This window comes from Acartia tonsa, chromosome 12 (genome assembly GCF_053477335.1).
Source record: "Acartia tonsa isolate MP-2025a chromosome 12, ASM5347733v1, whole genome shotgun sequence".
In the NCBI taxonomy this organism is placed as follows: domain Eukaryota; kingdom Metazoa; phylum Arthropoda; class Copepoda; order Calanoida; family Acartiidae; genus Acartia; species Acartia tonsa.
In genome coordinates, this window is record NC_137271.1 from 39,059,230 (window position 1) to 39,347,587 (window position 288,358).

The following is a 288,358-nucleotide window of genomic DNA, read 5'->3' on the forward strand; positions in this document are numbered from 1 at the left end:
TATTTCAGGTTTGTGCCGTTGAATGTATCCTAAGCAACAAATAGTTTTGCTGGGTAGACAAAGATTTTATATAAGATATTATATAATACCAGTTTTTAAGAAATATATTTAAAGATTTAAGATTCGGCTAACAAAACTGATATTTTATTTCAATAGTCGTGGAAAATTGTCTGTAATAAGATGCTATATATGATTTTTTAGTGAGAACCGGTTTTAATCCAGCAGTTTTGAAGCCATACTGAAAATTTGTTTTTATCTTTCTTAACCCTTACAGCTCTTGGAGCCCCCCCCTCTAGTTTTTTCAATCTCATTTTTTTTGTAGGTAAGATGGAGTGCTGTGACTTCATGACTTTTTAAGTTTAGTAATTATACGTCGGCAAGAGTTGATTTTATTAGGATATCTGGTCTGTGTCGGTCGTGGTGTCCGGTCAAAGTCGGTTGGGTAGCACCAAAATTAGAAAAAAATTCTAAATAAATCTTAATTTCTACATTATGACTTTTGTGTATAAGGAGAAACCTAAAATTTTTTTGGTGAATACTTAGATATCAATGACCTTCTGAGAAAAGTGGTGTTATGACCGTTTGACCGCTCCCTGACCGACTTTATGACCGATTTTTGTCCGGCTTTTACTACAGACATACATCATGAATATCGTGGCTTCTATTACAGCTAGAGACCTATAATTTTTTTTGGTAAATCCTTGAGCAACATCAAACTGATAAAAATATTAATTGGCGCCGCCAACCGCCGTTTTACCGCCGTAACCGCTGAAAATGGCGGTTTCCGTTATTTGCCGTTTTTCGGCGATGATCAGAAAAAGTATTTTTTTTTGTTATAAAAAATAATAGTTCGTCCTAAAATTTGGTCAACCTATCTGCAAAATTGGACGCTCTACAGCTGTTTTAGAATTTAGCGGCTGGCCGCTAAAAAGCGGCTAAGGAGCGGCCTGGCCGCTATGACTAGTAAAAGTAATTTTCTCTAAAAATACACATGAACCACCAGAAAAAAATTTTACGTCTTTATCTGTAACAGGAGCCGAGATAGAGGGGAGGGCTCTTGGAGCCCCCCCCCCCCCCCCCCCCCCGATCTATTAAGGTGGGAATTGGGGCCCGAGCTGTAAGGGTTAATTTAAATATCTTTAATTAGTTGGTCTCAATATTATATTAGTTTCAGAGTTGGCAAAAAGGCAGGGGGGCAAAACATGAAGGACCCATTGAATATTTTTTCTACTGGTGACACATCCCTTAATTCCTGCATTAAATTGGTGTGATATTAAGTTAACTGTTTGAAAGAGGGTGTGCCTTTATTTCCGTAAATTAATACATCCAGGGACGTCCAGGCTTTGTGAGAGGGATTGAGGTTTCAAAGGTTTGAAGGGGGTAATCTAATGTATTTTTTTTTAATTTTGTGAGTGTAATTGAGTTGTTTCAAAGTTTGAGGGGGGTAAATACCCTTGAACGTCTTTGAACACATTTTTTAATCGTCTCACATAAGCATGCAGGGATCTCAAGGGATAAGACAATAATGATAAAAACAATTCTCCCTTTGTAAGTTACAGTTATTGGTAGAAAAGTTTGAACTGTTAAAGTTTGAATCTACCAATGAAAATATGAGAAAAATAACAAAAGTTATTGATCTGTCAATTTTTATATACCTTTGAGTACTAAATTTTATATTTTATAGTCCATTTCCCCTGCCTACCTGCACAAAAGAGATTTTTTGTAAGGCAAATGGATAGGGGCAGTTTTTGCCGTTGTAAAAATATGCAATTCTTAAAATTTGATGAGTAGGCGGCATTGAGGACACACCACAAAAGGATTTTACGACCTTTAATTCTTGCTTTTTATTTCTCTTTTTCTACAGGGATAGGAGAATAGATTATATATAAGTAACAGGATCTTTGTCTAAATGTCTGAATCGAAGAATCTCAATAACTCCAAAGGGAAATTGCCAAAAATACCAAAATATATTTGAAATGTTTACTAGGCGCCGCCAGCGTAAAAACGTGAATAAAAACAGCTGATCTAAACAAATCCTTCCTCAACTTAGATATTTTATAACTAAACATTTTAATTGCCACTAGGGGCCTCTAGGAGCGTAGTGAAGGTAGATTATAAAGCAATGTTAGTCCAATACAAGATGTAAAGTTCTATTTTTGGTAGATTAATTAATTAATTATCTATTTAATCAATATTCCCCCATCTATTTGAATATCTTTCTGTCTATCTATCTTTTTCTTTTGGGCTGATTTGCTTTTTTAGTTTGTTTGTTTTGTGTGTTTTTTCAACATTTTTGTGTGAATTTAAGTTTATTTAGATGACTTTTAGAGCCTTTTTTTTACATAGCAAAGCTATTCTTTCACTAGAGTACGCCTGTCCGTCGTTTGATTTTTATTTTCTTGGTTATTGACAAATTTTGAAAATCTAAGCAGCTACTTACGTCATATATTTAATAAAATTGTACAAAATTTTAATATTTTTTTTTATTTTTAGATTCTATAATCATCTGTAATGATAATAATAGATTTATTATTACTTGGATCTTGTACCAGATTAATCTGTACTCTAGTAAAGTTATACATGTTGCTGACTAAAATAACGATTTCCCGCATCCACCCCTTTTTTTTATCCCGTTGCCCCCCCCCCTTGTTGTGGATGAACGAACTGACCAATAAATGAAGTCCATGTTAGCACCCTAAATTAAAGACAATTTTTCCCCAGTACATTCTATATTCATTATAATTGTATAATTTTTAATTTGATTATTAAAATTGTTGTTATCGCTGCGCTTCTTATGAACGTAATAGTTGTTCTTGGTAAATTAAATAGGTAGATAATCAATGTCAACAGGAAATAAATGGGTATAGAATGTACGTGGACATATTGACAGGGTAAAATTAATCGTCAATTTAGCTTGCATTGTCAATTTGAACCTCATTCATTGGTCAGTTCGTTCATGCAGTAGTAGGAGAGGGGATTGGGTATAGTGTTATCTACAAATATTACGTATGAAAATTAAATTTTGATGCTACACCAGATTTTCTAAACTCTTATAAATTGAAACACGCAGTGGGCTTAGATAATGATTTATCCATTCCATCCCCTTTACCCCATCCTCTCCCCTCCTTCGGCATGAACGAACTGACCAATAAAAGAGTTCTATGCTAGCAAACTAAATTGAAGACAATTTTCTCCTGTCATAATATCCACGTATATTCTATATCCATTGTTGTCAATTAACTGCCATGTTTGTTTAAATCTTCTGTCTTAGACTAGCAAAAACTTTGTAGAGTTGTAGAAAAGTATGTACAAATAGTTAAAATGGAGAATTCTTGGCAGGTTTGTGATACCCTTCCCAAAAAATAGTAATAAACTTTTGCTGGACATATGGTAAGCTTCACAAGAACCATACTGTTCCAGTCGTCAGCGGAATGTTAAGGTAAAAACGCACAGACAGACATCATGTTACTTTAATATTAACTAGCGGCTACGCCCCTAGAGGCCTCTAGTGGCACTTTAAATGTTTTTTTTTATATTTAAAATATGTTGCGTTTGACGTTTATGTTAGCGTTGAACTCTCTTTCTAAAATCAAGAAACGTAAAAAAAATTTTGATTATTTGAGATTCTCTTGGGTTAAAAACCTTCCTTGGACCTATGAGAATCTATCCTGTTAAGGAGAACCCGATCGGTTCAGCGGTTAGCGATATACTTCGGTACAGACACACAGACAAACAAACAGACAAACATCCTGTTTTTATAAAAACATATTTTATTGCTGTTTTTCTTTATTATACCACTAGCGGATTCGCCTCTAGTATCTAGAGACTTTGCCCTAAGAGGTAATTTAAAACTTGTAAGGTGCTGCAACCACCTAATGTAAATTAACTGCCTAAAAAATGAGGAGGGGGGGATTTTTTTTTTCTTTGCCCACCCCCCAAGAAAATAGCCTGAAACCACCACAGGACCAGTAGGTATATTCCCTGAAGAGTAGAATCCAATCGGTTCAGTTGTTACCGATATCTTAAGGGACGGACAGACAGACGGACATCAAGCTACTTTGTATCATAGATAACCATAGTTTTGCAAAGCATTTGGGATCAGAGTTTATTATTCTGCATTGTCCCATCCCTAAAAATGTAAGTTAAAAGATGAGCGTGCAAGATAAGTATTTTTACGAGTTAAAACGTCCCAAGTAAAAAATGCTCCGTTTGACATTTTCTTTGAATGATTGTACGCAAAAATATTCCCTTGTAAATGCGTATTTTTGTTGTTTTACTGTTTTTATTTCATGATTGGAATAGCGTTATATCCTTTAGAAAAAAACAGATGTCTGTCTCTACCAAATTTTTTCGGAAGGTTCTTAACTATTATTGAGAGAGTACTATTACCCTCCCGAGTGTCGCTGTAAGAAAAATATTTTGCGTATTATTGCGTCAAGAAATTGCGTATTGCAATTTATACTTTGCATGCGCAAAAACAAGGATTATTCATTACTATTCATAAGTAGCGCAGCTAGTTGACAATGATAAAATAAACCCAAACAGATGTATGTCTCTATCTATGTTTATTGTTGCTTAAGATCTTAAAAATGGCTGTATTTGTATTATAGTATGTACAGAAATAACAAATCCAAGAGTAGATTCGCTGTAAAACAAGGATGACAATAATAATATTCAAAAAGCGAAACTCAACAGAATAGACCGACATGCTAGAAAAACATTATTTCCTATTATTTAAAGTAAAAAGTTTTTTTTTGTCTGAACTGAAGCTTAAGATGATAGGGACGTCACCACTAGTAAAAAATAAAGTACCAACGCATTTGATATTCAATATCACTTGGTAAAAATCATTCCCAAAAATACTTAGGAAAAAAATGCGAAAAAGTTTCTTTTTATACTTGATGATATAGAAGAGTCTAATCATCCGATCAATATTCCAAAATGAAGTAAATTAATTATACCGCGTAAAAATTTTATACAGGAATCATCATTGAACATGCCTTAATTGACGTTTGTCATGTATGTACGGAGGGACCGACCTTAAACGAAGAGAAGCTTCGCTTTAAAAAAGTTTACAATTCCAATCAAATATTGACATAAAACCAGGTGAGGCTGATTTGGGGAAGTGGGGGGTTACTTACTTTACGGACAGAAAATAATAAAGACATTAGATTAGAACCGGTTCTCAGCCATACTGAATAATCATGTATTACAGACAATGTTCCACGAATAATAAAATATAAACTATAAGATTAATACGATATTTGTTAGTCCGGGCATTCGATCCCACGGGGCTAATAAAACTGCAAAACTGGTTTTAATGTTATAATTTTTCATTTTAATATCTGCTGAAAGCTGTCTATAATAAGATGAGATAAATAACTATTGTCATCTTCTATTACTTTTAAGAAATGAATCTGTTGGTATAAAAAGAGAGGTAGTTAAAGGTCGAATAGTAAAATTGTAAACTGCATATGCGCTTTTAGAATTTTATATAACAAGAACAATCATATATGAACATAAAATAAATTTTTACAGGGCTCGGCAGCTGCAATTAAACCTCAAATAAAAACCCATTTGGATGCTTTGAAAAATTATTTGAAAAGTGGGGTTGCCATATTACAAGAGATTTAGTCTTTTAGCTGATTTTTGAAAAGGTTGATTTCTCTTAGGCACACAGGCGGCTGCCAAGCCCTGCTTTTTTATCTACAGAGGTTTCGCAGCTAGCAGCTAAACATGGAACACGCTAGTTGTTTTTTAGATTCTGGCATAACGTACTTAAATCTATATAATTTAGGAATAATTTAAGGGATAAGATGAGTTAATGAACGATAAATTATCACAAACAAAATTACCCCTTCTGTATATTAGAATTATATTGTTAAAGTCTGAATACTGGTTTGTACTACAAAATCATTTTAAGCCAACTAAACTTAGAATTAGTAAATGCAGAAATAAACTTCTCTCTCCAATATTAAAACCATTCATATTTCATTATTATATTCCGTCTTTGCCAAAAACATGTGCGTTTTTCTATACCCCTATACTTCAGTACTTCAGTAAAAATTCGAATTTCTCTTTTTTGATGGTTATTGCTTAACAATAGCAGAAAAGAGCAAATTATGGCTTTTTACAAATACGTTTAGAGTAAAAACTAAAAACCAAATTAAAACAAAAAAATTGGACTGTAAATTACACCCAAAGTTTTATAACCTTATTCGTTGGCTTAAAAACTTTGGGTTCTTTGAAGAGGTTAATGCCAGATTAGGACATTTGAATCCTACCCTTCTCAAAAAGAATACTAGCTGTTAAAGAATTACATCCCATTGTCCTAGCTCTGATTACCTGCCCAAAATTCAACAAAATTGACAAAAACCTGTGGACCAATAGAAGGGTTTTATGATAAGCAAAGAAAATCACACCACTTTCAGCCTTAATTAATAAAACAAAAAAGAATGAAGAAGTTAGGTTAAGTGGTAGGAGGGTTATTTATGGTCGAAATAAAACCTATTGAGAAATTGCAGAAAAGATTTGCCAATTTTGAATATGCGAATCATATTTTAGCAATTATATCCTCTGCGTTGCATTTGGATAGGTGTTCTCCAAATCTAACTAATAATATAGATAGCGCATGCTTCTCTTTCAGGTTCTAGTCTTGACTGCATCATGCAAGAGACGTTTACAGAATTAAAAATATCTTGACACACAAACAGGTTTTCTGCTATACAACTTTGGAAATTAGGGAAGAAATAGGCAATCCATTTTCAGCACATCTAAATTCATATTGAATCACCCCTTTGTAGAAAGGCTTGAATGAAGAAATATGAGTCTAAAATTATAGCTAAAATATAACAATATTGTTTGCCTACTACATTGCAAAGACACCAAGTAAAGGGCAAGGACGGATTAAGAGATGATTTTACATTTAGAATATCATTTAATATTTTCCTATGCACCTTTTTCATGTACCTTCATTAAATGATGTACTGAAAAGCTTTCCTGAGAAAGGAAAAAAGTAGGTTGCGGGTAAAATCCGTAAAAGTGTGTGTTTTAAGGCTTAAAAATAGTAGTAGAACGATAATATTCACTATATATGTGTATTTCTTATTGAAAAGAACTATAGATATATTTTTTTAAGTAAACATAAATTTTTATCGTTCTACTACTGGTTTTAACTTAAAACACACATCCTTTACGGATTTTACCCGCAACCTACTTTTCCTTTTCTTAAGTTACTTTTTTAACATCTATTCTATGGAGGAAGAGGATATTGGAAATTAAATTGCATTGGTACCATAGAAACCATCTCTCATTCGTTGTTTAAAAATAATTTTTTTTAAGGATTTTACTAAATTTTGTTGTCCAAACTTTTCCACTAAAACTCTAATGAAGGGTTTACTTTTTTTTATTATAATTGGAGGTGTACATCAACTTATAGTCACATGTCTTATCCCTTTAAATATATATATATCCTAGCGGCTTCGCCCCTAGCCTCTAGGGTATTTGCCTCAAGAGGTATAATTTCATCTTCTATTACCTACCCAGCCGAAAAAAATGCGAGTGAATCGCAAATTTTCGCGAATAAATGGCAAAATCGCAAAATTCGTAAAAAATTTTATTTTTAAATTTGGGTAAGAATTTTTTGTTTTGGGGGGGATTGGGGGTGTCCCACCACCCAAGAAAATAGCTAAAACCACTACAAGACCAGTAGGTATATTCCCTGAAGAGTAGAATCCGATCGGTTCAGTGGATACTAAGATCTTAAGGGACGGACGGACAGAAACACAGACATCAAGCTACTTTGTATTATAGAAAACCAGATGATTTCTAAAGTTTTGAAACTTATGCGTGCCTTTTCATATTTTCTTTTTCAATCTATGAATTTTGATGGTAAAGCCAAAAAGCTGTAAAATTTTCATGCATTAATCTAAAAGCCAAGGACTCCACAACCTTTGTATGCTAGCCAATTTCAAATTTAAGCCTTCCCGCATTTAATTTTTATTTCAAATCATGGGTTTATACAAGAGAATAGTAACGATCGGCCGCGCCCCTAGCAATAAGAAGCTCTGTGTATTTGAATGAAAGAAAATAGTCTAAAACCTTCTTTAGACTTAAACCTATGAATAAATAGCCTTAAATCTTTATCCTAAGAAAATCAACCTTTCATTTCTGATTTTAGGAATTAGGATTCCTAGGACAACAAAGTCCAATATTATAAGCGAAGCATCACAATAATTAAAACCTGAAAATGAAAGTATATCCTAATAAAGTATCCTGTATTAACACAATTTTGCAACAAATTTATGTTTAATTTCGTTTAGACTTACAAATTAAGGGTTATTGTTAGTTTGTACTTCCTTCTTATAGTCTGTTGCAGCGCTTACAATATCATTGCAATAAGAAATGTATATTGTTATAAGTATAAATGTAAAATCCTTTTGTGTGCAAATTGCTAGCTGTTCTTTTGTAGGGACTAGGCTCTGTTCATATTTTCGACGCTATTATCTGATTTCAAAGACCCAACACAAAATCAGGATAGGGTCCCCGCCATATGGACAGAGTTACATATAGCTCATGCCTCCTCTATTATTTAACTTGTAATACTGCAATTTTACATAAGATCTTTTTAAAAAGTATATTATACCAAAAATATATGTCTTATATTTTGAATTTTAACAAACAACAATATAGCTTTAATTTTTTAAAGAATTTTCCTCTTTATTAAAAAATGCAGGGAGGGAGGGGATATTGGGCTGTTTATTACACTAGTCCCCATAGTCTTACAATAACGTTTTCTTGTTAATTGATCTGACAGCCTTGGGGACTTTAATTGAATTTGATAAGTTGATTCATTTAGTTGAGTGTCCAAACGTTTCAATCAGTCGTTGTAATCTATAGAAGGGTTAATTTAGTGCATCATTATTGGGGATTTACATCAATTTATTGGCCAATGTCTTATCCCTTTAGATCCCGGAGAATTTCCCTCTGAACAAAATTGCCAATGAAATTCCAAAATTTGCAATAAAAATCAAAACAATTCGACCTTGAAAAACATTTTCCCAGAGAGTAAGGGAAAATTGGAATGCAAATAATTAGGGTATCAATAGTTTTATATACACACTTTCTGATTTGTTTATCTTCATTGGGGATGTACATCAATTTGTCGTTCTTTGTCTTAAAGTCCCTACATTTTCCTATTTTCACATCTTTTTACTTCTTTTCCTATTTTTCTCTATTTCTCTAGTTTTTATCTCATTTCTAATTATCTTTTTCTATCTTCGACTCATTATCATTTTCTATCTCTTTATCTTTCCCTTTTTCTTACTCTCTCTCTCACTCTCTCTCTCTCTCTCTCTCTCTCTCTCTCTCTCTCTCTCTCTTTCTCACTCTCTCTCTCTCTCTCTCTCTCTCTCTCTCTCTCTATCTCTCACCCTCTGTCTCTCTCTCTCTCTCTCCCTATCTTTCTATCTATATCTCTTTCTATCTTTCTTTTTTCTCAAGTTTTTTTTTCTAAACAAAAGCTGCTAACGATATCCTTAGGGTTTACCATGAATAAAGGGATATGTCAATGGACAATTAATAAAAAATAACACCCTCCACTCCCCCCCCCCCCCAACCCTGTACTAATATGTGATATAATTGTCCTGGTTTATTTTAATGCTAACAATTACAGCATGACACAATCCAGCCATTCTTATGCTAAAAATTTGGTATAATCTCAAGTATTTTTATGATGTATTATCAAAATTTTTACAATAAAAATCTTGATTTCTTAGGGCTAAATTTTAGAAGAAAAGTAAGGATTGTTTTGCGTTTTGCATAACTTACAAAACAAACAGAATTTTTGACATTGATAGAATAGCAAACTTCTTTGATTTTAGATAAAGTAATGAAATCACCCCTCCCCCCTTAATTGCCAAAGTCCCGGGCTAAAATTTTATTATTTTCATTTATTTTTGTGGGAAATTGTCCATAATACGATACCATACATGATTTTCAGTGTGCCTTAGAACCGGTTTTAATCCAGTGAATGTTGAAGTCATATTGGAAAATGAAATAATTTTATTTCTCGTATTCATTCGAATCCGGTGGATAGGAACCGGTTCTCATCCATACGAAAAAACTATGTCTAGCATCGTATTATATCCAGTTTTCTAAGAATATAGAAATGTACAATCATAAGATTAAAACTAGTTTTTTTAGCCGGTGCCTTCGGCACCACGGGGCTAAAAAAACTAGTTTTAATCTTATAATTGTACATTCTATATCCGCGGAAAGCCGTTTATAATACGATACGAGAAATAACTATTATATTTGAATAAATATCATTGTTTTGTATAAATTTAGCCTCTAGGAGTTTAAGTTTTACAAAGCTGTAAGAAATTATACTCTTTAAACACCAACTAACAAAGCAAAATTACTACAAGCCATCAGGAATCTAAAGGGATAATACAATGGCCGATAAATTGATATACATGCCAAATAAAGATACACATAATTACCCCTTACATATATTACAATTAGTGGTTAAAACGTTTGGACACTCAACTAATGCACCAACCAATCAAAATTCAATGATGGTTACCAAAGTTGTTAAGCCAACGAATAAGAAAACACTACTGGATATCTTTGGGGACTAGTGTAATAATAACAGCCCAATTCCCCCCTTTCTAGCCATATACTACAAATAATTTTAAAGATATAGAGATAAATAAATAATGTAAAAAAAAAGTTTAGTTCTCCCCCAACCCCTGCATGGAAACTTGTGCAGATACTTGAACCCTCATCTATGTTTATTTATTAGTAAATATATAGATAAAAGAAATCCATATAGTAATGGATTTATTATTACTTGATTCTTACACCAGTTTATCATGTACTCTAGTGAAGTTAAACTTGTAGCTGGCTAAAATAACGATTCACTCCATCCACCCCCATTACCCCATCCTCGGACGAACTGGCAAATTTAAAGATATCGATGGTAGCAACCTAAATCGACGACATTTATTTTTTCACAATATCCACGTAAATTCTATATCCATGCTTATAGTTTTTAATTTTCTTGCTGATTTTATATTTACAAAGTAAAAAAGGCAGTATGTCAATATATGATATAATTTGCTCAGGCTAGCCCTTACAAAACTATTTATTTATTCCGTTAACCAACAGCACAATAATTTGTTTTTTTTTCATACAATTATTTAAGAAATACATGGTTTTTGACGAACCCCAATCTGTCCTACTTTGAGAAAGACAATTCCAGTGACGTCACATACGTTTAGGGAAGGGGGGAAGAAAATCTCTTTCCTTTTCTCCCATCTCTTTTGAAGAGATTTTCTTCCCCCCTTCAATTTTTCTTTCCCGAAACGTATATGACGTCACTGGAATCGTCTTTCTCAAAATAGGACAGATTGAGGATCGTCAAAGTTTTTAAGAGGGAATAAAGAGAGATTAAGTTTTCTTAAAAATATTGAGAAAAACACGATAAATAAAGATTTAAATACTCCTGTTGATTTTTTTCATTGAAATGTTGATTATACTGGTACCCAAAGTAAAACAAAATGCCCTCACCTTGTTGGCAGAAAGACTTCGGGTACTTTTATCATATATTGATTATTTGGTACAAAATACCAATGTTTTAACATTACAAACAATCTTTTTTATCTACACCAGGAGTAGTTTTGTGTATCATCAATGGGGATTTAAATAAATTAATCGTCCATTGTCTTATCCCTCGAGATCCCTGGACAAAATGACTAGGTATTAATTATAATATCTTTATGTTTATTTAACAATGGCTGATTTACTTTGATCGTTGTTTTTGTTTTATTTAGGGATAAAGGGATTAAACAATGGACGATAAATTAATTTCTCCTAGATTTTATACACAGAAACTAGTTTTTTTATGTTTTTTTCCGTTAAAATCTCACTGTCAAATAGACCGATTGAGACTTTTAGGGAAGCTTTAAATAGTTCCTTAGATGGGTTCAGGCTATTTTATCTTCATAATTAAGTATTTAGATGGTTTTAGGCTATTTTCCTATGGCTTTATTTGGTAGATAGAGGTTTCTAAATCCATTTTGTAAGAAACTTCATAAATAAATTACCTATCCTTGCCTATTTCTATTTTTTAGAATATGTTATACATTCCAAAAGAAGGATAATTATATCCAAAAGTAGCGCTGCAATTGGTGGCAATTAATTAAGAATATTCATATAATTTGGTATCATTTTATGCCTTTAAAAGTGGGTTTCAGAATCATGTGATAGGAGAGACAAAATAATAGTTATTTATTACATCGTATCATAGACAGCTTTCCGCGGATATTTAAAGGAAAAATAAAAAGATTCAAATCAGTTTTGTTAGCACCGATGATTTTTATGCTAATATGCTTTTATAGCATCGTATTACACACAATTTACCACGAAAATTAGAATGAAAATCATGAAATCAATACCAGTTTTGTAAGCCTGGGCCTTTTGCCCCACGTTGCGAACAAAATTAATTATAATTTCAATATCAGCGGAAAGCTGTCTATTGTACGATGTGATGAATAAATATTTTGTTTTAGAAACTTTAAAATCTTTACAAAAGTTATCTAATTTTATTTTTAAATTATTTTAATTTTCAACAAACAAAAGAAAAGAGAGAAAAAAGTGAAAATCCTATCAACCTAAAAAAAAACTCTTTAAAAACCACCTAAGATAACACATAATCCGCCTTTGATCAGATAAAATTCCTTATCTTTTATCAAATCTCTATTGGCTACGCCCCTAGAGGCCTCTGGGGTCTTTTAGGTGGTAAGGGGTTTGAGTTTTAATTTCTAAAAAAAAGAGTAAAAAATCCTCATTATTGGAAGCTAACCCTTTAAAGAGAACCGTATAAGTTCAGTGGTTAGCGAGATCCTTTGGTACAAAAAGACAAACAGACAGATATCCTGGTAAGTTGACAAAGTATCTAAAAAATCAGCCGTGTGACGTCATAAAAACACCTAAATAAGAGATGGATAATCCCTCATTTTATGACGTCACATGGCTGATTTTTGAGAAACTTTGTCCAGTTACATAAGGTATTTAGTAGCTAAAAGTGGGAAGTTTAGGGGTTCAATTAACAATTTTGGAAGTTATGAAAAATATTTTTCTTTGTTAATGAAATAATAAAAAGGTTTGGCCCAAAGGAATTAGAGAAAATTAAAGAAAAAAATACAGATTTTAAATAAAAAACAATAATACTTAGTTTTGTACTCGGATGGGAAAATTGATTATGAAAAATATTTCATTTTCAGTATAAAATATTCTATAAAAATAAAGAAAATGTAATGATAAAATTAGTTTTTTAAAAGTTAATGTAAATTTTGACAACTTTTATCTATAAAACATTCCTAATGACTTTTCGTAATTTTAAATTAAGTAAATTATGTTTGGGCTGGATGAATCATTATTTTAGCCAGCTTAGAGTATAATTTTTTAGAGTACATGAAAATATGGTGCAACATCCAAGTAATTAAATATCGAATGCCTCATTTCATTGTCCTATCATAATTTTTTCTACAACTTTACAAATATATATTTTATTATTTTTCAGATTTTCAAAATGAGTAAAAACATGATAAAATGTAGGTATGTGACAAAGAATAAGAAATTGTGACTTATTGAGAGGCTTCGCATCTAAAAACAAACAGTTCTTGTGATACAACCAGAGGCATGTAAAGGGAGTGTGATAGGGGGAACCCCCCCCCCCATCCTCAAAAAATAAAATTGTGAAGGCCTACCCCCCCTCCCTTGCAAATCTCACCTAATGTGGATAAAAAACCTTAGTTATTATAAATAGTGAAACTAAAAAAACTCGAATTTTGAAAATGTGATTATTTGAGTAATATTAGTAAATTACAACAGTGATTAAGTGCATGTGATCAAAGTGATAGGGGACATTGGGCTGTTTATTACACTAGTTCCCAAAGTTTTATAATAACGTTTTCTTATTTGTTGGCTTAACAACTTTAAGAACTTCCATTGAATTTTGATTGGTTGGTTCTTTGTATTGAGTGTTCAAACGTTTCAACTACTAATCTTATGCTACAGAAGGGGTAATTTTGTTTATAATCCTTGTTAGTATGTACGTTAATTTATCCGCCATTGTCTTACCCTTTGGACGTCTTTGATTCTTTGTTCATAAATATACCCTAATAATTTACCCCAATATTTAAAGACAGAAATTTAGAAAAATTAAATTATCTTGTATTAATCTATCCCCCCTTTCCATGTTAATCCCTTGATTTTTAAAAAAGACACTATTGTGGTAAATTTTTGTGGTTTAAGGCATCTTCAAAAATTAATCTTTCCAACATTTATAAACTTTTCGACTACCAAATTTGAAATTGGTTAATCCCTCGAGCCGATCAGCTGACCAACCTCTGATTTTCAATTACTTAAGTAAATTAGTTACTCTGTAATTACCTATGTCTGTCTGTATGTCATTCCGTGAGTCTTGAATGCTATGGCGGAAATGTATCTTTTTCGGCTTTTACTAAATAAAGAAAACCTTGAGCATTCAGTAAATTTTTTGATGTCCGATTTTCATCAAAAGATTCCACTGTGTATTTAATGTTTTATTTTCTAAATCTGAATACCCTATTCTATCCTTTCGTAAGTGACCTAAAAGTTTATTAATTTTCTTAAAATGCATCTTGATGTTATGAAATCTAGAGGTTGGGGTTTATGACTGTTTTATACAGTAAGATTACTTGTGATTAGGTCTTATATTTTAATGTGAAATTTCAATTTCAAAGTTTTTGGAATCAACATTTTTGAATTTTAAGTTGCATAGCTTCTATTATAATTGTCGTCGGTGAGTCAGCTGATCCGTTAGTTGAGGTAATGCCTACTAAAAGCATTGACAATGTTAAAATCAAGGGTAAACAAATTCGCAGCTACATAAACATTTTACAAGCACTAGAAACTTTTAGCGAACTCATGAAGTTTAGAATTTCAATGTATTTTTTCAATGTATTCAAAATCATTGAGAGAAAAAAATCTTTGAACTAAAAAACATTGAGAAAAAATCCTCCAATTGAAAACCTCCAATAATTTTTACGATAATCTTTCCTAGTATTCATAATTGTTGATAAAACTCAAAGAGGGTTTGGTATCAAATCTTGATTGGATTGTACAAACAGGCAGCTTTTTCTAACTGCTTACACTAAAATTTTATTTTAAATGTTTTGCTGCATGCTTAAATCACTGCTGTCCTTGTTTTTTACTTTTGCAATAACGAGCTATTCAAGGATTTATTTTTCATCAAAAATTCTAGAAAAAGAGATAGATGAAAAGTAAAAAAAAGATACATTTTTTCTCCTTTTTCCTCTACTGTGATATAAAGTTGGTAATAACTATAGATAATGATTTTTGACTTTATAGGTTGATAACAAATTAAATTTGTTTGGAGAATTTTTATGTTCTTATCTAATACTTTAAGTAATGAATTAATTCCTGACAAAAAAATCAACGTTTATTGTTTCTTCTTATGCAATACTAATGGAAATAGAATATGTGGATATTGTAAGAGAATAAAGGTACTAAGAAAGAGAGGTAATGTCTGATTGAGCCAATAGGAGAATCGCATCGGTACATACATTTAATTTCATTTTTTTAAGAATCCACATCAGCTTGAGTCGTAAGTAAACAACACTTTTGTCTGCTAGAAATGTTCCTTCTTAGATTTGACGAAAAAAGGGTTCAGGATATGCTTCTATTCTTATATTTCTATTTGTAAGAGATTCTCGCATTGCTTGGTAAAATGATTCTCCCGCTGGCTAATTTAACAATACCTGTATCACTTTATCCTATCCCCTCCCCTGACAATGGAGGAACGTATTGACCAATGTCTGAGGACTAAAATAGCAACAACAATTAACAACATAATCCTCTTATAAAAAAAATCCACTTATTTTATATCCATTGCAATACTTGAATGACTTTGTTTTCATTAATTGCCTTTTTAATCATAAATAAGCTTGTGAGATTTCTCAATTCTCAAGAGTGAATAGATGACCAAAAATAGATGTTGAATATACGTGGATATTATTACATGGGAAAAATTTTTATTGGTCTGTTCTAAGGTTCTTTCATCCAGTAGGAGGGGAGGGGATGGGGTAAAGGAGGTGGAAGGGGGAATTATCGTTATTTTAGACCGCGCTGTGTGTTTCGCGTTATTAGAGAACATAAAAATATGGTGTAAGATCCAAGTAATGATATATCCATTTGAAAAAGGCAGACAAAGATATAATTATTGATTATTTACTTTTTTTTAGCAAATAGTTTCAATATTTATTTATTTACGATGCATTCTTGTCTTGCGTTGAAGTCACCTTTAACATTAAAAACATTATCCAGGCTTTTACACATCTAGTCTATTCTACATAGGGAAATTTTTTTGCTTTCTCAAAATTAGTGGTCACATAAATTTGTTGTTCATTGTCCTATCTCTGTATCCCTGCTGCTAGCCTAGGCTGTTTATTACACTAGTCCCCAAAAGTTTTATAATAACGTTTTCTTATTCGTTGCCTTAACAACTTCGGAGACTCTAGTGTATTTTGATTAGTTGGCTCATTACTTTGTGTATTCAAAAGTTCCATCCACTAATTTTAATCTACAGCAGGGGTAATTTTGAGTATCATCATTGGGGATGTACATAAATTTATTGGTCATTGTCCTGTATCTGTATCCCTGGTGGTAGCCCTAGGTCAGAAATATAAAACCCTGAACTTGATTTCCAACATCGTGACCAAGGATTACCAAAATAACGTTAGAAAATATCACTTTTGAAAAGTAACAGGATATCAGTTTGTGTGTGTAGAGCGAAGGATCTCTCGCTAACCGCTGAACTGATCTGGTTCTCCTTTACAGTAATGCTTCCAAGTAAGGCTTGTCTATAATATCTTTATGAAGTTTATTATTTGATTTATACCAGATTTATTAGACCCGAGAGGAAGAAGGCCCGGACTTACAAAACTTGAATTAATATTATTATTTTTATTAGTAGTACGATGCTATACATGCTTTTACAAGATGGCTGATAACCGGTTTTAATAAAGAGGGTTTCGAAGCCATACTAGAATAGTTATTTCTCGCATCATATTATAAACAGCTTTCCGCGGATATAGAATGTACAATTATGAGATTAAAGCCAGTTTTTTTAGCCGATGCCTTCGGCACCTCGGGGTTCTTGTCGACAAAGAAGGTAAAGCTTACTACTTTTTTTATATTTCGGCAAGTCGATAATATTACCTTTACCACATTTATTGTCAAATAATCGAAATTGCATGTCATAAGCATTTTGCAGTTTTAATGCATAAAACTTTAGTAAAAAACCTAAGCCCTTGATGTTTGTGTAGACTGAAAAGGTTTTGCGGTTCTAATTAAGTCTGCTTCGTGGTTTTACCTACGAGAGGGAACGCTGTTCTAATAATCATATAATATACATATCATGAACGGAGAGAGGGATTGACCAATAGATGATAAATTTATCTTAACTTAGCTGGAAAATATTAGGAAGAAGAGAGGTTATTGATTTTCCTTCTTTTAAGGCTTTAGAAAATGATAGCAACCTTTAGGCTTTTTACCAAGTTTTAGTCTTTAAATTCATATGATTCTTAAAAATATGTTAAGATTTAATACAAAAGTTTATATAAAGTGATGTATTGAAAATACCGGCCAAATTTAGACTAACTATTCTTTTTTGATAGACATTTTGTTAATTGTTAGCTTATAATTATTTATTTATAACAAGGATGACATCATCTATGAAAGCGAAGCTCTAAAATTAAAAAGAAGTCAAACGAACAATAACTACCAATAGTGTCAGATCGTAATAAGCAGAACGTTTATTGTCTAAATCAATAAAAGGGCTAACCGTTACGGAAGAACGTATGGACGGACGGTAGAACCTACCCTAATTATAGACAAGCTTCACTTTTAAAATGCTTTAAAATCTCTAAGTTTAAGGGTAATAAAACTTGAATGTGTTTAATCTGAGAGTATGTATGAATATCCGCTAAGATCTCGTAAACGGCTGGATTGATATTTGGTATTGGCTCAGGGCAGATTTTAGTCCATTTTGTCCATGGTGGTGGGAGGTCGTCAACTATGAAATATGACACCAAGAAAATTACAAGCAACCTACAGGCCACCTAGAGGCCACTCTTATAATCATAATGGCTCTCTTTACTATTTGTTATTAATACTATTTATCTTTCTCCCTAGGCAATTTTTAGACCTTTACACGTCAAATCTCATCCCACACTTTTTTTAACTAGTTTTCTCATTTATCACTTCTCTCTCACATTTTCTCATTCTCTATCTCTTTCTCTCTCTCTCTCTCTCTCTTTCTCTCTCTCTCTCTCTCTCTCTCTCTCCCTCTCTCTCTGTAATTGTAATCTAAAGAACGGATAATTATGTGTATCATCATTGGGGATATAAATTAATTTATCGGCTATTGTCTTATCCCTCTGTATCCTTGATAAAATGTAGCATAGCTAATTTTATCGTTGAATGAAAATCGATTATTATGTTTTGTTGCCTATAATTAGACGTTCTACAAAAATTGATAAAATCGAAAAAAAACAAGGATTATTATGTAAATAAAAAGCGCAGCAACAAAACTAACAGTCTTACAATAAATCTAATATATAAAATAACTAGGTTTTCTTTGTCAGCCCGTTAAAATTTCGCTAAGAACTTTACCAATTGACTTTTCCCGGGATGGATCTAGGCTATTTTTGTGCCTCTACCCATCCCCTACGAATATTTATATCGATTTTAATGTTTTTGGTATCAACTAATAAAAAAAACACACTAAATATTACTGTAATAGACCTTAAAATAACAATATAAAAATAAGCTATTTAAAAAAAGTTCAATATTTTAAAGGAACACCAAAGTTTTGCAAAAATCACCTATGAAGAAAAGGACTTAATTTTCTATCATCTATATATAATCTATCTATCTATCTATGTATAGCAATTATAACCCAATTTGTAGTTGAATTACTATTCATTTTTACACTCAAGGACTTTCTCATAAATAATAAAACAAGGATAATAACATCCCTAAGTAGTAAAAATATATCTTAAAGACTATCATACAGACGTACAGATTGAGTTCTAGAATAAGTAGTCTTAGAAGACTATCTCATATAGAAACTAAGAAAATTAACATCCGTCCATAAGCGCCAATTTCTTAAAGCTATGCTAATTAACAAATATAGTCATAGAATAGATATGTAAGGGGAATCTTCATTAAAAAACTTCAGAAGACTATCTAATATAGGATTGAATAAATTCCATTTCTCTACAAGCATCACAGACATACAGGAGCAATATAAGTCATTGCGAATTAACTAAAGATTAGTTTATTAATAACTTAATTACGTTAATTTAAACTAATGTATTAGAATGTCGTGTATAATGTTAATTATCATCAATTTATGATAATTTTTCTCCTGTAAAAAAAATAATGTTTCAAAACCTCCAATAACCAATTTTTTAATAGATTCATGATGAAGAAATAGTTATTTCTTTCATCGTATTATAAACGGCTTTCCGCGGATATAGAATGTACAATTATAAGATTAAAATTCGTTTTTTAGCCCCGAGATGCCACCGGATTCGAATGAATACGAGAAATATTTTTGATATGTTAGTAAGAGAGAAAGGTATGTTAGAGAATAACATACCTTGCTTACAATCTAAACAGGGCTGGGCAGCCGCGCGACAGCCGCGACTAAGCCTCAATTTTAAACCCAATTTGATGGTTTGGCATTTTTTAAAAAGAGGGATTGCAATTATTTGGGTCAGGTTTAGACTTTTTAGCTGATTTTTAGGTTTAGAAGGATGATTTCCCTGACGCGCAGATGCCGAGCCCTGATTCTAAATACCGTTGACCTTAAAATAAACATATTTTCTTGTGTTTGTTCATTCGAATCCGGTGGATAAGAACCGGTTCTCATCCATACGAAAAAACTATGTCTAGCATCGTATTATATCCAGTTTTCTACGAATATAGAAATGTACAATCATACGATTAAAACCAGTTTTTTTAGCCCGTGCCTTCGGCACCTCGGGGCTAAAGAACTGGTTTTAATCTCATAATTGTACATTCTATATCCGCGGAAAGCTGTTTATAATACGATGCGAGAAATAACTATTCCTTCTTGTGTGTAAAAGGTTTTTGTTCAAAATCATTTTTACACAAAAAAAACTTATACATGAGTTTCAAAGAAGTAACCATTCATTTTAACCCTATAATTTTAGTAGCGTAGCCTCTGTAGAATTTTAGTGCTTAGGTAGACCGTCTGTTTGGCCTTCTGGCCACATCAGTTACGGAATTTAATGTCTATGTTAATATTATTGACAGTTTAAAATCAATTTCTTAATTACTCTATTTAATCAATGAGGGAGGGACATTGTACTGGTCCCAAATGTTTGAAAATAATTTTTGAGGACGTTTATTAATTCTTGATAAGATTGTTCAAAAAGCCTTATTCAATAACTTTTTTATTAATAACTTTAAGAAGTATATTTTTTACTATTTAGAAATTTTTTGGCATTGCTTTATCCGTAAGATACCTAACTTTAATTTAAATAGATTATTAAAAAGTCACATATTCATTGATTATTTTAAAATATCTGTCAAAAATTACATGGACAAATACTATTCGTCCTATATCTTTTGGGTAGATTCCTCTTAGTATTATTTTTAGCGATTTCGAAAATTTGAGTAGCCCCCCCCCCCCCCCCCCCCGACAACAAAATAATAATTTAAGTAAACTATTATTAGGTTGGACAGGAGGAAGGGAGGGAGGGTATATAAGGCGAGACACGAGCCTTGCCTTGCCTTGCCTCAGGCTCCTTAGTCAACCATGCCAACCAGTTTAGGATCGCAGTCCCTCACTACAAGGCATATTGTAGTCGACTAACAAACAGCTACAAGCTTTCAGTCTATTTATAGCAGAATTCTTACTGTATTGTTTTCCCCTTTCCCCTCCCATCTGACCAACAACCCCCTTTTCCCCACCCCCTTAATGTTCTCCCTCACATCATGCGAGCACTCCATGTCCGCTACGTGTCCGCGTTTTTTTACTGTAACGTTTACCCCTTTCCTCTCCCATCTGACCAACAACCCCCTTTTCCCAGTCCCCTTTATGTTCTCCCTCTCGTCCGCGTTTTTTTAGCAAGAACAATTTTATTTGTGGGTTGCGTAGCAATATTTAAAAGAAATAGCCGACAACGAACATCTGTGGCCGCAGCGCTCGGCTCCCTAGCCTATAACCTAACCTAACCTAACCTAAAATAGTTTTTTGAAATTTAGAAAATTAAAGTACCCCAGACAACGAACATCCGTGGCCGCAGCGCTCGGCTCCCTAGCCTATAACCTAACCTAACCTAACCTAAAATAGTTTTTTGAAATTTAGAAAATTAAAGTACCCCAGACAACGAACATCCGTGGCCGCAGCGCTCGGCTCCCTAGCCTATAACCTAACCTAACCTAACCTAAAATAGTTTTTTGAAATTTAGAAAATTAAAGTACCCCAGACAACGAACATCCGTGGCCGCAGCGCTCGGCTCCCTAGCCTATAACCTAACCTAACCTAACCTAAAATAGTTTTTGAAATTTAGAAAATTAGAGTACCCCGACATCAAGTTGTGGACACAGGAAAAAGGCAAGCTTCAATTTAATTCAATAACGTGCTGTGGAGAAGCCTCGCTTCGCTCGGCTTCCCCACACAGCACGTTATTGAATTAAATTGAAGCTTGCCTTTTTCCTGTGTCCAAATCTTTTCCTCCTCCCGCAGACTATCCAGACTGTCGGGGGGGGGGGGGGGGGGGGGGGGTACTCAAATTTTCAAATTGATAAAAAATTTTGTAACAGGAAAACGCCATCTTTTGATATGTACATTTTCGACAAATTTTAAAAATGTTGTTTTAAAAGCTTTAAATTTAGCCCACCCAAAAAGCTTACCTAATATTTCCAAAGACATTCTGTCTTAATAGTGTTACATTGAATAAGCAAGGTTAATTATATAAAGATTTTGCTGTAATTCTATGAACTTAGAAGTCTTTTGGAATAATTTTAATTCTAGTTTATTCGCCTTCTTATAAAACTTATACATGCAAGAAAAGTGGAAATACGGTAAAAAATGAAATTAATTAAATTTTAAATCTGAAAGTTATAATTTTAAAATTTGTAGTACATTTTATCTGTTATTATTGGTATTTTTTTGCTTTGGAGAACTGTTGAAAGTTAGCAGAAAAATCCTTCAATCATATAAACATTTAATTCAAATGATATGTCCCATACGATCTCTAAACTGGTAGACCAATAGGATTTCAATTTTTTCAAGGCAACTAAGTTTTGTTTTAGGCTATTTGTTTTGCTAGTAGAAATAATAAAGGGGTAGTTGCACGAAATGCATTTGAACTTAATTTTGTGAACTGCATATTTTTTCCTAGTTAATGGGTTAAGTTCAAATGCATTTCGTGCAACTACCCCTTATAATCAACCCCCTTCCCCATCCCCCACAAAAAAAATGTGGTGGGTTTGTTTACTAAACCACCCCCAAGAAATTTGTTTAACCTTAACTTTATTCATTGAAAAGATCAAAATATTGTTTAAAGTGTGCGCTGCAACACTAAGAAGTGAACTTGACCCTTTAAGGTGGCCAACATGTTTACAAGAGTGTGTAATCACATGTATCATCATATTTGCATTATATATTAGCATAAACCCTTCTCCTATGTTTAATTTTTTAAATTATTTGCTATAGTAATTTCTGCATATATGAAATACTACTATAAGATAAGAAAATTTTGGAAGGTGAACGCACACCGTTTAAAACTTGAAAAAGGGAACTTCACAAATTAATTAATGTATTGAGTCACCCATTTGAGATAGATATCTGACATTTCCCTTGCCAATGAGCTTCTACTTATAAGTAATGCTTTCACTTAGACTCATTTTGAATGAAAACCCCTAACCCCCTAGTTTTGATATTTCTATGGAGCCCTATCCCTAAGGGTATATTTAACATTTACTTAACATAACCTAACCTTTGACAAACTTTTAAAAAGTTTGTTAGTTTTCTCGGAAGCTTAAGATCTCAATAACTACTGATCCGATTATGTTTTCCTTATCTTTGATGCTTCACATATGTCCTGGAGTGGCTTTTGTCTTAAGATGTAGCTCTTAAGTTGGTTTTAGACTTTTCTGCTCATCTATCTCTATCCTTTATAATACAATTTCCCTAGTAGCTAGGGACGCAACCATTAGTAAAACATAAAATAAAACCAATGTTATATTAAAGAGTTTTAGAATTAATCTGTCTGGCTTTTGACTTATAACATGCAAAGGTTATTTAAACAAGAACTACATTGTAATTTTAGATTGCATTAGGAAGGAAAGGATAATGGGAGTTAAATTAATCTGCATACCCTTCTTCCCCACATTATTTACCTAATGGAGACTCAAGTACAATTTTTGAGGAAGGGAGAAGAAGAAAGGGTAATTAAATCTAATGGACATGCATTTATTTTATTAAATTGTAAGCTACCAATGGCATAATTATGTATATAAACATTCAACATTGTGTAAAGAATAAATTATCAATCTCTTACATGATTTCATTTGATTAACTGTGAATTTAAGCTCCAATCGAATGTTAAAAAGTGTTTTTACTTAATACGATGCATATGAATGGATCTAAAATCTCTTATGTTCTTTTCAGTCAAGTTATCCGTTGGTCAATTCAACATATGTTTAATAGTTGTATTATATGAACATAGTGTGCATTCGTTTCCGCATATCATTACATTCTTCCGTTCGTCTTCACGGATAGCTCTTCTTGATATGATTAAGACATGTTAGAATTGTCCTATTGATTTCAAACTTGGCGAGGCGATTTCAATAACAATTAAAGTACATTTAGAAATTTTAGCAACTCTATAAACATTACCAGAAAGTACTATTCACTTGATTTTTTTAAATTTTGATCCCTATGATGATGAGGCATAATGTTAGTAGCAAAGTATCTAAATAATTTTGTCTTGTGTGTGTGTGTGTAGCCATTGTTTCTTAGTGTTTGGACCTAATTAGTCATGGAGAAGGACGAGACACTTTTGTATAGCCACTGGGCCATCTAGCTCCACGCTCAAGTACATTATGCCTTGACCCGCTGCACTGTCTTAAGGGAGCAACTTTTTATTACCTCAACCTCGCCTTAAAATGTAAGTATGTCAAATTTAAAGATTTTGTATCCAAGTAAATTTTGAACAGATCTATAGATCGTTTATTCTTCTAAATAATGTTGAATATTAAATGCACTCTTACTCTAAATTTGTTAAAGGTCGTTTGTCTAACCAACTGGTTTGCTAAGCTTTGCTTTTATAGATGTTGTCATCCTTGTCAATAATTTAGCACATATAGAAAATATGCAATTCTGATAATATGCGAATTATGATACATGGGCAGAAGTGAAAACACACCTATAAATATTGAATAGAAAAATGCATTTGATGGCAGTTTCTATAAACGCCAATATTGATAAAATCATAGTGTTTTATCAGTCAAGCTAAGGTGCAAAATTTACTGTGATAATTATGTAAAGAATAATTTTAGAAACAACTGATAGTTAAAATTAATATTCAATGAGCAAAGCATCTTGGAACAAAGCTTTTAAATAACTCATTAAAAAAAATATATTGATTTGTAACTTAATGCTTTTTAACTTAATTTGGGATTAATTACCTTTAAAATTTTATTGCTGTTATTGTATTAACATGAGAATGTAGTCATGATACGATTAGAAAATCAATTGAAATTTGGTTTGGTAGTTTTTCGTTTGAAAAAAAAAACTTTATGGCATATTAGGTTAGGTTTTATTGGGTACTGGACAGCCCCGCAATGTTCAGGTATAAGAATAAAATAGTCCTCCCTCCCTATTAAAAAAAAGGGGCAGGAGGGGGGGGGGTATTAAAGCCCAACACACACTTATTGTGAAAACACTATCTATTTTTGATTATCTAGAAAGCTTTGGTTCAACGGTGTTCTTGTTTTTGAACATATCTATAAAATGTTTGAATGAATGTTTTTTATTCTTTCATTTATGAACTCACTCGGATCTTTATAATAGACATACACACAATAGATAACTAAGATAAAATTAAAATTAAACATTAACCCAGAGTTGCGGAGCCGTTTGATTTTGGAGCGGCTCCGGCTCCAGCTCCGGCTCCGGCTCTGACCTAAAATCAAGAAAAAACTCTACATATTTTTTTCCATCGTCTATTTTTGACTTTTAAAAGTTCAATTTTTGATAAAAATGGACTTGAAAAACTTAATAGGAGCATTTGCACATGACAAAACAGAGTTACCAGGGATAAGGGATGGGAAACGTAGGAAAATATTATTTCAGGCCTATTTCAAGCCTAGGCCTATTTCTAGCCTAATAAACCAGTTTTGGGATGGCGCAGTGCTACGTATAAAACGCTAATAAAAAAGCTGTGTGTGTGTGTAAATAAAGTATAGAATCAAATTCAGGTAGCTAGTTTAAAGTAAAAAACATAACTTTTTATAAACCTTTATATTAATGGCTTTTGTTAAAATGAAGTTTTTTCTCTCCCAAAATTTTTTTATCTTTTACTTTGGTAATTTGAACTGTCAGAAAGCTATTGTTGGGTTTCCCTCAGACAGATTTTAGTTTGTATTATTTGCATTTTTATTAATGAGTAAAAATTTTATTTGAAAAATTAATTGCTAATTAAAATTCAAAATAAATAAATTAATATGCACTTGGGTAACATTCTATCAAGTATTCTTTGGATACTATTCTGTAGTGATATATTTGTACTGTGTTGTATTGTGTATTGTACATATATTAGGGTTAAAGTGTTGTATCAATTCCGTATTAAATTTTTAAAATTCAAAATACAACATCTAATTTATAAACTACCAAATGAAAATTCGTAGCTACCTCCTTTCCAAAAAATAATCCCGTTATTTTTGTTTTTTCTATATGGCCCTTTTTTAATGTTTAACTCTAAGCAGATTTAATAATTAAGCTAATGTGATCTAACACCATTTATATTTATTTTTTAGTAGCAGACGAAATCATTATTTTTTCTAGAATTGTCTGCATCTAAAATTTTCGCCAATTGGTGATTGGTTGTTAAAAACAGGCCGATTCTTATTGGTTTAGAGCTATAGCTACTTGGGAGCGTCCGCCAGTTTGATAGTAATTTGTAATAGTTGCAATATCCCTTTAGAATCTAGGCCAGGACCTAATTAATGGCCAGGTTTCCTATCCCTTATCCCTGAGAGTTACCAAATTATAATTTATAAAAAATCTCTCTATTTATCCTTTCCGGAGCCAGAGCCTTTTTTAAACGAAAATTACGGCTCTGGCTCCAGCAAAATATGGTGGCTCCACGGCTCCCGGATCCGGCTCCGCACCACTACATTAACCCGATGCTTACATTTTGTAGAAAATCTATAAATTATAACAGGGAGGAATGGGATATTGGTCCTTAAATTATACTGGTACCCAAAGTTTTATCAAAAGATATATATTTGTATTTGAAATAGATACATTACTACTCTAAAATACAAGACAATAAGAGCATAGCTCAATTTATATTCCTATAAATCATCTATTTCTAAAACTGTATTGTCTTTTAGAAAATATTAATATGTACTTCCTTAGTTTACTCTTCATGTTTATACCTATTGTTGTTAATAACTCCTTACTATGCATTAAAGATGTAAATTGACAGGTATTGTTATTAAAACAAGCTTTTCTGTATAAAGATGTGATTATAGGTTTATGTACAAACATTACAATTAATTTTAATCATAAAACGAGTTATCCTTATACAAAAGTAACAGGTTACCGGTGAGTTTGTCTGTTTGTATCGAAGGATCTCGATAACGGCTGGTTCTCCTTTACAAATGTAGCTTCTTATTAGTCTTTGAAGATTTATAGCTATTTTAGCGGAGCGTACCAAATTCTATAACTTATTTCTTAATTTACTGAAATATTTCATCCTTGTTTTAAAATAGCATATTTTCAAAGCAAAGAATTTTTATTGTTTACTAAAATGACAAAGAAAGACCTTTGTCATAAAAAAAAATATGCGAAACATTCTTGCAAATTGCTTTTTAGTTGCAATAATAAAATACAAAATGCCTAAAAAATAAAGGATGTTTCCAGTATATGCCTTTGAAACCGATTATTATCCACTGAATTAGAACCGGTGCTCAGCCACACTGAAAAATCATGTATTGCCTATTAAATCGTTAATAAAAGGTCATATAATTATCCTATTGTTAATGCATTGACTTTTGTCCCATAGGATTAACAAAAACGAAATCAATTCATAATTTTATTACTTTATTATCCGCGGAAAACTGTCTATGCAGGGACAAGGGAAGGCTATTCTGGCAAACAATGCTTTAGAGCTGATTTCATAGATTTCCAGTTTAAACTAGATGATGAGATTATGCAACTTTTGGCAGAATTTGATGAGAAACTCAAGCATTATTTTATTAGTTTTTGCTCACTTTACTACAAGCCATGCAAAAAGGATAGTCAGAGATTAGTTCAATGTTCAGTTCTGAGATAAGCGAGCTAATCAATGCTTTTTACATATTTTATATATTTCATCTAAATCATAGACTACTCGTAAATTATATGTTTAATAGTGAATAAAATTTATTGAAAATCCCAAAGAGTGGATAGCTGTAATATTTTTAAAAATATTTAAGATTGTTTAGATATTTATCTCATCTAAAAATTTTACATAAAAAAAGTTTTTATGACACCTATCAATAAAATTCTGAACTACATAACTATTCTTTTCCAAATCTTAAATTTTATAATATATGTTGTGGTTTAATTTGGTATTTCTTGACAACTTCTTGCCTCTATTTGCGAAACAAGTTGGAGGGAAGTGTCGAAATAGGAAATGTAAATAAGGAGCTTCCCTGAAATCATAAAATGATTTATCATGTCCTGCAATACTTGAACATAAAAACAACTAATCTTCTCTAATATTAACAATTTACAAACTTATTACAGAATTTAAAAATGGGTAATTTTCCCCAAAGTGCCTTGTAGAGCACAGAATCCCCCCTTTCCCCACCATTAACTTAAAACAAATTGTAAACGATCAAAGGGGCGGGGGTCCTTTTGGTATAGCATTAAGGAAACCAAAAGATATAATCTTAATAAGGAGGGGGATCAGTGCCTAATAGGCAACTTTGTGGTAAGGCACCAATATATATATTTTTTATGCTTATTTGTTATTAAGGTGTTCGTCAAATAGAATTTAGTATTTTATGTTTATTTATTTTTAAACGTCTTTCCGTTACAGTTAGCTGTTTCCGTTTATTTAAAAAGGTTAGAATTGTCCTATCAATTCAAACTTTACATGCTAATTCCTATAGCTGTTAGGTACCACTTAGAAAGCGCAGCAACTCTATAATCGTTACCAGAAAGTTCATTTGTTCATTTAAAACAGGCTTATTTTTTACTTTTTTTACAACAATTTTTTGTATGTTAAAATTATCCTAGTCATCAGATTTTTTGAATACTGATTCCTATTACAACAGGTAAAGTGTAATAAGCGAAGCATCTCTATAATAAAGTCCTAAAAACGTCATTATGTCCTTAAACAGTAACATGTATTTAATCAGTTTTGCAACAAATTTACTCACAATTTTGTAGACAAATGCATTAATATTCAGTTTATTCAGTTCTGACACTCAACTAGAGTTAATGTATGTTTGTCCTTCAATTTCAGCGCTTCGCTTATGAATGTTGTCATCCTTGTTTTAATAAGTAATGAACAATGAATTTTATTTTTGAGCTTTAAAGTAAGATGTATTTTAATCATTGAATCAATATGAAACTTTTGTCTTAACTTGCTTTAAGGGGTTAATAAAAGTGTTTGAAAATGCATCAAAGTAAAAATTTATCAAAATATTTTGTTTTTTGTCTTTAATCAGTTACAAATATTATGGAAAAGAAAAAAATTTAAAGATTTAAATTTTAGGAAGTAATTAAAATATTTTTTTAATCTCCCTACTTTTGAATTGTTTAGTAAGAATTCTTTTGTTTGTTTTGAAAAATGGTCTGCTAATTTCTTATTTAATATTGAGGTTTAGTGATGAGATTTAGCGAATTTAAACCCTTATGTTCTTTACTATAAACCCTTTTTGATAATAGTTGAATCATCCATAACATTCAAAACTTTTAAAGGTTTCGTGATGAGATTGCATGATTTTAATAGAATTGTTGGTCAGAAAGACATTCCCTTGTCCCTGTGTCTATGTCATTTACTAAGTATATTTGCGATAACTTTTATTTAATGAAATCTTCCAATTTTTAACATGTACAAAACGGCCTGCTTAATTGCTTCAAGATCCATGTCAGATCTATATAGGAAATAAATGTCTATAAACGAGCCCAAGTTTTCCAAGGAATATTTGTTTAAAACTCATAGTGCTCCAATAATCCATAATAAACTCTCATTGCCCAGAACGATAAGACCCATTATTTTACTCTATTAAAAATAAATTCCTTTTTTAAATTTCATGTTGCTATTTACCTTATATCAATGTATTTAATTTCTAATCATAAAAAAGAAAATTTAGATTTATAATATAATAAATTTAAGAAAACTCTGTTTTAAAAGAATTCGATTGTGGCGACACTTTGTGTGTTCAAATATTAAACTAAAATTGTAATCATCATCATTAACCCTTTGGTGATGGTAATGTAAAAAAAATATAATTTAAAAAATCTTTTTAAAATCATTTAGATTATTAAATATTTACTTTTTTTAGATAGTAATGCCGGGTGAGGAAAATAGATTTATTGAGAAATAGATATGCATATAGAAAACTAGCCAATAGGGAGATAATTATATCGAACCAACTCTAGTACTATAATATACAGTAGGGTGGGTCGATTTTGGACATTTTTTTCTGAGGCCAAAGCGAGGATCTGCAAATGAATTGTATGAGTATAATACACCTCTGGATGATTTAAAATTTATTCTAAGTCTTACAACCGCTGACGACCAGACATTCAATTGTATAGCTATTTGTAAATGGGAGTCAAAAATTTATTGAATCAGAACTATGGCTTCATGGTGCTCCCAGGAAAGGCATTGAGGAGTAGAATCAGGAACTTTTGACCGTTTCAAAAAATCTCGTTCCTAGCCTGAGAAAATCTAAAAAACCTCTACAAATTGGACAATTCTCAATAAACCTTTAAAAAATGTGTTTATTTAGTGATTTCTAAGGCTAGGAACGAGATAACGAGATATTTTGAAACGGACAAAAGTTCCTGATTCAGCTCCTCAAGGCCTTTCCAGGGAGCACCATGAAGCCATAGTTCTTATTCAAATTTTTTGAATGTCGTCTTTGCATATTAATAAGTAATCAAATATATTTTTTAGTGGTCGCGTTCTAAAACTCAATTTTTTAAAATTCTTTTTCGGTCAGAAATGTTTTAAAGGTTAATTTTATCTGTTGCATATCCCCTCTTTGTCTAATTCCGATATGAACCCGCCCTAATATACAGATTAAGGTTTAGTCTAAATTCATCAATAAAAGCCACCTATTTCAAACATAAAATAAAAAAAAGAATTCTTTAAATTAATCGCTTATTAAATCTTAAAGTAATAACAAAGAAAATTACTAACAAGAATAACCACATCCATTAAGACAAACGTAAAGATAGAAAAAAATACTATATCAAGATAGAGCAGACAGAAAGATAAAATAGAAAATAGACGGATGGATAGACAGACAGAAAAGCAGACAAACAGTCAAATATTCTATAGATAGTCAACAGATAGAAATGCAGACAAACAAAAACAAAACAAAAACGTACAAATATCCTCTTTTAAACACACATACAGACAAACAAACAAACATACCAAATGATTTATAGGGTGGGCGCGCTAATATAAGAGGTACGAACTCCGAGTGTCTATAGAAATGCTTAAATGTAAAAGTTTCCAAAATGATTTGTAAGTTTTCAAATTGCAAAGATAAAAATCCCCCACAAGGTCATCTTAATATGAGAAAGAACAACGTTATGAATACATACAAAAATACCATGGAACTAAAGGGATAAGACAATGGCCAATAAATGGATGTATATTCCCAATGATGATGTAAATTATAAATAGTGATTTTTGAACCGTTTTGACACTCAACTTCATGAACCAACAAATTAAATTCAATAAAAGTCCCCAAAGTAGTTAAGCAAATGATTAAGAAATCGTTATTATACAACTTTGGTGACTAGTGTAATAAAAAGCCCAATGTCCCCACTTAGGCTATTTTTTCCCATCTCCTGCCCCAACGAATTCTGATCTTGAAGACACTTAATGTTGTAGAATTAGCTATATTAGAAATTTTTTTAAATGCTCAAAAATGAAAGAAAAAACTCTTTAAGACCACACACTAAGTTCTATTTCTCAATAATATATTTGATAAAGGCTTGGCAACCGCGAGTAAGCTACCTGTAGGTCTCAGGAAATTTGTACAATTAAATAACAGCTGATAGTCTGAACTTGACCCAAAATATATAAAATTCTTCATTTCAAAAAATTTTCAAATCATACAACGGATTTAGATTTGAGACTTAATCACGGCTGCCGTGCTCTGATATATAGGTATATAAATATTATAACTTTTTTAGGGGATAGTTCATTACATCAAAAACATCAAAAATTCAATGATTTTTCAAGGACGTTTAAATTTGTATCTTTATGAAATCAAATCATAATACTATTATTTTTCTTTATGCAGTATTTTTAATGAAACAAAAGTATTGCTTATTTTAATCCACTTACCATTGATAGAAATTAATAATCAATATCTTATTTTCTTCATTGGCTTGATTTTCAATTTTCATTCTTTTTTATTGTTAACTATGTGGTGTAAAATAATAATTATGGATTATATTTTTTTCAGTTTTTAATATTTACTGAACTGATTAAGTGTCTCTTTTTAGAGAAGCTTCACATAGGTCCCGTGATGGTTTTAGAATACCTTTCAGATACAGGCCTTGGGTTTGTTTCAGGCTATTTTTCTTGCTCACCCATTTAAAAAGCTAAGTGCGCCAACGCTAGTTATTCTATATTATAATCAATTTTAATAGTTTGTCCTATTCTATTATTTATTTCCTAGATATGTCATTAATTAAGGAAATTTCGTTTAACAAAATCATCTGTAATTTCAGATTATTGTTGGTTGTTTTAAGATTTAATAAGAGTACCCAAGATTTGGCCTACCAGTGTAATTTACAGTCTAATGTCCCCTCCATCCCTTGTTATTAATTTACTTTACATGCCCTTGAATGAATGGAGCAAAATTACATAAATAGTTTGTAATAAATCATCAAGAAAATTACACATTTAATTACACACCACTTTTATACTTGTAATTAAGGTTCAAGATTAGAGAATATTATTTTTATTTTATCATTGTTTTCTCTATTTGTCTCTCTGTCTCTCTCTCTTTCTCTGTTTCTCTCTCTCTGTCTCTCTATCTGTCTCTCTCTCTCTCTCTGTCCCTCTCTCTCTGTCTAATATAAAATTAGTTTTTCTTTTCTTTCATTCTGCTTTTCTATCTCCCTGTTTATCTATATATCTTTATTCTCGTCTTTAAATCTCTTTAATTGGCCCTTTAATTGTTGTACCTTTATCATATATTTACTATAATTACCTTTCTTTTAATGTTGAATTAATTGTTTCTTTAAATATCTATAAGTGTGGTAACTATGTTTAAGAGTTTTAAACTTTGCATATCAATATTTAATCCATTATTTATAAGGGATCTAAAGGGATAAGGCAATGACTGGTAAATTCATGTACATCCCCAATAATGATACAAAAAATTACCCCTTCTGTAGATTAAAATTAGTTGTTGAAACGTTTGAACACTAAACTTAACTAACCAACCAAAAATTTCTCAAAGTTATTCAGCCAACGAATGAGAAGATCGAGAGATAGAGAGAGAAAGTATAATAAGGCAAGTAGCTAAATGTACATTACTGAATTAATGTAAAAACAAGCGTATAGTTTTTCAAATTAATATACATTAATTGCAAAACCTTAGATTGAATGAAATTACATAGATGTATTTTCTTCCTTGGAAGGAGGTGGTACCCTCCCCCAAAATAGTTATAAACCTTCCAAGGATCTATGGGAAGTTACACTATATAGGTGAACCCTATCGGTTCAGACATACACAGATCCTGTTACTTTTATATATACTAGCAGCTACGCCCCCTAGAGGCCTCTAGGGGCACTTGAAGAGGAGAGAGTCGAATTTAATAATTAAATTTCTTATTTTAGATTTTAAAAGAAAAAGTAAAAAAAAAATTGGGGGGGGGGCGAGCGTGCCCCCCCCCCCTCATTTTTAATTTTAGTTAAAGAAATATAAAAAAAATTTTGGGGGGGGATTTTTCATTTTTGGGGGGGGTTGGGGGTGTCCCACCCCCCAAGAAAATAGTTATAAACCTTCCCGGGACCTAAGAGAAGCCCTGTTAAGAAGAACCCGATCGGTTCAGCGGTTAGCGAGATCCTTCGGTACAGACACACAGACAAACATCCTGTTACTTTAGTATAAGGATATGGATTGGATTTTTATAAAAATAAATGCATTTAACTCTCCACTTTTTGATGTTCGTATTTCTGGCCGTCTGATATGTTGACTTGTGGAGCTTCACATTTATGGATGTTGTCATCCTTGTTTTTAAAAATATTTCTCCGTGATCAGCTCCAAATGGATTTCCTATTCTAGCCCTAGTTTCCTAAAGTGTACAGCAGATAACCCAATTATTGCAGACCCTTTTTTCAGCTACTCCGGAAATTTGTGAAAACAAAGCGATTTATACATTATACATTCAAAATTTTAATGTTTAAAATTTTAATTTTTGTTTGGAAGTTTGAAGCTTTTTTAGCTAATAGCAAATTTCGAGATAGGACGCGGACGCTAGGTACACTTTCGGAAACTAAATTGGAGTTCATCTTCTCCGTGACCGTATTCATGAAAGATCAAGGTTTTAGTAAAATCAGCCAAAAATATTTTTCCTAACTCATCGTTTTTTTTCTAAAGATTTCATAAACAGGGATGATTATGGCAATAAATAGCGCACAATATTAAAACGAGAAAGTAAAAGTATAAATTTAAGGGAGGGAGGGAGGGAGGGGATATTGAACTTTAAATAATACTGTCACTAAAACTATCACGTTCCCTTATTCGCTGGATTAAAACTTTATTAAATTTTTATTGGTTTGATCAAACAAGAAGTGTCTAATCTTTTCTTCCTATAAATTTAATATACAAAAGGGTAATTTTGTTTATTGTCATTAGAAATATTCATCAATTTAACGTTTATGGCTTTATGGCTTAACTTATAACTTTTAAAAAATAGTTGTAAGTGAATAGTTATAATTTATAAAGTAATTGAATTTTTGCCAAATATTATAAGTACAACTATCTACTAGAAGCGCTTTATGTGTGGGGTTGGGGATGGAAGTCGACCCCGGTCAATTTTCAATTTCAGTTTTGATAAGAATAGGGGAGTAAAAATTTTACTAGGGGCAATTACTATTTGGAGGGTGGTAGTAATCTCCCTTGAAACAGTTAAAAACCTTCACAGGACCTATGAGGGGCTACATTTTAAAGGAGAACAATATCGGTTAGCGAGATCCTTCAGTACAGACAGACACACACAGATCCTGTTACTTATTAAAGGAATATCATAATACTTAGTTCCTTAATTCTTTCGAAAACATAAATATATATAAAACTTCACATGGAGTAGCTGCGCTACTTAAAAAGAAACTCTAAAATTGCGAGCAAGGCCAAGCAAAGGTTTTCTTTTACTTTAAGGAGCAAACCTACTCTAAAAATAATTTAAATTTTGGAACGTTTATTTCTATCATAGTAAATGAAATATAAGCAAAAGAGACTAAGTTTTTAAAAACATTTAGATATCACTTGTTAAATGTTTGATAAATTTTTTATGGTACTTTTTATTCTATCTAGCAGACTGTCACACAGTATACTACTTACTAATTTATAATGAAGATTTTGTTCTTGTTTTTTCTTGGGTTTTAAAACTCAGGTGTTTTTTCAATCCAATATAATGTTTTTTTAGAAGTGCATTTTAAATACAAGTAATTTTTCGCTGTTGCTTTATAAGATTTGCTTCTGATATTTTTTTAAGATTATTTAACCTAAACAGGAGGTTAATAGGTGGGGATACTATTTTAATTAAAGCTTAAAACCTGCCCTAACACCCCCCCCCCCATTCCCCAAATATTGTAAAACGAATAGTTTAGTCGTTTTTGAGATTTTATTTATCCTCTTACTTCAATCAAAATAATGACATTGACCATTTCTATAATTTATATCTTTTGCTTTTTTTGTATATCTGAAACTTTTACAGTTTTGTCTGTCTGTATGTAAGTATCAAATGTACAAGTTATGCTTAAAAAGAGGAAATGGCGTAGACCCTATACAAAATTTTTCAATGGGGGGACAGGGATGATTTTGAGTAATTTTAATTATATAAATTCAGTTTATTTCAATTATAGTTACTTATCGCATCGTTGTATAGACAGCTTTCCGAGGATATTAAAATGAAAAAATATTTTGTCAGCCCCGATGGTACGAAAACACGGGCTACTAAAACTGGTATTGATTTTAGGATTTTTATTTCAATATTCGTAGAAAAAATTGTCTGTAATACGATGTTATACATGATTTTATTTTTATGACTGAGAACCCGTTCTAATCCTGTGGTTATTAACAGGGGATTTAAGAAAATTGACGACAAATTGATTTACGAAAAGGCGAAAAAAATTATTCCTTCTATAAAAATCGTTGGTTGAAAAGTTTTGGCACTTATTGTTTAGGAGTAACCAATCAAAGTTAAATCAAAGTATCCTTAGCTTTTGAGCCAGCGAATTTAAGATTACGTTGTTACAATTTTTAGGATACAAGTGTAATTTACTGTCCAATGCAATGTCCCTTTTTGCCTTGTATTTTGATTAGTTCATAAGTCAGTCATATCCACGTTATTTAATGGGCGTTGCTACAAAAGACCAACTCTACAAAAGACCAACACCTACAAAAGACCAACACTACAAAAGACCAACACCTACAAAAGACCAACACCTACAAAAACACCTGCATAAATTGATTATGTTTTACTTTATTAATAAATTTGATTTTTTATATAACAATATATATTTGTTGGTCTTTTGTATTGTTGGTCTTTTGTAGGTGTTGGTCTTTTGTAGTGTTGGTCTTTTGTAGAGTTGGTCTTTTGTAGAGTTGGTCTTTTGTAGGTATTGGTCTTTTGTAGAGTTGGTCTTTTGTAGCAACGCCATTTAATGACGTACAGCCGACATAATTTATTAAAAATTTATTTTCCTAATACTAATCCATATCATTCATTACTGAAAGTTCTTTATTACAATTTCTTTTATTTTTCACATCCTCTAACCTTTTGGGGACTTTGGGGACAAGTTTTCTCAAGAAAAAATATAATAGAGCAATGACTAAAATCTTATATTGTTATATTATCAGCATTGCTCCAGAGGAATAGCTGACTAAAATTTATATCTTTATAGTTTGTAATTACATTTATAAATACATAGTATTTAATAATTGTTTTCTTTTTCAGATAAAAATGAAAATGTTTTTTTGCTCTGAGTAGAGTGAAATACCTACTTTCTAACAAGAATTACAGATAAGATTGTATAATAGTTAAATTGTAAATATAAGCAAACCTATTCTATAATCTACGTATTACTTATCATTTAAAACACAGATTACAAGTAAAATGAAAATGGTTAGTTCCTCTATGAAGGGTTAGACTTCCCACATTATTTTCCACCTAATTAAAAATTAAGGAGAAGGGGATGGTGCTCGTTTGAAAATTTGAAGGAAAGCACCTTCTTTAAGCTTATTGGAATTAGGTGGGCTTTATCTACCATTGTCCTATCTCTCCCCAAATTGAAATTTAACCATAAATGTAATACTTTGATTTTGAATTATCATTCTCATATTTGATATTTAAGTTCATTGTACAATGATCAAGGTATAGTCTATGATTTCCAATCTTTGTCATATAGCTTTTCATTTAGGTTAGGTTAAATTGGATCAAAAGAGCCCCATGGGATACAGGGTTTAGGATTTATCGTTATAAAAAAGTGTCAGGGTGATTGTAACAAAGGATCTCGCTAACCCCTGAATCGAAACGGTTCTCCTTAGTCTTACAGTGAAACTTTGCAAATATTATATTTTTGTATTTTTCTCTTAAAATTTCAATTATATGTCTAAGTAATGGACTGTACTTTGAGTAAGATAATTAATAACAGTTGAATTATTTAATAATAATTTTAATCGGATTTAAATCTCCAACTCCCACCCTATTTAGAATTTTAACAATCGATATATACTTACTTTTAAGTCGAACCAGATTTTAAAGTACTGAAATAAAGTGACACTCTGTCTCAACCATGACACTTTGGTTGAGCTTGGACTTCCGAATTAGCGGGAAGTTCACGAGATCAGTTGGCGAACATACAAAACCCCCAATACCAGGAACCATCAAGATTCAACAGCAGGTTTGAATATAGATTTATTGATGAAATTATTTCAAAAGACCTGAAATTACAAGATCAATTAATAAACAGAATAAAATATTATTCGTTATCTTAAAACTTTGAGCACTAAAAAAAATCTTTTTCTTTTCTTATGGTTAAAGAATCTTTGGAAACTTTGGCTTTTAAAGGAAAATTATTTGGTTTAATAAATCATTGTTAAATGCAACAATAAGGCACATAAAAATTACTAAAACATATATTAATCATAATTAAGTTTCATGCTTAGCTGGCTAAAGCCTTTTTTTAAAACTACATATAATCGTCCTATGCACCATACTTCTTAATCAAATTAACAAATTCTACCTGAAGCTCTTATGGTTTCAAATCCCTGATATACTAGGGTAGTTCACACTCAATGAGACCAATGATAGGCCCAATTTTGTTCTCCGCAATCTTCACACTCTCATATCTCATTCAAAAGTAAAGAACGTGCGCTTCAAAATAAACAAACACTCTATGCCGCGCCACATTATGAAAGGAAAGCCCTAAAAGACGACATTTGCGCTTTGATTTTGGTTTAATGATAAGGAATTTAATTTCGAACTTGATAAACACAAAGCTTCCTCGAAAAGAGGTTAAGACACACCCCCCGTTTGAAAGTCAAATTAACTTCCTTAACGAGATTCAAGGTTTTTTTCGCGCTGAGCACTAGCAACATTTCTCACTAAACTCAACTCACCATAATCACATGAGAATGGCCACATCCCGAAAACGTGACAATTTTGCTCCTAACTAAATGAAACCCCGTGAAATGCATACACAATATTATACTCCTCACTAGGACTCATAATACCTCACATTTTAGGATAGAAGGATGGGGATTGGTTTGTACCATACAACATTCCATGCACATGACAACCACAAGATCACATACACAATCCTAAAATAGATAATCCTATTAATCATGATGTTGTAATATAACAACTATACTAAATATCATTTCATAATCAATAGGTAATAAATCATTATTAATAAATCAATAAGTACCTACGAAATCAGGTTGAAATGTAAATGTAAACAATAATGGTAAAAATAAAACGAAATAAATCTTAGACAAGAAAATTAAGATTTATAGGTACTTAAAACTAAATTTGTTAAGCATCAAAAAGAGTAGTAAGAAAAATTTTTCAAAATCCTTGGGCAGAAAGTTTTTCAAACCTAATGAATAAGAACTGTAATATCTTAATCAACAATAAAACTTTTTAATACTTAAAGAATAGCAAAATAATATCTTCGTTAGAATTTTCATTGAAATTATGAAAAAATACCAATTTTTCTTTGTAAAAAAAATATGAGACTTTAAATATGAATTTTCAATCATTCCTTGATCTAAATAAAAATGTTTTACTTGATTGAAATTCATATATAATTTTAAAAAAAAATTTGCTAAAAAAAATACTTGATTTTTTTCTTAGAATAAATATCGAATCACGCAACCTCGACACATTTATTCCTTTTTGTTAAACTTTTCAGGTAAGTTTTAAAATGAATTGTACCTTTGAAAAAAAATTAAACTCAATAAAATTAAATTTGAGCATATGAAATAGAAGAATATTTAATCGCATTTCATTTGATTCTTATTTTAGGCATAAAAATAGGCATATGAAAAATGTGGCTTTTTACTAAAAAAAATCTCAATTTCCATAAAATAAGAATCAATTATTAATCATAATTTTTAACAACTGCCTGACTGATACAGCATGTTCTTCTAGGGGAGATCTATCTGTCAGTCTGAACAAGACTCTTGCCGTCTTTCTTCCATCCTCAATCCTCGTCACTCGGCCCATCCTCAAACATCTCATCAGCGGATTGGTACTCGTAACCAGAACTACATCTCCATCAGCTAGTGGCTCTGCCATCTCATCCTTCCACTTGGACATCCGTAATATCTTCGGTAGGATCTCCTGGCGGTAGGCAGTCCAAAACTGGGCAGATAAATCTTCCAACAACTTCAACCTGGAGGAAATTTGGTCCTCCGGTTTCATCGCCACATTGCACAACGGCTGGCGGTCAACATTTCCCAGCAGCTGGCCAGGGGTAATTAGCCGCCAATTCTCCACGTCGTTCGCAGCTTCAATCGTCAGTGGTCTGCTATTCATAATTTTACTGACCTCCGCCAACAGCACCAGGAGCTCGTTGAAATTAACAGAACTATTCACCAACTTCTTGGACAGCAATCTCTTGGTTAATCCCACCATTTTCTCAGCCTGCCCAATATAATGGTGGGCTCGGGCCGGGATCTGAGACCAAGAAAACTCTACCTGGCTGCCCAACCTCTGCTCTAAAACCTTGCGAGCACCGGATAATTGTGTGCCCATGTCGCTTACTATGATCTTCGGCAAACAATGAACAGCTTCCAACTTGCGCAGGGACAACAGGATACTGCTGGTATCATACTTTTCCAAGGCATCTAACCACAACGCCCCTGAGAATCTGCAGACCACCACGAACACCCACACCTTCTTCGTTGCTGTCTGACTCCTCGTTTTGGCGGCAGCTCTCCTCGTAACCAGCGGACCCATCAGGTCGACTTGCACAGCTTCAAAAGGCCTGCTCGGGACCAACTTGTCAGGTAACACCTCCTTCATGGTAGCACGACATTCCTTAGCCCTCTCAACACTGCAGGGCCAACATTTCTTCACTTCCATGATGGCCAACCTCCTTGCCTTCACAATCCAGCACCAACGGCGGCTCTCAGCTAAAGTTCCACGGACACCAGAGTGAAGCTCAACATGCGCTTCTCTCATAAAAACAGCAGCTAACCAATTACCAGGCTCCAAAATTATTAAACCTGGCATGTCTTCAAATATCATTTTACGGCCGCCAGTAATGGCGTCAATGACTGGCTGTCCTCGACCAACCATTTTAAGAATCCTCATCTCCCTGGTCACATAATTTCCACCGGGACCAACGACAGGCCAGGTCAATGATACTTCATGCACTAATGGATTTAATGACGCATAATTGCCTTTAGCATCATTTATCCACTCATCCTCTTGGCTTCGGGACACAATGAAAAGTTCCGCCGCCGCCATAAAATTGTACAAAGACGGCTTGTACACAGCATCTGCGGCTGCTACATGACTACCAGCGGCTGTAGCCTTACCTTCTTGTCTGCTCTTTAGCTTCTTCAACCAGGTGTTCGCAACTTGCAGGACAGCTGCCATAATACGTTTGGCCTGTCCAAATGACCTCCTGTGCTTAAACCTAAAGACATCTTCAGCGGCTTCTCCGGCAACTTTCATTGAACATAACTTAACCATTTTGGTATTCAACTCCTCAGGGGGTAAAACCTGCTTGACTTCTTCGGCAGTTTTCACCGGCCACGCACTTTCATCCTGGCGCAACCATTCTGGGCCCAATCTGTACCTGGAACCTGGTCCCAAATCTGATACTTTGCAGGTGCTTCTGGTGCCCAAATCTGCAACGTTTTGCGTCCCCGGGACCCACCTCCAGTCATCCTTGTTGGTCGCAGATTGAATTTCTCCAATACGATGAGAATTAAATGTGTTCAACATAGCACTGTTGGAAACTATTTGTGATAAAACACACGATGAATCAGTAAAATACATCACTCTGATAATATCAAAGGGCAGGGCATCTCTGACGGACTTTGCCAACCTTGTGGACATCTGGCACCCCATCAACTCAAGGCGTGGAATTGATTCACACTTGACCGGCGCAACTCTTGACTTGGTGGCTAGCAGAAACGTTTCAAATCCTTGTCTAGTTGGCCACCTCAAATATGCATTACTTGCATAAGCCTCTGATGACCCATCCGAAAACATCATCAAGGATGGAAGGCCAGTTGGTTCATCCGGAACCACACAACGGTCAAACTCCAATTTAGCGACCTCAGCTCTGTCCTCCAGCGACTGAACAAGTTCATCCCGTAGACTTTTTGGAATGAAATCTTGCCAGCCCAAATTCAGCAAACAGGTTTTCCGCAGGACAAGTTTAATTCTCAACAGAATAGGGCTGCAAAGCCCGATCGGGTCGAAGGTTTGGGCGGCGAACCTATGGACCATCTTCTTTGTCAGATTCTCGTCCAAGGCGTCCTGGAGGTTGTACAAATCAGCATCCTCTTTCACCTTCCTTCCCTTGACTTTACCATCTTGGTTGACTCTTGTGGCGATGGACAACACATCGGTGGCTGGCTTCCATATCAGCCCGAGAACCTTGGTATGCTGGCAATCATCTCCAGAATAAATGACTTGTTTGAAGGAAAAACTACCTTTACCGATAATCCTGTCGGCCTCTTTCATCATCTCCTTGGCTTCTGGCTTCGATCCTGCTCCCGAAATAACGTCATCTATGAAGCTGTGCTTCTCAAGCTTGACTGCAACTGGAATCTGAGGTAACTTGAATTCCTCATCAGGGTAGGTAGGTATTTGTGGCTCCTTCCATAATTCAGGTTTGGCAACAATTTCACTACCATTTATTTGTCCCTCTCCATACATCTCCTTGACCTCTGCTTCACTCTTTCCGCCGAACAGGCGGGACGTCAACTTCAGGGCTGTAACTGCCAAATTTCCCGCAGCTAACTCGCCGAAATTTACAACTTTGGTCAGGTAAATTTCAAGTGGACCATCTGGCGTCGGGGAAAATAAAACTCTCTTCATCTGGCTGTCGAACTCTGTGGCCAGGATGGAGTTATAAAACTTGGAGATATCCGCGGTTATACCAACCTTGTAACCGCGGAAAAGCATCAAATGATAAAATATCTTCTGCATTGGCGGCGGGCCTCCCAGCATTATGTTATTAAAACTGGTACCCTTGAACGTCAGAGAACTATTGGCACACAATCGCATGGGTGTGGAACTTGAATCCTCCTTGAAAGCAACCACTATTGATGAACAAGACTTAGGTCCTTCATACTGCAACTCTTCAGGCGTGGCTTTTTGGAAAACGCCTCTTCTTATGGCGTCGTTGAATACCTCCACATACATTCCATAGGTACCTTCCTTGACCATCCTGGCACGATCCTTTTCAGCAATTTTGCGGGCTAAACTTTCATTGTAAGGTAAAGTGTGAGGATCTTCAATATAAGCATATTGACCTGTCCACTTGTTGGACTGCAAGTCTAGTGTTAAACCTGCCTCAATTATCCTCTGCCTCTCACGCTGGTCCCAGGTAGTGCCGTCGGCCATAGCCTTGCACTCTTGACAAGCAGTACATCCTGGACAAAGTGCCTGCGGCTGTATGCCAAACGATTCAGACGTCAGAAAGTCTGGCAAAGTGCCTCCACTGACACTGACAGCCTTATAAGCCGACTTTTGATCTCCAGCTCCACCATCAGCACTCGTACAGATAAAACCACTACCAAAAATGGTTCGCCACAACATAGACTGGCCCACTTTCTGGTAGGTTGAAGGAAACACGTCAGGATGTGTATTTCCAATGATGATATCTAAGCCTCCACTAATATATGTAAACCTTCCTGGCGGCATTTTAAATATCTCGGCGGCAGTTTCGGGGTGGACCGAGCGCATCTCGTTGGCCCCGCCGAGGGTAGGCATGACAGCTGCCTCAAACTCCCTCAGATTGCCGTCCCTATCCTTCAGATAAAACACAACATTGCGGCAGGAAGACTCACTGCCATCAGCTACAGAAATAGTTGTATATCTGCCAGTAGATTTCAGCTTCAACTTGTTGGATAACTTCTCAGACACAAGTGGCAAATTTGCCCCGGAGTCAAACATTACCGTGGCGTGGCAGGTGCCGCCGCCAGGTGCTACAACAGGAACTAGCTGAAGTAAGAAGGTACAGGGGCTGGGTGCAGAACTTGACTTGTAGACTGTATTCACACCAGCACTAGCCTCATGGAGTAACCTGGAATGGTATCTATCGCAATTATTAGTACCACAAACACCAAGCTTCTCAGATTTATTACACTTGTCAGCAGTATGGCCGTCGCACAAGCAGAGTTCACATAACTTCTTCTGCTGGACAACTTTCTTCCGGTCAACCACATCCATCTTCTTAAACGTGAGGCAACGGAAAATCGGGTGTTTCTCCTTGCAGCTCTCCACAGGACATGCACTGTTCCACTTGGAAGCCTTGCCCTTTCCAGCCTTTCCATTCTTATCGTCGCTGCGGCCAGATACTTGCGCGGCGGCAGCTCTATCACGATTTCTCTTGCCGGCGCCACTATCATAGGACATATCACCGGCCAACATGGCACCTCTGGTCCTCTCCAGCAGTTCAACAATCTTCGGGATGTTTGGTTGGTTCATGCTACCAAGCTCCATCATAATTTTGTCCCTCAAATTTTCAGGGCACTTGTCTTTAAAAATATGAATGAGAGTTAGGTGGTTGTAATCCTTAGCTGCAGAACCAACGATGGCTTCTACCTCCTGCATCATGCTCTTGAAGGTAGCAATTGCGCTAACCACGTCCACAGGTTTATCCACAGGTTTCATCTTGTTCAACTTAGTTAAAATCCTCATGAACCGGCGAGTGTTTGATAAAAACATCTGGTCAAGAAACGCCCATTGTTCATTGTGATCTCTAATCGCTGACACTTGCTTGCGTAGTTCCGGGTTGGTTATCACCTTCTCCATACACAACATCAGACTTAACCTCTGGTCAGCAAATCCATAACCAGAGCATAGATCCTTAAAGACCTGTTTAAAGTTTGGGTAATCCGTGTCAGTACCGTCGAACGACGGCAACAAACTGTTGTCCCAGCGCCCATACTGCGGGTTGGAACTCCGAATATCCACAGCAGACATACTTCTGGAGAGCATGGCAGGTGTCCCACTCTCATCCAGATTAGATGAACGACGTTCCATCTCTCTAAGCCTTCGGTACATATCACGTACTTCTTGGCGCAACTCCACGGAAATTTTAAGCACTCCCATGTCCATCTTCACCTTCTCAATGACGTCAAGGTTCCTGGCGACAGTGCTTGACCTCGCGTCATCTGAATCATTGTCAAGCCAGTACAGAATTTTTGTACACTGCTCCAACGACGCATAAACTTTATCTGCAACAGTTTTCTGCTCACTAGCTTCATCCAAATCACGCTTAAACTCGCGCAGCTCACTAGTCTCCACGGCAGGTTTTAGACTTTTTATTAGGTCAGATTGGTCCTTGACCTCACTAAAAATGTCACGAATTGATTTTACATTCACATTTTCACATGAACTAAAACTTTGGCAGGCTTTTAGATTGTCATAAAACAATTTTAACTGTTCATCAAAAACTTCTAGCCTTTCACTGCCAATAGCGATAGCTCGCTCAATTTTCTGCTTTTTGGTTAGTGGCATATTGATTCACTAGGTACTTATTTCACAGAAAAATTGTCACAGTTTATTGCATCAATAATTCACTAGATGCTATTGATCTCTTGATGAATGCTAACGCCTATTCATCAGATATTTTGAAATTGTCTCAACCATGACACTTTGGTTGAGCTTGGACTTCCGAATTAGCGGGAAGTTCACGAGATCAGTTGGCGAACATACAAAACCCCCAATACCAGGAACCATCAAGATTCAACAGCAGGTTTGAATATAGATTTATTGATGAAATTATTTCAAAAGACCTGAAATTACAAGATCAATTAATAAACAGAATAAAATATTATTCGTTATCTTAAAACTTTGAGCACTAAAAAAAATCTTTTTCTTTTCTTATGGTTAAAGAATCTTTGGAAACTTTGGCTTTTAAAGGAAAATTATTTGGTTTAATAAATCATTGTTAAATGCAACAATAAGGCACATAAAAATTACTAAAACATATATTAATCATAATTAAGTTTCATGCTTAGCTGGCTAAAGCCTTTTTTTAAAACTACATATAATCGTCCTATGCACCATACTTCTTAATCAAATTAACAAATTCTACCTGAAGCTCTTATGGTTTCAAATCCCTGATATACTAGGGTAGTTCACACTCAATGAGACCAATGATAGGCCCAATTTTGTTCTCCGCAATCTTCACACTCTCATATCTCATTCAAAAGTAAAGAACGTGCGCTTCAAAATAAACAAACACTCTATGCCGCGCCACATTATGAAAGGAAAGCCCTAAAAGACGACATTTGCGCTTTGATTTTGGTTTAATGATAAGGAATTTAATTTCGAACTTGATAAACACAAAGCTTCCTCGAAAAGAGGTTAAGACACACTCCCAGCTGGCTAAAATAAAGATACCCCCGCAAACCCCTATACCCCGTTCCTTCCACCCTTACTATATAAACGAGCTGATCAATAAATGAGGTCCATATTAGCAACAATTTTTTTCCATGTCATAATATCCACGTATTAAATCTAAAATAAACAATTATTTCAAAACATTTTGGTTAAAATCATGATTTTCAACATTTAAATTGAAATAGAAAATATTGAAACAAAGAAAAAGGATTTCCCACAAAAATAAAGTTTTTTTTGCAATGTCTGAAAAATTGTCAAAAAGGTTTGCAAAAAAAAAACAATCGAACAAGAATGAAATCTTTCATTGAAAGTTAAGATTTTTTAACATAAAAATAAATATGATGCAATTTCAATCAACTTTAAAAACCCCAATCTAATATATTTACAAACAACTTTTTTTAAATTTTGCCTTTCAGGCTAAGGGTGAAGCAAATTAGTAAGTAATAAATCAGTTACTATGCAAATAAGATAAAAGAGCTTTCAATTAAACCTCACCGCAGCTAGCCGTCTAGATAGCTTGGTAATAAGATGAGTTTCATCCACTTTATAACAATTGATATATTATTACCTGGATGTTGCACCAGATTTTCATGTACTCTAATAAAGTGATACTTACAGCTGGCTAAAATAACAAAACCACCACTCAAGCATCTTTACTTCACCAACTTCCAACTATTGGATTAACGAACTGAACAATAAATAGCAAACTAAGTTGACGACAAATTTTTCCCTGTCAATATATCCACGTAAAATTATATCCATAACAGATAAGTTCAACTCGTTTGGTTACCCTTTGAAACCACCAAGAACCATTATAACAGCATAAGTTCAAGACTGTTCAATAACAAAATTACTCTATAACAAAAGTATTTTTTTTACTTCAAAATTTAAAAGTATTCAATTTTTTGCGATTTCGTTTGTACATAACAATGAAGGGTATTTAATGCAAGAATAATAAAAGAGAAGTGTTTCAAAGCAACACAACAATAATGATTTTAAAGATGACTTTCTTAAAATGTAACATTATAGAATTAGACTTAAGAAGTGCTAAAGCTATGGTGAAAGTGTTGTTTTCATGTTGAAGGAATCCGCCCCAAGATCAAGGCCATTGCATAAATCCCCCATTACGTCAGAGTCATAGATTAGAAATTATGTATAGTTTGGAAATACAATAATAAAAAGTTAGTTGGAGGTTTAAATCATTTTGTTGGTTATGTATATGATATTAGAAGGTTTTAGGCTACTTCTAACTTTAAAATCCACTTCTATAGAAATAAGCATAGCCGCTAGCATAATAATAACTAGCGGTTATAGATAATGGGAAGTCATACTCCAAGTAAATAGCTTAAAATCACCACAGGACCAGTAGGTATATTCCCTAAGAGTAGAGCCTTATTGGTTCAGTGGTGTCTGAGATCTTAAGCTTCAGACGGTCAGGCAGATCATTCTACTTTGTAATATACAGATAATGTAGATAAGTAACTTTAACGAGAATAAAAGCAATGTCGCTTCTTTACTAAATTACTTCAAAAAAGGACTTTTCCCTTTAAGCATAACAACAAAAATATGTATATAAAAAAGGAGAATAAAATCTAATACAGGAGAAGATAAAACTCAATTACTTCTATAATTCAGGTTTCTGATATACAGTTCTTATTAGTCTATGTTTTATTTGGATTAACTAGCTTTAAAGTTTAAAGGGTGTTGGCTTTTCTAACTTTGAAGGTGGGTTCTAAAACGGGGATCTAAAGGGATAAGACAACGGTCGATTATATAATATACGTCTCCAATTATGATACACAAAATTACCTTTTCTGTAGATTATATTTAGTGTTTGAAACGTTTGGATACTCAACTTTATGAACTAAGAAACAAAATTTTAAAAAGTCCCGAAGCAGACAAATAAGAAAACGTTATTTAAAAACTTTGGGAACTAGTGTAATAAACAGCCCAATGTCCCCTCTCTGCCTGTTTCTAAACACATGTTAAACTTTTGAGATATTATTATCTAGTGGTAGGCATAAGACTCTAGTAGCATGGGTATATTGTCGACGCGCACTTAGGCCAATATAAGAAAACAATATCAATATGTATAAAATTTGTCACTGATGACTAAATTTATTAAGGACATTGTAGACTTAATAAAGCATTGAAATTTCTAGATAATAGAGAATAATTTTTATAAATTAGCTAATATCAAATTAAAACGAATTTATTTTTACTTGGATCGTACACCAGAAGACGAACAATATTTTTTTCAAGAAAACAATCCCTCAGCCTCTAAGTAATAATCTTTGACTAGAAGGGAATGAGTAAGCTTTAAAACATAATCCAATTATACTCTGTTAGATTAGATGAATAGATCGATAGAAAAAATAGATGGATAGATAGATAGAAATTATAGATAGATATATAGAATAAAGAGTAGACTTATTAATAATCCAAAAGTCATGAGCGACAGGGTTTCTGTAAAAATGTACAAAAAATATGTACTACAAAAAATGTACTACAGATTTACCTATTACGTAGGTATAACTTTTTGGTAGATATTTTTACAAAATTCATCTAATTGCTTTTAAAACTTTGATACTATTTTTGATTCTATTTTGTATTCCTGTATCTTTAAATTTTGCTGTTTTAAAGATATGCTTCAAGCTTAGATAGTCATGATTATTTAACAAGAACAATTATGTCCATAACTAAAGCAGCAATAACAAACAAAAATAGAAATACTTTCGGTGTAAGATAATGTATGATAGATTGATAAATATCCTCATTTATGGCAAACAAAACTACCCATTTTGTACCAAAAAATCAAGATTCAATAAGAGTATCCAAAGTTTTTATGACAACAAATAAAAGAATGTGTTTATAAAACTTTGGGGACTAGCATAATTTACTGGCCAATGTCTCTTCCCTTCCCAACAAAAATTTTAAAGAGTTGCTTCGCATTTACTCCTATTGTCTCCTCCCTCCCCGACAAAAAAATTTATAGAGTTGCTTCGCATTTACTGCTAATGTCTCCTTCCTTCTCAAAAAAAATTTTATAGAGTTGCTTCGCATTTAGAGATGAGACTGTATTAGATAAATATGATATAGAAGACGCTTCCTAGTTTTAGGGTTAGCAGATTTTTCCTACTTTAAAGTTTGCAGCTTGCAAGTAAAAAATAAGAACTATCTATAATACAAAGAAATTTGATGTCTGTCCGTCTGTCCGTCTTTCCCTTAAGATCTCGGTAACCACTAAACCGATCGGATTCTACTCTTTAGGGAATATACCTACTGGTTCTGTGGTGGTTTTAGGCTATTTGCTTGGGGGGTGGGACACCCCCAACCCCCAATAAATAGAAAAGCACCCAACCCCCTTTTTTTAGGTAGGCTGTAGGACTAGGGATCAGTCTGTAGCAGTGCCTATTTTTCTATACAAATTCTATATAGGCTTGGAGCTAGGGGCGAAACCGCTAGTAAAATAATATAGAAGCAAAGTTATGACGCGACGTTTGGCTGAGATTCGAACTCATGACCTCCCCGACACCGAGCAGATTTGCTACTTGTTAAGTCACGTTCACGGATTATAACAAATATGTTATAATTAAATTAAAGGGAAATGAATCGTTTGTGCTTTAGTAATTGTAGTAATAGTTTTAAATTCTGATGGTTTTTGTTCATTTGGGTGAAAAATCAGAGCCATACTGTGATAAAGTTCCAATATACGACAACCAAACATTTGATTGAAGGTCATTTGTCTATAAGTTCTAACTATTCACTGCAAAGTAGTGAGTTGTGCATTTTTTTGGCCAAGGTACTTTCCTTACTCTTACCTAATATAGCGCATCTGACATGCCAACAACTTTTAACATCTTTAGTTATGACGCAGTTTAGTCGATTAGCGGATATTTTTTTGTGTGGAGGCGATGATACACTTTTAGAATCCGGGATAGTTTGATAATCCAATGGATATAGAATACGTGGATATATTGACAGGGGAAATTTGTCGTAAATTTAGGTTGTTAATGTGGACGCCATTTGTTGGTCAGTTCGTTCATCCAGTAGGAGAGGATGAGATTATTGGGAGTATTGTTATTTTATCCAGCTACAAGTTTCTTTTTTTAGAGTACATGAAAATCTGGTGCAACATCCGAGTATAAATATATCGATTGTTTGATTATTTGATAAACCAGTGTTTAATGAAAAAAACTTTGCTGTAAATAAATTAAAGTTGACTTACATTTTAACCAATAATTTTAGGAATTAAATACGTTACATAAGTAAATGTAAAAGAATAGAGGGGGCACGAATTATATTTAACTCTTCCCACGTGCCAACGTTCAAGTGGATCAGCCAATAGCGTTCGAAATATAAACACAGCCAGGTAAATACAAAAGAACAGAAAGTAATTTGCTAGCTAACGAAAAAGATCTATTTACATTTATTGACTATATGTGATAGGCCTTTGTCCATATTTTTTCATAATATATTTTTTTTTCAATTTTACTGTACTGTATAAACTCTTTCGAATTTGTCGTAGGCGTTAAATTTATCTGGATAATTCATCTTTTTTTGGCCTTACAAATATTGGGGTTGTAGTAAATATTCCGTAATTAAGTCATCAATAAATAGGATGTATGGTATGAGTGCATATATTTGTACAGTATGAACTCAAAACAATTTAAATGTATTTTATATTATTGTATCTTACACCAGATTATTATTAACTCTAATAAAGTGAAACTTGTAGCTGGGTTAAATAACGATTACCCCCCTCCCAACATATTTACCCAATTCCCTTCCCTTCTACTGGATAAAGTATTGTCCATGTTAGCATCCTAAATTGACGACAATTTTTCCCTTGTCATAATTGTAATTTGATCACTTTTATTGGAAAATCGGGGAATAGTCCCTTTCGTAACATCGCCCCATAAATGGTTATTCGTCGTATTTTAAAATGACTTTTTATAGGTTAGGTTAGGTTATATTGGGTTAGGTAATTGACCCATAGGGTCAGAGCCCCCCGCAGGGGCTAAAAATAGGAGAAAAGCTACTGTGAAAAATACGAAGAATCGCCCCATATGGTGCGATGTTACGAAAGGGACTATACCCGAAATCGTTTAAATTGGTAATTGCCAGGGTTTGGGCTATTTTGGTATTCAACTTTTCCAAAACACTTTCTTCCAAAATAAATATATTCTTTTAAGTCTTGTTGAATTTGAATATTGTATTTCACAAATGCAGCGTTATATAGTAAGACTGATAAAAAACCTGTCCTTATTTATACAGTTAGTATTAATAGATTTCAATTATAGACAATTAAATCCTTTTATACTAAAGTAACAGGATGTTTGTCTGTTTGTGTATCTGTGTGTCTGTACCGAAGGATCTCTCTAACCGATGAACCGATCGGGTTCTCCTTAACAGGGTAGCTTCTCATAGGTCCCGGGAAGGTTTATTTTTTTAACTAATGATGGGGGGATTTAAAATCAAAAATAAGAAATTGGGTTATCAAATTCGTTTCCCCCCCCCCCTCTCAAGTGCCCCTAGAGGCCTCTAGGGGGCGTAGCCGCTAGTACTTTATTATAGTGCCTAGAAATCTATGAGTATATGTATGTAGATGTATAATCCAGATAACCACCTGGCCCAAGTATGCTATCAAAATGTTTTTTGGTTGTTTTTTGTAGCTATGTTATATTTCCGTCGCTATTGGCTGATTTCAAAGACCCATTACAAAATCGGAACAATCCCCGCCGTGTGTGCAGCTCATGTCCCCTCTATACTTTTACTTTAATACAGTGCCAATAAATCATTAAATATGATATTTTTGTTAGACATCTTTTACTTTCATATGATATAGGCTTTTACGCTTTAAAATCTGTAAATAAACAAGAAAATTACAGAAAAATATACGGATATTTGGATAGAATTTTACTAGGGGCAATAAATACAAGCTACAGTACACGACAAAAAAAATACTCTAAATTATAGCTCCTATATTTAAAACTTTTTAAGTATTCAAATTCTTAATTTAACCCGTTATTAACATGTTTTTTTTACCATATGACATCTGGTTTTAAAATTAACATAGATTAACATAGTTTAAGTTTTTTCTATTATTTCTTTATTGATTTTTTAAAAATAAACAAGGACGACAACATCAATAAAAAGCGAAGCTCTACTGTAAGAAGAACGAACAATCAATAACTCTTGTATACTGTCAGAACTTAAGTTACAAGATACATTAAAAGGACATACTTTCATTTTTAGAATTTTATTATGAAAATGCCTCGCTTATGATGTTGTACCTTGTTGTCCGGACCGGACCTTAATATAGAATAGCTTCGCTTTTAAAAATATGGTTGCATATTAGGATAGCTAGTTGTCTGTATATTTATGTCTTGTTTTGCTAGCTCTAACCAGAGCAGTAACAGCTACCACCAGTCTATTCATGTATTGTTATAAATGATTAATACATATAGGTTTTCGTGATTGCTTTTTGATTACAATTCTCATTTGGAAATTGTCTTACTACCAAGCCAAAGATTTGAAAAGCGAAGTTTTTTTTACATTTATGGCGTGTCCGTACATCAACGGCCCCATTAAATGATTTTGGCATGTTAGAATAGTCTTATCGATTTAAAACCTCTCTTTAGGCTTCCTATATAATATTATGTAGATTAAGCACAAATATTATGAGCGATGCACCTTAAAATCAACTATTAAACATAAATATGTTCATATTAAATGACCTGTTTTCAAGCAATTTTGCAACAAATCGTATCCTTTTTCTGTTTTACATTCAATATTGCTAAAAATAATAACAATTTTCGTGGCGTTAAAGAAAGAACTTGATAGTTTTTGCTTCCTTACTTTCAACCTCTCTCTCTCTTCTCTCTCCTCTCTCACTTTGGTTTCCAGTGATTGATCTAGTTTGCCTATACCATGACCCTAGGTAAATGGAATTTATATTAATCGGCCGCTATGGAGGAAATGTGATTTTCTCGGCTGCTATTAAAAAAAGATAGATGAAATTTTTAAAGAAGATTCCTATGACATATGTGAAGGAATAAGGTATAACCAACAAGCGAAATAAATATAAAATAATATTTGGGGGGCAAATGGAGAAGTCGTCAATTTAACGATATGTTGCCCCCCAACGAAAGCTGAAAAACATGCATAGGTTTCGTGATTTTTTCCCGAATTAATTCCATTGTTGGTAAAAGCTGCATATGTGCATTCTATACATGGATTAGTCCGTCTGTTCGGTCACACTTTATTAGGTGTAAACGTTATTTTTTTATGTTTCATGATTTTCCTGCAGTTCTTGCATATTTTCTTTTTTTTTCATTGTGTGAGACCTAAACATCTGAGGTGGATTCTTAAAAAAATATTTGCCCCACTAATCGCTTAGTGGGGCAAAATTGTTTTCGTGAAAAATCCTCCAAAAGCACATAAAAATCTACTAAAATTAAATAAAATCTTATGTTCATAACCCTTCTATGATTTTATTTAATTTTTGTAGATTTTTAATGTGATTTTGGTGGATTTTTCACGAAAACAATTTGGTCCAACTAAGCGATTAGTGAGGCAATTTTTTTAAAGAATCCACCTCTGCTCTAAATCCCACTTTGTCTGTTTGGTTGGTAACTGATATTTTGTACCTACCAATCAATATTAGTTGAAAGTCCCCAAATGTTTTAAGCCAATATGTAGGATAATGTGTTAATAAACATTTTTTTAAAAAAACCTTTTTAAAAGCGAAGCTTGCTAAGCTTTTCAATAATTAGGGTCGGTCCGTCCGTACGTCCGTTCGTAACGGATAGCTTTTTTTGTTAATTTATGCATGTTAGAATTGTCCTATCGATTTCAAATTTTGCATGGTGATACCTTTAATAGTTAGGTACGATTTAGAAAAGGTAGCAACTCTATAATCATCACCAAAATGTCCGTACGTCCATTTGAAACATGTTGATTTTTTTACTTTTTTAACAACAAATTTTTATGTGATCTAATCATCCGATTGATCTGATTTTTGGTAAATTGATTCCTGGGACAACAAAGTATAATGTAATAAGCGAAGCAACTCTATAATCAAGTCCTTTCTCAAGTCTTATACATTTATATTATGATTATTCAGTTCTGACACTACACAAGTGTTAATGTCCGTTTGTCCTACCGTTTCAGTACTTCGCTTTTATGGATGTTGTCATCCTTGTTAATTTACATTCCAATGTCTCTTTTTGGGTCTTTTAATGCATGAATTTGTATTAGTTGGTTCATTTAGTTCAAACGTTACAAACACTAATTGTAATCTACGAAAGGGGTAATTGGGGATCGGTTGTACATCAATTTATCAGCTATTGTCTTATCCCCTAAGATCCCCGATTCCTAGGACCCATTCATTTTCTCAGAATTTTATGAGATGATATTTGAACCCTTATACAAGAGAGATAACCAGGAATATAAAGGGATAAGACAATGGCCGTTAATAATGCACATCCCCAATGATGATACACAAAATTACCCCTTCTTTAGATTACAATTAGTGGTTAAAACGTTTTGACACTCATCTTAATGAACCAACCAATCAAAATTCAATAAAAAGTCCCCAAAGTTGTTAAGCAAACAAATAAGAAAACGTTATTACAAAACTTTGAGGACTAGTGTAATGAACACCCCGTCCCCAATGTACCCTTCCTCCCTGGGAGAGAACAGTTAATTGATAGTGTTGCTACGTTTGAGCACGCACTTCATATAAATTTTATGGGTACCCAAAGTTTTATAAACAAAATTTCTCTTTCATTGACCTTAAAAACTTGGAGGATTTTAAAAGTCCCAATTGGGTGATACTAACCTTGATTGTCAAAACTTTTCTACAAATTATTTTAATCTACTGACGGGATTATTTGGTTTATCGTATACTTGGGTTATTGGTGGTGTATATTAATTAATCGCCAAATGTCTTATCCCAGGAACCAAGTATTTTTATATCCAGCTTTAAATTCAATTTTTTTCTTTTTTTAACTGTTAGATTTTCATTAAGGGAAAGGATCTGGTCTTTGTGAGAGTTAAAGGGAAAATTATTTTATTTTTCATTGCCTAAAGTAAAATGTAAATACGAAGGGAGGGAGGAGACATCGGGCTGTTTATTACACAAGTCCCCAAAGTCTTATAATGACGTTTACTTATGCTTTGGCTTAACAACCCGTGGACTTATTATTAAATTTTGATTGGTTGGTTCATTAAGTTTAGTGTCCAAATATTTTATCCATTAATTGTAAGGTGTAATTTTGTGTATCATCTTTGGAAATGTACATAAATTTATTGGCCATTGTCTTATCCCTTTAGATTCCTAGTACTTACGACCTATTCAATGTAACCTATTGGATTAATAACATAAATTCAAAAGGCTAAACATTTATTGACATGGTGCTATTGTCTTGAAAGCGAAGCTTTTATGTAATAAGATTTAACTCTCCTCAAAGCCTACATATTATTTAGATTATAAAGAAAATCTTCAAAAATAATATAAAACTTTAAACGATATAAATGGATATATTTTTACTTGGATGCTACACCAGATTTTTATGTACACTAATAAAGTGAAACTCGTAGCTGGTTAAATAATGAAACCTCCAGTCCTCCCCCTTCACCCCTCCTACTGGATGAACGAACTGACCAATAAATGATGTCCATGTTAGCAACCTCAATTGACGACATTTTTCCCCTGTAATAATATCCACACATATTTTATATCTATTTCTATATATCAAACGGTTTTAGGTATCTTTTGGAACTTCTTTTTCGAGTACAAAATAAAATAAAAAAACAATGCCTGTATCCTGCTTCAGAGGGGAGAGACATTAACATACGCCCTATGCCCCCTTCCCCCCTAAAAAACATTAAAGTATATTAAGTATAAACGGCTAAAAGAGGGTGGGGGAGCTTTTCCTTTATCCCCTCGTTTAAGGGCTTTTTAAGATGTATATTGTCATCCTTGTTTTCTAAAATAACTTTACAATGATTTATAATGATTATTAAGATTTTTGGGATAAGAGCATCTTTTTTTCATTTTTTTATTGATGGTCAAAAATTATAGAGAATCACTCTTTTAAATAATAGATTTTTGATACCGCTATTGATTTGGACTAGAATGAAAGTATTACATATTAGGGAAGCAATGGATTAAGTTCTATATTTAATTCAATTATACTAGTGTCTTTTCAATACTCTCTAGAGGCCCCTAGGCCAGGGCTTGGCAAAATGATCTTATTTTGAATATAGCACATTTTATGAACTAAGCTACTTTGAAAAATCTTATATAAAGTGTGTTACCTTTTTTTATGTTTCATTATTATTTAGCCACAACTTGGTCAAAAATGCTCACAAATCAGACTGAAGGTTGGCAGCTGTCCTCTGAAGTGATAGAGGTCGAATTTCTTATTTTCAAAATTTTCTTTGTTTGAAATACATTAATTTCTACCCAATATTATGTTTTAGAATAATCAATGCATAAATCCCTTCAAGAATAGCCAATTTAACAGAATCAAACTTTAAAAATGAGAGAAAATTAAAAATAAGTATTATTTCAGTTGGTTTTATGGTATCTGTGCATATAAAAGGTAACACCCAAATTTGTCTTTTTTTGATATTTTCATCAATTTTGCTTGAAATATACAGATATCTTAAAACTGATTGATTGGGCTTGTAAAGGAACCATTTGAGTATCTTCGGTCGAAAAAGGTCTGATTTGTGAGCATTTTTGACCAAGTTGTGGCCAAATAATAATGAAACATAAAAAAAGGTTACACACTTTAATTACTTGGATATTGCTCTCGATTTTTACAGCTAGATAAAAATATCACTACCACTACCATTCCCCTTCACCCCATCTACGAACTGATCTCTATATTAGCAACCTAAATCTTATATATTTTTTATTTTTTTTCTCACTCTAATGAACATAATTGTTTGATGAGTATTTACAGGTATCCAAAGGGATAAGACAATGGTCAATAAATCGATGTACATCCGCAAAGATATTGCCCTCAAATTACCCCTTCTGTAGATTACAATTAGTGGTTGAAACGTTTTGACACCATATTTAATGAACCAAAATTCAATAAAAGTCATAAAAGCTTTTAGGCCAACGAATAGGAAAACCTAATTATAAATCTTGGGGGACAAGTGTAATATTAACAGCCCAATGTCCCCTCCCTCCCTGAGTATTCATAAAGATAGTTATTTAGATTGGTTATATCAAAATTTAGCAGTTTTAACACGTAAACATAAGATGGGTTTTTAAACCTTTTTTGGCTATTTTTTTTCATTATATGTCAGTCCTTTTTACTAGCGAATGCGCCTCTGGTAAGAAAAGGCAGAAATTAGTGTAAAATTTCACCCCAAAAAAAGATAGCTTAGAACCATCATGAGACTTATGTGAAGCTTCTCTAAAATGAAGTAATCAATCGGATCAGAATACTCGAAATCTTACGACAGACAAAACCTTACTACTTTGTGCATAAGGATTTTAGGGAAGAAACTCTATAACTAAAACATAATAAGAAAAAACCAAGGATCCTTAACAATGAATTTATTATTATTACTTGGATCTTACAACAGATTATCATGTACTCTAATAGTGTGAAACTTGTAGCGGACTAAAATATCGATCAACCCCCCCCCCTTTTACCCAATCCTCTCCCCATCCTACTGGATGAACGAATTGGCCAATAAATAGCAACCTAAATGTAAAACATTTTTTCCCTTGTCATAATATCTACGTATATTCTAAATTTACATCCATTTTCTTAACAAATTTGTATCACAAGGATAAATATGTTTAAAGCTGCGACTAATAGCTGAGAATATAATACAAGGTTAATGTTTAATATTTGAATGTTTATACAATATAGATAATTTAAAGTAATAGCAAGTTTTGTAATGTTGTTATATCAACATTAGGAGGGTGGGAAGTGATATTTATTAGCTGTTTATTACACTAGTTCCCAAAGCTTTATAGTTACCTTTTCTTATTCGTTGGCTTAACAACTTGGGAACTACTATTGCATTTGATTGGTTGGTTCATTAAGTTGAATGTACAACGTTTCAACCACTAATTGTAATATTCAAAAGGGGTAATTATGTGTGTCACCATATGGGATGAACATTAATTTATCGACCATTGTCTTATCCCTTTAGATCCCTGCAACAAAAGACTGTAGTCATATAATACCTTATTAAATTTTTTCCATGTCATAATGAGAAATGTTTTACTTTCTGTAAGTTCTGAAAAAAAGTCGACTAAAATCATTTAAAATTGTAAACTTTAAATTTAAAAAGTCAAAGTGGCTATTTATGGCTTGATTCCAATACTTACTCGTGTTAACACCTTTATATTCTAATATTTTTATGTTGTATCGGTGAGTCTTATAAATTATAGGACACAAGAGTTCATATGTTTTGGCCAATAATCTTTTCCGGTTTTTTTTATAATTTTTGTTCTGCTATTTAAAGATTAAATACCATAATTCGATATAGCTAGATCTGGATCTTATTTGTATTTTTAAAAAGAAAAAGGTTTTGCACCCTGGCCTTGTAGGAAAAGAAGTTAAATAAGCCTTAAAAAAAATTTAGGAGCGATATTTCTTGGGAGTGAAGTGGCACCCTCCCAAAAAATATTTATAAACCTCCCCAGGATCTATAATGGTAATAAGGTACTTTGTAAAGGAGAACCATATCGGTTCAGCGATTACTAATATCCTCTTTTTTACAATATAACGCTATTTAATAAATGATGATTAACGCAGGAAAGAATTAGTAATTGCTATTTTGTTTAATTTTCCTCATTTGAAAAACACCTGAAAGCCTAAAATTCAAGGCCTAAACTTTGATACTATAATACTCAGTAAATTATTGTTGATAAAACATTAAACCTCAAGTAGCGAAGCTATTATATAATCATATCCTTTTATATTTTCTTGTTTATTGACCAATTTAACAAGTTCTAAATGACCCCTTACAGAACTTTTTTGTATACAAAAATTTGAAAATATTTTGTATTACAATACCTGCCTAAGAAAATATTTACTATTTCACTAAAAGTGCCTTTTATGTTGTTTGTTAATTACTTTAGGTTATTATTAAGGTTAGGTTAGGTTACTTGGATACTAGTTAGCCCAGCAGTGTTTAAGCACCGCAGGTATAGGCCCCGAAAAACCTTTCCCATCCCCTTATTTTTAATTCATTTAAAACATAGGCATGGGGGTTTCAGTGTTCGATATTCACTTTGAGAGGGAGAGCACAAAAATAAAACTTGTTATTACACAACGTTCGTCCTAGTTTTATCTCATTCTAAGATCATAAAGTTCAAAATAGTTGTGAGAAAGATTTATGATATTCTAAGCATAAAATAGGGCTTTACAAAATTTTACAATGATTAAAAATTCTTAAAATTATGCTTTATTGAAATATACAACAAGGACAAGTATGTAGCTGATAAGGAATATTTTTTATCGTTTCGTATTATAGACAGCTTTCCGCGAATAGTAAAATTAAAAATCATAAGATTTATTATATTATCAATATTACGATTTTGTACATTTTTATTTGTAGAAGATTGTCTATTATATGATGCTATACATGATTTTTCAGTATGGCTGAGAACCGGTTCCAATACAGCGGATATGACGAAGCCCAATCTGTACCAATTTTGCACAATTTTTTATTCCTGTGACGTCATATAAATGAGGGATTCTCCATCTCTTTTTTAGGGGTTTTCTTTCCCACTTCTCCTCTCATCTCCCTCATTGTATGACGTCACAGGAATCAAAAGTGGTGAAAAATTGGGCTTCGTCAGCGGATATTGATAGGTTTTGAAGCCAAGCTGGAAAAAGCATTATTGGAAAAGAACAAGAAAATGTTGTCAGAAATTCTACGAGGTAAAAAAACGGGAGTATTGTATCTGCTAACTAAGATCATCACTTTTTAGTTCATCAAAACGAATGGACATACTGACAGACATGCATTAATTACTGTGTAGCTGCGCTACTTAAAAAAAATAAGTAAAATATTCTAAAACCTTTGTTTGCCCAGTTTACAAAATTGATGCAGATTAATGAGCTAAAAACAAAAAATGTCGTTTTATGTGATTTATTGACTATACCTGCAAACAAAGTATTGATGCTGTGTTAATTTTATTGAATGTATAGAAGTATAGATGTAAAATCCAAATAACTAACTGGCTAAACTGGCGGAGACCCTTTTTCGTCTGCTAGCAAATTTTTTTTTTGTTCTGTTGTAGGGACTTGGCTGTGTTTATATCCCCTACGCAATCTGCTTATTTTTAAACACATTTCAAAATCGATACAGGATCTTCGTATTGTGGGCAGAGTTACAAATACCCCTATGCCCTCTCTTTTCTTTTACTCTAATCTACTTGGAAACAAATTATGTATGTTTACTTCTATCTTAGTGTGTTTTTTATACCATTAACTCTACGGGATACTTACCTCCCGCCTTCCAAAGAATTTTACTCCACATTCGTTTTATTATTTTTCTTTTTTTTGTCTTCTTTTTTACTTTTTTTATTAAGCTTCAAAACCGATAAATATCCGCTGGATTAGAACCGGTTCTCAACCATACTAAAAAATCATAATTCGCGTCGTATTACAGACAATTTTACACAAATATGAAAATAAATATCATAAAATTAATACCAGAGCTACCAAAACTTGTTTTTGTCTTTAATTTTTCATTTTATACTGCGGAAAACTGTCTATAATACGATGCGACATTCTCTCTTCCTCATTATTTCTCCATTCTTTCAAATTTCAGTTGTCTACCTTTAATAGCAGCTAAGAAATCTCCGATTCCGTTTTTAAAGACTGACAGACAATTATAGAGTAGCTTCGCTAGTAAAAAAATAACAATAACAAAAATTTGAAAATGTGTCCTTTTTTCCCTATATGCCCAAAAACGGAAACTTTGAATATGGTTGAAAAAAATGTCAAGTATTTGCCCTACATTTTTTTCTGTATTTTCAACTTTAGGTTATTGGGAGGGTCTTCAAATTCTGATTAAAAAAAAAAACGATGTCATCCAATATTCGCAAAAAACCAATAGTTTGGAAGTCAAATAAGGTAATCATAACTTAAATTTATTGTAAAAAGTTATGTATAACATCGTATTACAGACAGTTTTCTAAGATTATCAAAATAAAAATCATAAAATTAAAACTAGTTCTTAGCCCAAGCCTTCGGTCCCCCGGGACTAATAAAACTGGTTTTATATTTTGATATCAGCGGAAAGCTGTCTATGATACGATGCAATAAATAAATATTATAGTTTTAAGTATCTTTTTTGTATAATTTTTTTTATAAAAACTTAAAGTGTGAAAAGTAAAAAGCTATTACTCGCCCTTTTATGCCATAAATATGTTATTTTAAGGCACTACTAAAGTTAGAAGGGGCTCTAAATCATATTTTTGTGATCTATCATGAAAAATGATCCTTATCTCAAGCCCTTATTCATACTCATATGCATATATCCTTTGTAAAAAACCAGGGCTCGGCAGCCGCGTGTAAGCCTCAGTAAAATCATCATATCATAAATTTTAAATTCATCAGGATGTCTTAAACAGACAATCTTTATATTCAGAATTTTTTTTCATAACACAAGTGGGTTTAAATTTGAGGCTTATGCGTGGCTCAGGCACGGCTGCCGAGCCCTGAAAAAAACGGACAATTATGTTATAGGTAACGCAGCAAGATTACTGGTAAAATATTTATCTTTAGATGATATATCATGCTTTTTAATTCTATATATAATCTACAAACTGCATTTTAGGTCTAGTGTTCTTTCAAAATCGTAATAAAAATTGTTTATCTTTAATTAATTAACCTACCTTTTTACATGTAAATATTTTAATGCGTTGATCGGTAACGCTTTTTTGAAGTTAAACATGAGAGAGAGGAGGGTGCGTTAAAAAATCTTAAAGAAGATGCAAAAAAAATTTAAAATTAATCAACATACAAATAAACTAAATAAAACTAAGTTTGCTAATAGATATTATGTGGAAAGATATGGACACCTTTTAAAAACTGTTGTATTCATTACCTAACAACATACATGAAACGTTTTTTTTACTTTTTTTACCATGAATATTAGGTAATTATTTGCTACCTAAACATTCATTTTTCTCAAAGGAGGTAGGGGACATTGGGCTGTTTATGTCTAGTCTCTAAAGTTTTATAATTTTCTCATTCGTTGGCTAAACAACTTTGGGGACTATTAATAAATTTTTGTTGGTTAATCCATTAATATGAGTGTCCAAACGTTTTAACCACTAATTGTAATTTACAGTAGAATGCTTTACACATATACCGTGGTTGTTTTATATTATTTCATCTTAGATGTAAGTTTTTGGATGGTTTTAAGCTATTTTTCTGAAGCTACTGATCTTTACGTTAATGTTTATTAAAAAAATCATCTCAAACTTCAGCCATGAATAGAGTTTACAGTTTATTAAACACATAATTTTTCTTGTAAAAATATTTACAAAAAATGTTTTTATGTTAACAAATTCTTTTCTCCCATACTTATCCATCCTACTCTGAAAATTAGTGCAAAAAATAATGCAATTTTTGACTCATTTTACTTATATGGTTTTCCAAGGAAGATGTTTTATGTTGTTTGAGACCCAAAGCTAAAAAGATATTTCACCTTAAGAAAAACTAAGAATTTAAGAAATTCTACTCTAAAGAAAATGTCTAACTTAATTCAATATTAAAAATGATAATGCAATTGATTGTTTTAGAAAAGGGGGTTACACATTTCAAGTCTGGATGCCAAGCTGTGTAATAATCAAAGACGTCAAAATAACCCCCATTGCTACTATTTCAAAATGTAATCATTACCAATGGTAATTTACCATGCAAAGTTAAAACCTGCAGATAGAGAGTATGCTAGCATTTGGTTGGTTGCCAGAAGGTTGTTACTTCGATCAATTGGGCTCTAGGTGTGACAACGACCAAAAGGATCTATGAAAGATTTTGTTCTTGCTCAAGCTGCAAAAAAACATTAAAATTATCAAATGCGTAGGCTTATAGGAAAGATAAATAAATATAGATAGATAGATAGATAGACGGATGTATTGAATATGGATGGATGGATGGATGGATATACATATAGATGATATGACCTCTAAGGGGCTTGGTGTCGCTTCTGGTTCTAGACCTCTCCACACACTTTGAAACATACTTCGCGTCTTACAATTGAGGATTAATGCGTCCATTAACCTTATGGATAACCAACCCTTTCATGGCACGGCATTTGTAAAGAAGTTTTTGACTTTGCATGGAAATAAGTTGTGTATTTTTATGGGCTTAGATATTCCCCTTACTTTTACTATTATGTCACGCGACTGATATAGCAGCATTAGGTTTCATTATGAAGTCTCTCGTATAACGCGATGTGGTCTAGAATTGAACCTGACACCTCCCCAACAGCAAGCCGACACGTTAACAATTACTCTAATGCCGCGCTTATTAGATAGATAGATTAGATAAAAAGTTGTAAAACAAAACTCATTGGCATTGAAAATATATTTTGTCTGTCTGTTTGTCTGTAATGGTCTGTAGTTGTGTGTATGTGTTTGTTGTGTATGTAATTTGAGTAAAAATATTTTACAGCGTGGGTTGGTACTCGCACTTGGGAAGAAATAAGTTTGCTGAAAAATAAAAGATCTTATAATGTCTAGTAAAAAGGGGCGATTCTTAATTTTTTTCACAGAACCTTTTTCCTATTTATAGCCCCTGCGGGGGGCTCTAACCCTGCGGTGCCAATTGCCTAACCCTGTGGGGCAATCATATAACCCAATATAACCAACCTATTAACCTAAGCTATTCAAGGAGCACCATGAAGCAATAGTTCTGATGCAATGATTTTTGACCCACATAAGGGGGGCCTCAAAATTTCAAAGCGAAATTACTGGGCATAATACTTGTCCAAAAGGCATAATAATTGAAACTGCACTACTTGAATTTCAAAAAAAGCCAGAAAAAAATCCTCTGAGATAGCAAACCAATGGTTCCAATCACTCCTAAAAGATGTTATATTGGTTACTTGCGGCTGCGCCCCTAGCATCTAGGTGCTCTCATCTAGAAAAAGCAGCAAAATAGCCTAGAACCATACAAAGCCAGAAATCTAAAAATAAAATATACCAAAACCATCATGTTACTTATGTGACGCTTCCCTTAAAATGAAGATTAAATAAGTTCAGTAGTGATTTAAATCTTAAGCTTCATTAAAAACCTTACTACTTTATAAAGCGGCTGCGCCTTTTCATCTAGAGTCCCTGTATTCAAAGGGACAAATAATTTAATTATAACAAGGATTACAACATCCATAAAAGCGAAGCACTGAAACGGTAGGACAAACCGACATTAACACTTGTATAGTATCTGAACTGAAAAATCGGAACATAAATGTATAAATGTCGAATCAAAATTGTAGGTAAATTTGTTGAAAAACTGCTTAAAAACAGGATAATGTTTATGGACATACTTACATTTTTGGACTTGATTATAGAGTTGCTTCGCTTATAATATTGTTCTTTGTTGTCCCAGGAATCAATATACCAAAAATCAGATCAAACGGATAATTAAAACACTTGAAAATTTGTTGTTAAAAAAGTAGAAAAATCAACATGTTTAAAATGGACGTACGGACATTCTGGTAATGATTATAGAGTTGCTACGCTTTCTAAATCGTACCCAACTACTACAGGAATCATCATGCAAAGTTTGAAATCATTAGGACAATTCTAACATGCCTAAATTAACGACTAAAAGCTATCTATCTCGGACGGACGGACGTACGGACGGACCGACCCTAATTATAGAAAAGCTTCGCTTTTAAAAATAATTTTTAGATTATATATCCGTGTATCAAATTTTGTTAGACCAATGTTTTATAATTTACATGTTTTCCAACATTGAATATTAACATTGGCAGTAGCTTAAAACCTGCTGGTAGTCAATACTAAGTTTTCCTAAAAAATGTGGAAGGATTTATTCTTGCAGTTCTAGATATTTATATGAACAAAAGTATATCACATAGGCACTTAAAATTATAAGATTAGAAACAGTTTTGTCCGACGGGATATAAGCCCTTTCTAACAAAACTGGTGTTAATTTAATTATCTTTATTTTATAATTCGTAGTAAATTGTCTGTAATACGATGATATACATGATTTTTCTGTATGGCTGAGAACCGGTTCTAATCTAGCCGAAATAGATTGGTTTCGAAGCCATACTAGAAATTTGATTATATTATATTTCTCAAATTTAGTGAGACACTTTATCTATGCTAAAAAATATGGATGGAGGCATTACTCTACGACAGACCGACATTCAAACATACAAACATTCATTGCTTGAAGAGTAGATGTTCAACAATAATATATGTATTTGCCGGCAACCCTGATTTAAAGAAGATTTCGCATAAGAGGCGGTCGGATGTACGCAAGTAAAAGACGGTTCTTTTAAACATTAATAAATTTTTGGTTCCAAAAATACATTTTGATATTTTTTTGTCTCTTAAAAGAACTAAACTGTATATTCTTTTTTACTATAGTAATTAATGTATTTTCTTGGAGGAGGGGGGGGGGGGGGAGTTGGTTTAAACCTCTCCACTCATTATTTTCTTAAATGAAGTCCGCGAGAAATATTTGGGGTATTGGGTCTACTTGTGGCAGTCTTTTAGCAGTTAAAGCTGCGCATTTCTTGCAGGTTTTCTTTCAGGCCATATCTGACCTAACCCCCCATCTTGAAAAAAATAGCTTAAAACCTGAGTGACCAGGACCAGCTAAAAGCCTTCATTGCAATAGTATAGCATTAAAAAAAATATCTTCAGAGATCCAAATGGACATAAATACACACTTTTTTAGTATAAAGTATATGGTACATTTTTCTTAAAGATTTAAAAATATAGCGTCATACTTTTACCCTTCTATTTTTGCAAGTATTAATATTAAGAGTGTTTTTCATAAACATCAAAATTATCTTAAATTCAAAAGAGCCAATTTTAATTTAACTATGTAGTATTAAACAAAAATAGTTTTATTACAATTATTTTATCAAAGACTAGTGGCTGCACGCCCCTATGTTTTTTAATATTTTTTGCGATTTCTCTTGATAGACCTTTCCAGTCCTTATGAGAAGCTACACTGTAAAGAAGAACCATATCAGTACGGCGGTTAGAATACACAGTAAAAAAAAGCTTAAATGCGATTATAGGATTAAATATTATAAAACATGGATTGTTTCAAAATATAAATATAATTGTATTTTGCTGATTTCATCTTGTTATTGCTACTCTACTTATGGTGATAATTATCCATATCGTATAAACACCTTGATATGTGTTTGTGCATGCTATTCGCTAATCAACTAAACCCCCAAGGATATACATTGGCAGGGGGATGTTGATTATAAAAAATAAATATAGGGGGGTATGAACAAGTATTTAACGAGTCCCTTTATAGTAATCGATATATTATTACTTAATACAACAGATTTTCATGTACTCTGATAAAGTGATACTCGCAGCTGGCTAAAATAACGATCCTTTACCCCAATCCCCTTCCTTCTACTGGATGTACGAACTGACCAATAAATTAGGCTATCTAGATCACCTAAATTAACTAAGAATATAATCTATAATCTAAGCATATAGAGGCTTTATCTTTTAAAAACTACATGGTCAAAATTGTTGATTTTTTAGAGAATCTTTAATTTTCATAATAGAAGCAAACTTATGAACGTTTCCTTTTCTGACCTATTATATTCTAATTTTTAGAATGCAAATAACTGCCCCTTGATAGGTAATCAACATAAGAAAGATAATATATTCTGTAGTTCATTAAAATTTCTTTTTGCTTAATATTCATATGAAACATCATATGATAGCGCATTGGTTAAATTATAAATACTTTTTTTGGTAGATGAGCTGAATTTGAATTTCCGAATGTGTACACAGTTTCCTCGGTGTCTCCTCATCCAATCTCAATATTTACTACTAGCTAAGAAATTCAAACTTTCAAAAAAATCTAAATTTGAATGTATAAACGATGAAAATTGTATACTTTTTAAATTTTGATTTTTTTTGGAAGTTTGAAGCTTTTTTATCTAGTAGTAAATATTGAGATAGGATGAGGAATCACCGAGGAAATTGTGTACACATTCGGAAAATAAAATTCAGTTCATATTTTGGTAGCTTAATTTACATGTTAGCGAAGGTACTAAAAATTTATTTTGTATGTCAATCAATTAGTAAGTCCGTTATTAGTAACGTTAATGTTTTTTCTCGGATGCTATTGAAGATCACGACTGAAATTTTTTAGTTGAGATTCATGTGACACATGCAAATATATTATATACATTGTTTTGTCCGTCTGTCTGTTGGTTATGCTTCAAAAAGCATAAACCTTTAGGACAACTAAAAATCTTTAATATAATTCACTTTGTCCTTGTCTATTCCATAATTTTTGTGCTATTTATAGATATTGTCATCCTTGTTATTATTTTTATTTTATTTTCAGAGATAAAATGTTTTATGCCGGCCATGTATGTTAGAAAATGTTTCCTTTAAATCCAACTAAAAATGATTCGTCTACCTATAGGTAAGGTTAAAAGTTAACAACATACAATTAGGGTTTGTCCGTATGTCCGTTTGGCTGATATACTTACATCATAAACGATATTCAAGTATGACTTCAAAACAGACTAATATCCGCTGGATTAGAACCGGTTCTCAGCCATACTGAAACATCATGTTAAATATCATATTACAGATAATTTTTCACAAAAATTAATATAAAAATCATAATATTGTTTGAAAATTAAAATATTTCTAGATACATTTTAACATTTAAAACGGCTATATTTATATGTATCAGATATTTACGCTTTCTATTCGAAATTTCTGATGGTCCAAGTTATACTTTACCCAAACCTTGCTGCTTTAGCCTCAAATGTAACGCGCTTTGTTTCAAATCAAATGGTTGTTTATCTAAGCAAATTAAAATAACACTTATTGATCTTTTGTCAGACACGCAACTCATTATTATGAGAAAATTGGATATTGGGGACATTGTACTGTAATTACGCTGGTACCCAAAGTTTTATGTATAACTTCATATTGTAATCTTACTAAAAAATGGGTACTTTTAATTCTGATTTGTTAGTTCAAATCTAGAAGTGTTCAAACTTTGCAACCAATAATCTTAATTTACAGAAAAATTTATTTTGCTTTTCAACATTTTACAGTAAATTTTCTTAACCCTTAATTTCCTCATTATTTTAGATAAAAATTAAATGACGCTAAATTCATTAAGCTCTCAATAATATTTATGTGTGTAGTTCTGTATTCTGTCTTTAAATTATTTATTAGTGCATATTAGTAAAGTCAGAGCATATCAACCTATTTAGGAATAAATTATAATTTCCAATGGGCAGTTTAGATTAAATTGACCTACTTAGGCCATTCATATATGGATAATGGATATAAAATATGTGGATGTATTGCCAGGGGAAAATTTATCGTCAGTTTGGGTTGCTAAAGTCTACTACATTTATTGGTCAGTTGGTTTATCCAATAGGAGGGGAAGGGATGGAATAAAGGGGGTGGATGTAGGGTATTTTTATTTTAGCCAGCTGGAATTTCACATCAAAATCTGGTGCAACATCCAAGTAATTATATATCAATTCATGTACACTATGTACAGTGACCAGTATTCTTAAATTTTGTATTCTTATTAAGTTGTTATGAGTTCTTTTGTAGCGACTTGGCTATTTTAATATTTCCGACACTATTGGCTAATATCTAAAGACCCAAAAGAAAGCCGGTATAGGGTCCCCACCCCGTGGGTAGAGTTACATATAGCTCGTGCTCCCTCTGTTCTTTTCTTTAATTTTTATAATAATTGTACCTTGCTTCTGATTATAATCAAATTTCTAAATAAGTGTCAGAATTATTCATAAGAAATCATAGACAGGGTAGGGATTTGTTAACTATAGAAAATTTATATTTTCTCCTGTCAATTATGATCATTATTGAGACAAAATACATCTTTTTATGCACATTTTCCTGTATTATAAAGTATTAAGATTTTTTTGTTCGAAGCTAAATATTACAGTAAAACACTAGAGGGAGAAAGGGTTATATAACTGTATCTCCCAAATACAACCGCCTTGTGCAGCCTTCCTATTGGGTCATTGAAAATCAATCAATGGTGTCGCTTACATTAACACAGCCAAGTAGCAGAATATAATTTAGAAGCAGACAAAAGAGGTCTTTAAAAAATGAAGGGAGGTAGTTGTCTGTATATACATCTACACTATAGATATGTTAACTAGATATCTGAGATATTGCTGGAGCAAATTTGCTGTAATTTTCATGAAAAACTTTATAAATCTTTTTGGGTGGTTTTAGGCTATTTTCATGACATAACCAGCCCTCCCTAAAGTTCATAATATAATTTTAAAATTAAAAAAAAATTGGGCGTAGATTAGTTTTTTAGCAATCATTATGCAAAGTTGGAAGTCGATTAGACAGTTCTTTCTTGCTTAATCTAACAATCATACATATCTTACTGAAAGAAAAGTTTACAAAATATTTAATGTATTTGTTGAGGCTTGCCAGTGCAGAATTAACTATATTTTTCTATTTTCAGGACAATCGGGCAATTCCTTCTCTAACAATGCCAGGTTTGTTAATTTTTTTTATCCAGTAAGGCTTTGTAACCAGTTAATATCCGTTGGAATAGAACCAGTTGTCAGACAAACTTAAATATTATGTTTCAAGTCGTATTACAGACAATTTTCTACGAATAATATTAATGTAAGTTTTGTTAGATTTAAGGAGGGTGTAGGAACCTTCCCAAGGACTAGGAGAAAATACATTGTAAAGGAGAACCATATCGGTTCTGAGGTTAGCTAGATCTTTTGGTACAAAGAGACACAAGCGCATCCTGTTACTTTATTATAAGGAACTAGCGGCTTAAACATAAACATAAACATAAACATATTTATTTGGGCATAAAAATTAAACATAGTCATAAAATAAAAAAACAAAATATAAAACACAATTCAAATTACTATAACAATAAAACAACCTAAATCCTAATCAGTTCTGCCCGGGTAACCATGAATAGATCACTAAGGATCTGTCTACTTTGCCCAAAATATATTAAACAATTTACCCCTAGCCTCTAGGGGCGAAGCCCCAAGAGGTGATAAAAGAAAAAAAAATTGGCGAAATACGTAAAAGGACCAAGGAAATCTTCTACAAAAAAAAGGACCAAGGAAATCCCCTACAAGAAAAAAAAATTGGGGGGGGATTTTTTTTTTTGGGGGGGGGGTGTCCCACCCCCCAAGAAAATAGCCTAAAACCACCACAGGACCAGTAGGTATAATTACGGAAGAGTAGAATCCGATCGGTTCAGTGGTTACCGAGATCTTAAGGGACGGACGGACGGACAGACAGACAGACGGACAGACATCGTTCTACTTTGTATTATAGATAAGTAAATTTCTAATCTTTGCCAATTTTAATAAATGGATTAGCTCTAAAATCTTAATGATACAAATGTTATTGTTGCGCTGCTTATGGACATAATTGTCAGGGATAGAAGGGATAAGACAATGGTCGAAAAATTACTGCACATCCCTAATTATGATACGATAAATTACCCCTTATGTAGATAACTATTTCTGGTTGAAACGCTTGAACATTCAACTTAATAAACCAACCAATTTAAAGTCCCCGAAATTGATAAGGCAACGAATAAGAAAACGTTAAAATAAAAAAAACTTTGGGGACTAGTGAAATAACTGCCCTATGTCCTCTATAATTGTGCTTGTTGTGAAAACAAATAAAAATTTCCTACTGCTATGACTTATTTATTTTTTCCTTATTTGGATTCAACAAATGATAGAAACATAATAAACTTAAGAATTAGTTTTGGCCAAAATAAATATTATTGATTGAGTATTTTTCAATAGTTCTTCTTTATCTTTTTACTACTCTCTGTCACTCTGACTCTCTCTATATATCTGTCTATCTATCTGTATGTCTGTCTTTCTATCTTTATCTGTTATCTACCTATCTGTCTATCTATCTACCTGTCAATCTGTCAATTTCTCTCTCTCTCGTCATCTCTCTCTTTCTCCTTCTCTCTTTCTCTCTCTCTCTCTCTCTTTCTTTCTTTTGATATCTAACAATTTGAAGCTCATTTTTTGTGTCTCTCCCTCTCTCTAATTAATACAAATATCAGATGCGCCCGTAGCATTTCAAGGTTGTTTATTCAAAGGGATAAGTAAGAAGGGGGCAAAAAAATAACCTAAAACCCTACGCTTATATCTAAATCTAAAAATTAAAATAGTATAAATCACCCATGGATCTATGTGAAGCCTCCCCAAAATGGAAAATTCAATCGGTTCAGTGGATATTGAAATCTTAAGCTTCCGACATAAACTCTCTTACTACTTTATATAAAGGTTTACCTCTTTTGTTAAAAAATAATAAAATCAAAATCAAGGATTTTAGGGGGGGGGGGGGTGAAAGAAATCACTCCCTAAAAATCCCGTGCACGCGCCTATATTTTATAACTTTTCAGGGATGGATTGCCACGAGTGCCCCCACTAACATTTCTTCGTCACACACCCCTAGCGGATGAAATTTACATTACTAGTGCCTCCAGTATTTCTATAGGTAGAAACATAGATAGATACATAGATAGATACATAGATAGATACATAGATAGATAAATAGATAGATACATAGATAGATACATAGAGAGATACATAGATAGATACATGGATAGATAGATAGATAGATAGATACATTGATAGATACATAGATAGATACATAGATAGATACATAGATAGATACATAGATAGATACATAGATAGATACATAGATAGATACATAGATAGATACATAGATAGATAGATAGATAGATACATTGATAGATACATAGATAGATACATAGATAGATACATAGATAGATACATAGATAGATAGATAGATAAATAGATACATTGATAGATACATAGATAGATACATACATTAAGAGATATAAGTTTTCCGGAATTGTAATGTAGGGAGTAGATTTGAAATCTGCATCAAATTTTAAGGATTTTTTATAAAATTTGTTTTTTGTATAATTCTTTATCTAAAAGCGGAAATACAAATTAAGTTAATTAATTTTGGCATCTGTGATTGGTGGATTTAAAAAATCTGCGCTCTGATTGGATGTCGTACATCATTCAACCAATTAGAGCGCAGGTAGTTTAAAATCCACCTATCCTATTGGTCAAAATTAATTAACTTAAAATGTATTTTCGCTTTTAGATAAAATTTTTTACAAAAAACCGAATTTTATAAAAAATCCTTAAAATTTGATGCAGATTTCAAATCTACTCCCTACATTAAAATTCCGGAAAACTTATATCTCTTAACATACATAGATACATAGATACATACATAGCTACATAGATAGATACATAGATAGAAACATAGATAGATACATAGAGAGATACATAGAATAGAGAGATACATAGATAGATACTGAGATAGATACATAGATAGATACATAGACAGATACTAGACAGATACTAGATAGACATCACACACCCCTGGCGGAAGAAATTTACATTACTAGTGCCTCTAGTATATCTATAGGTAGATATAGAGATAAATTGATAGATAGATATATATAAACTGATGGATATATATATACATAGATGGATAGAAAAACAGAAAGAAATCACACACCCCCTGGCGTGACTGACTGACAGACAGACAATTGAATAATTTTTGTTTTAAATTTTAGATGCCCCTCTGAGTAGCATTGGTTCTGATTCTGGTATCTATAATAGTTCTACTTCAAGCGCATCAGGTACACGAATTTTAGAGCAGCTACGCTTCTTTGCAATTCAATGAATTGGTTTGTTGTACCTTCTCTTAGTGGGCTGTTTATTACACTAGTCTCCAAAATTTTATGATATTGTTTTCTTATTCGTTGGCTTATTAACTTGAATTTTGATTGGTTGGTTCATTAAGTCGAATCTCCAAACATTCCAACCAATAATTGTAATCTAAAGAAGGGGTAATATTGCATATCGTCATTGGGGATGTACATCAATTTATCGGCTATTGTATAATCCCTATAAATCCCTGTTAGTTAGCGACCTTTGTCTTTAAGAATAAACTGTGTATGGTAATGGTACAACACCTGTTTATAAACCAAGGCATTCCACGTACTTATTGTATAATAGATACGCGCCTGACATACTAGCATTAGGAAACATCTATAACGTCCAATAGGAACGCAGTGCATAAACAATCTGACTTATGGAAACAGGATATAAGAACAAAGTATATTATATTATATTCAGGTTTAACAACAACAAGACCAGGGACACTGGGATGGAAACACAGGATATAAGAACAAAGTATATTATATTATATTCAGGTTTAACAACAACCAGACCAGGGACACAGGGATGGAAACACAGGATATAAGAACAAATTATATTATATTATATTCAGGTTTAACAACAACAAGACCAGGGACACAGGGATGGAAACACAGGATATAAGAACAAAGTGTATTATATCATATTCAGGTTTAACAACAACCAGACCAGGGACACAGGGATGGAAACACAGAATATAAGAACAAAGTATATTATATTATATTCAGGTTTAACTACAACAAGAACAGGGACACAGATATGGAAACAGGATATAAGAACAAAGTATATTATATTATATTCAGGTTTAACAACAACAAGACCAGGGACACTGGGATGGAAAAACAGAATATAAGAACAAAGTATATTATATTATATTCAGGTTTAACAACAACAAGACCAGGGACACAGGGATGGAAACACAGAATATAAGAACAAAGTATATTATATTATATTCAGGTTTAACAACAACAAGACCAGGGACACTGGGATGGAAAAACAGAATATAAGAACAAAGTATATTATATTATATTCAGGTTTAACAACAACAAGACCAGGGACACAGGGATGGAAACACAGGATATAAAAACAAAGTATATTATATTATATTCAGGTTTAACAACAACAAGACCAGGGACACAGGGATGGAAACACAGGATATAAGAACAAAGTATATTATATTATATTCAGGTTTAACAACAACAAGACCAGGGACACAGGGATGGAAACACAGGATATAAGAACAAATTATATTATATTATATTCAGGTTTAACAACAACAAGACCAGGGACACTGGGATGGAAAAACAGAATATAAGAACAAAGTATATTATATTATATTCAGGTTTAACAACAACAAGACCAGGGACACAGGGATGGAAACAGAATATAAGAACAAACTATATTGATGAGGAAACTCAGATAGTTAGGTAAGAAATTATTAAATTAAATCATTAAAGTAACAGAAAGTTTTTGTTTGTAGCAAAGGATCAAATTGTAATATGTAATTTTCTCTATTTAAAACTAAAATTGAAGATAAAAGTCAATTTACACTAGTACAAATTACAAGTTTTAAAACCACGTAGTCTTATTCGTTGGCTTAAACTATTAATCGAAACTTACTTACTTTATCATCATTGGGGGTACATCAAATTATCACCCATTGTCTTATCCTTTAAGATCCTTAGTTTGACACCCATAACTAGAATGTGAGAAAATTTAAATTTATTTGTTTATCTTTTCTTAATGAAGACAATAAAGAAAATCCATGAAAGCGAGGTATAATATTGTAATAAACTTTTCATACGGAAAAGGGTTTTAAAATTTATGTATATTATAATTATAATACAATAAGATTTTAGGGAATAGTTCCTTTCGTGGCAACGCCCCTTAAGGGGCGATTCGTGATATTTTTAAAATGGCTTTTGATAGGTTATTTTACGTTAGGTTAGGTTATATTGGGTTAGGTGATTGCCCCACAGGGTTAGGTAATTGGCCCCGCAGGGTTAGAGTCCCCCACAGGGGCTAGAAATAGGAGAAAAGCAACTGTGATAAAAACTAAGAATCGCCCCTTAAGGAGCGTTGCCACAAAAGGGACTATACCCAGATTTTAATATCTGTAGTTTTGCCATAAACCTAATAAAGAAAACTAGCGGCTGATCTGTAGCATTAATGGACTCTGTATTTGAAAGGGGAGTAATGTTTGACAGTAAAAAAGCCTTAAACTACCCCAAGACCTATGTAATGCTTCCCTAAAATTTAGGGCTCAATCGGTTCCATGGTTAAAGAGATTTTAACTTGCAAACAAACCATTTTACTTTTTATAAGATTATTCTCTCTATAATAGACATAATAATGTTATTGCCCTAACTAAACTTATTGACTTTTAGAACGAAAAATGGCTGAACATTATACCAACAATAACCCCCCCCCCCCCAATTTTCGTCATCTATGTTTATTCGTTTCAAACTATCTGTTTAGGATTGCCTAACCCTGCGGGGTTCTCACTCTATTTTGATAAAGCATAACAAATATGTTTTTATTAATTAAAAGATTTTTTTTTGGGGGGGGGGAGGCCCGTGACAGGGACGTCTAAGCTTTTTATTTCGATGGGGGTAAATTGAGGGGTTTTAAAGATTTGAGGGAGGAAATCTACTGTATTATTTTTCATTTTGAGGGGGTAAAATGAGTGGTTTTAAAGTTTATCCTCACCCTTTGACGTCTATGGAGGGGGGAGGGGGAGGGAGGCATGAGATTAACGTTCCACTAAAAGATATAGGGATGTTGCTCTGGGATGATTATCTTTGACAATAACAAGCCTCAAGTTATTTGTATTATTCACTTAACGCTATTATTCATATTTCACTTAGGGACATTTTCAGGGAAGAAGGAATAGGACATTAGATAATTAATAGAACTCGATTATTGGTCAGTTCGTTTATCCAGTAGGAGGGTGGGATGGGGTAAAGAAGATAGATGGGGGTTATCGGTATTTTAGCACGCTTAAACTTTTACTCTATTAGAGAATATTAAAATCTGGTGTAAGATCCAAAAAATAATATGTAAATTGTAATGTTTAACTTTATATAATATTTTGCCTCTACAAGTAAATTTAGGGAAAAGAAGCAGCCCTTATTTGATCCCTTTTTCCCTGGGCATTTCATTTAATTTCTAACTAAACACCTTTTATGCAGGAATCTAAAGGGATAAGACAATGGTCTATAAATAATGTACATCCCTTATAATGATACACAACATTACCACTTCTGTAGATAACAAATAGTGATAGAAACTTAAGGACACCTAATGCACTCTCTAATCAAAATTAATTAAAAGTCCCAAAGTTGATAGCCAACGAATAAGACAACGTTATTACAAAACATTGGGGACTAGTATAATAAAAACTGAAAATCTGCTGTATAATCCACTTAGTCTTTTTCATGATTTTTTGTGTTCTTCACTACTTTTGTATGATGTGTTTCTTGTTAAAAAGTAAATAGCACATCAAAAAAAGCTGAAAACGCAAATTTAATGATTTTTTTCACATTTTCAAAATATAGTTCCCTTCCCTATGTTTGTCGTGAGCAAACAACCCTTATTGTCAATCATTGTTTAAAATATGGTGATACAAAATCAAAAAACGTCCAAAATTGTTAATAAAAAATTAAAAGTATAAAAATAACTTGTCTTTTATTCAGAAAATGTTATTAAAAAAACTTTTTTTAAACACATAATAACATTGTCAATAATATTTTATTGGGGGATGGGGTATAGGTAACACGCAGCCCATCTGTTCGTCGTTGGGATCTCGCCCAAAGCCGGGTCATAACTAAAGACGTTAAGGTTTTACCTTGTGTTGCTATGTAAGAAGAACGACAATAATAAAAAAAAATAGGAGGGGATGCCTTGGTAACTCATTACCATGCACCGTCAGTTTTTCCAGACAAATGTTGAGCAAAAGTGTTGGAATGTTATTGTCTTGGGACCTTCTAAAACCTGATACGATTAATAAAGTTGTAGCACCTATCTTGAAGGGTTTCTAAAGGTGAAATATAAGATTTCCAACATTTTTAAAGGGATCTAGAGTTAGGCAACAAAAATTAAAACAATTCTTACAAGGAATTATAAGAGTTATGACACTGGACAATAACTTGATAATAAATAGTTATTTATGGCATCGTATAAGCCTGGCCTGGTATTAATTTTAATGATTTTTCAGTATGGCTGGAAAAAAAATTACCCCGAACTTAAATTAAAATTATTAGTGAAAAGTTTTGACTACCCATCAAGATATTATAAAAGTGCCCAAGGTTTAAGAGAAAGAGAAAAGTAGAATGTAAAAAAAGTTTTCAACTTAATAAATTACTAGCGGCTGCGCCCCAAGTACTTTATTCCAAGAGGTAGAGAAAGGCAGAGAAGTAGCCTAAAATCATCTAAAAGATTAGATTTAAAAATAAGATAGCCTAAAACCATCCCAGGACCTTTGTGAAACTAAGTCAGTTCCATAATTATTGTTATCTTAAGCTACATACAAAAAAAACCTTACTACTTAACATGATACTTTACAATTAATATTTTTGATGTAAAATGTATTTGATATTTATTTGAGTTGTAATACTTATGGACAAAATTATCCTTTTTTCTTTTTTAATAAATTCTAATAATATCTACTCTTTTTACATTGTTTATTTAATTACTTTGTTTTTAGATCAAACATAAAAAAATCTTCTTCAAAAAAAACTCACTCAATTCATTCGTATAATAAGGTATTTTTCTATTTTTGTAAAAGAATATTATTAACTATAAACCAATCAAAAATGAATAAAAGTACCAAACAATTTTAAGCCAACAATTAAGAATAGAAAGTGTAATTATAAAACTTTGGGTTCTAATTTAATGAATAGTTCAGTGTCCCCTATCTCCCTGGGCATTCTCAGAATGAATTGAAATCTATATTCCATTAACCAATCTCTGCATTCCTGTCGATTGTAATTTTAAAAATCGACCCCTACTAATATGCACGGGGAGGGAGGGTACATTGGGTTGTTTATTACACTAGGCCCCAAAGTTTTATAACAACATTTTCTTATTTGTTTGCATAACAACTTCGGGGATTTAATGTATTTTGATTGGTTGGCTCAACAAGATTAGTGTCACTCTAAACGTTTCAACCACTAATTGTAATCTACAGAAGGGGTATATTTTGTTTAAACATTGGAATGTACATAAATTTATCTACCATTTTTATCCCTTTAGGTCTCTGATTATGCACCAGAAACTGAATATTATCTTTACAAAGATCAAGAAACAAAAAATTGACCAATGTGTTTTTCTTTATATAAAGTTTACCCGTTACCTTTTATAACGTTTGTTTAAGTAGCGAAGCTACTCAAGGCCTAAAATTTGTCTGTACGTCCATCTGACCTTTAATAAAAACGATGTACATAGTTATATATAAATGGATAAGACCATGGCCGAAAAATTGATTTACATCCGCAATGATTATACATAGAATTGCCTTTTCTATAAATACAGTTATGGGCTAAAACGTTTGGACTCCCAACTTAATGAACCAATCAATAAAAGATCAAAAAAGTCTTCAAAGCCAACCTATAAGAAAACGTTATTATAAAACTTTGGGTACTATAGTAATGAACAACCTGGTTATAAGCAACTTCAATGGATTAAATCAAAGAGGGTTTTTACTGATATATTATCGACATTTTTCATTCTAATAATATTATGACTTCATACTTTTGTCAATAAAATAACTTCAAGAAGTTTTAGCAGTTATTACGATCACATAAGGTGGGTGTAAAGGGGTGTCTACCGCAATCAAACGTTGAAACTCCTCATTCTACCCCCCTCAAAATTTTAAAAACTATATTAGATTATCCCCCAAACCTTTTAAACCTCTCATTTACCCTTCTGAAAATAAAAGGCTTAATCGTCTCTTATTACGATATCTTTTTACTTTTCGTTTAAATCTAAAATTATATTAAATATTTAGTTTAAGGATCAGGCTTGGTTAAAATAAACTTAAAATCTTCAAACTTTTAATCCAATAATTCGAAGCTGTTATATAGCTGCTTGCCTATAAAAGAATGACGTCAAACAATACAAATGACCAATTAAAGTCCAATACACAGACTAAATTACTAATGGCAGGCCAGTATACATTTTAGTTGACAAATGGTAGGCCAGTATGATGACATTGTTTACAGGTACTATAAAAAGCTTTCAATAATTCCAATCTATTAAAGGAGTATTGTTTCATAATTGGAAATAATTATTTTTCATTGTCCTACCCCTGTATCTTTGGTTTTGACCTTAAAAAGTAAAAATAAACTTAACTTTTTATCTAATCATATACTAGTTTATTATTCTAATATCACGATTTCAAAAAGCAGAGACAATTTTCCTTATATAAAAGTAACAGGATGTCTATCTGTCTATACCGTCGGATCTCGCTAACCATTGAACCGATGTAGTTCTCCTTTACAATGTAATTTCTTGTAGGTTCTGGGATGGTTTATCACTATTTTGGGGAGGGTACATCCACCCAAGAAATCGTCTTTGGCAAAATACCCCAAAATTCTTTTTCTACGGGCGATTTCTCTTGGGAAAATGGTGGTACCCTACCCCAAAATAGTTATAAACCTTCCCAGGACCTCTGAGAAGCTACCCTGCAAAGGAGAACTATATCGGTTCAGCGGTTAGCGAGATCTTTCGGTACACACAGACAGAAATCTTGTTACTTTATTATTTCCATAATAATTGTCCCTATTGTTGTTCTAATGTTGTCTTAATATTATCTATCTACTTTCTTTTTATTTTCACTTTAAACAATGATTTAAAAATGTGCAAAATTAAAAATTGTAGATGAAAAATAGCTTAACATTAAATCAATTATCAATCTTTGGGGGTAGGTTGTTAAGCAAGCAGAGGTAGACCTCTAGAGGCACCTACATCTAAAATATTGCGAACAAGCAACCCTTTGATTGCACAACTTTTGTCTTTACATTTTATCAAGTTGTGCGCTTATTTTGGGCTAAGACAAAACAATTTTCTAACTATTGAGCACCTGACATAGCAGCAGTTATTAACATCTTTAGTAAAACATTTATGCCAAAATTAGATCCCCTTACCTCTCCTACAATAATTGAAGGTACTTTTGTTTTTGATTTTCGGAAAAGTTGGTGGCAAATTAGTTTTGTACAAAATAGTCTTGCTAGCTTAGTATTTTATCCCAGGGATCTAAAGGGATAGGGCAATGGCTGATAAATTGATGTACATCCCCAATGGTGACACACAAAATTACCTCTTCCGTAGATTACAATTAGTGGTTGAAATTAATTTGATAATAGTACCAACCAATATAAAATCAGTAAAAGTACCCAAAGTAGTTAAGCCAGCAAAAAAGAAAATGTTACTATAAAACTTTGGAGACTCGTAATGAAAAGCCCATTGTCCCCTCTCTCAGATTTTATCCCACTGTGGGTTATGTAGTTACAAGAAGTTTCTTTGTCAATTTAGAATTAGTCAGGGACGCTCATATTTACTACAAGTCATGGCTTCTCTTACTCCAGGGATAGAGGGATGGGACAATTTAGAATTATTTAGGAACGCTCATATTTACTACAAGTCATGGCTTCTCTTACTCCAGGAATAGAGGGATAGAACAATTTAGAATTAGTCAGGGACGCTCATATTTACTACAAGTCATGGCTTCTCTTACTCCAGGGATAGAGGGATATGACAATTTAGAATTAGTCAGGGACGCTTATATTTACTACAAGTCATGGCTTCTCTTACTCCAGGGATAGAGAGATAGGATAATTTAGAATTAGTCAGGGACGCTCATATTTACTACAAGTCATGGCTTCTCTTACTCCAGGGATAGAGAGATAGGACAATTTAGAATTAGTCAGGAACGCTCATATTTACTACAAGTCATGGCTTCTCTTACTCCAGGGATAGAGGGATATGACAATTTAGAATTAGTCAGGGACGCTTATATTTACTACAAGTCATGGCTTCTCTTACTCCAGGGATAGAGAGATAGGATAATTTAGAATTAGTCAGGGACGCTCATATTTACTACAAGTCATGGCTTCTCTTACTCCAGGGATAGAGAGATAGGACAATTTAGAATTAGTCAGGGACGCTCATATTTACTACAAGTCATGGCTTCTCTTACTCCAGGGATAGAGAGATAGGACAATTTAGAATTAGTCAGGAACGCTCATATTTACTACAAGTCATGGCTTCTCTTACTCCAGGGATAGAGGGAGAGGACAATTTAGAATTAGTCAGGGACGCTCATATTTACTACAAGTCATGGCTTCTCTTACTCCAGGAATAGAGGGAGAGGACAATTTAGAATTAGTCAGGGACGCTCATATTTACTACAAGTCATGGCTTCTCTTACTCCAGGGATATAGGGAAAGAACAATTTAGAATTAGTCAGGAACGCTCATATTTACTACAAGTCATGGCTTCTCTTACTCCAGGGATATAGGGAAAGAACAATTTAGAATTAGTCAGGAACGCTCATATTTACTACAAGTCATGGCTTCTCTTACTCCAGGGATATAGGGAAAGAACAATTTAGAATTAGTCAGGAACGCTCATATTTACTACAAGTCATGGCTTCTCTTACTCCAGGGATATAGGGAAAGAACAATTTAGAATTAGTCAGGAACGCTCATATTTACTACAAGTCATGGCTTCTCTTACTCCAGGGATATAGGGAAAGAACAATTTAGAATTAGTCAGGGACGCTCATATTTACTACAAGTCATGGCTTCTCTTACTCCAGGGATATAGGGAAAGAACAATTTAGAATTAGTCAGGAACGCTCATATTTACTACAAGTCATGGCTTCTCTTACTCCAGGGATATAGGGAAAGAACAATTTAGAATTAGTCAGGAACGCTCATATTTACTACAAGTCATGGCTTCTCTTACTCCAGGGATATAGGGAAAGAACAATTTAGAATTAGTCAGGAACGCTCATATTTACTACAAGTCATGGCTTCTCTTACTCCAGGGATATAGGGAAAGAACAATTTAAAATTAGTCAGGGACGCTCATATTTAATACAAGTCATGGCTTCTCTTACTACAGGGATAGAGTGATAGGACACAGGGAGGAAGGGGACATTGGGCTGCTTATTACACTAGTCCCCAAAGTTTAATAAAGATATTTTCTTATTCGTTGGCCTTAAAAACTTTGGGACTTTTTTTGAATTTTTATTTGTTGGTACATTAAGTTCAGTGTCCAAACGTTTCAATTAATAATTGTAATTTACAGAAGGGGTTCTCTTGTGTATAAGCATTGGGGATTTACATAAATTTGTCGGCGATTGTCTTATCCTTTTAGATCCCTGGAAAGGACAATGGATGATAAATTATATTCATCAAAAACTGGTTTTAATATTATGATTTTTCATTTTATTAAACGCGGAAAACTGTCTATAATACAATGCGATAAATAACTATAATTTAAGTTAATATTTTGTAGGGATTATGACTGGCAGGATGTGTGTATATGGATTGATGAGGAAGAACGGACACAACCAACAGGTAGGGACAGTTGTAGAGTAGCTTCTATGCAATAATTACGCTGTGAAATTTTGATGTCAAATCATGTCTGTAGTATCTTTTATTGTTTTTATAAAGATGAATTTTGATTGATTTAACGAGAGAAAAAAATCATCCTACGAAATTAGCATGTTTAAAGAAATTTAGATTAATTTAATCGCGACTGCCTCATGTCTCCCCAAGTACGTAAAAAAGTTGTAGAAACATTTTATGTTTAACTAGCGGCTACGCCCCTATATGGCCACTTTAGAGAAATGGGGATAGATGAACTTCTAATGTCAATTTTAGTTTTTTAAAAAAGGTTTTTTATTCTTTTATTTTGGAGAAGGATTTTTTCCAGGGGCGATTTCTCCCCTAAATAGTAATAAAACATTTTAGCCTTAGGAGCTATAAGAAGCTTTACTATAAAAGAGATAGCCAGACCTAAAGAAAGCTGAACTGTGAAGGAGATAGACACACAGTCATACATCCTGTTCTTTTTACAAAATGACAGAGTAAATTATAAAATATAAATTAAAGAAGTAAAGACGAGCATTTATCAGATATAAAGAAGATTTGCAATTTACTGAAAGGAGTAGGAACAAGTATGTCTATTGGAAAATACATATAAAAAGTAACGATGAACAGATATACTTAACTATAGAGTAGCTTCGCTATATTCTGAAAGGAAGTAGGAAGAAAAAATTTTGTTGCCAAAATAAGCTTTGACCTCAAAAAAAAAGAACTAGACGAATTTTTCAGCCATTTGTAAAAGTTATGGTCATTTTTCTTAACATATACATGCCAGCGAGTATACAAAAAATGAGGGGTAGAATAGAGTACTAAGCTAACTCCCATTTCAAGTATGGCTTCGAAAACGATTAATATCCGCAGGGTTAGAACCAATTCTGAACCATACTGAAAAATCATGTATAGCATCGTGTTACAGACAGTTTTCCACGAGAACTAAAATGAAAATCAAATGAGTAAAACCAGTTTTAATTTTACAAATTTTTATTTTAATATTAGCGGAAAGCTGTCTCTAATACGATGCGATAAATAACTGTTAAGCCCCACAGATTTTTAGCAATATGTTACGACAGTTATTTTTATAGTAGCTGTTTATTACACTGATCCTCAAAGTTTTATAATAACGTTATCTTAACGTTATCGTTGGCTTAACAAATTTGTAGACTTTTATTTAATTTTGATTGGTTGGTTCCTTAAGTTAAGTATCCAAAAATTAAAACATAAGATTTTTTTAAAAATATGGTGTTAATACATTTTGGAAGTTTGTTTACAAGATTAATTCTCTTTTGTTCAAGTCTATTGGACAAGTTTACACGTATAACCCCACGGAATTTTTAAAAATATGCAAGAATTTTTTAACAAGCATGATATTACGCAAAATAAGCATTGACAGACAACTTTAAAATTAGTGAAATATTTGTACAATGATTTTTTTAAATTGACACTTTCTTTATTTGAAGGAAAGGGAGGCGGTTGAAAATAGCATAAATACCCCCAAAGACTTAAATTTACAACAAAAACCTTTACGGGATATATTCAAGGGTTCTCTAATGTGGAGAATACAATAGATTCGTTTAACAGACAGACAAAAAACTTACTAATTAATATTAAACTAGCGGCTGCGCTCCTAGCATCTAGAAGCTCTCTATTCGTAGGAAAATAACCTAAAACCAAACTTAGATACAAAAATTAAATAGCCTAAAACCAGCTGGGACCTGGGAAAAAAATATATGTTATATCAAATAAATTTAATCATATGATTTTGATTTATTTGGCAGCTCTGTTTATCTATTAAGTTTCTCCTGACAGACACAATGTTGTTATAATTTTAGAGAAGCCTCGCCCCTAATTGAAAATTATTATACATTGACCTTTCTGGTGCGTTCTTTTGGGTAGCTAAAAAATGGACTAAAACCGGACAAAAAGATATTTTAGATGTATTATTTCTCTCTGATTTAATGTAATTTTTTTGTCTGATGCTGAAGATATTCTTTTCAGGGAAGCTTAAAAACTGTCTTGTGGTGGTTTTATGCTATTTTCTTGACCTCCCTCTCCCTCCCCTAAAGGCTATTGGCCAATTAACTACCAGAGATTATTAAAGTGTTTTTCTAATCTAAAACACTGACAAACATCCTGCTACTTTAATACATAATATTTATCATTTTGTCATTTTTGTCCATTCGTAGCCAAAAGTGTGTAAAGTTGCTACTAATGCACCATGCATAAGTAAAGAGATACAAGGAGGGAGGGGACATTGGGCTGTTTATTACACTAGTCCCCAAAGTTTTGTTAGCGTTTTCTTATTCGTTGGGTTAACAACTTTGAGGACTTTTATTGAATTTTGATTTGTTGGTTCATTAATTTCAGTGTTTAAACGTTTCAACCAATAATTGTATTCTACAGAAAAGTAATTTTGTAATTTTATCGCACATTGTCTTATCCCTTTAAATCCCTGAACAAGAGAGGCAACATTCGAGGATACAGGGATAAGACAATGGAATTTACATTTATATTTACCTTAAATTTTAGTGTTTAGTTATACTTTGGGTAGCTTTCAATATATAACTGAACTAAATTTTACTGTTCTTTAATACTATTCAATTTTGATAATGAAAATTGATCCAAAAATTAATTTTAGAAACACTATCCTTAAAAGCCTCTACAAAAGGCAAAAAGAAAAAGGAGGCGTTTTTTATGCACAAAATTGTTGAAATCTACATATCCTAAAAAGGTGAAAAGAATTAGTTTTGCTAGAAGCTTGTAAATGTAAAAAGGAAGTTATACACAACATTTAGGAAGAAATATTTTGAAAATAAAAAATAATTCTATTTTGCATTTTTTTTAAGTGTCTTGTTTAGCTCAGGCAAGGTTAGTTTCATTTAGGTAAGGGGTATTCCCGCAGGGTTAGAGTCCCCTGCAGGAGTTTGAGATATACCCCACCTTCTTATTTGAAATCTATTTTAAAAACAAGAAGTAGGGGGTTTAATGTCAAAGTCAAGTTTTAAAATGACAATAATCATATTCCAAAAAATCTCATATGATCATTATATCATGTACAAATTTGTATTGAAAAAATTATCATCTTAAAAATGGACATACGGACTTTTTGGTGATGAATTTAGAGTTGCTATGCTTTTTAGCTTTTTCAAGTATCATCATGCAAAGTTTTAAATCGATAGCACAAATTTAACATTAAAATTAAACGAATTAAAGAACAAACGGACTGGCCCTAAATGTTAGAATAGTTATTTCTTTCATCGTATTATAAACGGCTTTCCGCGGATAAAGGATGTACAATTATAAGATTAAAACTAGTTTTTTTAGCCCCGTGGTGCCGAAGGCACCGGCTAATAAAACTAGTTTTAATCTTATGATTGTACATTTTTATATTCGTAGAAAGCTGAATATAATACGATGCTAGACATGGTTTTTTCGTATGGATGAGAACCGGTTCCTATCCACCGGATTCGAATGAATACGAAAAAATATCTTCTTATTTTACAAGCGTAGAATCTTTCAATTAGATATAACTATTGCCAAAGCTAAAGGATTTTGCAAATTATTTTTAGTGGATTTTTTTTGCATTGCACATTTTTATTGAAATTGGCAATAGTATATAAATAGGTACATGAATTTATTTATATTGGGAAGCTAACAAAACTTGTTTTTACAGCGGTGATACTTTGAATTAGGGTAAGTTCTTGTGTCCGTCGGTCATTTTGTTTTGAAATGGCACAGGGAACGTAAATTATACTTGTACCCAAAGTTTTATAATATGTTATTTTATTTTGGGTACTTCAAATTTAAGTGTGAGGGATCAGTAATATTTGACATAAAATCAATTCACATATATAAATTTTACCTAAAACATCTAAAATCACTTTACATAAAGGTACATTTGACATACCTTTATGTTAAATGTACCTTTATTTAAAGTGTACTTTTATGTCGAATGTAACTTTATGTCAAGTGTACCTTATGTGAAACGTTTTTTATGTAAAGTGTACTTTTATGTCGAATGTAACTTTATGTCAAATAATACTTTATGTGAAATGTTTTATGTCAATTGAGTTTATGTGAAAGAATTTTATTTTAAATATTACTGATTCAAGTGTAAGCACTTTTGTGTGTGTTTGTTTAGGCAAGCTGGTTGATGTACGGACAGACAGAATCTTATTATAGAGTATCTACGTTACTAAAAATATAAACTTGTTAAAAACAATAAATTGAAAGTTATAAATAAAATACAAATTGTTATTTTCAAAGTGATAAAGGATGGGCTGAAGTAAGGGGCATGGAATATTATTCTAAAATAAGAAAAAAGAAAGGGCAATTTTCCTCAATTTGCCTAGTCGAGCACAGTAACCCCCCCCCCCCCCCCTCCCCTCCCGAACCTATTTTGTAATAATTTAAATTAAGGGATAGGAACTGCAGGGTTAAGGCTGCCGCAAGAGTTTCTAACATATCTTTTAAAAATAAAGGCGTGGGGCGTTCTTTGCTCAAGAGAAACTATTAGTGAAAACACCAGAATAGGTTTATTAAATGATAAAAGAAATTGGGATCTACTGCAGTTCACGGTTAAATATTGCTGGTAATGAATAATGCCAAAAATCTATTAATTTTAAAGGCTGCTAGCTGCCAAACGGCTGAACGTACAGATCATGCCCGCACACTGTTTTAAGCGGCATAAGAAGGCCTACAAATAATCTGGAATAGCCATAAATCAATAATGCATGATTATCTCGCATTGCAGAGAAATGCGCGAAAAAGACCTATTTTAAACGGTTTTTCTTCAGTGAAGCTTTCCCTGTGCATCATTGGATCTTGGCAATTCCAGATTATTTGTAGGCCTTTTATGCCGCTTAAAATGGTGTGCGGGTATGATCTGTACGCTCAGCGTTTGGAAGCTAGCAGCCTTTAAAATTCATAGATTTTTGGCAATATTCGTTATCAGCAATATTTTACCGTGAACTGCAGTAGATCCAGAAATTGTTAAGTTGCACGACATTTGTCTAAAAGCACCAAGTTTCACGCTTTTGATATAGCAGGTGACACTGTGTAAACTACTCTGTAAATTTAATGGCCTATGCTCAGCCTCTCAGACAACTAGAGGATACTATTGTCTCTTTTTTCATAAAAGTTTAACCTTTCCGGCCCTAAAAGCCAAAAAGGATTGGTTACAATTTCAATGTAGCCATTTTTATTACTTATACAAAGAAATTTTTATCAACACATAAAGACTTTTGTGAAATGTACAACAAAATTTAAATATTTAAACTCTAACACTCAAAAATCTTTGAAAATATTCTGTAATAAAAATTAGCATTCGGCCGAAATGCTTTTTAAATACTATATGTATATCGAAATGAATTTATTATTACTTGGCTATTACACCAGATTATCATGCACTCTTAATAAAGTAAAACGTATAGCTGGCTAATTAGCTGGTTATGGGGGATATCGTTATTTTAGAGCTCTGCGTGTCTCACTTTATTAGATAACATGAAAATCTTAGGTAAAATGCGAGTAGTAATATATCCATTGGTACAAAGTAAAATAAAAATTAGTAAAGCATGTTTTAGTTTACCTAAAAACTCAACAAAGAATTACTTATTTTTGCTGTCAAGCTACATTCTGAAAAAAGCTTAAATTTGATTTATTACGATAAGAACAAGAACATTGATGTCCTTGAGTAGCGAAGCGACATGAAATTAATTTTACTTTTGTCAAATTTTGTCAATAAATTATTATGATAACAATATAAAAAAATTATATATATACAGGGTGGGGCAAATAAGACCGGACAAATTCTAATTTCTAAACAAATGAACATAAAATCGTCAATTTTAAAGATTTAATTGAATTGTAAAAACTGGCAAGCAAAATAGGTATATGACTATTAGATTATTCAATAAAATCGCTGCCAGCCTTAATCACCGCCTCTACCCGCCTTCTCAACCGCCGGCAGGTCCAGGTCAAAATGTACCTGTCCAAGCTGGCGTAGTTCTCCTTGATAGTGGCAATGAGGGAGGCCTTTGTGGTATGGGCACGTCTATTGGTGCATGCTTCAAAGTAGCCCCAGGCCCAAAAGTCCATTGAATTAAGATCGGGCTGCTAGGAGGCCACATTTCCTTAGGAACGTGAGTAACCGCAGGATCCAAATTCGCCCAACTTTCAAGCTACCCTTAGACACGGAGGCTCTTATTTGGACCATAGTTGAGCTAGAACGACGTTCTTTACCTTTTTAGAAATTGGATGAAGTTTCAGCTAGGGTTGTCAACGCAACCCATAGTCTAAAATGAGTTTTTAAGTTCAATATGGGTCCCTGAAGTCAAGAACCGAGAAATTTTCACGGGTTTTGACGTTTTTTACATCTCAAAATCTGCCAAGTTTTACTTTGCACGAGTACTACGGCCAAGCCATTTCAGATAGAGAGCTCTAGTCTTTTCTAGTGTCTTACTTTTGTATCTAACAGTATCCCCAGCAAGTTACAAAACTCTACCTCACCTACAGATGGGCTGAGGTCAGATTTAGTGGGCCCTAGTCGAGAATCCAGTTTAAGCCACCGGCGCATTTGGAATCTGCCTTGTTGAACATATGCGCGGCCAGCTTGTTGTACACGTCCATCTTAGTCCAAAAAATTTTTGTGCTAAAAGGTCATTACCTAAGCTTTTTATAGTGTGGTCAAACGTTCTGATTGGTCAAGTAGTTTTGGCGCTATGGCCGTTTAAAGTTTGTCCGGTCTTATTTGCCCCACCCTGTATATTATTTGAGTTAATGATACCTTCAATATAAAACACACAGACAAAATAATCGGTTAAGCTAAAAATAAAACTTCCTCAAAAATCAAGTTTTAATAAAAATGATTACAAAAAGGTCCATTTTGAATTATTCATATATCATTATCTTATGGTCCAAAAGCAAGGATCTAAAGTGATAAGACAATGGCCGATAAATGGATGTAGAAGATCCCAAATGATGACACAAAAAATTAACACTTCTGTAGATCAATATTAGTGGTTGCAATGTTTGAACACTCAACCTAATAAACCAACCAATCAAAATTCAGTAAAAATTCAAAGTTCAGTAAGGGTTGTGGCGCAGGACTAGCAGCTATATTCCCTGAAAAGTAGAGCCCAATCATTTTAGCGGTTACCGAGATCTTAAGAGAGGCATCGGTCTACTTTTTTATCATAAATATTAGCTTACAAAGTTCCTTACAAATTATGTAAATTGATATGATATGAAAATATAAATTTTGTCTGTACTTTTTTTTCTAGTCTAGTAGTGTTTTTACAATCAAGCTTCCCTGAAAGTAACAGAGCAAATAAACTCTTAAAAGTTTTGACTACACTTATTGAATCTTTATGGAACAATATGAAGCTTCCAAAGAAAGCAACTTTTTACCTTTTTTGAGTAACTCTTTAAAACACCTATTATGTGAAGTATTAATGTTTTTTGTTTTGTTTAAAACCTAAGATTTTGTAAACTACAAAAGTACCTTTCATGAAAGCTTTACACAGGTCCCGAGATGGTTTTTTGCTATTTATTTTTATATTTTAGCTTTGGGATATATAGTTTCAGACTTTTTTCTGAGTCCCTAGATGCTACGGTTGCAGTCGCTAGTTATTTTATATTGCAGTCGTACCTAGATATGAGAGATAAAAATTACAAGTGTGTGGTCAAAAATCTCTGAAATTGCAAAAATGTTCAAGACCTATATTACAATTAGACACTAAAATGCATAAAAAATAATTGGTCTTTCTTGCAGACAGCAAAAACAACAAATCATCGAAAATTTAATCAGACAAAATAACTATTTTTAAAAAAAAATCAATTAAAATTTTTATCTATTTAATTAATGCTTTTATTTTTCTACTGCAAGATTTAACTCATTTTCAATAAAGTTATACAATTGCTACTTTATTATTCTAGCGGCTACGCCCTTAGAAGCCTATAGGGGTACTTAAGTTTGGAGGGGAAGGAGGAGGGGGAATAGTTTACCCCTCAATTATAATTTTAGATTAAAAAAGAAAAGTAAAAAAAGGGAAGCATTATTTTTTTCTTGGGGTGTTTTCGCTTGGGAGGTTTGTAGTACCCACCCCCAAAATACTTGTAAACCTTCCCCTCATCTATGAGAAGCTATTTTAAAAAGGAGAACCATATTGGTTTAGTAGTTAGCAAGATTCTTCAATACACATAGACAGACAGATGTTAGGTTGTTATACAATGATAATGAAATAAAACTAGATTTATAGATATTGTTTGTATTGTATAAACACTATAAGATTTAGAATAATTGCCCTATAATCATTTTTACTATATTTTGCCAAATTTACCAAAACTGGGTTTTAAACTTGGGTCTTAAAAGAATTAAAGTCTTAATATGTAAGAATTTTATCTCCATTCAAAATTAAAGTTTTTCGTCGTATTTTTAAAGTAGCTTTTGATAGGTTATTTTAGGTTAGGTTAAGTTAGGTTAGGTAAATGATTGACCCGTAGGGTTGGTGCCCCCTTAGTGGCTAGAAATTGAATAAAAGCTACTGTGAAAATACGACGAAACTGCTACTTAATTTTCTTTCTATGACCCAAAAATACCAGGAGAGCTTGGTAATGGTTCATGGCAAGTTTTAGACTATTCGAAGAGGGATGGTGACTAGCTTAATATTAAGAAAAAGAATAGAGCGGGAAAGAGCCTCATGTAACTTTGCACACAGTTTGGGGACCCTGTCCTAATTTATTATTGGGTCTTTGAAATCAGCCAATAGCGTCAGAGCCAAGTCCCCACAAAAGAAAAGAAAGCAATTTGCTAGCAGACATAAAGAGTCTATACCACTTGAGTCAGACAGGTGTCCAGATTGTACAATATACATCTATACTTATAAATTTGTTAGCTTAATTTAATTTGAAAAATTTGTTATTTACAAAATATTAAAAGTAAAGAGCGTTAACCCTAAAGGCTAGAGGCAAATACTTAGTTTTTAAATACTGAGTAATTTCAAGATTTAAAATAAACATATTTTAAAAATCCATTAGCAATAAATTCGTTCCAGCCTATTTTTAAATTAAGTTTTTCAAATGAACAAGTAAATGGTTTTAAAAACAAACAAAAAACCTTAAAATATTGTTTTATTTAATACTAGCTTCATCGCCCCCCGCCCCTCCCCCCCCCCTGGCATTTAGGTGCTTAGTATTAATAAGGGAGGTCAAAAAATAGCCTAAAACCATCCCAGTACCTACGTGAAGCTTCCTTAAAATGGAAAACTCAATCGGTTTAGAATTTATCTAAATCTTAGGCTACAGACACAAAATCCTTACTTAAAATAAATTTTAAAGTAAAATAGCCTAAAACCATCAAAGGACCTATGTCAAGATTAATATAAATAGAGAAACCAATCGGTCCACTATTTATTTAAATCTTAGTCTACAAATACAAAAATCCTTACTACTTTATATAATAGGATGTAAAACTAAATTATTCACTGGCTCCTGCTTGGATATCTAACCTTGCGGGGCTTATCCAAGAAGCTTTTTATAGTGCCTATAAAAATGACGTCATCCTGGCCTTCCATTGGTCAATTGAAATGAAAACTAGCCCACAATTGGTCTATCAAAATGTATACTGGCCTGCCATTTGATAATTTAGTCTTTTTATTGGCCTATCATTGGTCATTTGTATTGTATAACGTCATTTTTTAAAGGCACTTTAAAGACCGTAAACATCTAAAATTAAACTTTTTGTTGTACACCAAAAAACATTAAATTGTTTTGAAGTAATAAAAATCTTTTTTTCATTCAATTTACTGACACTCCACCCCAGAGAAACTCAGTTAACTTTTGAATAATTGTTTGAGATGCCCAAAATTTCGTAGGCGCTAAATTTTCTTTTGTGCGCTTAATACCAGGGATCTAGGGGGATAAGACAATGGAAGTTAAATTGATGTCCATCCCCAATGATGATACACAAAATTACTCTTTCTGTAGATTACAATTAGTGGTTGAAACGTTTGGACACTCAACTTTATGAATCAACTAATAAAAATTCAATAAAAGTCCCCAAAGTTGTTAAACCAATGAATAAGAAACGTGATTACAAAACTTTGGGGACTAATCCTTACTGCTAGATGCGATAAATAACTATCATATGCATCATATTTTAGCTATTTTAATTTTAAGTGAATTTTAAAAACACTTTTTTGTTTGCTTAAAAAGGTGTAAGTCAATTGTTGTTTAATACAAGATTAAATCTGGAATAGTGACTTTTTTTCAATAAAGAAATAGTAAAAAGGACTGACAAAATATTTTAAATAGCATGCCTTTTTGGCCAAAACAAACACTTAAAAAACACAGGGAGGGAACAATGGTCTGTTTATTACACTAGTCCCCAAACTTTTGTAATAAGGTTTTCTTATAAGTTGACTTGAAATCTTTGGAAACATCTATTTAATTTGATTGGTTGGTTCATTAAGTTGATTGTTCTAACGTTTCACTTTCAACCACTTATTGTAATCTACAGAAAGGGTAATATTATGTATCATCATTGGGGATGTACATCAAACTATCAGCCATTGTCTTTTTTTTATTGCAATGTTCCTGTCCCTGGATTTACAAAATTGATTATCAAGATTGAAAATATTATTTACTGACCTTTGTCTTCTTATTGCTTGCAGTAGCACAGCTGTTTTACTGTTGTTAGTAGCTATTCTATAATTCACAATGTCCGTCCGTCTGTCCGTATGTCCGTCCGTCCGTCCGTCTGTCCGTCTGTCCGTCCGTCAGTAATTAATGAATTGGGGGAAACGTAATTTTCTCGGCTCCTATAAAACATAGGGAGCTGAAATTTTTTGACAACATTCTCACCATTAAGGAGCACAATTAACTATGAAACATCAATGGCGGTCAGACTGCTTTTTAGCAGGTTTTAGGCTATTTTTTATATTTTCCAAATTTTTCCCATATCTTTGGTGTTTATGGTCCGATTTTCAAAATTTTTTAAGTTAAAGATATCAAAATTAAATTTCCCGTCATTTGAAGAAAACAACAATGACGGTCAGACTGCCTTTTTGCAGGTTTTTGGCTATTTTTATATTTTTTTTCATTTTTCCCCATTTCTTTGGTGTTTATGGTCCGATTTTCGAAATTTTTTCAGTTAAAGATATCAAAATTAAATTTCCTGTCGTTTGAAGAAAACAACAATGATAGTCAGACTGCCTTTTTGCAGGTTTTTGGCTATTTTTATATTTTTCACATTTTTACCCATATCTTTGGTGTTTATGGTCCAATTTTCATAAATTTTTCAGTTAAAGATATTAAAATTAAATTTCTGGCGTTTTAAGAAAAGAAACAATGGCGGCCAAACTGCCTTTTAGCAGGTTTTTGGCTATTTTTATATGTTGATATATTTCCCCATATCTTTGGCATTTTTGGTCCAATTTTAAAACTTTTTTGCATTAACAGTTTAAAAATATTTTTTCCCTTTGTTATGTGCATCTAGTATGTAATTTACTTTAACCATCTTCATCATACAAAATAAACAAGGTTTCATGTTTATTTTCTCTAATAAATCTATTATTGATTTTTATAAATACACTTTAAATCTACTTCTACGTATTCCCATCCACAATTTTTGTGCTTCTCTACTTATGGATGTTGTCATCCTTGTTTAGTATGTTAATCAATAGCTTTTGATCAGTTATTGTGATGACTCAGCTAAAGGGATAAGACGATTGACGAAAAATTGATGTGACATCCCCATTGATGGTACACATAATTACCCCTTCTGTAATTAGTGGTTGAAACGTTTCGACACTCATTATAAATTTCAATGAAAGTCTCCAAAGTTGGTAGGCCAAGGAATAAGAAAACGTTATAACAATACTTTGGGGGCTAGTGTCCTTGAGTTGGCATCAATTTCTCAAGGGTTTATTTCGACTATATAACGTAATGAAAAGTTGTCGTGAATGACATTTTATCGACTTACAGACAATGTTGGCATTATAACCACATATTTTAATTCTCTTTCTTCCTCACTTTGGACGTTACAATTCCTACTACCACAGAAAATAGCCTAATACAATATAAAGTTAGGGCGAATAAGATCTAGCCATTTTATTAAAATATGTAAAAGAGTAGAAAAAACACATATCACCTTTTTATTAGGTTGAAATATTATTATTATTATTACGTATTTTATTGGTTTTTAATCAGTTTATAAACATAAATTCACAAAAATATTACTAAAATATGAAATTGAAAATTATTTACAATTACTACATAAAAATAAATGCGGTTTCTTTCATGTCTTCTTTGACTATTCGCATTCATCCAATAATAATTCTTATTATTAATTCTTTATTTGTCTTACGGGGGCGGGGGGAGTTTGAGCACTTATAAGAAATGAAATTCAATATCTTAATTGTTTCTTAATTGTATCCTGTACAATTTTCTAGCATCCTGATGTTTCCAAGAAGGGGGGGGGGGCATTGGGCTGTTATTACATTAAACCTCAAGATTTTAAAATAACGTTTTCTTATCGTTGGCTTAAAAACTTTGGGGACTTTGATTGAATTTTATTTGGTTGGTTCATTAAGTTAAGTGTCCAATGTTTCAACTACTAATTGTAATCAACAAACGAGTAATTTTGTGTATCATTATTGAGGATGTACATCAATTAATCAGTCCCTTTAGATCTCTGTATATTATGGGTTATCATTATATTTAATTAATTGTCATACATAATTAAAAGGAATAAAAAGAAAGAAAAAATAGAGAAAGAAAAAAAATTGGAGGATTTTTTTGGCAAGTTTGGAAAAAGTCCTAGTCCTGCAGGACTTTTTCCCCTGTGTATCATATTATCCGAAGGCCAGCGCTAACAAAACTGTTATTCATTTTATGGTTTTTGTTCTAATATTCCTGAAAAATTGTCTGAAATGCGATGTTATACATGATTTTTCGGTATGGCTGAGAACCGGTTCTAATCTAGCGGATATTAATCAGTTTCGAAGCCATACTCGAAAAACACACTATGTTATACAACCAATAAATTAATAAAAATATTTTTAAAAAATCATTATTAACCCTTTCTTTATTTCTAATAATTTTATAATAACAATGAGCTTACATACCTATTAATTTAATTACAAGAATCATGATATATTCAAGCTCTTGTAAGAAAAGGCAAATTATTAAAAAGTAATATGATGTTTTTGTGTTTATTAACCTGTTATGTAAAGCAATAATATATATATAAAAAAAAAACGATTAATATCCACTAGAACTGGTTCTCAGTCATACTAAAAAATCATATTACGGAGAATTTTACACAAATCTGTAGATTACAATTAGTGGTTGAAACTTTTGGACACTGAACTTAATAAACCAATAAATTGATATGTGATATTAGTCCCCAAAGTTGTTGAGCCTACAATAAGAAACCATTATTATTATTATAATAAACAGTCCAATGTCTCCTCTCTCCCCGCATATTGACAGACGAACACCATTTCTTAAGCAGATTTTGAAAAGGTCTATCAATGGTACGTGTAATTAGAGGTATTCAAAAATATACCCCCAAGTCAAATTTAGAAGAAAGGGAAAAACCAAGATTATTTCCACGTTCAAACACTCTAACAAAATCTATTGATAATTTTTTTCTAGTTTTAAAAACTGCTCTATAGATTTAAATTTAGCTTCTGCAGCTACTATCAATCACATTTTGGAACAAACTTTAGCCGTAGCTGGCACCAAGCAAAAACATCCAAATTTTCAGCACTATAGTTCAAAATTGTATAAAGAGTATTTTATACACATTGATTCACAATAGCTTGTTGTATTTTAATTTTGTATTAAAGATTTTTAACCTACTTGATGCAAACACAGGGAGGGGGGAGATATTGGACTTTAAATCATTAGGGTACCCAAACTTTTATCAATCTACTATTTCATTCACTGTCCTAAAATCCTAAGTACTTTCACTAAAGATTGTTTGATTAGTTTAAACTTACAGTTTCTGAAGTTTTCAACAAATAATTTATAATTAATGAAGCTGTAGGTTTGTAGATATAATTTGTTCATACCATACATTTATGGTCCAGTGTCTTATCCCTGAAGATCCCTGATGTGTATATGTGAGTTAATTAGGAAATGATAATATTAGGAAGTGAATTAGAGTAGGATTTAAAGAAAGTGCAACTCTTTCAGGCATAAAGGAATTGACATTAGCTGTTTCCAGTAATTGAACGTCACATTAGATAACTTTTGTGTGGCCCTTATTTGATGACAATCGGACATTAGTCTATTTGCATTTTGTTTTACCACTTTCCTCATGGTTTTAGTCTATTTTATTTTATGATTTAAGTCTCAGTATGGTTTTAGGCTGTTTTTCAAGCCTCTTGCTGCCCCTAGAATAGAGAGCCCTTAGATACTAGGGGCGCATTCATTAGTTTAGGACATAACATTGTAGTAGTAATAATTGTTTAGGAAAGTGAATTTTATACGAGGAAGGTGTCTTTTCCTAAAAATGGCTTCAAACCAGGAAAGTTCTCTGTAGAGAAAAAATGAAGCAATCTTGTGATTTCTATAGACAGACATATGGACAAATGGACAGACATGTAGACAGAAATTATTAATATTTTTGTAGTCTAACAGATATTATTTATCCTTCACTCTTTGAATTCCTGCAACTTTGCATTGATGCATGTAATTACTAAAGAAAAAACACTTATTTATCAAACAAACATGGATTAGGGATGTCACCTTTTCCTATAAGTAGTAAGATTTTTATTGCCTAAAGCTAAAGATCTCAGGCATTGTGGGTCCGAATATGTTCCAGATAATTGCTATTTATATATCTTAGGGTGGTTTTAAGCTATTTTCATAACCTACCCAACCCTCTCATAAAGAATATGGTGAAACATCTAGGAAATAGTAAAATCAATCAATCAATTGTCTAGACCATTACGTTATCTTTGTCTCAAAGTAGTCTTTTATGCAATCAGCTGATCTGTAATGCTAAAGTCGTCTTTTGTATAAACAGCTGATCTGTAATGCTAAAGTCGTCGTTAGATTGCAATATATACCAATAAAATCTTTAAAACCATAGAACTTATTGGCAAAATATGCTACTTAGAATATTTGGAAAAATAAATATATATGTATAGATGAATAATCCAGATTACTACCTGGCACAAGAGAAAATTGCTCTGTTTTTTTGTTTATTTTTCCTATGCAACTAGCTGAGCTGATTTCAATGACCCAATACAAATATCTGACGGGGACCCCGCCATTGGGACATATTTTGTTATAGCTAATGCCCCCTCTATTCTTCTGTTTTAATATTGGAACATTAGGAAAATGTATCTCAAATCTCCTAACTGAAGTATTAGTAACATTGCTTAGGATTCTTTTCAATTAAAATTATACTAAAGGGCGATGTAGATACCTATTCCTTAGCCCTGAAAAAAATCTAATGTCCTACTTTTAAGTATTCTACATATGTGTACATTTTTACTTTTATTTTGCAAGATAATACTGATAATACTTTGTGTTACCATTCTGTTTCATTCCAATTGTTAATAAGTGTTAGTTTTTTTATTTAGGGAATGTTCTATCAAGCTTTGCTTTCCCCAATCATCTGTCGTTTTTCATTTAATAGATTTTTATTTGGGATCGGCAGCCACGCGTTAGCCGCATGTAAGACTCTGGAATCGATTGTTTACAGTTTAAACAAGGATGACAACATCCATAAGTAGCGAAGCACAAAAATTGTGGATGGGAATACGTAGAAGTAGATTTAAAGTTTATTTATTAAAATCAATAATAGATTTATTGGAGAAAATAAACATGAAACCTTGTTTTATTTTGTATGATGAAGATGGTTAAAGTAAATTACATACTAGATGCACATAACAATGGGAAAAAATATTTTGAAACTGTTAATGCAAAAAAGTTTTAAAATTGGACCAAAAATATCAAAGATATGGGGAAATATATCAACATATAAAAATAGCCAAAAACCTGCCGCCATTGTTTCTTTTCTTAAAACGCCAGAAATTTAATTTTAATTTCTTTAACTGAAAAATTTATGAAAATTGGACTACAAACACCAAAGATATGGGTAAAAATGTGAAAAATATAAAAATAGCCAAAAACCTGCAAAAAGGCAGTCTGACCGTCATTGTTGTTTTTTTCAAATGACGGGAAATTTGTTTTGATAACTTTAACTGAAAAAATTTTGAAAATCGGACCATAAACACCAAAGATATGAGGAAAATTTGGAAAATATAAAAAATAGCCTAAAACCTGCTAAAAAGCAGTCCGACCACCATTGATGTTTTATAGTTAATTGTGCTCCTTAATGATGGGAATGTCTGACTGTCATTGTTGTTTTCTTCAAACGACAGGAAATTTAATTTTGATATCTTTAACTGAAAAAATTTCGAAAATCGGACCATAAACACCAAAGATATGGGGGGAAATGTGAAAAATATAAAAATAGCCAAAAACCTGCAAAAAGGCAGTCTGACTGTCATTGTTGTTTTTTTCAAATGACGGGAAATTTAATTTCGATATCTTTAACTGAAAAAATTTCGAAAATCGGATCATAAACACCAAAGATATGAGGAAAATTTGAAAAATATAAAAAATAGCCTAAAACCTGCTAAAAAGCAGTCCGACCACCATTGATGTTTTATAGTTAATTGTGCTCCTTAATGATGGGAATGTTGTCAAAAATTTCAGCCGAGAAAATCACGTTTCCCCCAATTCATTAATTACGGACGGACGGACGGACAGACGGACGGACATTGTGAATTATAGAGTAGCTTCGCTACTAAAAAAAATCATCTAAAAGTCTAAACATAAATTCCTCTTTCCAAAAACATTTTCAAAGCATCCAAACGGGTTTAAATTTGGAGCTTTGTTGCGGTTGCTGAGTCCTGTTTTTTATGCAAGATAGCCCCTAGCCTCTAGTGATAAAAAAATTTTTTTTGGCGAAATACGTAAAAGGACCACGGAAATCTTCTACAATAAAAAAAATGGGGGGGGGTAATTTTTTGTTTTTGGGGGGGTTGGGGGTGTCCCAACCCCCAAGAAAATAGCCTAAAACCACCACAGAACCAGTAGGTATATTCCCTGAAGAGTAGAACCGATCGGTTCAGTGGTTACCGAGATCTTAAGGGACGGACGGACGGACGGAGAGACAGACAGACAGACGGACGGTCGGACAGACATCGTTCTACTTTGTATTATAGATACTTGAAATTCTTATTAGCCTGCCTATTGGCCTGCTTGGATTTTTATGTTATATGGTGAATAAAAATAACGAAAATAAATAATTAAATAGCTGACTTTAATTTCCTCTAAATGGCAAGCTAAGCAAAGCTTGAAAACATAAGAATTTGCTAATTCATTATTTCAATGTTTAGCTTAAGTGATTTATTTTCATTAACAAAGCTACTATAAAATTCTCTACATAGGCATATGAGAAAAAGTTACTCTGTATGTTATTAAGAAAACGAAATAGTGAGTTTCGTCGTATTTCACAGTAGCTTTTTATGTCAGTTATTGCCCCAAAGGGGCTAGAAATATGAGAGAAAAAATACTGTGAAAATGCGATAAGATCCGCTACTTCGTTTTCTTCCCAACCCATGATCCAAATATCTGCTATATCACAGACTTAAAAACCTTTATAATATAAAGTTTGTTTGATTAAATCAAATAACTCAAAATGACAAACTCCTATTGAATAAAAACATTCTATTTGTTGAATCTTAGCATAAAAAGATTTAACAAAATTAGAGCATTATACAAGTTTTTTTTAATAATAAATTATATTAAGGAAAAGTATATTTTTTTGTCGACCTGATAAATAAAAAAAAATTTATCAAAAGGTACCAAAACAAGGCTGTTCTGAAAACAACGATTTGCTTTAAATCCTACTATATAAAGTATTAAGATTTCGATAACTACTGAATTTTCCATTTTAAAGAGGCTTCACATAGATCATGTGATGGTTTTAGGCTATTATGTTACTAGATTTAGGTTTTAGGGTATTTTTAAGCTTTTTTTCTGTTCTTCTCCACCTTATTACAGATCACTAGATGCTAGGGGCAGAGCCGCTAGTAATAAATAAAAGGATATGGTCCCTTTCGTGGCAACGCATCTTAAGGGGCGATTCTTCGCATTTTGCACAGTAGCTTTTCTCCTAATTATAGCCACTGCGGGGGGCTCTAACCCTGTGGGGCAATCACCTAACCTAATATAACCTAACTTATAAAAAGCCATTTTAAAAATACAACGAAGCGCGTCTTAAGGGGCGTTGCCACGAAAGGGACTATTCCCAGAGAGAAAGACAAACAGATAGATAGACAAACAGACAGAAAAGCATCCACTAATTTATAGTTTAAAATGTCTAAAATACATTACTTTACTACATACAAAAATGGGGAAGTGAATAGTAAATACAAAAAAAAGTGTTATAACAATTCAAGGAGAAAAAATTTAGCCTGCTGAAAAATTAAGAATTTGATTGTTTATCCATTGTAAAATTGCTTGATGTTTTATGTAAATCTTGAAATGCTACGTTTAATTCTTTCATATCAAAATTAGGTGAAAATTAATCAAAACAATGATATTAACATCTATAAAACATCAAAAAATCAGATGAATAGGATAATTTTGGGCGTAGGGCCTTTCTGGTAACGATTATAGTGTTGCTACGCTTTCTTTATCATACTTTATTATTACAGGAATAATCAATAATCAATATAAGTTTGAAATCAATAGGACAATTGTAACATGCATTACATATGGATGTATAAACTGATGTTTTGACGGATATACATAGTCTACTTATAGAAAAGCTTTGCTTTGAAAATGTTGTATCTTAATGAAATGTATCTGTGCTTCTTACACATTAAATTATCTTCTTTGTTCTTATATGAATCTTGAAACTTTTCAGCTCTTTATAAAATTTAGCAGTTTTGTGTAGCATAAAAAGGAAGAAGGCTATCCCCGGAATGTGTCACTTTATTTCTCCCATAAAGTGATGTACATGTCAAAAAGACAATATTTAAAGCAAAAAAAGGCAGATTTTTTAAGGCTTTTGAAGTCTGTATTTTTTAGTGCCAATCCTTGTAAATACAAAAAGTATACTATCTAACTCAGTTAATGTATGATAATGGTTTTGCTCTAAATGCAAGTCTGAAATTGACTTTATTTTTTCTTGTTTATGCTAAATAAATAAATAAACAAGAATGACAACATCCATAAGTAGCGAAGCACAAAAAAATAAAATCATGGATGGTAATATGTACAAGTAGATTTGAAGTGTATTTATTAATTGATTTATTGGAGAAAATAATCACGATACCCTGTTTTATTTTGTAAATGATGACGGTCAAAGTAAATTACATAAAAGATGCTCATAACAATGGGAAAAATTATTTTGATACTGATATCCCAAAAAAGGTTTAAAATTGGACCAAAAACACCAAAGATATGGGGGAAAATGTAAAGAATATAAAAATAGCCAAAAACCTGCAAAAAGGAAGTCTGACCGTCATGGTTGTTTTCTTTAAACAACAGGAAATTTTATTTTGATATGTATATTGTATAACTGAAAAAAAATTGGAAATCATACCAGAAAAATGTGAAAAATCCAAAAATAGCCTAAAACCTGCTGAAAGGCAGTCTGACGTTCATAGTTGTTTTCTTTAAAGGACAGGAAATTTAATTTTGATATCTATAACTGAAAAAATTTTGAAAATCGCACCATAAACACCAAAGATATGGAGAAAAATGTGAATAATACAAAAATAGCCTAAAACCTGCTAAAAAGCGGTCCTAGCGCCATCGATGTTTTATACTTAATTGTGCTCCTTAATGATGGGAATGTTGTCAAAAAGTTTCAGCATTCTATCATTTATAGGAGCTGAGTAAATCGCATTTCCCCCATAGCGTTACGGACTGACGGACGGACTGACGGACGGACAAAGTGAATTATAGAGTAGCTTCGCTACTAACAAAGTGAATTATAGAGTAGCTTCGCTACTAAAAAATACATGTTTTGCATGTCGAAGCCTCTTGATCACTTTTATTTCCTTCTAAGGTACCCCTAAATGATCTGTTTATACGCCCTAGATGGCCCCCCACACCCTGCTTGTTCTTTATTACTAAATTCATCACGGGTGCAAATTTAAATATACTCTGTTTATCAGACTAATGTCGTCTTTACAATTCTTAATGTCGTATATCATCTAAAATTCTTAATGTCGTCTTTCTCCAACAATTCTTAATGTTGTCTCTCTTCTACAATTCTTAATGGCGTCTTTCTTCTAGAAGTTGAGGAGGAGGAGGTGTATGAGACAATCTATGATATCATTCCAGCTGACCATCAGAGCGACTCAGGTAGTAGGATATTTCAACTCTTGTAATGGATATAGAATACATGATAATATAGCCGTTAGTATGTTCCTCTATTGTCAGTGGAGGGGATGTGGGTTAGGTCATCAGGGGAGAAGGGATGAGGGTGTAACATTATTTTAGCAAGTTTGGAGAAATATTTTACCAGGGAATATCTCACATATGATATATCCATTAATATCTCACATATGCTATATCCATTAATATCTCACATATGCTATATCCATTAATATCTCACATATGCTATATCCATTAATACAACCCGAAGGACTGAAGGCCCGGATACAAAACTGGTTTTTATTCTTCTCTATAAGATGCTATACATGATTTTTCAGAATAGCTGGGAACCGTTTCTAATTCAACAGCCATAATGGGAACATATATTCATACTGATCTATAATTGTTCTAATTGTGAATGACAGATAATTAGGGAAGTGTTATAAAAAGCCTAAATTAAAGATATTTAGATTTCACAGTGATATGTTAATTACAGTTTACAGCGCAAACACAATTCTTTAAATGCCTTGAAAACTCAGAGAGAGAGAGAGTGGGCAATAGGCTGTTTATTACACTAGTCCCCAAAGTTTTAAATAACTTAACAACTTTAGAGACTTGTTTTTGATTGGTTGGTTAATTAAGTTCAGTGTTCAAACGTTTAAACCCCGTATTTATTCTACATGCAGAAGGGATAATTTTGTGTATCATCATTGGGGATGTACATACATTTATCGGTCATTGTCTTATCCCTTAAGATCCCTGTAAAAACTTTTCTCGTATTTATTCGAATCCGGTTGATTGGAACCGGTTCTCATCCATACGAAAAAACTATGTCTAGCATCTTATTATATCCAGCTTTCTACGAATATAAAAATGTACAATCATAAGATTAAAACCAGTTTCTTTACATTCTATATCCGCGGAAAACCGTTTATAATACGATGCGAGAAATAACTATTAAACAAATGAAAAATGTTAAGATGTTTTTATGAATAGGAAGATACAAATTAGTTTGATATAATTATTTTAGTTCTCAAGTCACTAATTGGGTGTTTTAATTGGGGATTATAAAAAGTGTTATTTTATTCTCTCTCTCGCTCTCTTTTCTTTTTGTCTTTTCTTTCTCTCTCTTTCTTTCACTGTGTAACTTTTTTATATTTCACTTTATCACTTACTAGCAGCTACGCCCCTAGAGGCCTCTAGTGGCACTTTAAATGTTTTTTTTTATATTTAAAATATGTCTATGATTTTTTGTGATTTCTCTTGGGAGGGTGGTGGTACCCTCCCCCAAAATACTTAAAAACCTTCCCGGGACCCATGAGAATCTACCCTGTTAAGGAGAACCCGATCGGTTCAGCGGTTAGCAAGATCCTTTGGTACACACAGACACATAGACACACAAACAAACATCCTGTTACTTTAGTATAAGGATATCCATCTAACTGTCTGTCTCTTTATCTATCTTTCTAACTACCTATCTAACTATCAATCTAATTATCTTTCTAATTATCTATCTAACTATCTATCTAACCATCTAACTAACTATCTATCTAACCATCTATCTAACTATTTGTCTATCAATCTATCTATCTATTTATCTATCTATCTATGTCTATCTTTGCTTAATTTTTTCCATTTTTGAAAAATATTTTTTTTAGATTTCGACGACATAATATACTTCCCTGGACTGGAGCGAGGCCGCAAGAAGCAACAGCTGACAAAAGTGGTTTCAGCCGCCAACCGCAAAATCAAGAAGCTGCGGCGCAACTGGTCACTCAAGAAGGGAGATTTTACCCGCAGCTTTTCTAAAATTCGCAGGAATGGATTTAATAACTGGATGGTAAATGTTCAAAGTGTTGACATGGAGGGAGGGGACATTACACTGTAAATTATACTATACGTTGACTTTTAAACTTTAGGAAATCTTGATTGGTCAGTTTAAAATTAAGTGTTCAAACTTTTCAAACACTTATTGTGATGTACATTAAGGGTAATTTTTTTTTATCATCATTGAGGTTGTAGTCAATTTATCAAGACCCCTGATATATCTTTTTTAAGGTCAACTTATCTCAAATTTTTATTAAATCCAATATTTCTAGACCCTCCCAAGGGGGAGATAATGGGGAAGGGGGAGAGGAGGGAGGAGGAGGGGGCAGTAGGGGGAGAACAGTTTCTTCTAGTCAATTCTATGTCAGCGAGGGGGAGGCTAATAAAGGTAAGATAGATAGATAGATATATTGTAGATAGCATCGTAGTACAGACAGTCTTCCACGAATATTAAAAGAAAAATACAAAAATGCCTCTCGGGGATAACAAAAAGCTGATTTTATTTTTATATCCACGGAAAGCTGTATATAATACGATAAAACAGATAAACAGATTGACATAAGTAGACAGATAGATATATAATAGACAAGAGAGTGTAAAAAAGATAGAAAAAAATCAAATATGTACAATATTAGATCTTAATTTTTTAGATATATATTAATAACCCAGTTTTAATTATGTAATGTTATAGGGAACACAGTAAAAGTGTCGGACTGATTATTACGTAACAAAAAAAAATTAGCCAATGAGAGGCTATTATTGACAAATGGTAAAATTTATAGTGGCCTCTCATTGGCTTTTTTTTTGTTACGTCATAATCAGTCCGACACTTTTACTGTGTTCTATTATAGGTCAAGAAAGCGAATATTCAGACATTAATAAACTACATGGTAAGTTTAATGGTTTTATTGACGCAGCTTATACTGCCTATTAAAAAATGACGTCATACAATACAAATGACCAATGATAGACCAGTATCATAGGCGTCCAAGGGGGGGGGTAATGGGCCATTTGGCACCCCCAAACGATTTTGGGGGTGCCGTAGGCACCCCCAAAATTTTTTGAACAATACCCCCCCCTAAAAAAAATTACCCCTACCTTGGGGGTGCCGTAGGCACCCCCAACGATTTTGGGGGGGGGTATTTACCCCCCCCAAACCATTTTGAGGGGGGTAATTACCCCCCCCAAAATAAATGTTCTTTAAAAAAAAATTTTTGGGGGGGGTATTTACCCCCCCAAATTGAATGTTCCTAAAAAAAAAATTTTACTGAAATTTTTTTTGGGGGGGGGAGATCTATGATGTAATTGTAAAGCACTGAAGATTCCATAAAATAGATACCTAACTAAATTAAATATTTCATTAAATAATGAAAAATAATTTCTATAGGCGATTTCTTTTGGGAGGATGTCAGGGTGTCTCAAAACTAGTTATAAAACTTACCAGGACCTATAAGACGCTTCACTTTAAAGTATAATCATATTGGTTCATTGGTTAGTGAGTTAATTATTGTATTTTTATGTTCTAAAGAATGAGATACTACTATATATTTGAATAGTAGTGGCGCCCTTAGCATCTAAGAACTCGTGTTTTCTAAAGGGTAAAAAGGGAGGAGAAAAATAGCCTAAAACCACTCAAAGGATTGACCTATAATAGTGTGGAACCATCATGGGATCTATGTGAAGCTTTCCTAAAAAGGAGAACTCAGTATTAAAAGTAATGAAATCTGAAGCTATAGTCAAATAAACCTTACTTACTACTTTATGTTATAGGATAGTACTTATTAAGTTAATAGATTAGGTAGGTGCTTTTTTTACATAATTAAATTACCCCCCCCAAAAATTTTACCCCCGGGGTAAATTAGTTTGGGGGGGGTAATTACCCCCCCAAACAGATTTGGGGGGAGTATTTACCCCCCCCCAACAGACTTTAGGGGGGGTAATTACCCCCCCCAATCAAATTTTACCCCCCGGGTAAAAATTTTGGGGGGGGTAAAAAAAAATTTCGGCGCGCTTCGCGCGCCATTTTACCCCCCCCAAACACGAATTACCCCCCCCCCCTAAAATTTTTTACCCCCCCCCAAAAAAAAAGCTTGGACGCCCCTGACCAGTATACGTTTTAATGGTACCCCATTTTACCATTTCTCAATTACAATGTATACTGGCCTATCATTGGTCATTTGTATAACGTCATTTTTTATTAGGCTCTATAATCTGCTTCTTTTTTTTATTATATATTTGTCCTCGGATAAGAAAATAAAAGAAGATTAGGTTTGTTGTTGGTATAATATAAATAAGGACTGGGCTAAAAATAAGAAGGATTAATCCTAAAACTTATATTTTAATCTTCGTATAAATTTAATTTTTTAACAAAACTGGTTTTAACCTTATAATATTTCAATTTAATATCCGTGGAAAGCTGTCTATAATACTATGCGATAATAGTTATTTCTCGCATCGTATTGTAAACAGCTTTCCGCGGATATGGAATGTACAATTTTATATTGTACATTTTTATATTCGTAGAAAGCTAGATATAATTCGATGCTAGACATAGTTTTTTCGTATGGATGAGAACCGGTTCCTATCCACCGGATTTGAATGAATACGAGAAATAACTATTATTTTTTTCTAGACCTTGTGGAACTGGTAGGAACGGACAATACGGATTTTATAGTGACACTGACCTACGACCTGCCACCCAGAAAATCTTCTAGAAGACGCTCCACACAAGACAACGGCATTTACTTACAGGTTAGGCTTATGCAATAACCCTGTGGGTTGCCCTAACCCTGAAGGGTGTTTTATTTTAGAAGCGAAGATACTTTATAAGTGAACATGTTTGTATGTCCCTATATCTATCTCCCATGAAATATATCCTATTTTTTCTCTCTCTCTCTCTCTCTTTCTATCTTTCTATCCTTCGATAATTTTAAATCATTTGATGCATTTATGTGATTGTGAAATATTAAGACAAACACTTTGCTATCTTTGATCTTTGTCGTCCCTGTTCTACAATTTTTTGTAATGAAGATACTCTATTATTCAATTTTTCTGTCTGTCCGTCCGTCCGACCGTTTTTCAGTCCTTTATAGGTAAACGGATTATCAGCTGATAATTATTAGGATATATAAAATTTTCAGTAACTTTTCCTAGGATCTCATACTTATATAATCTATACATTGTCCGTCTGTTTGTCGTTCATGCTTCATAAGACAAAAAAAACTTATTTTCATTTTCTGCATATTCTCTCTATTTTATTTTTTTATGACAACTTAACATCTACTCTATAACTCACTTTGTCCGTTTGTCCATTCCATGATTTTTTTTATGCTTCGAATCTTATGGATGTTGTCATCCTTGTTGTATTTTTAACTGCCATAAATATGATCTTTTGCGTCCATAAGATTTATGTTTTAATGTTTTTATTTTAATGTCCATATGTAAATTCAGAAACATTGACAAGGATTCATAAAAACTAGAACAATTTTGTTCATAAGTAGCGCAGCAAAGAAAGTCAGGGATCTAAAGGGATAAGACAATGACCAATAAATTGATGTACATCCCCCAATTATGATACACAAAATTACCCATTCTGTAGATTACAATTCGTTGTTGAAACTTTTGAATTCCACTAACTGAACCAACCAATCCAAAGTTGTTAAGTTAACGAATCAGAAAAACTTCATTGGAAAATTTTGGGGACTAGTGCAATAAACAGCACAATGTTTCCCACTCTTCCTTACTTCCAAACATTACCTAAGCTAACCTAATCTGTCGCTATCTGCCCTCAGATGTGTTTTTGAGTCCAAAATGCCGCGTTTTTTCGACATTTTTTAGACCTGTCGTCTTCCGTCAATCAATCATTATTATGAAAATGCCTCGTAGGATTTAAACAGAGTATACAACTATTTATTTAATTATTTCGCTTTTGTTGGTACGGCTTTTATGAAAGAAAAATAAATAATCTTAAATCCATTTTTGCTGTATATTAATTAATGCATCTTTTTAAAGCTTCATTAGACACTATACAAATGGCTAAAATAATAATTTTAAAATTTTGAATTTCTAAGTTGTATACTCTGTTAATATCTTACGAGGCATTTTCATAAAAATGATTGATTGGCGGAAGACGACAGGACTAAAAATGTCGAAAAAACGCGGCATTCTAGACTCAAAAACCCATCTCTGTTCTAACATTTGTTATTTTTAGAATACTCCTCCTTATTCTGATTTTAAAAATTGTAAAAATTCAGGACAACACTTTTTCTTTTGCCATTTATGCTTTAAAATTGCAATTTTTATGATTTATTTTCTTGTAAAAAAGATAAGTATTCACAAATATGCAAAAAAAATATTTAAAACATAAAATAAACATAAACATATTTATTTGGGCATAAAAATTAAACATAGTCATAAAATATAAAAAAAAACAACATAAAAACACAATTCAAATTACTATAACAATAAACAACCTAAATCCTAATCAGTTCTGCCCGGGTAGCCATGAATAGATCACTAAGGATCTGTCTACTTTGCCCAAAATATATTAAACAAAGGTATCCTGGATCCCAACCAGGTGTATGTGTTACTTAAGACTTATGAAAGGTTAGGTTAGGTTATATATGCAGGGGTTAGATCGTATGTCAGGTTAGTTTTTTTGTCTTAGACTTCCAATGGTTGGGGTAAAGGGGAGTTTACCCACATCAAACTTTAAAACACTCATCCCCCCCCCCTCAAAATTAATGATATTACATTATATTACTCCTCTCGAACCAAGTAATATTGTCTATAATGCTAAAACACTTTTTTGCTAAAAAAAATACAACTTGTTACATGTTTGTGTATGGTCATAAACATGAATCTTTTAAAGCTTGTTAGGATATTTTAAATTGTACTTTTAAGGCCTTTTAAAATATTTAGCGTAGCTTTTCTAGCATTATATATAATTGAAAATTGTTTGTATAGCCCCCCCCCCCCCCCCCTCCCACTCTTAATTTAAAAAATAAATTGGAAATAAGGGTAGTTTATTTCATATTTCCAACCCTGTGAAGACTAAACCTGCGCGGCTACCCAGTACCTAATGTAATCTAACCTAACCTGCCCAAAAGAAATAAACAAACAAACAAAAAATTACCACTCCCCCCCCCCCTTGTTAGTAGCGAAGCTACTCTATAATTCGAAATGTCCGTCTGTCCGTCTGTCCGTCTGTCTGTCTGTCCGTCCGTCTGTCTGAGACAAAGTGGGGGAAACGTGATTTTCTCGGCTCCTATAAAAGATAGACAGCTGAATTTTTTAGTGAAGATTCTCATAACATATGCGCATCTAATCTATACATTGTTTTGTCCATCTGTTTGTTAATTGGGGTGCTAGATTGATTCCTAGATTTTTTTGTTTTTGTAATTTTCTCGACTCCTTTTCAAGACAGACAACTGCAATTTTCAGGGATTAAGTAAATTTGCATCCTACAAATTTTTACTAAGTTTCATTAAGATTTGTATATTGATTGGGGTGCTAGATCGATTCCTAGTTTTTCAAGTTTTCATAATTATATCAACTCCTGTTCAAGATAAAAGGCTGGAATTTTTAGGGTTTAATTAAGTCAAAATTCTACACATTTCTATAAAGTTTTCTTTAAAGATATGATAATTGGTTGGGGTGCTAGATCGATTCTAAGTTTTTCAAGTTTTCATGATTTTTTCGACTCCTGTTCCAAGATAAACAGCTGGAATTTTTAGGAATTAATTAAGTCAACATTATACATATTTTCACCAAAGTTAAGAAATACTTGCATTTGGTTGGGGTGCTAGATCTATTCCTAGATTTTACGTTTTGTTTCTTAGCTTAATGCTTCAAAAGGTTAAAAGGTTTCGTGATTATAATTTATGTCTTTTTAACATACTCAAAAGATAATTTTTTCCTGATGTCTATCATTAAATTTTGAGCTTCGCTACTTATGGATGTTGTCATCCTTGTTTAACTTAGTAATTTATTAATAACTAGCGCCTACGCCCCTAGATGCCTTTATGGGCACAGAAGAACCCTATCTGTTCAGAGGTTGGCGAGACCCTTCGGTACAGACAAACAAAGAAACCAACAACCTTTTACTTTATTATTAGGATCCTGCTAAAAATTGCTATTGATAAAATAATTTAAGTTCTTTACATTATGAAACCATTGATTTTGAATCATGAACTAATTTTTTATTAATCTTAGATGAATGGAGGGAAAGATTACGCGAAACCCTCGCCACCCCCTCGCACCTGCTCCTATTCTACGACAGAGCTGTCAGACACCCCCCCTCCACCCCCCGCAATACCAATCTACTCCAACTTTACTCCTAACGCCAGAAAATCATTGGCTGACCTGACGTCGATGATGCTCAGCCACAGCAGCCGAACGTCGTCCCGGCTATCCATCGACAATTCGTCGATTTACGCCACGTCGGATTATGTCTCCTACAGCTCGACAGATTACCAATCGTCGACGGACGGCGGCGGAAATATCGGTGCCTCGCCTGTGCCGAAAAAGTCATCTGAGTCCGGGCCATGTCGGCCGAGTCGGCGTAAATCCCGTCGCAACACACAAGTCATCCGGCCGAATGTACCACCTCCGGCGCCACCCAAACCACCGCCCTTACCGTCAGACCCGCCGCCATCAATTACCCCACCCGCAAGTCCTACCCCGCCCAAATTACCGCTTAGTCCGCCACCCCTGTTGGAAAGTATTCTCGCTGAAACGTTGAACGGCGGGGAACGTATTTTTGGGCGGATGGCGGATGATTCGGCGGTTGAATCCGGTTTAGAAGGAACATATGCTTACCATCTTATAAATTCAGGTAAAAATCTTAAATTAGAAAGTTAGATAAATTGTTTTTGTTAAAATTGTCCTATCAAATTTAAACAATGATAACAGAAAGAAAAAATGAATGAAATTCTTAATTATATTTCCAGTATGGATTCGAAACCGATTAATACCCGCTGGATTAGAACTTGTTCTCAGCCATACTGAAAAATCATATATAGCCTCGTGTTACAGGCAATTATCGACGAATATTAAAATAAAATCTTAAAATTAATACCAATTTTGTTAGCCCGGGCCTTCAGCTCTCGGGGCTAACAAATCTGATTTTATCTTATGATTTCTCATTGTAATATCCGCAGAAAGCTGTCTATAATACGATTCGATAAATAACTATTATTTAATATTTTTTTTAATATTTTAGAACCACTGTACCAGTTTTATGATGGGTATGTCACCAAGAGCAATCTAAGTCATAAAATAGGTAACTTTTACTTTTTTCAAGAATTAGTTGGTTTTGAATATTGGTTAAAGCAGGGACGTCCAAGTTTTTTTTTATTTTCAAGGGGTAAAATACAAGGTTTGAAAAGTTTGAGACGGGTATTCTAATGTATTTTTTTAGGGAGTTGTGAAATTAAGATTAATTAACCTCTTTCCTAGAGGGTAGGGCACAGCAAATACTGATTTTCAGAATACTTTACCATTTCCAAAATATTACAACAACTTCATTTTGCTTCCTGTATATATAAAGATTACAATTTTAGATTATTTGTACCTAATTTCCTATTTTTTGCAATTGGGTAACATAATCTATCCCCCCCTAACCCACTTCAACCCATTTTTGCTTTCTTTAAGTAGCGCAGTTACTCTAAAAAAAACTATCTGTATGTCCGTCTTTTAGTCCAACTGTAATTGTTAAGCTAAGTGTTTTAAGTTTTCTACCATTAAAAAGTTACACTTTATTTGCAACAATTATTGCATATAATAAAGTAAATATATGTGTTTTTGGAGTAAGGGGGGCCCGGGGGGTGGGGCATTTGCGAACTTTCAAAATAGGTGATAATGTGCAAAAATTTTGGCGACATTTGGCATTAATTGATATGTGTAGTTATCTGAAATGGGTTTTTAAAAAGAAAAAGAGATAGAGAAAGAAAGATAGAGAGAAAGGGAGACAGAGACAGAGAGACAGAGACAGATAGAGAGAGAAAGACAGAGAGACAGAGAGGGAGAGAGAGAGAGAGAGAGAGAGAGAGAGAGGGAGATAGAGAGAGAGAGAGAGAGAGAGAGAGAGAATGAGAAAGAGAGAGACACAGACAGACAGACAGAGACAGACAGACAGACAGACAGACAGAGACAGACAGAAAGAGACAGAGAGAGAGAGAGGATGAGAGAGGGAGATATAATGAAAGAAGAAAAAACAAGGATGACAACATCCATAAAAGCGAAGCTCTGAAAGGGTAGGACAAACGGACATTAACACTTGTATAATGTCAGAAATGAATAATCAGAATGCGAATGTATAAGAGTCAAAGCAAAATTGTAAGTAAATTTGTTGAAAAACTGCTTGATTCAGGATGATGATTATGGACATACTTACATTTTTAGGACTTGATTATAGAGTTGCTTCGCTTATAATGTTGTACTTTGTTGTCCCAGTAATCAGAGTACCAAAAATCAGACCAATCGGATAATTAGGTCACATACAAATTTGTTGTTAAAATGTAAAAAAAATCAACATGTTACAGGAATCACCATGCAAAATTTGAAATCGATAGGACAATTCTAACATGCCTAAATTAACGAAAAAAGCTATTTAAAAAAGTAAAAAAATCAACATGTTTAAAATGGACGCACGGACATTTTGGTAGTGATTATAGAGTTGCTACGCTTTCTAAATCGTACCTAACTACTAAAGGAATCACCATGCAAAATTTGAAATCGATAGGACAATTCTAACATGTCTAAATTAACGAAAAAAGCTATCCGTTACGGACGTACGGACGGACCGACCCTAATTATAGAAAAGCTTCGCTTTTAAAAACATAGATAGTAGAAGAAATAGCAAGGTAATTTAATTTCAATCTCAACTAAAACTTTCTATTTTTAGATCATACTTATGAGAGTGTGGCTGCAACCGCCAACATAAATAACAACAACAACTATTCAACAACTTCAAACAATAGCCCAACTTCATTCAGCAATACATCAACAGCTAAACAGGTATATATCTAATCAAAATCTATATTATTTTTTATTTAATCACTAGCGGATATGCCTTTAGTATCTAGCAGAGAGAGAGGGGACAATCGGCTGTTTTTACACTAGTCCCCAAAGTTTTAGAATAGAATAGAATAGAATAGAATTTATTAACTAATGCAATACATTTAAATTATTAAATATACATATAAAATCATATTTTAAAAATTGCATAGCAAGGAGTAATTAAGCCTTGGAGTAGGCCGTAAATTTACCCCTTTAATTGATTTCATTTATCATTTTATTTATAGCCAGAAATTACAAAAATTATTTATTATATAAAGATATTTACACGAATTTAATAGATCAATAATTAAGTGGGTTGACTAAATAACTATTTACAGTTACAGAAGTTGGTACAGATTTTATTTCTTACAGGAAAAGCATTTTCTTTTGTTGCAATGAAATGATTTATAATTTAAAAGATAATCTTTTTTAATCATGGACAATGATTTCTTTACAGAGTCTGAAAGCCTTATTTCATTTCTCAAGTTATTCCAAAGTTTTGGAAATGACACTGCTGGAAAATATTCAAGATGTTTTGTTTTAGGTATACTTATCAGTAACTTTTTTGATCTCTGAGAAGAAAGAACTTTAAACATGTTATCAAAGCTTTCTGGGAGTTTCTTATGAAAAAATTTACTTATAAAATTTAAAATGTTTAAATTTACCAAATCATCAAATTTTAAGATTTTAGATTGTCCAAACAAAATTTCAGTGTGTGCATTATAATTAGCACCTACAATAATCCTTATTGCCCTTTTTTGGTGTTTTCTTATTTGATCAATATCTTTACTTTTAGAGAGACCCCATGTGATATTAGAATAATTTAAGTGAGGCAAAATCATTGAGGAATAAATCGTTTTCAAAGTTTTTGATGGGAGAACATTTTTTATTTGATTTAATGCATATAGAGAACTAGAAACTTTGTTTTTTACCATTTTTGTATGCTCATTCCAATTGAGAAATTCATCAAGATGTACCCCAACAAATTTAAAAGACTTTGTTTCATTTTCATTGCTGATTCTCTCAACTTCCTCCCCATTAATGAAGATTCTAAAGTTATTATTGACAGGTTGCATACTGCTAAGTCTGAAGACCATGTATTTTGTTTTAGATACATTTAAAGAAAGTTTATTTGCCCTAAACCATACTGATGCCTTATCTAATTCTTCATTTAATGATGTTTTTATGGTTTCTAAATTACTTGAGGTTTTACAAAATATTGTGTCATCTGCAAAAAGGCTACAAAATAAGGTTGTTGAATTTGGAAGGTCGTTTATATACAACAAGAACAAAATTGGTCCAATGACAGAGCCCTGTGGTACTCCATGGGTTAATACTTTTTCTTTGGACTTTACACCATTTATTTCAACATACTGTTTTCTATTAGTTAGATAATTTTCAAACCATTTTGCAGATACACCTTTAAAACCATAGTGTTTTAGTTTGGATAGTAAAATTGGTATATCACACGTGTCAAATGCCTTTTATGATAACGTTTTCTTAATCGCGCTAGCTTAACAACTTTGGAGAATTTTAAAAAATTGATTGGCACTTTAAGTTGGGTGTTCAAACCTTTTAACAACTAATTTTAATCTAAAGAAGAGGGTACTTTGTGTATCATCACTTGGGATGTACATCAACTTATCTCTTAGTATCTAGGGATTTTGTATTCTAAGAGCTAGAAAATAGCTTAAAACCCTCTTAAATAACGACCTAAATCTGGAAATATATTAGCCTAAAATCATCACGGGGCATATGTGAAGCTAGCATAAAAAGAGAACCCAATCAGCTGAGTAGTTATTGAGATCTTAATCTTCAGACAAAGAAAAACATGAAAGACAGTTGTCTGCGGATAGAAAAAAGAAAAATTGTGTTATTGTAGTATCCTGATTTGTAGGCCTAGTATTTTTCTGAATTATTTTTAAGATAATGTTAAGTTAAGTCAGGATTAGAAAAGCCTTACATGGGCTAAGGACATTTTATTAATTTTTTCTTTTATTTTTTTAGACAAACTGGAGTAATAAAACAACAACAAATTCCATATCTCCACCTATTTCTAATACATCCCATAATGGGGCTAACTCAAATTTTGACAGGAAAATAAATACAAAAATAGTTATTTATCGCATCGTATTATAGACAGATTTCCGTGGATATTAAAATGAAAAATTTTAAGATTAGAACCAGTTTTGTTAAACCCCAGGGGCCGAAGGTAGGGGCAAGATTACTCAGTGTAGCTAAGAACCAGTTCTAATCCAGCGGATACTAATCGGTTTCAAAACCATTAATAATAATTGAATCAGTAAGACTGAATAGATTCTTAAAGTCATAGAAAGAATAGCTGTTGTAATGGAATACATGATACGGCTGAACCTACATTGTATTAATATAACAAGTTGCTTTCAAAAATGTACCTTATAATCTTGGAATTAAACAGAAGAAAATTTTTTGAATACAAAAAACAACTATAACAAAGTCAACCAAAAAAGGTTTTAATTTGTATTTATCAATAATTGCAACAGTGAAAAATCCGTGAATGGGCGACATTACAAATCACCATCTGGCGGTAATATTCAGAACTTAGAACCTTTGTCCAAGAGTACGCTGGACCTGTTTGGCGCGCAAGGAAGACGAACTTTATGGTCCGAGATTGATGAGGTAAGTTTAATTTATTTCTTACTCGCTAGACATCTCTGACTTCCAAGTTTATTGCAATTTTAAATATTTTAAAAGGTGAACAGGGGTAAATGTTTCCAGAGCAATGGAACATTGTTCTAGAAAATATTAACAGTAAAGCCAAACAAATAATGTTAGATAGTTCATTAAATTTTTTAAACTTATGTTTGGAAATCGTTGCTATTTTTGATCAGTTGACATGGACACACGGACAGACAGACAAATATGCTCTATTTATAGAAATGCTTGGCAATTGAAAAGTATATACTTTGAAAGTATAACCTGGTTTCAGGCCCATAAAGTAAAATTAGAATTGCCTTTCTTTTAAAGAATAGATAGTAAAAATTGTAGAGTATTCATTCGGTCTTGGTATGTTTTTACATTGAAACTTCACTTTTTGTCGACATTTTTTGAGAATTTTAAAGAATAAAATTAAGGCATCTATCTAAGGAAGTATGGTCATTTAGAATATTAGAAGGGAGATAAAATAGTACATAACTCTAGAGATGGCAAAATGTAGAGACACACTTATAATTACTTTTGCTATTTCCTCAAAATTTATTGGTTACTTTAGAGAACCACCTTTAACTTAGATTTTAAAATAAGGGTTATAAACTTGTAAAAGCGCCCTGTAAATTGAGCCAGTCAAAGTTGTTATACTTAAAAGTAGGGTAATGAATTTTAGTAAGTTATAAAGATTATTACATATTATTATTATTCGTTGTTTGTAGCATGGGATTAAGAAAACTGAAAAAATCGATCTATTTCATTTGAAAAAATATTTATATACATTAATAAATTTTAAGAAATGTTTGTATTTTTATGGCAGGTATGTACATCAATTTTCAACTTTTTATGAAAACTCCTAGACTTAATTTCAGGCCCTTAAAACTGGGTGTGGGCCTTTTACTTTCCTTGGAGGAAAATTAAGATATTAAAATTATGTAGAAAACTGGTTATTGGTAATTGTTACAAAAAAATGTGGCTTTTTATCTTTATATATTTTTTTAAGAAAACCATTTCTATAATCATTTTTTATATGTTAATATTTCGCTATCCTTCACCTGCTTTCTACGCCAATTTCAACATAATTTTTAAATATAAATGATCAAAATTAATGAAAGTCAATTTGCTTGAAAGGCTTTAATTAATTGAATTTATGCGTCAAAGGGTTCGCCACTAGAAAATGTTTTATCCTTGTTAAGTATTTATTTTCTTGTATATAGTTCTTTCTATTAAAAAAAAAATTTGTAGAGAGAAAAAAAATCAAGCTACTTAAACAACATACAATTCATAAGGTTATCTGCTCTTTGAGAAAAGTTATTTATCGTATGGTGTTATGGACAGCTTTGAGCGAAATGAAAACTTACAAAACTGGTATCAACATTGTGATTTTTTAGAACTGGTTCTAATTTGGCGGATATTAATCAGTTTCAAAAATTCCATAATTTCTTAAGCTAATTGGTGTAATAAAAGTAAAACAAAAAACCCTTCCATAATTTTCGTAAAATTACAGTTATTTTTTGTTGTAATTTTATACAAGAGCAATTTTCTTAACACAGTATTTCATTGTCTACATAAATGGATATAGGATATGTGTGGATATATCGAAAGGGGAATATTTTTTTTCTGATTTTCCTTGTTAATTTTAACCTCATTTATTGATCAGTTTGTTCATCCAGTAGTAGAGGATGGGTGGAGTAAAGGTGGTGGATGAAGGTTATATTCTTTTTTAGCCAGTTGCGTGTATTACTGCATTAGATTACTTGAAAATCTGATGCAACATCCAAGTAATAATATATCGATTTCTACATATAATTGATATCATTTAACACAAGCTCACCAAGGACAAGTTGTCCATAAGTAGCGCAGCTAACATCCATTTTCTTTCATATATCCTTAAAAAAGGTTTGGTGCCTTTTTGATTGCACGATCTTTGTCTGAAATAGAGTGATTTTTAGTCAAGTACATGCTCTGTAAGGGTAGTCCGCCGTAAGGTCCGCCAATATTTCTTAATTATTAAAATAATTTTTAACCTCCCCTTTCCTCCCACTTTAAATAGCCTAAAAACAACGTTGAATAACACAAATTAATTAAAATTAACATAAATTGAACACAAGAGACAAACGTACTGACAATATATAGAGTAGCTTTCCTGCTAAAAAAAAAACTTAAGGCTTAGCAATTTTCTAATTTTATCGGGTTAATATAGGATTAGTCCATTTAAAAAAAAACTACATTTAGGGGACAAAGATAATATAACATTAACCATGCATCAATAAAAGCGAAGCTCTAAAATCAAAATGATGGACAAACGAACAATAACTTTTGTAGAGTGTCAGAACTTAATAAGCAGATCATTAATTTGCAATTTTAAATAAAATTGTTGCAAATACAGGATACATTAAAATGAGATACTTTAATTTTTAGAATTTTATTAATGAGATGCCTTGTACTTTGTTGTCCTAGGAATTATTATTTCAATAATCAGATGAATAGGATAATCTGACAGGGATTTTAATTCATAATTTTTTTCAATTGCTGTCTATATCTTTGAAAAATTATACTTTGATATGAAATTAGGCTAATAAAGATTACTTTGGATTATTCCTAAAATGTAAAATTACATTTTTAGTAGCGATGCTACTCTTTATCTTATTCTGTCCGACCTGGGGTTTCATATTCTTTTAGATCTGTTAAGTATATCTTTAATTAGGTATTTTTAAGTAGAATTATTATCTCCGTGCCCCGATATATCTGACGTTGCCACAAAAGACCTAATCATAAAAAAGATCTAAATACAAAAAATCTAATCCTACAGAGATCAAAATAACAAAAGATCTAAATGACAAATAACCCAATCCTACAAAAGACCTTTAATAATCACATAACTAACTCTTAGGTCATTGGACAATTATTATTCTTTTTAGTCCAGCACATGTTAAAAGCTCTAAAGTGGTCAGTTTAAACTTTCTGTCAGAAATTGCCCCTGGAAGCAAATAACTTATTTATGATTAGTGGCTGGGCTCCAAGAATCTATGTAAATGAAGAGCAAGAAGAAAGTAATAATAGCCTAAATACATCCTAAGATTTAAATCTCGAAATAAAATAGCGTAAAACCATTCTGGGACATGTCTGATTCTTCCCTTGAATGAAGAACTAATCGGTACAGCAGTTATCAAAATTTAAGCTGCAGACAAAAGAAAATTCTTTCTCGCATTCATTTTAGCCCATGCCTTCGGCCCCTCGGGATTAAAAAACTGATTTTAATCTTATAATTGTACATTCTATATCCGCGGAAAGCTGTTTATAATACGATGCGAGAAATAACTATTCTTTTTATATTTAATATGATAAAGACTTGTGGCAAAACGGTACAACAGTACAAAATATATTTTTTACATTTAATCTTTGAACGTTATGCAATCATTTGTTGGCACTGTTCTACTATTTGTTTATTAGAATGATTATCCCTTTATAAGGAAGCTACAAGCTAATATATTTTGTTGGGTTAACATTCCTGGATACCAGGAAAGTTAAATGCAGGATTAGTTGTTTATCGCATCTTATTGTAGACAGCTTTCCGCGGATATTAAAATGAAATATTTAAAGATTAAATTGGTTTTAATCTATTTTTTTTTTATTATAATATTCGTGGATAATTGTCTGCAGTACGATACTATACATGATTTTTCATTATAAAGCACTAAACGGAAATTCAAGTATTCCTAATTCCTTGAGTTTTAATATTTGGGAATAGTCCCTTTCGTAACATCGCCCCATAAGGTGCGATTCGTCGTATTTTTAAAATGGCTTTTTATAGGTTATTATAGGTTAGGTTAGGTTATATTGGGTAAGGTGATTGCCCCACAGGGTTAGGTAATTGCCCCGCAGGATTAGAGCCCCCCGCAGGGGCTAAAAATAGGAGAAAAGCTACTGTGAAAAATACGAAGAATCACCCCATAAGGTGCGATGTTACGAAAGGGACTATACCCGATTATTTTTATATATTATGCACGCACGACTTAAGGAACCAACTTTATTGATGACCTCCGAATTAGTTGCCGAATGTGTACGCAGTTTCCTGAGTGTTTCCTCATCCTAGCTCAATATTTACTACTAGCTAAAAATCTTCAAACTTCCCTAAAAAAATCTAAATTTGAATGTATAAACGATTTATACATTATAAATTTGAATTTTTCAAATTTTGATATTTTTTTTAAAGTTTGAAGCTTTTTTAGCTAGTAGTAAATATTGAGCTAGGATGGGGAAACACTCAGGAAACTGCGTACACATTCGGCAACTAATTCGGAGGTCATCACTTTATTAACTTTGCTTGTTTAAAAATGAAAAATAATCATAAAAATAAAAATTAGTTTTATTATTTTTCCTTAATTAGTAGCTACCCAGGGGCAGTCCGTCTCATCAACAATTCTTAAATAATTCTTCAACAATTCTTGGAAAATCACCAAACCTACCATGGTAATTGTCAGCTGATATAGCAAAAAGAAAGGTGCAACTACTTCTTTTATGTACTATTGTTCATTTCAGATAGTATAAATCATAAGCTATCACCAAACCTCGTTAGCTTCTGCTTTTAAATCAAAACAAAGATTTCTTACTAAAGAATTTAGAAATAGGGAGATTAAAAAAATATTTAAAATACTTCTTAAAATTAAAATCTTTTAATTTTTTTCTTATTCAAAATATTTGTAACTGTTTAAAAACAAAAACAAAATATTTTAACAAATTTTTAATCAAAAGCACGATAGCGAGTAATGGATATCTGAAAATACGCATTGACGCCAAAGAGTACAAATGTTACGCCAATTGTGATCACAACTCTCACGTTTATATAAAAATGCAACATATAATAATAGCTATTAAAACAATTTTCAAGCATAACTTTTATCTTTTTAGGATAACAATTAAATAAGAAAAATATTTTTACCATATGAAATTCGTGATCAAACACCTAATTGAAAAAAAAATGCAAGACATAGCTCTTATTTTAAGAAAGACTAGGGGCAACGAACGCCCCCAAGAAGAAAATTTTGTGGGGGATTTTAAATTGGGAGGGTGGAGATACGCTCTCCCAAAATAGTTAAAAACCTTCCCTGTACCTAAAAAAAAGCTTAATTGCAAAGGAAAACCAAACAGATGTTATTTTCAAAAAAAATTTATAAAACAAAAATTGGCGCATTTGTATGAACACCAGAATTATAGGTTTGAAAGGGGAAGGAAAAAAAGAGAGGGGGAAGAGAGGGGGTAAACTAGTTTGAAGATATCTGAGAATAGTTATGATCGCCATCTTCCACTATCCAAAAGCACTTTGATTAACCCCTTGAGGCAGGTTAAAGCAAAAGTTTCAAAATGATTCAATAACTAAAAAATATCTCACTATATGAATCTATAAAAAATTAAATTGGACAAATTCAACCCTAACGAATTGGATCTTTACAGAAAAATTGAAAATAATTAGAAAATAATCTAACTTATGTCTAAAGCTCAAAATTAAATTCATTGTTCATTACTTATAAAACAAGATGACAACATCTATGAGAGCAAAGCTCTGAAACGATAGGACAAATGGACATTAACACTTGTAGAATGTCAGAACTGAATAATCAGAATTTAAATGTATAAGAGTCGAAGCAAAATTGTTAGTAAATTTGTTGAAAAACTGCTTAATACAGAAAAATGTTTATGAACATTAGGGTGGGTCGATTTTGGACATTTTTTTTCTGAGGCCAAAGCGGGGATCTGCACTCAATTTATATAGATATAATACACCTCTGGATGATTTAAAATTTATCCTAAGTCTTAAAACCGCTAACTACCAGACATTCAATTGTATAGCTATTTGTAAATGGGAGTCAAAAATTTATTGAATCAGAACTATGGCTTCATGGTGCTCCCTGGAAATGCCTTGAGGAGCTGAGTCGGGAACTTTTGTCCGTTTCAAAAAATCTTGTTCCTAGCCTGAGAAAATCTAAAAAACCTCTACAAATTGGACAATTCTCAATAAACCTTAAAAATTTTTGTTTTTTTAGTGATTTCTAAGGCTAGGAACGAGATATTTTGAAACGGACAAAAGTTCCTGATTCAGCTCCTCAAGGCCTTTCCAGGGAGCACCATGAAGCCATAGTTCTGATTCAAAAAAATTTTTGAATGTTGTCTTTGCATACTAATAAGTAATGAATTATATTTTTAAGTGGTCGTGTTCTAAAACTCAATTTTTTAAAATTCTTTTTCGGTCAGAAATGTTTTTAAGGTTAATTTTATCTGTTGCATATCCCCGCTTTGTCTAATTCCGATATGAACCCACCCTAATGAACATACTCACATTTCTAGGACTTGATTATAGAGTTGCTTTGCTTATAATAGTGTACTTTGTTGTCCCAGGAATCAGCATACCAAATCAAAAGGATAATTAGATCACATAAAAATTTGTTATTAAAAAGTAAAAAAAATCAACATAATGTTTAAAATGGACAGTCGGACATTCTGGTAACGATTATAGAGTTGCTACGTTTTCTAAATTGTACCTAACTACTACAGAAATCACATGCAAAGTTTTAAAACAATAGGACAATTCTAACATGCCGCCCCTTTGATCATTTTCAATTTGTTTTACATTAATGGTAGGGAAAGGGGGGACTCTGTGCTCTACAAGGCACTTTGGGGGAAATTACCCATATTTTAAATGATTAAATAAGTTTGTAAGTTGTAATATTCGGAGAAGATTAGAAGTTTTTAGGTTTGATTATTGCAGTACTTGATAAATAGTGATTTCAGGGAAGCATTTTTATTTTACTTTCCTAATTTGCCACTTTCCTCCACCGTGTTTAGCCATTAGATACAAGAAGTTGCCAAGAAAGTCAAAATTAAACTACAACAAATATTTTAAATGTATGATTGTGAAAATACATAGCTATGTAGTTCAGAATTTTAATGCTAGGTGTCGTAAAAATCTTTTTTGAATTTAAATTTTTATATGAGATAAATATTTAAACAATCTTAAGTATTTTTCAAAGTATTACAGCTATTCACTCTTTAGGATTTTTAATACATTTATTCACTATTTAACATTTAATTTACGAGTAGTTTATAAATAAAATACCTAAAATTTGTAAAAAAGCTTTATTTTTGCTTATATATTTTTAAACTGAACGTGCAGACAAATTCTGACAATCCTTTTAGCATGGCTTTTAGTAAACAAAGCGAAAAGTGTTAAAATAATGCTTGAGTTTCTTATCAAATTCTGCCAAAAGTTGCTTTATCTCATCATCAAGTTTAAACTGGAAATCTAAGAAATCAGCTCTATAGCATTGTTTGCCAGAATAGCCTTCCCTTGTCCCTGGTAGCTACCCCTATCTTTTTTATATTACTATGTTTCCTGTTTTTTCCCCTCCTAGTAAGGTTTGCCTACTCGTCTAAAAAATAGACAAAAACCTGCTCATGACTAATACTAGCCAATACTAACTGAAAATCGTAGACTGTAATGCAAGCTCAACATGACAGAATTGTAGAGTAGTTTCGCTGCTTTGAACTGAAGATGGACATACGACAATTTTGTCAATTTAACTTGCTTATATGGACCACATTTATTGGTCAGTCGTTCATCTAGTAGTAGGGGGGGGGGGATAGGGTAAACGGGATGAATTTGGAGAATCGTTATTTGAGCTAGTTGCAAGTATTACTTTGTCAGAGTACATGAAAATCTAGTGTAACATCCAAGTATTAATATATCGCTTGAACTGAAATACCTCTACTGGTACATATCTATGGAGGAAGGGGGTGATGACGCCGAAACAAATCTACAAATCCTTTATTCCCCCATCCCCCCATATTTTATTCTATGAATCGAAAAAGTATTAATTTATCTACCATTGTCATTTCCCTGTATTCCATAGTACATACATACATTACATACATATCACATATGGAGCCCTAATTTTCTGATTAGCGCTGATAAAAAGAACATTGTATTTTATATTTTGACAACAATTTTGTGGATGAGCTGAATTTGAATTTTCGAATGTGTACACAGTTTCCTCGTTGTTTCCTCGTCCTATCTCAATATTTACTACTAGCTAAAAAAGCTTCAAACTTAAAAAAAAATCAAAATTTTGAAAAATTGAAATGTTTAATATGTGGAGCCCTAATTTTCTGATTAGCGCTGATAAAAAGAACATTGTATTTTATATTTTGACAACAATTTTATGAGAGAAAAAAAAATAGATAACTTATGCCTACAAAATTTACAGATCTTTGCCCTGATGTCCCTCTCAAGTCGACGAAGCCTAATCTGTACCACTTTTGCACCTCATTTGATTCCTGTGACGTCATATAATGAGGGATAAGAGGAGAAGAAGGAAAGAAAACCCCTAAAAAGAGATGGAGAATCCCTCATTTGTATTACGTCACAGGAATAAAAAGTAGTGCAAAAGTGGTACAGATTGGGCTTTGTCTCTCAAGTCTATTTTTGGTGCTTCGGGCCTATACCTGAAGTGTCCTAACCCAGCGGGGCTGCCAAGTACCCAAAATGACCTAACCTAACCGGACATAAACAAACATACGATAAGCTATCCCCACCCCCTCCATTTCATTATATTAAATTTATTTTGAAATCAATAGGAGGTGCTCAGCAAGGTACTTTGTGTGAGAGCGCCAAATATTTTTAAATGTCTATTTTAAAAACTCTAATATCCAAAACGTTGTGATTATTCCAATTTGAAAATTTAGCAATTTTTTGCATAAAACAACACCGTCATATAAATGTACTAAAAATACCCTCTAAAAAAGCCGCCAAATATTTATATAAATTTGATCAAAATCACTTCCTTGCACAGCGTGCAGGAGGGGGTGTAGGGGGTGAAAAATTAAGGTTATTTTTGCCAGCTACAAGTATCACTTTATTAGAATATATGTTAAGTTGGTGCAACATCCAAGTAATAATACATCCATTGTCCCTCAACAGTTCCATAAAGAAGTTAGTAAGATAACGGATATATTATTACATGGATGTTGTATCAGATTTTCATGTACTCTAATTTACTGTATGAACGAACTAACCAATAAATGAGTTTCATATTAGCAACCTAAATTGACGCCATATTTTCCTCTGTCAATATATCCACACATATCTTATATACAATACCAAGAAGAAGAAGGTGTCAGTTAGTAGGATAATGGATATATTATTACATGGATGTTGCATCAAACTTTCTGTCAGATATTGCCCCTGGAAGCAAGTAACTTACTTTCTCGTATTCATTCGAATCCGGTGGATAGGAACCGGTTCTCATCCATACGAAAAAAAACTTATCTTATATACAATACCAAGAAGAAGAAGGTGTCAGTTAGTAGGATAATGGATATATTATTACATGGATGTTGCATCAGATTTTCATGTACTCTAATTAAAGAGATACTCTCAGCTGGCTAAAATAATGGTACCCTCCATTCCATCCCCTTTTACTGGATGAACGAACTAACCAATAAATGAGTTCCATATTAGCAACCTAAATTGACGCCAAATTTCCCCCTGTCATTATATCCACACATATCTTATATACAATACCAAGAAGAAGAAGGTGTCAGTTAGTAGGATAATGGATATATTATTACATGGATGTTGCACTGGATGTTCATGTACTCTAATTAAAGTAATAATTTTAGCTGGCTCAAATAACAATACCCCTAATCCACCCCTTCTACCCCATCCCTTCCCCTCCTACTTGATGAACGAACTGGCCAATAAATGAGTTCCATATTAGCAACCTAAAGGGACGCCAAATTTTCCCCTGTCAATATATCCATACATATGTTATATCCATTACCAAGAATAAGAAGGTGTCAGTTAGTGGGATTAAACGGACATGTAAATGCTTAAACGTTTGACCCCTAATCTGATCCTTTTCTGACAGGGATCTTAAGGGATAAGACAATGGATGATGAATTTATGTATCCCTAAATACCACAAAAGTTAAGGTTTGTACAACCCAATCAAGATTTAATAAAAGTTTTTAAGCCAACAAATAAGAGATTGGGTTTATAAAACTTCGGAGACCAGAGCTGGATCTTTAAATCATTTTAGTGGTGAGCCAGATCGGGGTGCGCCGAATTTTAGCCAATCACAGCGCGGCATTTCATAAAATATTGTGCTCTCATTGGTGGAAAGTTGGCTCACCCCGATCTGGCTCACCACTAAACTGATTTAAAGATCCAGCTCAGTATGATTCAAAAATAAATTTTCCCTCTTTTCTGACTTAAATACTACAATTTAATTCAATATACATAGATCTTTCATTTAGAAGGGAGGAAACATTGGGTTGTTTACTACACTAGTCCCAACAGTTTTATAATAACGTTTTGTTATTTGTTGGCTTAACAACTTTGGGGACTATAATGAATTCTAATTGTTTTTTTTTCATTAATTTTAGTGTTCAAACGTTTCAAACACTAATTGTAATCTAAAGAAGGAGTAATTTGGTTTATTATCATTTGGGATGTACATCAATTTATTAGCTATACTCTTATCCCTTTAGATCCCTGTCTTCTATACCATATTCTTAAGTAGCTGCATGTGTGATCATTAATATCTCGGAAAATTATAAAATGAAATAGACGCAATATTTATGAAATTGTCAATGAACAGGTTTTATTCTATATTATGATAAAAAGGGAAAGTAGACCATCCATCCAAAAAATTGACCCCAATCACTCAAGTCTACTTTAGACTGACAGACAGGCGAAAAATTTTTAACTTTTATCTATAATACAAAGTAGAACGATATTTGTTTGTCTGTTTGTCTGTCTGTTTGTTTGTCTGTTTGTTTGTAGGATATCGCTAACCGCTGAACCGATCGGGTTCTCCTTTACAGGGTAGCTTCTCATAGGACCCGGAAAGGTTTATAACTATTTTTTGGGGGGATGGGACACCCCTAACCGCCCAAAAAATGAAAAATACCCTTCCCCCCCCGAAAAAAAATTTTCTTTAAAATCTAAAACACGAAAAATTTAAACCTCTTGGGGCAAAGCCCCTAGAGGCTAGGGACGAAGCAGCTAGTTTTACATAGATAGTTAGTATACCTCCATTCTACGAAACTCTATTATTCTAGTTGAAAACATGATATGAACTTTTTTTCCATCCAAGTAATTCTATTTTATAATCTTTAATTTTACATTTGAATAAAAGGTAACAGATATTCTAAGAATTAAATAAAAATTGTTTAAACTTATTTAATTTAAAAGAAAAAAAATACTGTAAACTTTGTATATACAATATACATATTTTCAGTATGGGTTCGAAACCAATTAATATCTGCTAGATTAGAACAGGTTCTCAGCCATACTTTAAAATCATGTATAGCATCTAATTTTCAACGAATATTAAAAAAAAAATTTTGCCTTTGAACCTTTGGGCCTAACAAAACTGGTTTTAATCTTATTTTATTATTTTTTTTAATATCCGCGGAAAGCTATCTATGATACAATGCAATAAATCATTTGATTTCTTATTCTTGATGAAATTATGAATCTTTCTGTAATTAGGTTATAAATGTTACAACGACATGAACAGAAATTTCTCTGTTGCATATAAAGTTATATCTTTTTTATTTCAACATTCCCCAAAAGCTCTGCTTAAGATTATGTAATCATCCTTGTTGTGTTGATATGGCTTACCCAGAAATAATTTTTAAACTGCATATATTTATATATTACTCTTTACTACACAGTTACTTTGGCGTACAATATAATGGATTCATTAAGCATGGATGCAGTGGCGTGCGAAATCAAAGTCTAAAGTAATGATGGGAGTGTGAATACCATACCAACCCCCGAATGAACTGTTTTAAATTTGTTAACATTTATTAATCCCACGGCAAGAACCCCTCCCCCTAAAAAAAAAATTATGAGTTTCGATAACCTGGTTAGAATCTTCATTGTACATGAGAATGAATCGTATTAGTCATACCACTGTTCTACTAGTGGCTACGCCCCTTGAAGCCTATAGAAGACCTTGGGGGATGGGGGAAGTCGACCACCCCACCCCCCATTTTCAATTGTAGTTTTAAAAAGAGGTTTTTAAAAAATGAGAAGCTACCCAGTAAAGGAGAACCATATCGGTTCAGCGGTTAGCAAGATCCTTCAATACACACACACAGATCCTCTTACTTTAAGTCAAGGAACATAAGTCAGATATAATTTAGAAATTGAATATACTGGTCAAAGACAATTCAGACTAAGTGAAGCTTCCCTTAAAACTTTTCACTTATTTTTAAGACAATAACCGTTGTACTGAGAAAAAAATGCTTCTTTAGATTTTTTGTTTTCATTTTTTCTTACTGCGTCCATTTTGTTACATCCATTGCGTAAAATTGCATGTTTTTCATCTTAACACGGATTAAACTAAAACAAGGATGACTCTGTGTCTTGTCTCAATCAACTAATGACGACATTTGGTGTAAGGAAAAGGGAAATAATGGTTAGGAATTAATTATGCGCTTGAAAAACTAAAGCTTCCTCGAAAAGAGGACGAGACACTCTGTTTTTAAATTTTCCGCGGATAATAAAATTAAACTTTTCAATTAAATCCAGTTTCGTTAACCAAACTAGTTTAAAACAAGGATGACAACATCCATAAAAGCGAAGCACTGAAACGGTAGGACAAACGGACATTAATACTTGTATAGTGTCTGAACTGAATAATCAGAATATATAAGTATAAGATTCGAAGCAAAATTGTAAGTAAATTTGTTGAAAAACTGCCTCATACAGGATAATGTTTATGGACATACTTACATCTTTATGGCTTGATTATAGAGTTGCTTCGCTTAAAATATTGTTCTTTGTTGTCCCAGGAATCAATATACCAAATATCAGATCAAACGGATAATTAGATCATATAAAAATTTGTTGTTAAAAAAGTAGAAAAATCAACATGTTTAAAATGGACGTACGGACATTCTGGTAATGATTATAGAGTTGCTACGCTTTCTAAATCGTACCTAACTATTACAGGAATTACCATGCAAAATTTGAAATCGATAGGACAATTCTAACATGCCTAAATTAACGAAAAAAGCTATTTAAAAAATTAAAGAAATCAACATGTTTAAAATGGACGTACGGACATTTTGGTAATGATTATAGAGTTGCTACGCTTTCTAAATCGTACCTAACTACTACAGAAATCACCATGCAAAGTTTGAAATCAATAGGACAATTCTAACATGCTTAAATTAACGAATAAAAGCTAACTATCTCGGACGGACGGACGGACGGACGTACGGACGGACGGACGGACCGACCCTAATTATAGAAAAGCTTCGCTTTTAATAAATCTTAAAATTTGTTTACTGTACTCAAAAAGATATCTATGCATTCCACGACAACCGAACACATTTACGTCCCGAGAGATCACATGAGCAGCTAGACCGATAGATCTGTAATATTTAGAGAGGCTAAGTAATGGTCCTGAGCAGGTTCTAAACTATGGAGGTCTTAATCACCCAAAGAATAAATCTTTGGGGAAAATTACACCTTCATTACTTAAAGAGTAGCTTCGCCTAAAAACAAAATTTAATGGTTAATCCTGTGTTTTAACAAGGATGACAACATCCATAAAAGCGAAGCACTGAAACGGTAGGACAAACGGACATTAACACTTGTATAGTATCTGAACTGAAAAATCGGAACATAAATGTATAAATGTCGAATCAAAATTGTAGGTAAATTTGTTGAAAAACTGCTTAAAAACAGGATAATGTTTATGGACATACTTACATTTTTGGACTTGATTATAGAGTTGCTTCGCTTATAATATTGTTCTTTGTTGTCCCAGGAATCAATATACCAAAAATCAGATCAAACGGATAATTAAAACACTTGAAAATTTGTTGTTAAAAAAGTAGAAAAATCAACATGTTTAAAATGGACGTACGGACATTCTGGTAATGATTATAGAGTTGCTACGCTTTCTAAATCGTAACTACTACAGGAATCATCATGCAAAGTTTGAAATCGATAGGACAATTCTAACATGCCTAAATTAACGAATAAAAGCTATCTATCTCGGACGGACGGACGGACGTACGGACGGACCGACCCTAATTATAGAAAAGCTTCGCTTTTAAAAATAAAGTCTTGCATTACATTTGAACAGTTAACTTTATTTTTACGTAGCGAAGCTACTTTTTAAATCAAATAGTGAATTCGCCCCTTAACATTAGAGGCTCTGTATTCATTGATTGAAATAAAAGCCTAAAACCATCTGAAACCTGAACCCTGAAAATGAAATAGCCTAAAACCATCTCCGGACCTATGTGAAGATTCCTCAAATATATAGAAGTCAAACTTAGAATCTCATGATTTAGACAAAAAAAATTACTACTTTAGGACAACAATTATATCTTTAAGTAGCACAGCAACTAATTTTTAATAAAAATAAAACAGTAAACTATAATAATAAATAAAAAAACGTTGTCTTACCAAATTTGGGGACTTTAATTGGATTTTGATTCATTAAGTTGAGTGTCCTAACGTTTCAACCACTAATTGTGTATCATCATCATTGGGGATGTAGAACAATTTGTCGGCCATTATCTTATCCCTCTACATCCCTGATTTAACCATATTTATTCAAAAACTAGTTTGATATTAAAATCAGCCTATTCTAATAATGTCAAATGATAAAATTCTTGCAATCAATGCAGCCTAATCAATTTTTATATGCTTGTCAAAAAGTGTTTAACGCACTTTTAGTATGTATAAAATATTAAACTATAACCACTTTGATATTTTGCACTTAAAATCTTTTTTTTAAATGTCTCTCATTTTTTTTTCTTTATCTTTCATTTTATTTTGTTTCTAAACTTTTTATACTTAACCTTTAAAAATTGTACATATGTTAAGATCAGGGAGGAAGGGGACTTTGGACTGTGAATTATACCAAAGTTTTACAACTATGCTGTCTTAATTGATGACATTAAAACTTTGAATACCATTATTAAAAATTGAAGTGTTCAAAATTTTCAACCAATAATTCAACTACATAAGGGCAACTTTGTATAAAATAATTGGGGATGTACATCAATCTATCGTATCTTATCCCCTAAGTTCCCTGGTTAAAGAGCAAAAATAGTTATTTCTTTCATCGTATTATAAACAGCTTTCCGCGGACATAGAATGTACAATTATAAGATTAAAACCAGTTTTTTAGCCCCGAGGTGCCGAGGTACATTTTTATATTCGTAGAAAGCTGGATATAATACGGTGCTAGACATAGTTTTTTCGTATGGATAAGAACCGGTTCCTATTCACCGGATTCGAATGAATACGAGAAATCATATTATATGATTTTTTTTGCCATTCAAAGTTACTAATCACACACATAAACGCGCGCACACACACGCGAGCACACACACACACACACGCAAGCACACACACAAACACACATTTATGTTCAGCATTTTTCGGCATTTATCAAAAGCAATTTCTTTTTGTAACTAGCCGAAGTTGAGCGTAGGACCTGCACACCACAGTGCTTTTAATCATGTCAGCCGCAGGGCTAGGTATTCTCAGCATAAAATTTGATTAAATAGGACAGACAAATACTTAAAGTAATACAAATATTTACTGAGTTATCTTAAACTTGTGGCATTGCCCCTCTAGATGGTGTGAGTTTTGATTCGACATCTATATTTTTTCGTTTTCTAAGGAAATGTAAATAAATTGGTTGGTGGTCATTTTTTTTTTTTGGGGGGGGGGGGTGGATATGGGGGGTTTTAATTTATTTGTTTTAATTTAGATTTTTTCTAGGGGTGATTTCTTTTAAGATGGTTGTGGTACCCTTCCCCAAAATAGTTATAAATTATCCCAGCACCTATGAGAAGCTACCCTGTAATGAAGAACCTTATCGGTTTAATGGTTTGCGAGTTCGTTCGATACAAGCAGACAGACACAGAGACACAGATCCTGTTACTTTATTATAAGGATGGATAGTTGTTCGAGGATACGTTATTGAAAAATAATTGCAATTTTGTTGATAGGGTTTGGGTCTCTGTTTATGTATATTCGTTTCTGCGGACAATATCTAAAAAACTTTTAATCTAATTTTATTGAAAAAATGACTTTATCCATATTTTGAAGATTATCGCTGTACCTATACAAGTTATCAAAAATTAGGGCCTTTTGTTCATTATTTTTGGCCATGTATAAGCCTTTTTAAAAGCAAAGCTTTTCTACAATTAGGATCGGTCCTTACGTCCGTCCATCCGTGACGGATAGCTTTTTTCGTTAATTTAGGCACGTTAGAATTGTCCAATCGATTTCAATTTTTGCATGGTGATTTCTGTTTGATGGGACAATAAAGTACAATATTGTATGCGAAGCAACTCTATAATCAAGTCCTAAAGATATAAGTATGTCCATAAACATCATCCTGCATCAAGCAATTTTTCAACAAATTTACTTACAATTTTGCTTCGACTCTTAAACATTTATGTTCTGATTATTCAGATCTGACACTATACAAGTGTTATTGCCCTTTTGTCCTACCGTTTTTGAGCTTCGCTTTTATGGATGTTGTCATCCTTGTTATATTCTATATATTAAAAGTGATAGGATGCACGCGTATGTGTGTGTGTGTCTGTCGACTAAGAAGGGTCAAGGATAGATAAATTCCCTTCTTGGTCTTAATTTTATGATTTTTTTGATATTCGTGGAAAATTGTCTGTATTATTATGAAGCTATACATGATTTTTAAACGAAAAGTGATAACTACCCCATAGTTTTTTTTAAAGATGATATTTTTCTCTTAGAGCCATTTCTTTTAAGAAAGTATTAAGTAATGACCCCCCCCCCCCTTCTCCCTCTCCGAGATAGCCTTAAACCTGCCTCGAACAAATTGCTTTTCAAAATCTATTTTCGTTTAATTTTACAGAATTAGCTGGGTGACCAGGCAACTAAAGGGATAAGACCATGTCCATGGTTTTATAAATTGTTGTACATCCCCAATGATGACACACAAAATTAGTTCAAAATTAATGGTTTAAACGTATGAACACTGAACTTAATTAATCAACCAATCAAAATTCAGTAAAAGTCCCAAAAGTTGTTAAGCCAACGAATAAGAAAATGTTATTGTAAAACTTTGGGGGCTAGTGTAACAGCCCATTGTCCACTCTCTCTCTGATTTTAAACTACGTAACAAAGTATTGTGAAGTTTGCCTTTATTTCTATATACCAGATGCATTTTCAATTTTTAGATGCTGTCAAAAATTAACATTAAAAATACTCTTAACTCCTACCGTTTTAATTTGTATTGTTCCTTTTTTAAACAGAAATTTTAAATACGAAGCTTCTCTATGATTAGGGTCAATCCGTCCGTACGTCCGTAACGGTTAGCTCTTTTCGTTTATTTAGACATGTTAAAATTTTCCTATCGATATTTGCCACTAATAAAAGAACTCATTTTTTTTTGGGGGGGGGGGGGACGGTATTTTTTACTGGAGGCGAAGCCACTGTAATATAAACATTGCATGGATTGCAAAATATTAAAATTATTAAAAACCAGATTGAGCAACATAATCTTGTATCTAATCTATCTTTATGATACAGATTCTATTCAATGTCCTGTAAGAATAAATACTCCCCCCCCCCCCCGGGCTCCATCTACATTATCATAGGGTTAATTTAGTGAAGGTACAATTATAGTTATAAACCTGCCCTAAATGAGGCTATATTGTAAAGGAGAACCATATCAAATAGCGAGGTCCTAAGCTACATACACACAGACAAACATCATGTTACTTTTATTTAATTTAGAGTTCCTTTAAAAAAACAAATAAAAACCTGACCTAACTATAGATTCTCTGAAAAGGCCAACGAGATATAATGGTACAACATACCAGCTCGATGTGCTTAAAGTAAGATCTCATAAACAGTTATACCGATTGGTATATAATTTTCTGCAAAGATTGGTATTGTTCCAGTGCTGGTTTTAGTATACTTTGTGTAGAGATATGGTCCACAAAAAAAAAGATCTTGAAGAGTGGTGCAATTTGAAACTGTATAGAAATTGTCTCTAAGGTATTCATGTAAATCCTTAATCTGAAAGATACCATGAAATCAAATAGGAAGGCTTCAAATAGATAGATTGCAAAAAAGATAAATAGATTGATAGATATAAAAAAAAAAGATAGACATATAGATAATAAAAAAAAACATAAACGGAATCACTTTCAGATATTTTGTAGGGTTCCAGCTGTTTTTATATTTCCGACGCTATTTGCTTATTTCAAAGATCCAAAACAAAAATGGGACAGGGTCCCCGTACTGTGGTCAGAGCTACATATAGGCAGCTACATTATAGAATTAAATATAATAAAAACTTAAATTTTTACCGGAAACCCTTTGATTGCACATTTGTTTAAGTTAAATAATTTGTTAAATTGTATTTGCTAAGGCATTCCCCCAACTTTATGCATATCCCGCGCCTGATATAGCAGAAGTAGGCTGGAGGTATGGAAGTATATGTTGAAATTACCCAAATCGCACAATTGAATAAAATTATATACATATATAAAATATAATTGAAACCAAAATATATATAATTTTACAAAGATGACAACAAACAGAGCAAACGAAACTTAACAAATTCTGAATAAATGTCCTATCAATATTGAACTGATTTATAGATTTGCTTCTTATGTTTATCGTTCTCAGAATCAACAATTCATTATTTGTATCCTTTATACTAAAGTAACAGGATGTTTGTCTGTTTGTGTATCTGTGTGTACCGAATGATCTCGGTAACCGCTCAACTGATCGGGTTCTCCTTAATAGAGTAGATTCTCATAGGTCCCGGGAAGGTTTATAACTAATCTCTTGGGGCTTGGGACACCCCTAACCCCCCCAAAAATTCAAAAAAAATTCTTCCTTCCAAAATATTTTTTTATTTTTCTTTTAAAATCTAAAATAAGAAATTGGGTTATCAAATTCGAATCACCCCCTCCTTAAGTGCCCCTAGAGGCCTCTAGGGGGCGTAGCCGCTAGTATGTAAATAACACAATGTGTAAATAAAATTTATTTACCAACTAATTTAAAATTAACGAATTGCATTTTGTATTGATTATAAAAGTTGTTACTATCCAATCCTAAGAATTACAAGAATCTGAAGTAGATGGGACAATTCTAATATTCTTAATCGAACCACCATTATTTAGAAGCTTCGCTTTTAAAATCACATACCCTTGGGGTTTGTAGAATCAATCATAAACACAACATGGGATTTAAAACATTTTTGCTTTTAATTTAGTGAATCTAATTTTTACATTTCCTTTTCATTCCTTTTTTTACTTCCTTTTTCTACTTTGATGTCAAACGATGATTTTTTTCTCTTTTTTTGTTTAGATGAACGAACTGACCAATAAACAAGTTCCATGTTAGCAAGCTAAATTGACGACAATTTCCCCTGTCAAAATATCCACAACGTATATTCTAAATCCATTGTTATATTTAAAACTGGAGGGGATATTCTTATTTTTGGGGGGGGGGTTGGGGATGTCCCACCCTCCAAGAAAATAGTTATAAACCTTCCCGGGACCTGTGAGAAGCTAACCTGTAAAGGAGAACCCGATCGGTTCAGCGGTTAGCGAGATCCTTCGCTTCAAACAAACAGACAGACATCGTTCTACTTTGTATTATAGATAAGATAGATATGAGATGCAGGGATCTATAGGGATTAGACAATGGCCAATAAATTTATGTACACCCCAATGATAGTACACAAAATTCTGTGATTCTGTGTTTGAACACTCAACTTGATAATTCAACAATTCAAAATCCACTAAAGTCACCAATGTTGTTAAGTCAACAAATAAGAAAACATTATTTTAAAACTTTGTGGGGACTAGAGCAATAAACTTCCCATTGTCCCCTCTCTTTCTGATATAAGATAGGTAGATACAAAGATTGCGAATCCAGAGCGCAATCTTTTTAAGATATTTTTCTTGAGTTGCACATCTAGAATTTGGCGTTCATAATCATTGCAAATTGTGGGCGGACAAAGATTCACAAAAACTTATTGTGGAACAGGAGGGGGGTGATATTGGACCTCCCCAGGAAAAAAAATTGGGGGCACCTCCAAAGTTTGAGATGTGATAAACCCCCCACCAAAAAAAATCGAGTTACTTGGTGCAATATGCAAATAATGGATATATCATTACTTGGATGTTGCACCAGATGTACTCTAATAAAGTGATACACACAGCTGGCTAAAATAACAGTACCTACCATTCATCTTCTTTACCCCATACCCTCCCCTCCTACTGGATAAACGAACTGAACAATAAATGAGGTCCTAAATTTTCCCCTTTCAATATATCCATGTATTCTATATCCATTATAAGAACACAAATTTGATAATGATCAGCATGTTGATAATATGTCAGCAACTATCACTTTTATCAACAAGTTGTCGACATAACCATATAAAAGTTTAATAGATGATGGTTTAACAAATTTTATTTTCTTCAGGAAACCTTTTCCTTTCCTAAATGTTTGCCGCTACATATGAGCTATATCAAATATATATCATACAAAAGTATTTAAGCGAAACCACCAAATAAATAAAAATATGGACGATTTTTTCCATATAAAGCGTTTATCTTTTAAATTTGATTATAAAATGAAACTCTAAAAATGCCCACCTCCTTTGAAGAGTTTAAAACAAAAATCAAATTTTGAATGGGACGAGCCTTTTAGGGTTTTGCCTCTATAGGCTAAGGGTGAAGCTAAAGTTAGATAAAAAAAATATAATGCAAATGCTAAAAAGCCTGTTCATGATTTTATTGTCGGCATTAAACGAATACTATCAAATATTAAACATTCATATTCTACTGAGATTGGAAAATGTAATAATAGAAAAAATGCTCATTTAAAATCTTCTTTTTTTTAAAGGGGTGGGTTGGGTCTTTTCTCGTGCTTGGGTTTCTTTTCTCCTCCTTCTAGCTTACTAACTTACCAGAGTCAACAATTAGTCAAACAATCAAAGGATCTAAAGGGATAAGACAATGGCCGATAAATTTATGTACATCCCCAAGGATCATACACAAAATTACCTCTTTTCTATATTACAATTAGTGGTTGAAATGTTTGGCTCCTAAACTTAATGAACCAACAAATAACAATTCCTCTAAGACAACGAAAAAGAAAACGTTATTATAAAAGTTGGGACTACTATATTCAAGTCTATTCTACCATTTGTTTTGTAAGAATGATTACCCCTGTCCCTGTTTATACCAGTTTACCATTTCAACAAATTGAGAATTTTGCTTAAAATACCTGCCGCATTTTTTGCACATTTTTGTGGCAAAGTTGCTCTGTAATTTATTTTCTCGTATTCATTCATTCGATAGGAACCGGTTCTCATCCATACGAAAAAACTATATCTAGCATCGTATTATATCCAGCTTTCTACGAATATAAAAATGCACAATCATAAGATTAAAACCAGTTTTTTAGCCCGTGCCTTAGTCACCTCGGGTCTAAAAAAAACTGGTTTAATCCTATAATTGTACATTCTATATCCGCGGAAAGCCGTTTATAATACGATGTGAGAAATAGAAATAACTATTACCGCATGGCTTCGAAACCGATTTATATACGCAGGATTAGAACCAGTGGCGTGCGAACCGAAGGGGGCGTTTGGGGCAATCGCCCCCCCCTAGCGACCAAAACTCCCCCCCCTGCCCCCCCCTAGCGACCGCCCCCCCTGCCCCCCCCCTAAATGTTGAAAAATGCCCCGTTTTGCCCCCCCCTGGTAAACAAAAATGCCCCTTTTTGCCCCCTACCCTACAAAAAGCAAAACTCTCCCAATTTTCAAAAAAAAAGATCAAGAAATACTCAACAAAAAAAATTTTTGGCGCTTCGCGCCAAACAGACAGTTACTATTCATTTAACCTTAATAGGAAGTATCTTTTTTTGTATAATATAAACTTTTTACCAAAGAAATTTTGTACATCCCCAATGATGATACACAAAATTACCCCTTATATAGATTACAATTAGTGGATGAAACGTATGGAAACTTAACTTAATTAACCAGCCAATCAATATTCCATTTAAGTCCTAAAAGATGTTGAGCTAACGAATAAGAAAATGTTTATATGAAATATTGGGGACTAGTGTAATAAATAGCCCAAAACACCTTCCCTCCTCCCTGCATATTTGAAGAAAAAAATTTGCGCTTTGCGCCCTTCCAATTGGTTTCTGCTTTTTATCACATTGTATAAAAACATTTGTAAAAATCAAATATTTAATCAAAAAGTTATTTAAATAAAAATGAAACAGTGTTGATATTTATCTAAGCCTTTTTTTCAACATTGTATGTCTGTCTAAATTAATAACTATATATGATGTCATATGATGTTCAGGATAAGTTTATCATTTTTTTGTGTACATACCCTTACAAAAAGACATGTTTTTTTTTATGGCAATTTTCATTAAAGAGCCTTAAAACTAACTACACTCTATATTCCTAACTTGTTAAAATACATCACTCTTGTTGTAGTTAATTGATTTTAGTTCAAAGAGGAAATAAATATTTTTTGGTGCGCTTTACACACTGCCCTAATAAATCCTTGAAAACACCACTTCATGAAAAATTGACATATTGTTAAATTGCCATTTGAAGAGGGTAGGATATGTTGATATAACTTTTTATCTTCTCTATAATAACTATGGCTGTCAGTTTGTAATGCTAATGGGAAAATGTAATTTTCTTAACTGCAATTAAAGATAGAAGGCTAAAACTTAATGTTAACACTCCCAACATTATGGAGTATAATTAAATATTAGAAATTTCTGGAGGTCGGACTGCTTTTTAGGACGTTTTTGGCAATTTTGTATCTTTCACAATTCCCCCATTGTTTGGTCCAATTCACAAAATTTTTGTAGCTAAGGGTATCAAAATCAAATTTCGGGTATAGTCCCTTTCGTGACATTGCCTCTTAATTTCTTCATATTTTCACAGTAGCTTTTCCCCTATTTATAGCCCCTGTGGGGCCAATTGCCTAACCCTGCGGGAAAATCACCTAACCTAACTTAACCTATAATAAACTATTAAAAGCTACTATGAAAATACGACGAAATGCCCCTTAAGAGGCGTTGCCACAAAAAAGACTATACCCCAAAGTTTTCCATATTTCTAAGAGATTTTCATATCTGTAGATGAAAGGACAAGTATTTTTTTTTTTTTACAAAGTTCTTTATATCTTTGGATTTTATAGCACAATAAATTTTTTTGTGGATTAAAATATCAAAAAAATAAAATCTCTCGTTGTTCCGAGCATCTAGTATGTAATTTACTTTGACTGTCATCACACAACATACAAGAAAAAGGATTTGTGACTTTTTCTACCTAAAATATATATTTATTTAAACTAATGCTCTTTAAATCTTCTTGTCTATATTCTTATTAATGATTTTTTGTGCTTTGCTACTCATAGATGTTGTCATCCTTGTTGTCATACAATAAAGAAATATTTAAAATCAGTTCTACATATTAGGTTTATTTTTGGTAAATTATTTCCAAAATGAGTGTTTTTATCTCCCCCCCCCAAAAAAAAATTTTTAATGGGGTTATTCATCCTTCCTGCTGAGATTTTATAACATCCCCTTCCTCCCATAAAAAATGTTTTGTGGTGGGGGGGGGGGGGGGGGTGGAAGGTTAAATTATCTTCTGTACTTTTTTTTCGAAGATGCTTCCTAGCTCCTTTCCCTTCGGTCATTGCAGGGTGGGAAGAAGGGATGGGGGAGAAAAGAGGGGGGGAAGAGATGGGGGATATAAATGGGAAATAGGGATGGGGAAGAAGGGATAAGGACTAGAAGGCCCATAATCAAATAATCCCACCCCTTAAAACGCCCTTATTTAAAATTAGTATATATAATCAAAATGCCCCCCCCTAAAGCAAAGTGCCCCCCCGGGGCACTTTGATTTAGGGGGGGGCAAAATTTTACAAAATCTTCAAAATGCCCCCCCCTAGACAAAGTGCTTCGCACGCCACTGATTAGAACCGACTCTCAACCATACTAAAAAATCATGTCAAGCATCCTACTACAGACAATATTTCACGAATATGAAGAGAAAAAAACCTAAAGTCAATGTCAGTTTGTTTTTAATCAAATGTGCATCAATGAGTGCAGGGGGCTTAATTAAAAAAGCTCTTTTTAAAGATATTAACCGTTTAGATTTTGGTTATTTTAAAGGATCTAATACAATATTGAAAAAAATCAAGATTCTCAAATAAAGAAAATTTTTTTTTTTTTAGGTTCGGCGTAGTGGAATTTTAGAAACCCTATCTGAAAATGACAGAAAACTACAAGAGGCAAAATTTGAGGTATTATTTTTATTTGAATAAAAGGGTTAAAAAAATACTTTAAAAAGTTAAACAACCAATTAAAGTTTTTTCATTTCAATTTTGACTACAATATTATTTTTTCATTAAAAACCATGAATTGTATGTTTTTTTATAGAAATTGTTAACGTAAATAAAATAAATTAACTAAGGATTATTACTTTTCCTTTTCTTCTCTAGTTTTCAGATTCTATCCTAAGACTTTTTAATTTTTCTATCTGCAGACAACTGTCTTTAAAACAATGCAATTTACATATATTCATTAAGATATTGAGTTCTGAAGCAAGTTACCTGAAATCACTGAATGTTCTAACCGGACATTTCCTACCAATTTTATCAGGTAGGCAATTAATTCCCTGTTGGTACAAGTTGACCGACAGATGCCTCCCGCCCCGCTTCTCCACCCCCTTTCCTATGAGCTACTTTCCAGTGATCTAAAGAGATACGACAATGGCCGATAAATAAATCTAATGAACTATGATGATACATAAAATTACCTCTTATATAGATTAAAATTAGTTGTTGAAACGTCTAGAGAGCCTTTTCGTCCGCTAGCAAATTGCTTTTTACCTTTTGTAAGGACTCACCTGTGTTTTTATTTCCGACGTTATTAGCTGATTTCAAAAACCCAATTTACAGAGTTACATCTAGCAAATTTACATATAGTTCATGCCCCCTTTATTATTTAACTTTAATATTAAATAGATTTTTATTTAATTACTTTTTTGTTCAGAATGTGCCAGTAACGAGGAAATTTCTCTATTATTTTCAAATATACACCTGGTAAGAATTGTCCTAACATTTCAAAACCTTTCAATTTATAATGGCACGAATTAATACAGATTTACACAAATTCAAAAAAATCTTCTCAGCTGTATGGCCCCAAGGTCCTCTAAAGCAATGTTCTCCAATAGAATTATCTACCTCTCAGTCATACTTTCTAACATTTGGATATCTTAGCCATTTTCAATCGGACTCAAGACTTTTTATTTGGCTAAAAGCATTAGCAAATAAATCCTACATCGTTTTTATGCCAAATTAGTCTATATTAGTTTTTGTAACTTAAGCATTTTTCATCACGTTTTAATTTTTCAAAAATCTTAAAATTTTCAGGTGAAAAGTTGTTCAGAAAGATTTTTGTCTGAGATGAATGCCTGCTGGAAGGAATCCGTCCTGTTGCCTGGCATTTCCAGGTATGATATTCTGGCTGCAAATATTCATCTGTTTATCTATCTACATATCTATCTTTCTGTCTGTCTATCTATCTATATGTCTGAGATGAATGCCTACTGGAAGGAATCCGTCCTGTTGCCTGGCATTTCCAGGTATGATATTCTGGCAGCAAATATTCATCTATTTATCTATCTACATATCTATCTTTCTGTCTGTCTATCTATCTATATGTCTGAGATGAATGCCTGCTGAAAGGATTCCGTCCAGTTGCCTGGCGGCACATATTTCTAAGCTGGATCTTTTAATCACAACGATGTCACTGCCAATGCCTCTAGTGAGCCGATTTTGAAAGTGGCTCACCTAAATTGAATCAGCTAAATATTAGTGACCAAACATTTCAACCAATAGGTTTAATCTATAGAAGAGCTATTCGGGATGATTAATAAATTCATCATCCTTTGTCTTATCCCTTTAAATCCCTTATATCTATCTGCCCATCTATCTAGAGTTGGATATTTAAATCAATTAGAGCAGCCCACTGCTAATGCTGCCATTAAAACACGGATCTTTAAATCAAAATGGCAGTGGTTATCCAGGAACTTTGGATACATCCACCGGCTAACCACTGCCATTTTGATTTAAAGATCCATGTTTTATTGGCAGCACTGGCGGTGGCAGTGGGCTGCTCTAGATGATTTAAATATCCAGCTCTAGATAGATAGGCAGTAAATAGATATAGGGGATTTAAAGGGATGAGACAAAGAACGATAAATTTATTAATCATCCCGAATACCTCTTCTATAGATTACACCTATTGGTTGAAATGTATGGTCACTACTATTTAGCTCATCCAATTTGAGTACCAATGAAATTTACAGTTCAACGTCCACTCAACTAAACCTTTAAAGTCTTGCTTGCTTATTAAAGTCCATCTTACAGTCCTAATATACTAGAAAACTTTTATATTCTAAAAGTGACATAATTAGAACAGAAGAATTAGATCTTGTCGATAAAATGTTAGCTATATCATATAAATAATTAATAAAAAAAATTTCATATCTTATATATTTTAGGATTTTATTAGAAAATGGACGAAAACATTTCCGAGTGTATGTGAAATATTGCACTGCACAGTTGAGTCAAGAAAAAACACTTAGAAAACTAATGTAAGTTTTTTTTTCATGATTTTTAAATGAAATTAAAAATAGATAGATGATCAAGTAAATTGCACAACTGAACTAAGAGATTGCAGTATGGCTTTAAAACCGATTAATATCCGCTGGATTAGAACCATTTCTGAGCCATGCTAAAAATCATTTATCACACCGTATTACAGACAATTTTCCACAAATGATAAAATTAACACCAATTTTGTTGGCCTGGTCCTTCGGACTAAACGGGCCAACAAAACTTATATCAATATTATTTTTTTTTTCCGGAAGCTGTTACCCAACATCTAAATTTATATTTATTGCTTATTGTTTTTTATCTGTAGATTCTTATTCATTGCTATTTAGGTATATTTTCATATGATATATTCAAATAATTAATAATATTATGTATAAAAATTATAATTCATTATTAAAATTCAATTTAAACTTATTTTAGGTCAGAGAATGTAAAATTTGCAGAAGCATTAAAATCATTAGAATCCTCCCAGGTTCATTTTATTTTCATTTTAAAGAAACTCTTCCACTTATTTTGAAGTAAATTGAAATAAGGAGGTAGGATAGTTTTTTGTTTAACTGTTTTTTTATCACTTTTTTGGTCCGGTTAGGTTAGGTTAATGATTTAATAGAGCCCCCCGCAGGTGTTAAGCATAGAAAAAAAAATAGTCTTACCCACTTATTTTTAATTTGTTTCAAAAAAAATTTGGGTGGGGGGGGGGGAAATAGTGATCACAGGCACGTTAATGGAAAGCACCCTAAAACCCTAATCTACTTTCAAAATTAATATATTCTAGGTTTGTCAGTCTTTGTCGCTGCATTCCTTCTTGATGCTGCCAATGCAACGGGTGACCAGGTATCCACTGCTGGTACAGGCACTTGGAGCCAGGCTTAATTTCAACTCCAGCGAACAATTGGCCGCCAGGTATAGTGACATAGATAGATAGATGAGATATACATTTATGGAAAGAAGATAGATATGTAGATAGATGGATTGAAGGATAGATAGATACATTGCTGGTACAGGCACTTAGATCTAGGTTTAATTTCAACTCAAGCGAACAATTGGCCGCCAGGTTTAAGGCATAGATAGATTGATAGATAGATATATAAAAAGAAAGATAGATAGATTAATGGATGGATGGATATATAGATACATTGCTGGTACAGGCAATTGGATCCAGGCTAAATTTTAACTCCAGCGAACAATTGGCCGCCATGTATAGTAAGATATATAAGTTTTCCGGAATTTTAATGTTAGGGGGAGATTTGAAATCTGCATCAAATTTTAAGGATTTTTTATAAAATTCGTTTTTTGTATAATTCTTTATCTAAAAGCGGAAATGCATTTTAAGTTAATTAATTTTGACCAATCGGATAGGTGGATTTTAAACTACCTGCGCTCTAATTGGTTGAATGATGTACGCCATCCAATCAAAGCGCAGATTTTTTAAATCCACCAATCACAGATGCCAAAATTAATTAACTTAAATTGCATTTCCGCTTTTAGATAAAGAATTTAACTTTAAAATTCCGGAAAACTTATATATCTTAATGTATAGTGTCATAGATAGATAGATAGAAGGAAGAAACGAGAGATAGATAGATAGACAGGTTAATGGATGGATAGAGCGAGAGAGAGAATCAAAAGAATTCAGATTGAGACCCATACAATGAGAAAAAAAGATAGACATAAAAAAAAAAAAATATTAAGAAAGAGAAAAAAAAAGATATATTTAATGAGAGATAATAAAAAAAAAAGAGAAAGAAAGATTGATAAATAGAGATAGAAAGTAGGAGAATTGAGAAAAATAATTATTGGAAAGGAAAAAAAAGGAAAATTGTTGCTAAAATATATTTTCTTTATTTGCAGGGAATGTTTAGAAGTATTAAATTCATTGGTAGATGATTGCAACGAAGGGGCACGTAGCGCTCATAGGTAAATAAATATGTAATTTTATCTTTGTAGTTAATTATTGGAATAGCTAGTTATCGCATCGTATTTTAAATAGCTTTCCGCGGATATAAAAACATACAATTATAAGATTCAAACAAACTAGTTTTAATATTATGATTGTACATTTTTGTATTCGTAGAAAAATGGATATAATACGAATCGATACATGATTTCTCAGTATGGCTTAAAAGCGTTTAATCCAGCGGATATTATTCTGTTTCAAAGTAGTATCCTGATATTTAAGTAACATAATGTCTGTCTGTATGTTTGTACCGAAGGATCTCGCTAACCGCTGAACCGAATTACCCCCCCCCCCCTTCACAAAAAATATATTCTATTTTCAATAGAAATATTTTTAAAATATTAGATTTAATTAATTAATAATTTTACTTCAGACGAGAGGAGCTTGAACATACAAATAGAATTTTGGATTTTAGGTATAATTTTTTTTACATAGAAAAGTTATAAAATATTATACAATTTTGAAGCTGTTTACAGTGCCTATAAAAATGACGTCATACAATACAAATGACCAATGATTGGCCAATACAAAGACTAAATTACCAATGACAGGCCAGTATACATTTTAAATGACTCATGGTAGGCAAATATGACGTCATTTTTTAAAGGCACTACCCGCAAATTTATTTCTGAATGTAAAATTTAAAGAATATTTTTATGATCGCATTCTGTCATTTGTTGGCTAAGAAACTTTTATCAAATCTTGATTGTTCGTGTCCAAACTCTTTAAACATTATCTTTATATACAGAAGGGGCGATTTTGTTTATAATACTTGTTTAAAAACCAATCCCTTGAGACCACTGTACAAAACCCAAGACTAATATTTCTAATAAAATTTTAGAGAGTTGAAACCAGTGAATTTGATTTCTGATGGAAGATATCTTATTAAAAGTGGCAATGCATTTAGGTATTTAGATAGATAGATGGATAGATAGATAGATAGATAGATAGATAGATAGATAGATAGATAGATAGATAGATAGATAGATAGATAGATAGATAGATAGATAGATAGATAGATAGATAGATAGATAGATAGATAGATAGATAGATAGATAGATAGATAGATAGATAGATAGATAGATAGATAGATAGATAGATAGATAGATAGATAGATAGATAGATAGATAGATAGATAGATAGATAGATAGATAGATAGATAGATAGATAGATAGATAGATAGATAGATAGATAGATAGATAGATAGATAGATAGATAGATAGATAGATAGATAGATAGATAGATAGATAGATAGATAGATAGATAGATAGATAGATAGATAGATAGATAGTTAGATAAGTTAATTTATTAAGTGGTGAAAATTAAAAAATATTCTAATGTAAATATATCTATGATATAGAATAGACGTATTAAACTAATTAATTGGTCATAATCAGGATAATTTAAACTGTGTAATGACCCTAAACTTATCATATTTAGGGTACAATGGAAAGAGTCCACGGAGAGTGTAAGGTTAACCTTTGACAGATTGACAGACAAACAGATAGATAGATAGATAGATAGACAGACAGTCAGATAGGTAGGTAGGTAGGTAGGTATACTTTACCATAGACTTATTAAGAAGATAACGAATTAAATGTTCATAATCAAGATAATTTTAAACTGTCTAATGACCCTGAACTTATTATCTCTAGGGTACAATGGAAAGAATCCACGGAGAGTGTGAGGTTAACCTTTAACAGATTGACAGACAAACAGATAGATAGATAGATAGATAGACAGACAGAAAGATAGACAGGTAGATGTACTTTACAATAGACTTATTAAGAAGATAACGAATTAAATGCTCATAATCAAAATTTTAAACTGTTTAATGACCCTGAACTTATTATCTCTAGGGTACAATGGAAAGAATCCACAGAGAGTGTGAGGTTAACTTTTGACAGATTGACAGACAAACAGATAGACAGATAGATAGACAGACAGACTTATTAAAAAGATAACGAATTAAATGCTCATAATCAGGATAATTTAAACTGTGTAATGACCCTGAACTTATTATCTCTAGGGTACAATGGAAAGAGTCCACGGAGAGTGTAAGGTTAACCTTTGACAGATAGACAGACAGACAGATAGATAGATAGACTTATTAAACTAATTAATTGGTCATAATCAGGATAATCTAAACTGTGTAATGACCCTGAACTTATTATCTGTAGGGTTCAATGGAAAGAATCCACGGAGAGTGTAAGGTTAACCTTTGGTAAAAGAAACTCAAAACAGTCGTTGGGTACGTATTTTTCTTTCTATCTATATCTATAATACAAAGTAGCTTGATGTCTGTCCGTCCGTCCGTCTGTCCCTTAAGATCTAGGTAACCGCTGAACCGATCGGATTCTACTCTTCAGGGTATATACCTATTGGTCCTGTGGTGGTTTCAAGCTATTATTTTCTTGGGGGTTGGGACACCCCTAACCCCCCTCACCCCCCAAGCCGCTAGTACATATATATATTAATATCAAGAACCTCCAAGCTTTTTAATTTGAGTGGGATGGAATGATGGGTTGCAAAGATTTGAGGATGGATATCTAATTTTTTTTGAAATTTTGAGGGGGGTAAAATGGAGTTTCAAAGTTTGATTGGGGTAAAAAAAACTTTATACCCACCCTTGGACTTTTATGTTTTAAATTTAAAAAAGAAAAAACTACTTTATTGAAAAAAACTATAAGAAGTAAAAAATATTTATTATCAATCGCATCTGCAAAAATAATAATTCTTTATTTTTCTATATTTCGACACATAGGCGAAAAATTTGTCGTCAATTTAGGTTGCTAATATGGAGCTCATTTATCGGTTAGTTCGTTGTAAAGAAATGATGTAAAGGAGGTGGATGGGGTGTATCGTTATTTTAGCTAGCTTGGAGTATCAATTTATCAGAGTACATGAAAATCTGGTGCAACATCAAAGTAATTATATATCGATTAATTTTTAATTTTGTATTTTTAGTGTTGTACCTGTTTACGGATTTGCTTGTATTGGCTAAAAAGAAAAGGTATATTATCTATTAAAATAAATTGCTGAAAATCTAAGTTAACTTTAATTCTTTCTAAACAGGGTTTTTTTTATTGCTGCGCTACTTATCAACTCACATATTTATCTGTGTGCTTTTATAATCAAGTTTGGAGTAACAGATAAAATTATACAGCTTGAAATAAACAAAGCATTTGATATAGAATATTTCAAATTACAGCTATGTTTTGAGGGAGTTGTAAAGTCTTAAGGAGATGAAAAAGGACAAAAAATCGGCATATCACGAATAATTAGTATTTGAGCTCTTACATAATATTCGATTTGACAACGAATTGAATATGTATTCTAACGCAGCTACTCAAAACTAGTTTTAGTAGCGGAGCTACTCTATGATTTCTCTTTGTCTGTCCGTCCATTAGTGATTGAGTCAGTCCGTAACACTATGGAAGAAATGTGATTTTCTCTATTGCTTTTCAAGATAGACGGCTAATTTATTTTATAGATTACCCTTGACACTTGTTTATTTGTTTAGTGAGGATAAACACGCTGTGATAGACTATTGTGCCAGAAACTTGATACAAGCCAGCGCTATCAGTAAACAAGACACTCATATACCAGGTATAGATAGATAGATAGGCTACTGTGCCAGAAACTTGACACAAAGCCAGCGCTATCAGTAAACAGGACACTCATATACCAGGTATAGATAGATAGATATATAGATAGATAGATAGACTATTGTTCCAGAAACTTGATACAGGTCAGCGCTATCAGTATTAGAAAGCTGGATACTCATATACCAGATATACAGATAGAATGATAGGACACTCATATACCAGGTATACAAATAGATAGATAGTAAATACAATGGACATTATTATGATAAACAATATTACCCCTTTACTTGTGCATATTAAAATCATTGGTGGAAAAATTTGACACTCCAGCTTTGTTTACCAAATCAATATTCAATAATAAAAAAATCAAGTTAATGACAGAAAGATGTATAAAGTAATTTATAGTCCAGTAACCTGGGAAAATTACTTATATAGATAAGTTACTTTCTAGTATGTCTCGACACCGATAAATATCCACTGGATTAGAAACGGTTCTGAGCCATACAAAAAAAATCATATATCGTGTCCTATTAAAGACAATTTTCCAAATCAATACCAGTTTTATTTACTTTTTCTTTGTAATACTGAAATTAAAGATTGAGAGTCGGCTTGTCCTCCTCTCTTCCTTTCCTAAAGTGCCACTAGATGCCTCAAGAGGCATAGCTGCTAGTTATAGATTATTACATAATTGTTGATAAATTACAGGTGTGCCAGATTCTTGTCACGCCATGTGGCTGACCCTCCTGCAAAACTGTGAGAAAAGAACTCAGGTAAACTAGAAGCTCATTGTAAAAAAAAGTACGTCATACAATACAAATGACCAATGAAAGGCTAATACAAAGACTAAATTAACAATGGAAGCCCAGTATACATTTTAACTGAAGAATAGTAGGCCAGTATGACGTCATTTGTTATAGGCACAATAAAAAGCTTCGGTAAACTATTGCAATGAATCTTACATTCTACTTTAAACACCATAGTTTTGAAGATTGTACATTAAAAAGCAATACCTTAAAGTAACTGCCATAAATACATCTATTACTGGCATTTATTTATATTTTATTTATACATCTATTTATGTCATAAATACATCTTGTACAACCTATTCATGTAATTTGATAAATAACAAAAATGAACAATATTGAACTATATAGTAGTAGATATTTATATCAGTAGAAGAACATACATAAATTAGTATATTAGATTATTCAGATATAAAATTTACAAGCAATTCGGCGTTCTTTTTTCCTAAAATTGTTTGTAAAATATTGAGGATTAATTAATACCTATATTTGCGACAACCTTTTCTACACAGAAATTGCCAATTTTGTATATTAATTTTTTCTATGATGTAAAGAAGTAAAAAATAAATCTTTTTCAAGTAAGCAAGACACCAAATGTCTTGTGCTTGTCATGAAGGCTTTCTAAGTAATAATTGGTTTTAGGCTATTTTAATGGAGATTGAAATATTCTCCTGATAAAAAATAATCAAGTATATATATAAAGCCAATTGATTTTTATTTATCTTTTAGGAAATGTTATTGTATTTCCAGACAGCGAATGAGCGACAACAATGGATGTCTTTGATGGATTCAAAACCTAAAGAGGTACATTTTGTTATTCTGTGAAACAACGTATCAATTCATATAAGTTTATTTCACGTAATTACTGTCTTTATACCTGAGGTGCCCCAACCCTGCAATATAACATAACCTAATTTAACCTGTATTAAAAGAAAAATTATTAAAAGTATGATAGTATGGAATGTAACCTATATTAAAAGAATTATACGAAATAGAATATTCTCCCTCCTTCCCCCCCCCCCCCCACCTTTTGATACTGATATTTGCTTCTTCTTTCGTGTTTACTAGCGGCTATGCCCCTACAGGGAAAAATTCTCTTGAGATGTAGGCGTTACCCTCCCCCCAGAAAGTTACAAACTTTCACAGGACCTATGAGAAGTGGCACTTTAAATGAGAATCATATCGGTTAGCAAGATCCTTTGGAACAGACAGACAGACACTCACACTGATCCTGTTACTTAATTATAAGGATGATTTTAACATAAACACTTTCGCAGATTTTTGAGCAAAAACTAACAGATTTTTTTTTATAATTTTAGGAAAATGGTGAATTGATTTATCCAGACTGGGACACTCCCATAGTTGAGATTACCAAACCCCAGTCTTTTGATAATGTCGTCTTTTCTATCAAGGACAACGCCAGGGTGGTTAGAAAGAAAGGAGGTAGGACGTTCTATTAATCTTTTTAGTACTGACGCTCAGGGATCTAAAGGGATAAGACAATGGCCGATAAATTGATGTATACATCCCCAATAATGATACACAAAAATACCCTTTCTGTAGATAAAGATAAGTTGTTGTAACGTTAAAACGTTATTTTAAAACTTTGGGGACTAGGGTAATAATTAGCCTATGGTCCCCCTTCTCCCTGAGCGAAGCTACACTATGATTCACACAGTCTGTCCGTCTGTAAGTCTGTCAGTTTGTATGCTATGATAAAAATGTGAATTTCTTGACTGATATTCAAGATACATGGCTGAATTATTTTTGGAAGATTTTCTATACCATATAAAAATATAAAAGTACATGTGAAAGGTTTTGAGATTTTTTATTTGTTTATAACTGATTTGTGCTTGAGTTGTCAAATATTTGTAAAGATTTGTTTGTATATCAGCATTCCTATTTTCTTTTTTTTCAATATTTTGATAAAAAAAATTATTTATATATTTTATTTTTCAATTGTTTTTTAGAATTGTTACTTCTGGAGAAAACTGGAAGCAAGGAACAAACCTGGATTCATCAGAGGTAAAGATAGATAGATGATTGTATATATATAGATAGATAGATAGATATATATAGATAGAAAACTGGAAGCAAGGAAAAAGCCTGGATTCATCAGAGGTAAAGATAGATAGATGATATAAATAATACATATAGATAGATATAAATAGATAGAAAATGGGAGCAAGGAACAAACCTGGATTCATCAGAGGTAAAGATAGATAGATAGATAGATATAAATAGATAGAAAACTGGGAGCAATGAACAATCTGGATTCATCAGAGGTATAGATAGATAGAAATCAGATAGACAGAATAACAGACAGACTAATAGAGTTAATTAAGAATGGATATAGGATATACGTGGATATATTGACAGGGGAATAATGGTCGTCAATTTAGGTTGCTAACATGGACATCATTTATTGGTCAGTTTGTTTATCCAGTCGGAGGGGAGGGGATGGCGTATTTTTATTCTTAATACCGTTTGGATGATTTAAAATTTTTCTTTTGGAAAGAGGGATGCGATATTTGGGTCAGGTATAGACTTCAAGCTGATTTTTAAAATTGTAAAAAATTGTTTCCCTGAGGCTTAATGGTGGCTGATGCGCGGCTGTCAAACCCAGCATCAATTGTTTAAATCTTAAATTTATTTTTTATCCAGGTATACAAGAGAGCTGCCTTCAGAACATTTGAGAGCAAATAATTTCAAGCAAAGATATCAATTTCTTCAATCTTTAAGCTTGAACGGACAGTGACTGTAATAATATGAAATTAGTTGTTTAACGCATCGTGTTATAGACAGATTTCCGCGGATATTAAAATATAAGACAAAAATCAGTTTTGTTAGCCCCAAAGAGGCCATGGAGGCCCAGGCTTACAAAATTGTTTTTTAAATTTAATATTTTTTTAATTCTTGGAAAATTGTCTATGATACGATGTTATACATGATTTTTCAGTATGACTAAGAACTGGCTATAGTCCAGCGGTTATAAATCGGTTTCGAATATGAGTTTTATGAGAGTATTAGTTAGAAATTAACATACAACGAATTATGACTAAATTGTTTAAGTCAGAACATAAATAAAACAACGAATGATAATAGTTATTATGAATGCATTTTAAATTGTAAATAAATCTGAACTCATTTAAAAATTTATGTTTTGATTAAGTGATAAAATACCATTTACTATATTATTACCCCTATGTTGTATGCATTAAAATAATTAACTTTATTTTCCTATAATAGTCCACTGCACTGTATATTACAGTATTTTTACTTACTACGGGGTATTTTTTAACAAAGATCAAAACTATTGCTTCATTTTACCCACTTACTATTGATAGAAATTATTAATCAATATGTTATTTTCTTCATTGGGTTGGTGAGTTTTGTATAAGAAGAAAATATTTAACGATTTTGACAAATTATGCCTTAAAAACCTGTTCCCAGACGGCAGCAGAGTCTGAGGACATTTTTTAAAAACTCCACATTCAATTCCCGCTCTAATGATATGTGTACAGTAGACTGTACTGCCAGCCAAGAAAGTTTTTGTTAAAGAAAACTCCCCCAGCCAATAAAAAAATTATTATTAATTTCTTTCACTGGTAAGTAGGTTGAATTAAGCAATACTTTTGTTCCATTAAATAAACAACCTTTACAAATAAAAAAAAACTTTAACTTTTCTCTAAATCTAATTTAAACCTTATATAATTATCCTTCATTTTTATTAATGATTAAAAATGTTAGCATTTTTTGTGATAGATGTTTTTGTATCCTTTTTGTAAATAGTTATTTATCGCATCGTATTATAGACAGCTTTCCGCGGATATCAAAATAAAAATTATAATTAAAACTACTTTTGTTAGTTCCGAGGGGCTGAAGACCTGGGCAAACTATTCTGATTTATATTTTAATATCAATGGAAAAATGTCTTTAATACATTGCTATACATGATATTTCAGTATGGCTGAGAACCGGTTCTAATCCAGCGAATATTAATCGGTTTCGAAGCAATACTGGAAAAATATTTACCCTACTTTTGCTGCCATTTTAGTGTTTTTTATTTGCTTATAGTCATTTTTCATGAAATTCATTCAGTTGTCTATAGAATATGTTTTATTTCTAATATATAATTTTTGTATATAATTGTATAAAATAATATGTTTTTATATAATGTAATGCTTGTAATCTCAATTATATATTTTTCTAGCTTATAATAATGGATATTTGATTAATTAACATGATTGTAGCATTTTTAGTAAAGAAATAAATATATTGTTATAATTAAATCATTTTTCTACATTAACAGTTTTCCAATTCTACTGGACTGATCGTGAGCCGCGATTCACGCAGGACGTACTAACTCGGTTTCACGTCATAGAGAAGCTTTGCTCCTTAACCTAAATAACAGTGGGTCAGAAATAGATACACGTTTATTGTAGAAAGACAGGCACAATACTAAAGTAAGATATAAGTTAGATTACGATGGCTAAAAATAAAAATTTCTCCCAAGCTAGAATTGGGGGGAAAGTTCTAAGTTCCTGCTTAACTCTATATTCACACAATTAAGGCGGGTTAAACAGAATTCATGTGGATTCCTCCAAGACAAGACAACAATTAAAATAACATAATTTCTTACAGGAGGCAAATTTTACAAGAAATGCTATATGAGTTAGATATGTGTGCAGTAAGATCTGGGATATTTAAGATATATTCTCAAAGCAGACGATCCTGCGGTACTGCTCACACAAACAAACAGACATAGATCCTGTTACTTCTAAAAAAAAAAAAAAAAACGCCCCCCCCCCAAAAAAAAAAAATGATTTTATTTTGAAAAAAAGAGAATAATGTGGCCCCTATATTTAAAAAGGAAAAATTACTCTTAGTTGATAAAAATGTGAACTACTGCATAAATAAGTCAAAACTGGTTTCTTTTAAGGTATACAATATATCGTAATAAAAAAAAAATATGGTCTAGAATTCAAAATATTTAAGATTTTAAATAGCAAATAAATTTTATTTTTAAATATATTTTTTTGTTTATATTCTGTATTAAAAGGTTGGGATCTACTGCAGTTCACGGTAAAATATTGCTGGTAACGAATATTTCCAAAAATCTATGCATTTTAAAGGCTGCTAGCTGCCAAACGGCTGAACGTACAGATCATGCCCGCACACTATTTTTAGCGGAATAAGAAGGCCTACAAATAATCTGGAATAGACATAAATCAATACTGTATAATTATCTCGCAGTGCAGAGAAATGCGCGAAAAAGACCTATTTTACGCGGTATTTTTCTTCAGTGAAGCTTTCCCTGTGCATCATTGGATCTTGGCTATTCCAGATTATTTGTAGGCCTTCTTATGCCGCTTAAAATGGTGTCGGGTATGATCTGTACGTTCAGCCGTTTGGCAGCTAACAGCCTTTAAAATTTATAAATTTTTGAAAATATTCGTTACCAGCAATATTTTACCGTGAACTGCAGTAGATCCAAAGGTTATGATAAACTAGGCAATAAGCATCTTATAACATTGTTATTGATAAAAATTACAATATCTATTTATGCAATTATAACAAGCCTTTACATAAATTATTATATAATCATAAGAAGTACAGAGTAGTTTTGACAAATATTGCTCCATTGTGCTGTGCATAAAATAGAATTTATGTATTTTGTAATGGTTAGTTAGTATTCAAAGTGTGAGCACTCTGTAAAGTAGTTCATCAGCTAGTTGATAAAATACAAGCGGATATGCCTCTAGAGGCACAATAGGTGGGGGGGGGGGGGGAATGGAAATCGACCCTCCACTAATATTTTTAATTTAAGTTTTAAAAGGTATTTTTTTCTATATGCGATTTCTCTTTGGAGGGTGGAGTTACCCTCACCAAAAATAGTTATAAATTATAAACCTCCGGGATCTATGAGAATCTTCGATATAGATTAAGCGATTAGCGAGATCCTTCGCTACAGACTTTATCTGATAGAATATGTATTATGTATACTTGCAATATAAAGATATATTTTCAGAATTCAACAATATATTAAATAAGTGACATAAATACTCAAATTAAAAATGTCCTGTTTAAATGAAACGTATGTTAATCACATTATTTTTTTTTCATTATTATTACCCGCTTAAGTTAAACCGTGGTTATATTAGAAGTGATTTTTTCTTATTTATTAAGTATATTTGCGATTACTTTTATTTAATGAAATCTTCCAATTTTTAACATTTACAAAACAGCCTGCTTTATTGCATCAAGATCCATGACAGATCTATATAGGAAATAAACGTCTATAAATGAGCTCGAGTCTTCCAATGGTAAAGTGTTTAAAACTCATATTGCTCCAATAATCTTCATTAAACTCTCATTGACCAAAGCGATAAGACCTTTATCCTATTTGTTTATGGAATGAATTAAGTTTTTCACTTCATGTAGATATTTGAATTACATTGAAGCATTTAATCCTTATTTCATAAATAAAAAATATACGTTCATAATAGAGTAAATCTAAGAAAACTGTATTTTAAAAGAATTCGATTGTGGCGACACTTCCTTTGTGTTAAAATATTAAAACTAAAATTTTAATCTTATTAACCCTTTGGTGATGGTAATGTGAAAAAAATATAATTGAAAAATCTTTTTAAAATCATTTAAATTAATAAATATTTACTTCTTTCTGTTAGATAGTAATGGCGGGGGAGGAAAATTGATTTATTGAGAAATAGATAAATAGATATGTACTTATAGAAAACTAGCCAATAGCGATATAGTTATATTGAGCCAACTCTAATAAAATATATTAGTAAGTCTTTCTTTGTCTGGAGCTAAATATCTCGGAAACTGCAAATTAATAATAAACTTCAGGGAAGCTTTTCAAATGTAATTGGGTGGTTTTAGACTATTTTCTTGGCCTCTTTCGCCCTGTCTAGAGGCTTGGTGCGGAGCAACTAGTATTATTACAAAACTTATGAAAAACAATCATGAAAGATTCCCATATAGCATTAAAATAAAATATATTTTCGACTAACTTACAATATTTGTTTTATAACGTTTGGTTGACTTAATTAATAACTTTGGGGACTTTCATCGAATTGGTTGGTTCATAAATTTGAGTGTCCAAACGTTTCAACTACTAATTAAAATCTTTAGAGGGTTCAATTTTGTGTATCATCATTGGGACTGTTTATCAATTTATCGGCCATAGTCTTATCCCTTTAGATCCCAGATTCCTCAAATAGTTACAAAAATTACATAATTTACAGGGATCTAAAGGTATAAGACAATGGCCGATCAATTGATGTACATCCCAAATTAAGATAAAAAAAATTCCACTTCTGAAGATTACATTTAGTGATTGAAACGTTTGGACACTAAACTTATTGAATCCACCAATGGAAATTCAATAAAATCACCGAAATTTTTAGGCCAACGAATAAGAAAACGGAATCATAAAGCCCCCCCGGACCCCCCCCCCCTCCCTGAATAGTTTGGGTCTTGCTACAAATACACTCTACTATACAACCCAACTGTTCCAACTATCAAAGGCAGGGCTCGGCAGCCGCTCGTTAGGTGCGCGTAATCCTCAGTAAATTCGTCATATAATAACTTTAAAATTCAACTGGATTTCCAAAACTTCTTCCTAAACAGACATCGTTTTTATGCACATAAGTGGGTTTCAAATTTATGCTTGTGCGCGGCTGCCGAGCCCTGATCTAAAGCATCTGTTAAATAGTTTACACACGTCAGAGAGGGGGGATAATGAGCTGTTTATTATATTAGATCCCAAAGTTAGATGCTGTACGTATTGGTGCAAAAAATGGGGACAATTTTTAAATTGATTTGACGGGGCTGTTTATTTACGTCACAAGTGAGGGGAAAGAAAAGGGAAGGAGGAAAGAACCCCCCTAGAAAAGAGATGGGGGTATGACGTCACACGCCAAAACAATTTGAAATTTGTCCCCATTTTTTGCACCAATACGTACAGCATCCCAAAGTTATACATATAATAACGTTTTCTTATTCGTTGGCTCAACAACTTTGGGGACTTTTGAATTTTGATTGATTGATTCTTTAAGTCGAGTGTTCAAACGTTTCAACCACTGATTATAATCTACAAAAGGGGTAATTTTGTTTATTATTATTGGGGATGTACATCAATTTATCGGCCATTGTCTTATCCCTTTAGATACATGAGCAAAAACACTAAATTCTATATAAATAATAATTTTTAAAATATTTCAGGGCACCTATCTCAGAATATTTGATTAAATATGATATCATCTTTATAATAAATATATCATCAGTAATGATTTTAGGTATCATTTATTTTAGATTTTGCTTTTGCGTAAAGTTGTGAGTAAGATTACAGTCAAACGCGCTTATTAGGTCAAACTGTTTTTAAATATGCGTTTAAATATACTATGCTTTTAAGAACAATTAGACTTAATAATCGCATTTGACTGGAGGCTTGCTTACATTTTTACGCAATATTGCAGAAGCTACTATTCCCATTATTAATTGTTGATTATACCTTTTCGTTTAATTATAATTTACAACAGTTTTGCCACAATTGACTGTAATCATCCTTGTTATTTTATTTATTAAAAATGAACTTATATTTTTTTTTAAAATTAAGGAAGTTTGGGACATTTGCTGAACTTGGTTGCTATACCTTATGTGTACTTCAGGTTTTAGTCTTTTTTTCATACTAACGGCTTCGCCCCTACCCTTTAGGGTTTTTTTCCCAACAGGTTCAAGGGAGATTTTTAAATATCTGTTTTATAATATTTATAATATTTTATAATTTTTTATATCATTTTATATTTATTCTTATTTTCTTTAATATTTTAAATATTTTAAAAAATTCTTTGTCTCTTGCCTTTTTGGGGATTCACCCTACAGGGGAGTGTAGGTTTCCCAATATTTTTGATTTAAGAAAAAAATTATTTGTGGGGGTAGGGGTGCCCCCCCCCCCTCTCCTCAATAAAATATCTTAAAACCAGGACCATTATCTATATTCTCTAAAGAGTAGAGCCCAATTAGTTCAGCAGATACTGAGATCTTAAGCTTCAGACGGACGGACGGACGGATGGACATTATTCTACTTTGTATGATAGATTATTATTTAAAATTTTAATAAAAACTGGAGGAGAGAGAAGAAAAGTAAATATGTAGAGAGAAAAAAAGGTTAGATTGGGAAATTAATTAAAGTAGTAAGCATAATGAAAAGCCCCTAAAAATTATCCTAAATTTCAGACTTAAAGTCCTTATTTTGTTATTACGAGTTGGCTGGATGGTCAACTTTTGGCCATTTTCGTTTTTTATTTTTTTTTTATCAAAACGTTGTTCTATTCCAGCTTATACCAATAACGAAATTAATTCTGAAAAAAATCACGAAACCTAAACGTGTTTTTCAGCTGTAGTTGGGGGGCAACACATCGTAAAATTGACGTCCTCTCCATTTGCCCCCCAAATATTATTTTAGATTTATTTCCCTTGTTGGTTATACCTTATTCCTGGTTCTATTCTGCTGATGTGTAAAATCTAGGATATATGTATGTTTCAAAGTATTTACTTCTTTACAACTGATTTTTTTAGATATCCGACTAAATTTGCAAGAAGATGGAACCAAATAACTGTATTGTTATTACACCTATCTTTCTGTGATCTTGGTAATTATTATTTGAAAAGCTACACAACATTTGGTCAGTTTAGTACTTACTATTTTGTCTGTTTCCTAATCATTTTAATTAATCAATAAAAAAACTGCGTTTCTTTTGAAAAAATAAGTAACTTGTTTTATTCTTCAATTCGCACAGTATTAAAATAGATTTCTTACTAAAAATGACTTTGCCATTGAGAAATAGTTTAAAACAAAATTCTGAAGAACCTAAAAAGCTCTTTGCACGGAGCCCAAAAAAGAATTTTTGTCAAAATCTCAAAGGGGTACATTGATTTAACCTTTTACTATCTTAATATTGTTGCAAAATAAATGAGTTATTTGATTATTATTGTCATCACAGTTTTAGCCTCAGGCATTTTTGCCCTAAATGTACCTATCAGTACAGCCATATTTTTAGAGATATCGAAAAACACCTTAAGTAAATGTTATGTACATTTTTACAGAGAAAATGGACCTATAATTATTTTTTTTCATGCTCCTTCTGGTTGATTCCCGAAACCGGAAAATGCAGTTTTTTTGAGACACTGTGTATACAACAGCTCTTCTTTAAGTTATGATGCATCATTATTAATCATAAGCAAAATAAATAGAATCACTGTAATAACAACTGGATAAGTCATATTAGATGCTACTAATTAAGAATTTTTGTGTAAGGAAATTAAGAAAGGCTTTATATAGATGATCTTTTCTTTCAGTTTATATTTTGGCTGGGCTGCCTTTTATGCTGAGCTTCTTTATTTATAAAGAGGTTACCTTCTCCTGCTCTGTGTGTTGGTTTACAGCCCTGGCTAGAAATGTTTGTGCTAATACCAGCTTTTACATAGTTGCCACTATTGCCTGTGTCAGGTAGAATTTCTTTCTTGGATATTTAGAATTTAGGGTTGGACCGGAAATCTGGCTTGGCCAAATATCTGGCCATTTTTAATATACGGCCAGATACCAGATATTGAAACTATCTGCTAATATAATCTTTTATATTATACAACAAAAATCTCTGTTATCAAACAGTCACAAGCATTATTTGTTAAATTCTTGGTACTATATAGCAATAAGTAAGTTACACTTCATTAATTAGTTCATTAGATCAGTTTCTTAGAAGTAGGACCAACTTAATAGTTACTTGAATTGAGGATATTTGCTTAATACCTGATATCTGGTATTAGAAATCATCCACATATCTGGTATCCAGTATCTGGCTCAACAATAATTTAGATTTAATGATTAAATATTTTAGAAAAAAATTGCTCAAACATGATTTGTTCATAAACTTGAAAGCAATGGTGCATATATTAAACTATTATTATATTTTTATTAAACTATATGAAATAATGTTTAAATATTTCTAATTCAAAACTTATGCTGTTGGCAAAGTAGTATGCATTGGTTCTGGGGTCCAATCCCTATTGATTATTTGAAATAAATACTATTCAGGATGACAACAGATTTGAAGGGCCTTAAAAAGAAAAATATATCCACAAAAACCTCAACAATCCTTTGCTGTTGTTACTGGTTCTTAACATTTATTATAATTTTTTCGTTGGTATTATCTGATTGTGGAAGGATTGTTGTTGCTTCATTTACAGGCATAGTTTGGTAAAAATAAAAAAAATGATCATAACATGTTGATATCAAATAAAGATACCAATAATCCTATTATATAAACTAGTAAGCTTTTTTATTGAAGGATCTCGCTAACGAACCGACATGGTTCTTCTTTACATTGATGATTTTTATAGGCCATGAGATGGTTTTAAGCTGTTTTTATAAATATTTTTATGAATAAGTCTGGGTATGGCTTTTTGGTTATTTTTATGCCCTTCCTAATCCTTCAAATATAGAGCTCCTAGTCCTAGATGCTAGGGGCGCAGCCGAAAGTGATAATATAAAACATACTTCAGCGTTTTATCGACATTTTTTTCGACATTGAATGCTTGAACGAAGACGATATTGTTATACAACTTAAGAATTCAAAATTTTAAAACTATTATTGTAGCCATTTGTATAATTCGCTTTTGTTGGTACGGCCTTCATAGAAGAAAAACAAATTATTTTCAATTAATTTTTGCTGCATATTAATTAATGCATCTTTTTAGAGCTGTATTAGACATTATACAAATGGCTAAAATAATAATTTTAAAATTTTGAATTCTTAAGTTGTATACTCTGTATAACGATATCGTCTTCGTTCAATCAATCAATGTCAAAAACGCGGCATTCTTTTTTAAGAACCCATCTCAGGGAAATACAAATATGAAATTAACAAAACTAAATATTTTTTCCAAAAATTACTTTTTCTTGGACAGACTATAGCAATATTCTACAAATCAATGTCTAAGCATATATATATATGAAACCCTTAAAATCAAATAAACCACAATTAACATTTGCATACTTATTTCTTTACTAATTGAATTGTTATTTTCCTTGTTCTCAGTCATTTGCCAAACTTATATTTTAAGGAATATGTGAGATTGAACCATGTTTTCATTCTAAAATAATTAGAACAATTGTAATAGATTTACCATTTTTTACAATTCTGTTCACATATGCAGTCGTCTTCACTTTCAAATTGAAAAAGATGAGATCTGAAATTCCAAAGGATTCTTTATTTTATTTTTAGAAAACAAGGATGGCAACATCCATAAAAGCGAAGCTCTGAAACGGTAGGACAAACGAACCTTAACACTTGCAGAGTATCAGAACTGAACAATAAGAATATAGATAAATAAAATCGAAACAAATTGTAAGTGAATTTGTTGAAAAACTGCTTAAATACAGGATATTGTTTAAGAACATACTTTTATTCTTAGGACTTGATTATAGAGATGATTCGCTTATAACATTGTACTTTGTTGTTCTAGGAATCAGTATTCCAAAAATCAGATCAATCAGATAATTTTATCACATTGTTGTAAAAAAGTATAAAATCAACATGTTTAAAATGGACGTACGGACATTCTTGAAACGATTATAGAGTTGCTACGCTTTCTAAATTATACCGAACTACTACAGGAATCACCATCGATAGGACAATTCTAACCTGTTTTAATTAACTGTCTGTGACGTACGGACGGACCGACCATAATGATAGAAAAGTTCCGCTTTTAAAAAGACAAAGTTCATTATTTTAAATGATTCTTGTCAAATCTAAATTTGATTGCATTGATAGAAATGAAATAAAAGAATGCTAGGATTTTGATTTTGGAAAAGTGCATAAAACAGTTTGGATATCAATAGTTCCTCATTTCATGTGTTTAATTCCTTTACAAATTGCAGGTAAGGATAAATTGACATTTTCTGGAAGTACCTAAAAATTGTTTAACAAAAACAAATTTTGTATAATGACTTTTATTATCATTACAATAATTGATTTAGAGTGGACAGAGTGGGGCACCCTGCCAGTTTTATATAATACAGGTAAACAAATCAATCAGAAACAGTATCTTAGCCGCAATTTCCATTTAGCCGCAGCTAGAACCTAGCATATAGCCGCAGCTACTCGCCTGAAGGCCCAGCTGCTATGTAAGGTTTTTAATTTGTCTTGCTCTTTTGAGTTCTTCATTCCTTTGTATGTAAGCTTTACATAGGTGTCGGATTGGTTCTAGTTTGATTTTCAAAGTTTGATTTTGGGATTGTTTTAAACTTTTTCCCTCTTTTCAACTGCCCTCCCCTCACCCTTCACTTTAAAGTGAATAAAAAACCCTAAAATTATTTTTTACATCCATATACCTCATCTTGAAGATATTTTTATTTAGCATTCCACTGGTATATATGGCTCTATCCTATCAACTTCTTCGTATACATTGCATCAATAAAGGTGGTTCTTTTTAAATATTATTTTTTTTCCTTCACATAAATTGTTTTTTTTTTAACTTTTAATTGCATGTTTATTGATCTTTCAACAAATGTCAACATGTCAACTCTGCAAGCATAATTCTAAGACATTTTGTTTCAGGATTTTCGAGAGATGTACAAAATATTTCTTCAAGACTGTTTTCAAATTTCTGCATGGAATACTGTCAACACATTTGAAATGAAACCTGCTGCAGCTGTAGTTAACCATGGCTTTGTTAATGATAGATAAACAAAGATTCAGAACCATCCAAGAGTAGTGAAGCACAAAATTATGGATAGAAGTATGGAAAATAAAGCAAAGAATAAATTTTTTGAAAATAAAATGTAACCCCGACATGTATTTCCATACGTTTTTTTATTATTTTTGTAGCATGATTTAAAGACTGACAGACCAAGTAAATCATATATAGATGTTCATTAATATGAAAATTTGGAACAACATAGGAGAAATTAACATTTTCCCCATAGCCTCACGGACTGACAGAAGGACAGTCAGACAAAGTGATAGAATAGATTTGTGACTAAAATAATGTACAAATATTGATAATTAATACAATAATACAATACAAAAATAAAATCATTTAATCATTATTTCTGTCTTGAATCATTAATAGTTTAGCCCAGCTTATTATACCAACAACGAAATTAATTTTAAAAAATCAAGAAACCTATACGCAGGGACAAGGGAATGATATTCTGACAAACAACTCTAAAGGAAAATTTCCCCGCAACCCCCTTCCCCTTTTCGTCCCCTTCTTTCCCTTCCCTCTTCAGTTACATGACAAAAACAAAATATACCACCAGACACTTTATAAGGTTTAGTGATTTTTTTTGTAGAATTGTTGGTTAGAATAGCTACCCCTGCCTATACGTAATTTTCAGCTGTCGATGGAAGTTAGTATTGGTAGAATTGGCGACCTTTTTGTCTGCTCCCCAAATATTATTTTATATTTATTTTGCTTGTTGGCCATACCTTATTCCTGAGTTTAGTCACTCCTATTAGTTCTCCTATTCGTTGGTTAAGAAAGAAAATAGTTTATCAAATTATCAAACAAAGGAGGCTTGCTTGAATATTGAGAATGTTGATTATTTAGGGTGGTGGACACATATAGGGGTGTATCCACCCCCCTGACTATAAAACACTACTACTCTTGTAGTCTGTATCCCCCTAAAGATTACACACCCCTCACCTTTAGTGCAATAGTGGAGGTATCAAAAATCAAAATATTCGGCTGCGGTTTGTGCAACCCCCTTTGTAAAATAATGTGTGCGCCACTGAATGCGTTGTTGTTTTATATTGTCAATGTACCATTGTTGCTTTGCTTTTTATGGATGTTGTCATCCTTGTTATTAATTTATGAGTTTTTCTGGTAGTGATTGTATCATCTCTGTTATTACATAATTGTATTATATGTAGATGAATTCACATCAAGGTGTTGTTAGAGAAAAAAGCCAGGGCTTGGCCATAAAATATTTATCGCTTTTTAAAAGCGAAACTTTCCTTTCATTAGGGTCGGTCCGTCCGGCCGTAACGGTTATCTCTTTTTTTTTAATTTGGACATGTTAGATTTTTGAACTTTTCATGTTGATTCCTATAACAGTTAGTTAAGATTTAGGAAGCGTAGTAACTGTAAATGGTTACCAAAAAGTCCGTACGTCCTTTAAAAACATGTTGATTGTTAAGTTTCTTAACAACAAAATTTATATATTATAAAAATCCTATTCATCTGATTTTTGGAATACTGATTCCCATAACATCAAGGTATAATGTTATAAGCAAAGCATCTCCAAAAGTCCTAATTATGTAAGTATGTCCCTATATAGTATGTATTCTGTATTTAAGTAGTTTTGCAAAAGAATTACTTACAATTGTGTTTAGAAATATACATTTATATTCTGTTATATTCTGCTTAACTCTACAAATGTGTTCGTTTGCTTTACTGTTCGAATTTAGAGCTTTGCTTTTATAGATGTTGACATCCTTGTTTTTATCAAGACGCAATTGCTACCTTCCTTCTATTTTTTGCAACATCTGCAAATCGCTAACAGCCCCAGCCGCAAAAAAACGTTACTATAAACCTAGGATTTTTCACTTGGTGCTTTAATCAAACCAAAAAAAACCTTTGATTTTTTAAAATTTTTTAAACACTTTACTTAACTTAACCTAACCTAAATAAACATCAAAAACTTTTTAAAATTTTGTTTGTGGTTTAAATGCAATATAAGGAAGACTGTCATTTGCTTCCTATAATATGTCCGGCTGCCGAGCCCTGAATAAAATAGTACATCAGAATAGATTTCTTGGTTTTTTCATCTTGAATATAACATTACAATCCACCATGCCATACAACACTGGTGTAACTAATCTTTATCCTTTATAACCAAAATATCATCATCAGGGATTCAGGGAAATGACAATGAATGTTTAATTAATTATCTATTCTTTTTTATTTTTTCATATTCTACCATGCATTGATTTTATTAAAGATTGGCTTGTAAATTTTTTTTTATTAAAATACTTGTTTTTTCTACTATCTCTCTCTCTCTTTCCCTGGATACCACAATAATGTCTCAGGGATCTAAAGGAATAAGACAATGGCCGATAAATTGATATACCATCCCCAATGATGATACACAAAATTACTCCTTCTACAAATCAAAATTAGTGGTTCAAACGTTTGGACACTTATCAAACCAACCAATCAAAATTTAATTAGAGTCCCTATAGCTGTTAAGCCAAAAATAAGAAAACGCTATTATAAAACTTTGGGGACAAGTGTAATAAACAGTCCAATATCCCCTCCTCCCTGATAATGTCTTCTGGCTAGAGCCAGATATTTGAGGTATAATACTATGGAAAATAAATTAATGTACATTGTACATACCTAAATAGGTTAAACAAAAATACTCTGATTAATATTATTGGTTGAAAAGTTTGAACTGTACTGGTATGAAACCAGCCAATCAAAATTTAAGAGAGGTACCCAATGTTTTTGAGCTAACGAATAAGATAACGTGGTTATGAAACTTATGGTACCACTGTAATTTACAGTCTGTTATGCACTAGGCTAGAGCAGAATATTTTTTTGGTAATTCCCCTCCACAAAAAATTCTAAAACCACGTATGTAATGTACATAGATTAATTATTATCAGTTCCAAAAGATGCGTAGTCTCGCATACAGTGCAAAAAAAATATTATGAAATACAACAAATGTTAGCAAAATGCGTAGAAGTTTGTAATGAACAACTCAACATGTATACCAAAAATATTTTTCTGTGATGCAATTGATTCTAATGCTTCAAGGCAAGTAGTTAAATTGTATAATTTTAGTGAAAAATTCTGTTTTAAGTTGCTTTTAAATGTTGCTTTCTTGTTTCTATTGAATGAAAGATTACTATCAAATTTTGAAAAAGTTGATATTGAAAGCGAAGCGTTACTACAATTAGAGTCGGTCCGTCCGTCCGTAACGGTTAGGTCACTGTTAGTCCTTTAACTTATACATGTTAAAATTGTCTTATCGATTTTAAACTTTACATGACCATTCCTATAACAGTTAGGTACGACTTAGATAGCGTAGCAACTCGATAATTGTTACCAGAAAGTCCGTACGTCCATACAAGATCTTTTTGTAAGATATAATTATCCTATTGTCTGATTTTTGGAGTACTGATTCCTATTACAACAAGGTACAATATTAAAAGCGAAGCTTCTTTATGATCAAATACAAAAAATCCTAAAACCTTCCCGGGCCCGAAGTCAAGATTTCTTTAAAATTTATTTGGTTTAGACTTTAGTACATAACAAAATCTTAAGATACAGTAAAAAATACTTCTTTATATAATAGATGTTGTCATCCTTGTTTTTTTTCAGAATAATTATTCCAGATGAGAATATTATAAGAGGCTGTGTACCACAATTTATAAAAGATTATGATTTTCTTTTTATTATCAATACCTTACTCATAATCCTTATAGGTAAACTTTTAATTTATAATTTTGAATTATAAACAAAACATTACTTTAATAATCCTATAATATAAAGTAGTAAGCGTTTTTTGTCTGTCCCGAAGAATCTCGCTAACAGCTGAACCGATATTGTTCTCCTTTACAGTGAAGCTTCTTATTGGTCCTGGGAAGGTTTTAAACTATTTTTGGGGAGGGTGTCTTCACCCCCCACCCCCAAAAAATTTGTTTTACTCTTTTTAAACTCAAATTTAAAATGGGATGAGGTCGACTTTTTCCCCTCCTACCTTAAGTGCCCCTAGAGGCTTCTAGGGGCGTAGCCGCTAGTCCTAAATAAAGTAACAGATGTCTATCTGTCTGTTTGTTTGTACCAAAGGATCTCGCAAAACGCTGAGCCGATATGATTCTTCTTTAAGGGTACCTTCTCAAAGGTCCTGGAAAGGTTTATAACTATTTTGGGGGGAAGGTAACACCACCCTTCCAAGAGAAGTAACCCGTAGGAAAAAATTATCCCCACCCCCCAAAAAAATTTCATTTTAAATCTATAAAATTGGGTTATCGATATTCAACTCCCACCTCTTCAAGGGGCGTAGACACTAGTCATAAAAAAAGAAGTAAAATTAAAAATGATTATTTTTAAAAGGTGGAACAGGACATTTATTAAACCTAATTGCAGTTCCTTATGTTTATTTCAGGTAAACTTTTATTAATTTTGAGGAAAATTTATGAAGATGCATAAAAAATAAAATGAATAATGTTAATTATGCAATAAAATGATGAAATTAACAATCAATTGTTTCTTATTGTATAATCAAAAGTCATATTTTTTCTTGTTCTCTATACAATTTTACACCAGAAAAAGAAAAAAATAGAACAAGGACATATGTTATTTTTGATGATACATTAAGAAATAAGAGCTGTAGAGACCCTAAAAATACTTTTTTATTGGTTATGCTGTATGTATATAGCAAAACAATTTTTGTTTTAATATTTTTGTTGTTTTTTTAAATTTAAATTATTTAAACATGATTTTCAGATATCCAAACAAATTTGTAAGAAGATGGAACCAAGTAACTATTTTGTCATTACATCTTAGTTTTTGTGATTTAGGTAATTCTCAGGGATATAAAGGGATAAGACAATGGCCGATAAATGTATGTACATCCACAAAAAGAATATATAAATTACCCCTTCTGTAGATTACAATTGATAGTTTAAATGTTTGGACACTTAACCTATTAGAAAACCAATTAGAATTCACTGGAAGTCACGAAAGTTGTTAAGCCAACGAATAAGAAACGTAATTATATAATTTTTGGGACTAGTGTAACAAACAACCCATTGTCCATAGACGTCCAATTTTTGGATTTTCAATTTTTAACCCCCCAAATAAAAAATGCCTCTATGAAATAAAGATTACCCCCCCCCCCCAAATAAAAAAGCTTGGACGCCCCTGCCATTGTCCCCTCTCTCTCTCTCTCTCTCTGGTAATACTTAAGGTTTTTCTTTCCAATTTTTTGTTTATACAGATTTTGGGATTTATAACTAAAATTTCTAAATTCAACAAAGAAACAATCCTGAGAACTTATAGAACTATTCCTGTTATAAAACGAGGCGGAGGTTAACACCCATAACTAATATTTTACTTTTTAAGTTAAATTCTTAGAGTAGACCAATTAAAATAAATTAATTTTTCAGTTTACATTCTGCTTGGGCTACCCTTCTTCCTGAGCTTCTACATCAAGCATGATTTTACATTCTCCTACTCTTTGTGCTGGTTTACAGGAAACTGTTTATAGTGCCTATAAAAATTACGTCATACAATACAAATAACAATTGATAGGCCAATACACAGACTTAGTTAACCATGACAGGCCAGTATACATTTTAATTGACCATTGGTGAGCCGTATGTATATGTCATTTTTTAAAAGCACTATAAAAAAGTATGGTTTACAGGAATGGTGCGAAATTTAAATGCTTACACCAGCTTTTATACTGTTGCAGCAATTGCTCTTATGAGGTAAAAAATTTTAAAAGTTCAAATCCAAAGCTTTTCATCAATTAAAATAAAAGTTTTGTATATAGTAGAAGTACATAGGGGTTAAATTTTTTCGCATTTTTTCTGTAAAATTATTTGTTACCGTTTAGTCAAGTGCGCTTATTAGGTCAAACTGTTCTTAATTTTGACCAAATATGCGAATATATTACCCTCCTTCTAACAAATTTTCTGCTCTATCTATATATATATATATATGAATTAAAAATTAGAATGATTTATAAAAAATGTTGTATTCTACATAACACTCTGTAATTTGATCTTTCATTAATTATTACTAAATACCTATATTTGCGAAAACCTTTACTACACAGGAACCTCTAATTTTTTTATAATTACAAAAGAGCCTCACTCCTCGGGTGGGATTGAACTGTCGACATACGTGTAATGTATACAACATTCTATGGTTGAGTTATGAGGGATACTAAATATTTTAAGTAAAATAAGACAGGATAGACAATATTTTAATTCTTATAGTATTTTTATGAATTTCATTATTATCCTTATATTAAAGTAAAAGGATGTTTGTGTGTCTGTCTGTCTGTCAAAGGATCTTGCTAACCGCTGAACCGATCGGGTTCTCCTTAACTGGGTAGCTTCTCATAGGTCCTATTAGGTTTAGGTATAGGTTTATACTTATTTGGGGGGAGGATACCAAAACCCTCCAAAGAGAAATCGCCCCTAGAAAAAATCACCCCCACAAAAAAAAAAGATTTTTTTTTAAATTTTTTCAACGAAAATCAAAAATGGGGGAAGGGGGCACCCGCGCCCAACCACCCAAAAAATTTTTACTTTTTCTTTGAAAATCAAAAATAAGAAATTGGGTTATCAAATTCGACTCTCCCCTCTTCAAGTGCCCCTTGAGGCCTCTAGGGGCGTAGCCGCTAGTCAACTAATAAAGTCCTATTATTTATTTCAGGATGACATCAGATTTGAATAGTAGGATGACATCAGATTTGAATAGTTCTATCATACAGTGGACTCTGAAAGCAACAATACTAATTTGTTGTTCATCATGGATATTCTCATTCTTGGTTTTATCTCCTTCTCTTTTCAATGTAACATGGGGTGGAGTCAATTGGGGAAGAATAGTTCCAAGTCCTTTTACAGGCAGGAGGGATAAATAAAAAAACTAACCAGCTAAATTTGAACATGAAATAGTTAATTATATTTTACCCTATTCATCTATACTATCCTTAAAAATTGGATTTGTGTCTGTGTGTGTGTCTATACCAAAGGATCTACCAACCGCTAAACTGATATGGTCCTCCTTTACAATGTAGCTTCTCAGAGGTCCTGGGAAGGGTTTAAAAAATACATTTTGAACAGAAATTGCCCTTGTAAAAAAATGAACCACGAAACTTTTTCTTTTTAAATCTATACTTGAAAAGGGGCATATCCGCTAGTAAAGGATAAAGAAATTATTTATTCAATGCAATGAGGAATGTGTGATGACCAGAACTGTCTACTTCCAACTCAATCATTTTCCGCAACTCAAATTCTCAGGACAATTGGAATGGATCTACCATTTGTCATAATTCTATCTATCTATGCTGTGGTTATTACAATAAAACTGTCAAGATTCAGACATATTTTACAGGATTGCAGTTATGATTTTAATGCAAAAACTTTAATTTCTAATTTTTCAAAAATGCAAATCTACAAAGCTGTTTATAGGGCTTATAAAAAATGACGTCATACAATACAAATAACTAATGATAGGCCAATGCACAGACTAAGTTACCAACGGCAGGCCAGTAAACATTTTAATTGACCAATGGTAGGCCAGTTTGACGTCATTCTTCTTTTATGCACTATAAAAAGCTTCCAAATCAACAAATATTCTAAAGTATCAGAATGTCTATATGTTTGTATGTTTATCCGGTTACATCTCATAAAGAACTGGCCTCTATAGTTTTCAGGGAAGTTTTACAATAATCCAGTAAAGATTTTAGGATATCCACCCCCCCCCACCCCCCACCAGAGAAAAATACTTGCTCCTACCCCTAAAAAATTTCATCAAAACCCTCAGTAAATACAGAAGTTTGGAAACCAGTTCCATCTATAATACAAAGTAGTAAGCGTTTTTTGTCTGTCCCGAAGGATCTCGCTAACCACTGAACACATATTGTTCTCCTTTACAGTGAAGCTTCTTAAAGGTCCTGGGAAGGTTTTGAAATATTTTAGGGGAGGGTGTCTTCACCCCCCTCCCCCCAAAAAATATTTTTGTACTTTTTTAAAACTCAAATTCAAAATGGGATGAGGTCGACTTTTCCCCCTCCTACCATAAGGTCCCTAGAGGCTTCTAGGGGCGTAGCCGCTAGTTATTTATAAAGTTATGAATATCAACATTTATGAAATGAAAATCATGAAACTGATGAAACAGGATTTCAACTTGTTAAACGTGCATAAAACAGTCTGGATGTCAGTACTACCTCATTTGATCTGCCTCATTCCTCTTCAAGTGGCAGGTAGGTTAACACAAATTTTTTAGGACATTTTCTGTAGAAATATTAAACTTTGAGATGAATTAAATGCATGTTACAGCTAAATCAAGCTTTCTGGCTCTCTCATCATCAGACATTTTAATCATCATTTAAAAAGATTCAAATTTCAAAAATATCTTATTTCTATATAAATTACTAGCGGCTACGCCCTCTAGAGGCCTCTAGGGGCACTTAAGGAAGGTAGAGTCGAATTTGATAACCCAATTTATTATTTTAGATTTTTTTCCCCACATTTTTAATTTTAGTTTAAAAAGTTTTAAAATTTTTTTTTGTTGTTGGGGGGGGCTACTTTTTTCTAGGGGCGATTTCTTTTGGGAGGGGGGTAAATTTTGGGAAGGGTAAAAAAATTTACCCCTGCCAACAGATTTCAGGGGAGGTAATTACCCCCCCCCCCTCCAAGCAAATTGTACCCCCGGGGTAAAAATTTTTGGGGGGGGTAAAAAAAATTTGCGGCGAGCTTCGCGATCCATTTTACAATGACTTATTTACAATGTAGCTAAATAATTTTTATTTAATTAAAAAGAAAAGAATGAAAACTATACACGTTAAAAAGATACATACTTTTTTAAAATATTTGTTTATGTGACAAAAATAATTTTGTTGTATTGCATAAACATTTGTTGTCATCTTGTCATGTTGTCATCAAATTTAACCCTTTACAGCCAATTTTTATGTGTTTAAAATAGGTGATAGAACACAAACATGTTAATGTTAATTCATTGGTATATTGTAAAGATGTATCTTTTTAGTGAATTTTTTTAGTAAAATCATAAGGCCTAATTTTACTCTATAGCAGAATACAATATTTATGAAGCAAAACACTCTAAAAGCTACGAATTTTACCCAAATAAAAAAAGACCTTTTGCTCTGGTCAAAATGACTACGGCAACAGTAAAAATTAATATCTAAATCCCCCCAAAAAAAGTTTATTGGGGACTTAATTCAAATTTAGGCTCTGCAGTCTGATTCTACTGGTGTCATAGTATATTTTTTATATACGTTTTAAAAATAGGTTAAAAACAGTTTAAATCATGATTCATAAAGATATTAGTCCTAATAGATCTATTGCATCCATAGGGCATTTTAGGGAAAATTTGTAGGGGTTACGTTTCAGGGCTAGTTTCTCTACCAAAAAAGTTAAAAACCTTCCCTGGACCCATGAAGCTTCACTATAAAAAAAGAACGATATACATAACATAGATTAAGCCAGCAGTTAGTGAGAACCTTTGCTACACACAGAAAGACAGAAAGACATCCTTTTACTTAAAAAGGATTTATTTTTTAGTGCGTATAAGGTGGCTAACAAGCACGTTGACCAGCATAATAGGTAAGAACAAAAAAAGAAAAATAACATAAGATGCAAAGCAATAAGTTTTCAAATTTTCAGTACTAATTTAGTCATCTGCCCAAAAATAAAAAGTAGTAAGGTTTTTTGTCTGAAGCTAAGAATCTTGGAAATTGTTAGTTAAATGGGTTGTACTTTTCAGGGAAAGATCTTGATGTGGTTGTAGACAAATTTTCTTATTAAATCACATTTCCCAAATAAAAATTACTATAAGTCTTCTAGAGTATATGACCGACAGGCGAAGTAACTTGATTACTAAATGTTAATTAGTTAGTTTAATCTACACACCAAAATTCAGTCTTCTATCTCAATAAGCAGACAAAAGATAAAGTGATTTATAAAGAAGCTTTGCTGCTAAAAATCTATTATCTTTATATTTAGCTTTTCATTGGTATATGTGGATTTATGTTGCTAACTTCTTTATATATTCTGCATCAATTAAGGTTGGTGTTCTTTTTTATGAATTATTTTGTTAATAACAATCCCTTCTCTATAATTCACCCTTTCATTCCCTCTGTAAGTCTGTCTGTACCACTATATAGGAAACTAGCGGCTACGCCCCTAGAGGCCTCTAGGGGCACTTGAGGAGGGGAGAGTCGAATTTGATAACCCAATTTCTTATTTTAGATTTTAAAAGAAAAAGTAAAAAAATAATTCGGGGAAAGGGGGTTTCATTTTTTTGGGAGGGTTTTGGGTGTCCCACCCCCCAAGAAAATAGTTATAAACCTTCCCGGGACCTATGAGAAGCTACCCTGTTAAGGAGAACCCGATAGGTTTAGCGGTTAGCGAGATCCTTCGGTACAAACAAACACACAAACATGCAAACACACAGACACACATCCTGTTACTTTAGTATAAGGATTTTTTCGGCTGTTATTTAAGATAGATTGCTCATTTTGATGGTTAAGATACACATTTACAAAGTGCAACTTACTTGGTCCGTCAGTTGTGCTAAAAAGCATGTATTTATTATTTATTAAGGTTCTGAGAATTTATGTTATCTATTAAATCTTTCTCTCTCTTTTATAACACCTGAACATCTACTCTACAATCACTCTGTCCGTTTGTTCAAGTTCATCCTTGATTAATTATACTTTGCTATTTATGGATGCTGCCATCCTTATTCTAATAATTTTATTAAGGATTTTAGAGAAATGTATAAGATCTTTCTGAAAGATTGCTGTAATATATTGACAGTTCTTCCTAGAAGAATCTTTGCACTGGAAATGAATAATCTGGAAGGTAGAAACAATCCTGGCTTGGAAAGTTGAAAATATGAATCAAATTGTTTAGAGAGTTCTTGTCAATATTTCCAAAGCTGCCTGCAGCTGCTTAGCTGTAGATTGTTGAAAAATTGCTGCCTGCTGTAGAATGTTGAAAAAATTAAATCCTTTTTAACCACAGTTATACACCCCTAGAGGTCTAAAGGGTACTTGAGGAAAGAGATTTAGTGGGGTAAGACGACCCTCCACAGAGTCCACATTCAATTTTAAGTTTAAACAGAAAAGAAATATTTTTATATCGGAAGGGGAATTTTTTCCTGGAGCGATTTTCTTGGGATCTTTATTATTAGGAGCAAAGATAATACAGGTAGGCGTTTACCCCCCCCCCCCCCCCCCCTCCCCCTCCCCCACCTTTGATATTGGTCAGATCTTTTAGAGTTACAGATATACATTTACAATCTACAACTATGATTCCCGCTTAGTTTATTTTATGTTCTTAATGTAAAATAATATTTTAAACGAGATTGATAATATTGTAATATTTATTGAAAATAAACTAAACTTTGATTTGAATGAAAGTACCAAAAAGTAAAAATAGAACCAAATAGTTTATAGTAGCTCGAAGCTGCTCTATAATTTAATTTGTTTGTCCGTCCGTAATGCAAAGTGTTAAAAGGGAAATGATTTACTTAGCTGCTATTACAGATAGCTTATTCCTTGACTGTGGCTAAACATGTAGCACATCCACTCGTCGTCGCGGAGATTCGATCAATTTCGGCTTTATATCGCGTCATAACAAAAAACTCAATGTCGTTCAAATGGGTGCGCGACATAAATAGTTCTTCGTAGGTCATCCAAAGCTACAACTCTGATTTTTCTTGTCAACATTCCCATCATTATGGGGCATATCTGCAGTCCGATTGTTTTAAATCCACTTTTTATAGCCGCTTTTTTATGTTTACTGATTTCCAAATATCTTGTGTTAAAATTAATGGTGCGATTTTTATTAATCCGGCTACTTTTATATAATAAACGATACAAGCTCTTATTTTGCTTTTCATTAATAGAGAACTGCTTATGACAAAATAAAATTGATGTTGCACAAGATTTTTAAACATTCTGATAAAGTGATGCTCTCAGCCATGGCTAAAATAACAAAACTTCCCATCCTTCCCTTTTACCCCATCCCCTCCTATCATACTGGAGGAACGAACTGACCAATAAATGAAGTCCATATCAGCAACCTAAATTGACCCCTGTCGATATATCCACGCATATATTATATTCATTTCGATACTTTATCTATGTTACAAAATCTATTGCCAATAATTACTCTATGGTGAAAAAGCGCAGAAATTGCCGCGTTCAATTTTGTGAACATAGTCAAATCAACACAACAACAATTTTGCGGAATAAATTTTTGTAATTTTAAGAAATATTAATGAAATTAGTCTTGAAAAGCAATATTTCTAACTAAAATAATGTAATTTTATAATACTATGCATTTTTTAACATATGGAATATAATTTTTAACTTAAATTTTATCGAAAAAGGTGTAGTGACTCATTTTTTTCTCAGTAGATTATTTCATAATATTGACAAGTTGGATTTTTATATCATTTCACCATTATTGATATATTTACTTATTATTAGCGAAGCTATTTATAATTCCAAATGTTTGTCCGTTCGTAATAGTCGAAGTGGGGGAAACGTGATTTTCTCGGCTCTCCTATATATTCAAGAAATATATATATACACGGCTGTAACCTTTTTTGTCAACATTCCCGTTCTTTAAGGAGCTCAATCAACAATTATATGAAATATTCATGGCCGTCGTATTGCTTTTTAGCATGTTTTTGGCTATTTTTTTTTATTTTTATCATTTCCCCCGCGGCGCCCGCATCTTTGGGTGTTTTGGTCCGATATTCAAAATTTGTTCATAATTTTTTGTGCTTCGCTTCTTATGGCACCGTAACTTAGACTGTTACCTTTTCTCAAATGATAAATCAAACATCACACAAATGCTATAGAGTTCTAAAGTCACTTAGTGTCAAATTATCACAGAACATTTGTATATGAATTAATTGTAATCGTGTACTGTTAACTGTACACATTTACATGTACTGGGAATACGCGTGAATGCCGCGTAAGAATATTGTCAAAACAGAGTTGCCACTTTGAAACTTTTGAATATTTTCATAAATATTTCAATATTTTTTTACATGTGGTTTCGTCCTCCTTTCTTAGACTTTGGAATATATATATATTTTTTAAATTCACCCCCCCCCCAAAAAAAAAAAAAATATTTAAATGTTTTTTTAAATCCTAATGTTACAGATTCCTTCTTTATAATATTCAAATGAAGATAAATTTAAAAAAATAATATAAAAATAAAATTACAAATAAAAAATAGCTTGGACGTCATTGCCTCTATGTTATAAAGATTACCCCCCAAAGTTTTAATTTACAATTTCCACCCCCTCCCCCCCCCCATAAAAAAATGAAAAAGCTTGGATGTCCATGTATTACTCTGTTTTAAGAGCACTTTAACTTATTTCTAAAGCACAAATTAAAACTTTAAATATGACTGTGTAAATCCATGTCTGACCATAAGATATCAAGCTATACTACGTGCGGTAGTGGTTAGTACCGTCTTACCCGTAATTTCAGCCTTCCTTCTTAGCTCAAAGCAATGGATTGGTTTCTACTTTAGGCTTGCTTATCTCAGTTATACTTGGGTCCAACTAGGACATTGATTTTACTTGTTTAGCCTTAAAGTTTTACAAAATTGTCTGATTAAGTAAGAACAAGTAAAATTTTTTGGGGGGATAAACAGTTTTCGGGGGCAACAGCAGTTTTGCAGCCATTTCTTCACAACTTCAATACTTTTTGTAGGGAGTTGGGGTCAAAAACGAAAGTGTACAAAACAGGGTGTAGGAAGGTATATCAATCCCCTGGCAAATTTCGATATGAAAATTTGATATAAGGGGTGGTTTCAATAAAATTTCTTCACAGTTCAACATTTTACCATATTAGAGCAACTTCCATGCCAAGTTTTAGTGTTCTATTCATGTTTTAAAGTCTTGAAGAACACATACCTTATGGAAAATAATTACATAAATGACACCCTTTTTTAAAAAGTGTTAAGATAATTGGTTTTAGTTATCAGAATGAAAAGAAATTGCTAGGGTATATTTAAAAATGTATTTTCTTTTAAATATTTTCAAAATAATGAGTGTAAAAGCTCTATTTTATAGATTATCAGACTTTAAAATTCTTAAACTTTAGTCGTCATTTTTGAGAAATTTTATGTATAAAGCAGTTAATTTAAGAATTAATATAAATAAATAAACTAGTTTTCTTTATCTTAAGCTATAATTTAACTTCAAAAATTGTTTTTTTACATGTAAAAAATCACTATAAACTTTGGGAAAATATATCGACAAAATGTGGCAACCCTGATTTTTATTGGATAAATTTCTTACATAGCAGAAATCCAATTAGTAGTGATTTAACTCGCCGTGATGGATGTTGTCATCCTTGTCATATATTACATTATATAAATATCTAAATATTACTCATTTTAACTTCAGTTTGATATTAGACATTTCAAGTTTACTTAAGTTTTACAAAGGTATTATTTTATTAATAAAACTAATTAAACTAAATGTAAATTATATAATTTGATTTAGTAATGTTTTTCTTGTTTTGAGCAAAAAATCATGAAAACTTCTGGTCCCAATTGGTTTTTTTTTCAGGGGAGATTGTAAAGGTATGTCCTTGGGTGGATTTAGGCTATTTTCTTGTCCTCCTTCGCCCATTCTTATAGGCCTTGGGCGAAGCAGCAAATCTTTTTTTTTACTAATATATATATTTTTTTAGGTCTTTTTAGATTATATTAAATTCTAATACTGAAAATGAGAATTATGACATACAACGTCCATGTCTGGTACGACAATGACGGTAAGTGTTTTTCCAGTTTGGCCTCGAAACCGATTGTCATCCGCTGGATTAGAACCGGTTCTCAGCCATATATACAAAAAAATCGTGTATAGAATCGTATTACATTATTAAATAAAAATCCTAAAATTAATAGGGTAAAGCGGGGCGAACTCGGTGTATTTTTCGGTTTTTTGAACCTGCAAATCGTAAAAATTATTTTTTTAAAATCGGACCAAGACCAGTAGAAAGATCTCGGAAAAGTCGATCAGGTCCTAAAAGGACGTAAACCTAGGACTTTGGGAAGTTTGTCAAAATTGATCTCTAAAACGGCACCGACTTCGCCCCGCCTTGAGGCGAAGTCGGTAGGGCATTTTCAAGCTTCGAAAAATCGATGACGTATTGATTTTATTACAGCATGCCCAAAAGGTAAAAGTTGCTAAATGTAATAAAGAGTACCTATGCACAAAAAAATTTATTAAGATAGGTCAATTTTTACTACCAAAAAAAAATTTTTTCCGAAGTACGCGAAATTTGACTTTTTTTTTCGAAATTTTTTTTGATAAAAAACATAAAAATACTACTAGAAAAAAAACTTTTTATGACTTTAAAGGCCTGGTCCTTAAAATTCAGGCAATTTTGAATAGATTTGGCCAAAAAAAAAATTAGTTCTATTAGAAAAAGGGGGGGGGGGGTAAAATGTGGTGACTCGTGCCACGACATACCAGCAATTTTATTTTGGGTGCTACTCCCTTAGTTTTAGAGATAATTGGATAAAATCTTTTGGGCTGGGTCAGTAATTACCCCAACTAGAGGTATCTTTAAAAAAAAACGGCGGCGGGAACTTACCAACCTAAAAAGATTTTGTTTCAATATCTTCAAAATCACAGGAGAAGTACTGTATTTAAGATATTTAAGGTATTGTTTTCAAAGAAATAAAAGCTTTATCTAGATTTGAAGAAAAAATAATTGAAAGTTTAACCTTAGAGATTAGTATTGGGAAAAATGATAAAATATTTCTAACTAATGTCTATAGATCAAATTGTAAACATCCTAATCTAACAGAAAGTGAGCAATTAGACAGGTTTATCAACTTGTTCTCTGAATTACAAGCAGATCTAAATAGCCGCAGATACCCTTCTTATATTATTGGGGATTTAAATTTTGATTTATTAAAATTTGAACAACATGATAAAACTAGATCACTACTTGAAAACAGCTTTGCAAATGGTTTCTTAGAATTAATCTCATTGCCAACTAGGATCACTCATACAAGTGCTACTCTCATAGATCATATTTATACCAATGATAATAAAAATAAATTTGAGTCATTTATTATTTCAGCAGATATTTCTGATCATTTCCCTACTTGCACTATTATTCTTGACAAAGTTAAGGAGTCTGGTCCTGTTTTTATTCAAACTCAAAATTTTAGTGAGGAAAATATTTCCTCCTTTAAACAAGATATGTTAAATGCTGATTGGAGTTCAGTGTCTAATAATTACAGTGCTCAAGATGCATATAATAAATTTTATAGTATTTTTAATGAGTCATACTCAAAACATTTCCCATTTAAAAAAGTTAAACTAAATAAAAATATTCATAAAGTTGAACCTTTTATGACAAATGCTTTGCTTAAGTCTAGAAAGACAAAATTTGAGCTATATGACACTAAACTTAGAGAACCAACTCAAGAAAACATTTCTAAATACAATGAATATAGAAAATGCTATAATAAAGCAATTAAAACAGGGAAAAAATTGTATTTTCAAAAATCTTTTGAAGAAAATAAAAATGATCTGAGAAAAACATGGTCAATTTTAAGGGAAGCAATAAGGAAGCACAGTGACAAAACTTCAGTCATAACTGAAATTTTTAGTGATGGTGTTTACTATAAGGAGGGGAAAGATATTTCTAACAAATTCAATGAATTTTTTACAACCATTGCAGATGATATTACATCTAAAATAAATCCATCAAATAGAGACTGCACTTATTATACCACTGAATCTAACTCCATTTTTTCATTCTCTCATATTCAGCCTAAAGATATAGTAACAATTGTAAATGGTCTAGAGTCTAAATCAAGCCAAGACATGCTAGGTGTTTCTAATAAACTTATGAAAAAAATCATTGAGAATATTGCTATTCCTCTCACTCACATTATAAATTTATCCTTACAGTCAGGCAACATTCCAAATGAGCTCAAAATAGCCAAAGTTTTGCCAATTTTTAAACTTAAAACAAAAGAATCTGATCTATTAAGTAACATGTCTAATTATAGACCAATAAGTCTTTTACCAATCTTCTCAAAAATCTTTGAAAAAATAGTTGCAAATAAACTTACTGCATATCTTGATGAAAATAACCTTATTTACAAACATCAATATGGCTTTCAGAAAAAAAAGTCAACCATACAGCCCATTTTTCATCTAATAAATGAAATTGTAAAGAATAGTAATGATAAAAAGTATACAGTTGGAGTCTTTTGTGATTTACAAAAAGCTTTTGATTGCTGTTCTCATAGAATCTTGCTTGACAAACTTTCTAAGCTTGGAATCAATGGTACAGAATTGACATGGTTTAAAAATTACTTAGCAAATAGACAACAATTTGTCCACATCAACAATGAAAAGTCTGATATGAAATTTATTAACAAAGGTGTACCTCAAGGATCTATTTTAGGACCCTTACTATTTTTAATTTATATCAATGACTTAGCTAAATGTACTACTCTATTTACATTACTTTTTGCTGATGATACCAGTTTCTTAATTTCAGGTAAAAACCTTCATGACATTATTAATATTCTTAATATTGAATTAAGAAAAATAACTTATTGGTTTAGAACTAATGAGTTAAGCCTACATCCATTGAAAACTAAATTTATGATATTTACAAAAGATGAATCAACAATTGACTTTGATAGCATTAGTATTAATCTTGATCACAATAATGATAACCAAAATGATCCAAATTTGATACACAAACTTTCATATGTCAACTCAAGGAGTGAAACACCTGCAATTAAATTTCTAGGTGTTTATCTTGATCCTAAATTAAACTTTAAATATCATATTGATATGATAAATAAAAAGATTTCACGCTCATTATTCGCTATAAATGCTGCAAAACATGTTATTGGTGGAAAAGCATTGCAAACACTATACAATTCACTTGTCCATAGTCATCTTACATATTGTGCTCCAATTTGGGGAAGTGCAACAGCATCAACGCTTGATAAACTTGTAAAACAGCAAAAAAAAGCACTGAGAATAATTACAAACTCAAAATATAATGCACATACTACAATTTTATATAAAAATTTAGAAATTCTTCCTGTAACTCAACAAATTGTCTATTCTAAATTACAATTTATGTTTGATTACGTTCATCATAGGCTTCCATGTTCTTTTGATAACTTATGGATAAGAAATAGCACAAGAACAACAAGAGTTCTTAGAAATAATCAACAGTACAATGTTCCATTTGTTAGACTTGAGACATTTAAAAAATTTCCTTACTCTGATCTACCAAAGCTATGGAATGAAATCATTATTCCTAATACTAATCCTAATCCTGAAAATGAAAATAATAATGATGAGGTTATATATACTTTTAGCACAGTTATGTCAAGAAAACAATTTTGTATGAAACTTAAAGATTTTTTGTTGGAAAAACTTAATTTTATTTGTAATAGAGAAAACTGTACTGAGTGCATAAACAGATCTTAAAAAATGATTTCATAAAATACCTAGTGATTTTTTTTTTATTAAGGGGGGGGGGGGTTGTCCTTTGGCGGGGAGGGTAGGGCAGGGTTGAATATAGGGCAAAGATCAAAGTGGCATTCTATAAAAAGATATTATTTTGAAATGAGAAACATCTATTATTTTTTTTTAAAATAACATAATGACAATTACTAGAATTATTGCTTTTTTATCCTTTTCATGTTTTTTTTTCTTTCTCCTTTCTTTTTTAAATAAAAACTTTACTTATTAATCTTCAATGATATTTTAAAATTTAAAATATGGTATTAAAATTATATACAACAATGATCTATCTTAATATTTTTCCTTTTTTAATCTCTTTGCTTTTATACTTGATTTATTTTGTTTTGTTTTTCTCTAAGTTCCTTTATCTATTTTTTTTCATCTTTCTTATTATTTACTGATTTCTCTTACATAATATAAATGTTTATTTGTGTTTTTTTTCTCTTTTTTTACCATCCTTACAACTCAATTTAACTAAATTAAAGTTTCAATTTTCCCTTTCACATTTAATATGTTTCATATTCTTTTTATTTCTTTTCGTATTTCCTAAAAAGGGGCTTCAGGAATCAAATACACTATCCCCATTTTGGTCAAGATAGTACTCCTGTAGCTCCTGGTGCATATCCTGAAAATTTTCCTTCTTTTCCACCAATTTATACTACGTTAATAATTAAACTCTTAGTCAATATTATTTTATTTTTTTTGTATGAGATTAAACATCATAATGTAAACTCTAAATTGTCGATAGATAGCAGCAATTTAGAGTATTGTATGTGCTATCTCCTAAGCTGGGGGGTACCTGGCAGCACCAAATAAACATTATTATTATTATTATACCTTGATATACGAGAATTTGAAAAAAATGACTAAGTCCCCCCGCAGGGCTGCTTGTAAGGGGAAAAATTTTTGAAAAAAATAACATGGTCTCAAATGATTCCAAATTGCCTAATTCGGCGAGAAATGCAAAAAAAAAATTTTTTTTGTTGGCGGCGGAAAACAGCGGCGGACGGCGGGAGCGGCGGTCCCGCCGCCGTTTTTTTTTAAAGATACCTCTAGTCAGGGTTGTCGAATTAGGCACTTTTTTTGATATTGGGCGGCCCAATTGCCCAAAAGGGTTTTAGGCGGGTTTTGGGCGCCCAAAAGTGGTTTAGGGCACCCTTTTTGGGCAAATGTCGTAAAAAGCATATAAAAAGGATATTAAATAGCCTAAAACCATACCTAGACTTATTATTAGAAATAAAATAGCCTTAAACCATCTCAGGACCTATAAAGGCTCCACTGGAAAGGAGAACCATATCGGTTCAGCAGTTAGCGAAATCCTTCTCTAGATACAAAAAAGCTTACTAATTTATATAGTTAACTAGCAGCTCTGGCCCTAGAGGCCTCTAGGGGCACTTGAGGGGGGGAGAGTCAAATTTGATAATCCAATTTTATTATTATATTAGATTTAAAAAGAAAAATTTAAAAAAATTGGGGGGGGATATTTTTTTTTTTTTGGGGGGGGGGGTGGGTTTCCTCCTCCCATTTTTATTTTTAGTTTTAAAAAATTTAAAAAAAGTGTTTTGGGGAGTGTAATTTTTTTCTAGGGGCGATTTCTCTTAGGAGGGTGGTGGTACCCTCCCCCAAAATAGTTATAAACCTTCCCAGAACCTATGAGAAGCTACCCTGTTAAGGAGAACCCGATCGGTTCAGCGGTTAGCGAGATCCTTCGGTACAAACACACAGACACACAAACAAACAGACACAATCCTGTTACTTTAGTATAAGGATATCACCCAAAAAATAGGCCAGCCCCCCCTCTTTTTTACCCCCTCCCCTTTTTCTCTCCCCCTAAAAGGGGGATGCCCAAAACTGCCCAAAAGGACCTTATATTGGGCGGCCCAAAACCGCCCGCCCAAAACTGCCCGCCCAAAAGCGCCCGCCCAAAATGACAACCCTGCCTCTAGTTGGGGTAATTACTGACCCAGCCCAAAAGATTTTATCCAATTATCTCTAAAACTAAGGGAGTAGCACCCAAAATTAAATTGCTGGTATGTCGTGGCACGAGTCACCACATTTTACCCCCCCCCCCCTTTCCTAAAAAAACCAAGTTGAAAAAAAGAGAAAAGTTTGGCAAAATCTGTGGTCGATTTTCCAGCTTCAAAAAACCTATGACATATTGATTTAATTACAGCATGCCCTAAAGGTTAAAGTTACTAAATGTAATAAAGAGCATTCACAAAAAAAATTATGAAGATCGGACAATTTTTTCTACAAAAAAAAAAAAATTCTAAGTACGAGAAATTTGACTTTTTTTCTCGAAAATTTCACTTTTTTATATAAAATTGAAAAAGTTAGTATAAAAAGTGAAAAAACCGAATTCGCCCCGCTTCACTTTTAGTCGATTTAAGAAAAAACTATACAAGCTTTTTTAAAGTTTTAAACGGAAATGGATAGCCTATTAGATTCTTAATAAGTCCCGTGAAGACGTCTAAGCTCTAGCTCTTACCAGTATTTGTCCAACTTACCGTTTTTCCGACCGAAGCAAAAAAATCGAAAAAAAAATTTTTTGTCGTCCGACTTTAAGACCCAATAAGTACCCTAAAAATTCATCTCACAAAAATTTTATACTTTTTTGTAGGCAATTTAATAAGGAACAAATTTGATTTTATGTTTTTTTCTGTCAGTCGATTAGAACATGGAGAAAAATGTCATTTAATGAAGGTGGTCAAAAAAATACCGACCCGCTTTACCCTACCAGTGTTGAAGCCCGGGCCTTTTGTTCCTCTGGTCTAACAAAACTGGTTTTAATATTATAATTTTTAATTTTATATTTGCTGTAAGCTTTCTATTATACGATGCTACAAATAACTATTCTAATTTTTACTCTTTTCCGTCCTACCATTTATGTCTTATGGTGTTTTTTTTGCGTTTTATGATGAATAAATGATATTTTTCTACCATGAACAACGATGGCATGTAAGGCTGTTTTTCTACTCTTTTCTGTCCCACGCTATTGATATCTTAGGGTAGTTTAAAGCTTACAAATAAGCTTTAAAAAAAATTTCCTTTAATTTTCGACTTATAAAGGATGGGGAAAAATGCAGCCCTTTTAATGTATTGTATTTATTGTTATCATTTGAACCGCTCTAAGCTTTAGTTATTGGAAATATAAATAACATCTTTGTGCTGATTGTATGTAAATTCTATGTTCGTTTTTACAACATTTACCTTTTAGAAATGAATATTAACTAAAGACGTATTTAGCTAAATATGATGTTTTTTTCAGGACAATTCAAGTTGCAAGAAATGATAGATTTAATAAAATTATTAAAGCCTGACCTTTTGTGCCTCCAAGAAATAACTAAACACGGGATGTAATATAACATTTGACATTAACAAAAAAAAGTCTTCTAATGTAGATGACTTCAATCGCTAAAATAAAGTAACAGAATCTATTTTTGTCTGTTTTGTACTGAAGACTCCCACTAAACGCTGAACCAAGTTGAAATTTGATACAGGTATACCTACCTTCTTTTAACGACAAAAAAAGTGCATTGACGACAAATTGCCCCCCGACATAATATCCAAGTATATTCTACATCCATTACTAAAATCTACCAAAATGTTATATTATGAATCTGAACAGGACTGACTGAGTTTGTAAAGCAGACAGGGTTCACCAAGGTGTTCAAGTACCATAGCGTTGCTATTCTAACCAACATTGAGAATGTAGAGGAGCTATCTCCCCCGTCCAACACGAGAAACTATTATCCTAGGTGAGGGGGTGTTCCATTTAAAGAATTAAGCAAAAATAAGTGTGTTTTTTTAATAAAGCTTGGGGGTTTTCAAAAAATATTTATATTCCTTATGTATATTAAGGTACGAGGATGTCTTTGTTTGCATTGAATGATCTCGATATCTATTTTAGGGAAAATTAATATCGTTATCCCAAAAATACCAAAGTTCAATAGGTACCTACTCAGTGTTCAGTATTTACAAACTCTTTTTTCTGTCCCAATAAGTCCAAACAAAGCAAAAATTACCTTTAATTTTTTCTACCCTATTTTTTTTCAAGGTTTGCAACGGTTAAAGTGCCTTTGGGGGACGGAAAAGAATTCTTCTTAACTTGTGTTCATCTGGATTATAAAGTAGAAACTAACAGGAAATAGAAACATTCATTTTAAGACAGCTTTTTCAACTTAAAAATGAAAAAAAGTAAGATTAAAACCAGTTTGGTTAACCCCGAGAGGCCGAAGGCCCGGGTTAACGAAACTGGTTTTGGTATTTTGATTTTTAATTTTAATAGTCGTGAAAAATTGTCTGTAGTATGATGCTAATACATATTTTTTAGTATGGCTGAGAACCAGTTCTAAACCAGCGGATATTATTATTAATCGGTTTCGAAGCAATACTGAAAATTTATTAAAGATGTTAGGCATAGAACCCCTCCCCCTTTATTTTCAATTTATTAAAACAATATCTGCCAAGAATTACAGAGAATACAGGGGTGTTATTCTCTACATGGGATCTCCGGCTAGGAAGGGGAAAAATAAGAGAAAAAATCAGCTGATACTATTATCAAGAACATTTTTCAAAATTGGACAAAAAACACCAAAGAGATGGGGAAATATTTGAAAAATCAGCAAAAAGCTACTTGTCCTCTCATCTACAGTTACAAAAATCCTTTAGAATGATAAAAAATTTAATTTTAATTACGGCGGAGGGGGGATTTTTTTTTCAGCAGGAAAAAAAATGAATCTTGTGCAAAATGAACATCTACGAGGGAAGATTAATTTAACGTTTATTTTACCTTTCCTGTAATAAAATAGAAGTACAAACTAATGTTTCTATGAACGCCAAAATTAGGATGAAAGAAATTAAACAAATCAAGAAGCATTTGAGTTGTTTGAACGCCGATGCTGCACAAGTGTGGGCCGGGGATTTCAATGCCCTGACACTCGAAGATTATTCAGGTACCACCCTGCACTGGTTAGTCTAAGCGAAACATACTTTTTTTCCTATTATTTTTTTATGTTAGGTTAGGCTAAAGATCTCGAAAATTGCTGGATCAAATTGTTTGTACTTTTTAGAAAAGTTTTATTAATGTCTCTGGGTGGTTTTAGGCTTTTTACCGGAACTCCCGTCCATTGATATGTTAACGATTTCATGATCTCATTTATTGTGTCTTCTTAAATCTTTTCCTCCCCGCTCGACTCTTTATTATGACAACTTAACATCTGCTCCATAACTTACTTTTTCTGTTAATCCACCTAAGAATTTTTGTGCTACACTACTTATGAATAATGTCATACTCATCCTTAATTGATTGTCAATGATACTCTATTAGGTAATTCATGAGATAAATAATAAAGATATAGACAGCACAAAAAAATATTAATTTGTAGATGTTGTTCTCAATGAAATAACGAGTGTCCGCCGTAAGAATAATTGGGAGATGCCCAAAAACGATGTTAGCACAACAATGAAGGCGGATGGGTTCGAGTGCAGCTGGGCGTTGGTCGACAGGCCCCCACCCGTTTCTACTTGCAGGAATGGCAAAGTTTTATAAATCTTCCAGTGGGGGGGGGGGGGTATACTGAGGATGAAGGCGCACCCCCCCCCCCACTTCTCTTCAAAAAGAAGAAGATTACGAAGCATTAAGCTTTGTAAATAAGCATATCCTAAAGGGTGTACGAAAAAATGCGGACTTTTTTTTAAGTTGAAAAAATATAGGTAGCTTATAGCGGTTCTAACGGTATCCATATCATTTTTCTACTATTAACACAAGCCAAGCTATTTCAATTTCCAAAAGGTCTACATTTTTGAACACTTCTATATAGAGGATTATTTTGATTGTTGTAATTTAGAAAAGAAATATTTATGATAGAACATGTTTTAATTATGAATTAAAGGAAGAAAAGCATAGGTATGAAGAATAGATAATCAAAATTTTAGATTTTTAAAAACTTGCTATATTAACAGATTTGACACGCATATTGATTACATCTACATTAACCAGGATTTTAGGAAGATTTTTGAGGTTAGAATTTAAATTTTCTTATAGGTATTATACGTTTTTTATATATCTGCAAACCGGATAAAACAGCTCATTTTAAGTTTAATCTGTTTTACTTCAGATTCTAAGTCTTTTTCATGCTTTAAGGGAACTTGTCAGTACTTTGAATTAAATACCCCAAAAAACCTATTATAAAAAGTGGTTAGGTTTAATGCTAGTTTAGTTGTTGATTTAAGTCTTGGTATGATTCTATGTTTTTTTCTATACAAATCCCCTAGATTCAAGGGGTTCAGCTGCTTGGTATCATATATGACAACAACAAAAGTGGCCCTGGGTTCATATATGAATGCTAGTATCAATGGATATAGGATATACAATGTACATTATACGTGGATATATTGACAGTTCAAAATTTGTCGTCAATTAAGATTGTTAATATGGACTTCATTTATTGGTCAGTTCGTTCATCAATTAGGAGGAGAGAGGATGGGGTAAAGGGGGTATCGTTATTTTAGCCAGATGCGAGCATCACTTTATCAGAATACATGAAAATCTGGTGCAACATCAAGTAATAATATATCGATTCTAGTATCTTTTCCTAGCCAGGCCTGTTGTATCCATTATTTAAAAATACAAAATTTTTACCTGACCTATATAAATTTTCTTAGGTAACCAAAGTGGAGCATCATGGCAGCACAGCTTCTGACCACTCTCCTGTCATTGCTGACTTTAAGCTTATCCAAACAGATGACACTGAAGAGGAATCCGGCGATCAATAAATTTGGAAGATTTATAAGATGACAAATTTTGACTTGACCTTTTTAAAAATCGGAAATTTGTTCTTGTAAAAAATTTTGATAAGCAATCACTGCTTATTTTATGCACTATTATACTGGCATTACCAATACCTATTCATTGTATTTGGCCTAGAACCTCAATTTTATTCTTAAATGATTATTACAATACATTAGCAAAATCTTATCCTTAAATATTGTACGTTCATTGATCTCTTGTAAATTTATGACAATTTTCATAATAAATACTCTTTAATAAAACTAATTGATGCTCAATATTAAGTTAAACAAAACTACTTATTTCAAAAGTTTAACTTGCCTTGTTATTGAACTTTTTTAAAATTAAAAAAGTTTTTTTTTGCACATTTAGTCAAAAACAATTTGGTTTTGATAATTTATGGTATTTATTTTTTAATTAATTCAAATTGTGATAGTTAATATTTTTAGATGTGATATTATTGTATTTTCATTATGACAGTTATACTTGCTTTTATAGTATTGAAAGATAGAATTAATGATCATATTAAAATCTTTGCTTTCATTATATTAAAAATTTACATCCTTTTTAGAATTTGCCTTAGAAAACCCTTTGTGATATAAAGAATTTAAACCCGCCTGTGATTATTAATTTCCCATAGTATTATTATTGTTAGTTGTTAAGGGCATTTCCAAAGGTGAGGTTTTAAGAGTTAGGATATTTAATATTTATGCCTATCAGATACAATGTTTTTAATGTGAAAGCATTAAAGTAATATTTATTAATAAAAAGAGCTACTTAAACCTCATCAAATGAAAAGTGGTTGTTCCATGAATGGTATTTAACGAGTTTAAGGATCTAAAATGTATTTTAAGTTGGTATCTATTGAAAGAAACTACCATACAATTTTTTGTAGGTACCGATTAAAGATATGGTTTGTTATTTTTAAACACTATTGCAGAAAAGGGATTGTAGCTTAGATTTGGCAATAATTTGCCACATTTAAAAGTCATTTTAGAAACTAGAAATAGAAAATTGTAATGTTATTGCTTAATGATTAGGTAAAAAAAGAGATTTAAATGCACATCCTGGAACGACCCTTTTAAACAGTGTTCTAGTCTATATTGCCACTAGCAGTATTGTAAAAAAAACAACCAAAAAATAGTATTTAAAAGTTGCTCTTTATCTTAGAATTATGTGAATATTGCTAGTAAAAAGTTTCATATTAGCTTTAGAAGAAAAATATTTCATTATTTATAGCAGTGCCTTTTCAAATAAGTATTTAATCACTTTTTTCAGATATTTAGATCTTAGGTAGCTACCTATTTTGGTTGGTAATTAAAGAAATAAGCTTTCTGTCTAACCTTACAAAGGCTGTTATAAACCATCCTTCTGACCCGTAGAAATTAAGGGGGGGGGGGGAAGTTCTGACACTTTTGCGTAAACAGTGATTATTGGCTTTGTCTTTGGACTGAGAGGATAGGCTATTAAAGATAAAATCATTCTTATATGATGAATTTCCCCCAGATTTAAGATTTTTTGGATAGGCCTCCAGATTCCGGAGCTCCAGGCCTCCAGGTGGTCTCTGTACAGGTAAAAATTAAAAATAAGATTTTTTTTTTGAAGAGTAAGAAGGTAACTTATAAAACAAAATGTACTTCTTTTTTAATGTTATTCACATATTTGAAGAAAAAACATACATATTTTGTCTCATAAGCTGACATCTAACTCTTTAAAAAAAAATTTTTTTTTCATTTTTACCTGTAGAGAGACAACCTGGAGGCCTGGAGCTCCGGAACCTGGAGGCCTATCCAAAAAATCTTAAATCTGGGGGAAATTCATCATATAAGAATGATTTTATCCCTAATAACCTATCCTCTCAGTCCAAAGACAAAGCCTATAATCACCGTTTACGCAAAAGTGTCAGAACTTCCCCCCCCCCCCTTATTGATTTAGATTATATCTGGTAGAAAATTGGGTTCGATGCAGTTAACGTTAATTAATTTTTCCTGGGATTGATTATCTCTAAAAATCTATAAATGTTTATGGCTTATTGATAAGTCCTATAAATGATCTCGAATTGCTTGACTACAATTATACATAGCTAGAGCTAGCCTTTAGAAAACACGCGTTAAATAGTTCTTTTTCGCGCATTCATGTGCGGTGCGCGGAGAGATATGATTAATAGCTATTCCATATTATTTTTAGGCCTTGTTTTGTTGCTTTTAATTTTGTGCGAACATGGCAAATGCGTTTAGCCGTTTGGATGCTAGCAGCTTTTAAAGTTGATATTATAAGATATTAAGAGATATTAGGTCCCAGGAGCATTTTGTCGTGAACTACACCTGATCCGATTATTGTATTTAAATTAATATTAGATCCTCAGAATTAATACCTAAGCATATTCTGATATCCAGCTTTTTCTAAAATTCTAACATACTAAAATTCAAATAAACTATTTGGACTTTTTATCCCTTCTAGTCTTAGGAGAACATTTGAAAAATAAAGTAAAAACCCTAGTTTGACCTCTACCTCGGCTAAAGCCATATTAGCATTTTGAAACATTTAAACATACAGGGGACTGTTCAATGAAAAGTTTTTAAAAGTTACCATACTTAAAAATCCTGGATCTAGTGCAGTTCACGTTAAAATGTTCCTGGTAACGATTAAATCCAAGACTTTATATAGGCTGTTAGCTGTCAAAAGGCTGAGTGTAAACGGCATTTCCGCACACCGTGTTAAGCTACACTACACTAGGGATTCCTAGGCTTTTGGTGAATCGTCACCAGAAACATATAAACCGCGAATTGCACTAGATCCAAAATTCTTTACAAACAAGTTAACAGTCCCTTTTAAAAACCGTATCTAGTATTAAAAATTTACCTATTTAGAATATATTATATTACCAGTGATATCAAACCCATTTGTGATCATAGTTAAACTTATTAAAATCCTTCTTAGAAGTTATTTTTTCCCTGCATTGCAGAAAAAAAAATGAAATTGATAATTTGAAATATTATGAAATAGAACTAAAATGAGTTTGTTTCCTGCTTATAATGATGATACTAAAGAGACAGGTGAAAAGGTAAGAAAAGTTATTTATCGCATCGTATTATCTGCGGATATTAAAATAAAAAATATAAGATTAAAACCAGTTTTGTTAGATACGAGGTGCGAAGGCCCTGGCTTACAAAACTGGTATTATTTTTTTTATGATTTTTATGTTAATATTCATGCTCAGGGTTGTATTCTGCACAAGATTCATTTTTTTTTCACCTGCTGCAAATATTTTATTTTTTTCCCTTGTTAGTTTTTTTCCAGCAAGGAAGGGGATAAAATGGAAAATATTTTCAGAACTCTTTACCTATTTATTTTATTCATATTATGCCCCGTTTTGCATATTTTTTAGTTTTTTTTTTTATGGGAGAGGGGAGAAGAATAGAAAAAAAATCTTCCAGTCCTCTTAATTTATACATCCCCCCCCCCCCTCAGCCATGTCAAATTGCAGAATATACACCCCTGACGATGCTATAACCTATTTTTTCTGTATGGCTGAGAACGGTGCTAATCCAGCCGATATTAATCGGTTTCGAAGCCATACTGAAGATATTGTTATCTATCTGTTGTATTCTATAAAGCTTAAAGGTTGCATATTTTTTAAAAGCGAAGCTTTTCTATAATTAGGGTCGGTCCGTCCGTCCGTCCGTAACGGATAGCTTTTTTCTCTCGCTAATTTAGGCATGTTAGAATTGTCCTATTGATTTCAAACTTTGCATGGTGATTCCTGTAGTAGTTAGGTACGATTTAGAAAGCGTAGCAACTCTATAATCATTACCAGAATGTCCGTATGTCCATTTTAAACACGTTGATTTTTTTTTGATTTATTAACAACAAATATTTATGTGATCTAATAATCCGATTGATCTGATTTTTGGTATACTGATTCCTGGGACAACAAAGTACAATATTATAAGCGAAGGAACTCTATAATCAAGTCCTAAAAATGTAAGTATGTCCATAAACATTATTCTGTATCAAGCAGTTTTTTTTAACAATTTTACTTACAATTTTGCTTCGACATTTATAAATTTATATTCTGATTATTCAGTTCTGACACTATAAAAGTGTTAGTGTCCGTTTGTCCTACCGTTTCAGTGCTTCGCTTTTATGGATGCTGTCATACTCGTTTTCATCAGGAATAAGAGGACAAAAATATACCTATCAATTTATTTTAAGGGAAATATCGAAACTCCACAATGGTTGAAAAACACCAGTTTCCAGAATTTTCAAGAAAACCAACAAAAGTCAAAAGAAACAACAAATAAAGAAGAAAATTATAGCAAAAAGAAAAGGTAGGAAAAATTGCCCATTGTATTGAACATGGGGAGGAGTTGGGATGCAGAAAATAGCACGAAATTCAGACTCAAATTCTTCTGTGCATACAGCATAGTTTGAAAAAAGTCGAGTTCAGCGTCAATCTATTTTATTATCTGCCCTTTATGTAATTGTGTTGAAAAAAAGTTTACCTCTATAATTTACTGTTTTGTTATCCCGGGGCAACGCCCCTGGAGGTGGCTTTAAGAACTTTTGAGGGTGTTTTTCTTATATGTCCAGGAATGGTTCAGAACTATTTGGTGTAGGGTATCTTCCTACCTACTCTTAAAAGAAATTGCAACTAGAAAAAATAACCTAAAAAAGCATTATTTTTTACTGTTACTTGTTAAAACTGAAACTAAAAATTTGGGGTCGACTACCCCCTCTCCTTTAGTTCCCCTAGAGGCTTCTAGAGGAGAATACCACAAAAGAAACAACAAAATAAAAACTACGCTCTTCTACCATTGAAAGATTACCTAAAAACGGCATGCAGTGCAAATATGACAGCTGACCCACTTTAACAAGAACGAACACATTCACATCTCTCTCTGAAACAATAATGAACTTGACATACACTTATATTTTAGCCCAGAATCAGTTTAACTTTCTGCAATAGAAAAAGCCCCTTACATTCTGTGTCAATTTAAAATTTCTATGGACTAAAGATATATTCATAGTGATAAAATTATGTTTTAATAATTGATATTATTTTGTTCAGGTTGTTTACAGTCAGTAAATTTATTTTTCAAGATTATCTAAACCTGAAGATTTTATTACTTGATTTAAATATTTAAATATCCATTTTTTGTAATTTCTATTTTAAGTTTATATTTGCTTTTCTTTTCAATTAAAATTCAAATATTAAAGATTATTTTTATTTTCAGAATAATCCTCCAATTTATTAGCACACCTATTATAGGAATTGTAAGCTATATATCCAGTAATATAATAGTGTGTGAAGGGGTAAAAATGTACTGTTGAGTGAAATAAATTAACTTAATAAAAATATACCTCCCCTTTATTCCTTTAATTGCAAGGATAGCATACCAAAAGTAGCTTTTAATTGGGACAATCACTACTCGTTAAAGTGAAGTATTTTTAAGTAATTGGGCAATTATTTTTTGGCTTGTGAATATAAGTTTTAGCCGCCACAGTGCTAATAAAAGGAACTAGTGACCATATCAGCTAAGCCAATAATTTTATGGTGGTGCTGATCCCACTATTTTTACACCATTGTGTTTAAGTATAATAACATTTATAAAACTTACTACTTGTGTTAATTACTTTACTGAATTGAGTGACAGGGAATACCTGTAGGTGCAACCACAGAACTCCCCCCTCCTCTTATTAGAGTTGAAGGCAGGGGAAAGAGGGAGATAAGCATAAGTGGAAGCATATCCAGTCTTGAGTCCTGTATTGAGTAACAGGGATTACCTGTAGGCGTGGCCACAGAACTCCCCCCTCCTCTTCTCAGAGTTGCAGGCAGGGGAAAGAGGGAGATAAGTGTAAGTGGAAGCCTATCCCTTACTTACCTGAAAATCGTGTCTCATCTGGACTACTCACCTGTTCACCAGCATATTCATACCTCTTCATATTTTTTCATACCCACCATACCCGATCCTACTCAGGTAATTAGTATTAGTCTAGTTCTGCAAAGAACTGACCTATACTATTTCCATTTGTAATTTACTGGACTGGTTTCATTGAAGCCGTCTAGATTAACCTGTTCCTGGAAGATCCTACCAGTATTAGTCTAGTTCTGCAAAGAACTGACCTATACCTCTGTTTGCAGTCTAACTAGGCTGGTTTCATTGAAGCCGCCTAGATTAATCTGTTCCTGGAAGATCCTACCAGTATTAGTCTAGTTCTGCAAAGAACTGACCTATACCTCTGTTTGCAGTCTAACTAGGCTGGTTTCATTGAAGCCGTCTAGATTAATCTGTTCCTGGAAGATCCTACCAGTATTAGTCTAGTTCTGCAAAGAACTGACCTATACCTCTGTTTGCAGTCTAGCTGGGCTGGTTTCATTGAAGCCGTCTAGATTAATCTGCTCCTGGAAATCCTACCTGTATTAGTCGAGTTCTGCAAAGAACTGACCTATACTTCTGCTCGCTGTCTAACTAGGCTGGTTTCATTGAAGCCGTCTAGATTAATCTGCTCCTGGAAATCCTACCTGTATTAGTCGAGTTCTGCAAAGAACTGACCTATACTTCTGCTCACTGTCTAACTAGGCTGGTTTCATTGAAGCTGTCTAGATTAATCTGCTCCTGGAAAATCCTACCTGTATTAGTCGAGTTCTGCAAAGAACTGACCTATACCTCTGCTCGCTGTCTAACTAGGCTGGTTTCATTGAAGCCGTCTAGATTAATCTGTTCCTGGAAAAACCTACCTGTTATTAGTCGAGTTCTGCAAAGAACTGACTTTACTTATTTTGTTCACAATTTAACTAAGCTGGTTTCATTGAAGCTGTTTAGAATATAATCTGGCCCTGCAAGGAGCACACTAAATTCAAGCAATAACATAACTTTGGAACCTATTGAGACTAGAACAACTGTTCAGAAAAACAAGTAATATCATGTCTAACCAATCTGGGGGAGCCTATACACCAACATCTGATACAGCTAGGACACCTAAATCTTCTGTATCTGAGAAAACTGGTACTGTTCTCCGAAAGTCCACCAGACCTAGAATCCCCACACTGAAAGCTCCTGTATCTACTGGAAGAGCTTCACGACTACAGAAAGACATGAATGAAATTATGCCAGGAATTACTGTGAACCAAAGCCCTATGGCACTTGATGAAAATTTGGTGAATCCTGTATTACCTAATGATAAAAGCAGTCTCACCCCATTTCATAGCACCCCTGCTACCTCTCCGAGTACTGAAAGAGACAATATGACTCCTAAGATAAGACTTGCCAATTATCAAGATGACAATCAATTCACTACTACACCACTTGTTGACAGTGCAGGCACCAAACTTATTTTAACTCCAAGTCCTGTACCTCAGATTACTGCTGAAAGCACACCAGTCAATCTTAATAACTACCTGGATACTGTGAATGCTCACATTGATAAGTATGGTAATGACTTGTCTGTTGATCCTAATGCTAAAAGATCAGCTAATGAGAGATACAAGGACCTTCTTGTAAAGGTGAGTAATGCCAAAAGCATTGCTATTGAAAGAAATGACCATGCTTTATTGATTAGATGTTCTGAACTTAGCTCAAAACTTGAGGATTTTAAACTCAAGTGGAATATGTCAAGTAATAACAGCTCACTACTAAATCAGTCAGATTTCCATGGTTTCCCTACTCTACCATTATCCATTTACCCTGCTCCAAACATTGTTCCTGAATCATCAAAACAAAACAATGATCCAGCAGTTAAGCCAAAGCAATCTACTGCCAACATCTTAAGAGAGGAATTTAAAAATCAGTTAAGTGATCTTGAAAAGAGAGTTCCTCCTACTGATCTCATCAATGGTCTGACCAGCAGGATTAATGCTCTAGAACTTAAACAACAAACCCCTCTTATGGAGCTTAATGCAACTTCTTCTGATGCAGCTGAGTTGTTCACACAACTAGCTGATATTGGAACAAGAATGAATGAATTGGAAAATACACTAACCAGCTACCAACTAGGAATGAACAAGTATTCCAATCTTGCCTCAAGAATAAGTGTTATTGAAAATGATCTAAGAGGTAATTCCAATCAAATCAACTCTCTTGAAGATCAACTTGCAAGCACAAACTCAAAGATTGAGGATCAAACTTGTCTTAGTATTAATCAATTTAATGTTATTCAAGGGAGGCTAGATAATTTATCTGCTCAATTCAATTCATTTACACAACTTCAGCATGGAATGGGAAAGGAGTTCTCATCATTTAGAATGACAATCAACAATGAACTTGAGAACATACATGGAGCTGTTGAAAATTTGGCTGGAAATCCTACCTCTCAACAAACTACTGCTATTGTAACTGAACATCAAAATAGAACATCAGCAAAGCAGGTAGAATCAAACTATAATCATACTAGAAGCTGGGTAGATAGTCATAAGGGCAATTTTAATAATCAAAGCCATTGTCCTCAACCTCGTCCTACTCCAACAGGACCACAAATTCCAAGAGAACCTCAAACACCAAGAAATTGTGTTGATTCTGATGATAATTCAACTGCCTCCATCCAGTCATCATTCTCTGCAAACTTGGATATTTATGGTAAGTCCTTGAATAGACAATCAAAGAGTTTGAAATCATTATTATCCCCTGAGCCCTCAACATCCTTAGACAAGTCTACACTGCAAGATGTATACCAAATCAAGCTCCCTAATGTTAATTCTGAGAGAAGAGAACTACAGAAGGTGCTGAGAGATTATCTGAAGTATAATGATGCCAACATTGACTTATGTACTGAGGTTGAGAAAACTATTGAAAAGGCTGAGTCCTGGTGTAATAAGATGAGAGATTTATATCTATCAAAGGGTCACAACAAGAAATCTCAGACTGGCAAACTGTATGATTCACTTGATAAGTTTTCTCCTAAATCTGATGTTGATGTCTTTGAATTTGTCAAAAGATTTGAATGTATTACTTCTGATTTTGAAATCCCTAGTGAACGAGCAGAGCTTCTTTTCACCAAGTATCTTGATTCTGATGTTCAAGATGAGCTGATCAAATACAGGGATGATTATGATGCCATGAAAAAAGTACTGATGGAAAGGTATGGTGATGTTCGTACCATGGTCAATAATGCTCTGGATCCTGTAACAAGGGATGGTCCCCCTAAGGCATCAACTGATCTTAAGACAAAGCTGTCATACTTTAGGAAATATCAGAGCTCTTTGCAAAAGATCAACAAGTTATTGTTATCTGCTGATGTTGACACAAACCAATTAGTCATGTATGTTTATGGTCATGACTTCATGAAAATTCTTCTTCATCACATTCCTGAATGGTGTGTTGACATTTACATTGATTCAATGCTAGCTCTCAATCAAAGCATAGCCAAAGTTTCTGGTAAAATTGCCTTTGACACCATGATTTCATCAGTAGATAGGCTATATCAAAAGTATGATGATCTTGCTAGAACAGAATTACCCTATACTGCAAAGGAAAACAAGTCAAATCGTAAAGAAAAAGCCAAGACTGATAAGATGGTAAGCCATGTTGCTAATCCTACTCCATCATCTAGTGAAAGCAACACTGAGTCTGACATCAGTGACTCTGATTCAGATTCTGATCCTACCACCAATGTTTTTCAAGCATATAGATCCCGTGATGATATTAAGAAGGGTAAAAAGATTGCCAAGGATGCATTCCCATGTATTCTGAAAGGGCACAAGCATGCAATAAATGAATGTGTTGAGTTTTTCCTTCATACCCCTAAAGAAAGAGTTGAGCACAGGAAGGAATTCCAATTCAAACACTGTACTTTATGTCTTCAGTCATCTGGTGACTGTAAATATAAAAAATGTGTGAATACTAAAGATATTCCTAAAATTCTGGTGTGTAGAGATTGCAAAGAGCTGTCCAAAACAAAACACAAAGCTTGCTACTCAGTCTTCTTTTGTTTTAATGATGCTCACAAGAAGCCTTCTAACAATGATATGATTCAAGCATTGGAGCAATACATACCTAACTTCAAGGGATCTCTTCTAAACTCCCCTATCAATGTTGCTTGCCATTTCCAGGTTTACTCCTCATCTAAGCAGGGATCCAAACCTGAGACCTTATCTCGCCCTAGGGATCCTAATCAAGATGCGCAGCATTTCAACACTTCTACAGGAATGGAAGAGTTACCCTCTGAGCCTGATAAAGTTGCAGAAGTGCATGAAGACTCCATTGCTGTCATGCAATTACTTTGTCTGAAGGGAAAACCAGTTTTGACCTTGTATGATCGAGGAGCTAACCAGCACCTGATCAATGGTCCCCTGGCTGAGGAATTGCAAATTAAGGTAAATAATCCTGAAGCAAATGCTATTGGTGTTGTCTCAGGTGGTAAGATCTGGACAGATTATGGTACATATCAAATGTATCTAGGCCCAACAGCTGAGGGTAAGTATTATGAGATTATAGCACAAGGAATCAAGGATGTGACTGGTGTTATTCCCAGATACAGTTTGGAAGATATTAATAAAGAAGCTTTGAGATATTCTCACCTTGTTCCTGGAACTACAATGCCACCTTATGTTGGAGGAGATAAAGTGAGACTACTTATTGGACTGAAGAATAGTGATTTGGAGCCTGTTTGTATTATGAACCTTCCTAGTGGTATAGGTCTTTATAAATCTGTTTTTAAGGATATCTTTGGTAGCATGTATTGCTATGGGGGTCCTCATAGAACTTTTACTTCCATAAACAAGAACTTCAATGGAAATGTAAACCACATATCAGTCTACTTTGCTGAGATGATCAATCAGTACAGGTACTCTCCATATCCTCAGCTTATGTCTGCACTAGAACCTGATTTGACTGATACTGGACATGGTATTGTACACATGAAGGAAGTTAGTTTGCCATATAGTTATACCTCATCATCTGGAAATATCACCTATCCTACCCCATTAACAAGCTCAGATTTCAAAGAACTTGGAATGGATGTTACTGATGAGTGTGAAGATGACTCTAATGACTGCCCTGGCCCCCATTGTGAATGTCCTTATATGTTTTCAAATCAAATTCTAAAAGCTAAAATACCTCTCAGCAAGCAAAGATCTTATATTGATGAAGATGATAAAGATGATACCATCAACTTTCGTTGTGATAAGTGTTCAAAGTGTAAGTGTGCCTCTTCTAGTATATCTAAAATGAAATCACTTGCAGAAGCAGTTGAGCAAGAAGCTATCCAAAAAAGTGTATCATTAGATCTTGAGGCTAAAAAGGTGTATGTTGATCTACCATTTACCAAACCACCTGAGGAATTCTTAGCTAAGAGACATGGTGGTGATAATAATTATGATCAAGCACTCAGGGTTTATAAGGCTCAGACTAAATTAAGTGAGGACAAAAAGCAAGGTATAAGAACAGTTATTGATGATCTGGTTGAAAAACAATTTATGAAGAAAATCACTGATCTGCCTGAAGAACATCAAAAACTGATTGAAAATTCAAAATTCAAGCATTATATGCCATGGAGAACTGTTTCTAAGGAATCAGCTTCTACACCTCTGCGTATAGTTGTAGATCCATCTATGTCTGGGTTGAATCTTATCCTTGCCAAGGGTGAAAACAAACTTAAGAGAATAAATGATATTCTGATAAGAGCAAGAACAAAGCGCTTCATTTGGAGTAGTGACATCAGCAAACTCTATAACAGATTACATCTCAAACCTTCATCATATGCTTATCAACTATTCTTGTTCAAGAATTCACTGAGTCCTGATGATCCTCCTGATGTCTTTGTAATGGTTGTAGCCTGGTATGGAGTCTCCCCATCCAGTAATCAAGCTCTGTATGCCCTTGAGATGTTAGCTACACTTAAACAGGATAAATACCCATTGGCATTCTTCATCCTTACAGTTCTTACTTATGTTGATGATGTTTTAGGTGGTGCTGATTCTATTGAAGAACGAGAACAACAAATTGCTGAAGTTACTGAGGTTTTGGCCTCTGGAGGATTCAGTCTGAAGTATGTTCTTAGATCTGGTGATGAAAGTGAAGACTCTGAACATGTTAAGATCCTTGGCTACAGATGGAACATGAAAGAAGACACTATCAGCCCTGGATTCACTGAACTCAATTTCAATAAGAAGAAGAGAGGTCTCAAGAGTGCAAATCCTTTTCCTGTGACAAAGCCTGATGATGTATCAAAACTTCTGGAAACATCTGACATCACTAGAAGAATAGTAGTCTCCAAAACAGCTGAACTTTGGGAACCAGTAGGATGCTGGGAACCATACAAATTTCAATTGAAAATTGCTGGGCAAACCTTGAATGGTCTTGATTGGGATTCCCCTTTGACTCAAGAATCCCAAGAATTTTGGACTGAACGCTTTAAAGAATTTCTTGATATTCCTAATCTTGTCTTAGATAGATATATCTTCCCTCGAGATGTGCAAGCATCTGAGGGAATTAGACTTCTATGTATAAGTGATGCTGCTGGAACTGCAGGTGGAGCAGCTATTTATGCTGGAATTAAGCTTCCTAGTGGGAAATACAGTTGCAAACTTCTGACATCCAAAAGCAAACTAATGAGTGAGAGTGTTCCACGTAATGAGCTAGAGGGTATACGCTTAGCTGCTAGTCTAGCATATGATGTTAAAGCAGCTCTTGGTGATTCTGTTAGTGAAGTCCTTTTCTTTACAGACTCCTCTATTGCTATGAGTTGGTGTCACAATGACAAGAAGAAGCTGCGTATGTTTGTCTTCAATAGAGTCTGTGAGATAAGAAGATTGATAAAATCTGTTTGCCAACCTGGTGCTGAATTACCACTTTTTCACATAGATGGAAAGGTAAACCCAGCTGATCTTCTCACTAAGCCTAATAATCTGAAACCAAATGATATGACTTCATCTTCCATTTGGATTTCTGGTTATCCCTGGATGGAACTTGATCTGAATGATATGCCCATAACTACATTTTCAGATCTTCAACTAACCTCTTCCCAAAATCAAACTCTAGATCAGGAATGTTTTCCTGAGATTCTATTTCCTTCTCAAGCAAATCTTGTTGACAATAAAAATGACACAGTCAGTGCATCCAGACATTGTCCAGGTTGTAATTTTGTTGCAGATGGAATCAGTCAACAGATCTGTTATGGTACTACAGAGCATTTCTGCCACTGTCTAACTTGTACCTGTACCAAAGCTTCTGTTCTTTCTCTTCAGGCCGGGAAGGGGTCGCCAGCTTTAGTTAGCTTACTCTCTAAAGGTTATAATAAGGGAATCAACATAATGTCTAATGTACTTAGATACACATGGAACAGCTGTCATGCTGTTCATCTCAAGAAAGGATTGTTAGTCTCCTCAAGTTGCAAAAAGTGTACTGCTATGGACAACTCTAATGACATTCCTACTGAGTATTCAAAAATACTAATACAGGAAGCAGTCAATTACTTTTTAAAACTTGAAGCCAAACAACTGTCTAAAAGTGTCACCAAGGAGAAGCTTGATAAATACATTGTGAAAGATGGTATTTACTACATGCATGGAAGATTATCTGCTGAAACTAAAGTCTGTACTGAAGGTCTAGATTATACAGTCTTTTTTGACAATAATGAAATTAAAGGATTACTACCAGTGATTTCTTCAGACTCTGACTTCTTCTTTGCGCTACTAATGCACATTCATCACAATGTGCGCGCTCATGCTGGTACTGAAGCAACTTTAAGAGAATTAATGAAAACTGTTTTTGTGATTGGCAACCCTAGAAGAGTCATACAAGCTGTTCGTAAGAATTGTCCTAGATGTAGACTCCTCCTTAGAAAAACCTTAGAATTAGAAATGGGAAACCACCCTAACTCAAGAATGCAAATATCACCACCATTCTATCATTGTATGATTGACATTTGCTATGGCTTTAAAGGAAAAGTCCACAAATACTCACGAAGTAAGCCGCTCAAGAGTGGTCAAAACCCTGGTCTTAAAATATATGCACTTGTAATTGTGTGTTTACTATCAGGAGCTACCAACATACTTGCATTAGAAGGTATAGAGTGCCAAGATATTGTTGCTGCCATTGAAAGACATGCTGCTAGATATGGAATACCTTCAGTTATGTTTGTTGATCAAGGTACCCAACTTCGAGCATTGCAAAATGCTGAAGTAATTATAAGGGATGCTAATAACAACCTGAGAGACTCCATTGGACTTGAAATAGTACCTTCCACTGCTAAAAGTCACTGTGAGAGAGGCAGAGTGGAAAGAAAGATTAAAACTCTTAGAGAAATGCTTTTGAAGACAGCTGTTAATACAGATGTTGCAATGACTGCTCTTCAATGGGAAACAGTATTTTCTAAGATGGCCTCTCAAATTGATGATCTACCTATGGCTAGAGTTGATAAGTCTACTAGTAGTGACCCAGGCTGGGAATTGCTTACACCAAACAGACTTAAACTTGGAAGAAGTAATAACAGATCAATTGAAGGAACTATCAAACTTGATCCGAGCACAGGACCTGTTCAGCTTCTAAAAAGGATTCAAGATATTCAATCATATTGGTATGAGCTGCTGCTTGATAGACTCCATCACCTGATTCCTCGCCCTTCTCAGTGGTCAAAGACAGATATTATTAATCTTAATGATATTGTTGTGTTCAGATTTATTGATAATCAATCATCCAAATTAGAAACTTGGAAGACTGGCAAAGTTTCTGCTATTATGAACAATGGCAGAAAGATTACAGTTTCTTATCCTGTTACTTCACCAGATGGTTCTAGAGTATCAATAAGAAGTGTTTCAAGATCACCAAGGGATTTGTGTGTGATATCATCAGCTTCAGATCTTCAATTAAATTCAGCAGAGTTCTTCAACAAGATTAAAAACATTTCAAATTAATATCTAGCTGGATTTGTAATAAGCAAACTTCATTGTAATATGTTATATTCTTAAGTTTGTGATTTTTTACTTCCTTAAAGTTAACATGAATTCTCTAATAAGCATAAAAGCAGCATTAATATTTTTTCTTTTATCTTTCTAAGTTTTAAACTTCATTGTTTAATAAAATTAAAATTAACATTATAATGTCTTATTTTTTGTATAGTGCTTAGCTGTGCCAATTTACACTCCTATGTGATGCCTTTTGTTTAAAAAACCCCTTACACACACAAAAAATTATTAATTATTATTTTATTTTAATTTTTATTAATAAAATTGTATGGTGCATTGTTTGATAAATCATTCTAAAAATTGTATGCATTTCAAATCTTATCAAAACCTTTCAATAGAAAATTATCTGAAAGAGCTTGTTTTGGTGCATTGTTTGCCAAATTCATTCTAAAAATTCTATGCATTTCTAATCGTATCAAAAACCTTAAAATAGAAAATTGTCTGAAAGAGCTTGTTTTGTGTTATTCTAAATATTTTTCTTTTTATTAATACATTGGCTGTTCTTAGACACAAAATGGATGAAGCAGAGTTTAAATACCTCACTGCTAGGAGTAAACGCCGAACTGTGGATGACCCAACATCAGAGGATTTATTTCTTACTACTTCTGAACATGCAAAAACAATTCGTCAGTCACATGAGCGCTATTTAGGCGAGATACATCGTAGAGCTGCTCTTAAAGCTCCTGGGTCTACTAATCCTTTCAACATATTATTCTCACAACATCTAAGTTTACGCGATAGTTGGAATATGGCTAACATTCTCTCAAGAGGAATTGAATTAACTGGTTCTTTTGAAATAGATCAACATCATACTAAATCTTGGCAGCAACCTGCATTTCATTTGCCAACGCCCCCATTTAAAATTGAGATGGTGAACACTGTTGAATTTGATCCTAACAAATTTCAAGATCAAGTCATATGCTTCAACCAAGGACTCTCAGCCTATAGGCTTAATCACCATAATGTGGATCCAGTTGCTATGTCCTTAGATACTGTTACAGTTAGCTCAACTGATATGGATCTCATTATAGACTGCCATAACAAACAGCAAGCTTGTTCCATTACTATTCATGAAATTGAAGATTCAGAAATGTCAGGTTACAGACAGCTTCCAGCTTTGCTTTTAATAAGTAATGGTTACTATGCTATTGGGTTCAATTTTGGATTGAAGGATGTATCTGTTGGGCCTGAACGTACTGAGGTTTCTTACTCATACTCAGAATTGCCAGATCAAGTAAGAAGATTCTTGAAGTCTTTGCCTTTTCTATACACACATCAAAGAGGTCTCAGTATGGATAGAGTCTTGAATGAGTTCTTCCTTGATTTGTATGGTGCTGATATCAAGCTCAACATTTTGGATATTACCTCTGTTGCTGTAGCAGCTGGAATCAGGGCTGATTATTATGGATTATTCACTCTTTCTGCTATTGTTGTTGGATTACCATTCCCAGACATTGAAGGGATATTTGGTTATGAGTTTATTATAGACAACAAGCTCTCCAATCTGTACAAGAAGTATTTAATTGAGAGGATTATATCCCTAGATAATGTATATGCTATATTAGTTGGATTACTAGTTCGCCAGATGTTTCCTGATCCTGACATCACTCTAGCCATAACTGGAATGTCCCAGCACTCATTCACCTATTGGTTTTCAGCTTTTCTGAACTCAGCACTGTATACTGACAAAAATCTTCACAAACTATCTACTGCTGAAATGTCTACTAGATGTGAGATGATTAAGAGCATTACTGATGAGGACAATGACTATGCCAAGGCTTTGTGTGAACTACTGATTGATGTCCCAGTAGCCCAAGAAGGAGGGGAAAGGTTTCTCCACCATGCCAGAAGGTGTTTTTTGGATCAGTACATTGTTATTAAGAGACTTAATTTTGACAGCTTTGTGTGTCAGGCTCCTAATCAGGAGGTAGATATTGATCAGTTAGGATACAGATTTCTTTACAAGAGAGAAGTTGATTCCAAACATCATGGTCTCCCTGTTATAGATCTTGGTTTGCTTCCTAATCCTGAATTTGATGATTCTATCTTTAAGTTGGATCCTTTCAAAGATGATGTTTCTGTGTTATTCAGACAAGAAGATAGAGACCTTATCCCTGCTGTTGAAGAATGGGGTAGACTCAATGTTGATGATATCAAGGTTCTCATTGATAGGATCAGAGCCCTTAGAACTGACCAATTGGCAAGATTCTGGGTCCCAAAGATAAGATTGTATGAGATTCTAATTGGTGTTTACTACAGGATTACCAATGAGCATATCAGGGTTAACTATCTTGAGAGATGTATTTCTATCAAGCTTAGCAATGTTAAGACTCATCATGAGGAGCTTCAGGTTAGAAAGGATTCTCAGTATCAACAGATTAGAAAGGATTTTGTGTTGCACAACATTCAAGCAGGTACATCAAGAGTTGGTTTACATCAAGAAGCTGTTAGTAAAGTACCTGGATTCAATGCTACCAAAAATTCCAAGAAACTGGAGAAGAGAAAGGCTCGTTTGGCTAGAAGAAAGAGTGAGAATACTGAGAATTGGGTTTCAAGAGGAACTATTAGGAAAGCTAAGATAATGAGAAGAACTGAGAGTACTGAAGATCTGGGATCTAGAGAATCTGTGAATGAGGCTAAGGCAATCGGATCTCTTGATGCTGATGATCTTAGAAGAAAACTTGTGTAAGATTCCCAATCCAAGAGGTAATATCTTGATTTTCAATCTTCTATAGTCTGGATGAAATTGTATTTTATCTGACTGAAGTTTATTAAGTCTATATCTTAGTCTGGGTAAGATTTTATTTTATCTGACTTAGTAGACCTTTCTTATTGAATTATATTAAATTTAGTCTGGATGAGATTTTTATTTTATCTGACTATTAAAACTAAATAAAATTTGGTCTGGATGAGATTTTATTTTTTCTGACTAATAAAACCATGTTCAACTTAGTCTAGATGAGATTATATTTTATCTGACTAATAAAATTATATCAAAATATAGCCAGGCTATCTGACTAAACAAATCAACGTTAGAAGAACAAGCATAATCAAATTGAACAAATCTTTCCACAATGAATCTTTTCTTCCTGGGGGAGTGTGTCAATTTAAAATTTCTATGGACTAAAGATATATTCATAGTGATAAAATTATGTTTTAATAATTGATATTATTTTGTTCAGGTTGTTTACAGTCAGTAAATTTATTTTTCAAGATTATCTAAACCTGAAGATTTTATTACTTGATTTAAATATTTAAATATCCATTTTTTTGTAATTTCTATTTTAAGTTTATATTTGCTTTTCTTTTCAATTAAAATTCAAATATTAAAGATTATTTTTATTTTCAGAATAATCCTCCAATTTATTAGCACACCTATTATAGGAATTGTAAGCTATATATCCAGTAATATAATAGTGTGTGAAGGGGTAAAAATGTACTGTTGAGTGAAATAAATTAACTTAATAAAAATATACCTCCCCTTTATTCCTTTAATTGCAAGGATAGCATACCAAAAGTAGCTTTTAATTGGGACAATCACTACTCGTTAAAGTGAAGTATTTTTAAGTAATTGGGCAATTATTTTTTGGCTTGTGAATATAAGTTTTAGCCGCCACACATTCATAAATCTTTTGATTAAGTAAACAACAATATAACAAATAATAAATATATTTCATTAAATCACTATAACGCATTTGGTATTTGTCTAACAAGGATGTATGACTTCATAGCTTCGCCTTCTCACTTATTTGGTATAGTTCTATTTGGTATAGTTCAATGCTCCACTGGTTTGATATAGGGAAATGACCTGAAACATAACAAATGGTAATTTGTCACAATAATATATTATTATGATTTAGGAAAAAAGAGAAACATAGATCTCGAAGCAGATCTAAATCCACCAGGCCTAGAAGATCAAGCTCCTCGGATAGCTACAGATCAAATTCAAGAAGCAGAAAAAGATCAAAATCAAGAAAACGTTCTCGTTCGAGAAAACGATCTGTATCAAAATCTAGAAAACGTTCCCGTTCGAGGAAAAGGACTAAAAAATCCAGGTCGAAATCAAGAAAAAGGTCACGGTCTAGAAAACGGTCACATTCTAGAAATCGGTCACGGTCTAGAAAACGGTCACGATCTAGAAAACTATCACGGTCAAGAAAACGATCAACATCAAGAAAACGATCAAATTCAAGAAAACGTTCAAAATCTCCAAAATCTAAAGTTGACAACAAAACCACTGATCTATTTTTCATAGATGCCAAACCGGACAAAACACTGAAGTATACTGTAGGTACCTACGGTCAAAGAATACCATTGTACAAGAAAAAAATTCGCGGCATTATTGGTAAACCATATTACGAGAAAACTGTACATCTAGAAGATTTTAAGAGATTTCATACAAGAGCCTATATTAAAAAGTTTACAAAATACAAAGGTGTCATTTCGTGCAGGAAAAAGGATGATAATATTGAATGCAGTGATTATATTAGAATTGAAGATCCTAATTGTGATGAAAATGGTGGTGATGTTAATGCCAGTCTTGGTGGAGGCAATAGCAGAATTGATGGGATTTATGATGCTGGTACAAAGAATTATTTAGCAGGTACGACATATATAAAGGGGGGGGGGGGGGGGGGTAATGCAACCATCTTGTAATCAATGAGTAATAAATGGCACTTAGAATACGAATTTTGATCTGAAATTTTGCATGAGTAATCCTTGGTAGGTCTATTTTCCCTAAATCGAACAAAAAGTTGGAAAAGTAACGGCTGGCGGCTCAGCCGGTTAGCCATTTTTTGCCTATTTTCAGGGTAAATCCATCATCAATTACGTTGGAATCAACTTTTAAAAACATATTTATGGTTTAATTCATGTTAAATGATAGCAACAACCATTTTTAAAACTTCTAGTGCCAACAGCTACCGTCTAGAACCGTTTGATAGCGTTTTGGAGTGGCAAAAAGTATTATGTGGAGATAGGTTTCATGACTAATTTCCACTATATAGATACAAAAAAATGGCAAAACACTAAGCTGCCAGCCGTTAGTCGTTACTTTTTCAACTTTTTAGGGAAAATAGACCTACCAAGGATTACTCGTGCAAAATTTCAGATCAAAATTCGTATTCTAAGTGCTATTTATTACTAATTGATTACAAGATGGTTGCATTACTAAGCCGCCAGCCGTTAGTCGTTACTTTTTCAACTTTTTAGGGAAAATAGACCTACCAAGGATTACTCGTGCAAAATTTCAGATCAAAATTCGAATTCTGAGTGCCTTTTACACATTGATTACGAGATGGTTGCATTACCCCCCCCCCCCCCCTTACTACTGCACTACCAAGATATTTATAAAGTTTCCTTGAACAGTATAACCCTTTCAAACCAGCATTCCCGAGATCTTAAGCTATAAACAAAAAAACTTACTACTTTGAGAAATGGGCAATTTTAAAATGGATAAATGTCTTTTCGTACAAAAATGTGTTTACTTTTCAACCAATGATAAAGTCTTATTTTTCCCAATCTTTTTTCTATTGGCTTAAATTTATTGGGGATCTATGATCTATATATGTTACTTGGTAGTAGACATGATGTTTTTTTTTGTTTAGGAGTTGGGGGTTTATCAACAGAAAATGAGCCAGAAACCCAAGACTCGGAAAGTCCTTACATTCGACAGAAAAGATTAGAATTTAATTGCAAGCTCAGAGATAATCCAACAGACGTACAACTTTGGATTCAGTTCATCGACTTTCAGGTACACACACCGCAATAAAGCAGATACTGTAACTTCACTTTGGTTGTGTTAGAAGGGAGATAATTGAGTAGTTTGGATACTCAATAATTAAGTACATAATATCAGTACAGCCCTTATCCCAAGATTCTCTGCGGAGAGCAGCTTTCAATCATTACAATGACTTAATTTGGAACACCTGCCATACTCGGCAACGGTGAGGTAACAAAGAGTCTGACAGTCATGTAGCGGTTTCTCTCTAAGATTTTGTATAGGTACTCACATTCCTTAGTTAGAACCGGTTCTCAGCCATACTGAAAATCGTATAAAGCAACGTATTATGGACAATTTTTCACGAATGTTAAAATGAAAATCACTAATAATTGTTTAAGGATGAGATATTGAAAGAAAGTGTATTTGATGACGATGAAAATGTTGGAAATAAAAAGAGTAAAAAGAAAAGAGGAGAAGTTCTTAGAGGTACCCATTCTTTTTATGGTATCCTTTTTTTTAAAGGGGGGGGGGGTTAATGCAACCATCTCGTAATCAGTGATTAAATGGCACTTAGAATTCGAATTTCTATCTAAAATTTTTCATGAGTAATCCTTGGTAGGTCTATTTTCCCTAAATCGAACAAAAAGTTGGAAAAGTAACAGCTGGCGGCTCAGCCGTTTAGCCGTTTTTTGCCTATTTTCAGGGCAAATTCATTATTAATTACGTAGGAATCAACTTTTTAAAACATATTTTTGGTTTAATTCATGTTAAATGATAGCAATAACCAATTTTTAAATTTCTAGTACCAACAGCTACCAGCTAAAACCGTTTGATAAGGTTTTTGAGTGAGAAAAAGTATTATGTGAAAATAGGTTTCGTGACTTTTTTGCTCTTAAGATAGTAATAAAATGGCAAAACAGCTGAGCCGCCAGCCGTTACTTTTTCAACTTTTTGTTCGATTTAGGGAAAATAGACCTAACAAGGATTATTCATGCAAAATTTCTGATCGAAATTCGAATTCTAAGTGCCATTTAATCATTGATTACGAGATGGTTGCATTAAAAAACCCCCCCTTATTAAAAAAATTCTACCTAGGTATAGCTTCATTTTTAAATAAAATAATGTTAATTTTAACCAGCTTTCATGTGCTTTATTCATGCCTTTTTAGACATTTCTCTGAATTAAGAGATTTTAAAGTAGTAAAAAACAATTTAAATGTTGCCAAATATAACAAATATAGTGGAACAATCGATCCAGACATTTATGAGATCTTATCTGACATTCATCCATACAAAAACGGTCATCCCGTTACTTCAATATATAAGAAAATAATTTTAGGTAAAGCTTTGGTTGAAAGAAAGTTAGCTATTTGTCGTTCAGCAATAGAGAAAAACTCGAGATCAATTGAGCTGGCTGTTAAACGCTTGGAACTCTCAAGGGTAAGAAAACTTTTGCAGAATATACACTCCTGATGAAAAATAAAATTGAAACCAGTTTATTAAGCTAGGACTTCGGCTTTTCAGAGTTTACAAAACTATCTACTTTTTTTATTATTGGCGGAAATCTGTCTTTAATACAATGCGATAAATAACAATTTTCGGTTGCAATCTCAGTTTCTTGATGTTTTAATTTTAATTTTTAGGATTTGCTTGATTCCAAAACCTTGGACCAGCAATGGAAGGAGTTGATCTTTGTTTATCCAGACAATATTGATTTGTGGAAGAGATATCTTCTTTTCATTCAGACTTTTTATATTAGGTTAGTGATATTAAATTGTTTTTGGCGCAGCTACTCAATAAGGGGGGAGGGGGTGCGTATGTAATGACATCTGAACTTAAACAGTGAGCCAAATGGTCTAAATATTGATTAAGGAAGATTCTTGAAACTTGGTACATGATATGCCGAGTTCTATAGGTAGGTACTACATCTAAATGAGAAAAAAAATGTTTGCCCTTTTTTGGTCTATTTTGATGTAGAAACTTATATACTTTTATTGTTTTTTTCTTAAGTTTTTTCCTTGAATACACTATATCTAATCATAAGGACACTATTTAAGATGATTTAGCAAGTTGGGGACTAAATCTCAAAAAACCTATAATTTGATGTGTGACAACACAAAATATGAAAAAATGCACCTAACCCCTGCTAGCCACCCACCTAGCCTGCTGGGGTTGGTTCCCGACTTGCTGAATCATCTTAAATAATGTCCTTGTGAATAGACACAGCGAATTCAAGGAAAAACCTAAGAAAAAACAATTCAAGATAAGTTTTACATCAAAATAGACCAAAAAATGTTTAAAAACCCCATTTATGCAGGGTTTTTCGTACCTAACCTAACCTATAAAAAAAAAAAATGATTTTTTTTCATTTAGATGTAGTACCTATAGGACTAGGCTTGTGTATTAATTTTCAAGAATCTAGCTCAATATTTAGACCATTTTGCTCACTGTTTAAGTTCAAATGTCATTATGCACAACCCCCCCCCCCCCCTTATTGTTCACTCTCGCAACTAACTGAAAAAAAAACATATCAATCAACACACTTCAGACAATGGACGAAGAAAACATGTTTAATTTCCAATGATGATATACAAAATTTAGATTCTGTAGACTAAATTACTGGTTGAAAATCTACGACACTTGGTACTAGTTTATTACCAACCAATAAAATTTCGATACAGTACCCAAAGGTTTTGAGTCAACTAATAAGATAACTTCGTTCTAAATCTTTGGATATCAATATGATTTACAGTCAATTTTACCCTCCCTCTCTAGTAAAATCACTTAAATGCGCTAAAGTTACTCATACTGTTCTGTTGCTTGACTTTTGTCATTTAAACTTAAATTCACAAAACATGTCATAAGTTAATTATTGTTAATGTATTTCATTTTAGAAATATTTCTATACGTGGGCTCGTCAACACATTTTGTGAGCATAATCAATGACATACGCGAGTTTTTATGTTATTTGAAAAATTGTTTATTTTTAGATTTTCTGTGAATGCAACCGTAGAGGCTTATAGAGGAGCTATACTCAAGTTGCGACAACTACAAGAGGACATGTCTGTCCAAAGGGGCGATGCAGAAAAGCAATTTAAAGTAGAACATGGTATCCTGGATATTTTATCTCAACTAGTCATTTTTCTGCTACAATCAGGGAATAATTCTTGAAAAATGATCCTTGAAATTTAGTTTTCCAAATTTAAGTTACCTAAATTATAATGGTTCTAGTTTTCCTCCAAATTTTTCTGTCTTACTCTACCCTCCAGAGTACAAGGGAGGGAGGTGAAATTGGAACTTAAATTATAGTGGTATGTATGCAACGTTTTATTTATCAACAGTAAGGCTTTGTCTTAGTTGGAAATATACAACAATTTATCTCCATTGCATTATCCATTATATTGCTGGATATTGTAAGAATTATCAACTAACTTAGGTCATTATGAGAAAGGTTTGGCTCTTTGTCAAGCTTTACTGGACTTTAACCTGTTTCAACCTGGATTTTCCAGTCCTGGCGGTCAAGATATCCAGGAGAAGGTAACATTTGATTTTTACCATACAAAGAATCCTTAACCCCATCTCCTTATTTATGAAATCACTTGAAAAAATGGGGGGGGGGGAAGGGCCGGGGGGAGGGATAGTTTTTAGTTTTCTGTCTAATACCTACGTAACATAAGGTCAGGTTAGGTTGGGTTATATTGGATACAGGGTAGCCCTTATTTGTTAGCCCCCCCCCCCCCTAAAGGAGTTAAACCTCTCATATTTTCAATAAAAAATGGGGGGGGGGGGCGGTTTATTAAGCCACCAGAGTATCTTTGTTTAACCATCTTTTTTTTGAATCAACAAAGCCTGAATATTGTAAAATATTGTAACTATCTATTCTAGATCTCCTTGTATGAGCCTGTCTGGGAGAAGGGTTGCCCTCGTGTGGGAGAGAAGGGAGCCCAGGGATGGGCCAGGGAGCTCAACACTCTCCAGGCAGGAACAATGGATAACTAAGTACTAAGTAGGGAGGGAGGGGACATTGGTTTGTTTATTACACAAGTCCCCAAAGTTTAATACTGACGTTTCCTTATGCGTTAGCTATCCAACTTTGGGGACCTCAATGAATTTTTATTGGTTGGTTTATTAAGTTGAGTGGCAAATCGTTGCAGCCACTAATTGTAATCTACAGAAAGTTTAATTTTGTGTATTAACATTGGGGTGTACTGTATATCAACTTATCGGTCATTGTCTTATCCCTTTAGATCCTTAGTTTTATTACTCTAGATGGACTGTAAAACACAATAATCCGTCTAATTTCTAGAATTTTAGCAGACGAAAATGTTATGTCTTCTTAACCGATTAATATCCGATGAATCATAACTAGTTGTGAGCCTTTTTGAAAAATCATGAATCGTTTCGCATTATAGACAATTTTCCACGAGTAATAATAGGGTGAGGCGGGGCATTACCGGTAATTTTTTTGGTTTTTTGAAAAAAAAATGGGGTAAATATTAATATTTTTAAATTGGACCAAGACCATTAGAAAGCTTGCGGAAAGGACTATCAGGTCCTAATAGGACGTTATCCTAGGACTTTTAGAAGTTTGTCATAATTGGACTCAAAGAAATTACCGATAAATGCCCCACGGTGGGGCATTGTGGGTAACGTCTTTTCAACCTAAAAAAATCGATGAAAAACGGCCAAACGGCCAGTCAAACATAAATAATCATAATTAGTATAGATTATAGGGATTATTCACAAAAATTTTCATAAAGATCGAACTATTCCTTCTATGTCAAAAATCATTTTTTTTTAAAGACGAGAAATTTCGATTTTTTTTTCACAAAAATTTTCTTAAAAAATAAAATTTAAATTTTTTTATTCAAAAAAACCTGTTCTATTCACTTTTTGGCCTAATTCTTAAAAAGCCCATATTTAATTTTAGATTTTACCAAAGAAAACCTGAAAATTGATCTTAAAAATCGAATTTGAATTTTTTTTTCGACGTTACCGAAAAATACCCCGCGCGAACTTTGGTCATTTTTGAAAAAAATATTAACTCTACATTTAAGCTCTCAACGGATTTGGAAAGAGCGGGCAATTCTTAGTTCAAAAGGTTTTTACGGATCAGTTCTAGGTCTTACCAATTTTTGTGTAGGTCGATCTTTATACACCTAGGTGAAAAAAATTTAAAAGATAAAAAATTTTCGTCCGACTTTGAGACCCAAAAAGTACCCTTAAAATTCATCTCCCAAAAATTTCATTTTATACTTTTTTGTAGGCAATTTAATAAGGAACAAATTTGCTTTCAGGTTTTTTTCTGTCAGTCGATTAGAACATGGAGAAAAATGTCATTTTCTGAAGGTGGGTAAAAAATTACCGGTAATGCCCCTTACCGGTTAATGCCCCGCTTGACCCTATAAAAATCATAAAATTAATATCAGTACCTTCTGTAAATTACTATCCACGAAAAGCTTTCTAAAATACGATGCTGTAAATTATTACACCTCTTTTAATATTAATGCTTTAGTTTTCAAAACTAATTAAGTTAGTTTCATTTTCTTATCCCTTTTCCCGTGGCCTGCAGGACATGTCCCGGCTGTATGAGGGAGATTCTCAAGATGACAATACAGATTGGGAGGATACAATACTCGCTGATAGCAAGTAAGATAGTAATAGTTAACTCGCGTTATTAGCGTATAGGGTAGCGTGTCCGCTTGCCGTCGGTGAGGTGTCGGGTTCGAGTCTGGATCACACTACGTCATACTAGAGACCTTCTGCTGCTATGTCTGGTACATAATATAAGACTAACAGTAAGAGTAAGGGAAATACCTTGGCCCGCAAACAGGCACAACTCATTAACTTGCACAGTTTGAGTTGTTAATATTACCTGTAACCCCTGCGGGGCCTATACCTGCGGTCACCTAATATCATTTTCGGATACCTAGTTCAGTTGAGAATGTTATCATCTCCCCACTTAGATATTAAACTTGATCAGTAGGTATAAGAATCAGTGGGTAATAATGGGTAAGGGTATTGTCCCTTTCGTGGCAATGCCTCTTAAGGGGCGTATAGTCGTATTTTTACAATAGCTTTTCCCCTATTTCTAGCCCCGGCGAAATACGACGAAACGCCCCTCAAGAGGCGTTGCCACGAAAGGGACTATACCCGTATCAGTACATCTAACTGTCTGTTACGTTCTTTTATTAGGGAATTTGGTACTTCCTGGTTGCAACTGGAGGTTGGACGTGAGCAACGGAACTGGCTGCCTGTTCATGGAGCTCAACCAGACCCGGAAGATCGTGATAGGCTGGTCAGCTTTGAATTTATTCACGGATTTCTTGTCGAGTTTCATAGGTATGTTGTTAAAAGTATATTATGTACATACATTTAGATACGTACCTACAAATGATGACTATTTTATCCCATTCCTATTTTTAAAGTGCTACATCTTTTTTAAAAATTACCTATACCCAAAAAAATTCTTTTTTACATGGATTGTAGTCCCAATTTAATGAATATTTATTTTATAACTTAGATTTGTTTTGTTATGAAATTCCGCTGGACAACTTACTGGAAATAACTATTATGATTTATTTTTTTAGACCGGAGGTCCAGTTTCGATTATTTCTAGTTGTTCTAAATTTGCTAGGATGCACTGGCAAAGACAGGGTAAATATTTCCAAATACTTAAAAACATGAATTGGCGATTTCCTCAAAGACGAGCAAAGAACCCCCCAATAACTATGTGTTGACGATATGTCTCTTGGCTTAAATGGTATTGCTCATAAAATAATTACACTGCACTGTTAATTTTAATTTGTGAAATACTTTTCAAACCTTGTCTCAGACCTAACCGCTTTCTTAGAATTACGAAACAAATGCCAATAAACAAAATTACTGGCCGACATAAAGACAGATGTGTACATCAGCCTTGGCATCTGTCTTTATGAGTTAATTGCGGCTACGCACCTAGAGGTCTCTAGTGGCACCTAAAATGATTTTTAAATGTCTAATTTGAATAATAATCTGTCTGTGTTAGGATGAGCTGTTTCTTATTCATGTTTCTACGACACTGGCGCTGCTTAGCGGCAACTGTAAAATATTTTTTTTGGTGATTTCTTTTAGGAGGGCTTTGGTACCCTCCCCTAAACTAGTTATAAATCTTGAGAAGCTGTAAAGGAGAACCATATCGGTTCAGCTGTTAGCAAGACCTTTCGATACACAGACACACACTGATTATTTTAAGGATAATTAAAACAAGTTTCTATACTGTTTAGGAATTCAGCAGTTTAACCCAGTCTGCTGCCATGCAAGGCTACCTCAACTTGGATAAGATCCAGCTACAAAATTTCACTCAGGACCTCAAGGCTAGGATTTATTGTCTTATCCTTTTTTTTAGAAAAAGGCTTGGCTTATAGTTTTTACCCTTTCCACCAATTAAAATTGTAGACTTTGGTCTCTTTATTTAATTTATGGACCTAATAACCTCCAAAACAAAGGTCTTCAAACAGGGGTGTATATTCTGCACAAAATTTCTTTTTTCCCCGGCTACAAATTTTTTATTTTTTCTTCCCCACTAATTTTTTCTCACCAAGTAGGGAGAAAATTGGAAAAATATCTAAAGAACTCTATATTTTATTTATTTTATCCCTCCTACCACACATTTTAGTTTTTTTCACCAAGGAGGGGGGAAATGGAAAAAATGTTTTCAGTTTTCTTAATTTTTACATTTTTTTTCCCTCCAACCACTTATTTTTTTTCCCTTGAACCAGGGATCCCATGTAGAATATACACCCCTGTCTTCAAAATGTTTCAGTGTTTGAAAATTTTTAAAAGCGAAGCGCTTATATAAATAAGGCCAATCCATCCGTCCGGCAGTAACGGTTAGCTTTTCGTTAATTTAGGCATGTTAGAGTTACCTATCGATTTCAAACTTTGCATGATGATTCCTATGACAGATAGGTACGATTAAAAGAAACAACTCTATAATCATTACCAGAAAGTCCGTACGTCCATTGAAAACATGCGAATTTATAACATTCTGACATGATATGATTATCCTAAACATTTAATTTTGAAATAATGATTCTTAGGACAACGTTTTTCCTTACTTCTGATTTTATGGCCTCGCTTTTATGGATTCTGTAATCCTTTTTAAATTACAATTATGTCTATGAAATTACTAATCATCAATAATTAGGTAGGTACCTAGCACAATTTTATATTGACACAAAATTCTAAACTAAAGGTGTTGCAAGAAAATCTGCCAAATCTTCACAGTTGCGAAAAAATGGCTATTTTCGTGCATAACCTGTTTGCCCAAACATATTCAACATTTCAGGTAAATATCCTTTTGTATTGTAGACAGTTATCCGTGGAAAAAAATATGAAAAATTGTAATGTTTTGTTGGTCCCAGAGGAAACATCGGACATGAATTCTTCTATAATTCATGCCTTAAGGGGATGAAAGAAAGGGAAAAGGTCTTTTTTTCTAGTATCTTGTTTTAGGGGGGTACTGACACTGGAGAAAAAAACTCGAAAAATATGTCATAGTGGTACCTAATAAAAATAAATAGGTAAAGTAAAGGGTACTAAAAATATTTTTCCATTTTTCTCCCTCCTTAGGGTGAAAACTAGGTAGGGGGGAATAAATAAAAACTTTTACAACCGAGAGAGAAAAAAAGAATCTTGTGCAGAATATACACCCCTGCATTAAACTTAAGTTAACTTTTACTAAAGGAACCCTACAGAACAAAGGCAATCTTGTTGTGGCTTGATTTTGAGGCACAAGTTATCAGTAAAAGCAAGGTAAACTTTTGTTATACATAAAAGTAACAGAATGTCCGCCTGTCTGTTTGTAGCTTATGATCTCGTTAACCGATGGACCAATATGGTTTCCTTAAGAGTGAAGCTTCTTATGAGTCCAAGGAAGATTTATTAATATTTTTGGTTAGAGTACCCTCCCAAAACAAAAAAAATACCTTCCACAAAATTTACACTTTCCTCTCTCCTCTATAAGGTGCCCCTAGAGACCTCTGCGTTGCGTACTCGCTAGTAACAAAAACTTACTTAGTTGTCACATATGGCACCATATCTTAGTTTAGTAGGGTTTATTCTATTTTGGAAGAATTCTTTAATATTCTACAATCTACATCCTATCAAAGTCTTCACTTCATTGTTTTTTGCTATATATCTTTCTGGATCACTGAACCCCCGCCTACTTTTTTTTTAAAATTTTGAAGAAAAATAAACGTACTCCCAGTCTCTGCATGCCCTATTCCTGTGGGGCTATTTTAACATTAACTTAACCTAACCTTAAAAAAGTATCTATAGTTAGTTTGTGATTCGTATGTTATTTGTGGGTAACCGCCGCAATTTTTACCTATTTAAAGAAAAAATTATTGAACCTATTTAAAATTAATCATTTTAGGGGAAAGTTTGCCAAGACCTGAAAAAAGACCTAAAGAAACTAGTGAAATGTCTGTTGAAAGAGGACAGAAATAACTTGGAGTTGGTGGTTAAATTTGCTGACCTTACAGATCAACTAGAAGGCTATCAAGCTGCCTATAATATTTTAAGTAAGTAAATTCCCCTTAGCTACATTTGTTTTCTCTCTATTCGCTGTAAAGCAAAAACCAATTTCAACAAGGATGACAACATCCATAAAAGCAAAGCGCTGAAACGGTAGGACAAGCAGACATTAACACTTGTATAGTGTCAGAACTGAATAATCAGAATATAAATGTATAAGAGTCGATGCAAAATTGTAAGTAAATTTGTTGTAAAAATGCTTGATACAGAATAATGTTTATGGACATACTTACATTTTTAGGACTTAATTATAGAGTTGCTTATAATATTGTACTTTATTGTCCCAGGAATCAGTATACTAAAAATCAGATCAATCGGTTAATTAGATCACATAAAAATTTGTTGTTAAAAAAGTAAAAAAATCAACATGTTTAAAATGGACGTACGTACATTTTGGTGATGATTATAGAGTTGCTACGCTTTTAAATCGTACCTAACTACTAGAGGAATCACCATGCAAAGTTTGAAATCGATAGGACAATTCTAACATGCCTAAACTAACGAAAAAAGCTATCCGTTACGGACGGACCGACCCTAATTATAGAAAAGCTTCGTTTTTAAAAAGAAATATATTTCCAGTATGGATTCTAAACTGATTAACACATCCGTGGGAACATACTCCTCTGTAGGCCTCTACGGGCACTTTAAACGGAGGAGAAGTAGAACGCATTTTTAATTTCTTTTTCAGGGTGTTGGATCAATTTTTCTAATGGCGATTTCTTTTTCGTATGGTGGTGGTACCCTTCCCATAAAATAGTTCTAAACCTTCTCAGGACCTATGAGTAGCTACATTGTAAAGAAAAACCATATCGGTTCAGCGGTTTGCAGTATCCTTCGGTACATCCAAGCACACAGACAGACATACATACTATTTCTTTTATGTAAGGATATTATTTGTAGTTGCAGCAATAGAAGCGTCCAATACCAACTTTATGAAACAAAATACAGAGGAAGGATTTTTACAAGCAACACTGCTCTACAGAGCAGCGGCAGAACTAGAGCTTAGACAGATCACAAGGATTCAGGTGACATTTTATTAATGGATATAAGATATGCGTGGATATATTGACATTGAAACAAATGTCGTCTATTTAGGTTGCTAACATGGACATCATTTATAAATTATGAGTTCGTTCAATCAGCAGTAGGGAAGGCCAGGGGCTGGGGTAAAGAGGGTGGATCGTTATTCTAGCCAGCTACAAGTTTCACTTAATTAGAGCCCATGATAATCTGATGTAAGATCCAAGTTATGATAAAACCATTAATAAAGGGATAGGTAAATAAAAGATAAATATTAATCTGCGGTGTTAAAGGGATAGATTAATAAAGGATATTTATACTATATATTCCGTTGCTTGAATTGAATTGTATACCTAAATTAAATGCAAAAAATAAGCAAATGTTTGTCTGCTATGGAATCCCTTTTTAAGTTTGACGAAGTAACTGAAGTATTCTTCATCCCGAGGTTAACATTATATTTCATGTATAGGAAGAAAAGACTGAGAATTATGAAACTGAATTGAGTGACACTATTCATAAAAATAGACTTCAATGGCTATTAGGTAACTGTTTTAGTAGTTAAATTACTCTATAATTTACTTTGTTTGTTAGTCAGTCAGTCCATTCGCTTACATGGAAATCTGATTTTCTCATCTGCATTTCAAGAAGGACGATTGATTTTTGTGAAGATTCCCTATACCAATATAATAAGCATCTAAAGGGTGAGCAAAAAAAATGCGTAGATTTTTAAAATTCAAATTGCGCGGCTTGTGTTTACAGTAGAAAAATGTTACTCATACCATTAGAACCGGAAAGAAGTCTATTTTTTGGAAATATAAAAACGATTCCTCTGCTACGTATAGTTAGGGAGCTTCTTGTTAAAATGTCCCAACTGACTTAAAACTTGACTTGCGAGTATATTAGTAAATATTAGACAATAATTCTTGCAAAAAGACGTGCGTACATTTTTAAAATTCATATTGCGCGGCTTGTGTTAATGGTAGAAAAATGTTACGCACACCGTAAGAACCGCTATGAACTGTATTTTTTTGGAAACATAAGAACGGTTCCTGTGCTACAAATAATCTAGGAGCTTGGTGGTAAAATGTCCCAAAATATACTCGCAAGTCAAGTTTTAAGTCAGTCGGGACATTTTAACATGTAGCTCCCTAACTATCCGTAGCAGAGGAATCGTTCTTATATTTCCAAAAAATAGACTTCTTATCGGTTCTAATGGTATGCGTAACATTTTTCTACTATAAACACAAGCCGCGCAATTTGAATTTTAAAAAACTACGCATTTTTTTTTAGTATATAATTTACATTATATACGTCAGTCTGTCATGCTGCAAAATATGTATATTAAATTTCATTTATATTCTTGATTTTAACTAATGCTCTATAAATATCCTTATCCGTATTCCCATCCTTGATTTTGTTTTCATTCTTGTTTATTATAGCTCTTTAATATTTGGTTTCTGCTTAATTACAATTTCTTGTATAGAAAATAAAATACGAACAACTAAAAATCTTAAAACCACAAAAAAGGTCCATTATGTTTATGTTTACTTTTATAATCTTTAGTTTTATCTTATTTGTTGGCTCGAAAACTTTGGGTACTTTTATTGAATTTTTATTGGTGGGTTCCAAATTAGTAGTGTCCAAACTTTCCAACCAATAATTTATTTTAGTTCATATTGGCTGTGGAAGAAAATTTACACCGTATTCTCCTGATAAAAATGATCTCATTCTTGCGCTAGCTGAAGGTAGGTTATAATAATAAATCCTAATTTAGACACTAGTGACTGTAGATAGATGCATAAAGAATTTGAGGCAGATTTTTACCATTTTTATACAAATCCATTTAATATTTTAACTTGTGATTAGAAATAAATAAAATAGATTAAATACCTAGCTAGAGACTTATTCTTTGGGATTTAACATTTCCTACAGAACTGGTAAATTTTTATGTCATTTGAAAACCTACTTTTATTAAAAAATATACCCTTTTCAATATGTCAGGTGCGCGACATTAATAGTTATCTAGAGTAGTTAAAGGTCGTGCAATCAAAGAGTTGATTGTCTGATCGGAGTTACTTAACCTAATAACCCGGGTGTTTTAGTGAAAAGTAGAGATTTAGCTCCCCTTAGTTATCCTGGGTAGTTGGGCCTGACGTTAGTGTCATGGACAGAAGCCTCGACCGTATGGGGTAATTCAATTGTTAAGAAACGGGATATAAATTAATCTTTTATTAACCTATAAAGATAAATTTAATAAAAAAGTTATTTTTCTCTTTTAAGGAGCGGAACAAAGCTTCATAGAATGGATAATGGAGGATATAGAAAAAATATCTTGTAGCAACATTTTCAAAATGGCGCCGTTTGTCCGCCATTCCATTGCAGATGTCGTTTTCTTCCATGCTTGGCTCACCAAATTTTCATCTGGAACTCAGGTTAGTCACAGGGATCTAAAGGGATAAGACAATGACCGATAAATTGATGTACATCCCCAATGATGATTTACACAATTACTCCTTCAGTAGATCAAAATCAATGGTTGAAACGTTTGAACACTCAACTTAATGAATCAACCAATTAAAATTCATTAAAAGTCCCCAAAGTTGTTAAGAAAACGTTATCAATAAGTTTGTTGACTAGTGTAATAAACAGCCCATTGTCCCCTTCCTTGATGGGTTGGTCATATTTTCTTAAAGACTATATATCTAGATACATACATATTACATACTCTCTAAATCAACCAGTAGGAAAAGAGGAGAGGAACAACCCAGTCATATTATTGTGTATTCGTATATTTCAATTTAACAACCACATGCATTGACAAACAGGCAAAAAAAATAGCAATCTATGTTAAATAGCAGCCTAGAGAAAATCATAATAACGGACTGACGGACGAACAGAAAAAGTAAGCTAATGAGAAGCCTTGCTACTGAAAAAAAAGGGATTATACTATGGTTGATAAATAACACTATCTTAAAATGTTTAATTTGACTTTTTTAGGAAGCTTTGCGAAGTGTTCAGTCTATTAGAGATAGAATTCAAGACAAACAGAAATACTCTCATGATGTTGATAGATATAATCAGGTGTTTAAACTATTTCGTTGATTTAGTAGCATCGCCCTAAATGTGGTGAGGCAACGTCCTATAATTGTCAGGACTATTGCTTTGCCCCTAGCCTCTAGAAGTTGGCGATGTTGGTCCCAAGACCAAGCTTAATTGAACAGTACAACCTGTTTGGGGGTTTAGACTCTAGGTGACAAGGGAAAAGGGTCAGAGATATTTGAGATATTTAGACAGGAAAGTCTTACTTCTTTATTTAATAGAGACTATATCAAATTTGACAAGAAAACTGTTAATGTTCGTAGCAATTTTAAGATAAACTTGTTTTTAGGTTGAGTTGACCAGAAGTTTTTTGGTTGAAAGTTTGGACAAAATTTGTTTAGATCTTCTCTGGTTTCAAAGTCTTTTTGATGTGACACAAAAGTCAAAACTAAGGTAATTATTATACTTGTTTACTAAGTCGTCCCGCCTGGACAAAAAGTAATTTAAAGGGGACTATACTAGAACCGGAGCAAGTGATTTTTCGTACCTTCCAGCAATAAATCTAAGTATTTTCCTTTATAATTTACTATTTATAATTACTTTATTAATGAAAAAAAAATATGTTTCACCAGCTTAACTTCATGCTCTTGTTCATGCATAGTCCCCTTTTAGCTCCATATAAAAAACTATTTTAGTGCAAAAATTAAGACGATCAAAAAACTATTTTAGTCCAAAAATTAAGACGATCAAAAACAAGTTTTTTAAATGTTCAGAAAGCCTATTGTTTTCTTTACATTTTTGAGCTTTTGGCTCGTCTTAGTTTTAAAGGGCCAACTTTCAATTTTAGTTTTGAAAATAAAAACAAATTCCCTTAACATTAAAGAAACTTCATTATAAAGTAGTACTACGTCGGTATTTAACATTAAAGAGATTTCATTGTAAAGTAGTACCACGTCGTATAAGGAATATCAAAATCGTAAGCTACAAGCACACGGACATCCTGTTACTTTTATATAATGATTTGAATATTTTTTTAGGGAGTTTTACCATCGATGTATCAAGATTCACTCGAAGAGTAACTATTTCCAGAACAAGTTGTCATTTATCCAGGTTATATCAATATGAAAAATTAAAACCGGTTTTGTTACCCTGGGGGTCCGAAGGCCCTGGATTACAAAGCTGGTGTTATTTTCATGATTTTTATCTAGATATTTGTTGAAAACTGGATTTTATACGTTATGATTTTCAGTAGGCTTGGATCCTGTTTTAATCAAGCGGATATTAATGGGTTTCGAAGCCATACTGGAAAGCTTTTTAACCTTATAAATTTTCAGGATTCTACTAGCATTGTAAGTCCAATATGGCAGGAGGTGCTGATGTCTATCCAGGACAAGACCAAAACTAACCTGGCATTAATTCAGCAAGCCTGCTCTGTTACAATATTAAAGGTAGGTCGTGTTTACTGTTTATATCTTATTATATAAAGTGATATTAGGTAAATATGTCTGTAGCTTAAAATTTCTATAACTACTGAACCGATAGGGTTTTCCATTTTAGGGAAGCTTCACATAAATAGGTCCCGGGATGGTTTTAGGCTACTTTTCTGCCGCCTTATCTCTTTAAACACAAAGTCTCAATATTCTAGGGGCGCAGCCGCTAGTGTTTTTATATGATGTACAAAGTGAAATTACTTGATTACTTTCAAATATGCCATCCTAACGTCCTATAATTACCGCTCAGGAAGGGCATCTTTCCATCGGAATGAAACCGGTTCTTAACATAACAGTGTTAGTAACACCATGTCTTTCTTGATCTGAAAATATTATTTCGCCGCAAGGCAAAAGATATTTTTTGGTAGTAGGTCATGAACAACAAAATAAGAATCGTTATTTATCGCCCTGTGCTATATTCAAATAAAAAATTATAAGATTGAAACCAGTCATATGGTAGCCACGATTTTATAGAGAAAGATTTTATTTGCATATTTGAATGTGTCAGAAAAATCCTTTTCATAATATTTATTTTAATTGATTTCATTTATTTTAGTTTATGCAAGTTTTGGAAACTGAATGTAGTGAATCCGGTGAAATTTCTCCCATAGGTTAGTACTTATTTTTAGTAGCGAAGCTTTTCTATAAATATAATCTGTATGTACGTCCGTCCATTCATCGTGAAATTTAAAGTTGCAAATCATTCAGGGCTATTACACAAAGTACCCTTTATTATAGCACTGATATTACCTTTCTCATACCCTTCTTTAGAAAAAATTTCCAAACAAGGATGATGGAGGGGGGTAGTTTTTAGTTTTTTTGTTTATTACTTTAGGTTAGGTTATATTGGGTACTGGGTAGGCCCCGCATGTATAGGAACCGCAGGTGTTTGACACATTTCCAATTTATTTCCAAAATAAGGGAAGGGGGTAATAGTGCTCAACCGGCCACTAGTGGGAAAGCTCCATTCATTTATAAATACTTTACTATTAATATTTTACTTTTACGAAAAAATTTTAAGTTTAATATTAAAAAGATAACGAATATAGACTTTAAGGATTCAATTGATTACTTTAAGGAACACTTTTTGCATTATATGTACATTCAGTCTGTTTTTTTTTTTATAGAAAATACCTATGTTAGTTTTGGTTTGTTAAAATTAAAAAAAAACTAGCGCTTGCACCTTTATCCTCTATGATCTTAGTTTTCGTAGGGATGGGATGGGATGGGGTAGATAATAGCCTGAAACCTTCCAAAGACTTCAATATCAAAGAAAAATAGCCTAAACCTATTCTAATTATTGAATACCTAACCTATCTTTAAAAATATCAGCTATAAACATGAACCTGCTATTTAAGGTATTGGTTCTTTAAGTTCTTATTCATTTTTTCTTAATTGTCTTTTCATCCGAAACTTGTTTTTGAAACCACTTTTTAGCTTTAAAGAGATACATTTATATAATGTATTTACGTAAAACTTTTTTAAAGAAGAATAGGGAGGATGGTGTGTCTTTGTGTGCGAGAAATGTTTGCTCCTATTCAGCTAGAAAAAAAAGAAATCTTAAAAGTGTTCTTCTTAAATAGAAACTTTCAAAATCTTACAAAAGATTAAATCTTAGAAAAACACATAAATCCTGGTTTTAAATAAGAAAGAAAACTGCTAAACTTACAAAAACAAACCTTTATTATTATATTTTCTTAAAAAGTAATCCTTTCATTTTTATTTTACTTATAACTGAATTAAGAGGGGGGGGGGGGGGAGAGTTTTGACTCATTTGCGTAAACCATGTGGAGGCCTGAAGCTCCTAAACCTGAAGGTTTTTCCAAAAAATCATAAAACTTGGAAAAATTTATCATATAAGAATGATTTTATCCCTAATAACCTATCCTCTCAGTCTAAAGATAAAGCCTATACACACACGGTTTACGCAAATGTGTCAAAACTTATCCCCCCTCTTTTTTTCTTCTGATTTTTCAATTTAATATCAGGAATTTGAAGGGATAAGACAATGGCCGATAAATGTATATTACAAAATTACTTTTCCTCTAGATTTAAATTAGTGGTTGAAACACCCAACTTAATGAACCAACCAATCAAATTTACAAAAGTCTCCAAAGTTGTTAAGATAACGAATAAGAAACGTTATTATAAAACCTTGGGGACTAGTGTAATAAACAGTCCATTGTCCCCTCTCTCACTTGGGTAATCTAATTTATTTTTCTAAAAATTTTGAGGGGTTAAAAAAAGGGTTTTAAAGTTTGAGATTGGTAAACACTTCTTTTATTCACCTTCCATGGACGTCTATGCCCAGCCTAGAATTTGAAATAAATTGAAAATAAGGATGGAGGCGTAGTGTTTGGTGTGTTAGGTAAGAGATATAAGTTTTCCGGAATTTTAATGTAGGGAGTAGATTTGAAATCTGCATCAAAGGAGGATGTGCTTAAGGACCATTTGGGCAGGGGGGGGGGGGTTTACTCGAGAACCCTTAGAGCTAGAGGGAGCTAATTTTGGATTTAAGCTTCTATGGGGCCAAAGTTACTTTTAAAATTATCGTCGACCCCCCACCCCCCCCCAAAAAATTTTTTTTTTTTGGGGGGGGGGGGTAAAAATTTTTTTTATTGCATTTCTCGCCGAATTAGGCAATTTGGAATCATTTGAGACCATGTTATTTTTTTCAAATTCTCGTTTATGAAGGTATATCTTAAATACAGTATGCTACTCTCTTAGTTTTAAAGATAATTGGATGAAATCTTTTTGATTGTTTCACTAATTACCCCAAGTTTTGGTATCTTAAAAAAAAACGGCGGCGGGACCGCCGCTCCCGCCGTTTTACGCCGCCACCAAAAAAGAATTTTTTTATTGCATTTCTCGCCGAATTAGGCAATTTGGAATCATTTGAGACCATGTTATTTTTTCAAAAAATTTTCCCCTAACAAGCAACCCTTTTCAAATTCTCGTTTATGAAGGTATATCTTAAATACAGTATGCTACTCTCTTAGTTTTAGAGATAAGGGGGGGGGGGGGGAAGTTTGTACAGTTATAGGAAATGAAATTCAGTATAAAAGTTTGGGAGGGCCGTGTCGGCTTGTTTTTAAAATTATCAACTTAATTCTTTTTGTAGGCTCTCTTATATGACTGGATGTACACATAAAACTTTGAAAATTGAATTTTGGCACTTTCCTTCTTGGGGCTTGTGGAGCACAAAAACCCCCCAAACACTAAAAATATGAGTTCTGAACTTATTTTTAAAGATATCAACCTGATTTTTTAAAAAAAATAATACTCTTTTAGCATAACTGAATCAACGAACCATTACAGATTTCATTTTGGGACTTTCCTTCTTGGGGCTTGTGGAGCATAAAAACCCCCCAAACACTAAAAATATGAGTTCTGAGCTTATTTTTAAAGATATCAACCTGATTTTTTTAAATAATACTTTTTTAACATAACCGAATCAACGAACCATTACAGATTTCATATTGGGACTTTCCTTCTAGGGGCTTGTGGAGCAAAAGATCCCCCCAAAACACTAAAAATATGAGTTTTAAGCTTATTTTAAAAGATATCAACCTGATTTTTTTTAAATAATACTTTTTTAACATAACCGAATCAACGAACCATTACAGATTTCATTTGGGACTTTCCTTCTAGGGGCTTGTAGAGCAAAAGACCCCCAAAACACTAAAAATAAGAGTTCTGAGCTTATTTTTAAGATATCAACCTGATTTTTTAAAAATAATACTTTTTTAACATAACTGAATCAAATATAACTGAATCAACGAACCATTACAGATTTCATTTTGGGACTTTCATTCTTGTGATTTGTGGAGCAAAAGACCCCCAAAAACACTAAAAGTGAGTTCTGAGCTTATTTTTAAATATATCAACCTGATTTTTTTTAAATAATACTTTTTTTACATAATACTTTTTGAGGGTCTTATGCCCCACTAGCTTCTTGAAGGATAGTCCCTAAATGAAATCTGTAAAAGTTACCAAGTTCGGTTATGTTAAAAAAGTGTTCTTAAAAAAATTAGGTTGATATCTTTAAAAATAAGGTCAGAACTAATATTTTTAGTGTTTTGTAGTTCTTTTGCTCCACAAGCCCCTAGAAGGAAAGTCCCAATATTTTTAGTGTTTTGGGGGTCTTTTGCTCCAGTAGACCCTAGAAGGAAAGTCCGAAAATGAAATCTGTAATGGTTTCTTAGTTTGGCTATGCTAAAGAAGTATTATTTTTAAAAATCAGGTTGATGTCTTTAAAAATAAGCTCAGAACTAATATTTTTAGTATTTTGTGGTTCTTTTGCTCCAAAAGCCCCTAGAAGGAAAGTCCCAAAATGAAATCTGTAATGGTTCCCTAGTTTGGTTATGTTCCAAAAAGTTTCCTTTTAAAAATCAGGTTGATATCTTTAAAAATAAGCTCAGAACTAATATTTTTAGTGTTTTTGGGGGTCTTTTGCTTCACAAGCCCTTAGAAGGAAAGTCTTAAAATTAAATCTGTAATGGTTCCTTAGTTCGGCTATGTTAAAAAAGTTTCTATAAAAAATCAGGTTGATATCTTTAAAAATAAGATTAGAACTCATATTTTTTGTGTTTTTGGGGGTCTTTTGCTCCACAAGCCCCTAGAAGGAAAGTCCCAATATGAAATCTGTAATGGTTTGTTGATTCAGTTATGTTAAAAAAGTATTATTTTAAAAAAATCAGGTTGATATCTTTAAAAATAAGCTCAGAACGCATATTTTTAGTTTTTGGGGGTCTTTTGCTCAACAAGCCCCTAAAAGAAAAGTCCCAAAATGAAACCTGTATTGGTTCGTTGATTCAGTTATGTTAAAAAAGTATTAATTTAAAAAATCAGGTTGATATCTTTAAAAATAAGCTCAGAACTCATATTTTAGCGTTTTGGGGTTTTTTTGTGCTCCACAAGCCCCAAGAAGGAAAGTGCCGAAATTAAATTTTCAAAGTTTTATGTGTAGATCCAGTCATATAAGAGAGCCTACAAAAACAATTAGGTTGATAACTATAAAAACAAGCCCACACGGCCCTCCCAAACTTATATTATATTGTGAGGCAAAAATTAACAAGGGGGGGGGAAGTTTGTACAGTTATAGGAAATGAAATTCAGTATAAAAATTTGGGAGGGCCGTGTCGGCTTGTTTTTAAAATTATCAACTTAATTCTTTTTGTAGGCTCTCTTATATGACTGGATCTACACATAAAACTTTGAAAATTGAATATCGGCACTTTCCTTCTTGGGGCTTGTGGAGCACAAAAACCCCCCAAACACTAAAAATATGAGTTCTGAACTTATTTTTAAAGATATCAACCTGATTTTTAAAAAAAATAATACTCTTTTAGCATAACTGAATCAACGAACCATTACAGATTTCATTCTGGAACTTTCCTTCTTGGGGCTTGTGGAGCATAAAAACCCCCCAAACACTAAAAATATGAGTTCTGAGCTTATTTTTAAAGCCCCTAGAAGGAAAGTCCCAATATTTTTAGTGTTTTGGGGGTCTTTTGCTCCAGTAGACCCTAGAAGGAAAGTCCGAAAATGAAATCTGTAATGGTTTCTTAGTTTGGCTATGCTAAAGAAGTATTATTTTTAAAAATCAGGTTGATGTCTTTGAAAATAAGCTCAGAACTAATATTTTTAGTATTTTGTGGTTCTTTTGCTCCAAAAGCCCCTAGAAGGAAAGTCCCAAAATGAAATCTGTAATGGTTCCCTAGTTTGGTTATGTTCCAAAAAGTTTCCTTTTAAAAATCAGGTTGATATCTTTAAAAATAAGCTCAGAACTAATATTTTTAGTGTTTTTGGGGGTCTTTTGCTTCACAAGCCCTTAGAAGGAAAGTCTTAAAATTAAATCTGTAATGGTTCCTTAGTTCGGCTATGTTAAAAAAGTTTCTATAAAAAATCAGGTTGATATCTTTAAAAATAAGATTAGAACTCATATTTTTTGTGTTTTTGGGGGTCTTTTGCTCCACAAGCCCCTAGAAAGAAAGTCCCAATATGAAATCTGTAATGGTTTGTTGATTCAGTTATGTTAAAAAAGTATTATTTTAAAAAAAATCAGGTTGATATCTTTAAAAATAAGCTCAGAACGCATATTTTTAGTTTTTGGGGGTCTTTTGCTCCACAAGCCCCAAAAAGGAAAGTCCCAAAATGAAACCTGTATTGGTTCGTTGATTCAGTTATGTTAAAAAAGTATTAATTTAAAAAATCAGGTTGATATCTTTAAAAATAAGCTCAGAACTCATATTTTTAGCGTTTTGGGGTTTTTTTGTGCTCCACAAGCCCCAAGAAGGAAAGTGCCGAAATTAAATTTTCAAAGTTTTATGTGTAGATCCAGTCATATAAGAGAGCCTACAAAAACAATTAGGTTGATAACTATAAAAACAAGCCCACACGGCCCTCCCAAACTTATATTATATTGTGAGGCAAAAATTAACAAGGGGGGGGGGGGAGTTTGTACAGTTATAGGAAATGAAATTCAGTATAAAAGTTTGGGAGGGCCGTGTCGGCTTGTTTTTAAAATTATCAACTTAATTCTTTTTGTAGGCTCTCTCATATGACTGGATCTACACATAAAACTTTGAAAATTGAATTTCGGCACTTTCCTTCTTGGGGCTTGTGGAGCACAAAAACCCCCCAAATGCTAAAAATATGAGTTCTGAGCTTATTTTTAAAGATATCAACCTGATTTTTTAAAAAAAATAATACTTTTTTAACATAACTGAATCAACGAGCCATTACAGATTTCATTTTGGGACTTTCCTTCTTAGGGCTTGTGGAGCACAAAAAAACCCCAAACGCTAAAAATATGAGTTCTGAGCTTATTTTTAAAGATATCAATCTGATTTTTTTTAAATAATACTTTTTTAACATAACCAAATCAACGAACCATTACAGATTTCATATTGGGACTTTCCTTCTTGGGGCTTGTGGAGCACAAAAACCCCCCAAACACTAAAAATATGAGTTCTGAGCTTATTTTTAAAGATATCAACCTGATTTTTTTTAAATAATACTTTTTTAACATAACCAAATCAACGAACCATTACAGATTTCATATTGGGACTTTCCTTCTAGGGGCTTGTGGAGCAAAAGATCCCCCCAAAACACTAAAAATATGAGTTCTAAGCTTATTTTAAAAGATATCAACCTGATTTATTAAAATAATACTTTTTTAACAAAAATAAAACTTTGAAAATTGAATTTCGGCACTTTCCTTCTTGGGGCTTGTGGAGCACAAAAACCCCCCAAACGCTAAAAATATGAGTTCTGAGCTTATTTTTAAAGATATCAACCTGATTTTTCAAAATAATACTTTGTTAACATAACTGAATCAACGAACTATTACAGTTTTCATTTTGGGACTTTCCTTCTTGGGGCTTGTGGAGCACAAAAACCCCCCAAACACTAAAAATATGAGTTCTGAGCTTATTTTTAAAGATATCAACCTGATTTTTTTTAAATAATACTTTTTTAACATAACCGAATCAATGAACTATTACAGATTTTATTTTGGGACTATTCTTGTGATTTGTGGAGCAAAAGACCCCCAAAAACACTGAAAGTATGAGTTCTGAGCTTATTTTTAAATATATCAACCTGATTTTTTAAAAATAATACTTTTTTAACTTAATACTTTTTGGGGGTCTTTTGCCTCACTAGCTTCTAGAAGGATAGTCCCTAAATGAAATCTGTAAATGTTACCAAGTTCGGATATGTTAAAAAAGTGTTCTTAAAAAAATCAGGTTATTATCTTTAAACATAAGGTCAGAACTAATATTTTAGTGTTTTGTGGTTCTTTTGCTCCACAAGCCCCTAGAAGGAAAGTCCCAATATTTTTAGTGTTTTGGGGGTCTTTTGCTCCAGTAGACCCTAGAAGGAAAGTCCAAAAATTAAATCTGTAATGGTTTCTTAGTTTGGTTATGTTAAAGAAGTATTATTTTAAAAAATCAGGTTGATATCTTTAAAAATAAGCTCAGAACGCATATTTTTAGTTTTTGGGGGTCTTTTGCTCCACAAGCCCCAAAAAGAAAAGTCCCAAAATGAAACCTGTATTGGTTCGTTGATTCAGTTATGTTAAAAAAGTATTAATTTAAAAAATCAGGTTGATATCTTTAAAAATAAGCTCAGAACTCATATTTTTAGCGTTTTGGGGTTTTTTTGTGCTCCACAAGCCCCAAGAAGGAAAGTGCCGAAATTAAATTTTCAAAGTTTTATGTGTAGATCCAGTCATATAAGAGAGCCTACAAAAACAATTAGGTTGATAACTATAAAAACAAGCCCACACGGCCCTCCCAAACTTATATTATATTGTGAGGCAAAAATTAACAAGGGGGGGGGAAGTTTGTACAGTTATAGGAAATGAAATTCAGTATAAAAATTTGGGAGGGCCGTGTCGGCTTGTTTTTAAAATTATCAACTTAATTCTTTTTGTAGGCTCTCTTATATGACTGGATCTACACATAAAACTTTGAAAATTGAATATCGGCACTTTCCTTCTTGGGGCTTGTGGAGCACAAAAACCCCCCAAACACTAAAAATATGAGTTCTGAACTTATTTTTAAAGATATCAACCTGATTTTTAAAAAAAATAATACTCTTTTAGCATAACTGAATCAACGAACTATTACAGATTTCATTCTGGAACTTTCCTTCTTGGGGCTTGTGGAGCATAAAAACCCCCCAAACACTAAAAATATGAGTTCTGAGCTTATTTTTAAAGCCCCTAGAAGGAAAGTCCCAATATTTTTAGTGTTTTGGGGGTCTTTTGCTCCAGTAGACCCTAGAAGGAAAGTCCGAAAATGAAATCTGTAATGGTTTCTTAGTTTGGCTATGCTAAAGAAGTATTATTTTTAAAAATCAGGTTGATGTCTTTGAAAATAAGCTCAGAACTAATATTTTTAGTATTTTGTGGTTCTTTTGCTCCAAAAGCCCCTAGAAGGAAAGTCCCAAAATGAAATCTGTAATGGTTCCCTAGTTTGGTTATGTTCCAAAAAGTTTCCTTTTAAAAATCAGGTTGATATCTTTAAAAATAAGCTCAGAACTAATATTTTTAGTGTTTTTGGGGGTCTTTTGCTTCACAAGCCCTTAGAAGGAAAGTCTTAAAATTAAATCTGTAATGGTTCCTTAGTTCGGCTATGTTAAAAAAGTTTCTATAAAAAATCAGGTTGATATCTTTAAAAATAAGATTAGAACTCATATTTTTTGTGTTTTTGGGGGTCTTTTGCTCCACAAGCCCCTAGAAAGAAAGTCCCAATATGAAATCTGTAATGGTTTGTTGATTCAGTTATGTTAAAAAAGTATTATTTTAAAAAAATCAGGTTGATATCTTTAAAAATAAGCTCAGAACGCATATTTTTAGTTTTTGGGGGTCTTTTGCTCCACAAGCCCCATAAAGGAAAGTCCCAAAATGAAACCTGTATTGGTTCGTTGATTCAGTTATGTTAAAAAAGTATTAATTTAAAAAATCAGGTTGATATCTTTAAAAATAAGCTCAGAACTCATATTTTTAGCGTTTTGGGGTTTTTTTGTGCTCCACAAGCCCCAAGAAGGAAAGTGCCGAAATTAAATTTTCAAAGTTTTATGTGTAGATCCAGTCATATAAGAGAGCCTACAAAAACAATTAGGTTGATAACTATAAAAACAAGCCCACACGGCCCTCCCAAACTTATATTATATTGTGAGGCAAAAATTAACAAGGGGGGGGGGGAAGTTTGTACAGTTGTAGGAAATGAAATTCAGTATAAAAGTTTGGGAGGGCCGTGTCGGCTTGTTTTTAAAATTATCAACTTAATTCTTTTTGTAGGCTCTCTCATATGACTGGATCTACACATAAAACTTTGAAAATTGAATTTCGGCACTTTCCTTCTTGGGGCTTGTGGAGCACAAAAACCCCCCAAATGCTAAAAATATGAGTTCTGAGCTTATTTTTAAAGATATCAACCTGATTTTTTAAAAAAAATAATACTTTTTTAACATAACTGAATCAACGAGCCATTACAGATTTCATTTTGGGACTTTCCTTCTTAGGGCTTGTGGAGCACAAAAAAACCCCAAACGCTAAAAATATGAGTTCTGAGCTTATTTTTAAAGATATCAACCTGATTTTTTTTAAATAATACTTTTTTAACATAACCAAATCAACGAACCATTACAGATTTCATATTGGGACTTTCCTTCTTGGGGCTTGTGGAGCACAAAAACCCCCCAAACACTAAAAATATGAGTTCTGAGCTTATTTTTAAAGATATCAACCTGATTTTTTTTAAATAATACTTTTTTAACATAACCAAATCAACGAACCATTACAGATTTCATATTGGGACTTTCCTTCTAGGGGCTTGTGGAGCAAAAGATCCCCCCAAAACACTAAAAATATGAGTTCTAAGCTTATTTTAAAAGATATCAACCTGATTTATTAAAATAATACTTTTTTAACAAAAATAAAACTTTGAAAATTGAATTTCGGCACTTTCCTTCTTGGGGCTTGTGGAGCACAAAAACCCCCCAAACGCTAAAAATATGAGTTCTGAGCTTATTTTTAAAGATATCAACCTGATTTTTCAAAATAATACTTTGTTAACATAACTGAATCAACGAACTATTACAGTTTTCATTTTGGGACTTTCCTTCTTGGGGCTTGTGGAGCACAAAAACCCCCCAAACACTAAAAATATGAGTTCTGAGCTTATTTTTAAAGATATCAACCTGATTTTTTAAAATAATACTTTGTTAACATAACTGAATCAACGAACCATTACAGATTTCATATTGGGACTTTCCTTCTAGGGGCTTGTGGAGCAAAAGATCCCCTCAAAACACTAAAAATATGAGTTCTAAGCTTATTTTAAAAGATATCAACCTGATTTTTTAAAATAATACTTTTTTAACATAACCGAATCATCGAACCATTACAGATTTCATTTGGGACTTTCCTTCTAGGGGCTTGTGGAGCAAAAGACCCCCAAAACACTAAAAATAAGAGTTCTAAGCTTATTTTTAAAGATATCAACCTGATTTTTTTTAATAATACTTTTTTAACATAACTGAATCAACAAACCATTACAGATTTCATTTTGGGACTTTCCTTCTAGGGGCTTGTGGAGCAAACAACCCTTAAACCACTAAAAATATGAGTTCTGAGCTTATTTTAAAGATGTCAACCTGATTTTAAAAAAAAACTTTCTTAACATACCTGAATTAAGGAACCATTACAGATTTCATTTTGTACTTTCCTTTTAGGGTCTAGTGGAGCAAAAGACCCCTTAAAACACTAAAAATATGAGTTCTGAGCTTATTTTTAAAGATATCAACCTGATTTTTTAAAAATAATACTTTTATAACATAACCGAATCAATGAACTATTACAGATTTTATTTTGGGACTATTCTTGTGATTTGTGGAGCAAAAGACCCCCAAAAACACTGAAAGTATGAGTTCTGAGCTTATTTTTAAATATATCAACCTGATTTTTTAAAAATAATACTTTTTTAACTTAATACTTGTTGGGGGTCTTTTGCCTCACTAGCTTCTAGAAGGATAGTCCCTAAATGAAATCTGTAAATGTTACCAAGTTCGGATATGTTAAAAAAGTGTTCTTAAAAAAATCAGGTTATTATCTTTAAACATAAGGTCAGAACTAATATTTTAGTGTTTTGTGGTTCTTTTGCTCCACAAGCCCCTAGAAGGAAAGTCCCAATATTTTTAGTGTTTTGGGGGTCTTTTGCTCCAGTAGACCCTAGAAGGAAAGTCCAAAAATTAAATCTGTAATGGTTTCTTAGTTTGGTTATGTTAAAGAAGTATTATTTTAAAAAATCAGGTTGATGTCTTTAAAAATAAGCTCAGAACTAATATTTTTAGTGTTTTGTGGTTCTTTTGCTCCAAAAGCCCCTAGAAGGAAAGTCCCAAAATGAAATATGCAATGGTTCCTTAGATCGGCTATGTTAAAAAAGTTTCCATAAAAAAAATCAGGTTGATATCTTTAAAAATAAGATCAGAACCCATATTCTTAGTGTTTTTGGGGGTCTTTTGCTCCACACGCCACTAGAAGGAAAGTCCCATTATGAAATCTGTAATGGTTTGTTGATTCAGTTATGTTAAAAAAGTATTATTTAAAAAAAAATCAGGTTGGTATCTTTAAAAATAAGCTCAGAACGCATATTTTTAGTGTTTTTGGGGTGTTTTGCTCCACAAGCCCCTGGAAGGAAAGTCCCAAAATGAAAACTGTAATGGTTCGTTGATTCAGTTATGTTAAAAAAGTATTATTTTTAAAAAATCAGGTTGATATCTTTAAAAATAAGCTCAGAACGCATATTTTTAGTTTTTGGGGGTCTTTTGCTCCACAAGCCCCTAGAAGGAAAGTCCTAAAATGAAATCTGTAATGGTTCGTTGATTCAGTTATGTTAACAAAGTATTATTTTAAAAAATCAGGTTGATATCTTTAAAAATAAGCTCAGAACTCATATTTTTAGCGTTTGGGGAGTTTTTGTGCTCCACAAGCCCCAAGAAGGAAAGTGCCGAAATTCAATTTTCAAAGTTTTATGTGTACATCCAGTCATATAAGAGAGCCTACAAAAAGAATTAGGTTGATAACTATAAAAATAAGCCCACACAGCCCTCCTAAACTTATATACTGAATTTCATTTCCTTTAACTGTACAAACTTCCCCCCCCCCCCCCTTGGATGAAATCTTTTTGATTGTGTCACTAATTACTTCAAGTTTTGGTATCTTTAAAAAAAAAAACGGCGGCGGGACCACCGCTCCCGCCGGCCGCCACCAAAAAATTTTTTTTTATTGCATTTCTTGCCGAATTGGGCAATTTGGAATCATTTGAGACCATGTTATTTTTTTCAAAACGGAAAACGGCGGCGGACGGCGGGAGCGGCGTTCCCGCAGCCGTTTTTTTTTAAAGATACCAAAACTTGGGGTAATAAGTGACACAATCAAAAAGATTTCATCCAATTATCTCTAAAACTAAGGGAGTAGCATACTGTATTTAAGATATACCTTTATAAACGAGAATTTGAAAAAAATAACCAAGTCCCCCCGCAGGGTTGGTTGTAAGGGGAAAAATTTTTGAAAAAAATAACATGAACTCAAATGATTCCAAACTGTCTAATTCGGCGAGAAATATAATATAAAAAAATTTTTGGTGGCGGTGGAAAAGGCGGCGGGAGCGGCGGTCCCGCCGCCGTTTTTTTTAAAGATACCAATAGTTGGGGTAATTAGTGACCCAGCCCAAAAGATTTCATCCAATTATCTCTAAAACTAAGAGAGTAGCATACTGTATTTAAGATATACCTTCATAAACGAGAATTTGAAAAAAATGACTAAGTCCCCCCCGCAGGGTTGCTTGTTAGGGGAAAAATTTTTGAAAAAATAACATGGTCTCAAATGATTCCAAATTGCCTAATTCGGCGAGAAATGCAATAAAAAAATTCTTTTTTTGTGGCGGCGGAAAACGGCGGGAGCGGCGGTCCCGCCGCCGTTTTTTTTGTAAAGATACCAAAACTTGGGGTAATTAGTGACACAATCAAAAAGATTTCATCCAATTATCTTTAAAACTAAGAGAGTAGCATACTGTATTTAAGATATACCTTCATAAACGAGAATTTGAAAAAAATAACTAAGTCCCCCCGCAGGGTTGCTTGTAAGGCGAAAAATTTTTGAAAAAAATAACATGGTCTCAAATGATTCCAAATTGCCTAATTCGGCGAGAAATGCAATAAAACAAATTTTTACCCCCCCCCCAAAAAAAAAATTTTGGGGGGGGTGGGGGGTCGACGATAATTTTAAAAGTAACTTTGGCCCCATAGAAGCTCAAATCCAAAATTAGCTCCCTCTAGCTCTAAGGGTTCTCGAGTAAACCCCCCCCCCCTGCCCAAATGGTCCTTAAGCACATCCTCCTTTTAAGGATTTTTTATAAAATTCGTTTTTTGTAAAATTCTTTATCTAAAAGCGAAAATACATTTTAAGTTAATTAATTTTGACCAATAGGATAGGTGGATTTTAAACTACCTGCGCTCTAATTGGTTGAATGATGTATGACATCCAATCAGAGCGTAGATTTTTTAAATCCACCAATCACAGATGCCAAAATTAATTAACTTAATTTGTATTTCCGATTTTAGATAAAGAATTATACAAAAAACGAATTTTATAAAAAATCCTTAAAATTTTATGCAGATTTCAAATCTACTCCCTACATTACAATTCCGGAAAACTTATATCTCTTAGTGTTAGGTTATATTGGTTACACCATGGTAACCACGCAGGTTTAGTCCCCTTAAGGGTTTAAGCACAAATAAAAGAAGTCATTTTAAAATAAGAGGGTGGGTTTCCGTGCTCGTAAGGCATTATGAGGGTTAAACTATATCATCTTAAAATGGATATAGAATATACGGGGATATTACGACAGGGAAAAATTGTTATTGTTAGTTGCTAACATGGACATTGGACATCACTCATTGGTCAGTTTGTTCATCCAGTAGGAGGGGAGGGAGGGGGATGGTGTAAAGGGGCGGATCATTGTTCTAGCCAGATACAAGTTTCACTTTATTAGAGAACATGATGATCTGGTGTAACATCCAAGTAATAATTTGATTTTTAGGATATGGCTTTCTGTACAAATTATCCAATCTTTTGGAGAGGTGTGTGACCAAACCCTTCCTGAAGAACTCTCCCCTCATCTGGAGGTTGCTACTATGGTGCCTTAGTATTCAAGCCAACAGGTATAGTCAGGGATCCGAAGGGATAAGACAATGGCCGATAAATTGATGTACATCTCCAATGGTGATACACAAATTACCACTCTGTAAATTACAATTAGTGGTTGAAACGTATTGACACTCAACTTAATAATCCAACCAATCAAAATCAATAAAAGTCCCTGAGTTGTTCAGCCAATGAAATTTTATTGTAAAACTTTGGGGATCAGTGTAATACCTAAACAGTCAAAAAAATTCTCGCGTTTTATCGTTGAATTAGTCCATATGCAAGAATTTAATATCAACATATTTTTAAAAGCGAAGCTTTTCTATAATTAGGGTCGGTACGTCCGTCCGTCTGTCCGTCCGTTCGTCACAGTTTGCTCTTTTTGTTAATTTAAACAGGTTAGAATTGTCCTATCGATTCCAATTTTTGCATGATGATTCCTGTAGTAGTTAGGTACATGATGATATTAGAAAGCGTAGCAACTCTATAATCAATACCAGAATGTCCGTACGTCCATTTTAAACATGTCGATTTTTAACTTTTTGACAACAATTTTTGTATGTTAAAATTATTCGATTCTTCTGATTTTTTGAAAACTGATTCCTATTACAACAAGGTACAATGTTATAAGCGAAGTATCTCTATAAACAAGTCCAAAAAATGTAAGTATGTCCTTAAACAGTATCTTATATTTATGCAGTTTTGCAACAGATTTACTTACAATATTGTATGTACTGATGCATTAATATTCTGCTAATTCAGTTATGACAATCTACAAGTGTTAATGTTTGTTGTCCTTCCATTTCAGAGCTTCGCTTTTATGGATGTTGTCATCCTTGTTTCAAAAGTTTGTACCTATTTGTTATTATTTATTGGTGAAAAGTAAAACTATCCTTCAATATTAAATGTACTTTTTATGATTTAAATTTTTGGATCTACTGCAGTTCACGGTAAAATATTGCTGGTAACGAATGTTGCCAAAAATCTATGAATTTTAAAGGCTGCTAGCTGCCAAACGGCTGAACGTACAGATCATGCCCGCACACTGTTTTAAGCAGCATAAGAAGGCCTACAAATAATCTGGAATAGCCATAAATCAATAATGCATAATTATCTCGCAGTGCAGAGAAATGCGCGAAAAAGGCCTATTTTACGCGTTTTTTCTTCAGTGAAGCTTTCCCTGTGCATTATTGGATCTTGGCTATTCCAGATTATTTGTAGGCCTTCTTATACCGCTTAAAATGGTGTGCGGGTATGATCTGTACGTTCAGCCATTTGACAGCTAGCAGCCTCTAAAATTCATAGATTTTTGGCAATATTCGTTACCAGCAATATTTTACCGTGAACTGCAGTAGATCCAAATTTTTTAATGCATGAAACACATAAACAACATACATATTAATTATTTTAAAAATTCAGGAAATCTGTTGATGAAGCCAAAGAGGAAATAAAAGTGCTTCTTTACAGAGCTATTCAAGATGTACCTTGGTGTAAGGTAAATACATTTCTTGTATTCATTCGAATCCGGTGGATAGGAACTTCTTATCCATACGAAAAAACTATGTCTAGCATCGTATTATATCCAGCTTCCTACGAATATAAAAATGTACAATCATAAGATTAAAACTGTTTTTTTTAGCCCCGAGGTGCCGAAGGCACCGGCTAAAAAACTGGTTTTAATCTTATAATTGTACATTCTATAACCGCGGAAAGCCGTTTATAATACGATGCGAGAAATAACTATTAATTTAACTCTATGTGTCATACCCTTTAACTTTTATTCGAATCTTTAGTAGGTAAGGTATTTAAAAATATTTGTTTGATATTTTTTTCCAGTATGACTTCAAAATCGGTTGGATTAGAACCGTTTCTGAGCCATGCTGAAAAATCATGTAATAGTATCGTAATTAGATATTTTTTCACAAATAATAAAATAACAAGTATAATGGGGGGAGGCGGATGTGCCACATTGAAAAACCAAAAGTAAAACGCGCATTATCTCAGCCCATAAAAGAGTTACAGCTATAAAATTCGGCACAGCAATTGCTTTTGTGGAGAACAATTGGAACTGTGAAGAAACCGCGCCGGAACCGCCGCTCCCGCCGAAATTTTTTGCCTTTTCTCGCCATAATAAACAAATTTCCATCACCTGAGAAAAACTTTTTTTATAAAAATTTTCCCTATATTTTCATTTGACACTTGTAAGATTTCACACTTGCAATTTTTTTAAATATTGAATGTTTGAAATATTATAAAAAAATATAAGGAAAATTTTAAAAAAAAGTTTATCTTAGATGATTGAGAACTGTTTAATTTGGCGAAAAAAGGCAAAAAAAATTCGGCGGGAAACGGCGGTTTTATGCGGGAGCGGGGTTTCCGCTGCCGTTTCTTCACAGTTCCACACTGTATTACTGTATTTGTAGGCTTTATACCTGGATGCTGCTCTATACCTTGCGAAACTTGGACAGCTCACCAGAACTACTACAAGGAAAATAACATTTTTCATATGATTTGTTTTTAATGGATATAGAATATACGTTAGGGTGGGTCGATTTTGGACATTTTTTTTCTGAGGCCAAAGCGGGGATCTGCAAATGATTTGTATGAGTATAATACACTTCTGGATGATTTAAAATTTATCCTAAGTCTTAAAACCACTGACGACCAGACATTCAATTGTATAGCTTTTTGTAAATGGGAGTAAAAAATTTATTGAATCAGAACTATGGCTTCATGGTGCTCCCAGGAAAGGCATTAAGGAGTAGAATCAGGAACTTTTGACCGTTTCAAAAAATCTCGTTCCTAGCCTGAGAAAATCTAAAAAACCTCTACAAATTGGACAATTCTCAATAAACCTTTAAAAAATGTGGTTTTTTAGTGATTTCTAAGGCTAGGAACGAGATATTTTGAAACGGACAAAAGTTCCTGATTCAGCTCCTCAAGGCCTTTCCAGGGAGCACCATGAAGCCATAGTTCTGATTCAAAAAAAATTTGAATGTCGTCTTTGCATATTAATAAGTAATCAAATATATTTTTTAGTGGTCGCGTTCTAAAACTTAATTTTTTAAAATTCTTTTTCGGTCAGAAATGTTTTAAAAGTTAATTTTATCTGTTGCATATCCCCTCTTTGTCTAATTCCGATATGAACCCACCCTAATATACGTGGATGGATATTAAGACAGGGAAAAAATTGTCAATTTTAGTTTCTAACGTAGACATTATTTATTGGTCATTCCGTTCATCCAGTAGGAGGGGAGAGGGTGGATTTTTATTTAAGCCTGCTGCAAGTTTCACTTTATTAGATTACATAATAATCTGTTGTAACTTGTAAGATTCAAGTAATAATAAATCCATTTTTTTGTTCCATAAATAAATAGAAATTTTTAAATATTAAAAATTCAAATTAACCTTTTCGTGTGCATCAATTGTCCATTGTCTTATCCCGTAAGACCCTAGACCCGTTCTGCAAATCTGAATCAAAATATAAAAAATGTGAATTTAAAAAAAAAACAGAATTCTTGGTCCACAAGCTGACATTGGTGGCAGCGACATTGAGGATGATGATAATGAGCGAACAGAACTAATTCCTGGCACCCTGGACCATATCAACGAGCTTATGGTTGAAAAGGACATCAGGGTTCGAGTCCCACTTCAAGAGCTGGAAGTTTTGCTAGAGCCTATTTAAAGAATGAATTTGTTTTTTTAGACTAAACTAAATATTTTCTGACTTAATATAGTTTATTTAGAATGTTATTGTTATTTTCATTTGCATATGATATTATTATACCTATGTATTTTCATATTCATGGATATAGTAGGTATGGAACTTATTCTGTGATTTGTTATAAATTAAAATAAACATTGATATGGCTGTGAGGTGCTACACATAAGAATTGAGAAGACAGATTTATGTATTCTCTCCATTGTCCCTGAACACTTATCACAAAAAATATTTACTTTCAGATACCTAAATAGAAATTAAAATCTTGCACTCTGCCATGGACCCAAGTGTGTCCCCCCGCCTTGATGTAGATGAAGAGGGGAAGGACACTGCCAGCTCAACCACCCCCTACTCTACTCCCACCACCACACCTACCCCTGAGTCACAGGTACAGTACATAGATAGATAGATAGTGAAGAACTCAACCACCCCCTATTCTACACCCACCACTACACCTACCCCTGAGTCACAGGTACAGTACATAGATAGATAGATAGTGAAGAACTCAACCACCCCCTATTCTACACCCACCACTACACCTACCCCTGAGTCACAGGTACAGTACATAGATAGATAGATAGTGAAGAGCTCATCCACCCCCTACTCTACACCCACCACTACACCTACCCCTGAGTCACAGGTACAGTACATAGATAGATAGATAGTGAAGAGCTCATCCACCCCCTACTCTACACCCACCACTACACCTACCCCTGAGTCACAGCTACTCTACAATTACATAGATATACAGTAAAACCAACAAAAAAGTATTTTTTAGGGTGTACAGCCCTTATTTCTTAATTTAAAATCAAAGTAATATATGTTCTTGTTCTCTATACAATTTTACACAAGACAAAGAAAAATGATTTAATTCTAAGAGTTTATCAATAGAGATTTTTAAAACCCAAGTTTCAGAAGATTATTTATTTTAATTTTCAATTATTTTAATTTTCAATTATTTAAATTTTCAATTACCTATAGATTAATTGTTAAATTGACATATTGATTCTATAGAATGTTTGTTAAATTGACATATTTGTGCAAGATTTTTTACTTTTCAGGGAAGAGAAACGTCAAGTAGAAAATATTTACAAGAGGATTACATTCCCCCCGCAAGTACCAGCTCACATGATCTTTCTAATACTTACTCTTGGGATAATCAACTGGCAGGTAAAAGATAACTTTTTAAAAAGGGATGCTTTTCTACAATTATGGTCGGTCTGTTTGTCCCATATGTTCGTAACGGATAGTTCTTACATAATATTAGAATAGCCCTATTAATTTTAAACTTGGCATGTAACTCCAAATTCTAAATTTTTATGAGTACCTAGTAGTTTAAAAATATTTTTTTTCCGTCGTTCTAAGGGACAAGTAGCTGTTTGTTTATTTTGAACATATTTTTGATTTTCTCTTGTTTTTAAGATAGATTGCTAGCTTTTATGGGGTTACCTTGTCTAAAAAACATTCAGTATATAACATACTTTGTATTTCTGTCTGACAGTCATTTCTAATATCTTTAGTTCACTTTGTGTCAATCCAGGACTTTTGTGCTTTGTCATTGATGGATATGCCATCCTTGTTAACCTTTGATAAATAACACTGTTGTTTAGAAATAATAATAAAAGCCGTAGCAATTTTATCTTTTCAGCTATTGATAAAGAACATAACAATAATTCCATAACGTTTTATTTTACAACCTACTAGATACATTTTGATATTTTCTAGGTACAACAACTATTAGGTTGGAGGTACCCTAACCCAAATCAATTATAAACATTTGTTGGACCTATAAGAAATTTCATTGTAAAGGAGAACCATATCGGTCCAGTGGTTATCGAGATCCTTCGCTTAACAGACAGACATCCTTGCACCATAGTTTTTTTTACATTGAATATTAGATTTACGATCTAATGTTTTGTTTAGATCAAAGTGTTTATAATTTACATTTTTAGATCCTGGATTTGTAGCGGCCCCGGTGACCGGTTTTCATCATGCTCCAGTTGCCCAGGGATGGGACAGCATCATTGTTGGCATGAAGGTAGGGTCAGGGATCTAAAGGGATAAAATAATGGCCAATAATTTGATGTACAATCTCAATGACGATACTCAAACTTTGAAACTTAACTTAATGAACCAACCAATCAAAATTCAATGTCCTCATTGTTGTTGAGCCAACGAATTAAAAGAACGTTATTATAAGGCTTTGGGGACTAGTTTTATAAACAGCCCAATGTCCCTTTCTTTCCTGAGGTAGGATGCTCTTCAAATTTTAAGGGGGCTTTAACTTTTCTTTTGGATTCAAGTTATAAGTTATATCCATTGTTATACCTCAAGATATTACCTACTTAATAAATTTTCAGTTTGGCTACCAAACCGATCTACAATGTACATCCGATGAATTATAACAGATTCTTAGCAATACCAAAAAATTATGTATAACACATCGCATTATGGCCAAGTTTCTACAAATGATTAAATAAAAGTAATGAACTTAATATTAGTTATGTTATTCTGGACCATAGGCCTTTCGGTGCCAACAAAATTGGTATTATTCTTATAATTTTTATCTTACTATGAAAAGATGTGATAAATAACTATTCCAGGTTGAAGTGGAAAATGCGGATGTAGATCCTATGCCTGGAGTCTTTACTGCGGCCTATTGGGTTGCTACAGTCCTCAGAATAGCAGGGTATAAGGTAAGGTTTTTCGTCATTTTTATGGCCCATGCGGCCTCTAAAACATTGGTCTCCTAAAAGATTGTGTTTGTCCGTTTGATTTTCCCTAGTGGAAATTTGTAAATACACTGGCAACGTTTTCATACAAACATTTTTCAGTTTGGTAAATAGAATAATATTTTTCTGAGTATAAAAAGCAAGTTGCGGAGCCGCCATATTTTGCCGGAGCTAGAGCCGTAATTTTTGTTAATAAACGGCTCCGGGTTAGCTAAAACAATGGTTTTTTATTAGTTATAATTTGGTAACCCTGTTGGGTCGTATGCAAATGCCCCTTTTATGTTTTTCAAGTCCCTTTTTATCAAAAATTTAACTTTTAAAACTTCAAAACTTAAATAAAAGTCAAAAATAGTTTTTTTTTTTATTTTAAGTCGGAGCTGGAGCCAATTTCGGAGCCGGAGCTAATGTTTTTACAGGCGGCTCCGCGGACCCGGAGCCGCACTAAAATCAAACGGCTCCGCAACGCTAAAAAGTATTCATGATGTAGCTAAAACCTAAAGAGCTAGTTAAATACATTTAAATTGGTTAGGTGAATGAGTACATACAGTTGTTAGGTAAAGTGAATGGGTTACAATCCTTAAATCACGAGGGAGTGATGGAAAGGGGGGGGGGGTGGCCGGGGGGTTGAAATGACCCTTCACTTTCAATTTTAGTTATTAAAAGAAAAAGTAAAAAAATGGATAGATGTTATTTTTTTCTGAGGTCCTTTTTCTCCTGGGAGAGTTAAGGTTCTCTTCCCGAAATTATTTATGAACCATCACTGGACCTATAGGAAGCTTTACTATAAAGGATAACCATTATATCGATATTAGCGATCTTTTGCAACACACAGACAGAGAGACATCATCATTGCATTTTTAGTTCTTTTTAGAACATAGGCCACGTACAATGGTTCTCCAATCTTCCTTGGATTTGTCACGATCAGAGGCATCTTCTATACCTAGACAGAGAGACATACTCTTACTTTTTTATGAGGATTGGATGAAAATGCAGGAGTTATAAGTTATTTTACCAAGGTATATGTTTAAATGAAATATATTTATCATTCAATTTAGGTGTTGTTGAGATATGAAGGATTTGGACAGGATGGCAGTAAAGATTTCTGGCTCAACCTGTGCTCTGATAAGGTAGAAATATACTAGCTGCTTCAGGGATCTAAATGGATAAGACAATTGCCTATAAACTGATGTACATCCCCAATGCTGATGCGCAAAATTATCCCTTCTTTAGATTACAAATAGTTGTTAGCACGTTTGGACACTCAACTTACTAAAACAATAATCAAAATTCCATAGAATTCTCCAAAGTTGTTCGGCTAACGAATAAGAAAACGTTATTATAAATTTTTGGGGACTAGGGTTATAAACAGCCCAATGTCCTCTCCCTCCCTGTAGCTACTAATACTTCCACCCAAGTCTCTGATAACTTTGGGTGTGGGATGTTATGTTACCCTTTTTAAAATATTAGAAATAACCCTAAATCCTTATAATAAAGTTTGTCTGTATGTTTGTTTGTCTGTACCGAAAGATCTCGCTAACCGCTGAACCGATCGGGTTCTTATAGGTCACGGGAAGGTTTATAACTATTTTGGGGGAGGGTACCACCATCTTCCCAAAAGATATTGCCCCTAGAAAAAAAATCGCCCCCCCCCCAATTTTTTTTACTTTTTCTTTTTATTCTAAAATAAAAAATATTAGGTTATCAAATTTAACTCCCCCCTCCCTAAGTGCCCCTACTAGAGGCCTCTAAGAGGGCGTAGTCGCTAGTATGGATATATAACTTTTCAAAAGAAAAAAGAATTGAATAGGTAGGTATATAATTTATTTGAAAACAAAAAACAAGTATTGATATAACCAAATTTAGGTACCGATTTCTATTTTCTAAGGATTCTGTATGATTTTTGTATAAATACTTTTCAAAAGAAAAAAAAGAATTGAAAATATAATCTTGATTTGAAAATCAAAAACAAGTACCTATTGTAATAACAAAATTTAGGTAACTTACAATTTCTATGGATTTTGTATGTTTTTGTATACCTAATTACTTTTCAAAAGAAAAAAGAATTAAAAATATAACTTGGATTTAAAAACAAGTATTGAAATAATCGAAGGGGACTATCCACGAACCAGAGCAAGTGATTCTAAGCATCTTCCAGCATTGACCCATAGTATTTTTTTAGTGAATATACTAGGTTTATGTTTAATATTTTTGCTTTATCGACTAAAAAGTTAGGTTTCACCATGGTTTTATATGAAAAAAACTTTGAAATGTAAAGCAATTTTTAAAGCAATATCATCAAATGCTTTGTTGAGTTCAAAGGACAAAAATAAATAACACTGCAGAAAAGCATCAAATGTTGTAAATTGCAAAATTGTGTCAAAGCTTTTAAACAACAGTTTGAACTCATCAAAACATTCAATGATATTGCACCAAACAATGCTTAACATTTTAAAGTTTTTTTCATATAAAACCATGGTGAAACCTAACTTTTTAGTCGAAAAAGTAAATATTAAACATAAACCTAGTATATTTACTAAAAAAATTTATGTGTCAATGCTGGAAGATGCCTAGAATCACTTGCTCTTGTTCGTGGATAGTCCTCTTTAGGTAACTTACAATTTCTATGGTTTTTGTATGTTTTTTTTGTAAGACAAATAGATTTAACATTTATTACCAAATTGTGGCAATGTATCTTTGGGTAAACCCGCAGGGTTAGGAACCCCTGTAGGTTTTGGGCATAGTGAAAAACTTCCTCCTCTCCCTTATTTGTAATAAATAATCTAGGTTAGTGGGGAGGAGGCTAACAGTTCTCGATAGACACTTTGAGGGAAAACACCAAAAGTTGTATTATTGAAAGGACCGATAAAGTAGCATAACTCACCACAGGATCTCAGTGTAATCATTCCTCCAGGTGGACAGCAACAACACCATTGTCTCTGTAATACACAAGATAATTTTGTCTATGAATATTCCTGTAGATAAAAATCTTAACCCCAGAAATAGTAACACTCTGGAATTATAAAGGCCTAATGAAACATATATAAAATAGCAAATAATCAAAACATAAAATACACAAATAATATATTTCTTGGTCTATTTATTATCAGTAAGAATATGAAGAGTCCACTATACTAGGTCTATTATATTGTCCTCTTATTGCACCACTTCTATGGATGGATTCTTACTCGGGTAGGACTTGGTCTATTATTAATCCTCCGGTTAGTTACCTAGGTAAAACATAAGATTACCAATCTTCACAATTATTCAGGTACATCCTGTGGGGTGGTGTGCGACCAAGGGTAAGCCCTTGATACCTCCCAAGAGTATCCAGTCCAAGTATTCAGACTGGAAAGAGTTTCTGGTGAAAAGACTGACCGGCGCCAGAACTCTGCCTATTAACTTCTATAAAGTGGTAAGTAAACAAGGATCACAACATCCATAAGTAGCGAAGTAGCACAAAAAATCAAGGATGGACAAACGGACAATGTGAGTTATAGAATAAATGTTCAGTGATTATAAATCAAAAATATTTTTTTAGAAAATCGCGAATCTTTTCAGATGTTAGGTAGGTATAATGTTCATATTTTAGTAACATTCCAACAGATCAATGGAATATATAAATTGTTCTTTGTTATACTCACAAGAAATCTTCACAAAAAAATCTGGAATAGTAGCCGAGAAAAGCAAAAGTTTACACCCAAAGTCATGCAGACTGACTGACGGATAGACAGACAAATAGTGTGAAGGAGTTTGTTTCAGAGATCTAAAGGGATAAGACAATAGCTGATAAATTGATGTACACCCCCAATGATGACACAAAATTACCCCTTCTGTTTAGATTAAAATTCGTGGTTGAAACGTTTGAACACTCAACTTGATTAACCAACCAATCAAAATTAAGTAAACGTCCCCAAAGTTGTTAAGCCAACGAATAAGAAAATTATTATTGTAAAACTTTAGTGTAATATATTGCCCCTTCTCCTTCTGAGTTTGTTTTCTTTATACAACTACAACTTAAACTATAAAAATCATAGGAGGTTGTTGATGTTTAAGGTTTGGGAGAGTGTATCCTCCGCCTTCAAGAAGGGGATGAAACTCGAGGTCGTGGACAAAATGAGAATAAGCCAGGTAAATAATATTCCAGCATGGCTTTCAAACCGATAATATCTGTTGGATTAGAACCGGTTCTCAGCCACACTGAAAAATCATATATAGAATCCTATTACAGACAATTTTCCATAGATATTAAAATAAAAATCATAAGATTAATACTTTAGATTAAGATTATTGATTGAAAAGTTTAGACACTGCTAGTTTGAAGTGAACCTTATAAAAAAATTATAGCCAACGAATGAGAGAAAGTATTTATAAAACATTGGGTACCTGTATAATTTGTAATCCCTCTCTTCCTGGCTTTAATATTGTTATTTTAGGTCAGAGTTGCAACGGTGGTGGACGTTACTGGGAGAAGGCTACAACTTTCATATGATGATTCTTAATCTTGTTATTTTAGGTCAGAGTTGCAAAGGTGGTGGAAGTATCTGGGAGAAGGCTACAACTTTCATACGATGATTCTTAATCTTGTTACTTTAGGTCAGAGTTGCAACGGTGGTGGACGTTACTGGGAGAAGGCTACAACTTTCATATGATGATTCTAATGGGGGAGAAGGTGAGATAAGGGATAGTTACATAAAGTGCATTTAACAAGTTTGGGTACTTGGGAGTAGTAACCTTCAAATGTTTTTGTAGAATATCATGATAAATATAGGTTAGAATTGAAGAAAATTGAAAGAAAAATTAACTTTTATCAGGCGGTTTTTGTGTTATATCCTAAAATCTGGAACTAAAAATTAATCTTCCCTGGACCTATTAGTTGCTTCACTGTAAAGGAGAACTATATCTGTTCAGTGGTTAGCGAGATCCTTAGTAACTCTCACACACACAAACATCCTGTTACTTTTATATAGGAGTTTCCTTTTCAGTGAAGCTTATTTTAAGTCTAGGGAAAATTTCTAAATATATCCCAAGAGAATTTGCGCTAGAAAAAAATACCCTCACCCCCCAAATTTTTTTTCTTTTTCTTTTAAACACTAAAATTGTACCTAAGAGGTAGCCACTAGATATTAAAGTAAAAGAATAGAGGGGGATCAAGTTATATGTAACTGTACCCTAGAGGTGGGGACCCTGTGCCGACTTCAAGTAGGGTTTTTGAATATCAGCCAATAACAACGTAAATATTAACACAGCCAAGTCGCTGCAAAAGAGCAGAAAGCAGTTTGCTAGCAGACGAAAAAGGTCCCAAAGAAAGGGGCCAGATAGTTGTCTGGGTTATACATCTATACGTATTACATTTGATTTATTAAGCTAGCAAGAGATTATAATTCTGGAAAATTACTATAATAGATAATAAATATTTTTGATTATTATTCACTAGCAAAATATGACGCAGATTTCATATTTCTATTTACCACTTTTTGAATCGCAAAAAAAAACATCCAAAAAGCTCTTAAATAATATTAAATAACCTAAACCAAAAAGTTATCCCTTCTCTCCCCTTTTTCTTTTAGTGGTGGGGGGGAGGAGGGTAGAGAATTTTTTGTCAAGAAAGGTTTCGCCACCCCTCTCCCGCCAAGTAGCTAAAAAACTTCTCTAACAAATGGTAGAACGATTGGTCATACTGACTGTTCACTAAACCTTATCTGACTTACATAGTAATACATACATACACACTTACATCCAGTTACTTTAGTATATAGTTTAAGTATGTTGATATGGGACTATACCTTTGAAAATCAGAGAGAGGAACTTTGGGCTGTCTCCAAAGTTATATGATAAAGTTCTTTATTCGTTGGCTCAAAAACTTTGGGGACCTTAGTTCATTAATAAGAGTCTTCAAACGTTTCCAACTAAATTTTAATCAACACAAGGGGTAATTTTTTTGTATCATCATTGGAGATGAACATCAATTTATTGGCCATTGTCTTATCCATTTAGATCTTAGTCTGAAAATACATATTGCAGGTTTCTGGTGCCACGAGGAAAGTCCGCTGATCCACCCGGTAGGATGGGCCAGGAGGGTGGGACATCAGATTGCCGCCACTTCAGAATATCATGACAGGTACCTAGACTGTTTTAATTTTAAATCACTTGGCCAATAATTTTTAGTAGCTGAGCTACTATTAAACTAAAGTTTGTCTGTTCGAAGATCTAAGACTTCCTACGCAGTTATTCTAAGCGTACAATCAACTGTTTTATGTTTAAAGGAGCGGCTACGCCCTTAAATGAATATGGACTTATTTTTACAAAGCAGTTTCCTTTAAATCGCATAACAACCAAAAGGAAACTTTGTGCAAAATAAAACACGTATTTTTATCGTTAGTTTAGGACAGGTTAGGTTAAGTTAATGTAAGAAAATCCCTGCAGGGATAGCACCCCGTGGGGATAATATTGTTAGTTCGTTGATAGTGTAAAACACAGGGATATGATTTTCCTTTTTTTTTGTAGATGCTTGATGGAAAACTTCCTTGAGACAGACACCACACCGGACATGTTTCCAGAATATCCTCTTCCACAAACCAACTTCACTGTGGGCATGAAGATTGAGGCTGTGGACCCACTTAACCTTGCCACAATCTGTGTGGCTACTGTTATGAAGGTATTGACTACTGAACCCTTTGGAATTGGTGGGGGGGGGGGGGGGGATTATTTCTTATTCTCTGTGTGTGTGAAAGTTAGAGGGATATAAAATAAATCTGACTAAAATCTGGTGATTTGGGCTCTTGACCCACTTAACCTTGCCACAATCTGCTTGGCTAGTCTTATTAGGGAGGGAGTTGACATTGGGTTGTTTATTACACTAATCCCTTATAATTTTTATCAGTTTTCTTCTTATTCATTGTTTTGACAACTTTGGAGACTTTTGATTGGTTGGTTCATGAAGTTGAGTATCCAAACGTTTTAGGCACTAATTGTAATCTACGGAAGGGGGTAATTTTGTGTAACATCATTAGGGATGTTAAAAAATTTATCAACTTATCCCTTGAGATAACTGACTGATATGAAGGTGTTGGCTTCTTAACTCTAAAAGATTAATGGCGGAGTTTGCTGTTTCTTTAATGTTTAACTAGCGGCTACGCCCCTAGAGGCCTCTAGTGGCACTTTAAATGCTTCTTTATATTAAAAATATGGCTATTTTACGTTTGACGTTTCTAAAATCGAAAAATTAAAAAAAAATTAATTTCTCCAGGGAGGGTAGTGGTACCCTCCCCCAAAATAGTTATAAACCTTCCCAGGACATATGAGAATCTACCCTGTTAAGGAGAACCCGATCGGTTCAGTGGTTAGCGAGATCCTTAGGTACAAACACACAAACACACAAACATCCTGTTACTTTAGTATAAGGATACTCTCTAACTTGATTTATAGAGTTCAGAAAGCTCTCTTTAATTAACGAACAAATAACAACACACCCCAATTTATAAATATATTTCCTGTATGGCTTCGAAACCGATTAATATCCGCTGGATTAGAACCGCTTCTCAGCCATACTAAAAAAATTTGTTTACCATCGTATTACAACCAAATTTCTACGAATATTTAAATTAAAATCCTAAAATTAATACTAGTTTTGTTTGCCTGGGTCTAATAAAACTGGTTTCATATTTTTTTATATCCGCGGAAAGCTGTCTATAATACGATGCGATAAATAACTATTATATCACTATTAAGGTTCTGAGATTTGGCTACATTATGATTCGGATAGATGGATATGAGAAGGACCCGACAGGGGGAGACTGGTTCTGCTATCACACATCCTCTCCATTCATCTTTCCCCCGGGCTTCTGTGACAGGAATAATATCAAATTGAAGGTAATTTTGGGGGGCTTTCCAGTACTGGCTCCGAAACCGATTAACATCCTGTGGATTAAACCCGTTTCTCAAGGAGTGGATACAAAACAACGAAAGTTACAAAACAGCGAAATTACAAAACAGCGAATGTTACAAAACAGCGAAATTACAAAATAGCGAATGTTACAAAAAGGTGAAATTACAAAACAGTGAAAAAACAGCGAAAAACAGCGAAAAATAATATACTATGAATAGGACTTATTAAAAAAATCTACTATCAAAAAAAGAATGTTCCAAATTAAGAAAATCTTCAAATTTTTGTAATTTTATATAAAGAATAACGAACCAGTTCATCTACTCAGTGATCCGTGGGTTTATGAATGAGGAGGATGCCCTGGCTCGCTCCAAGTTTCCAAAGCTATAAGCCAGAAAACATAAGGAGTTCCTTTTAGGAAACCGTGACACTGTTTGCAATTCACTTGTTTTTTTTATTTTTGTTTTAGGATTCATAAATTGTTCATGAATTCAATTCAATAAAGAAATACCTACATAGTTTTATTTTTGTAACAGTCGATGTTTTGTAAATTCGCTGTTTTGTAACATTCGCTGTTTTGTATCCACTCCATTTCTCAGCAATACTGAAAAATTATGTAGGTAGGGTAGTGCGGGGTTATTCCGGTCAATTTTTTGCTTCAACTTAAAAAAAAATATACTTCCCAAAAACTTTTTCCGGTTTTTAAGAGTGCAAATGAACGATATGGCAATAACGAAGAAGCCTGTCTTGGTCCCGTTAAGATCTCGCAACTAGAAGTCGGTCAAAAATCGGTTTTAAGGGCGGCGGTTGGCCTATACCGGAATAACCCCACCGGTGGGGCTATTTCGGTCAGTTGACTTTGGGGGGGTGGAACACCCCCTTAAAATATTTTTTTTTAACATTTTAAACTATGAGTAGAAAGCTGAGGTCATTAGCTTTCTAACGGTACTAGTCGCATGCAGATCAGAAAATTTTTTGACCACATTTTGCCCATTTTAAAAAGTCGGTAAAATCGCAAAAAAAACATCGATTTTTTTCATGCAAACTTTTAAAAAAAATCATACTTTTTATTATATGATTTGGTTTTTTTAAGCTTTATACATAAATTAGAGGCAATTTCTGATTCGCAGGTCTTGGAATTTCTTGAAAAAAGTGATTTTTTCCCAAAAAATTTTTAATCTTAAAAATCCTGCCAGTTTTGACAGCAGTTTTTGATACATTTTTTCTTGTCTCAAATTGGCTAGGATTGACCTACAAGGGTGGTTAAGGTGTCTAAAGATGCAAAATTACATGCCTGACAATTAACTCAACATGATATGGGGCCTAACTCTAATATTTCAACACATTTTATGCAACAGGAATTTTGAAAATGCAAAATCTTGAATATGTACTCTAAATCTTGGAGATAGAACCCATATCCTGGGGAGTTTTTGTTAGGACATGCAAAGAACTTTCTATAGACACCTTAAACACCTTTCTAGCTTAATCCTAGCCGATTTGACATAAAAAATCCAAACCGCGCAAAAATCTCGAACACCCTCTTATACGAAAAAGATGCAAGGGTTTCATATGGAATTTTAAATCTTCTAGCAGTCTTTCTAATAGACATACCCCTTCTTACATGAGCCAATGCAGCTGATACATCTTCAGGAAAATATTTAAGGCGTTCCTTTGGGTGATATACTCTTCCCATTACTATAAAAATGTGTCTAAAAAATTTTTAATGTCTTTACAAATTGAAAAGCTTAGGCAACAAAACATGACATAATACAAGCAGTAAAATGACTAATAATGTACATCACACAACAGGCAAGGCAATGATTAAAGCTTAGGTCATGCATTTAGGTTGTTTATGCTTCCAGATCACCTAAATAAAACATTAGGGTATTATACTGTTATAAATACAGTAATAAAAAAAAGTTAAAAAGTGACCGGAATAGACCCTTTTTTGAGACGGAAAAAAAATTATGAAAAAATCAAGTTAGAACAACGCCTCCAATTGCAAACGATAAATGAATGCCATATCTTTCATTTTACAAAAACCCGGGGGTCAATAGGACTTACCATTTTTTCACAATTTTAGATTGAACATGGCCTATTTTGAAATTTTTTTTTTTGCAAATTTTTTTGCAACTTTTTGAGGGCAAAAGAATCATAGAAGGAGTGATCTGACAAAAATTTGCTGAAGTAAGAAATGAAAGTATAGGCAATAAACTACAACTTTGCTTTTCTGAAGATCTCTCGCAAACGTTTAGAACACCGTTAAAAAACGGTTTTAAAAAGTTGGTCGAGTGACCGGAATTAGACCCCCCTACCGCATTAACCCCGCATTACCCTATTCTATTGTATCCAGTTTTCTATATAAATAAAAATGTACAATCATAAAATTAAAACCAGTTTTTTTTAGCCCGTGCCTTCGGAATCGGCATCTCGGGGATAAAAAACAGGTTTTAATCTTATAAATAATTGTATATTTTTATATCCGTGGAAAGCTATTCATAATACGATGCGAGAATTATCTATTATAGACGTTCTATGTAGTTTGTATTTCTGTTCATGAAAGGACAGTATTTTTTTCATACAAAAAAGGCATTAGGTAGTTTTCATGAAAACTGTTCTTGTTGATTTTTAATGCAATTATCTTATCTTTGTTTAATCTTCAAAACAAATGTGTTGCAGGTTCCAGCAGGATATGAGGGAAACTTTACCTGGATTTCTTACCTCCAGAAGACTAAGAGCGAGGCCGCTGGTCTGGAACTTTTCCCTACCAGAGAAAACCATAAGCATGGGTTTAAGGTTAGTTGAATTTAAATGAATGGGTCACAATGGAATTATTTTTTTTAAATAGGAGGATGTTTGTCTGTCTGAGTAGTTTAAAATCTCGTGACATTAATATTTATAGTAGGGGGAATGCCGAAAAAAGACGCATCTCATTACTATGTACAGTTAAAACTTACATACAAAGGTTGTGCAACCAAAGATTTGGGCTTTACTTAACCTAATTCCCCGATTATTTGGGGAAAAAAAGATAGATTGGCTTCCCTTAGTTATCAATGGTTGTTCAAACTTTGACGTTAAAGTAACATAGACCAGGAAAATAAAGGTAAAGCTAAATAGATGTACATCCCCAATAGTGATACACAAATTTCCATCTTCTGTAGATTACAATTATTGGTTGAAACGTTTGGGGACTAGTGTAATAAGCAGCCCAATGACTGACCCCTTCCTCCCTGAGTTTCTAGTGATGTAAGACTAACACTATTTGTATTCAGGCTGGTATGAAAGTGGAGTGTACAGATTTGATGGATCCCAGGCTTGTTTGTGTCAGTACAGTCTCCAGAGTTGTCGGACATCTACTCAAGGTAAACATTTCAAATTAATGGTTGAAAAGTTTGGACACCACTAGTTTGACACCAACAAATCAAAATTCAATGAAGGTACCCAAAGTTTTGTAGTTTATGAATAAGAGAACATTTTTATTAAACTCTGGGCCTATCTTTCTGACATTCGCTCAATTATTGAATTCCTAGATTATAACTTAGACTTAGTTAGCTTATTTGGGTTAACAGGTAGGGAGGAGACATCGGACAAAAATACACCGATACATAAAGTTATAGGTATAACCCCGTTATCTTATTCGTTGGCTTGAAAAACTTAAAAATACTACAATAAATTGTGATTTGTTAGTAAGTTCCAAACTAGTATTTTCCAAACTTGTCAACCAATGATATTAATCTACAGAAGGGGGTAGGGTAAAGCGGGGCGATCTAGGTTTTGAGGTGAAGTCGGTATTTTTTTGACCACCTTCATTAAATGACATTTTTCTCCATGTTCTAATCGACTGACAGAAAAAAAAACATAAATTCAAATTTGTTCCTAATTAAATTGCCTACAAAAAAATTTTGTGAGATGAATTTTTAGGGTACTTATTGGGTCTTAAAGTCGGACGACAAAAATTTTTTTTCTCGATTTTTTTGCTTCGGTCGGAAAACGGTAAGTTGGACAAAAACTGGTAAGAGCTAGAGCTTAGACGTCTTCAGGGGACTTATTAAGAATCTAATAGGCTATCCATTTCCGTTTAAAACTTTAAAAAAGCTTGTATAGTTTTTTCTTAAATCGACTAAAAGTGAAGCGGGGCGAATTCGGTTTTTTCACTTTTTATACTAACTTTTTCAATTTTATATAAAAAAGTCAAATTTCTCGTACTTAGAAAAAATTTATTTTTTTTGTAGAAAAAATTGTCCGATCTTCATAATTTTTTTTGTGAATGCTCTTTATTACATTTAGCAACTTTAACCTTTAGGGCATGCTGTAATTAAATCACTATGTCATAGGTTTTTTGAAGCTGGAAAATCGACCACAGATTTTGCCAAACTTTTCTCTTTTTTTCAACTTGATTTTTTTAGGAAATTTTGCTAGTAGAACTAATTTTTTTTTGACCAAATCTATTCAAAATTGCCTGAATTTTAAGGATCAGGCCTTTAAAGTCATAAAAAGTTATTTTTTCTAGTAGTATTTTTATGTTTTTTATCAAAAAAATTTTCGAAAAAAAAGTCCAATTTCGCGTACTTAGGAAAAATTATTTTTTTTTGGTAGAAAAAATTGACCTATCTTAATAAAATTTTTTGTGCATACTCTTTATTACATTTAGCAACTTTTACCTTTTGGGCATGCTGTAATAAAATCAATACGTCATCGATTTTTTGAAGCTTGAAAATGCCCTACCGACATCGCCTCAAGGCGGGGCGAAGTCGGTGCCGTTTTAGAGATCAATTTTGACAAACTTCCCAATGTCCTAGGTTTACGTCCCTTTAGGACCTGATCGACTTTTCCGAGATCTTTCTACTGGTCTTGGTCCCATTTTAAAAAAATAATTTTTATGATTTGCAGGTTCAAAAAACCAAAAAAAAGACCGAGTTCGCCCCGCTTTACCCTAACTTTGTTTACTATCATTTAGAGTAATTATCGTCTGTCTTTTTCCTTTGAATTCATGATTGTGGTTATCACCGCGCGAAAACGCCGATATTTTTACATCAAACTAAATTTGTGCTATTTAATCTATTCAATATTAAATCCATCACCTAGGATCTTATGATATGCTTTTAGTAGCGAAGCTACTCTATAATTCCAATTGCCTGTCCAACTGTCCGTAAGACATAAATTGGGAGAAACGTGATTTTTTCGTCTTTTATTAAGATAGAAGGTTGAAACTGCTTGTAAACATTCTAATCATCATGGATCATAATTAACTATAGATTATAGATAGCGCTCGGACTACTTTTAAGCAGGATTTTGGCTTTTTAAAAAAAAAATTTTCACATTTGTTTTAGGTTCATTTTGATGGCTGGGATGAAGATTATGATCAATGGATGGATTCTAACAGTGTTGATATTTATCCAGTTGGATGGTAAGTTTTTACTAGTCAAGTCTAGCCCTCCTAAAGGCCTTTAGGGGCATTTAAGGAGGGGGGGGGGGGGGCGACCCAACACTTTCAATTTTACTTTTAATCAAAAAAGAATTTTTTGATTGAGAGGTATAGTGTAAAAGAGAACCATATAAGCAAGAACATTCGCTAGTGCTACAAGGAAAAACCCAATCGGTTTAGAAGTTATTGAGATCTTAAGCTTCAGATAAAAAAAAACTTACTACTTAATATAATACAGGGTGTTTCAATGGAAACCTCTTTTTAAAATCTTAATTATGCATAGAAAATAAAACAATTATACAAAGTGCTATATATATCTGGAAAACCTATTCTGGGACATTTATGTTTCAAATATTCAAAAATAATTTTTCAACAAATTATGCCTTAAAAACCGGTTTTCCAAAGGTCTTATTAATTTTTAAAGATTTACAGATTTAAAGGTTGTGGAAAAATGCGCACGTTTTTAAAATTTAAATAGCGAGTCTTGTATTGATAGTAGAAAAACGTTATGCATGCCGTTAGAATCGTCATAAACTCTAGTTTTTGGAAATATAAGTACTATTTTTGTGCTATTTGTAGTTTAGGAGCTACGTTGAAAAATGTGAGAAAGGTTGAAAAGTTTTAAGTAAGTTGGGACATTTTACCACGTAGCTTCTATACTATACGAAGCACTGGAATGGTTTTTATATATCCAAAAACTAGAGTTTATGACGATTCTAACGGCATGCATAACGTTTTTCTACTATTAATACAAGACGCGCAATTTGAATTTTGAAAACGTGCACATTTTTTCCACAATCTTTAAAACCGTAAATTTTCAAAAAAAGGCCTTTGAAAACTGGTTTTTAAGGCATAATTTGTTGAAAAAATCTTATTTGAAACATAAATGTCCCAGAATAGGTTTTCCAGATATATAAAGCCTTTTGTATAATTGTTTTATTTTCTATGGATAATTAAGATTTTTAAAAAGACATTTCTATTGAAACACCCTGTAGGATATACATGTTTATTGTGACTGTTAGCTCGATCAATAATATGTTGAAACAACAAAAATATAGACTTAATCCTCCATTTGTAGGTGTGAATTAGTTGGCCACAGATTGGAAGGTCCCAGGATGCAAATTCCCCTGAAGAAAGATCGCAAACGCAAAACTGGTGGCGCAGCCCCCAAAAAGAATGGCGGCAGAGTCGCTAAAAAAAGAAATCTTACAGGTATTATCAGGGTTCTAAAGGGATATGACAGTGGCCGATAAATTAATGTACATCCACAATGAGTATATGTACAAAAAATTATCATTTCAGAAGATTTCAATGTAAGATTGAAAGGTTTGAACACTCAACTTAATAAACCAACAAATCAAAATTAACCATAAGTACCCAAAGTTGTCCAATTAGAAGACTTTGGGGACAAGTGTAATAAGCAGCCCATTGTTCCCTCTCTCTCTGGCTATAATTCTCATTAAGTAGCAACAGGATTTTTGTATGTCTGTCTGTACCGATGGATCTCGCTAACCGCTGAACCATCAGTACTGGCCTGTACATAGTAGCTTCTCATATGTCCTTTCCTGAGAAGGTTTGTAACTATTTTGAGTGAATAAGGGTAACTCCATCCCTCCCAAGAAGTCACTTTTAGAATGAAATACATTTACTTTTTCTATTTCAAACTAAAATTGTTAATGGGAGAGAGTCGAACCCCCCCACCCCCTCCCCACTTTACCTGTTCTTTTATCAAGTTCTTATTTATTTGTGTAGGATCTGATAATGGAGGTGTTGGTAATAATGAGGGAGAAGAGGAAGATTTGGTCTCCAGAAGTCCCACCCCAACTCCTCCAGTTAACAACCAGGTAAGTTGCTAAACAGTAATTTGACTGTTGTTGAAAAGTTCAAGCAAAATAATATTGTGCCAATTTTTAAAATTTTCACTTGTTACTTTTTGAGAAAGGGAACTATCCAAGAACGAGAGCAAGTGATTCTAAGAAGCACCTTCAAGCGTTGATCCATAGTATTCTTTTAGTGAATATACTAGGTTTATGTTTAATACCTATTTGGTTTATCAACTAAAAAGTTGGGTTTTACCATGATTTTATACCTATTAAAAAAACTTTGAAATGTAAATTGTTTTTTTTTTGAAGCAATTTCATCAAATGCTTTGTTGAGTTCAAAGGACAAAATAAAATAACACGGCAAAAAAGCATTAAATGCTGTTAATTGCAAAAGTACTTAAATTAAACTGTTTACAATATTACAAGTTACCAACCCTTTTTCTAAACATACATTTTTTAAGCAAAATAATATACTTTTGTTTCAAAGCTTTTAAAAAACAGTTTGAACTCATCAAAACATTTGATGATTTTGAACCAAATAATGATTTACTTTTCAAAGTTTTTTCATATAAAACCATGGTGAAACCTAACTATTTAATCGATAAACCAAATATTAAACATAAACCTAGTATATTTACTAAAAAAAATACTATGGATCAATGCTGTAAGGTGCTTAGAATCACTTGCTCTTGTTCGTGGATAATTCCCTTTGAGAAGTTAAGGTGTAAATATTTTTGGCCACACTAGGAGTTACCACTCAAGCTTGCATAGAAAAGAAAAAAGAATTATATTACTATGTCGTGATTTTACACTTTTATACTTGCTCCAAATATTCAAGTGTTGTTTTTTTTGGGGACAAAAAATAATCAAAACTTTTAAAATTTAGCTTCAATCTGCAAATTAATTAGGTACATTTTGATTTCTTGTAGTAGTCATGTGATGTTATATTTGTTAAGACAAACAACAATGACGTACAGACAACCCCACCAGCAGCAGCAGCAATTAAAAATGGCGGCCCTCCTGTCGCACCCCCAACTCTCCAACCACAAACTCTTCCCCTCCTAGCTCCACCACAACCACCAGCTGTGCCAACACCGGAATCAGCCGATCTAAACAAAAATGGCGCCAAAATTGAAGACGACATTATTAAAAATGCGGGAGATGAATCAGCTGATGTGAGCATGAAGGGGGTGGAGGAGATGGAAGAGGAAAAGGTTGAGGAGGAGGATGAAAAAGAGTTTTTTATCCCAAAGCTTTTGGATGCCGCAGGTTAGATTTTGTTTGCCATACCTCAAGTTTTCAGGAAGGAAGAGGACAATGGCCACTAAGTACTAATTACACTAATCCCCAAAGTTATATAGTAAAGTTTTCTTATTCGTTGGCTCAATAAGTCAATAACTTTGGGGACTTTTAGTTTAGTGATCAAACGTTCACTAATTGTAATCGACAAAAAGGGTTAATTTGTGTATCATAATTAGAGATACACATCAATTTATATGCCATTGTCTTACCCCTTTAGATACCTGAAAGTTTTAAGTAATTTTATTTAAAATCTAAATAAGAATGCCAATGAAAATCGATAAAAACAGACAGACAACTTGACACGAAAATTCAGAGGCCTTTCATTTCATAATTTTTATAATTGTACTGGACAGACAAAAAGATGTTTAATTTGGTCATTGTAGTCTTTATATTCATTCATACTATCTAGGCAACAAGACCATAATACCTCGTGAGCACGTGTTGGATGTGTTGAACTGGAGGCCAAGCCACGTGATCCAGTTCCTGGAGATTAATGAGTGCTCCAACCTTGTACCTGCCTTCAAGGAGAAGGGAATAAATGGTGTGTATTAATTTTTCAGATTTTTTTTTTTTTTAGAAAGGTTAGGTAGGTAATTTTAATTTTTTTCTCACTTTTTTTTACCTTTTCCCATATTCATGTATTTTCATGTCACAAGGGATAAGACAATGATAAATAAATTGATGTATATCCACAATGAAGATAAACAAAACTAATCCTTCTGTAGAATAAAATCATTGGTTCGGTTGCCAAGTTTGGCCAATACTAGTCTACTAGGTTGGAACCAACAAATCACAATATTTATTGAAAGTATCCAAAGTTTTTAAGCTTTATAACAAGATAGCATGTTAAAAAAACTTTAGGTACTAGTGTAATTTACAGTCGAACGTTCCCTTCCTCCCTGATTTAGTTAGATTAATTGGGAATAGTCCCTTTCGTAGCAACGGCCCTTCATCGTATTTTGAAAATGACTTTTGAAAGGTTATTTTAGGTTAGGTGATTGCCCCGCAGGGTTAGAGCCCCCCGCAGGGGCTAGAAATATAAGAAAAGCTACTGTGAAAATACGAAGAAACGCCCCTGAAGGGGTGTTGCCACGAAAGGGAATATACCCGATTAATTTTTATTGAATATGTTAACTTGTTAAGGTGAAATGTTCATGAAGCTGAACAAATCTGAGTTTATGAGTTTGTCCCAGAATAAGATTGGGCCGTGTCTCAAGATTGAAAACCTGCAGGGACTATTGAAGGTTAGTGTTTGAGTAGCGCAGCTACTCTTCAACTAAGGGTTGTAAGTACGTCTTAAATTTTTTGAAAAATGACAATTTGGAAAGCGTAGGTAGCAACTCAACAATAATTTTTTTCTTCTTTTTTTTGGGATATTGCTTGTTCTACCTTCCAAGAAAAAAACCTAAAACCACCACAGGACCAGTTTAGCGGTTACCGAGATCTTAATCTATAGACGGACATACTGACATTGTCCTACTTTGTATTATAGATAATAATCCCATTCACTTGAATTTTGAAATATAGATTCCTATAACTATTAGGTATAACTTTATAGGCTAAGCATCTCCATGATCGATTCTTAAAAAATGTAAGAATGGGATAGATTTTGGGAGATTTTTTTCATAATGTTGAATATTAATTTCGTTACTCTATATTTGTTGAGGCTCGTTTGTATGTCTTTCTGATTTGTAAGGCTTTAATTTCAGATAAAGATTTAAGCCAATCATTGAATGTTAAAGTAAACGAATATAAGGGAATGATGGAGCTATACGTAACTCTACTCACAGGGTGGGGACCCTGACTAGATTTTATATTGGGTCTTTAAAATCAGCTAATAGCGTCGGAAATATTAACACAGTCAAGTCCCTACTAAAGAACAGAAACCAATTTGCGAGCATACGAAAAAGGTCTCCACCTCATGGGGTAGGTTGTTTTCTTGATTATACATTTATGATAATACATTTATATTGATAAATAATAATGTTTAAAATTGTTTTTTTCAGAGCAAGATTCCCACTAGCCAGGCAAGACTGATTATTAGAAACTAAATAATACCATGGAATAATATAATAATTGGGGGTATTGAATTGATTAATGTGTTATACTAATTTATAAAGTAGTAAGTATTTTTTGTCATAACTCATGTTCTACGAATTTAGCGCTGCCTAGCGGCCCTCAAGATAATTTTTGGTAAACAGCTGATGTTAACATAATTAAAAAGAAAACATTTTACGTTTCGCTATAGGCCTCTAGGTGCATTGCCGCTAGTTAAACTATATTTTACTATTTTCATAAACATATTCTTAAATGTTTCAATTGTAATATAATTCACTTAGTAAATTTGTATAATTAGATTAAAAGACAAATTTTGTTTGTGTTTATTAATAAACAGTAGGTATGTTTTTGAATACTTTTCAGGCGAATTTCAAACAATACAGTTATTACCTATTATTTTTACACATTTATTAATTCAATATCTATTTGGAATTAATCTACTATAAATATTAAATATTGTTATTATATATTTCTAATTATACAAACTGCCAGTTTATACTGAAAAAGTGTCATGAAAAATATGTCAATTTTGTTGCGACAGCAACAACAAAATATAAGGGCTCGGCAGCCGCGCGACAACTATGTGAATTGTGTAAGCCCAAGGGAAAATTAACCTTTTACAATTTCAGGGATGTATATTCTACACAAGATTCATTTTTCCCCCTCCTAGTTTTTTCCAGCAAGGAAGAGGGAAAAATATTTTCAGAATTCTTTATTTTATTCATATTATCCCCCTCCTACATATTCTTTTATTTTTTTTCACCAGGAGGGGTGAAAAATGGAAAAAATGTTTTAGTGTTAAGTTTTTATCTTAATTTTCTCTTAATTTTTACATTACCCCCCCCCCCCCCCCCAAAAAAAAATATGGCAACCCTCTTTTCACAAAAATTTCCCAAGCATCCAAACAGGTTTAATTAAATTTGAGGCTTAGTTATAGCCGACGCGCGGCTGCCGAGCCCTGCAAAATATCTATGTAACTCTATAACAAAAAATCTTCCAGAAAGTGAGATAGTCCGGAACTAGCGCAGTTTATGGTAAAATGTTCCTGGTATCGATTATCTTTAAAAATCTATGAACTTTAAAGGCTATTAGCGGCCAAACAGCGTAATGTATAATTAATATTCAAAATTTTAACCAATTAAAGAATCGTTAATAGCCATTACTCAATAATGCACAGTGCACATAAATGCGCGATAAAGGCGCTGTACGAGTTTTTTTTTCGGAGAAGCTTTCCTTGTGCATCATTGGACATTGGTCATTCCAGATTATTTATAGTTATTCTCGTGCCGAAAATTCCGTTCATCAGGAAGACTTTTAAGATCATAGATTTTTCGAGAGAATCGATCCCAGGAATATTTTTCCTTCAACTGTTCTACATCCGATAGTTCTGTTCCTAAATTGGGACAAAGCATTTGCAAAAACTTGATAATTTCATTGAATACCTATGAAATATTTTTATATTATTAAAAAATATTTAAAGACAATTTATTTGGCCAACATTGTTTTTGCCAGTGAAAAAGTGCCAGTAACACTTTTTTAAATATTAATTAACAGAACTCAAGCATCTCGAGAAAAAAAATTTCTTCAAAAAATGGATTTAAAAAAATATTAAAAAACTATATATCTAGGTAAAGGAGCTATATTATACATAGATACTTAGTTAATTTGTACATCAAGAGGGGGGGGGGGGGGGAGTTCTGACACATTTGCGTAAACCTAGTATATAGGTTTTATCTTTGGACTGAGAGGATAGGTTATTACAGATAAAATCATTCTTATATGATGAATTTTCCCAAGTTTTTACCTGTACAGAGACCACCTGGAGGCCTGGAGCTCCGGAACCTGGAGGCCTATCCAAAAAATCTTAAAACTTGGGAAAATTCATCATATAAGAATCATTTTATTTGTAATAACCTATCCTCTCAGTCGAAAGATAAAGCCTATATACCAGGTTTACGCAAGTGTGTTTGAACTTCCCCCCCCCCCCCCCTTAATTTTGATAATTTTGTATTGTAAAAAAGGAATATCTTCAGGGGAGATGATATTTTGCTGCAGAAAAAAAACATTTTGTCTTCAACTATTACGCCAGAATGTACAACAAATATGCTCTAAAATTGACTGTCAGAAAAGTTGGAGATTTTAGTTTATCTTCATATTAAATATCCCTTCCTCCGTTTTACGCACATTTTAAAAATTTCACCATAAGATGCTAATTTGAACATAGAAGCAAACGCTACAACTTACTGCAAATATTTATCGCATCGTAATATAGACAGATTTTCGCGGATATTAAAATAAAAATTATAAAATTAAACCGGTTTTGTTAACCCCGAGAAGCCGAAGGCCTGGGCTAAAAAAATAAGTATTACTTTTATAATTCTTATTTTAATGTTCGTGGAAAATTGTCTGTAATAATTTTTCAGCATAGCTTAGGACCGGTTTTAATGCAGAAGATTTTAATCGGTTCCAAAGCAATACTGGTCCTTTTTATACATAGCTATGAATGCCAAACAAATATTCTCTTGAAATCATTAAATATTTATGTCATATCTTCTAAGTAAATTGTTATGTAAATCAAGATTTATTAAGTAGCTGATGTTATATAATTTAAAAAAAAATATTTGATAAGATTTCTATTAAGGTGTCATGAAACCCTCTTTTAGCCGATGTTATATAATTTTTTAAAAAATATTTGATAAGGTTTCTATTAAGGTGTTATGAAACCCTCTTTAAAGATATTTTTATTTCGATGACATTTAAGAATCTTACTTCAAGGAGGGGTGGGGGGATTTCTGATACTTTTGCGCAAACGGAGAGTATAGGCTTTGTCTTAAGAGTGAAAGGATAGGTTAGAAGGCAAAAAGTTCCGTTTTGAGATGTAGTTTCCCTATATTTAAAAAGATGGATTTGGCCTCCAGGCTCAGGTGTTGAAGGCCTCCTGGTTGTCTCGGGACTGGTAAAAATGAAAAATAAGTAAGCACTTTTTGAATGTTATTTACCTAAATATTTAAAGATAAAAGACAATGCCTATATTTTTGTAACGGAGAAGTGTCAGAACCTTCCCCCCCCCCCCCCCAAATGGCTTTCGTTCTTTATTTTATTTATCTTTAGTTTTATTTATTATTGAATCTCTAATTTAACTAGAAGGAACTTTTTAGATTTAAACTTGTTATTTCACTTATGTAATATTGTAGCGGAGTTTTTTTTTACGTCTTTTTAAAAATTTTTTATTTAGAAAAACTACTCATTAGATATTTTATGATCGTTTGTCTGTTTGTATGATGAGAATGGAGTACTTTTATACAACTTTAATAGTTAAAATTGTCTTTAAAACAGGGATCATTTTTTAAAAGCTAGATGAATTTTACCCGCCACTCATAGTAGTCCAAGGTTGGATGTAAAGGGGTTTAAAAAGTATTTATTGGGGTTAAACTCACTCAAAAAATCATTTTGGAACATTATAACCAGTGGGTTAAAAGTTTTTTAAGAATCAATATTACCAAATTTTTTATTTGCCCCACTGGTTATAATGTTCCAAACTGATTTTAGTGGGGTAAAGTTTTTAAGAACCCACCTCAGGCTTTGATACTTCGTATTGGTCGTAATTGTCTTCATTTTATAGTAAATATTTCGGGTATAGTCCCTTTCGTGGCAACGCTCCTTAAGGGGCGTTTCTTCGGGTTTTTTTTCACAGTAGCTTTTCTCCTATATCTAGCCCCTGCGGGGCCAAATGCCTAACCCTGTGAGGCAATCACCTAACCCAATATAACCTAACCTATTATAACCTACCAAAAGCCATTTAAAAATACGACGAATCGCCCCTTAAGGGGCGTTACCACGAAAGGGACTATTCCTAATATTTCTGTAAAGTTACTTTAGGTTGTGAAAATTATTAAATAGCTTTTTCTTTGATAACCTGAAAAAAAAACTGACAACCCTGATACTAAGAGTAAAAAGCGCACAAATAATAATAAGCCAGCAATATTTTAGCAAATGGGGGAGGCGGAAGTGACACTTTTTGAAATCAAAACTAAAAGTCAAAGGAACTCAACAAAATAAAGAGTTACAGCTCTGAGATTTGCATGGTAGTTCATTTAAAGAGGTACAAAATGAACTCTTTATTTAGTTGACTCTTTGACTTATAGTTTTGGTTTCAAAAAGTGTCACTTCCGCCTCCCCCTCCGTTTAAATCAATAAATAAATTTTAGATTGTCATGAAAGAAGAAAATTTAATTTTTTAAAAAGATTTTTTCTTTAGAAATGCAAGTGATCCCACAAATTGAATAGGAGTACCTACTTCTTTATCGCATCGTATTATAGGAAACTTTCCGCGGACTTTAAAATGAAAAAAGATTAAAGCCAGTTTTGTTAGTCCCAAGGGGGCCGATGATCCGGGCTAACAAAACTAATATTGGTTTTATGATTTTAATATTCGTTGAAAATTGTCTAATACGTTGCTATACACGATTTTTCAGTATGGCCGAGAAACTGATTTCAGGATTTGGCAGGAATTACACATAAACCCTAAAATATTAAGTTAGACATATAGTAGCTGCGGTAATGAAAAATATATTAACTTGTGAATTAGATAGAAATCATGTTTTGCGAAAATTATGTAAAAAAATGAAATATTACAAATAGTTTAATTTATTACATTTATAGAAAAATGCATAAAAAACATAAAAATTCTCCATTTTGTAAGTTAAAATAAACTTATTTATGTAAAATTAATGAATAAATAAGATTTTTTGCTTTTATTCTACATTATGATATTTGTAGTAAAAATCTCTGAAACAATTTTTTTATGATTAATTAAGAAAAATGTACCATTAGAGTTATGCCTAATATTAAGTTTTTGTTATTTCATTGAATAAAAGTTGAAATTAATATTGTTTGTTTGGTGTTCTATGATAATTATTTTCAGAAGATGAGAAAAATATGATGAAAAATGTCTGAAGGGGAAGGAAGATTTGTAATTGTTCAAAATGAAGGTAGATACAACAAGGATGACAACATACATAAAAGTAAAACTCTGTAGAGGGTGGACAAACAAACGTTAAAAATTGCGTCAAAACTATATTATATAGGCGGAATAAGAATATGAATAAACAAGTCTAAACAAAATTGTAATTTATTGTCATCGGAATCAGTATTCTAATATTCAGATTAATAGGATAAAATCATCATGTTTTAAATGGATTTGCGGACATTATGATAATGATTATAGAGTTGTTATAATACAAAATCATACCTAACTATTAAAGGAATCAGCATGCCAAGTTTGGAATCGACGAACGAAAGGACATATCCTAATTGTAGGATAGCTTCTCTTTTAAGAATTAACTTTTTAAAAAAAATAGATTGTTAGAATAGTGTAGTATTTTAAAACAACGTGGTGGAGTGTAATGATTCATTTCAATTATCAAACAGTTCTAATATTTAGTGAAGTCTTAATTGTACACTAATAGTTTGAGGGAACATTAATTTACCTTCAATTGTCAAATATCTGGGTTTATATGAATGTAATCTTTATATCCCCCATAGCTTTCACACAAAGACTCGGCTATTCTGATACACCCCCTCCCCCTTCTTTTTTAGGTCAGGTTTGGTTAGGTTATTTATTGGGCGTTGGTAGCCCCGTAGGGATAAGCATAGAGAGAGAACTACTATTAATTTTAATTTATTTAAAATAAGGGGGAGGGGGTGTTAGTGCTCAACAGATACTTTTTGTGAAAGCACCTTTCCTTTTATTTAAGGAGTAGATAATGAGTGCATTGAGAGTGTTGAACATGTTTATCTTATTGATGGTCATAATATTCAGTAAGTACATACACACATTATTCTAGAGAATGGATATATCATTACTTGGATCTTACGCCAGATTATCATGTACTTTAATGAAGCGACACTTGTAGCATGCTAAAATAACAATCCCTCCAACCCCTTTTCTTTGCTCCTACTGGATGGTCGAACTGACCAATAAATGATGTCCATGTTACATACCTAAATGGACTACAATTTTTCTCCTGTCAATATTCTTTATAGAAGCTACTCAACAAGAGATTTCTGTTTTTTGTTTGTTATGCTGATTTGAGGATAATTAGCATTGCTAATATGGACCTCATTTCTTAAACAGTTCGTTTATGTAGAATAAGGGGAAGTTGGTGGATGGGGGGCATCGTTATTTCAGCCAGCTGTGACTTACACTTTATTAGAGTACATGAAAATCTGGTGCAACATCCAAGTAATAATATATCTATTACATTTTACCCATTATATTTTTTCTTCTAGACCCAAGGCTACCTAATAATAGATAAAATATTGCATGCATGCTATACGTATCCGCGAGCTATCCCTATATAAAAGTAAAAGGGTCTCTTTCTGTTTGTGCCGAAGGATCTCGCCAACCGCTAAACCGATATGGTTCTCCTTTACAATGTAGATTCTAATAGGTCCTGGGAAGGTTCATAACTATTTAGGGATAGGCTACATTAGCCGTTAGAATTCTTTTTATGATTGCATTTTTCTATTTTAGATTATTACCATCGAACCAGGAATCTATAATAAATAAAGGAAATGAAATAACTTTTCAGGAAAGATTTTCAAATAAGTTTTAAAACAAGAAAATGTAAGAATGTTAGGTATATTTACACGTGTTGACATCCTATTATATAAATTTCGCTAACAGCTGAACCGATATTGTTCTCCTTTACAGTGAAGCTTCTTATAGGTCATGGGAAAGTTTTACACTATTTTTGGGGAGAGTGTGTTTACCCCCCCCCCCAAAAAAAAAAAAAAAAAATATTTTTTTACTCTTTTGAAACTCAAATTTAAAATGGGATGAGGTCGACTTTTTCCCCTCCTACCTTAAGTGCCCCTAGAGGCTTCTAGGGGGCGTAGCCGCTAGTATCTTTTACATTACTATACCTATTTATTGATTTTTTTACTGTAATACTCAGGGAACAAAAGGATAAGACAATGGCCGATAAATTAATGTACAAGCCCAATGATCATACACAAAATTATCCCTTCTAAAGATTACAATTAGTTGTTAAAACAATTCGACACTCAACTTAATGAACAAACCAATCAATATATATGAAAACGTTGTTATAAAACTTTTGGGACTAGTGTAATGAACAGCCCAATGCCCCATCTCTCTCTCTGGTAATAATCTTTTAAAAGATTATATTGTGTGCTTGTTAATGTTAGACATATTGAAAATCATTATTTAAAAACCCCAGAATGAAACCCGACTCATCCTGCCCTCACCTACCCCGCAACAAACTTTGATCAAAGGATTCTCATGTGAGAAATGTGATTTTAAAACCCACGCCAGGGCTAACTTGAGGAAACACATTAAATTCAAGCACTCAGGTAAGATTTCAGCTTTCCGTGGATATTGAAATGAAAATGAGATTATTGACATAAGTTTTGTTAGAATTAAAAAACCCAAAATTATATCACATTAAAACTTGTTGTCAGTAAGTAAAAAAATCAGCTCAAGTGACAGACGTACAGACTTAATGGTAACAATTAAAGAGTTGCTATGCTTTCCAAATCTTACCATATATTGTTACAGAAATCACATGCAAAGTTAAAAGTCGATAGGGCAATTCTAACATGTATAAATCAACAAAAGGATCTAACAGTTAAGGACAGACGGAGGGACAGACATAGTGAATTATAGAGTAGCTTCGCTACAAACAATGTTTAATTAAGGTTTACGGTTCCAGTGTAGTGATTGTGAGTATAGTTCTCCACAGAAAGGGGATGTCAGGAGACATCATCAAGCTAAACATTCAGGAAATTAATTTCTCGTATTCATTCGAATCCGGTGGATAGGAACTGGTTCTCATCCATACGAAAAAACTATGTCTAGCATCGTATTATATCCAGCTATCTACGAATATAGAAATGTACAATCATAAGATTAAAATCATTGATTTTAATCTTATAATTGTACATTCTATATCTGCGGAAAGCGGTTTATAATACGATGAAAGAAATAACTATTATTCAGTCAGTTTCAACTTCTTACAAATCATTAGACGCGCAGGGACGTCATAGCTTTTTATTTTGAGGGGGTAAGATGAGGGGTTTGATAGGTTTGAGGGGGGGGGGGTATCTAATGTCACGTGTTTCTTTAAATTTTGTGGGGGTAAAATGAGGGGTTTCTATGTTTGAGGGGAGGGGGGGCTGAGGGGTAAACACTAAATAGCTCAAAACCATCCTCGGATCTATGTGAAGTTTACATAAAATGGGAGTGGGAACGGGGAGAGGCACATAACCCCTAAGTAAGGGATACACCCCAGAGACTATGGTTGAAGATACTAATCCTGTTATGGGTTCCACGCCAAACGTAGGAGTGGACAAACGCAGGAGTCCCAAACGTCGGAGTGGGACAAACGCAGGAGTGGGACAAACGTCGGAGTGGACAAACGCAGGATTTTTGGGACAAACGTCGGAGTGGACAAACACAGGAGTCCCAATTTTTTTTTCAATTTTGATTTTTTTTCTTCAATTTTGATTTTTTTTATACAACACCACACACCTCCCTCCCCCCCCCCCCCCCCACAACTCGGTCCCGTTATCTCTCTTGGTTAGGTTAGGTTAGGTTGTAGGCCAGGGGGCCAAGCGCTGCGGCCAGTCATTATTTTGTAGACAGGGGTATAATAAAATTTCAAAATATTATTAAAATAGCGGACACTCCTAGGTTTTACTTAAGCAATGTCCACTCCGACGTTTGTCCCACTCTTACGTTTGTCCACTCCGACGTTTGGGACTCCTACGTTTGGGGTAGGACCCTGTTATGTAAAGAAGTCAGGCGTTTTTTATCTGTAGCTTAAGATTACTATAACGACTTAGCCGGTTGAATTCTCCCTTTTTGGAAAACTTAACCTAGGTTCTTAGATGGTTTTAGCCTATTTCATATTAAGATTTTAAGTCTTGGGATGGTTTAGTCTATTATCCTTCATTGGAAAACAACGCACCTTGATGCAAGGGGCCCAGCCGCTAGTTAAACATATATCTTAAATCCAATTCTTGTTTTGTAATGAAGTTGAAATGAATAATTATGGATGTGTAGATGTGAAATATTCTTGTGATAACTGTACTTACATTGCAAACTCAACCTCTCTTCTCAAGGAACATAAAAGGTCTTTTTTAATTTCTGTATTTTTAAAAGCGAATTTTTATAAAATTAGGATCGGTCCTTACGTCTGTCCGTATTGGTTAGCTCTTCATTAATTTAGAAATGTTATAATTGTTCTATTGATGGCAACTTACATTATGATTCCCATAACAGTTAGGCACAATTTAGGAAGCGTAGCAACTCTATAATCGTTAGCAGAAAGTTCGTACGTCCATTTAAAAGATACAAATTTTTGTATGATATAATTATCCTATTCATATATAATTCATCTAAATTTGGAATAATTAAAATCATAATTGTACAATGTTAAAGCTTTGCGTCTGTTTTGGTCCAAGGATTCTCCCTCTATTCTAACTACTTATGTCCCGCTCCTAACATTGCAGCAGTAGGAACGATTTTAAACTTCCTTAGTTTTAATGCGGCATTAGGGCGAGATTTGACCATATGCCACAGTCGCGGGTTGATTCGGCTAGTTAGATACTCTGTGATTACTCAAATGCTAATGCTATAATTCTATTTTTAATGGATTATTTATCCCAGGGCTCGGAAGCCATGCCTCAGTCGCGCATAAGCCTCAAATTTAAACCCGCTTTTGTGCAAAAACTAAAATTCTGAAAAGTTGGATTGTTTGACATCTAAATTTTAAGTTATAATATGACGATTTCACTGAGGCTTACACGCGGATGACGCGCGGCTGCCGAGCCCTGTTTTGTCTTGATTTTGTCTATTTAGAATGAAGCATAGTGGTAGAATAGAACTGTATATTTGTGATATCTGCAACTTTTCAAGTGCCTACAGATCTGCACTGAACAAACACATAAAGTAATTTTTTAAAATTTCTAAAACAAGGATGACAACATCCATAAGTACCAAGCAAATCATTAAAAATATATCATGGATTGAAAATCTGACTGGATTTATGCGGATTTTGTTTTCAAATTCTATTGTGCGGAATTTTTTTTTTGAATGTGCGGATTTTTTTACCAGATGCGGACTAAACATTTGCCTGGTGCAGAATGTGCGTATTTTATTCATGATTTTTCAGTATGGCTGAGAACTGGTTCTAATCCAGCGGATAGTAATCGGTTTCAAAGTCATACTGGAAAAAATAGTTTTTATTTTAGATTACATTCAAACTTGGTTTACAATTGTCCTGAGTGTACATTCCAAACTCGTCGGAAAGATGCGCTGGAGTTGCACGTTAAAGGAATTCATAGAAAAGAAAGGTTAATATTTTTAAAACCGAAGCTTTTCTATGATTTGGGTTGGTCCGTTCGGACGAAACGGTTGGCTATTTTCGTTATTTAGACATGTTGTAATTGACGTCTAAGGGGGGAGGGTAAAGTGTGTGTGGATTACCCCCCCCCCCCCAAACGATTTTTTTTTATTTTACCTCCCTCCCCCATTTAAAATTTACCCCTACCCTGGGGGTACCCAACCCTTTACGAGGTGGTATTTACCCCCCCCCCCAAAAAAAAAAAAAAAAAAAATCCAGACAACTATCTAGCCCAAGTGGCATGGTGGAGACTCTTTTCGTCTGCTTGCAAACTGCTGTCTGGTTTTTTTTCTGTAATCACACGTCTGTGTTTATATTTCCGACGCTATTAGCTGGTTTTAAAAGACCCAATACAAAATCTGGACAGGGTTCCGCCCTTTGAGCAGAGTAACATATAGCTCATATCCTGTCTATTCTTTTACTTTAATCAACCGAGAATAGTGTTTATAATCATCATCGCCATTTATCTCTTCTTTTCAGAGCATAGGCCACGCACAATGGTTCTCTAATCTTCTTTGGATATAGTGTTTATATGTAGAACTTAATTCAGGTTAAAATGCTCCGAGTGTGATTATGATTGTGCCAACAAGACTGCTTTAAATAATCATATTAAGGCAAAACATCAAGGGATAAGGTAACTCAATTTTTTGAATTGGCTTCAGGGACGTCCATGCTATTTATTTTTCAAAGGTTTGAGGGGGGTAATATAATTTTTTTATTTAAATTCTAAGGGGATATAAAATGAGAGGCTTTAAAGCAGGGTGCCGGAGCCGTATAATTTTGATGCGGCTCCGGCTCCTACCTTAAAATTAATATATCAATTTTTTTTTCACTATTGAATTTGATAAAATAAAATAAATAATATAAAATATTTTGCTTTTATTTGATTAAAGCTATATAAAAGTAGAAGGATGTGTGTCTATTTGTTAAGTAACAATAGTTTTTCAGTTTATTATATGGAAATAGACCGTTGCCAAATTATAATATTACTTTAAAAAATCATTTTTAGCTAGTCCGGAGCCGGAGCCGTTTTTAACGAAAAATACGGCTCCGGATCCGGCTCCGGCTCCACCAAAAATGTTGCTGCTCCCGGCTCCGGCTCCAGAACACTGCTTTAAAGCTATAGGGGATTGGTCTGATTTTTAGTACCTATACTGAATCCTGGGACAATAAAGTACAATATTACAAGTGAAGCAAATCTATAATCAAGTCCTAAAAATGTAAGTATGTCCATAAACATTATCCTGTATCAAGTAGTTTTCAACAAATTTACATTCTAATTATTCAGTTCTGACACTATACAAGTGTTAATGTCCGTTTGTCCCTACCGTTAAAAGGTTATAATCAGTTTTGATATTTATGATTATTTACTTTAATATTCGTGGAAAATTGTTTGTTATACAATGCTATACTTGATTTTTTAGTATGACTGAGAACCGTTTGTAATCCAGCGGTTCGGAGCCATACTGGAAAGTATTTCATTTAGATTTTCCTGTGATATTTGTAACCTTCAATTTACAAGAAAATGGAACCTGATACTGCACATGGAAAAGATACATTCAGAGTTTGTAGAACAAGAAAGTGGTACTGGCAATATTCAGCGGAGTCTTAGCCCTTATCTAGTATTTTATAAGGTAAGATTTAATTGTGATTTACTCTACCTACTATTATGAAAACAAGGATGACAACATCCATAAAAGCGGAGCTATTTAGTCAGAAGTAAGGACAAATGAATAATAAGTAATAACTCAAGTAGAGTGTCAGAAGTAAATAAGTAAAACATTAATTTGTAAGTCTAAACAAAATTGTACATAAATGTGTTGCAAAATTGCGTAAATACGGGATACTGTATATAAGGGCATAATTTAATATAGGGGAAGGGGAACCTAACTTTCCCCCTACTTGCAATTCTAGTTTTTTTTTAAATAAATAGTAACAAAAAATTATGGGTGGAAGGGAGCATTTTTTTCTATGGGTGATTTCTCTTGAGGGGGATGATGGTACCCTCCCCCCAAAATAGCCTCAGTGTAAAGGAGAACCATATCGGTTAAGCGGTTAGCGAGATCATTCCGAGATACATACAGACTAATAAACCTACTGTTACTTTTATTTAAAGATTTATATATTTAATTTTAGGAAAAATACAAGGAAGTTAGTTTTGAACATCCATACTTGACAGCCAGTGAGAAGAAACAGTATATTCGCCAACTTTGGACAAAGATGTCCTTGCAGGAACATTAGATACATACAATATTTCCAGTATGGCTTCAAAATCGATTGATATTCGCTGGATTAGAACCGGTTCTCGGACATATCATGTATAGCATCGAATTAACAAAACAAAAAATTACAAATATTAATGAAAATCCCAAAATTATTTCTATATCCGCATAATCTGACGCATAATACGATGCTACAATATTGAACTACTAGCGGCTACGCCCCCTAGGGGCCTCTAGGGGCACTTGAGGAGAGGCGAGTCGAATTTTATAACCCAATTTATTATTTTAGATTTTAAAAGAAAAAAGTAAAAAAAAACATTTTTTTTTTTTTTTTGGGGGGGGGGGGGTTGCCTTTCCAATTTTTATTTTAGTTTAAAAATTATATTTCTTTTTGAGGGGGGGATTTTTTTCTAGTGGCGATTTCTCTTGGGAGGGTGGTGGTACCCTCCCCAAAAATAGTTATAAACCTTCCCGGAACCTATTAGAATCTACCCTGTAAAGAAGAACCCGATCGGTTCAGAGGTTAGCGAGATCCTTCGCTAAAAACAAACAGACAGACAAACAAGCAGACAGACAAACAGATAGACATCGTTCTACTTTGTATTATAGATTAAGGATATTTTTGTCCATTGTTAGTTCAGCTAGTATGTTAGTAAAAAAAACTCTAACTTTAGCTACAAAAGGGCTAGATGAATGGTTCTTGTAGTATCTAAATGTTTTAATCAGGAAAAAGATAAATACAAACCAAAATATTATTTGCAACCGTCAGGTAAAGCAGAAACTTGTAGGGGAGGCAACATTTGTTTATTTCAAGCATGAAGCAATCACTAGGTTTTTTTCCGCCCTTTTTATAAAGCTATCGTTTTCTATAATTGGGGTCTGTACGTCCTTCCGTCTGTACGTAACGGTTTGTTACTTTAGGCATGTTATAATTGTCCTAGCGATCTCAAACTTTGGATGATGATTTCTGTAACAGTTAGGTATGATTAATAAAGCGTAGGAACTTTATTATAATCATCTAATGAAAACGTTCTGATTTTTACCTTTTTTGACAACAAATTTTTGTAAAATACAACTATCCTATTTATCTGATATTTGAAACTCTGATTTCTAGGACTATAAGATGCAATATTTAAAGCAAAGCATTTCTATAATCAAGTCCTAACAATGTAAGTATGTCCTTGTATTTACCCAGTTTTTATTTGTCATTTTTTAAATTGTATTATTCTGTAATGACACTCTACACGCGTTTTTGTTCGTTTGTTCTTCCGTTAGATTTCAGAGCTTCACTTTTATTGATGTTGTCATCTTTGTTATTTTAGTCCTTTTAAGATTAAATTTTTAGCTGGTTCTGACATAACAGACAGACAAAGGACTATTGAAGAAACGGAAGATGAACCAGATCCTGAACCAATAGAAAATCAGCAGTCAATGACGTCATCAAATCAGCAGCCAATAGAGATGGAGCAACCAGAGTGTATGCAACACAAATTCCCGCCAAATTTCTCTATGGAAAATGAAGAACAAAGTTATGTTCTATTGCAAACAGAATCAGGTAACCTTGAAATATTCATATATTTTAAACTAGCGTCTACGTCCCTAGATGCCTCGGGCGGCACTTTAAAAGTTTTCTTTGCCAGTGAAGGCCTTTAGCGGCACTTTAAAATATTTTTTGGTATTTGTTTTCTAGGGGCCAATTCCCCAAAATTGTTATAAACCTTCCCAGACACACACAGATCATGTAACAGCTCAACAATTTTTAAAACTTTTCTAGGTGAAATTGTGCAATTTGTTGGGGATAAACATGTTATAGCTGAACACTTCAACGCTCAATGCAATATTGGCACAGATTTACCACGTATCTTACAGGATACATCTATCATTAGACCTTCAATCATCTCCAGCAAAGAACAGCTACCAATATCAAAAAATGTACTCACCCCTTTAACATCAAATGACATAACTTCAGTCACCAGCAATAAAGAACAGGTGGAGAACAGTTCCATACCTGGATCTTCAGTCATGACTCGCCAAAAACAGCTGGTAATCAGTAATAAACCTGGCGATTCACCAGTTGACAAGTTCACCACTCAGGAGGAACAGCCGAGAAATGAGCCTGAAGATGAGTCATCATTACCTGGAAGTTCTAAACAACAGATGGGAAGGAATTACAGTTGTGATGAATGTGACTATGTTGCAAAGCTTCTACATCATTTAAGGGTAATTTTATTTGATTATGTTCATCCGTGCTTCTCTTATCAAATAGTCGGACCATTTTTTACTAGCTCATATAAATAACTAGCTGCTACGCCCCTAGATAGGATGGGGAGGGGAGCCGGGGATCGGGTTGGTAATTTATTTCTAGGGGCAATTTCTCGGGGGACTGCCATTTACACATCCAGCAAATTTACAGTGGATGTGTTTTTGCCAGTGCAATGGATGTATTTATGACAAACTGAATTTTTACTGTATAAATGACAGTAAAATCGATTCTCTTGCCATAAATACATCCAACACTGGCATTTACACATCCTTACTTTTTTAATTATATGTCATAAATACATCCGACACAGGCATTTATACATCCATAGAAATTTAATGTAAAATGATAAGAAAACAACACACTTGTATATTATTTAAGATATAATATATTTGTCAGGTTAAAATAAATAGCATTATAAAGATTTAAATTATAATATATTGGTCAGGTTAAAAAGCATTATGTGATGGATTGTTGTAATGATCTTGATCTTGTCACAATTCTATATACCCATATATATAGGTCGACCAAAATAATCAATCAATAAGTCGGACATATCCCCACTTTCATATTAATTGCGGGGTTTTTGAGGTCCTGTCCCTTGAATCCCTGTATTTGGTCCTGGTATCATATCCATAATACTTCTTTCCAGAAAAAAAATCATCTTGTATTTGGGAATAAGTTATTTCTACATCTGGATTTTCATTTAACTAAAATAGGGCAAAAAATTAAAACCTATACAAACTGTACAAAATCTAATATTCATATAAATTAATCTAGATGTGTATTTGCCAGTGTTGGATGTATTTATGACATATAATTGAAAAAGTATGGATGTGTAAATGCCAGTGTCGGATGTATTTTTGGCATGAGAAAAAGGAAGAAAACATTTTGCCAAAAATACATCAACTGTAAATTTGCTGGATGTGTAAGTGCTATAGCCCCCAATTTCTCTTGTGGTTATAGAGGTATCTTCCCCCAAAATACTGATAAACCTTTCCGGGACGCATACGAAGCTGTAAAGGACAACCATATCGGTTCAGCGGTTATCAAAACCATTTGCTACATAATGTGGCTCACCTGTCGTGCCTCTAATCTCTTGTTGAAATTTGTCAGTAGATGGCAATCGTGTATCAACGCCAGCTCCGACTCTAAAAAACATTATTACTCCTTTAGCTTAGAGTGAACAATGTTGAAAGGGCAGACGATACATAAATCTTTTCATTAAGATTAACTTTAGATTGATATAAAACAACAGTACATATAGTTAATCATTTACATGTTCATGGGGACACTCCAGGCGACAATAAGAAGTTATAACTGCTAGGAAGTCTTTTGCTATTAATTTAAATAAGGAAGCTTTGATTTCATTTTGCTATATAATTATTTTCATGTACTTGATTGATTAAATGATTTATATAAACTACTAGAGGCGGCGTTCTAAAATTATTCCGCTATTGGCTAGATTGAATATTAATCTTATTCTTACATTGTCTTTTCCCCTACTATTAACCTTTTTCTTTCATTGTATTTTTTGTTTCAAATTATCGTCCTGAAAGGGTTAAAATGTTTACTTAAATGTTAAAGGGATAGTTCTACGAAGTGTATTTAAAGAGTTAAGGTACTTAGAGTAGTGAACTTTTATATGTCTTAGTAGAATATATTAGGCATTGGATAGATATGATTATATGTTAAAGAATTTTTAACATTGACCAGACCAAACTTTTTTTATTTGACAATATCTAAAAAAGTTAAAGTGATTTGCCACATAAATTACATGAGAATGGTCTATTTTTTTCCAAATATGTATAGCCAAAACACCAATATCAGAGAATCTTATTCCACATATTTCACAAGAGTTATAAAAAAATTGAACAGGGGTTCCCCTTGGGACAAGTTACTTAAAAAACATAAAAAATAACGTCCGGTTCATTAAAGGACAGGTTTTCTATAGATTCTTTTTAAAAAATAAAGAAAACCGTCCGGTTTACAATATACACATTATCTCACGCGGAAATACCAACTAACCAACCATACAACATATATATATATATATATATATATATATAAAGACCATTCTCATGTAATTTATGTTGCAAATCACTAACTTTTTATTGTCAAATAAAAAAAGTTCAGTCTGGTCAATGTTAAAATTCTTTATCACAATCATATCTATCCAATGCCTAATATATTCTTCTAAGACATATAAAAAGATCACTACTCTAAGTACTATACTAAATATTTTATTGGTCATTCTTTGTTGCTATGTGTATATCGTTGTATAAAAAGTTTGAAGTTCTATTAACTAGTAAATGTTATCTAAAGTTGTAATTATGACAAAAAAGTTTTTGCCATATATAACATGCAACGAAGTTGAAAATAAAAATGAAAAACTCATTTTTTAAGGAAAATCCCTGGTCAAATCTTTTAATTTTAATCAATAACTTTATATTATGCACTACTACGTTATTAAAAATAGAAAAAACTAACAGTTCACTATTTTTTTTTAAATGCACTTTGTGAAACTATCCCTTTTAGTTTAGTATCTGAACACATTATGGAGGTGTTGCTAGTATCAAATTATTTTAAAACTAAGTTTTCTTTGATTTACTATTTTTTTAATTAATTTTTTTTATTTTATGAATATAAATTTAATACTTTAATACCTATAATTCAAATAGCAACATGAAATAAAAAAATGAATTTATTCTTCATAAAGTAAAATAATGGGTCTTATTGTTCTGAGAGTTTATTATGGATTATTGGAGCACTATGAGTTTTAAACTCTTATCAATTGGAAAACTTGAACTCATTTATAGACATTTATTTCCTATATATGTAGATCGGTCATGGATCTTGATGCAATCCAGCATGCCGTTTTGTAAATGTTAAAAATTAGAAGATTTCATTAAATAAAAGTTGTTGCATATATAGTATAGAATAATAAATATTCATGTAATTTAATCTCAAGCTAATATTTTTTTAATAATGAAATAAATGTCCGTAACACTGTTGGCATTGTTGATGATCATAAGCAACTTGTTGATGATTGTTTTATTAGGAAGATCTTCTGATTTTTAATATACCTGTAGTATAATTATGTTAAGTAGCATTAATAATTAATAGCATAATATTATATTAAGTAATGTCTTATGATATCTATATAACGACGCTACACACTAAGAAACAAAGATATACTTTTATATTATAAGGATTTTGGGGTCTATTATTCATATAAAAAATAAGAGTGTCCCAATTTTTTTTATAAAAGTCTTTATTTTAATTTTTCAGAGCCACAAGACATCAAAGCATAGCGCAGAGTGGATTAAATGTCCTTATTGCCTTTACAAGGAAACAATTTATTATCTTCAAAAATACTTCTCTTTTTAAAAAGATTTTTACATACTTGAAAAAAAGCACCTAATCAAAGTAAAGACAGGAATAAAAGCTAGTTTTTTTTTTCAAAACCACATTTTATTTTGTATGCAGTCTGCAGTAAATACACCGTTTTTACTGCTAAAATTTTGGGTATTGTTGTATCTATTGTGGCAGTTAGAGCTATTCTCATTTCCTTCAGGATGTCTTTAATACTCTTGATTAAGGGGGGGGGGGGAGTTTTGACACATTTGCATAAACCTGGCACCTAGGCTTTATCTTTGGACTGAGAGGATAGGTTATTAAGAGGCCTTTAGGTGGTCTCTGTACAGGTAAAAATGAAGTTTTTTTTATAAGTTACAGGTCAACTTATAAAACAAAATATGCATCTTTTTTAATATTATTCACATATTTGAAGAAAAAAGATGCATATTTTGTTTTATAAGTTGATTTGTAAATTTAATTTATTTTTTTTTATTTGTACCTGTACAGAGACCACCTGGAGGCCTATCCAAAAAATCTTAAAACTTCGTGAAATTCATCATATAAGAATGATTTTATCATTAATAACCTATCCTCTCAGTCCAAAGATAAAGCCTAGGTGCCAGGTTTACGCAAATGTGTTAAAACTCCCCCCCCCCCCCCTTACTAGATCTTAATATTCTAAGGTTATTTTTATATAATTTAATTGTGCTTTATCATTACCGTTTATATACCGTATATTTACTTATTAAAAAAATTGTTCAAACGTTAACAGGCAAAAAGAAAAGACATGTTAAAGAGACATTTGATAAGTGAACATCAAAATATAAGGTAAAATTTATGTATTTTATATTCTAAGGTTGATATACTGCAAGTTAAAGGTTTTATTTAAACCTTTGTAAATTTATATGTTTGGTCCTGTTTTTGTATTTTCTTTATACACATTATTCTTATTTAGTCCAAAAAGTAGCTTACATAAAAACCAATGCATTTGTACTCTAACTTTGGCCATTGTGGAGCTAGAATAATAATTCTTATTAATTTTAGAACCAAAAAGGTATTTTGGTTAGTTGTTTTTTTTTAAATTTTGAGGTCATTTTAGAGAGCAAGGATGTATTAATATTAAAGTTCTTTTGCTTGTAAAATTTCTAAATGTGGTTTGTATGTTATTACACGAGTCTTTTTTTTTTCATTACTAAAAGGCATCAGTTTTCGTGAAAACTTGTTTTGTTTTGCTTAGATTATTTAGAACTAGTTTGAGTATGTCTGTATACTAAATCTTTTGGAAATAGTCCCTTTCGTAACATCGCCCCCTAAGGGGCGATTCGTCGTATTTTTAAAATGGCTTTTTATAGGTTATTTTAGGTCAGGTTAGGTTATATTGGGTTAGGTGATGGCCTCACAGGTTTAGGTAATTGGCCCCGCAGGGTTAGAGCCCCCCGCAGGGGCTAGAAATAGGAGTAAAGCTACTGTGAAAAATACGAAGAATCGCCCCATAAGGTGCGATGTTACGAAAGGGACTATACCCAATCTTTTTTCATATCTAGAAATTTATAAAAGTTAATCTTGAGTCCCTAAATATTTAACTTTAGTAGGTATTCATCAAAGTAATCCACAAAATTAAAAATTTAAACTTATTTTTTAAAATCTAATATTATCAATGTTTTCAATAAAAATTGTAATAATGTCCAACGCTATCAACACGCTATGTTTTTAAAAAAATTTTATAAGATATTTTAAAAGAAATAAAAAAATTTCTGAATTGATGCGCAGATTCTTTTTCAGAGAAATTGGCCTGTTAGATATATAGTTAAATTAAAGTGTAATTTTAATGTCGATGACTACAGTTTTATGAGTAACATTTTTTGGTCGAAATAGCAATAATTGTATTGACATAGATGTATAATCGAGACATATACCTGGCCCAAGTGGTGGAGAACTTTTTCTTCTGCTAGCAAATTTCTTTCTGATATTTTCTAGCGACTTGGCTGTGAAAATATTTTCAAGCCATTGGCTGATACCTATTCAAAAACATAATTGAAAGTCGTCATGTGGTCTCCACCCCGTGGGTACTGTTTCATATAGCTCATGGTCCCTCTATTCCTTTACTTTGATCTTCCAATCACTTGACCTCACTAAAATTTATCTTCTCTAGGCATGAATGCGAACAATGTGATTATGTGACAGCTGATATTTCCAGTCTTAAGAAGCACAGAGAGAGTATGCACGAGGTGGGTGTTATAGGGGGGGGGGGGGGGTGGGATAATGCAACCATCTTGTAATCAATGATTAAATGGCACTTAGAATTTGAGTTTCGATCTGAAATTTTTCATTAGTATTCCTTGGTAAGTCAATTTTCCCTAAATAGAACAAAAAGTTGGAAAAGTAACGGCTGGCGGCTCAGCCGTTTAGCCGTTTTTTGCCTATTTTCAGGGCAAATTCATCATTAATTATGTAGGAATCAACTTTTTAAAACATATTATTGGTTTAATTCATGTTAAATGATAGCAATAACCATTTTTAAAATTTTTAGTACCAACAGCTACCGGCTAGAACCGTTTGATAAGGTTTTTGAGCGACAAAAAGTATTATGTGGAGATAGGTTTCGTGACTAATTTGCTCTAAAGATAGCTTAAAAATGGCAAAATGGCTGAGCCGCCAGCCGTTAGCCGTTACTTTTCTAACTTTTTATTCGATTTTGAGAAAATAGACCTACCAAGGATTATTCATGCAAAATTTCAGATCGAAATTCGGATTCTAAGTGCCATTTAATCATTGATTACGAGATGGTTGCATTAAAAACCCCTCCCTTTAATCGAATTATTATAACTTCAATATTGCACCAGATTTTCATGCACTTTTATTCAGGGATACTCGCAGCTTGCTAAAATAAAAATACCCCCATTCATCCACACCTATTACCCCAACCCCTAGCCTCCTACTGGATGAAGTAACTAACCAACAAGTGATGTCCATGTTGGCAACCTAGATTGACAAATTTTCCCTAGTCTGTCATTAATATCTACATTAGCCAAAATATGGTTGATTTATGCAAAAAAAATAACCATGCAATATATTTTTTTCTGCAATGCAAAAATCCTATATCTTTTTAGTGTTTAAATTCTACTTAGTAATCGTCATTTACACGTTTTAAACATATTTAAATTTTGTAAATGTTTTTGATATGATATTTAACCTTAAATTGATTCTTTTTCTACTTCTTTTCATGAATTTTTACGATAGCGTAAAAAATACCTCATAGATTCATCATTTAATGAATCATTTCAAAACTAGTTGTAGAAAAATGAGTAGTTTTTGTATGAATTATCAAATAAAAGTGGATATTTTTTTCTGAAGAAATCACATTCTAGCGAAGCTTTACAAAATTTGCATTAGTTTGTTGCTTTACGTCTTTCCGTATTGGATTCTAAACTAAGTATAATCCAGACAACTACATGGCCCTGGTGGTGGAGACTCTTTTCGTCTGCCAACAAATTACTTTCTTTTCTTTTGTAGAGACTCGGCTGTGTTTATACTTCCGATGCTATTAGCTCTTGCCCCCTCTATTCTATTATTTTGATTAATGGCCAATATTTAGATTGGTAAGCTCAGCACACATCTCAATGTATTATAAATTACTCAACAAGCTGGCCTGCAATCTTGAGAAGCTATTTTCAGTTTGATAGCAAAATAATCTCAAAAGAATCTTGAAAAGAAGCACAGCTCAGTGTATTATATATACTTAATTATATTATATTATATACTAGCGGCTTCGCCCCTAGCCTCATTTTTTTTTTGGGGGGGGGGGGGTTGGGGGTGTCCCACCCCCCAAGAAAATAGTTATAAACCTTCCCGGGACCTATGAGAAGCTACCCTGTAAAGGAAAACCCGATTGGTTCAGCGGTTAGCGAGGTCCTTCGCTACAAACAGACAAACAAACAGAAAGACATCGTTTTACTTTGTATTATAGATATAATATAATATATATTAGCTTAGTGTATTATTATATTACTTAAGCTGACCAGTAATTCTTATGGAAGCTTCTCTTTTATTAGAGTTTTTGTATGTGTTTTATATTGAGCATGCCTAAATAATGGCATACTCATATGAATGAGTAGAAATAAAAGAAATTAGCTGCTTCGCCCCTAGCATCTAGGGGCTATATATATAGGGCAGAAAAATAGCTTAAAATCATACCCAGGCTTTATTTTATAAAATATAAAATATCCTAAAACCATCCCGGGACTCATACGAAGATTCCCTGTAAAGGAGAACAATATTGGCTTTGCGGTTAGTGAGATTCTTCGCTACAAACAAAAAAAGCTTATTACTTTATATAATAGGATATCTTTTTGTCTGATCATTTTTTAATTAAAGTTTTGATATTGATAAATAATCGTTTTCAGGGGAGTTAGATTATTCATTATCTTGTATTCCTAAGTACTTGTTTTTTAGTTCTTATTTAGTTCTTAGTTTTAATTGGTTTCTTTCGAAACAAAATAGAAGCCTCCTAAATACAATATGTTAAGAATATATAATATAATACAATACAATTCTCTTTTATTTTCTAGTAAACTATAATATACAATAACAAACTCATTTTAAAATAGATTTATAATATAATACAATACAATTCTCTTTTATTTTCAACCTGATTTAAGTTTCTAGTAAACTATAATAAACAATAACAAACTAATTTTAAAATAGATTACCCTAAAATATTAGGGCCCCTTTATTTGTCTGAATGAGGTACTAGTAGAAAAATAACCATTTCGTGGTAAAGTTTATTAAAAATAAGATGAGTGGCTTGTTGCAAAATATGAAGGACTGCTTATTACACATCCAGCTATAGTACAATGGATGTATTTTTGCCAGTGCAATTTGAAAAATAGATATTGATGTATTTATGATAATTTGAATTTTAGCTGTATAATATCAATAATATTGAAACTCCTGGCAAACTTACATCTACAATATTATTTATACTGTCAATAATACATCTGTCTAATTTTAACACGTGCCAAATATACAGCCAACCCTGGCATTTACACATCAATAATATTTTAAGTCAAATGATAAATAAAAAAAGCATGAAAAAGATTGCAAATATAAACCATATAGGGACTAAATACAGTTGTAGTCATCATAGAATTAACAAAAAAGCTTATGAAAATTTTATTTTAATTAAATTTATATTTTTAGGGTAAAATGCAAAGCTGTAGATTTTGTGGAGAGTTGTTCAAGCACAAAAGTACAAGAATGGCACATATTAACAGGGAGCATAAGCAGTAAGTTTTTTTTTCAAAAAGAGGCATTTAGTTTTGACTTCTTCCACAAATTCAAAATTAAAAAAAAAATCAATGTTTTCTCGTCATTTGTTTGAACCTTTGGACTTCCACGACAGTAGTAGTCTCCAAAAAGTTTTTCCTTTTGTGTTTTTTTGTCTTATCACATACTGGGATGTTGCACAAAAGGACAGTCATCTTTTTTTTCATTTCAAAACGGCATCAGTTTTCATGAAAACTTATCCTGTTTTATTTTTATTAGATAATGCTGTTATATCAAAGGGCTTTAAAAGACTCTATATGTTACTTACTACAGGATGAGCTCCTAGTTTCTAGGTGCTCTGTATACAAAGGGTTGTTGGGGGAAGAAAAATAGCCTAATACCGTCCCAAGTTTTAAATCTAAAAATAAAATATCCTAAAACCATCCCGCGACTTATGTGAAGCTTCCCAAAAAAGGAAAACTAAATCAGACCAGTAGTTATGGAAATCTTAAGCTTCAGACAAAAAACTTACTACTTTATATAATAGGATTACTTTTCTGCCCATTCCTAC

At 32.8% G+C, this 288,358-nt stretch overlaps 8 protein-coding genes across 20 annotated transcripts in view; 7 read left to right on the forward strand and 1 right to left on the reverse strand.

Moving 5' to 3' along the window:
• Positions 1 to 39,334: 39,334 nt before the first annotated feature.
• On the reverse strand, positions 39,335 to 45,721 carry LOC145333469 (uncharacterized). The gene is made up of 2 exons (XM_080178622.1): positions 45,606 to 45,721; positions 39,335 to 45,303 (listed from the first exon to the last, which is right to left on the reverse strand). Exon 2 carries the CDS (start codon positions 45,023 to 45,025, stop codon positions 39,410 to 39,412), a length of 5,616 nt encoding a protein of 1,871 aa, XP_080034748.1. The 5' UTR covers positions 45,026 to 45,303; positions 45,606 to 45,721; the 3' UTR covers positions 39,335 to 39,409.
• Positions 45,722 to 67,504: 21,783 nt separating this feature from the next.
• LOC145333532 (uncharacterized) lies at positions 67,505 to 153,987 on the forward strand. Of its 3 annotated transcripts, XM_080178689.1 has the most exons (35): positions 67,505 to 67,587; positions 69,640 to 69,673; positions 71,584 to 71,678; positions 72,802 to 72,867; positions 74,289 to 74,373; positions 82,469 to 82,530; positions 102,895 to 102,963; positions 104,634 to 104,791; positions 105,073 to 105,190; positions 105,654 to 105,692; positions 107,435 to 107,553; positions 111,016 to 111,637; positions 112,025 to 112,084; positions 113,708 to 113,820; positions 115,870 to 115,954; positions 116,381 to 116,520; positions 140,880 to 140,948; positions 141,234 to 141,306; positions 141,700 to 141,749; positions 142,080 to 142,159; positions 143,213 to 143,305; positions 143,748 to 143,799; positions 144,103 to 144,230; positions 145,179 to 145,244; positions 145,658 to 145,699; positions 146,126 to 146,191; positions 146,725 to 146,757; positions 147,498 to 147,535; positions 148,252 to 148,297; positions 148,808 to 148,893; positions 149,598 to 149,662; positions 150,425 to 150,499; positions 151,015 to 151,138; positions 151,666 to 151,720; positions 152,360 to 153,987. In XM_080178689.1, the coding sequence occupies exons 1-35, from the start codon at positions 67,569 to 67,571 to the stop codon at positions 152,451 to 152,453; spliced, it is 3,219 nt and encodes a 1,072-aa protein (XP_080034815.1). In that variant the 5' UTR covers positions 67,505 to 67,568; the 3' UTR covers positions 152,454 to 153,987. The 3 variants fall into 3 exon arrangements, with proteins under 3 accessions (XP_080034815.1, XP_080034814.1, XP_080034816.1); XM_080178688.1 differs by lacking the exon at positions 146,725 to 146,757 and having other exon boundaries at positions 147,465 to 147,535; XM_080178690.1 differs by lacking the exons at positions 146,725 to 146,757; positions 147,498 to 147,535; positions 148,252 to 148,297; ... (4 more) ...; positions 151,666 to 151,720; positions 152,360 to 153,987 and adding an exon at positions 146,940 to 147,172.
• A 1,724-nt stretch (positions 153,988 to 155,711) lies between these two features.
• Positions 155,712 to 163,786, forward strand: LOC145334125 (uncharacterized). Of its 4 annotated transcripts, none has more exons than XR_013884721.1 (10): positions 155,712 to 155,792; positions 157,946 to 158,019; positions 158,340 to 158,391; positions 159,302 to 159,375; positions 160,082 to 160,232; positions 160,818 to 160,969; positions 161,846 to 162,662; positions 162,762 to 162,803; positions 163,142 to 163,203; positions 163,342 to 163,786. XR_013884721.1 is itself a non-coding variant. In XM_080179423.1 (6 exons), the coding sequence occupies exons 1-6, from the start codon at positions 155,773 to 155,775 to the stop codon at positions 160,981 to 160,983; spliced, it is 537 nt and encodes a 178-aa protein (XP_080035549.1). In that variant the 5' UTR covers positions 155,712 to 155,772; the 3' UTR covers positions 160,984 to 161,651. The 4 variants fall into 4 exon arrangements, 1 of the variants encoding a protein (XP_080035549.1); XR_013884722.1 differs by having other exon boundaries at positions 155,725 to 155,796; XR_013884723.1 differs by lacking the exon at positions 157,946 to 158,019 and having other exon boundaries at positions 155,725 to 155,792.
• Positions 163,787 to 165,821: 2,035 nt separating this feature from the next.
• LOC145333774 (uncharacterized) lies at positions 165,822 to 174,933 on the forward strand. Of its 2 annotated transcripts, XM_080179002.1 has the most exons (12): positions 165,825 to 166,546; positions 167,114 to 167,217; positions 167,849 to 167,900; positions 168,242 to 168,315; positions 168,904 to 168,980; positions 169,154 to 169,227; positions 170,183 to 170,373; positions 170,706 to 170,859; positions 171,646 to 171,734; positions 173,056 to 173,097; positions 173,497 to 173,558; positions 174,258 to 174,933. In XM_080179002.1, the coding sequence occupies exons 1-12, from the start codon at positions 166,482 to 166,484 to the stop codon at positions 174,384 to 174,386; spliced, it is 1,113 nt and encodes a 370-aa protein (XP_080035128.1). In that variant the 5' UTR covers positions 165,825 to 166,481; the 3' UTR covers positions 174,387 to 174,933. The 2 variants fall into 2 exon arrangements, with proteins under 2 accessions (XP_080035129.1, XP_080035128.1); XM_080179003.1 differs by lacking the exon at positions 173,056 to 173,097 and having other exon boundaries at positions 165,822 to 166,546.
• Positions 174,934 to 177,934: 3,001 nt separating this feature from the next.
• Positions 177,935 to 189,368, forward strand: LOC145333778 (uncharacterized). The gene is made up of 8 exons (XM_080179014.1): positions 177,935 to 178,301; positions 185,316 to 185,398; positions 185,675 to 185,805; positions 186,105 to 186,189; positions 186,894 to 187,002; positions 187,435 to 187,576; positions 188,009 to 188,069; positions 188,714 to 189,368. The coding sequence occupies exons 1-8, from the start codon at positions 178,256 to 178,258 to the stop codon at positions 188,822 to 188,824; spliced, it is 768 nt and encodes a 255-aa protein (XP_080035140.1). The 5' UTR covers positions 177,935 to 178,255; the 3' UTR covers positions 188,825 to 189,368.
• A 2,423-nt stretch (positions 189,369 to 191,791) lies between these two features.
• Positions 191,792 to 243,271, forward strand: LOC145333775 (nuclear exosome regulator NRDE2-like). The gene is made up of 30 exons (XM_080179004.1): positions 191,792 to 191,901; positions 193,053 to 193,168; positions 207,600 to 208,342; positions 209,346 to 209,491; positions 209,860 to 209,947; positions 210,800 to 210,900; positions 211,104 to 211,219; positions 212,451 to 212,615; positions 212,895 to 212,997; positions 213,346 to 213,438; positions 215,033 to 215,109; positions 215,656 to 215,802; positions 216,051 to 216,117; positions 216,726 to 216,815; positions 217,697 to 217,789; positions 218,188 to 218,256; positions 218,879 to 219,026; positions 219,940 to 220,064; positions 220,529 to 220,601; positions 221,730 to 221,804; positions 222,340 to 222,491; positions 223,057 to 223,140; positions 223,448 to 223,551; positions 224,136 to 224,208; positions 224,433 to 224,546; positions 225,145 to 225,199; positions 239,204 to 239,324; positions 240,727 to 240,802; positions 241,731 to 241,793; positions 242,819 to 243,271. The coding sequence occupies exons 1-30, from the start codon at positions 191,851 to 191,853 to the stop codon at positions 242,990 to 242,992; spliced, it is 3,702 nt and encodes a 1,233-aa protein (XP_080035130.1). The 5' UTR covers positions 191,792 to 191,850; the 3' UTR covers positions 242,993 to 243,271.
• Positions 243,272 to 243,282: 11 nt separating this feature from the next.
• On the forward strand, positions 243,283 to 269,176 carry Sfmbt (Scm-related gene containing four mbt domains). Of its 6 annotated transcripts, none has more exons than XM_080179010.1 (22): positions 243,283 to 243,416; positions 244,090 to 244,198; positions 244,981 to 245,066; positions 245,632 to 245,724; positions 246,816 to 246,887; positions 249,029 to 249,170; positions 249,803 to 249,888; positions 250,354 to 250,429; positions 251,782 to 251,878; positions 252,265 to 252,415; positions 253,489 to 253,629; positions 256,322 to 256,438; positions 256,915 to 257,004; positions 258,973 to 259,049; positions 260,146 to 260,279; positions 260,820 to 260,911; positions 261,847 to 262,159; positions 262,602 to 262,733; positions 263,336 to 263,436; positions 264,199 to 264,219; positions 264,743 to 264,842; positions 265,182 to 265,353. In XM_080179010.1, the coding sequence occupies exons 1-22, from the start codon at positions 243,306 to 243,308 to the stop codon at positions 265,271 to 265,273; spliced, it is 2,433 nt and encodes an 810-aa protein (XP_080035136.1). In that variant the 5' UTR covers positions 243,283 to 243,305; the 3' UTR covers positions 265,274 to 265,353. The 6 variants fall into 6 exon arrangements, with proteins under 6 accessions (XP_080035136.1, XP_080035137.1, XP_080035139.1 ...); XM_080179011.1 differs by having other exon boundaries at positions 265,207 to 265,256; XM_080179013.1 differs by lacking the exons at positions 264,743 to 264,842; positions 265,182 to 265,353 and adding an exon at positions 268,839 to 269,176 and having other exon boundaries at positions 264,199 to 264,274.
• The window catches only part of LOC145333776 (uncharacterized), a 26,394-nt gene continuing 7,211 nt past the window's right edge, over positions 269,176 to 288,358 (forward strand). For both annotated transcript variants that reach the window (XM_080179007.1, XM_080179006.1), the window contains exons 1-18: positions 269,176 to 269,241; positions 270,007 to 270,070; positions 270,786 to 270,840; positions 271,492 to 271,627; positions 271,973 to 272,054; positions 273,337 to 273,408; positions 274,137 to 274,226; positions 274,529 to 274,630; positions 275,231 to 275,314; positions 276,167 to 276,314; positions 276,817 to 276,909; positions 277,626 to 277,671; positions 278,248 to 278,457; positions 278,677 to 279,122; positions 282,454 to 282,511; positions 283,293 to 283,350; positions 284,675 to 284,750; positions 287,722 to 287,807. In XM_080179007.1, the coding sequence (XP_080035133.1) occupies positions 269,199 to 269,241; positions 270,007 to 270,070; positions 270,786 to 270,840; positions 271,492 to 271,627; positions 271,973 to 272,054; positions 273,337 to 273,408; positions 274,137 to 274,226; positions 274,529 to 274,630; positions 275,231 to 275,314; positions 276,167 to 276,314; positions 276,817 to 276,909; positions 277,626 to 277,671; positions 278,248 to 278,457; positions 278,677 to 279,122; positions 282,454 to 282,511; positions 283,293 to 283,350; positions 284,675 to 284,750; positions 287,722 to 287,807 (1,949 nt within the window). In that variant the 5' untranslated portion in view covers positions 269,176 to 269,198. The remainder of the gene's footprint in view (positions 269,242 to 270,006; positions 270,071 to 270,785; positions 270,841 to 271,491; positions 271,628 to 271,972; positions 272,055 to 273,336; positions 273,409 to 274,136; positions 274,227 to 274,528; positions 274,631 to 275,230; positions 275,315 to 276,166; positions 276,315 to 276,816; positions 276,910 to 277,625; positions 277,672 to 278,247; positions 278,458 to 278,676; positions 279,123 to 282,453; positions 282,512 to 283,292; positions 283,351 to 284,674; positions 284,751 to 287,721; positions 287,808 to 288,358) is intronic.

Coding starts and splice junctions, on each gene's coding strand:
- LOC145333469 (XM_080178622.1), bottom strand. CDS start 45,025: ATGCCACTAACCAAAAAGCAGAAAATTGAGCGAGCTATCGCTATTGGC.
- LOC145333532 (XM_080178689.1), top strand. Junction 102,964..104,633: donor TGACCATCAGAGCGACTCAG/GTAGTAGGATAT, acceptor TATTTTTTTTAG/ATTTCGACGACATAATATAC. Junction 141,307..141,699: donor TTTCCTACCAATTTTATCAG/GTAGGCAATTAA, acceptor TTTTTTGTTCAG/AATGTGCCAGTAACGAGGAA.
- LOC145334125 (XM_080179423.1), top strand. CDS start 155,773: ATGTCCTGTTTAAATGAAAC. Junction 155,793..157,945: donor ATGTCCTGTTTAAATGAAAC/GTATGTTAATCA, acceptor AAAATATTTCAG/GGCACCTATCTCAGAATATT. Junction 158,392..159,301: donor ATACCTTATGTGTACTTCAG/GTTTTAGTCTTT, acceptor TGATTTTTTTAG/ATATCCGACTAAATTTGCAA.
- LOC145333774 (XM_080179002.1), top strand. CDS start 166,482: ATGAACAACTCAACATGTATACCAAAAATATTTTTCTGTGATGCAATT. Junction 170,374..170,705: donor AGTTCCAAGTCCTTTTACAG/GCAGGAGGGATA, acceptor CAATGCAATGAG/GAATGTGTGATGACCAGAAC. Junction 173,098..173,496: donor CACGTTGACCAGCATAATAG/GTAAGAACAAAA, acceptor CTTTATATTTAG/CTTTTCATTGGTATATGTGG.
- LOC145333778 (XM_080179014.1), top strand. CDS start 178,256: ATGAGAATTATGACATACAACGTCCATGTCTGGTACGACAATGACG. Junction 185,399..185,674: donor TCCAAGAAATAACTAAACAC/GGGATGTAATAT, acceptor TGAATCTGAACA/GGACTGACTGAGTTTGTAAA. Junction 186,190..186,893: donor ATTATAAAGTAGAAACTAAC/AGGAAATAGAAA, acceptor AACGCCAAAATT/AGGATGAAAGAAATTAAACA.
- LOC145333775 (XM_080179004.1), top strand. CDS start 191,851: ATGAGTTTGTTTCCTGCTTATAATGATGATACTAAAGAGACAGGTGAA. Junction 209,948..210,799: donor AAGAGGAGAAGTTCTTAGAG/GTACCCATTCTT, acceptor AAATAATTTTAG/GTAAAGCTTTGGTTGAAAGA. Junction 225,200..239,203: donor CGGTGAAATTTCTCCCATAG/GTTAGTACTTAT, acceptor TTTGATTTTTAG/GATATGGCTTTCTGTACAAA.
- Sfmbt (XM_080179008.1), top strand. CDS start 243,306: ATGGACCCAAGTGTGTCCCCCCGCCTTGATGTAGATGAAGAGGGGAAG. Junction 256,439..256,914: donor ACCATAAGCATGGGTTTAAG/GTTAGTTGAATT, acceptor ATTTGTATTCAG/GCTGGTATGAAAGTGGAGTG. Junction 263,437..264,198: donor ACCTGCAGGGACTATTGAAG/GTTAGTGTTTGA, acceptor TGTTTTTTTCAG/AGCAAGATTCCCACTAGCCA.